The sequence below is a fragment of the Melanostigma gelatinosum genome (genome assembly GCF_949748355.1).
Source record: "Melanostigma gelatinosum genome assembly, chromosome: 2".
Classification (NCBI taxonomy): domain Eukaryota; kingdom Metazoa; phylum Chordata; class Actinopteri; order Perciformes; family Zoarcidae; genus Melanostigma; species Melanostigma gelatinosum.
This window is the reverse complement of record NC_136635.1, coordinates 14,161,874-14,450,231: the sequence shown is the minus strand read 5'-3', so window position 1 is coordinate 14,450,231 and position 288,358 is coordinate 14,161,874. Positions and strand designations below refer to the sequence as shown.

Sequence of the window (288,358 nt, the reverse complement as noted above, 5' to 3'; positions counted from 1 at the left end):
ACATCATATCATCATCATCCTGCTCCATCCAGAGTTTTAGTTCTCCTGCATTGCATCTGTCTTTATTCCCTTTGTTACTTTGTTACAGTCTGTCTGCCTGTGAGCTCACCATTTTCTCAGCCCGTCTGTCTGTTTCTCAAGATGGGAGGTGCGAGGAAGAGGCGGGGCATGCTCACAGCTAGGATGACCTTGGCAAAAGTCTGATGATTCGAGGCAAGCAGCAATATCAATAATAATGGAGAAATTAATAAGCTGGTGCATTGGCCCGAGGGTTAGAGTACAGAAGGTGGAGGGCTGTAATCGGCGGGTTGGGGGGGGGGGGGGGGGGGGCACGGCTGGAGGATGGCAGGAAGGCGAGAAGGGACAAAGGGTGGGGGGGTTTAGGATTGTGTGGAAGAGGGGGTGGTAAGTGTACGATTTCCTTAGCAGCAGTGTGGTGCTGCAGTCCATGCTGTCACACGTCAAAGAGGGAGCAAATCAAAGGCAGCTCTTTTGATGAATATAAAACAGAGAGTCCTGCTGAGAAGCACTCTCCCTCCCTCCCTTTCTAATCACAGAGCCGCAGAGGCGGCGGGCTGCACCAATCCCCCCAGCTCAAAATGAAAGGAGAGCAGAAACAAGGAGACGGGGACAGAGAGCACACGCGATCACAACAAAGGCTGCTTTATAATAGCAATAAACATTTGTCCTCTCGAGACATCTGCACAGAATGATGGGTGCGGCGAGATGCAAGAGAAGCTGGAATGGCATAAACACATTTCTACCCCCCACCCAGCCCTAGAAAAGGTTCACCTCCTATCTCTAAAAGTATGGTACATGCATTTTTTCTGCAAACAGCAACCAGTCCACGACTATACGACGCACTGAAGCATGTTGCTTAGCTTGCAGGGTTTTGACAAAATGTCTAATATTCCCCATAAGATGCTCAACAAATGCATTACCTTATGGGCATACGTCTAATCAACCCATGCTTCAGAGAAGCTGAAGTGCTGACTGTGCTTCAGTTGAATTCATAACATCCCCTTTCCCCAACTCTGAAAATGCCATTAGCTTGTTCTCTTTTAACGAATGTAACAAAGGCAGAATACGCTTTGTACAACATTGTACATTTGTCATCAGTATCTCTTAACAAATAACTACCCAGTATTAACAGTAGCGCTTTGAGATTTGTTTTTCTGTATTATTCACTACACATTAGCAATGAGTCATTCTATGCTATGACCAAGACAACATTGGACACCATCATCATATACAGCAAACTGCTGAGATGATATGAATAGCACATCTTCATTGAGCTGTTGAATTATTAAAACAACACAGCGCTGCAGAACTACAGGCCTGGTGAGAACATTAAAATATATAAATCTATGAATAAATATGAATCTTAATGATCTCCCAGCTGTTACAGTATAGAAGGATATCAGACATTGACTATGGCTCCATCACTCTAAAAACATTTTGGCAGCTCAGCTTCCTTTTGCCTCCAAGGCCGACGTTCAATTTGGGGAACGGTACAAACTGAAATATATACTATAAATATTGTACATTTACTTGAAAACTCTAGAATACAGCTAAATTTCCTCTTTGCTTGTCTGTCTGCTCTAAGCCTATATTCATTCTCTCTCTCTCTCTCTCTCTCTCTCTCTCTCTCTCTCTCTCTCTCTCTCTCTCTCTCTCTCTCTCTCTCTCTCTCTCTCTCTCTCTCTCTCTCTCTCTCTCTCTCTCTCTCTCTCTCTCTCTCTCTCTCTCTCTCTCTCTCTCTCTCTCCATACAGAGCTTTTCCTGAAAGGAGCTACAATACTCTTACAACAACGCAATATGTAAACATGTGAACTGCTCCCAACGCGGTAAAACTGCAAAAATCAAAGCTTGCGCTCGGCCTAAGTTGTCATCTACCGTACTCTCATTCGCATATGTAACGTGGAGCTTCGTGTAGCGAGTGTGTTACATTAATAGCAGCTTTTGCAATTTGAAAAGTGCGTTCTATCACATCACCATGTCAGTTTGAATGTGATTAATCGTTCGGCCCTGATTAAGAGTGAAGTCCAATAACACCCCTCTGACATGGCAAGTCAGTTCAGGCAAACACATCCTCAAAACAGGGGCGAGTCAAAAGCCAGGCAACGAAGATCACAAGGAGAAAATGGCCGAACGCCAGACACACTAAGACGAACTGGCACAGACACAAAGGGGGGTACACAGACTGAATACACGAGGGAGGAGGAGGGGTGATTGTGAACAGGTAAAACTGATCAGGGCGGGGAAACGTAATCACACTGGTGGGAAACATACATCTGAAATGAGAGGGAGCGGTGAATGACAAAACAGGAAACCCAAAAAACAAGGAAAACACAACTCAAGGGAACTTGACGAGGTGTTACACACCCAGCAGTCCATGACGATTCACCCTCCATTCCATCGCTCACTTCTTCTGTATTTATCTTTTGCCTTTACTTACTTGGCTACGCAGACTGTGTAAACATTCCATGTGCATAACAGGGAAGTGAGACAAACTATTAGCCTATGCATAGATCAGTCACTGCTCCACTGCAGTGCAGTCCGGTTCAATCTACACAGCCTTCAAAGCTCAAGAATCGTCATCACTGTATTCAACCAGAGCTCAGCTTCTGTAGCACTGCCTGGCCTCTCTCTCTCCCCCCCTGGGCAGTACTCCTTTACTGCTCCCCAGGCAGCATTAGTATATGACACCAAAACCCACTCCCACCCAAGCCCTGAGCCCCGAAAGTGACACATGCATGGGTGTCGCTGCCGTTTCACCTCCTGAAGTATGAGGCAATTTCCTGCGAGTGGTGCATGGTGAGAGAGAGCGGGAGGCGCAGCCCAGCTCTGCTGCTCTCTTTGATACTGTCAGGGAAGAGTAATGGCTCTCTGCAGCAACAGCCAGCACCAAACTAATGTAGTGTGACTTTGGTTCTCCTTTCCAATGCATTACCACCATAGAGAGGAAGAAGGGGATGGCAAGAAGACAGCTAAACTGTTAGGCACGTGGGAGGAAGCACAGGTCTACACATGGAAAGAGAGAATTCTTCACCGTTAGCATTCAATTGAATTAATTGTGTTGGGAACTAAAGGAGCGTGTTTGGGTTATCAGCATTTAAGAAACTGAATTCTTGACATCAATAGAATTATTGATGTATGTAACAATTATTAATGATTATTAATATAAACGGGGCACCACCCTGCGAACAGGGACCAATAACCAAACGATAAAACTAAGTCTCATAATTAGTAGTCACTCATAATGTCAATAGTCTGCGTATGACTATACATTCAGTGACAGTGAAGGTTTTAAGTTCGAGCACAGGCTACTACATACAGTCTTATCAAATACATATGCACAAGTAATCACAGACGACTGCTCCTGAAAGTATAACAGAGTTTATTGAATCAAAATAATAAATGATCAAATCAATTAATATTGCAACCAACAAACGTTATCATACAATTTTATATGCCTAAACTAAAGAATGAATAAAGTGGATGAGGGTGTATGTCTGTGTGTGTATGTGTATGTGTGTGTGTGGGTCTGTGGGTGAACAGGAAGGAGTCTTACAGCTACGCTAAAGACTACAAAGATGGCGGCGTCGAGTGACGCTGGCCAAAGGGGAGGGGCCTTAAGAACTACAGCTAAAAACTACAAAGATGGCGGAGTCGAGGGACCCGGACAAAATGGCAGAATGGGGCTGCTGTATGTACTCACGTGTGCCTGGGCAGCACGTGATGTGAGGCGCTCGTTTGAACGAGGTTCCCCAGGGGTAGAACTAGGAGCTGTGTGTGTGTGTGTTTCGTGAAAGGATGAAAGAGAAAAAAGGTGGGGGCTCATGAATCAGACTTCTGCGTGCGATGTGGTAGGGAGCCTGATTGCTGGCTCTATCATGCATAAATATACCGCTGTCGTCTCTGAACTGCCGGTAACTTATGCCGTGATAAACCACGCACCTCAGCTCACTCACCGAGTCGAGTTAATGAAAAGAGAACTTCCACACGGAGTGGAAGACAATGAATGAAAGTAATCCCAAAGAAACAGTCATAGTTGATACACAAATACAGCGGCGCTTCTCTGCGCCGTAATGATTGCGTAATACCTCAATATCACGCGACAGTAATTTAAACACACAAAAACACGGGAATATCAACATATAAATGAATGGCCTGACTTAAACTTAAGTTAATTTAAGCTAAGCTATGCCCAAATGCCAAGAATCTTACTTGTAGATGCTTCGTTGCAACGTTGAAGGGTTCTTGAGCAAAGTTGTCCTTTTTCTTCGAGAGGAAGGGGGGGGGGGGGTGCTTCTCAGCGCGGCGTTGAGCTGGCGCTGTTTCGGTCTGTCGTGGCGCAGCTCGCTCTGGAGCAAACGCAGACGTGATCTGTCCTCGCGGCAGGGAGGGTGATCTAATTTCGGCTGACGGCGTGGTCCGTGCGTCTTACCGGGAATCGTCGGTGAAGGAGGGAGGCGTTGTCGTCTTTCCTTCGCCGGAATGTGTGCACCAAAAGAAAAAGGAGCAAAAAGCGCTGAACTGATCGCTGAAGCAGATTCGTTATCGCGGGCTGTTTCATCCAGCGAAACGGCTTGTCAGGGTTTGAGTAGGGTTGAAGGGCCGTTGCTTCCTCGTGGCCAGCGTTGCGCTGGCGGGGAAAGTTGGTTCTTCTGTGGCCTGGACGGGGGGTGTCCGAGCGAAGAGAGCGTGGTGTGCTTCCTAACTCAACCGAGGTCGAAGGGGAAAAGCAAGGAGTTGGGGGAAGCAGATAGTTTTATAGAACAGAGGTCGAACCACAGGGGTCCTGGGTTCGCCTGGCCTTCGGCCAATGAGACTGCAGCGGTTACCATGGTTTTTTGGGGGGGAGGGGGAATTCACACCTGAGTGTGAAATTTCACCCAGAGGAGGCTTGTTCTCATCAAACTACAAGTCAGGATGAGACCTGTGCTTGAAACAGTGAAGGCCCGATTCTCTTTGTCCACAGCACATGTTTAAGCCATATAGTCAGAGTCAGACCCCAACAATTGCTACATAAACAAAGACATGACTGGCATGTTTCCGTAATCTAGGAGTGTGTTTCAGATTGCATAGTTCTGTCCGAACCCGACCCGAGTCTGAGAGGTTAGTAAAGGAGCCTGACCCGAACCCTGTTCAAACCGACCCAAGCTAGTCAGTGTAAGCTGAAGCACTGAGTTTGCGTTACCCTGTTGGTTACAGCTTGCCTGTAATGTAAATAACAAACCCCAGCACTGAACAAGTAGTACAAACACAGACAGTAGGATGGCAGATCATTTGTATTCCTGTATAAGCTAACTTTCACTGAAAAGAACTTGAAGCACCATGTCTAGTAGGCCAAACTCAAACATAATTTGTAAATATTTGTACGAAACCGGCGCGACGCATTCCAATCGGAACACATTTGTGCAGTTACCCGGCTCAAACCAACCAGACAGAACACTACTGTCAGAAAGTCAGCCCCGTTAGTCAGGACAGCTCGGACTAATCTTTACAATGACTTCAAAGTCACAGTGCTTTAGTACACACACAGAGAGAGAGAGAGAGAGCAGCTTATCACGAGAAGGAACTCATGTAATTGGCCAATCTACTATCTCACCAGCTATTACTGCCTTGTCCATTGTGCCTGACATTGCAAATGTAATAAGCAGAGCGTAGAAAGTTGTCTCATCATTTTTGCAAATTTTCCATTTTAAAACAACGAAAAGGCAAAGAAAGCTGCTCTATTTGGAGACCTGCATACCTCTCCGGGTGAACTCTTGCCCTTCTTTCAGTAACAGATGTAATTGCAATCAAACCCATCCAGAAATTATACTTTAATTATTGCAGAATGAGAAGCCGATTCAAATTGCACAATGTTATAATTCATTCGAGCTAATTGAATGCCATGGTCTTTAGGCTGACTGCCAGTTGTGTGGCGAGGCCAAGAGACAGTGGGTCCTCGATGAAGCCCAAGGGCTGGGGGTGGTTATCGAGGAACAGACTGCTATTCTGCTTGACCTTGGCTCCCACATTGAGTCTAACATGTGCAATCATTAGAAACAGCATTTCAAAAAGCCCCAGTACTGAGCCAGAGCAATTACATCTCTGGCCAGTAATAACATGACTGTGAGACTTACAAATCACAATCAGCTCGTGTAACGCATTTGGTTGCATGCATGAAAGTATGGATCCAGTGAAGATGTAAACAATCTAAGAAACTTGACCACAAAGCATGCTGTAATAACAATGTGAGCATACATTACCCTAATCACAGGAAATATTGCTATAGAAATAAAATCAATAAAAATATTATTTAAAAATAGATTTGAATTTTCTGTTTTTTGAAAACAACACGAACAAAGAGGCACTTCAACTGCTTGAAACAATGATCTTCAATAATCGCGTTGGCAGTATATAAAACCCAATTAGGATCTTATGTTCCACTAACACTTGATCTGGGAGGTAAAAGTGTTTCATACAGAGTGAATGCGAATAAATTCAACTTTGACACAATAGATACATGTTAGAGACAGAATACATCATACAATTGAAGCTTCGACAGTTAACAGTCAGAGCTTGCAGCGTGCTATAGCTTATATGACACATGTTGATTGTCAGATGTAACTTTAAAAAGTAATCTTTGTGTACAATTTAGCTGCTGCATGAGCAAGACTGTGCTCTCAAGCACACAAGAAGCCTCAAAGCAGTGTGCTCTTTGACAGTCAGTATCTCCTTTTATTGTGTGCTGTGCCGACATCACTGTGGTGGCCGGGCTGTATATTGCTGCTGTGTAGGACAATGTAGTCCACAGAAAGAGGAAGATGTGAACCAGACAAAGGACCTCACTGTCCACAGCCGGTGTGACGCATATCAACAATTCCATTCAAGAAGCCACAAGCCTCCCGAGCCTGCAGGGCAATGCTTGCGTTACTGTAGGTTTGGCCTTTTTATCACTTGTGCGATTGCAACACCACTTTTCAAAAGAGAGCATCAGTGGTCGTGATAAGCACTAAGACCATGAAATAATCTTAAATGAACAAAGAAAATTACGCAGACGGAAATATGTAGTTCATGGTTCCTCCTTGAGGTTTTCAAGCTTTAGGTAGGAGGCGCTTTTTAAATCTACTGTCACTAGTGTTCCCCTATTCTAAAGCTTCCTTAACTTAAGATGCTTTTTCAAATATTTCTTTCAACATACATTTGTGAATAGCAGATAAAAACGGCAAGGAAGTGACCCAGACCAAGATTGCAACGCTCTGAGATTGTCAAGGTACAATAACCATATAAGGAAACATCATGGTTTTACTGTCTAGTGGTGGTATTATTATTATTATTATTATGACCAAAGCATGTTTGTTTACATGTTAGCAGCACTATAGCTTGTTAAATAAACTACTAAATGAAAAATACATCAGCTTTGAGCTATTAAAATAATGTCCTATTTATTGATTATGAACAATAAATATATATTGTAGATACGACAGAGTGCATCCAGACTGCTCCTGTCTGTACCTTTAACTCACACACACACACACACACACACACACACACCCTTATGTCAGTTTCTTCCTACCGTAGATAAACAAATGTACTCGATATTATAACCGTCAATCTTAAACTGGTACACACCTTCAACCCTAACCCAAACATCGAAAAATGAAAAAGTTCTTCATGAGGTTAACATGCATTGAATAACTTTCAAGTTTCTATTATTCTCATCACAAAGACAGATACCATGCAGCATAGCGCTGTAACAAATAAATAAAATCCTGATAAAGTGCTGATTAATAGCTTAGACATGCCCCACATGCATGTGCTGTTTATGCCGTCATACATAGCTCAGGTAGTGATACAGTATGACGTTTTATTGGTCTAAGCTAGTTAACTGTATGTGTATCTGTTGGAACAAGTTTACTTTAGGAGACCACTTGCCTACACAAACGGATACATCCTGGATGAGCACTCATAGACTGAATTGATTTGAATTAATGTAGAGAGGGGAAAAAAAGACAGAGAAACAGAAAAAGTGAAGTAGATGAGGGGTGTGCAACAGTCAGGGGTTGTCTGGAGTCCAAGGCCTGGGGCAGTGCATGGAGAGAGAGGAGCTGGTGTGCACACTGCAGGGTATCGTCTGAGAATGGTTGGGCTCCTCTAACAACTCAGGCTAGGTTTGTAGCACAGTGGGTCACAGCCTACTAGTGTCTGCCTGTTCATGTTTGAATGATGCATTTTAAAAAAATAGTGAAGAAATGCAAGACAAGAGAAATGAAACAAAGGGACGTCGAAAGGAAAAACTAAAAACACACCCAAAAGTTTTGAATGAAACATTTACTAAACACACCTTTGCCAATGCTGTGTGCGTGTTCCCAAGATCCTTTCACTGTGAACTGTGGGGCAGATGTCTTCAGCTAAGGGCATCCCTCCCAGTATCTTCAAACAGGCTCTTTGAACACAGCGCACTGTTTTCCCCTGTGAAGCCAGTCTCTGTGTCTGCCCTCTGTCAAAGCCTCCTTCCCACCGTTTTTATTTGTTCATTGTTGACTTGTGCAGCACTGTGACCTGGCCGCATGTATACCTGTGCTTCCCTTTATCTCTGGCTTCCCTGAGGAGAGCTCTGTAAAGCCCAGTCTCCACTGTATAATGTCCACATTTGAGTTGTTTTGTGTTTCTAAAGGGGCCATTATACTACGCTCATTATTTCTGACCTGATACTAGCCGCAGCAGGGCCGGGACACTGCTTGAACGGGGTGTTCTAGTTTTCCTAGACCTCAGCATTAAATAGCCTCTTTGATCTCTCACCACTGTGACAAAGCAGCAGCACCAGGCCTCCTAAATGAACCACTCAGAACTCAAGCAGCGGGCAGCAACATCAAGAGCTGGAGAGAAAATATGCAGATCACCTAGGAACGCAACAAAAAAATAAAAAAAGAGGAAAAGATGAGAATATAGGGTCCTCAGTATAATTAACTACAATGAGCTGGAGGCAGATGTGTGACTCCTAAACATAAAAGAAAAGATTACTGGCAGTATTTTTCACAAATTGCTCTGAAATTTAGGAGTTTACGCAATAGAAGCAGTACATTTCATCTGTTAAAGGTTATTTGTTATCTCCAGGCACCCAGAAAGTACCTCAATTGCCTTGATCTTCACAGGTTTCAGTGCCAATCATTAGCATGCTAATCACAGATGATTTTCCAGACCTACAATGAAGGAAGAATCACACGGAGAGTCTTTGTCATCCCGGGGTCCTGAACGATCTTCCATTGTACATGGGGGAAAAAATAAGCGGAAAAAAATAAGCTTTTTGAACTAAATTACTATACCCCCTCCAAATACGGCATCTTGAAGTAGTGCAGGTGCTCCTTGGTCTTCCACAGGCCCAAAAGTCTGCTTTGTGATGCTATAATTCATGACAGGCACCTTTTAATAAGCCCTCCAATTATAGACATGGAATTGAATTTATCCAGCACTTTAGCTGCAAAACATTCTCTTTCTCTTTCATGTCTCCAACCAATAAAGAGGATAGACCATGACTCAACTTCTTGAACTCCAACAATGTTTGTGAGCGTATATATGCTCTGTTTTGAAAGGTCATGAAGAATACTGCTTTTGAACGAAATCTCAACTGCTTAAACAAAAAAACAAATGGCTCACTTGACTTGAAAAACTTCTAAGGAAGCAAACATCCAATTAACTATCTCCCTACTCCTCTCACCTGTGTGCGTACATATGTATAGAATATATATATTTAAATATATTTCTTTTTTTCTTTACGAAGACCAATTAGCCAAGACAGGCCTAAACAGCAGCAAAATTGATTTTATAGAAAATCAGTGGAATTTTACCAAGAACTTATGAAGCATCACAATAATGTTTCAACACATTAGAAAATCATTGAAATTTCTATAATCATTGAGAAATATTTTATATTAAAAGAATGATATCATCCATATGCAGGTTGGAAAACCAAAACAAGCAGCTAAATATGGCTAAAGTCTGCATAGAGGTGAAGTGGTGGGTTCTTAATACAGGCTTACGTTAACCTACATTGCACATATCATCACCACCTCAGTTAATTCTTCTTCCAACCAGGTTGTCTAGGCTAAATGCCAGAGGTCACTCTCGTCATTCAGCGAGAAATCAAACTGATAATGACTCCAAAGAAGAGGCTGAGGGTGCGGGGACATCCATCAGGGCGCTAGGACTGTAACACATGTGCAGCAAAAATAAATACAGGCAGACAGCAATTCTACAATTGGGATCATTCACCACTCTGAAATAGATATGTATTATTGGTAACCATTCCCAAAAGGAAAAGGCACTTTTTGGGGCTTGATGTGCCCAGTTGAAGGCAAGGCGGTGCAGGTGGGATGATGTAGTTTGGTAAATTATAAATGATAGCCCCACGGTAAAATGACGAAGGAAATAATAAAATAAAACATCAAGTGGCGCCATGATGAACGTACACTGGAAATGTGCACTTCAGTAAACAATCAGCCAATGTCAATTATATAAAATTGGGCTGGCTATGGAGCATTTTGGCACTGGCACAGTCAACCTTTTAATGACAGGCTGTTAGATAATGGCTATCTGTCTGTTGGCCTCCAGTTTGAGTTCCCAACAAATCCTTTTCACACAGACCTATTACAGAGGGGCGATTCTAGTTCACAGCTACCTGAGAGCAGCTTTTTTTCCAGGGAGTCTGACAAACCCATCCCTGTTTCCAGAGATTGATGGAGTTCACAGTGGCTGTACGGCGGAGGTAGAGGTCAGTGGCACATACCTGACCTCCCTGTATCCGGCCTCCTTCTCTATCCAGCTTTGCCATCCTGACAACCGTAGCTCAGGCACAGGACAGTCCAGTGTATGGCCCATTTACAGTACAACTCGCAAAGCTAGAGACTCAGAAAATAGTTTTGACCACCTTCATTAACCATCCGACTACCAGCATGGACTGACACCAAAAAACGTCAGCAACGGGGCAGTAAGACCTCTGTACAGCACTCTAAAGTCTGACAGTGTCAACAAAACTCCTCATCCTGGACCCCCCACTACGAACAAAGAAGACTTATTCTGGCTCCCATCATCATCTAGAAGTGGACGGGCATTTGTGTGTTTTCGAGCACATGAAAAGGTCCTGTTGCGTGGACTTGATTTAAAACCAAAACATAATGACTAGGATATTAATAAAATAGTAATTCAAATACCTGGATATGCCTATATCTGTAAAAAATGACCTTTGATGATGATGATGATGATAAGCAGGTCAGGAGTAGGGGTAGTATTTTCCATGACAGTCATTACTAGCCATTATTTTGTATAATCCCACTGGTATTGCTCACACATTATACAGCTAAAGATTAGGCAGCAAGACTGCTGACAAGGGCATAACATTTGCTTAAGACTGCACTTGGCTACCACATGGCTCCCACTCTCTGCTTTCATTACACAAAACCATCCATTTTCCAATTACGGAGTGATATAATTATATTACACTTTAACAACTTAGATTTCATCCACACATGTATTTGACAGCATTATACTGTAAAGTCAGCATAACACCAAAATTGCTCCGATACAGTGATGCATACTTGATTAATGTTTCATTAAATAATTAGGTTTTGTATAAACCTTTGATTGAAAACAGGGAAGAAAAGATGAAGCACTTTGCTTCTTAGAGTCAGGCGGCAACAACATCACCACCACTACTGATGTGTTGAGACTACTATAGAGGTAAATGACAGGTTTAAAGCCTCAGCAACCGTCTCTAGCCTCTCATGTCATCCCAGACCAAAGTGCAAATGCGGTCACATTTTTTGAGTGTCACTCCATTTTTTTGCGACTGCATCCGTGTCTGCTTGCTTATTCCAAATGCTTCTGCTGTTCTTAACTATTTTGGAAGTCATACAAGGACATTTTACACTATTATTATAATCTATAAATAGAAAGACTTGCTGAATCACTGAAAGCTACTCTTAATGTTTTCTGGGTCAGTGTAAGACCAAGCCAAATACTGTCAACAACAGGAGAGCATCTGCTGTTTTGGTTGACTCATTTTGGAACATTTGACAGTTTGATTACATTTTGTACATGAAATAAATGCATGAGCAGTTTTTCTGAAAGTTTTATTAGTGAGAAAAACTACTTACGAATTGTAAAAAGATAATAAAAGCAGAATAATAACAGATTCCTGCTCTATCCTCTGGCCTGTGTACCTGCAAAAAGAGCAAGAAAAGGCCTCCGTCATGCACAGTCACATATTTTATTCTATACTCTCCCGTCTCACCTTTACTAACCCGAGCCTCCACCTACAACCCCATTGTTCAACATCGCTGGGGAATTTCAATCCTACTTCATATCCTGACAAATTCCTTCCCTGATTACTGATGCATTTCAAAGCAGGCATCATTATAGTTTCAGACCATTTTCTTTTAAAAATGTACTGAAAACCTTTACGATGGTTCCCAAGGGCCCCCTTCTCCTCTCCTGTTATGCTCTTATTAGTCTCTCCCGCTGCCTGCTGGGGGATCCACATTGCTATTCGTTTTCTGTCTCTCTGACCTCTGTGTGGATGGAATTCATCGAGCCTGTTCCTTGTTCTTTACATTGCTTTGGAGACAAGAAGCTACTGTCTGGTGTGGCTATTAAAACATAAACCCCATTAAATAAAAATGTGCAACAGTGATGCCTGTGGAAATAGAAAGGCAGAGGGAGAAAAAAATCAACTTCATCTGCTGTGCTAATTGTCAAACTGAATTGGGTAGAACTGTATAATATGTATTGTTGGAACTAATTAGTAAAGAAGCAGTGTTGTCACAAAGTGAGGGAGGTGAACCTATGATACAATGTAAATGCAGTCAACAGCTAGTCTAACTACATTTAACTCCCACTAGTCATGTGTGTTAAAGTAATGATCTATCAATCATATTCACTTGGACTATCAAGGATAAGTAAGTCAATGTGCATTGATTTTCATTTTATTGTGAGTATCAAATAGTATTATAGTTTGATTCGTGTTTGCGAGTTTGTTATGACAAACTCGCAAACACGAATCAAACAGCTACAGCAGTTCTCAAAAACAAACATATGTCTCTTGCAAGACAAGAGAATTGCAGTGTTTCTTTCACTTTTAAAAAACTATGTATTGAAAGTGTCAAGACCAAACTCTCAGTTGAGATGCCCCGGTTTCACTCAATACATTGAATTAAATGCATCATAGTACTGTATAACACTGTTGAGATTTTATAGTAATGCAATTTTAATCAGGCAAGTAATTTTAGAGGAAATAAATGAAATCAGCAGAGTGAAAATACATGGGATGTGTTTCTGCACTTCCTATAGGCCTTCTGTTTAATTGCACCTGTTCGCCAGAAACTGCATCGCCAAGGCTTTAAATCCGGACTAAATATTTTTTCACAGAACATTTTCACAGAAATATACAGTATGTTTGGCTTATCAAGCTGTGATATGTAATGTTCTATAAAACAACTCACACACACAGACATCAACATCACATGTTTACGTCAGGTTTGGTCCACCACCTCCCAAGAATGTCTTCACTAACGTGCAGATACTCATTTCATTTGGCTTGTTGTTCAGCTTGTCTGATGGAGTTTTTATATAGTAAGGTTGCCTAAAAGCGGCATGGAAGCCGCAGAATTGTATTTGGATATTTAGTAGGTTTGGTAGCACATGCAAACCTGTAAGACGACAAGGAATAATTCAATTTAAAGTGAACAAGAACCAAATATAAACCCGGCTTTACAGTAAGTTTATATGTTCCCTAAAGAGTAGGGTAAGTGAGTTAGTGAGTGTTTAATTGAAGGATTTACTGAGAAAATAAATGGGTTGAGAGAAAGGGAGATGGACAGAGTATAGCAAGGGAGAGGCTTTTATGGCAGGAGTCGTTAATGTAAACCCTGAGTGGCTGGTCTGGATAGGAAGCCTTGCAAAGAACTGTTGGAGTTGATGAGGTAGTCCAGCTGAATGATATACATCGCCGGCCACAGGCGAGAGCTGTCCATTAGTTACAGGGGTTCCTGTAATGCCCAGCTCTAGTACATTATTTCCAAATGCATCAGTCAGCGTCGTGCAGCACAGATAAATTCTAATGCTTTAGATCTGTAATGCATACTCTCACCTCTGCTATATTACGCTACAGGTTAGGAGGGCAGGAAGAGAGAGGGGGGGAAAAATGTAATTTATTTTTCACTGCAGCCAGTATTCTTCCCATTAGCTTCAAACGTGAGATAAGTTATGGACTTTAACGAGCTCCTTTAGCCACCAGAGCACGCTGCACACAAGACTGCAGGCAGAAGATGTGGGCTATGGGCTGAGGGAGGAGGGACTGGGAATGTGGATGTACGGCCCTAATGACCCAACACAAGTACCTCACTGTCCTCAGCGAGATCCGAATGCAGCTTTTACCACAGTCTTATTTGTGTGTACCACATGTGCATAAACATAACAGAAACTGGCTCGCTTATGCTCATTACAACCTACTCTCCAAGACAAACGATCTAAAACTGTGCCAATATGCAACTAAAGCACCCAAGGAGGCCACCCGGCAAATGCTGCAATGCTGCAAAGAGGAGGGCTCAAAGTGGGTGGCTGCCTCAGGAAAGCGACCCTTCACCTCTTCCAGTCAGATTACTTCTTTAATGTAGCGGAAGCTTTGGTTCATCCCTACCACATTCACATTTCTACCTTTGCTAATCAAATGGCTGGAAAAAGCAGAGCTGTCTGTCTTGACCTTTTAAAGAGCTCTGAAATCACTTCCTGTGTTTCTTAGAGCGGAGATATGCCAGAGGAGGAGTTAGAAGACACACACACACACACACACATAGAACTGCAAGATTATGCTGGAAAGGGTCATAGCTTAGTGTTCTGGACTAAACCTGAAAGGCCGTTTCTCACACCCTCTTACCAAAGCATTGCAGTTTTTTCAAAATGTCAAAAATGGGTCCATGTCTGTAACACACCGAGTTTGTTATTATTCATCTAACACACAAGGATCTACAAAGTATTAAGGTGGCATGAAAATGGCTGGAATGATACAACTGACTATTTTGTGTAATTGCGCAATTTGTTCACACTTAATAACAGTGTATTTCATATCCTTTTAGGGGGAATATATCATTACTAAACCTATTTGAAGAAACTCTATTCCACCATTCACTGTTCAGCGCTACATCATATATAGAATGATCATGATCTACAGCTCAAATTAACAATAGAAACATAATCCTTAGAAACCAACAGATTTAAAGCTCTTTTATTTCGCTGATAACATCTGTCCTGAAAAATCAACAAATATTACAGGGAGGGATATATCAGATCGAGGGTAACAGCTATACCAGTAACAAGTCCCGATACCTGTGTGTCTGCCTTGCATCATCGATCAGGTTCTCTGCCACTGTATTGCAAGCCCAACGTAAGGTTAGCGTGTGTCCGGTTCGAGAGACAGCGCGTGTGTGTGAGTATGAGTAGGAAGTCAGCAGTAGCGGTAAGTGAAAGCTAAATTCCTGTGTCCCGTGTTAAAGTGAAGGGAGTTAGCCCCAAAGTTAGCTACAGTTCCGGCGCATGTCGGTACTTGGTATTGGCAAGTATTTAAATGTAAGTACTTGTACTTGGTCTAAAAAAAGGATTATTGATGCCTAAACTTCTACACTTCTACTGTTTACATGGACACGTGCCATCTCTATCATCCAGTTTTTTGCTTTCTTCTTTTAGCAGCCTTGAGTTGTAGCTGCATATACCCTGGGAAACATCTTCGCGTCAGTTATCGACCATCAGCTGTGTGCCTGTAAACTCTTCAGCTGCATTGGAAAGATTCTTAAAACATGCAAGATCAATGCTCTGTGTAAAGCCCAGCTATCATCGGTTGCCGTCTGATTCAATCATGCACTCGTCAGTCAATCATACATTGATTTATATTTTTTATCCAAAGAACTAATAGAACTTTAAACATTTTTTGGCCGACACCATTATTAACTCATCACGGGATATTTAGACAAATGAAGCCATTCCCTTGTACTTGTTTCTCATCCAGTTTCCCATTCATAGTATCTGGAATCACTGCAAAATAGCACTAAATATCTGTATCAATATGATCTGTGACAATAAGCAAAGAGTAGAGCATAATAAACGTCTGCACTGCGTTATCAAAGCGTGGTGATTGCACGGACAATAAAAAAAAATTGTGTTCTAACGTAATTAAAGCTTTATATAGCAGTGAATAAAAAATGTATACACAAGGTTTAGGGTCAATTGTGCAGTTTCACCAGAACAAATTACTGGTGATAGCGTGAGCGGTATGTTGGCAGAATATATGAAGAAAGATGGCTTTATATTTACTACTATTCCACTTCAACCCAAACCAGCCGCAGGCTAAATAGGAAAATACAGCAGGCTAATGCACAAGTGCCGTGTTGTCTCATCTTACATCACATCATGTGCCAGCTCTGTTTATCCAAGCAAAACTGCTGGGCCTTTAACACAGATGAATTATGAAGTGACTACAAGACTCTTAATTACCCCGTCCACCCAGTCTGAATAATGCAGGAATCTGCTTACCACCGTGTTAGTGCGGATTGCATGCAATAGTTAACATAACTGCTTAACACGGCCCTGGGCTCCTGAGGACTGGTGTGTATTTCAGGATTAAACTCATTAGTGATGTGTCTGCATGTGTGAGTGCAAAGATGTGTATGCTTCCATTGACTCTGGCATGTGGTGCATGCTAAATGCAGCCATTCAGAAAAGAGACATGTGGCAGTGGACATGTTCACCCTCTGGCAGTTGTCTCTGGTTCATCAGGCGTGAGAGGGCAGGGGGCTTTGGACGCATCAGCTGGTAAGAGTGGAGTTGAGTGCAGTGAGGCAGAAGACACAAGGACACAAGGACACGGACACATGCATATACGGTACCTGCACAGCAAGGACTGCCACTGAGAATGTGAAAACAAAACGATGTTGCCAGGACAGTGAATATATCTGCTGTGCAATGATAGACATGAGACAATGATAGCGACACAGAGCTTGGACTTCGTGTTGAAATAGCAACATCTTTCTGAGCCGCTGGTTCATGAACAGACAGATGAAGGAACGTTTGGTGTACAGCTGGCTAAGAAGCAGAGACTCAAAGTTGAAGTCGCCGTCACCAAACTGCCAAACACGTTGTAATTATTTGTGTCAAGTTTGTATCCGTGCATTTGTCCTGCCAAAGCATTGTCCTCTGTGACATATTCAGACAACACAAAGTTAAACATTCATATACACAACTATCAAGTCAACAAACAACAGGTGACTACATACACTTGCCCAAAACTAAATTCACCCTAACAACTATACGATACACACCGATACCTCTTCAACTCCCATCAGGTCCTAAAACCGTACAAGCAAAATGGTGAGTTTACTCAAAATGGAAAGGGAGCAATTATATCATTCCATAGAGCGAGCACAGGTGTTTTTGTTATTTGTTTTTTTTAGCACTATGTGCTTTTACATAGGCTGGCTCCATCATTCATGGTTGGGTTGTATTTATGGACAGACCCATTTGCGTCTCTGTGATTTCAGACGCTGTTATTGAGAATGCTAAAACCTTCATGCTGGTGGAACAAGATTGCCACTTTTATGGGAACATCTTGTGCTGAAATAAATCCTCACCTGATAATGTGTGCCGATGGGTCAAAGGGTGCAATGAATGTGAAAGGAGCTTTCAGTGAGAGTAGCAATTTAGCCTTGCCTCCCATGTATGCCTTCCCTTTAAAACACAATCACTTTGTACCATCATATTTCAGATGTATGTCGTTACACTGCTCCAAGCCTTACCTCGCTCATTAATATCCAGGTTTATTCAACAACACCACACTGGTGACTTTCGCTAAATGTCATGACATACATATGATTTTAAAGAGAGCCAGTCTATTCATAAACCCAATTTAAAGATATATTCCACTGTGTACGTGCTTTGTCCTCGCCATCAGTTTACCAGTTTACACTTTGCTTTGGCACCCTGAGATGGATCTATGCACTCACTGCCCAACCAGGTGGTGGACAAAGTTTATGACATGTAGCGTTTACTATCGGTTACTGTTCCTATCCAGACGGTGAAATGGCACACGGCAAGGTAAGTTCTTTTTTCACACTATCATCCTCTACCTTCACAACTGGGCTTCAACACGGGCAGTAGGTGATGATGCCGTGTAGGTCGACAGTCATGGGCAGTTTCACAGAATCATGGCCTTCGTTCTCTGGTTGCTTTTCTTTCATACTAGGGAGGAAGCAGACTATAGGAGAGTCCTTTTCCCCCCGATATTTACTTGTTGGTGTCTCTACCATCGACTGAACACTTTGACTGCTGGCATTGGACTTGTACATTCATCCAGCATGGCTCTGCCTCAGAGCTCAACGGCACCAGGTGGTGCAGAGGCCTGACACGTCTGATCCAAGACCGCTAACTTTTGAAACCATATATGGTTTATAATAGATACAATTTGTATACAAATATTCATGCCATTTCCTTTTATCTTATCTCAATGTGTATTACTGTCTCAACATTATGAAACAAATGTAGAGCTTTAATTCCAGTACTACTGATAAAACATTGTAAAACAACATACAGTCATTGGATGGGCAAATATGATACACATTTAAGTTCTCAGGATGGGAAGTAATGTTACAATGCTGCAAATTTTAAGTGACATTTTCGAACATCTTTAGGACAATTAGTCCATCATACCTCGATGAATAATCCTGTTTGTTTTTTTAAGCTTTGACTTGATCCTTTCAGATGGAACAAAAGATTCTTTCCTCAACAGATCCTGTTCACTGTTGCTTATTTTGATACATAAAACACATTCAATAGATGGAACAATCCTTTTGATTTTATTCAACCAAGGACATCAGTTAAAAGGGCATCACATTCAAACAATACAAGATCAAAAACTCTCAAAAGGAAGGTCGTAATCGTTGTTCCCATGATGAGGTAAAGTGTTCATAAGATGAACAAATCAAGTGAAGAGATCATTTATATCTAATCAGGACAGTGGTCCTGCTCATCTACCAGAAAGCTGTATGGTTGGCCTTGGAAATGTTGACATCAGAAATCAGCCTGTGTGAGCTAATGATATTTACACTCTGAACCACCGTAAACCATAGATATTATATAAAATAGTACAGGTGGGTCATCAGCACTCTATTCACATTGACGCATGTTGCTATAAATGCCATTCAATCCTGCAGTACAATCACAGAGTACAAAGGCTAAAGACACATCAGTGCGTTTCTGTCAGGATTCTATTTCTCTTCACAGTTTTTGGTGTGGCTCTGTTCTGGAGGCTTGAATAGACTCAACCACCAGTGGGTGTCTCGCAATTACAACAGAACTTCAAACTGTTGGTCAATTACAGTTTAAATTGTGAAGAATGAAATGACAATTTCACCTCTGTTAAACCTAGAGGAGGGTAAGGCTTATTTCTTTTTTCCTTCAACCACTTCCAAAATAGATTTTTATCCTATTGTTTTTGGTGGTCTTTATTTAATTTGATGATTTGTGAAGAGGTTTGGCAGCATAATGCAATCTTTCCTAATCTTACTTGTTCCTTACGAGTGTCAGTATCCTTACGCCTTCTTTTACCCATTAACTAGGGCCCATAGCTAAGCTAGAATCATCCCAAACTTTATAATGGGTTGTTTTTTATTTAATTTGACATTTGCATCTTATTGCAAGCTTAATTCTATTGCCAATATTTAGAATTATTATTGTCGTTGTTATAATTATTGTTATAATTATTTTTATTATTACTAATGGTATTTAAAGGACTACAAGTAAAATATAAAAGCACGTATTGCAAATCACCGATGTATCCAAACATGGGCTGAAGTGATAGTGATGTTTTAACTCATTTTAACCAAAGGAAATAAAGAACAATATGTAACTTTGGTTTACATATAAAACCGTAAGACAGGAGAACATATTTGAGCAATCATCACAACCTGAATGTGAAATGTCCGATGCATATTCAGACAATGAATTCAAAGCGAAATATGCCACATTTAAATCAGTCATTCATTAGAGATAATAAAAAGGTCTGTGCGGTGTAATAAGATTCCGGTTGAGTGCTAATTCCAGAAAATAATTGCTTGCATGAATACTATCCATACAGAAAATGTGTCTGGATAATTTCACTGTCATTATACACAAGGAAAAATGTGTTAATGACAAATGCAAACTGAGAACCTCGACGACTTAAAATAGCGTCGGATAATGATCATGACATTCTAATTAAGAAAGGTCTGAGTTGGAGTTAGCGACAGCAATCACATCAAGTGCGAAAGGAAACAAACCGCAGCGAAAAGGTGAAATTGCAGAACACTGGAGAAGTGTCGGTATTTCCATCGCATTGTCCTCTTTTCTTCTTCCAACCCAAAGTCCTGATAAGGTGACACACTCCACATAGTCAAGCATGTGCGTGTGTCTGTGTGTCTGTGTTGAAGAAAGGAGAGACGCATCCTGCTGACTTACATAATGCAATCTCCTTTGTCTCTTGCTGCTTCTCATAAGCACACATGCCCGTACGCACACACAGACACACAAGCACACATGTCTGCTGCTATACATTCACTGTCCAACAAGGAAGGAACAGATGCCCCGTCAGGCTGAGGGGGAGGCGGGCACACTCACTGTGTGCAGTGTGCAGTGGGGCGGTCTTGGCACAAACACCTTTCTACCATCAGAAGCTCTGCAGTGTCCAAGTGTGAGGAAACGTAGAAATAGTGCATTCCGACATCCAGCACAGAGGCAGTTGATGCAAAAACATGACGGCATGAAGTTGGGATCTCTGTGAGAACAGGCCTCGAGGAAAAAACAACATTCATGTCCTCAATGAATTGGAGGGCAGTGGTCGAAGCCTTTGCAAAAACGCAGTCCCTTGTGGCTTTTTTTTCTTCTCCGCAACAATGTAGAGTTGTCCCTTTAGCCATTAGCCTCACATCAACTATGCAAAGCAGGCCAATCATGACAAATGACTCGTAAACGAATAATTGGAGCCAAACGAGTCCTGCTGGGGAATTAGAAGCCCAAACAACTGGTGTGCAATTCATATTACACATCAGGATGTGTCTGGTCCGAGGCTCCCTGGATACAGCCTGGATGCTCTGTGCTGGGCAGAGTGGTGGCATCCCAGGGTACTGGTGGAGACTGACTGGAGCCCACACACGTATGCTTTAAGATACAGCCTCTCTCTCTCTTCTGCATCCCACCCTGCACTCAGCTGCTTTCATCCAACTGACTCATGAGGAAATCCTCGACAGGAAAAAGCTGCCAGCTCCCATGACATGAAAAAAATCCCAAAAAGCGGGCATCAAAGAAAGGAATCAACGCTCACGCAGCAAGACAAAAACAAAAAGTCAGAAATTGCTTACGCTCGCCAGTCGAAATCTTCCGCCTTTGTTTTTTGTCTCTCATTTTATTTAGTTTCGCAGTTGTTTTAGAGAATTAGCATCTGCTACTGCGCCTTTGTAGAGGGATTTATGTGCCCCCCTACACATTTCTCCCATACCACCCATCCCCGCCCCTTTCCTGCCTCCTTATCCCCCATCAGTCTGCCAGACAAGTTTTTCCCACCCAGTCACAGTACCCAGCCAGCAACCCCTTTTTGTGGGTGTGCTTGTTTAGTGTGGGTCTGGTCTGTAAGTGTGGCGCATGCCGTGCCAGCTTGGATAGGAGGAGAGATGAGGAAAAAAAAAAAAAAACTCTTTGTAAGTTATGGGAACACTATGAGAGAGACGCAGGCGCTCATAAATTATACGGTTCATTTGCATATTCCTGGCATAATGCATTATGCAAATACGGGCCAATTTGCATAATGGTTTCCTCTTGTTGTCTCAATTGCCCAGTCACAGCTTTTTATTTAATAATAAGAAAAACAAACAAACAAAAGAATGTGAAACACAACAAAATAGCACGTTCGAGCCCTATGGAGCCCTTTGCCACTGCTTTCCTGAAACACTAGACCGAGAAAGACTTCGAAGAGCACAATGTCTGTGTTCAGATCCTTTTAAATTATATAGCCATGCATCTGTCAAACACAAAATGTGCACAGTACATATGGACATCAGAGAAAGAATATTTAAGATTCATAAACCATCGCATGAAGTATGTGACGCGGGATTCGCGAGCGTTGGTAAATTTCTCTCTTGATTAATCTATTCTATCCTCGACTATTGAAGCAAGCCGCAGCATAGCTAATTAACAGCAGTGTGCATACATTCTGCAGAGGGAGGGGGATTTTATTCAATAATTAAACTATTTGCGTCTTCCGCCTTTAACCTCATCAGCTCCGTAGCAAACGACCAAAATAAAAATCGACGAAAGAGCAAAAGCAGATGTGGCCAAGAAAATGTGCTTCTAACGATACGGCTAATGAAGAAGCCTCTAATGACAGGAGGAAAGATAATTACCACACATATTACAGAGCCTTATTAAAAACATGTCGAAATACACAGTCATTTGTTAACAACCTGTGACGCTTCTTATCCATGTCCCACAAACATAACAGCAAAGCAGATGGTCACAAATGCAGCTTAAAAAGTGATCGTGATGCAACTAAAGGAGGGTGTAGAGCTGGAGGAGAGGTAGGGAGAGTAAAATAAGAGAAGAATATAAAGAAGAAAAGATTTGAAGGTGGCAGAAGGAGAACTTTGATTCTTTAAAAAAATGCCAGGACAACATTGTGCGGTGAGATCAGCCAGCGAAACGTCAACTTAAATCAACTACCGGTACAGTCGGATAAGCAGCTTGAGATTCTTCACTGTGTACTGTGGCACATACAGCTCACCCTGTTTTGTTGCACCACACTAAGGGCTTCTGGTTGTGGGCGAGGCTCTATTTTCTCTCCATCTAGGACTAATGAAGAGGAAGGGCAGTGCCAGGCACCGATGTTAGACGGCAGGGAGCAAAACAGTTAGTCAGCCGGCTTACGAGAACTGTTCGACAAAATCATCAGCTTTTAAAATCAATTAAACCAAATATTAATTAATGTCAAGCCCAAAGAAGGAAAAAAAAGGAGATGGAAGGCGGGTGTACTTGGCATGTGGAAGGAAAGCTAGGGAGAGGAGGAGGGTGTCTAAGAGAGGGACTGAGAGAGAAAGGGGATGGGCAAATAAGGGAAACAAGGAGCGAATGCGGTTGATGGCAGAGAGAAGTTGGCACAGTGCCATCCATTCAGTGGTAGCACCAAGGCGGACTTCTGTTCGCTCTCGAGGGTAGGTGGTTAGATGTAGCCTGGGCGACAGAAGGGTCCAGTCGTCATTTCGGTGGCATCACATGCTTTGAGTTTTTCTTTTATCTTGTTTTTTAATTGTTATTTTTTTGGCGGACGGGGGGGCTGTCTGATATTAGAAGTTACAGTGAAGATACGTCTTTAGACACATTTGTTTTTATTTCAGTACCGCACGGGGAGGGCAAGTAAACATCTGCTGATGAAGACTTCCGGATGGGACCTACACCTGAATACATCTTGAGAGCTACCATTGAGATGGATTAGTTCCAGCATGGCACCATGATGGAGGTATAAGGGTGGATATCCAGCACTCTGAGAAGATGTGAGAACCTACAGTGATGGGTGCCATATACAGAGGAGTGGGAAATGGAGGAGGCATCATGTGGGATTAATGAAGGAGATGGAAAATCATACAACGAGAAACAAACGTGGGGCTGTTTTGTTGTTTTTGTGACAACTGGGTGGTTTGGCGGTGGCACAAAGGGAAGCTCCTCCCACTCGCTCCTTCTTGCTCTCTCTCTTACCATCTGAGGCACAGCTCTCTGTGCCAGGCAGTCAGCCAGCCATCTGGGCAGGAGACGCCATGCCAACTCATTCGTTAGCAGTAGCAGGAAGATGCGGTTGATGACAAACGCCATTCCCATCTCCCAGTTGACATTTACGGACTCGGGTAAAAGTCATTGGATTGGAGGATGCCCAAGAAGCAACAATTCGGCAAGTGCGTGTCTCAAGTGGTGTGCCAGTGGAAATGTGATGGCATCTGGCACGAAAACTGGCAAAGGACGGGGAATATATACAACAATTAAGAAGAATCGACACAAACGGATACCCGACACGTTTCAGTTGCCGAAAAACAAAAGAAGAAAGAACAAGCAAAGACATTACAGCACCTGATAAGACTAATTGGAGCAACATTTGCTTGGTTAATTAGAGTGACACACCAAGTCATAAGAACAACTTGAATTATCAACAAAAGAATCCACAATGGGGATAAACAACAAAAACCAAGATGAAGACAAAAGCGGCAAACTGTTCAACTATTAGAAGAGGGTGTGAAGCGAGTGCCTCTTTTTGTGCCAACTCCCTTTCCCCCCCACATTTTCCCCAGTGTAAACTGCCATTTCTGGCAGCCACAGTGAACGTCTGCCATGGGCACTGCTACAACAGACGCTGCCAATCTGCCAATCGCTGGTGTGCCTGCCTACAAAAGGAGGAGGGGGGAAGAATGGACCTGAGGGACTGTGCCTGAAGCTCAATAGCAGCTGTTTACAATGTCAGACACAAAGAAAAATGCAAACATGAGGATGCATACTGATGAACTGCCAAAACAAACTATAATCAAGAGTTCAAGATAATTCATTATTTTTTCCCTCTATTGGAGCTGATCAAAAATGTTCACACATCCTGTTTTCCTCGAGATGATTTTTTTTTCTGTGATAGGGAAAACTTATTGGAGCACAACATTTTAAAAAGATCAGGAAGTTCTGCAGCAAGCCAAGCAATAGCAGAGAAGAAATGCAGGCATTTGAGAGCTTCATCTATATTAACGGCAATCATCATGGACTTGAATTACGATGCCTTCAATATAGTGTACAGCACCATGAGAGCGAAGTGGGAGAGGTGGCACAGACACAACAGGAACTCAAGAAAATGGGTACGGCAGCCACAGGAACAAGGAGGCAACCTAAGTTCAAGAGACACCGAGGGGGAGGTGCTGGCCTGCCTGTAACCAAACTGGGGGTAGTGAGGCCGTGGGAACTCATTACATCCTCCACACCCACACGACTTATTTTGCCCCCTTCTTGCCAACCATCCAAAAGAAATGAATAAACTCCACCCTTTCAGGATTTTCCCTCCTGCGGTAAACTATCATAAATAGACTTACGCAGACAAACGCAGACTTACCAACTGGTTGGAGTTGCGGTTCGGGGACTCTCTGGGTCCGGAGGAACGTTTGTGGTTCCCGCGAGGTCTGCTGGCATTGGGCACGGAGCCAAGGATGGGCATCGCTGCAAAGACGCACAACGGAGGCTTTCATTAACTTCGCCGTTAATTAATATGCACAGTCGGAATTACAACAGTAATTAGCAACGTAGGGATATTCGTCCACTGGCATCCAACAATTATTGTTTTACTTTTTTTTTTCTCCTGGATTTCTTTGGACAAGAGGCATGGTTGTGCAATATGAATAATTAAGGAAGTCATCTAAAGGAAGGGATTATAACATCTTTGTGCTTGCTACCCAACCTTGGCACTACCAAGATGTCTGAATCTGGTTGTACCACCACTGAGGAAGGACCGCTAGAAAGATGGCATCTTTTCGGGCATCTCAAATGCGATAATCGTGATCGCAACAAATACGAATAACGATTAATCTAAATCTATAATTGGTGCCGCATTTTTTCCATATTGATCAAGGGGAGACACATGGATATGCTGATCTTTTGGCGCTAATGAACTTTGGATAATCACCCTTTTATTTAATTCCATGGGGGATGTTAATTGTGCAGCGTCTTCATTACACAAATGGATTACAAAAAAAGGGCTTGAACGAGAGAGCAGCATTGAATGGGGGGGTGGAGTGTTTATGTATACGTGTGTGTGAGAGAGAGAGAGAGCGAGAGAGAGAGAGGGAAAGCAGGATGGGGGATATTTTTCTTCCTTCGTTATATGCCAGTAGTCAAATAATGCCACAGTACTCACAAACAAGCAGAGAAAAGCTCCTGCATTGCCAGTGATGTTCAAGTGCTCCCTGTTGGAAAACCTGGTCTCTTTGCTCTCTGCCTGCTCTCTAGAGCACCATCTCTCACATATGGAGACATCTGCCTTTCCTGGTTCTGGATCTTACAAAACTGGAGCAAGAAGACCTTCTTGGAATCTAATTTCTCTCAAATTGGATATTATTTGTGTTATTCAAATGATTAGCGCATTAGCAGCATTGATCTTTATTAGAGTGGTGTTGTTGGCGCCTGGCCGAAGCGGAATGCAGAGGAGACAGCAGACACTGTGGTGGGCACTGGCTAATGTCCTCTGTGCTTAATCATCCTACAGCCTGAATGGTTTTATGCATATTTCATTTGCATATCATTAAATCGCGAAGGCATACGGACGGGCAAATGGCAGCAGAGAGCGAGGGACTGGAAACAGAAAAGCATAAAATATAAAGAGGAAAAAAAGCGACTCATTATGCGATGACAATCTTCAAAGCTGTGTGCCTGGTCTCTGGCAACCTGCCAGTTCGTTTAATTCAACATTAATTAAAAAAGTCTGTGCGCTCAATCTTTCCGACACGGACTAATTGAGCACCTTACAATCTGTGCAAGGAGCTATCTCTCATACAGTGAATGTCTGTTCATGTAGAACTAATGGACGTTTGTGGATTTTTGAATGAAACAGAAAATAGATTATAATTGCGATTCCGGACTTAATTAAATATTTGTGACCAGCTAAATTGTAAAAACAGAAGTTGTTTGAATGTACAATTTACTGTTAACTTTGTGAGAGCTCATGTAAAGGTTTAATATGTTGCAGAACATTGCAGTCAACTCTTAACAGCACGCAAGACAACAAAAACTGCTCCAAGTTATTTCTCACATAAACATGCCCCAAAATAAACACACACCTAATCCTCGCTTTCAAACCAGGCCCATTATATTTGGATTAATTACTATTAAATGAATCCCTCCTATACACAAACACATACTGTAATGAGACATCATTTTGCACATATTAAACAAACACATAGAAGACTGTAAGAATGTAAGTGAGGAGAAACGCACTGTGACCCACTATAGCACTTTAAGAGTCTTTTATTAAATCAATTTGATTTCAAGATTTAAAATATATTAATAGTATTAAAGGAGATTGCCGAAAGACTCGTTCTTAAGAAATCTTCCAAAAGAATCACTACCTAAAGAAGATTTAGATTACTAACTTTCAACAAAGAAGTTGAAAAAAAATAAGGGTGCCAAATTTATAATTCAATTCCTCAATTGAATGAAATCAGATCTCTTACAAAACAATACCGCGGAGAGCTACGACAGTAACCGCACTAAAAGAAACAATTTTTGTTGTAAAATTTCACACCATGGAAACCCACGTATCTAATTGCGGATCCTTCCTCTTCCAGACGTCCTTGCTTAATTCTTCTTCTATGCAAGGCAAATCCCCCCCCCCCCCCCAAGCCAGAATATTCAAATGAAGTGAGCTTCACGCCTCACACAATTAGCCATGTTTAGTAATTTGAGAAATGATTGCCGCAGGTGCGAGGAGGAGGGGCAGTACATACAGGGCGCAGGCTGGCAGGGGCAGCCCAGTGAAGTGGGTGGGTATGAGCCCGGCGCTTTGTAACCATGGCACATGCAGATGTCGCTGTAGTTCTTCCAAAAGCGCCTCGACCAACCGAGTGGGAGGGAGGTAACGAGGAACTCGTTTGGCATCACACACCTCCACCATGCGTTTCTAAGCAGGAGTGTTAGTGTGCTAAACTGGCAGAGTGTGTGGGAAAGAGGCTGGCAGCAAGGGCCAGAGGAGCTGACGTGCGTGAGACCAGGGTTATGGGAGACGCCTCCCTGTATGAGGGAATGTGGATGCAAATAACCATTGTGAGCATAGCAAAGGTTAAGCAGCACCAGTGAGGTGTCAGTGTATTTCTGAGCCTGTCATAAGACGTAGATATTATGCAGAGTGCTGATATTAATATGCATGCGGGCCCTCTTCATTATGCAGCTCAGCGTGAGATAATATTGCCGGGCTGCTCTGCCTTACTGTCTGAAAATGTTAACACTCTCTGAACAAACTGTCTTTATTCCCTCACGCTCCTGTCAAAATGTTTATTTATCGATCACATCTACAGAGGTCAATTGCAAAAGGAAACAGAACCTTAAGTGACCTGACTAGCATTGCCAGGGATGAAAACTGACAATGGTAAATATGTCAGCTGGATGGGTGAGACGTTATCAATGCCATTAAATGGCTGCTTTTACTCAAAGCATCATCAATGCATACAATCAAATAGCAGACGTTCATTTCTATTTGTAGAAACTTCCGCAATGTTTACGGTTATACTTAACAATAAATAGAAATATTCTAGATGTTTTTTTGAACATAATGTTGTAATTAATGAACCCAAAACAGGGTCTTCACTCGAAGTTGTGTTGAATATATAAACTACTGGGTCTGTCAGAGCTCAAGCGGTTGCATTAAATCTGTTTCATACAGCTTGGTACATACAGTACATATCTTCAGAGAAACATTCTTCTAAAATACAACAATGCCTTCGTCAGGCCAAACATTACAAAAAACATTACATTAACACCACACGACTAATAGAAGTAGTCCTTAGAATTAATTGACAAATATTCCCCGTCAGAAAATATTAGGAGAAGTCTCCTCAATATCAATACATTTAGGCTAAATGCCTTTTTTCTTGAACTAATAAGTCAGCTGTACACCACGCTGGGTCAGTGCAACCTTACCCCAACCTGCACAGCCATTGACACCTCACATTTTGGCTTATCACACAGGGAATGAACCACTCCTGTGGTGAAATCCATGCACCTGTGTGGGGGACTGCCTCGGCCAAGTGAATCGTACACATGCCAACAATCACATACGCACATGCGGAATGTCACTGGGCATATAGTGACTATATTGGCCAAGCTGTGAAGCAGTACTATCTCTTTAACCACTGTCTTGTCTGGGGCCTCCAGATTAATTGGTTCCTGGTAATTCTTTGAGATTAGAATTAATATGCTGTCAGTGAGGCAATCGAGGTCACCCACTGTATCTAGCCGGCTCTTGATAAAGTGGTGTGAAGGTCAGCTGTCAATCAGCCTACACAATATAATAATCAATCTTTAAAGTCAGAATGAGGATGCCATTAACACCAGCAGTAATGGCTGATGAAAAAACTGTCATAACGGCAAGCCTCCGGGGATGAATGCTTATAGATTGAGTGTGAAGGAGGGAACGGAGGAAGCTCAGCCACAGAGCGAATGTGTAATTCGTGAAACCCCGTCTTTGAGACCAAAGGTACGACTGTGGCACTGCACATTAGCAATACATTTCAGCCAAGAACACTAAATAACTAGCAAGGTAATATTTAGTAGCTAATTTGTATATCTGTATAGTACCAATATCACAATGAAATGTCAAAGCGGTAAAAGTCTTCTTTTTTCAGTGACACTACAGCGGAAAAAGGACCTTCACTTGAAGGACATGTCCTGTAGGAAGTTGACTGTAAAGACTAACAGAGCAGTTGTTAAAGCATACTATGGGCTGTCAGAGAGATAAAGATGTACCATCAGAGTGTAACTATTTTGCCACTGCCTGTTTGCCGTTGCAGTGAGGACAGACTTGCTGCCCAGGAGAAACCCACGGTATACTGAACAGAGTAGGCCATCCAATTGGGATCCAGTCACTAAATGCCCCTCCGGAATTCTGTATGCTCAGTGATATTCTGCACAGTATGCGATTGTTGGCATGTGTACGATCTACTGTCGGTGCAATGGAGGGAGACAAAAGATATGAGAGGCCTGCCATGGTCCCTGTCCAGGTCAGAGTTTAACAAAGGAGAGAGAGAACGGAAGTGAAGGGGGGGGGAAGACAGAGAGGAGACAGTGTGAAAGAAATGGTGTCTGTGCCGAGTCCCACAGGGCCTGAACTGGGCGGCTGGCAAGGGAGCCATTACATGCGTGTCTCTGACAGCTCACTCTCTCATTACGCCAGGAGACAGTTAACACCACCACTCTTACACCACAGCTGTGTAATGCAGACTATATTATCACCCACCGCACACACTTTAATACTTTTAGTGGATGCTTTGATATACGATACGTTAAAAAGGAGCAACTTATGACGCATGTTACTTTAAATTTGAGCTTTGTAGAGCCACTTCTGGACCACAGTTGACGTCTCTGCCTCGATAAAATCAGGATATGGCGTCTTCTGATTGACAAACTCAAAGTTAGCTTCGCTCAGGGCTCCCACAAATGATGTGTTATATGAATAAGAGAAAATAAGCTCGAGGGTAAATATATATTTTGCCATAATTGAACCGTACGTCCAAAATGGAGAGAAAGCTAATGCAGCTCAGCCTTCAAACAATCGTGACATACACGTTAAGTGTATTGTTGCAGATTGTACTGTATAACACTCCAAAAAGATCTGCAGCATCTTTAATTAAGACAATTTAGGAAAAGCAAATTGCATAAACCAAATGACACAGATACACGGTAAAGTGTTTTTTGTGATTAGTGGCTTCTCCCGCCACCTTTCCTTTCCTACCTCTTTAACCCCAGTTTTCTTCTCTGTCTGTAATAGGATATGCTGATTTTACTTGGCTCGCTCCAATTACTCCCCCGGCTCTCTCTACTTTGTTAGCATCATCCTGATGCAGTATGGCTGCCAAGATGATCTCCCAGAGCTCAGCATGTTGGATAGACGGCTCAGCTCCAGTGCAACCTAGAACGGGATGTTCCATGTCCCATGTGCCAGGCTGAACGAATGCTAAAGTCCTGCTGAAACACTATGAGCCTGAGACAGTGACAACCACTTGAAATTACACATTACTCACAATTTACAGGACTGTCAGAAGAAACCCTGTCTGGTTGAAATCTCCCTTGTCCCACCCACTCAAAGGGATCCGAGGCTGGGTATGTGATGAGTAAAAGGCAAAAGGCACTCATAAGAATAGAGCTAGGCAAGCACACACGAACATGACCGCTGCTGGCTGTGGAAAAAAATCTGCTACCTCCACACTTTACTGCTAAAGGGCAATGACAGACTTAATTGGACTAAAAAAGACATTACTTAAAGACTTTTTGGCAAATCTACCTGCTAAGGTTGCGAGAACTGTTCAAAAAAAAGGGGCCAACTTAAACAAAAGGATTTGTAAAGCAAGAGCACATGCATATGTAGCTGTTAATGTACTGCAGGCATTAGTCAACTCATTGATACAACATCTTGATATAAACAAAGCAAACCACTTCTGCATGGAGCTGTCCATTCCAAAACATATAATTAAAGAACAAAATGTGGGAAAAAACAACATAATCTTCTCATATTCATGCTAGCTGTGACAGCGCAATGACACATCCTGCTCCTGTAAGTTCACAAAATGACTGTTTATAGACTGCTGCCTGTTTACTTGACTGGTCAGAGGAGTTGGACTTCAGCTTCCAACGCCTGCTCCCCACATCTGTCCAGTCTTAAAAGGTTCCAGAGGGAGCACGGAGGGAACAGAAATACTGTGATTAAGGCCTCGTTTGAAAATGACTGACAGCAGAGGCATGTAATAAAGACCTTGAGACCCATTTTCATTTTTATTACCACCAGCCAAAGATATTAAGCGGTGTTTCCAGTGCAAATCTGGACAATTACCTCGATCATGTCCAGAACAAAAGGAGGAAATGTGCCTTTTAGAGCTAACAGCCTCTTAGGCTTTTTACATCTTAGAATTTTTTTTATAGATTTGCCTTTTTCTTGTGTGACGACTCTGAGAAAAGGTTTCATTAAGTACATGAATATCAGCCAATGTCTGCAAAAATTAAAAAGCCAGACTTCTCATGGCCAAAGCTCTTTGGTAATGTTGGCTTTGTTAGAGCTTTATACTCTCGTCTGCCTACCATCACACTAGCCACAGTGAAGATGTGCTGGATCAAACGGGGGGAAAAAGGGGGAGAAATATGAACAACAGATTACAGCGAAAGTGATTATGGACAAAGCAAGGGTGAGAGTGGGGGAGAAGAATGTAAAACTGAAGAGTCGGAGGAAGGTGAGATGGGACGACATCGAGTAAGCTACATAGAAGACATACATCATTTTAATCTTAAACCAATTGTAAGTCTGGGTTGTAGAGCAGAAGACTGTAAATACATTTTGCAAATGTGAGTTTTATGCCACTTTGAATATGACGCAAGTGATCATGTAAGCAGCATTTAACCATACCTTTTGCAAAGAACTGCCATACAACGAAGGACAAAAGCTCTTAATATAGCACTGCCAAATAAAGGCTTTAAGGGGACGAGAGATTGACTGGTGGAATAATTCTATGGAGAGCCTTAATGCATGCTGAATATGTCAAGTAGAAATATATATTCTTCTCATATCATTACATTTAAAAGCAAAATGCTAAACAAATGAAAGGTTGAAAATGATAAGGGCCCGGTTTGGGGTACACTTTCGTCATTGTTGCTTGAAAAGATGATTTTGGCATAAAGGTGAGGTGTGGAAATCATATCGGGGCTAGGATTTGCCCACTCTGACAGTCAGAGTAAAGTGGTGGCGTTGCAAAGACAGTTGTAAGGTGGACAGAAACACGGTGGTGAGGGCAGTAGAGACGAGCATTACAAATTGTGGAACATACGAGGGATGCAGACCGGAAAACCACAGAGACATATGTACCAGTATCTACAGTAATTGAAGTTGTGGTGAGGAAAGAATGAGAGAAATTAACAAGACAAACATTCAGAGGACAGAGACAAGGAACGGAGATGAAAAAAAAAAGAGTAAACCGATATATCTTAACACTCTTGAAATAAACTAGCTGTGTGGTAGTTGGGGAGAAATGTCTCTCTCTGATGTACAGCATTGACACTGTGATTACTTTGAGTAGTTGTGTTTGAATATAAATATACTTACATGATATATTTTATTAAACAGAACAAGTAGGACGTATACCTTTTAACACCTCTTATTAAGTATGATGTCAACTGACCATGACTCATGTCAATCACATAATTTAAGATTGAGATCTTTAAAAGAAGCAGAAGATAAACTTGGAGGAATGCCACTTCCTAGTGTTGGAAGCACTGAGCACATCAATGACTTCCTCTTAAACCTTCAAAATCATCCTAAACCACGACTGAATCAAAACAGTTGCACTGCATTTTAATGCACGATGAAAAATAAAAATAAATCTTCAAAGAAAACACATGCTTTTCAGTTGCACTTGATCATTGAGGCACTTTGTAGAACTGGCTGGACACAAATAATTGCTACAAATCAGGCCTGAGGTATCTGAAAAATATTCACATATTATTGTGGAAGTAGTATTCTAGTTAAAGGTAGAGTGGCATACAACACAGTGTTGTTTGTACAGAATAGAAACGTAATTTTCCAGTGCCTTCCTAAAAATCCCACAGAAAGTTGCGAAACCATTTGAAAGAGCAATGGAAGTTACAGGTGTCTTCAGCTCGTTTCGCATTTCAAATGTTTACAAAACCCTTTGATCAATCCAGTTATGTGGAATACGAGTTGGGATATAATGTATGCCGATATTGTGGGAAACAAATTCGTATTTGTTCGTAAACTTGAAGCTCAGATGTTAAAATAGTTTAATAAATCAATGAGTAAATAAACCGAACCTCATGCTTTTCTTTTTAAAAAGGGAAATGTGGAAATGTCATTTTTTGCATCTGAAGAGCAACCATAATGTGTTAAGCTTAAAAGACCCACTGAAATGCAGCATACGATGTTTATTTGATACTGTTCTCTTCTCCTATGTTGCCCTCAAGAGCTGCTGACCTCCATTATGGCAGCGAAAGAGCGTACAGTAGTACATCACTGAAAGCCCTATCCCCAACAGGTTTTCTAGTAACCAAAATAACCATAGTATATATTAATGACAAATTAATAGATAATATCAGTACAATAGATAATACTATTCTAATGAATACCTCGTCGTGAATAGGTAGAATTCATCAAGTTGGAACGAGCAATTTAGGTCACCTTTGTGCTGTTAAGAGGTTTTGCTGAATCAAACTAGTTACACTTGTATGAGCAAACCTTTTTTAGGACACAAACATTTTCTTTTGCGAGGCATACTGCAATATACAAATGATAGCAATAGGAGGCCCTAATGGGCAATTGAAATGTATTACTGCTCCTTTCTCTTGTCGCACATGTGCAAAACACAAACGAATAAACAATCCATCTGATGCAAAAAACACACACTTATTATGAATAGGGTCTAAATCAATGTCTGGTGAGGAAAGACCACCAACAACTCCTTGCAAGATGCATTTACCGGTCGGAACTAGATGATTTGTTAAAAACACATAAGACCCATTATCGCCTGGCACATTACATCATTCAATACAGGCCCTACTGCAAATATTAAAGCAAAACAAGGGCATTTGATACAGAACTCCTCTGTATACCCTCCCTACAAGGCCCAGGACTATATTGGATTTTCCCAGCACTCTTTTGTAATTTGAAACATCCATCATTTATTATTAAAGAAAGGAAAGGGAAGGACTGCCTTTGGCAGCATCAGGAAGCTCTGTGCTAAACCACCACCCTCAACTTTGTGCTTCTCCAAACCCTTACCCTTTCAAAGACAGGTACCTTTTAATACTCTCTCAGATGGCAAGCCTATCTTTTGTTCTTTTCTACGAAAAAATATCAGTCAGTTAATGTTACATTTTGCCCACAATCAAATTAAAATTTTGTTCGGAAGTACGGAAAAAAGACAGGAATACAAAATAAAGAATATATATATATATATATATAATACAATATTGGCATGGAGATCTCTTTTGTTGATATTAAAATCCTTTTGTCGAACTGATATAATTGTAGTGTCGTCTTTACATTTTGAACTGTATGCACTAATGAGGTTTAATATTCATTTAATTATTCCAGGTTTAACAGTTTAACCATGTTTTGAGTATATTCTGTGCAACAGCATCCTATGAAATCAGACCTTTGAGATATCCGTTTTGATTGTACTCTTCATTCCACTCCTTTATAAACCTCTATGGCAAAAGCCAGCATCTGTCTCTTCAGGGTATTTCATTCTTTCAGGGAACGTTTGTGCACTTTTGTCAAAGGGACTTGCCTCTTTTGAAGGATTTTTTTAATTACAAACTGTTTAGGTTCAAATGGTAAGTATGAAACGTAGGAATGATCTATATGTTAATGACTGCTGAGACAGCAATGTTTATGCATCAGCATGATGGATATGTCATGTCAGACAGGACAGGGTGAGGCACACACTGCTTTGAATGGCCGCCACAGAAACAGAAGGTGGTGGTGCATCTCTCAGACACGCAGAAAATCCTTCTTAATAAAAGCTCCTCCATGTCCTTTTGTAATCCTGCTCTGTATTATCAGTGTGTTGCAGCTAAGTGTTGCAATTAGGCCGGCCTTTTTCATGCAAATCAATTTGACAGCACAACAATCAGTTCGTTATGCTAGCTGTTGCTCTCTCATTCTCCCCTCTCTTCTCCTTCGCTCCCTTGCCCTCTCCTTCCTGTCTAACCCATTTTCTCTGGCATTTGCAGAGGTTGCAACATTTGCATTATTTATCATATACGGTTAGAATATGCACAACTCAAGGACGAGAGCATATGGTTACAAGCACAGTATACCAAATCCTAAATACAAAATGCAGTCATCTGCCTCACTCATGCTCCCCAATGCATCCCCCAAACTATAACTGGATCGCACGGCACTTCAGCCATTCAAATCAAACATGGGATGATGGCGGAGGGACCTGTCCATGGCTCATGCAAAGCCAAGTAAACAGGTCTAAGTACTAGAGTTTTCCTGGTTTACATTTCGCACGCCATCACTCTCTGTGTGTGGAGTCCTGACACCGGGCATCTAATATCAATCTATTCAAAACATGCAGGCAGCAGGTACACAAGTGGCACAACAGTCTGCAGCCTTAACGGTATTTCAGCCTAACAACATGCAAACACACACACCTACACTGCATGTCTGGCTATCGTAAATGTTCATACTAAAGGCTACTCCGGCATTCGGTCCCTCTTACATTATGATGCATGTGCAGTTGGAAGGTTGGTCATTGAGAATATTAATAGATACCATTTGTTCATAGGAGGAGTCCCATCAAAGGCCTGCATGGACTTGTGCTATGATGGATAGATGTGGCTTTATTCCCATTAAAAAGTAATTTACAAGACAAATAGGGACAAGCTTTTTGAATTATGGTTACTTTATAACACACTGGATGTAGAGTCAAAATTGAAAACAAGCTGTTGGTTTGCAGTTGTGATGATTACGGATTACTGGCGATTTCCTCCAACGCCTGATTGTTTGCATCAACAACAACTGCAAGTGAGCAGGTGTGGTGGACAAGTACTGTAGGCAGAGGTCAACCATGCCGTAGCTGGGTTACACATACACAATATATGAATGGGTATTGTGTGTGTGTGTGTGTGTGTGTGTGTGTGTGAGAGAGAGACCAGGGCCTTTTAGTCTTGCAGTGGTGGTGTCTCATTAACGTGCCATTCCTACTATAAAAAAAACTATCTAAATTCATCTTTTCATCAAAGTCCTTAGTTAAGTACAGAGGCAAGAAGGGGAGACTGCCAGACAAAATCAGAAGGAAATAACTGCATGTGATCTTTCTTCTAAGGGTCAAATGAATTAAATCTGACAGAAAAAATATCGGGGGAGAATTTAAAAGAGATTAGAAAAAAAAAGTGGTGGGTAAGAGATGAGAGAGAGAGAGTATGTGTGTTAGAGGGAGAGAGAGAGAGAGAGAGGGGAAGAGAAACATAGAAGAAGTGCTGCAGGATGGTCTGTGTGCCTTTAAACTGAACTCTCAATCTCACGTAGTTTTGTTCCTTAAAAGGAAATCAGAGGGCTTAGCTGAGGCATTGCCTTGAAAGTCATGAATAAACATCAGATTGCCTTTCTGTGCATACATCATACATCACAAGATGACTACCTAATGGAGGAGGATTCCTCGCACTCCGACACATGAAAAGGCAGTGAAATTACCCACCAAACCATGGTTCTAAAATGGACCGCTGATGGAGAGAAACTGGGGGGGGAGGGGGGGGGGGGGCTAAGGGAGAAAGGAGGAGAAGTGAAAAAAGGAATCTTTCAGTAAAATGGTGCCCTGTGAGAACCACACTCTCCGTGTTGGCTAGCCTATGTTCAACGCAGAAATAATATAACATATGGCAAGTAACCATTTACAGTTACAATGAGAATTTGGTTCTTTATGCACGTCTTCAGGTGCTTTCTCAAATTCCGTACTCCCTTTGCCATAAATGAGACCTGTAATTTCTGCACGTGTTGATTTTAATCGCACATTAAGTAGTGGATGCCATTTCAGACCAAGTGAAAGACTTATTATTCCAGGCTCTACGGGAAATAAATTGCATTTATTAGTGCGTCTCAGCTCAAAGAGTGAATACGTTACGGAGGGGCAGTGGACTGGCCTCAGAAAAATGTCATCTGCCAGCCAGCACAGAGGGCCAACTGATAAGAGCAGCCGCCTGGCTCACACTGTGTCACCTCCCAGAAAGGACAGGCAGCGAAGGTGCTGCACCTGGTGAGGAGGGCAGAGACAGACGGAAGCACGATTGAGAGAAAGAACATACATAAACACGGGACACGGGGGCTCGTGAACAGCGACATGAAAAGAAGGAGGAAATGCAGTCCAGACAGTTCAGCATAGCTGGATGCAGTGTTGCAGGTATCAGAAAGCCTGATAAGAGGAAATTAACTCAACCATGATTCTGCTGCAAATGTTTACCGCTGTGCTAATTGTTAAAATGTGTTTTCAAGCAGACTGGGATTCTAAATTCTTCGGATGTTTGCATTCCTCAAGAGCAAACCCCCTTTTGTCATTAAAACGGCAAATATGTAAAGTGAAATGCAATGAATAAACTTTGAGATCATTTCTTAATATAGCAGACGACTCCTGAAGAAAAGGTCGGATTAAAATTCAGCAGGAGAACACTTGAGGTAATGCGCCCATGAATAATTTGTTGTAGGGGTATGGAGAACATCATTTTGAGCTCACGCATGTCCTCCATTTCCTATCTGCAAGTGTTGGTGCATCATCTGCAGAGAGCCTAAGGCAACTATGCGCAGGACATTTCCACAGAGGATCAGTTGGAAAATATCCATCAGAAAAAGATACTAATTAGTACGAGTACATGCATGTGTATGTGTGTGCTTGCCTGTGCGTGTGCGTGTTAGGGCAGAGGGATGTGCACCTAGCAAGGCGTGAGAGCAGTGTTGTGCAGCCGAGTGCAGTCATTTCTTTGATCATTTTTAATGGCCATTCTTTCATGTGAGGCTGCAGCTCGCACACAGCTCCCTGCAGGTGTCATCTCATTCCTTCAGTTGGGGGATTATCATGCGGCAGGCAATAAAGCCAGGCCATTACACTGTGCAGCGCACATATATGCATAATCTCAACACAGTGGGATCATTACCTTTTCAAAAGGACGATATCAGCTCATAGTCTATAGAGAGACACAAAGAAAGCGATAGAAGCTGCGCAAAAGAGGAAACGGAATCAAAAGAGGACAGGAATAAAGAGGCAACAAACCTCAGTTGCAGTGAGGGATGGAGGGGGTTAGAGAAAGGGCTATCAATCAGCATTACAAGTAATGGCAGGCAGGCAGTGGATGATGGTTCAGTTCCCGGAGAAAGGCTGGTATGATATGGACACAGTGGTACCTGTTGTATTCTGAAATAAAGTAAAAACATTCTCAACTCTACCATTCTATGTCCTCGTATTAAATGATTTAGCTGTTTCAGCCGTTCCTCGGTCTCTAACTTGCAATGCTGTTGAGAATATTTCATATATTCTGACATTGTGACAAAAAAAAAGACCAGACAGGTGCAACACCAAACCCTGAACTAATACTCAATGTTAAGATTCTAAACGAGTCCATCACAGGGGGAAAAAAAGAAAATCCAGCCAGCTCAGTGCTGCAAGTCAGCAAGCTGGGCATTGAAGTGCCACTCTGGCTGTGGCAGATCTTCTAACAGATCGTCTCCACATAGAGTGCACTCTGCACACCAAACACCAGCTTCCACCAGCAACTAAAAAGCTCTCCACGAGGGCAAAGAGTGCTCCCACTGTGCCTTTCACAAACTCCTGCGCTAGTGTGAACTGAGCATAGAGGTAAAAGGTCTGTAACAGCACCTAAAAAGCCATTTTCATGATATGTGAATCCTTACAAACCAGCATGTTGTTTCATTATTAATAGTTCTCAGGAGGCTCTGCTAGTTGAGCAAGACGGCTGGCATATCTCATCCACCCGCATACTGCATCTCCCATGGTGGTCCTCTGAACCCGGTGCAATTTACACACACTTTTTATCTGTTCATTCACTCTTACAAACTGTTCTCCCGTCAGCCAGAAGTCTTTCATTCAGAGAACGTGTATGTATTGTACAGTATATGCGAATGTATAAAGTCTGAAGACTGGGTAAGTTTGCTGTAGAATTCAACCAATCATTCCGATGATTAATCAAATAATTGGATCATTTAAATGGAATTTAATGGCATTTTTTAAACAATACATGAGATGTAAATGTGTTGTATGTATTGCATTACAGCAATGAAATAGGCAAAGTCTTTTAAAAAAGTACTGGTTTCTTAGTATAACATTTTTTATCCATCTACGAGAATTTTCCATGACGCTTAGTCAATAGTTTTTAGCAAACATTCCACCGTGTAGGGTGACCGGGAATGTCTACATTTGAATGTGTTATGTTCTTGTGGCTCCAGCTTTTTTTGAGCTGCCCCCATTTCCATCAACCTCCTCTATTTCTATTGCAGTGTCTTAGGTAGGTTATTTTAAGACATGACTCAGTTTGTTTAAGTTGATATGCTGCGTTGCTGTTATCCTGTGTTGCTGTGCACAATGAAGAGGGTACAGAAAAAAAAGTTCAGTGAGTTGAAAAATAGATAAAAACTTGCCCGAATATAAATAAATTTAAAATATACTCACACGATGACCATCATTTGTATACCACTCCAAATGGAAATTTTAAAAGGAACCACAGGAGTGAAATGTTACTTTGCTAGTCGATTCTCACTTCTTACGTTTCCCCATCTCTCTAGTCTCAGCAAGCCGAACTCACACTAATTAGTTGACTCCAGGGAAAAACGTAATACGATTCTTGAGCTTTAAATTCAGACAACGCTTCTGAGCCCTGGTGTTCATCAGTGATCCCATTAATCACCAAGATTCTGATAATATCAATTATTTCAGTAAACAAGGAAGTCTAGATCAAGTCCTTGCCCTTCACTCAATCCCTGCATTAAATCACCACACGCAGAGATTTAGCAGCTAATTGGAGTAAAATGGAGCTTTGTGAGAGACAGTTGAGGATTTCTATACAGTGTGTAGTTGTACACAGTACACAAGGTATTTACAAGAGGAATGGGGTAACAGCCAATTATGGGAGATGAATGTTCACATTGTTTTAAACTAAAACTAAAATACATATTTCTTAGTTCGGTCCACCTGTGTTCTTTCATTGTATTACGTTTTAATATTAAAATACTACTGTTGGTTTATAAAGCACTGAATGGTTTAGGGCCAAAATACATAATCTGATAATCTCCTACAATATGAAGCATCCAGACCTCTCGGGTCTTCTGGGACAGGTCTGCTTTCTGTCCCCAGCGTCAAGACAAAACATAGAAAAACAGCCTACAGATTTTATGTGCCATATATCGGGAACAAAATCGCATACTTGCCTTTTATTAAAACATTTCTTACACTGCACTGTAACTTTTATTCCTGTGTTTTATACCAGTCCGACTCTATTTAAGCTTGTTGTTATTTTTACTTAAATGACTGTTTTTAAATTGTATTTAAATGTTTCTTTTGCACTTTGTCTTTTGATGGTTGATGTTAAGTGCTTTGAATTGCCTTGTTGCTGAAATGTGCAATAAATAAACTTACCTTGCTTTGTTTTTCAGCAGTTGTCCAGTTTTTGATATTTGTTTGAATATTATATTCAATATAAAGTCTTTTATTGGACATTAACACCGTCAAAGGGGAAAAAAAAAAAATCATATAATTTTCATTGGGTTCTGGGCAATCGAAGATATCTCTCTTCTATTCACCATGGGCGTTTTTCGGAGGAAACAAATAATTTGAAGTAAAAACATCTCCAAGGCATGTCTTGATGACTTGTTAATAGTTATATGCATTACCTTCTAAGACCGTTCTTAAGACCCTCTGCATACATTTTAAGACCTCATTGACACTTCAAGAATTGCATCCTCTCCTTTCTCAGACCAGGTAAGTGCGTTACATATATGGAATTCACACTGTTGAGCCAAAGCAACCTAAAACATGTGCTGGTAAAACTATTTGACTCTTTGTTCTCCAGGAACAAAGTTCAGGGCCGGCTGCAGTATTTGGCAGAGGTGTTTTTTTAACTTGCCGTGAAAAGCGTGCCCTCTCGTCTAAGTCCAGGTGAGTGTAAAATGCGTGAAATGCAAACTGACAAGCAAAAGTTGCCCAAAATATGTACTGTTGAAGCCATTAGACTCCTAGGACTTACGGTTAAATTAGAGTGGATGCAAGTCGCAGCAGCTATAAAATCAACTCTGCTCAATTATGATGGCTCTAAATGTTCATAAACTATATCACATCATTGATGAACCCCACAAAGAAGATTATATCACTGTTAAACGGTACTTTGGGCCGAGAAATCATTACGTCTGGTAGTTTTTGCTTTGGCTGTGTGCACTTCTCGGTGGGCAGACAGAACTCAGCACAACACCTGACAGCGTTGATCCCCATAGAGGCCTCACCTATCGCCTGCCGACACACAGAGCAGTAACGTTACGCCTGACGGGGGATTTCCAGAGAAGGGCCTCTGCCATGGTTCAAACTCCTTGTCCTCCAACCAGTCGTCCAAAAACTTGCATTTCCCCATTAGCTAGGTAGCATTGGGGCATAAAATGAGCTTCGCGTAATAATATCAAGCAGCAGCAGTCAGTGGGTCAGCAAGCACGCAAGTTCGATAAAAGGCTATGGTTCCTGCATGATGCCTTTCTCCAGACGTATGCCTACACCCTGCTTTTAATTGGCCTCTTCTGTAGCTGTGAACCATAATGACTTTGTTCCGGGATTAAAAGCCTCCATGTTCCATGCTCTCTCTCTCTCCTGCTACAACCCTTCCTTTCCCCAGATTGCTCTTACTCTCTTATTCTTTTACACCCATGTCTCTTTCCATTTTTCCACCATCTTTTTATCCACATTAACCTGTTACATGTAGGTTACATGTACGTGATACAGGTCTGCCAACCTCCCATCCACAATCACTTAACATCAAAAAGCTTTTGTGCCAAATCGCATTACTACATATCATGAAAGTCTTTGTTTTAAGTCACGCAAGTAAAAACAAAATGAGAATCTAAACATGAAATTGAATTGAAGAGTTAATGCCTGCAGGATGATGCTGTCCCTGGTGTGATCATTTGTGCAGTTTGAATCATTCATTCATTTAGTTTGATTCTGCCAACAGAGGGATTTAAGAAGGTACACATTACCTCATAGTACAAGGTCGTTAAAGTCCCCAAAACACGACCAACATTTGTCTGAAAATGAGAGTCAGTGACAGGGGAAAATACTGAAACAATGTTTGTGTACCTACTCTCAGTGTTTAAGTGTTGTGTGTATGTTTGTGATTTACTTTCAGTCAGGTCATTGCTTCAGAATGGCTGTCAATCTTCCTCCCCCTCCCCCCAACCCACCTCCCCTCCAAATGCCCAGACCTGGCCAGTGCTGAGTGATAGACTAATCGATGTGCAGCCTAATCAGCCAGCTTAACTCTAATACCCTGGACAGGTCCACATCATTATCATATCAGCCTCCACACCTTTCGAGGTGACATGGAAGAGGCAAAAGATTAAAGACAATCTTGTAAAGAGGCAGCACAATTTTTAATGCGCTGACCAACCAAGAGAGGTCCGTAGAAGCTGGCAGCAGCAGAAGGAGCTCAAGGTAAAAAGAGTGACGACCAGAAAAAAGCAAACCCAGACAAAGACGTAATGTCAGGTTGAAGCTGCCGCGTTCACTGTTTGAAGGCATCAGAAAGTTGATTACTGGCACTACTGGGATGCAACCACTTTCACGGGCACTGGTCCCTGCAGCCAGGCCAATGTAAGCCCATTACTGGCTGTCTATTAAAGTGAAGAGTTTGTATAACTTAAGCACATATTTAGGAGAGCACAAGGAACTTGCAGAAATGATCTATAAACTGCTTTACACAAACTGTTTACAGGCAGTAAATGACGCATAAAAGAAGAAACAGGTTTGAGGTTGATGCTGGGAGCTCGGGGCATGTAGAGCCTGCACACTTAACGCAATTATCTCACACAGACGCACACAACATGATGTGGTGTTGATTACACTTAGAAGTGGATGACTATAGACACCCACATTTCCCAAACCTCCAATTAATAATGTGGACGACACAACATAAACAAAAAACAAAGATTCTTAAAGCAGTCGGAATCATTTTGTTTATGCATCAAAATGCGTAGTCCAAAAATGAGTCAACTTAAGTCCTGGTTAAAAAAAGGCTTGAATTCAGCAAGCTAATAAATGATATTCATTTAGCATTGTCCTATTGTAGGGATGTACCTTCAAGTGACATAATTGTGTGTGTGTGTGTGTGTGTGTGTGTGTGTGTGTGTGTGTGTGTGTGTGTTCTTTTCTTTTGAGCAGAGATGTAATGAATGAGCAGACTGACGAGGTTTGGATTTCATAATAAGGAGGTCAAACTTGTTAAGTTGAAAGGAAGATAACATCCCTTTTGAGTTGTTGATTTTTAATATCATAGACACACAGTCTAAAACGTGTATTTACAATAGTTCAGTTGTGCTCCTATATAGGTGACCAAAGAAAACACAGACAAGTCAACAAGAGTTGGCATAAACTGTCTTCAGGTATTATAAAGCGTTAAGTACGTGACGGACAGCTATTGGCTATTTTTTGGTCAAAGTTTTTGATGTATTTCACGTTATTCAAAGTGGTACTATGTTGAAAATAAATGTCTCTTTCTCTTAGTCAGGAATGTAACTCGAGGCAACGGCTCCCCATCGTCATTAATGTTTAAGATGGCTAACAACTGTGCTTCCCAGATAATCGACATGTCAATCAATGACGGGTGTGAGGCCGGCTTTTAGAGGGTCCCTAAGGTGGCTGTTTAGAGCACGCTCAGTTTAACACAGTGAGTGTAAACAGAGAAGAATATAGACTCCAGGGTTGACTGGTTGATCAATGCCATTGATCATTTAGCCCACAGTGCCTCCACTTCTTTGCATGGGCTGCTCATTTCCCCCTCTGTCATCCCACTCCCAGGCTTCAAGCTCTGGATCACAACTACCCTCTACTCAGGAACCAACAAATGTAGCCTGCACACTAGAGGGAGACAGAGAGGGGGGCCCACAACAAATGAACGTTTGGTGTATGGATCCTGGCTAAGATATATTTAAATCAAGCATTAAATACACACACACACATACACATATATATATATGTACACATTAAGCTAGATTGTCTGTTTTCATGTTAGGACTATATTGACACTCAGTGATGGGATCAAAAGAGCCAGATATGTTTCTCAGGAGCTGGTGCAGACCAAAACAGAGCTAACAGGAGACAAATCAAATTGTGTGTTCAGTTTGTTCTCCTGCCCCCAAGTGGTAAAAACTAAATTATTCTAACTGACAGGGGCAATGTGGTGCACAGATTTGGGATACGTGAAGATCATCAGTCAAACTGCTCTACTGAGCTTCAGGCATGAAACACTTTTCTTCACATTTCTGCTGTCTTCTCATCTATGTTGTCTTATTTCTCCTTTCAAGACTATAACAATACCCAAATAGCGGGACAACTAGATGTGATTTTTATTAAAACCTTCCGGAGTAAAATTGCAATGCTTTATCAATATGCCTGTTGAACATGCATGAACATGGAAACAACAGAACAGAAAATCGATTTCAATCTACTCTGTCGGCAGTGGCTCATCCACTGCTGCTGTGTTTACACAAGCACGGCGCGCTAGTTTGGCTAATAGCGTCTTACAAACAAGCTAAAAAAGATGTCTGTATGTAGTCTAAGGCTGTGGTGGAAAAGTCAAAAGATGACCTCCTAAAGTCTATTCCTAACCACTTTTCCTGGACCTCGATGGAAAAGGTCATTAGGTCAAAGGAAAGATGTGAAGGAAAATTCATGAGGATTTAGGAAAGGCAACCACGGTGCTCAGACAATCAGTCTTCACTAAACTACGAAATTATGATGCGACGAAGGACGTCACTGACGTAGGCAATTTTAAAATAAAATAAAGCAGTTTTTGCTATTTCTATTGAAATTCTCTTGACATCCCAGCAGCAATCAACAAAGCCATTTCATGTGAATGAGACATGAGGTTGTTGGATACGGTTCACGATACGGTTAGCGATGACAACAATGCGCTGCGCTCCTCTCCCCATCGCCCCAGCTGTCGTCAGGCAGAGCTCTTTCAAGCGTTTTGGGGGAGTGGCTTTAGAGCAAGGCCTGAAGGCAGGGGCTGGGATTTCTTTTTTTGGTTGGATACTTTTAAAATACAGCTCATTCTTGCTAATTTCTTCAAAGCTGCCTACGCCAGCTTTATTAAATAACTAAAAGATGCACACAAGATAATGAGGCTTCACAAAATAATGAAAACATTTATAGCTATATTCATGCTAAGAGCTGCCTGTAACTAAGTACCACATCTTTCACGCAATGATAATGCTCTGGTGCTAATCCCTGCACAGGAGTGTCTCTTATCTGCAGGAAATGTTCACCACACTGGGTTTAGATGAAGTTAAATGTAGTGTCGTAAAAATGATTGCTGCTCCGTCAACAATGAGGCAGACATTTGTGATAAATGCTCCAAGTCTTAGAGGCATTTGCTTTTCAAAGAATCTTTTAGTGTTGTAGAAATAGAGACAAACTCAAAGTGACAGTTGGCACACCTAACCTATTGGTTTGAGTCTGCCTTGATGCCAGGCTGAGTCCACCACTTCAATCATTGTACAGGCTGATATGTTCAGGCAGCATTCACTCTGAACTGTGGACCCTACATAAAAAGCAACCTCAAACACAGAGCTAATTTCCCCCTTCTGATATACTGGTGGGAGTCCTCTTTGTGCCCGCAAGATGGGATAGTGCAAATAAGTAGTTCGTGACACAAGAGTGACACTATCGCCAATTGTTTTTTAAGTAGACATGCCATCATTTGAGAACAGCAGGAGCATATTATTATTATCTGTTAGACCGTTTTAAATCCAACAACGCAGCTGTGAACAATTTGACCAAACAAATCTTCTGGTCAAGGTAAAAATACTGCAAATAATGGCACATATAATGCCTATTACTCGACAATCAGCTCGAACCAGGATAGTGGATATCTATAACTACACAAAGTCTCATCAGTTCTAAATTCATGATGAATTTGTATTCATGCTCTTTTCTCAAAGCATCCATTTCAGATGAGATGAAAAAGTAATATTCCAGCAATAAAGCTTGATTTACATCCCCTTCGCTGTTCCCCCTCTTCCTTTTTTATTTGATCATTTAGCCGGGATCATATAACTGTATATCAGACACAAATGAAATCAGGTCCTATGCACATTAAGGCCATGTCTTTCTGCAGCTAACATCCCCTCCAACCCAACCACCCAGCTCCACGGCAAGCCACGGGCAGAGTCCCATTCATTTTCAGGCCCATTTCCTCCTATGATTAGGCGATCAATCAATCCCAGCATTCAATCTCATCAGGCAGACGGGATTATCTGCCCATCTTCCCCTCTGCCTCTTTCGACTCACTCCCTCCCACACACACACAGCAGCACATTAACATCAGATCAAGTAACACCCAACACAAGCAGTCTACCACATCCTCTGACCACAAACAGACAGCTTCTCATCTTAGCCATCTCTCACTCATCCATTCCATCTCCTCCAAGTGGCAGTGCGCACAAATACACACACACACACACACTGTAAGTGCTAACTATTTACCTTTTGTGTGGGTGCAAAGATTTCAGGCATCCTGCTTGATCAAATGTATCTAAAGAAGAAATGGCACTATTCACCACCCATTGGTAAACTGGTAAGAAGTGTTAATGAAGCATGATATGTCTAAACCTTGTGTACATGACTTCCAATTTTATGATTACCATCAACTACCAATTTAAGGTGTGTTGTTGAATATCTATACATTGATTGTAGGAGCACTGTTGTCACCGTTAGCTGTGAGCCACCTGCTTGCCGTCGCCATGTTGTGAACCATTGTATGGCAATAGAAATGCTGCCAAGCTTTCACCTCTAGAGCAGCACATTTGCTCTGTCACACACACTCAAGACCCGTTCTAACAAATAGTGTCATGATGAGTCCACGAGTGCCGTTTCTTGTTGCTTTCTCTGTCTGCGCTCAGCGTCTCCTCTACACATCCCTCTGTGTGTGCAAAAGTGTAGATGTACCTCAAAGTCACGTTCGCGGGCCCTCCCCACCTAAACGGCAACATTCAACGGCTGCTGTCTACGGGCATTAGGAACCACGTCTCCGACCCGGGAAGCTCTGTCCAGACAATCCTTTGATCTTGGCAGTGAAGGACGGCGGAGCGCTGCAATATGCGTCTTTCAGTTTAAAGACGTTCTTAAGGATTCGGTTTTTCTACAGTATTGTTGTTTATATTGTTATTTGTTATTGAATAAGAAGCCTTTTTACAATAAGCTTGGTGTGATGTATGCATGTTTGTTATCCTGAGGGGCTAAAAAAAATAGAAAAGAAAAAATGATTCACACTAAATCCATACCCAACAAACGAATAAACTAATAGTCAAATATTAAGGTCAAGCCCTATTACTGTTACACCTAACTAATCACTGATGCAACCAACTGTTATCAAACAGTTGATAAGTTGAATGAAGATCGCCTGTCAGTAATCAATGTGCGACAATTGATTTTAGGTTAACATAATTGTATTTGTAAGGCCAAAGTGTAGGGGAATCAATATTTTGCCACAAACGACACCATGAGGATAAAGGACCATTCCAAGCAACTCTGTGACAAATTACTCAAAATCACTAACCAGTGGAAGGGAACGGTAAAATAAGAGAAGGCAGCCACCCGCTTGAGGTCATAATGAGCACAACACCAAATCCTAAAGCCACCGATATCATACGCAGACTGAGGAAGACGAGAGATCTGCTCATCCTTTCGTTATTCTCTAGTGGAGATGATTATGGTAAAACATCATATTGTGAGATGTTGAGAAAAAAATGAATTAGTAATAAATGTAGAGTGACTAAGAGCACCCACAGGAAAATGAAATTACTTTTTATGCCATCACTAATATTTAATATTTCTAGTTTTTTTCAGATAAGCACTTGGTAAAAGGGACATTTTCCTTGCAGCTACAATATTTAATAATTTCTCCTTAATGGCAAAAAGCTTTTTGATGTTGAAATGCTAATTCCTGAAACAACACTGATGGAACTGTCATGCTTTCAAGACACACCAGTGTTTTAGTAACCATGTGTTAGGTTAATACAATTTCACGTCTGAAAGGCAGCATTTCCTTCCTTGCTCGTACCCCATGAAGGCAGGCCGCAATACCCCAGAAACAAAGCGCCCACAGTCACACTGGCTAAATAACCACTCTGCAACTAAAACTGTGTCAATTCACTTTGAACAGCACAGTGGCCAAGCACAGCAACAATAACGCTCACATAGCTTCCGTTGCTACCTCCACCTACTTTACATACCAGCACCGTCTTCACTTCCGACCTCATAGTAAACTTAATTAAACATCCGTGGTCACGTTGGTTCAATAGATGTAATCGTAATAAAACAAAATTATGCATAAAATGTATTCTTGAAAATGAAAAGAATGTTGTCGCAAAACTTCCCTTTTTACCTATTTTGGAGTATGTTTACTATCAGTACATTTTCTTAATGCTGCAATATGATGCATTGATAAAACAAATATGAACATGTTAATATCAAACATTTTCGCTTCATTCTTCTTTTACACCTAATCTTTTTTTTTTTTTTTTTTTTTTTTTACCCTTAGGAGGTTTAACAATACATTTCCCCACCAGGCCATGAAAGTTTCATCTTCTCTCCTATTAATATAAACAACAAAGAATCAGTATTTTATCACTGTGTGTTAAAATTCCTGTGTTTCTGAACTAAGTTTGATTTCTCATCAATTTTCTTTCTTGGTGCAGCGTGAGGTCACCTGTGAAGCGTCAATGTTGCAGCTCATCCATGTGGTCGTTGCATAATGGTCAACATGCAAAAGGCCTTCATGGCAGACCATCCGGAACTCCTCCAGGATGTTTCATCTTTTCTGGTCACTGAGTGAGTGTCACGGTATCACTGATGCTCTACCAATACAAACAAAAGTTGCTATTAACATCCCACACATCTGAACATCAAGACAAAAACAAAAATAACAGAAGCAAAACTGAGAAAAAAACATATGAATGAATTATACCAAAGTATCCTATTGAAATGTCAATAGCAGCAATATTGTCTAACTATCTGTGGAACTCCTCACTGTCCGGAGAAGCTGAATCCTCTGCAATAAATGGCTTTAATAACGCAACTAAATCCTCTTCAGCCTTTATTCTATACATGTCATTGTTTTTTATAATGTGCTGGGACCAACCAAGAGGTGCTTAAGAGGCATGTCCCCTTTACCTGCAACATTTAAGTTTCTCACAGTTTCTCTTAAAACACCTTAAACCAAACCACAAACTGAAATGTGTGTGCTTATGGGCATTTCTGACTGTGTGGGTCTGAGGCTGTCTACACATGATAAGCAGTCTGATCTGCACTGGCCGCTTGGTTAGGCACAGAGTCAGTGCCCAGAGCTAATCTAAACAGTAATACATCATTATACAATTTATTAAAAATGTTTTTTTTAAAAGAACTGTATAATTCAAGCTAAATCAAAACAAAAGAATGCATACTTGTTTCTAAAATAACCCTCAAATCAAATCAGCTCAAGAGATTTGTTCTCCATGTTTAAGCATCTTGGTCAGCTGTAATCTGACCCGACCTGCTTCAAGAGGTCAGTGGTGAATTGGTTCAGATTGACTTGGCTCAAATAATTGAACTTCAAGCACAGTGTTAGAGTGTAAAATCAGAGTAAACCATGACTGGTTCCTGCCAAAAAAAAAATCTACTGCAGATGATCATGTGTATACAGGTGGGTGTGTTTATTTCCTTCAGTGTGGGTGGTTGGTGATAAAGCAGGGAGGGGTACAGGGGAGGCTGTATAAGGGGGGAAAAAACCTGTGTGGCTGCATCATATCCTCTTGCAGAGTGGCCTTGACCTGCTGGGTGATCTTGATAGAGCTGTCGTCCATTTAATTCATATGGATACACCAACATCCCGCAGTATGCCTTATCTCAGTGAGGACCAAGTAATATATTTGGGATTGGGTTAGAGTGATCCCACTGAGAGAGAGAGAGAGAGAGAGAGAGAGAGAGAGAGAGAGAGAGAGAGAGAGAGAGAGAGAGAGAGAGAGAGAGAGAGAGAACTGACAGACAGGAAGGTGTGCAGACCAACAACATATCAGTATTTACCCTTGAAAAAAGGAGAACCATTGTAAAGAAGCATGTACGTTTAACTTACTTAGTACAATTCTGACTTTGTGGAATGAATACATTTAAAAATAATGTTGTATGGTCGAATTACAATCCAAGTGTACATAAAGGCAATGGACAGTTTGCGCTTTAGTAGTTTTACACATTGGCTTATTAACGTTATATGATTACTAAATTACTTTAGCAACCCCACCTTAAAACAGCACAACATTGTGCAAGGTAGTCACAAATACTTTTGCTTGAACTTTGAAAAGCATGTTGCAATAATAATAATGTCTAAAATAAACATTTTGATTGAATTACACCTTCTTTTTTTTTACACAATCTTGCAATAACGTTACAATACATACGTTTGTTGTTGGTAAAGTTACTGCAGTAAACAGTGTGAAGGAAGCCATCCTACCGACAGATATCTGTAAAAGTGTGCACAAGCCGGTATTAACTCTCCCTTAGCTGCTAGCTCACGCTCACCACCAATTATCTCTGAATGGACGTTTAACACGTGGCGTCTCCTGTGTGCTGTTAACGACATAGTCCAGCCCCGTGTCAGACTGTAACGTTGAGGTTACACTCTGTTACTTTACCCACCTGTTGCTGATTGGAGTTGTAGGGATACTTGGGACAAGGGAGCAGCAGGGACAGCCCATCTATTGTAGGCCTTCGGTGTTGTCAAAGCTAGAGTGAGCTTTGTAACGACAGTTATAGCTTATCACCTGTAGCATCGCCCAGCAGCTAGCTGCAGAGGTCAGTAGAGGCGTGCTAGTGCAGCAGAGCGACGCTTGTCCAAGGGCGTAACTTTGGTTTGAGACTTGGGGGTCCTCCCCCAGGAAACAAGGTGCAATTTGCATCTCATTTTCCTGCATTTCTATAAACTTATTTGGGAGTATGGCAACCAATACAAAATCCGTTTTTCATCATCATGCTAAAATCTACCAGAAAAGTAGATAGAGAGTAGAAGCTAAATCTGTAAATATGCATTTAAAAAAAGCAAATATTTTAGTTTTTGTTGATGTTCTGAATTTCGAATTAGCACCCATAAATTAAATTTAAAAATAAGAGAATGAGTTTAGCCTCAGAATTGTCTTAAGGCTGACAATATCCAACTCATACAAGATTTGCGTTTTTCTATACTCTATAGAGACCAAAACTGTTTTGTTTTTTTCTTCTGCTGTAGAGTTGGGCATCTCTTTTCAGCCTTTTCTTTGCCCTGGAATCATATGCCTGACTGAGTTTTGGGAAAATGTGGTCGATTTGTCATATCTTGCAGTATATGATGAGAGGACTGGCACCAATCTCATATTTTAGCCCAGCATAGATCTGGTTGGTTTAACATTATGCTTTTATGTAAATGTTTCAACATCGTAAAGTGTTTTCAGATAATAGTAAATAGACTTAAAAGACAACACATTGTCTGGAAGTTGTTTCACTGGCAGTTATATCTTTAGGTGGCGAGTGGGTTAGGCAGCATGGACAACATACTGGTTGAAAGAGGAGGAAGCGGAAGTGGACACCTAATGCTTGTGCAGATTCAGAGCTATGTTTAGTTATTTTTTGATCAGATATTATCAGATTTGAATAATTCACACATGTACTATACCTTATAAAGCTTTTTGTGGTAAGACTTCTGAAACACCTTTTTGGGGAGGGAAATGTTTTTTTATGGATAAGGAGTGAAGATTCTGGTCAATCAGTCCCCGTCTTTGACTTATTAAATAGACACTGGATTGTATATAGCATAGTATACGAGTACAATATAGCAATTTCTTGTGTTTCTTGATGTTAATTAATACTGATGGGTAAAATGAAATCATCAGTTTAGTCAGAAGATCTTGTGGAAAGGAGTGCATTCCTTGGGGACACTGTGAATTATCTGGTCAGTAAAAGTGTCTCTGAAAGGTTCATAATGCGACTATGATTTGGCAACATCTTTGTTACAAACTAAGATTATTAAAAAGATGTCCCTTGGCAACTCATTATGCCATCAGCTCAGGCCATTTTCTCCTAAAGCCTTTAATTCAATTTGAATGATGATTAAAGTACAGAACAGTCAACAGCTACATGACTGCAGGTGCATTATGCCAGCAGGCAGATGACTTCTTATTTTATTTTTATTTTTTTTCTAAACGCTCACAGCTTCCTGGCATGCTTGTTGGTCTTCACAATGTTGTAATTTATTCCTGCCTGTATTGCCCTTATTGTCTCTGTACTCTCCTATTCTTTTTGTTTCAGCTGAGTTCATAAGTCACATCATCGGGTGACATTGAAGAGAGTAGAAGTCTATTGAAAAATGTAATGGATTGACAATACTGGTAATTTAGTGTACCGTAGATTATTAGATCCAGGCCATTCTTGGCATAGAACCAGGCTTGCTGTCATTTTAACATGTTCACTCTATACAATGATGTTTATTCATCAAGCTGGAAAATGCAACTATGAATCGAATTACAAGATAAATCAGAAGAGTCCATTGCCCTAATAAGGAAAGTAATTTCACAAAGGACAAAGTTGTTGTTGATCTTTGTTTTTCCTACTGACTTGCTCTTAATGGATGTTTACGCTGAAAAATCCAGTAATTGTGTTATCAGTTAAATGCTAAAAGCAAGTAATGTCAAGGTAACTTTTGAATGGTTTTTCAATCATTTTAGGCTTGTGAGAGCTGGGAATTAAAGGAACAGGGTACAAACAGCACACCACTGTGTACTGTACTGTATGTGACTACATAGTATTTTCTTAATTAACAATTTAAATAGAAACACACTCAAACTTCATATTTTGTTCTGTGTTTTCAAATCAGAGTTAAAAATAATCAGGTTCAAGAGTCGACATCTTTTGAAATTCCTATTACTGTGAAGGCCTATTCTAATATATATGGTTCATTCTTGGGATACAATCTAACCAGGCCTGCTTTCATCCCGCCTTGTTCATTGTATTAATATACAATGTTTGTATTTTTGATCATTAACGTGTAAAAGTTACCTCTGAATCCTATTAAATAGAAGTCAGTTTGTTAACTCCATTGCCCCAGCAAGGAGGGGAATGTGATAAAGCACGACACGTAGACATTATATTGAGTTTTATAAACTTAGTTCAGGAACATGGACCACGTCCTGAACACAGCTCATTTTCTCCGTACAAAGTATTTTAGCACAACGTGGTCCTAGTAAGTGAATTGATTATTACAGATGTGTAAAACCTATGCTCTCAATTTGTACCTTATTTGACACACAACGTCTTACAGCCAGCCTATAACTGTCCTCTGTTAAAACATGATTCCCTTTCACCACTTGCTTTGTTTACATGGTGATTTATTGGTTTGAAGATTAGTTTAAACATCTCTCTTCAGTTCGCAATACTTTTAAAACACAGTTGTCTGTCTTCCACCTCACTAGGAGTACAGTCATATACCACACAGTCATGGTATTCATTCAAAGCAGGCACTGAGAAAAGAAGGCTCAGAACTTAGAGATGTGTGTGACAGACAATATATATTGAAGCATTGGTGACGTAATCTAGCTTTCTGAAGGCACGTGTAGCATTTACAGTATGCTACGCATTGTGTAGTCATGAATTTAGCCAGATTTTGGCAAAGGGGACAAAGTCTTAGTGGACCTGAGGTGAGATGAGCAGGTACACTATATGTAAATGAGTGAGAAACACATTTTTAAACCTGATATTTCTTTGATGCAATATGTCTAAAATAAAAAAAAACATTTTGAGAAAAACAAATCTTTTTTAAGATAAATGTTTGAGGTTTTCCCTCTTGACTCTATCATAGTCACTGTTTTTGGAGTAATCATCTCGCTGTCATTAGAAGTATTGCCTCTTCGGGCACATGTGCATTGGCTTTACTTCGTTGCGATGGTTGCTGCTTGGGCTGGTCATAGCTATAACAAGCCAAACTCTGCTCATAAGAAAGATCTGGCTGTGGTGAGCAGAGGTGGGCATGATATTAGTCACAGCTGTGAAGAGTGTGACATTAGCAGCAGCTGTGGTGGATGTGGCTTCAGCTGTTACAAGTGCGCAAATGGCTTCAACTGTGTGTTGTGTTCGGTATGTGCGCTTTGCCGACAGTTTGACTTTAAAAGTGAGAGAAAGCTGATTTATTTTCTGTCCCAAACTGTTCACAGTATTTCAGTTATTTGATAATGCTAAATATAAGCTCAGTCACATTAGAATGATGTAGAGCCTTATAGTTAGCTAGATTTAACAGATTAGGACTGTGTGTGAAAGAAGGGTATATTATCAATCTGCTTTATATTTGAGAGTAATTAGAATTCTTCATTTCTCTTTGAAGCCCTGCAGAAAGATGCAGGGTGGTGGTGGTGGGGGTGACAGGTTAATTGAGGAATAATACCCTTCAGAATGATGGATTTTTGTGACTTGAGATGTCAGAATCCATTATAGGAAATTTAAATTTGCAATTAAAGTGGGAGGTTGGGTGCAGAATTCTTTCATTTTAATTCCCCCTTGCTCCCTCCCCTGTTATTATTAATGTTCTGCATTAAATGTCCGGGCCCCCTGTTCTCTGCTTTGGCACTCACCCACCATCCAACACAGTTTGCCAATATGAGGCTTAATTAATGAACTCATACATACAGTAATTCAAAGCGGTTTTTTTTCAGGATAGGGATGCTGGACTACGGGGACATTTCATGAGGTAGCTGAACATATACACCTCCTCACGTTAATCTTTTTTTATTTCCTGTGTTGAAAACATTTTGAAATGTGATATTTAATCTCAGTCAAGTTAAACCTTGCAGTCTTCGGCTGCGTGAAATCACTTTGACGGGACAGATTTTACTAGTAAAGGACAGAGACTGTAATTTGATGCTGATAAGCAGTTGACTACTGGCTCTGCAACACTTACATAGCTCATATCCAAGGACATTTGAGCTTTAAGTGATGTATGTCAACACTTGTGTCAATACATTTCTAATGTCAAACCTTCACCACCTGCTATAGACTAAATACTGTGCATATGTCCTCTTGCGCATCTGACTCTTCTTCACAAATTCTTCAATGAACACTTCTAGGTGTTATTCGTTATGCACAGCTTTATTTGTAGAGACTGCTGAGGAACAAGATTTGGTAATATCACGTATATTGCATAAACAATACGTAATAAAAAGACAGATTACATCACATGTGAATACATAGATTCAAAAACATGACTTAATCAGTTAAGTTTGAAAAAAGAAAAGAAATGTATAATAGAGATATGATTGAAAGTTTATAATATAATACAGATTACAGATTTTTTTCACATGTAAACTTTGAGGCATTAATAACTGGTGCAAAGGAATAAAAGGACTGTTTTGGGAACTGTTTGGGAACCATTGTGAAAATTGAGGCAGTGGGTGAATAAATTCAACCTCTTTTTCCCTGTGAGGACTATCTGCAGCAGCAGCACATTAATGCCACTATCAGCTACTATATCACCAGTCAAAGTGACAAATGGCAGACAAGCGCCTCTCGAATATTCAGGGTGGGTGGAGTAGTGCAGGGGTGGTAATGGGTGATAGTGTTTTTCTCCATTTGGCAGGAGGACTTGATGGAAAATTGGGGGAGAGAGATGGTTGGAGTAAAAGTGGAAAAAGCAGTGTTTGGAGTCCGTATGTTTGCATGTCTACATGCCAATGTTTGAGTGCGGAGAACAAATTATTGTCTTGTTGTCCTTTCCCTGCACTCCCCTCCCCCCACACCCCGCCTCATCTCCCCCATCATTCGGACAGCTGGAAACAGAATTCATCCGATTCGTTCTGCTGCTTTTCTCTCTCCCAACTGCCCCATTCCCCCCACCATTCCCCAGTCCCCTCCCTGTCGTAATAGTATCTGCAGGAATCATTCAAAGGCGAGATATAATTTACTGCTTGCCGTGCACAATACCCCCTCCCACTCTCACCCCCTTTCTCAATCGCACAAGGTGCCCTGCGGATGAACTAATCATACTTGAAATATTATTTCTGCTTCTTATTCCTCCATTTTATGAACAGCTCCTTTTTATGGTGCAATGGATTTAACCCCTGCCTAGTCACATACTCACACCAGTCTGTGCAGGAAGAAAGAGGGTGGGTGGGTTGGTGTGGGCGGAGAGAGACTGTTTTTAGAATAGCTCTTTATTTTAGAACTTAGAACAATGAAAATATGTTTAGTGGCTTTTCAGCAGCAGTGTGCAACATAAAAGTTCAAGTAAATAAGTACAGTACAATGAACAAGTTAAAGTAAATAAGTACCAAATAAAAGCAAATAAAAATGTAAGAAAAATATACCAAGACAAGTGGTAAAAACGATATGACGATTTATTTTTCTTTGTTTGCATTTCTCCCTTATGTTTGTTTTAATAAATCCATATCAAACCACAACATATGGGTAACAGCCAGGCGCTTTATCAACAACATTATTTAAAAAAACAACTCCACAGGGCTCTTTTACCCATAATATCCTTGCTCTCTTTAGGCAAGCCACATATTTGGACAAGTAACTCCTCTTCATTCATAATATATACAGTACAGTAAGTGCTCTCATGCAAAACCGCTAGTATTAGCATCAGAGCTGTGTAGCTATATATATATATATATATACATATATACATATATATACATATATATATATATATATGTATATATATATATATATGTATATATATATATATATATATATATATATATATATATGTATATATATATATATATATATATAAAGCGCTGTCTCATGTTAAATATGATGTACTATCAAGACCTTCCCTCCAATGTTGAGTTTAATCGTTTATTTGAGGCACTTGATAATATGATCTGGTTGAATGCGAGACAGAGAGTGACAGTTCATACATAGGCCAACAGAGTTAGGTGAACAGTGGAAAACTGAAGGTGACTTCTATGAAAGTATTGATTTGGCACTTCGTCCATTGATCTTTTGTGGGACAGGGGGTCTGGATTAGGATTAATGCCCTCTAAACCTGTTCGGGATCTGACATCACAAAAGATTTGCCTAAGCCAGGTTTTTCATTGTAGTGTCAATGATTCAGAAGTAGCCAATACATAACGTTAATTCCAGAAATAATGAAGGACCTGGACATCCACGGGGGTGGTCTACTAGTAGATGGCCAGAAGCCATCAGGATATTGTCACAATACCCTTTTTCTGGTCCTGTTTCCTCTCTGCAATGATGGTGTCCTGTGAAGGTGATTCGAAACAAAATGTTTTTGTTGTTGTTTGTTTACATTCAACACATTACTGCGACCAGCTGTTAACTGTGTAAAGCGCAAATAGCGTTAACATTTTCCACAGGGTACCTTTTAAGCACTATTTCTTTCTGCTTCATACTGTATACGATCATTGACGATCAAATCATTACTGTGGAGTGAGTGTAGATTGGTGTCCTTCCATGACTTTATTCATTGGTCTGCTGATGCGATTTAGATAAGTGCGGGGAGAAGGATGCGTCTCACTGATGCATTTCCATGTCTTTAACATTGGCTGCTACTACATCAACTTCTCAAGTGTTTGTCCATCTGTTACAAATAATATCTCAGGCATATGTTTTGCACTTGGCCAAAGGGGAATACTGCAATTAAAGATCACAATAATAATTAGCTATGTGAGCTGCAGCATTGTTGTATTTTTACGAGTAATTATCTATTCTTAAGAATTACCCTGCTTGATTAAATGGAGTCTATGGATAATTAGCCAAACTGCACGTTTCTTCGAAGATGGCCTACAACCTTTTCAAGGGGTCACACTAAGAAACGTGCGACACCTTTTATGATGTTCACTTACCACTTTCTCTTTACTTTTTACACTGACCTGGCATCTACTCTAAGAACAGACAAAAGTATTGCATTGTCCACTCCATTTGGATGCACAAAAACACACTTGTTCGCAAACACATTGAATCATTCCTTGTTGAGTATGAACGTATTGGCTCAGCAGATAAAGAGGATGTGAGTGAAAGAAGAGGCAGAAAGTGAAAAGGGATAGAAAAAGGTAGAGGGGAAAAGAGAGATAGAAAGGCAAAGCAAGAAAGGTAGACAGAAGGCAGCTATCAGCTGTGCACTTGTACTTAAGGAGCACATTTACTTTCCATTGATTTCCAATGCTTTCGTCAATTTCCTGCCACTTTTCATTGCACGTACATGTGATCTCAGTTTAGCTGCTTGCAGGAAAAAGGAGAAAGTCCAAAAAGGATATTTTAGAGTCTATAACAAAACTGCTACAGGCTGTGTTTCCTCTCTGCAAAATCTAATACTATTCTTGGCAGGTGTATATCAAGAAAAATAGCTATTAAGCAACAAGTTATTATCATTGAGAAGACAACGGCATTATAAAGCAACCCGTGTAAAACTGTTATTGTATAACCAGCAAAATGTTCCCTGCACGAAAGTGAATACAGTAAAAGTAAAACCATTCTGAAAAGTTCTTACAGCAGATCATACCAGATGAAACTCATATATCTTCATACAAAAACTGACCAGTCAACAGACAGCTCACCAACAGATGTGGTGTCCCATGAATCACTAAACCTACTGTAGCTTTAACAGAAATAATGTGTCTCCTATTCTTTTCTTTACCTTGGATTCTGCCTCTGTTTTTTTCTGAGCAGTTTCTTTCATGACTATTTTCTCAGCACACAGCATACAGGTTTGATCTGTATCCCATTCGTGTTTTCAATCTTCCACATCCCACTTTCACTGTTTTCCTTTAATGCAAATACTCATTCACCTAGTTTTTATTTTGGTCTCTTTTTTTCTGTTGTTTGCCTTCAGAGATCATTGCCAACTTAATATTCAGTTTGAAATAGCACAACTCCAAACAAAGGGCATTTTCCCAAGCACATCTGCTTGCGTGGGAGAAAGGGCCTTAACACCTGGAAGTAATAACAGACCAACACTGAGAGAGAAAATAATGCAGGATTATTGTTCTGTGTGAGGAAGAGATTATGTTCAGAGAAAAGACAGTGAGGCATACGGCTACACTTTCATGCCGAGACAACAAGTAGAAAGCTTTATCTTAAATGGAAATAAAACAGACTGGAATATTCCGAAGCTCCTGCGGTGCTATTACTCAGTTACAACGTCATTATCTTACCCCAGCTTAAAATGATACTAGCTGAGAGAAAACTGCGTGGCATTTGATGAAACTCATTTATTGCGTTTTCTTTTTTCTCTGCTCGGCATTGAAGATGTGCATGTGTCTGCTTTCTTTTCTTTTAACACAATCAGCCTGTAATTTCATCAGAGTTGTACAGAAAATGAGAAGCACAGGATGTCATCCGGCTTTCCATCAAAACTATCCTAATTAACTTCTTTTAAGACGGCTATTTTCTATAAACACCTTACTAAAAATGTCTCTAGCACACAGTTAAAGAAATCCAAACTTATAGAAAATGCATTTCTAACTATTTAAGAGCAGAGGCACTGGACAGGAAAAAACAAGTCGGAGGAATGGCTCAGGAAGGTAATTATTCTCTGACATCTAGACACCTATTTCCATTTGGAGGCCAACATCAAAGCACTGGGATTCGAGAAACATACAAAGACAACAGTAAGTGGGCCTCTCCCCGGGTATATGACCTAACAATGCCCCTGCACAGAGTACGTTGGCACATACCATCCAGTACAATCCAAACAATGCACACAAAAAACAATTCAAGCCGAGGAAAGGGAGTAAGGGATCCAACACAGTCTCGCCCTTTCTCATTGCTCTCCCTGGTGTTGACTGGAATGACATTAGATGCCAGTGCTTGTTTGTGCTCTAATGACAAGTAAGAGGGGACTGCTGTCTCCATGGCAACAGCCAAGGTTCAATACATCGTACCTCGTTACAGTTGTCAAGCTGGGACGTTTGGTCAAAAATGTATATTTCAAGGGAAGGGTAGCGGGAAAGAGTGAGTTGTGGGAAGATTGCCCAGCATTTGTTATACAAGTTTGATAACTGTAGCATTTAAATGGTGGCCTTATTAATTTCAAGCTGCAGCAGTGGGCAACAATTTCAAATGAATGTCCAGTGACCTTAGCTTGATACGTTGAGAGTACAGTATCATGTCTACATGAGGAAGACAGGGAGAAGGATAGAAAGGCAGACCAAAGGGTAGGGTGTGTGTGTATTATTTTGAGTGTGTCTGTGGGTGTGTGTGTTGGGGGTAGGGCTGGGCTTGAGGCAGTGTGCTGCAGATTAATTGCGTATGATTCACAATTGTAGGAATTGCAGCACAACAGATACTTAGTCAAACCGCCAGTGTTTGGCTGAGGTTGTATTGTATGAACAGTGTGCTCGGAGAATGAAGACAAAAGAACGAGTGAATGTGTTCTCATTCACTGTGTTTTCATCTTTTTTTAATTGTCAGAAAGAGGCTGGTAGGAAAGACTGACCCAGCTCAAGGATGTTCCAGCTGTAAGACAGAGTAAAGAGAGACACAAGGAAATTGTTTGGACCAGATGCATTACTCCAGCCTCCCCTATATCAAACTAATGCATTTTAATCACACTTTTGATATATATTCTGTCCAGACAGGTCAGGTGCAGTGACAGCTGTGGAGGAATGAACTCAATTCAAATATATCAGCAACTTTACAGGCAAATTGAAGGGCTGGATTTTCATCTGAAAACAAGCTATTGTTAAAAGGGCCAGTCTCTCAGATTCCAACCTGACAGAAGAACCACATCTGCTGAAAAAAGTGTTTTTGTTGTCTGTCACACACAATATATGCCTGAAACATATTCACACACACCACCATTGACTTATTTACATTTGCATTTCACTTGGAGCAGGCATTTGTGTCTCCCCGAAAGTTATCTGATAAACATAATGACTGCTTGATTTCCAAAATGTAAAAACACATTTTGACTCACAAAATAAGCGATCCTGAATGACAGCCGCTTCAAGAGCGAGACAGAGCAAATCAAATAGGGAAGTGCCTTCCTACATTTGTATGGATTGTCTACATTTGCATGCTTGTTCATATGGCAGGCACAGTGATTGCCCTTTATTCATGTGGGAATAATTAGTAATTCACTCACTTGACAAAAAAAGGCCTCAGTGGGACCCTGCTAGATTTAATTATGTGACGATCTCAGGAAGACAACAGTCAGTGATGATAAGTGAGTCATTCCTGTTTGTATGCAATCAATGTTTAATATGTATCATTCAACAAACTCTTATGGAGAAGGCTTTAATGAGGACTTATCTTCGCTTGAGTCCCTCTTCAGCATTTTCAGCTCTCTCTCCAATTGACATTTACTGACCTCCTGTAGAAGACAGAAGTGGGGAAGACAGAGGATTTCTCCCAGAGGATCTGCTTGAATCTTTGAAATATGTTCTTAAAGGCTTCTTGCAAAGGGTTCAATTGTTGATGTTAACTGGAATGTTGGATTATGCTGGCTGCCTGCTAATTCGATTGTAATTACAGCAGAGCTTTGGGAGCCTGTCTGTTCCAATTAGAAACACGTTTGCAGCCAGTCTGCCTGACCTTTCGTTTTAAACTTATCTACTTCAAATTAACGACCGATACAAAGGGGTAAACGCTCAAATATTTTTTGTTCTGAAAATTAGTATATGAAAACCACTGAGACAACTGTGCACACATTATTCATGCAAAATATAGATTTTCAGCTCACATTCTCATATTTATAAATACAAGGTCGTTGTTATGAGGGGAAAAAGGCAGCACAGCACCTGTTAAGATACAGGTGAACCACTGTGTAGGTGTCAAACTTCAACAACTTTAGCATATATGTGTTAAAGTAATTATATGTTTGTATGTATATATTTTAAAGTATATATGAGTGTGCATGATACTGTATGGAGTGAGGAATAGGACTGTGGCCCAGGCCGTTTTCAACAGTGGTAGTGTGCCCTCCCTCTCACTGAGAGGAGCTCTCAGACTGAGTGAGGAGTGTCTCAGGCATCCACAGCACACCTGGTCTCCATTATCTCTCCATTTCACAGGCTTGCACCCCCTAACAGGGCAGCCTGGGAATGGGCCTGGCTCTTTCATCTTCCCATCATTATAGCAGCCAGCCCAGGGTCAGGGCCCAGTCTGACAGGCATTCCAGCAGCAATACACTACAACTGATTTTGGTTAAGGTTTAGAAAATACAAAACCCAAGTCAGGGAGATATTAATAAGAACAAGTCTCAAAGCAATTATTGTATTCAGAACTCTTTTCAGAGTTGACATTCTCCCCAAAGCTATGTGAAATATGAGGCTGCAACTCAAAGCTCAAACCCGTGCCTTAAACCCAAGCCTTCTTTGTGGCACATGTGCTCCGTCTCGCTGGAACATAGATACACAGTTGTTCTACTGTTTGCTAACAAACAAACAGGAACGACTACAAGATGACTTTTTTTTCAAACAAACTTTCCAATATGAAAGTAGTGTTGAAAATGTGTAGTGATATCATGCTGAGTGTTAGGTGAGTGATAGGTTTACTCTTTATCACTCTTAGATCTTGTCTGCAGAGGGGCATTTGAAGACAGATCAAGGAGAAGCCAAATTCTCTCCCTTATATTTGTGAAACACATTTATGGAGAAAGGATACACCACCTGATGTTTCAGCTCTGACATGGTCCAGCCATTATCATTTTGCATATGAGAACAAAATGAGGTGTGATAATTGATCTCCCATGTACTTCAGCTCACTCTCTCACGACACTATCAGCACAGCTTCGTTTAAAGGCTGAAAACACTCAAGCAGAGCTCACCCGAAGCCTTTTTAATGCATCATCACATTGAGGTTACAGAAATGACACCATGAGAAGCACTTTGAAGTGAAGTAAAAGTATCCCTTATTTCTACCCCCACAAATGATTTATTAAGGGGGGAAAAAGGGGGGGGGCGGACAGGAAAAGGGCCGACGAAGAATAGAGAAGGACAAACACATTCCCAGCACATATTCTCTTCATTACGAGTGAGGGAGGGGGGAGCCGATCATTCAATTACTGACTCCCGTCACAGGCTAATATTCCTGCCTGTCAGGGCCCATTCTGACTCAGTTTTGGTCAGACTTCTTCTGATGGACCTCATTTCCTGTTAAACAGAACCAGAAGGTGCTGTGAATATGGGGAGACCCGATCCTGTGTTCAGGAGATGGGAAATGCTTCGGCAAGGCCCAGAGCCTGCCAAGACAACCTCCACACCTACCCAAGCATGAATCCAAGTGGGTGGAAAGTGGAGTATAGGCAGATGGGTTTATAGGCCACTCACTTAACCAGCACAGGTGGGCGCTAACACTAATAGGTATATTTCTTTTCTGGGCATAGAGTATAAAGTGTGATGTGTCAACCCACCTTTATCAGAAAACTTAAGGCTGTAATTCTAAAGAAACTGCGTTCTCCCTTTTAATTTTTCCATCCATTTTCCATCCATTTTATCTGACGGATTAGATTGACTTAGTCTGACCTGTCCTCAAGGCTGTAGTGTAATTTGCTGTAGTGTAAAATTCCTGTTCTTCATGGTCATCTATGTAATTTCACCAGACTGTCTGTCAGGGGTTAACCCTTGACAGTGGCAGTGCAAGCTGCTCATGTGCAAAGCAGACCAGCTTAGCTAGGTCTTTCATTGGCTGAGTTGCAAATGTATCCAGTATGTCCACATTATCTGCTGGTGACACTCCAATTTGTTTCTTCAATGCAGTTCAGGACAGTTTACACACAATTCTACATCCGACATGTTCCTAAAGCCTTCAGCAGGTTTAGAATTAGTAACAACGCTTGGTTTAAAATTTTGCAATTTCTCATCAGAAGATTTTCTTCTTTGTGTATGATGGTGACAGATAATTTAAGGTAGTTTGTGAACGGGGCAGATTGGCGAGGTGACCGCTCTCTTGGCTAAGATGGAGGCAAGATGCCCTGACTACAGCAGCGTGGAATTAGATGCTGGAATATGTGGTGGTGCGGTTTTCCTTACAGCTTCTGCTCCTCATTTTCTCCCTTTGTGGTGTCAAGTGGTAATACCAACCTGAAGCCAAACAACCATCCGAGAGCTATGTTTTAAATTTAAGACAAGGCCCAAGATGACATAGCCCAACCACAGCTTTTGCAGTCATTTTGACGAGAATCATCCCAACATTTGCACCATTTATTCCCTGCAAAGGTTGAAAACTGATACTGGAGAACTTTGGAAACCCCAACAAGCCATTATACCAACAAGGCAAGAAGCATGGTAACACCACCCAGCCAGAGTCAGAGTTTACAAACAGAATCTGTGATATTCTATCCAACAGAGCTGTGCTTGTCTTCTGTGCTACGAAAGAGAACATTCTGTGGTATATCAGGGGCTATTTGGGATATGTAAAAGGTTGACTGGTCAAAAGAGACAAATTACTTTAGGAAGCTGTCAGCTCCACCTCTGACTGAAATGACTGAGTTAGCGAGGTGCATTGAGAATGATAATTAAAGATGGGGCCAAAGATTGGCATGGTGGGCCCTATACCTTTAGGCCAATGGGGAGAATGGGTTTGGGAACTCACATTGCCCAGGGCCTATGTTAGACTTAGGCACTAACCCAATTTCACACTGTGTGACTGGGCCTGGCCTGTTTCAATGCAGCATCTGAGCATGAGTGCCATCTGGTTCAGGCCTGTGAAGGAAATGGCCTTGCTTTTCTCACTGATCGGATTAGGGTGTTTTTAATTCATTCGGGATGTGCCATTGCGTGTTAATTGGCTCAACATGGCCAATAATTCATGCCTGTTGCTGGACACAGGATGGCCTTTTTCCTTAAACTGTTTTTAGAGGATTGATGCTCCTCAGATTCGAGCTGTTTTCATCGTTCCATTACAAGGTGCCATGATTTTCACAAAGTTCCTGAGAAAGTGTTACATTTATAAAATATATGAAACAATTCTGCCATATTCTATGAGCAATAGAGCAGTTGAAAGATCTCAGACCCTCCTGCATTACAAATATACCTGTAAATTCTCAGCGCCGAAGAGTTTCTGTCAAGTCTTTATTATCAAATATCAGCTGTTGAAAAATAAAATTGTCTTTGCTTCATTCACTTGTCTCTCGTGATTTTTAAACTCTATTCTGATATTTGTTTGTATAAGAAATCTATGGAAAAGCATCTAGGTGACAACAATGTACATCAGTTTGCCAAAATGCTGACTAATTCATAACTCCTCCCATTGGTGAGTAGTCATTAGAGTCTTGCAGGTACTTGCATGGCGTACAACTTATCTTATCTTATTTTAATATTGTAATTCTGATGCACATTTAACAGAAATGATTTAAGGAACTAATAATTCTTACTCCTTACAATAAATCTAATTTTAGGTTCCATTTTCCCAAGCTATAGAGGTTGCACACAGCCACCTCTTTATACTCTCTGAGTATAAAGCAGAGGCAGATAGAATTCCAGAGGCTGAAGGGATCACTCTATATATCAATTAAAATAATGTTAATCCATTCTAATTAAAACAACACTGACGATTTAAATGCACAAATCAGCGGGGGCTTACAAGTGGTGCCGATGAATTCCGGTCCCTCTGTTTCTGCACCTCAATGTCTGCTGAGAATTACAATACATTTTGCTTGAAAGCCAGAGCTGGATTGGCTCTGTTTTAGATGGGAATGGTCCAAAGTCCCAGGCCCCCTGAACTACCCACTGCTTACTGTGCATGCCGTATCGTTTTTCCAGACTTAACATTGGTGCAGCATTTGAAAGGTGGGAGATTCAGACTCTGTAAAATAGGCAGTGAATTTGTCAGACAGCTGAACACTGTATGATGTTGTGAATGTTAGCCACCAATGCGAAACTTGGTTGTTTATTTGACACCCAGCAATGCCTATTTTGCTTAAATTTTACAAACATCCAGCGGGACCCTCATTTGGCCTCGTCTTTCAAGCTGTTTGCTCGTTCATACTGCAATTTAATGAACTAGTGCAATGCCCGTCCCGAATGCTGGTTGCAGCGTTGTCGGGAACAGCCGTATGGCTGCGTGCACAAATTAGACAATGTTATGATGAAGCCATGGTCTTACTTCTTAGGAACATACAGTATAAGTTACCTAACTGGTAGAAGGCTTGAAATTTGGAAATTGTGGAAGTGACCACACCCCTGCTTCTGTTGTAGTTTCCAAGCTTGCCGCTACGCGTTACTAGATCAAGTAATAGTATTTTAATGATGGTGCCTTTAAATGATTAGTAGCAGACTGTAATGATAGAAAATATAAACTCAACAATGCTAATTGTGTCACAGAATTACACCGTAGTCTACACTGAAAATGATTTTTGTTGCATCTTCTGTTTTCTGATGCGATTCCTTGTAAATGCATTATTAGTGGTCCTTTCAGCCTTAATTTGTTTACTGTTATGATTAAATACTCAAGGAAAGAACTAATAATTGTAAAATTGATCGATAGGTCTTTAACGATATATGAACATATCTGTAATACAAATGGTCAACACTTTTCAGTCCATTTCGCACATTTGTTCAGTGCCCAAGAGAAATATGAAATTGTTTTTCTTCAATTCTCAGAGTTCTCAGGAGTCATTTTCATGCGGTCAAATCCCAAAACACTCAAAGATGAATCCACACCAGTGCAATTTATGCTCATACTTTTTTAATGTATCACAATGAGCAAGAAACATACTTGATGAAATATTTTCAAAGGAGTATATTCAATTACCATCTACAATCAACTTAACTAGGACAACAAGGTTTTGTGACAAAAGTTTCTTTAAAAGTCTGAAGTTCCATGTGGTTGTAGGTATGTTAGTTTCCATGTAATTTGGTACAGTTTGGAAATCTTCATCATATAATTACAGTAACAAAAAAGCTAACAAGACTACAGTATAGAAAAGACATCAAGAACAACATTTTTGGTTTAACTTGCTCTTTTTTGTACATTGCAAGGCTGTTTTTTTCTACCCTCGGATGGGCTGCCTGGAGCCACAGAGCCATGCTTATGAGGCTCGAAGGAGGAGTAATTCAAGGAAACAAAGAAAAACGAAAAAGCATAAAAAAACATCGTGGCACCAGACGTCACAAAAGGAACAGAGAGCTCCAAGTAACAGTTCATCTTTGAAGTTGGAGCAAATGGTTGTTTGGTTGTTAGTTTGGTTGTTAATTTTGGTTAATACGCTTTTTTAGTGTAACTGCCTCTTCAAGAATGACAGCTTTGAGAACCCGTCCCCTCTCTCTGTTATTAATTTCACTTTTTAGATTATATAATCAACAGAGAGAGGGGTGAGCCGCCATTTGACTGGAGAGCTTAACTTGTCAACCAGAGACAAGCACAAGGAAATGAAACGGGTAGCAACATGAACTGGGAGAAATGAAGCAAGCGTGTCTGTCCATCCTGTCCTGAAATTTGGAAAATGTCCATCAAAGAGCAGAAGCAGAGGCAGAACTGGAGAACGAAAGAGACAGACAGAAAGAGAAAGAGGCAGCTGGAGCCACTTAAGTTCAGTTTCATCTAAGGACTTTCCTCTCAGTGTCACACATGTCCATTGGTTCCAGAGTCCATTCCCATTACAGAGTTGTCAGTAATCAAATAAGGAGGTGGTTTTAAAGCTGTTTTGAGCCTGCCTTTGGCTCCCATGCCCAGTTTTGGTGTGCCCGCAGCCTCTCATGTCCTCCTAATGGGATCTCAAAAGCTTCCCAGAGTCCTTTTTTTCTCGTTTCATTCCTTCTTCATCTCAAAAACAAAGAAAAAAGTTGATGTCTTGTTTTAAATATATCTATAACTGTATACAGGTACACGTTTGTTTTCACAGTGGGAAAAAGATGACCTCTACAGCAAAACCTTGTTTTTATCTCTTTCTTTGTAAATGTCCATTAAAATCAAGTATCCCAATGTAAGTCAGTGGATCCAATTACCCACAATAGCGTTTTGTCCCCCAATAAAATGTACACTTGTCTGGGGCACAAATTGGAACTTTTTTTGTTTTTGTTTTAACTGCATAAAGCTTTGGCCACATTCATAAATTCAATCAAAGTAAAAACTGCTCAGTGCTTCGGTATCGTTTCGGATCCTTATCTTTAAAATTGGATTTTCTAAATTTCAGTTATTCATAATCCAGTTTTGTGGTTCAGTTTGTTTTGGTGTGTAACATCTAAAAAAAACAAAAAGGCAAACAAGAAAATATTGAATGGATGCTGGCTCTCTAATGATACACACACACACACACCCACACACACACACATACAAACTCACACAGTCCATGCTGGCAGAATCTGATGTCGAGACCTCAACTTTGTCTTCCACATAAGAGCCCAAAAGATTACACTTTGGAAATAAGAGAGCAAACAGTATCAAGGAGACAATGAATATAAAGAACATTATCACACCATAAAGTGGCCAGGTCATATTTTTTGTTTTTGATTCTTAATTTCAGCAATTCAAATTAAAGCTAGTGTTAATTTATGATAATAAGTAATATACAGAAACTACAATACAAATACTTATAGGAAAATAACAATACATGTCTGACATTGTCTGAAAATTAAAATAAAGCGAACAAAATTGAGAAAACTGTACAACTTAAGAACTTTCCAAAATAAAGTACATTTGAACAGTATTTCAGGGAACTGGACTTTAGAGAAGCCGCAAGCTTGCAGACCGATTTTCCTGACTTTCAACATCATGCTGTAGTATTAACACCAAATAACATTGCTCTGCAAGACGAAGCACTGAAAACACACTTCTGAGATTGTGCCTTGTACTCATTGGGCGAATATATTGATACTATACAATCGTGGCCAAAAACTAGTTTCAAAAATTTAAATATGTCTTCGTTTTGGTTTAAAAAATAAAAGTTTTAGTTCATTGAATCATCATTGAGAGGGTGGAGGTACCTATGCACATCCATTTCCATTGCAATAAAATTAAGTGGGTGACTTCTTTGGACATGAAAGCATCCTTACTATTTGAAATCAAGGGACATCTTCAAAAAATCTCCTACTTTTTCCAGAAATAATGCTTTGGAATGAAGATATCCCTTAAAAACCTGTAATGTATTAGTGGAAGTGGCACCCTGTAGACACATGGGACAAGTCACTGGTGGATTTTCCAGGAAGGGCGCATCGACACCGCAGCAAAACAGCCATCATTTCCTTCTGAGACTAGTTGTATGTTGACTGGCATAAATGTTGCTAAACCTATGAGACGCATCAGTACCAGATGTAATATATACATTTTTTGGTAACCACTATTACTTGCAAGTGAGCAACAACCTTGACTGGATGGAGGGATTTTCAGCAATGTTCCATGCCAGCATAAAATGACATATGGAGGTCACGTTGTTCAGCAACCAATGATGCAAAAATGTACACAACTGTTTACAGTCACTTTAAAAAATAAGAAAAAAAATATATTGTGACAATTAAATGAAAAAGGATCAGTCCTTGCTTAAGAAAAATCCATTGTGATATTTGGAATGCACTGTTCTTTACAAACGTTATAGATCATTGGCTTTAAACATTGGTCTGTTCAAAAACAAAATCGGCAAAATGTCCTTTGGAACATATATTCACAGTCTTCAAAGTTCCGTTTTTGCAACAAGAAAGAAAAAAAAAGGTGTTGCACAGGCAAGAAATTGGTTTATTGTTTGTTTTAGTTAAAGCTTAGCCAAAAGCAAAATGAGCATGCATCTAGTACTTTTTTTTCTTTCAAAATTCTACATTAGCAGCAAAACGACTGTCCTTGAAGACCAGACCTTATACATTTTCTTTAAAAAATGGACATTTGAATGTGACAAAAAAAGTAAAACAAAGATTAATAACCTCTATCTTACAAACTGCAATGGCTCTGTAACGGTGCTACTCCACAATGCAAGGACAAGGGCCCTTTTTGGTTTTTGGTATTTACGTAAAAAAGCCACCTGTTTGCTTGCAAAGAAGCAAAAACGGCAACTCTGATGCGTACTCCTTTATCTTTTAAAACTTTGTTTTCTTTCTCTAAAAACAGCAACAAATTCTCAAGTATAAAGAAGCCTCTTTTCTCATATTTATGCACCAATGGTGAAAAGTGTTTAGTCTTTGGATTTTCTTTTTGTCTTAAAGCGTGAGAATTATTATTAGTGTTCTTTTTTCATTTTCAGTTATGACAACAAAAATGTCAAAATGAAAATAAAGACTGTAGCCACACTACATGAAGAACAAGAGACCTGCTTTGTAGTGTACATATCTACAAACACAGGAGAGCAGAGAAAAAATAAGTGCGAAGAGAGGAACAAGTTGAGTGAGAAATAGGAGTCAGACAGTGATAAGTGCACAAAGGTAACACAAAATTAAATAAAATTAAAAACTTTCAATATTTCACCCAGGATCTTTTTTGTTTTGGTTAGCACAATACCTACCAAACCATAAAATTTAAATAATTCTAAAAGAGGATCCTGCCTTGTCAGGAGGGGCATTTGGGTGAATGTTTCCCAAGAAGTTGAGAATAAGACAGAAACAAAGTTGAGATAAATTACCTGTCCATAATCTAGTCTATCGGAATGACCAAGACAACATCAAATGAAGCGTCTTAAAGTTGGACAATACAAAAGCTAAATGTACACAAAGTTTTTTTCAACCTACCATACTGTTTAAATTCATTTCCAATGCAACAATCTACTTAACACCAAAAATGTTCATATCTATCATAAATACAGAAGGTTGTTTCTTTTAACCAAAATTCTTTTCATCGCCCGTTATTATGTCTGCATTGCTCTCCTTGTCTGGGTATAATGGGATTGCGATTTCACCTCTTTAAAAGGATTTCCAATGTTAAAATCAGCAAATCATTTGCCCTTTTTGAATGCCCAGAAACAATGCCATATTAAAGTTTCATTAAACTTGAAACAGTCTGTTATTAAATGAAGTTATGAAAGAAAAAGACTGCTTATCTCCTGTTGGAAACAAAGGTGTAAAACACATAGTTCTGTAACAGAAAAAAAACCCTCCGTGAGCTGTTGACCTGAGAATAAAATAGACATTACATTATTCTTTTACTTGACAAGCCATTGGTATCTGAATGCTTAAATAGCAAGAAAACTGATAGACTATTCTCCCATACAGTACATACTGGCTTTTTGTGACTGTGCTATTAAGTAGAAATTATTACAAAACAAAGGGACAGCTTGTTGACTCGTTTTTCCTCAAAAGGGTTCTTGGGCCATTTGTCAACTTTGAGGCAGTCCATTGCCATACAGTACAGCACTCCTCGACTATTACCGTACCCAAAACATAACTGCGGCGATCTTTTCTATTCTCATATATTAATATGCATGTATTTCAGTTGAGTAAAACAAAACAAAAACAAAAAACAAAAACCAGCATGTTGATATGGGAAAACAATCCACGAACATTTAAATTTTTGGTTACAAGCTTTGGAATTGCAGTTAGTCTTTACACATCTTTTTCTGAAATTGGTTTGTATACTTTTAATGTATTTTTAACATTGCTGCTTTTTATGTTTTTTCCATTTGTGATTTTTTTTTGTCTTTTTTTGTCTTTTTTAAATATTGTCCATCACTGAAAGCTCTTTTACAATCTGATGGAGTCTGTTCCTACACTAGCAAGATTACTACTACAACTACTACTGTCTTTGACAAAACCAGGCTGCTGCGGCTCCTCCGCCGTCCTGCTAAGCCTGTCTGCTGACTTCTGACTGCTGTCAGAGTCAGACTCGTCGGTAAAGACGTCTGTTGGTATCGAGGTCTGAACTCCTGAGGTGCTCAATGAACTTGAGGTAACCGTTGAAGGTGAGGACATTGGAGGAAAAACGGAGGAAGAAGAGGAGGGACTGGCATTGGGCTTCCCAGCTAAAGCTCTGGAGAAAGGGGCCTGGGGCCATGGTTTGCCGGCAGCTGTGGTGTTGAGTGGGGTAGTAGAGGAGGAGCACAGGGAAGAGGAGACAGCAGAGGATGGCATGGTGGCTGATGTTGTTGGCGGGGGTGGAGGGCTGCTGATGGGATGAGTGGCAGACTGCGAGGTAGATGCGGTGTTAGGATTGGGGAGGCAAGCTGAAGAGTGAGGTAATAAACTAGTAGCGTGCTCTTTGGCATTTCTGGCTGATCGCTTGATTGTTCTGTGTTTGTGCAATGCCGATTCCAGGTGTTGACTGAGTGCTTTCTCCCCATCCAACGTAGTGTCACAGGCCAGGCAGTCATAGAGACTTCCAGCCCCTGCACCTACGCCACCAGGGACACGCAGCAACATCTCTTGCAGGTTTGCCACAGACTGACCGAAAAAACAGTTAGATTTAAGGTGGTTTATAGCCGATTCTTCCTTGGTGAAAACTGTTTGACACTTGCGGCATGCCAGTTTACACTGCACCTTGGGGATGATGTACTGGTCTAGATGGGGGTCCACAGCTTTGCCATCCATCTCTTTCTGCTCAGAGGGTACTTTATTATGAGAGGAGGAGGAAGAGGAGGAGGAATTGGAGGGTTCCCTATGGGGTTTGCCCTTTTGCTGCTCTGTTTTCACTGGATCTTTGGCAGATTCTTTGCGATTCCCCAAGGGTTGAGAGGGAACTGGAGTTTGGCTCCTCTTGGGTTGCTGGATCTGCTGAAGCTGCTGCTGCTGCTGTTGTAGTGCCTCCTGCAAGCTCTGCTGATATTGCTGGTAATGCTGCAGCAGGGACCCTGGAGACAGGCCCATCAGTGCTTGTGACAATGCTGGGTTGTAGGGGAAGAGACTTTCCATACCATACATAGGTTGCAAGTAGCCCCCTTGGAGAGCCCCGGGGATCTGTGGGGAGTAATATGGGGAAAAGCCAGGCATGAAGTAGGGCAGGAACTGGTTTGTGAGGAGAGCTGTAGGGTCTGATGCCAAAGCTGCCTGCAGCGCCTGAAGCTGGGCAGGGTCTACCACATACTCCATGCCAGGTGTGGGCATAGAGGTGGCAGGTACAGCTGTCTCTGGTTTCTCCTTCTTGGCGCTGGCAGCAGAAGTGGAAGGGGCAGGGGTGCTTCCAGTTGACGATAGGGTTGAGGGCTTCTCTGTCTTTTCCTTGGACTTCTCCTTCTCTCTTACTCTCTCAGCATCACGTTCTTTGGGAGGCTCAGGCTGGGAGCCCGACTGGGTGGTTGAGAAAGTGGAGTTGGATGTGGAGGTGGGACTTGAGTGGGAAGCAGATGTGTTGGTCTGGGCTGGGCTGGACGCGGCAACAGACGATGAAGAGGGGGGCTTGTTGGGTAATCCGGATGTGGGGAGGCTAGGTGAGGGAACACTGGCACCAGGCATGGTCAGGAGGTTTGAAGGATTTGGAGGAGTTAAAGCTGGAAATTTTCAAATACAGACAAAAATGTATCAGTTTTTTCTTTGATGATTGCACAATTCATTTTGAAAGAAAAATCAACAATATAAGATAAGTAAAGTAATATACACAGAAGAGGTAAATGAAAATCAAATGATAATACGCTTATGTAATCTTCCCAAAGCTGAAGTCAGTCAGAGTGAGCTATTTGTTCACTCAGTTGTGACATTAGTGGGTCTAGCAGTGTTGACATTTAAAGGGATTCTCTACTTAGAGCTGTCAAAAATGGGAAAAGGCCATAACATTATGATACACATTCTACAGTATGTGTGCCAGTGTAAATGAGTACATGTGACAGACTGATTGATTGATGAGAAGTATTGTGTTCTACTGTTACTGCTAGGTTTTATATGTAAGTGTAATACATGATTACTGTAGTTCACATGTGTCAAACTCAAGGCCCGCGGGCCGAATGCGGCCCGCCACGTCATTTAATGTGGCCCGCGAAGCCGCAAGCAAAGAAAAAAATATATATAATTTTTTTTTTTTTTTTGGAAAAATAATTAAAAGTTAGACTTGAAAATAAAAGTATCCCCATGTTCGAAATTATGAGATAGAAAGTTGAAATTATGAGATAGCATGTTGTCTGTGTACCGACATTAAAACTATCACAACAGGTGGACAGGAGAGGCAACAGCCCGAAAAGCGGTTTTCCAACGATTGAAAAAGATCGACAAATAATCCCAAAATGTCCACGAAGAGAAAAATTGATGCAGAGGGAAGAAAATGTAATGAAAGATGGGAAAGTGAATACATGTTTGTGCTTCAAGGAGAACAACGTGTCTGTCTTCTGTGTTATGAGGCAGTGTCGGTGATGGAGGATACAATTCACGTCGGCATTTTGACACCAAACACGGAGCTAAATTTAGCCTCCAAGAAAAACATCAAACTGTCCAAGAATTAAAAGGCAGACTGCAATCACAGCAGAATATATTTACACAGCTACAGCCCAGTGCATGCTAAAGGTATGTGAGCAGAGCTCCGACCAGATACAGACTTTTACAAATGTCAGTTTGTGAAGAAACACCATCGCAGACCGAGTTCATGAACTAGCAGCAATCTAACAACACAGCAGCTAAGAGACGAGCAGGTACTTGTGTTTTTAATTAGCTGTTGATGAAAGCACAGATAACACGGATACATCATCTATCCATGTTTATCAGACCTGACTCTCAGTGAGGAGCTCTTGGATGTAGCTGCCATGCACAGAACGATGACATGGAAGAACATTAGTGATGCAGAGAGGTGACACAAACAGCTTTGAACAAAGTTAATGGAATAACTTATGTTTGATATTTGTCTTTGTTATTTTCTTTAATAGATCTTTGATAGAGTCATGTGGGTTTCTTAACCCTCAATTAAAATGATTTATGTTATAATAACAGAAATGTGTTTAAATATAATTTTTCAGTTATATAACTGCATGTACAATATTTTTACACTTGAATAAACAATAATCAAATGCAGAGAGAGTTATTTAACAATATGTTAGGGAGAAGTTAGTTATACAGTCTTACAGTTACAACCGGCCCTTTGAGGCCGACCGTGATGCTGATGTGGCCCAGAGTGGAGATAAGTTTGACACCCCTGCTGTAGTTGGTTAGTAAGTCACATTTCAGTTATAAAATACATTTGCAACTATGCACCTCAAGTTTTAGCTTTTAAAAAGTGTAGAAACCAAATGGATACATACCTGAATTAGATGAGTTAAAGCTGGAAAGAGAGGGGCTGCAAACCCCTGGCAAAAGGACAGGTGGGATGCCTTGCAGACTTTGATAAGCTGACTGGAGATTGAGAGCCTGCATTGCAGGGTTATCAAACAAACCCTGCTGCTGCATGGCCTGCTGCTGCGCCAGTCCTAAAACTTCATTTGCCTTCTTAATGCGGTCCATCTCTTGCTGGGCCATAAGTTGGCGGACAGTGGCTGGGTCAAAGTATTCTTTTTCCTTATCGATCTGGCTGCCAATGGTATCTTTCACCTTTGAGATGTGTTGTTGGGAGAAAATGTGATCACGAATAGAGAGGCGAGCACTGTACTTAACACCACACAAAGTGCATTCAGTCTTTGGGCCTTCGTAAGATGTGTGAGTTATTCCGAAGTGCTTGGCCATGTTGAGCTTTGCCTTTTTCTCCTTGGCACGAGCATTTTGAAACCACACCTGAACCACTCTCTTTGGAAGTCCAATGTCATTGCCAAGTACCTCACATTCCAGCATAGTGGGAGTCCTGTAGTTGTTAAAACAGGATTTCAAGAGCTTCAGCTGGAGGTTACTCATCTGGGTTCGGAAGCGCTTTTGGCCAGGTCGATCGCCGCTGTCGATGCTCCTGGTACCTGAGGCGCCGGGACTTGGTGAGCAGGGATCTGCCATGCTGGATGTCTCACTGTGTTCAATTATATGTTCATTGTCATAGTCCTTAGCATAATAGCTTGTTGCAGGGCTTACTAGCCCAGAGGACATCTGGTCATCAGTTTCAAGAATGGGGGCTATGCCCCCAGACTTAGATAGGTAATCACCGCTATTTTGGCTGTGCTTTGCATCAGCACTGTCATTATCAGCAGTGGCCTCATCACCTGTGGTTGTGTCAGTGATGGCTGTATTCACAGAAGAGCAGTCGTCATTATCCAGTTTGCTGTGATCAAAGCTGAGGTTCACGGAGGACATGGTTGCACTCTCAAAATCTTCCAGTCCTTCAACTTTAATGGATGAAGGGCTCAGTAGAGCCCTGGGAGACAAATCCATGATTTTGTTCACTGGTGACATCGAGGAGCTTTGCCCATCACTGTTTGTTGGGGCCATTTGGGAGTAGCTTGATGTATCTAGAGCATCTATTTTTATTTGCATACCCTCCTGATCAGGTAACATCCCAGCAAGAGCTAAATTATATCCAGCACGTTTGGCTTCATGCCAATGACGAGAGCGAATGTGTGCCTCAAGGGCAGTTTTTGCTTTAAAAAGAGCTCGACAAAAAGGGCACCTGCGATGAGCTTGAGCTGGCCCTACTGCTCTAAACTGACCTTTTCTCTCTCTAGCTCTGGTATTTTGGAACCAGACTTGCACTACTCTCTTTTTTAATCCCACCTCATGAGCAATGTGGTCAAGCATTTTACGTGTAGGATTTGAATCTAACAAATACTTCTGATAAAGGATCTCTAGCTGCTCAGGTGTGATGGTGGTTCTGAGCCGCTTGTCTCTTTGTGGTTCTTCCCCGCTATTTGTGCTGTCGTTCTCTCCTGGACTTGTGCCAGCTTTCTCCTCCAACTTCCGCTTCAGTGAGTTCATTGTGGAGGTGGGGGTGGATGGAGAGGTGGCAGAGCTGCTGGGAATCTGCGGCATTGCCCCAGAGAGTAGTTGACTTGCCAATAGAGGATTGTTGGGATCAAATAGCATGAAAGACATATCAATTGGATGGTCTAGGAATTGAGGGTGGATGAATTGATTTTGCACAGAAAGAAAGTGTAATTGCTGGTGTTCCTGCCAATGCTCAAAGGAGGGAAAGCCAATCTTGCATTGCTCACACTGATACTGGATCATCTGCTGTGCAAGTTGTTGTGTGGCAGAGGACAGGTGTGCATTGAGGCTCACATGAGGGCTTTGTGATGAGGCCTGGCTTGTCTGAGAGGCTGAGGGACCACACTCCTGTTGTTGCTGAGAGAAGGAAGGAGATGAATGTTTGATGGGCTTGGAAATAGCTTGCATCTTCTCTTCTCTTTGGGATCTATGGTGTTGTGGCTCAGACTGGGGTTGATGCACAACTTCCTGCTTAATAGATGTTTGAGTTTCTTGTATATCAGCAGAAATAGCTGGTAACTGCTTGGGTTTCTCATCATAGAGGTTTGAGGTGGATGCTGGTGATGCCTCCTCTTTCTCAGTGGATGGGAGGTGTGAGAATGCAGAAGTGGAGGGTGGAAGTGGGCAAAGACTTGAAGAGGAGGGCATTGGGGTGTGACAGGAAGACCCAGAGGGAGTATAACAGTCATTGGGATAATCCAGTGAATCCTCATTTTGGCTGTCATACTGTCCATCCTCATCTTCATCTTTGTAACACAGCTTCTTTTGGTGTTTTATTAGATCAAATATACGCTGGAAAACCAGACTGCATTTCTTGCACTGGTAGTTCAGATTTGAGGTGCGGATATAGCGATCATTTGACAATTCTCGTCTTTCACCTTCTTTTGCCCCCTCACCCTGGTTTTCATAATTTTTCCTTGCCTTCTGGCGAGCATTTTGGAACCACACAACAATAACACGAGTGGGGAGGCCCAGTAGGTTGGAGAGCTGTTCAAATTCATCGTCTTTTGGATAAGCATTGGCGTCAAAGAAGTCTTGTAGCACTCTTAGCTGATAGTCAGTAAATCTGGTCCTGGATGACCTCTTACTTCCATAGTATTCTTGTTTCTGAAGTTCAGGGGAAGGAGGTTTTGAGTCAATTTTTGTGTCCTCTAAAGTTGTTGTTGGTGGATTATTGAAATTGTAGGGCGAGTCTTTGTTGCGCTGTCGCTCTTTAAAAAGGGTGTTTCTGAACCAGTGCTTTATGACTTTTTGTGGTAGCCCTGACTTGTCTGCCATCTCTTTAATCTGATCCTCATTTGGCGAATTGTTGATATCAAAGTACTGTCGCAGCACTCTAAGCTGGTCATCTGTGATGCGTGTCCGTGGCCTCTTGTTCTGTTGCTGCTGTAGCATGGCTGGAGTAAGCTGTTGTTGATAGAGTTGGGCCAGGTCTGATGCCATGTTTGGGTCAATACATTGTAGCTGAGGCTGCATGGACTGGAGAGACATGGTCTGCATCATGAGCGGCGAGAAGAGGGAAAAATCCATTGGTATGGGAATTTGTGCCATTTGAACTTGCGGTTGTGGGGTAGATACTGTTGGAGGTGTGACTGAGGCAGCAGAGACAGGAATATTTGGTGTGGGAGCTCTTTGGGGTGGAGGAGGTGGAGGTGGAGGAGGAGGCTGTGGAGGAGCAGGAGCAGCCTCTGGTGTAGGGGGTCTCAGTGGATAGAGTTTATCATATTGTTCTCTGTATTCCTTGGCAAATCTCTCCAGGGATCGAAATGGAAAGAAAGCCTGGTGGATATGCTCTTGGTGACTCTTTAGAATCAGTGTGTTTGAAAACAGCTTCCCACAGGCTTCACATTCCAGTTTCTCTAATCCCTCAATGGGGTCAACCATTCTTGTTATCCCACCTGGACCACTTGATCCTGTAGTTCCAGCTGTCTTTTTCTGAGCTTTCTGTTTGTTTTCATTGTACTGAATTACTAACTCAAACCCAAAATTTTCCAGCAGGGCTTTGGTTGCATTTCCTCGAGCATCTGAAGCAATTCTTGGTGGAGGCAAGCCAGTATCATGGTTTATGTTTATTGAAATGTGCTGAATGTCCTTCTTTTCTCTTGGCTTACTGTCTGTAGAATCTTTGTTAAGATATTCCTCATTTCTTTCACTTTTTCCCTTCTCTCTTTGTAGTTCTCTGTCTTTCTCATTCTGAGAGGAGGTCTGTCTCTGCTTTTTTTCAGCCTGCTGGAGAAGAGATGCACTCTGCTGCAGCAGTGCCATCTGCCCCTGAGCCTGTGAGTGAGCCTGCTGCTGCTGTTGCTGCTGCTGTTGTTGTTGCTGCTGCTGCTGCTGTTGATGTTGTTGATGTTGCTGCTGAAGGTGGTGATGCATCAATTGCTGCTGCAAGCAACTCTGCTGGGCCTGCTGGGCCGAGTTCTTTAGATCTTCCAGCAGTGAGGAGGTGGATGATCCTGCAAGGCCAAGTGCTGAGGCACTGATGTTGATCTCCGGGTTCAGCTGAAATTCTGCTCCAGGGATGTAGAAAGGGAATAGCAACTGCTGCTGTTGCAGGGGGAGAAGTGCATCCGTTGTCATTGGGAAGTGCTGCAGAAGTGCTGGGTTGAATAGCTGTGATTGCAAAAGAGCAGCCTGCTGTTGAAGCTCTTGCTGAAGCTGGGCTTGAGCTTGGGCTTGAGCCTGAGCCAATTGCTGTTGTTGCTGAAGCTGAAGCTGTTGTTGTTGTTGTTGTTGCCCCCTAGCAGACAACATCTCGGAATATTTGGACTTTTTTGCTTCATGGTTCTCAGATGGTGAGGAATGGCAGCTCACTGAAGAATTTCCCATGCTTTCAATACTGTGAGTCTGGCTCATATGGTTTCCTCCATGAATACTCTGAGCTGTTTGAGGCCCAGAAGAACTGTGGTTTGTAGAGCTAGTAGTTGAGTTGCTGGCTGGGCTTGGACTAGATGTTGAAGTGCTGATGCTGGACCCGCCGCCACTTAAACCAGTAGAACTTGCAGAGCTAGGGATTCCTCCTGCTGCTTCAAGTTTGGCTGCCCTAGCTTTGGTCTGGTGTAGAACAGAGCGCATGTGGATCTCCAGAGTAGAACTCTGGCTGTATGCCACATTGCAAGTGCTGCACTTGAATGGCTTGTTGTCAGGGCTGCTGGTAGGCTCAGGCTGGCCAGTAGTGGACTCCTGAAGAGCCCTCTTCACCTTGTGCAGGTGGGAGACAGAGTTATAGTGAACCAGAAGAATGTTCTTCTGTGTAAAAGACTCTTTGCATACAGTGCACTTGAAAGGACGAGATGGATCCAAGAATTTCTCCATGGTAAAGTTGGGGCCTTTTCTGAATGGCAAAGCACGTTTAGGTTCAGATCCACAATCCTCCTGTAGTGAACCAGAGTCACTGCCTGTTGGGCTTTGTTTTTCCTCTGGGTCACTTTCATCTCCCTCCTTGTCATCTTCTCCCAGACTTCCATGCTCCTCACCAAGGGATGGGTCAGCCATTACCATTATGTCACCATTCATCAATAAGCCCCCATAAAGCTGCTGGATATCAGCTTCACTCAACTCCAGGTGGCTGGATTCTAAATGTTTCTTCAAGGCCTGTAGTGTTCTGAAGCTTCGCTGGCAGAGGCAGCACATGGTGGCTGCTCTTATCACATGGTACTGTGAATGGAGCTGTAGCTTCTCCACAGTCTTGAAGGCCAGGCTGCATTGGTTACAGCGGTACTTGTAGACATGGCGATCCGAAACCGGCAACTGGGGCCTTTTGTTGTGAACTTCATTGAAGTGCATCTGGAGGGAATTGGAGGATTTAAACACTTGATTACAGCCTTTCTTCCAGCACAAGAATCCTGTGGCATCATCCCTCTCCGACTGTTGATCTTCCAGAGGTGACTTGCGAGCTTCAGCTATTTCTGTAGCGATTGGCACTCCCTTCTCTGGGTCAGCATCTGATGCAGCTGTGAATAAATAAACCAAAAGAAGACAGCAATATATTAAGTGCCTACATTTGCAATGTTTAATTTTTCCACAGTAAAGAAAGGACAATAAAGCACTCATTGTGTGGGCACTCTTGGGAAGGTGTAAAAAGTTAAAGGACAATGACTTATTACAAAGTGCATGAATACCAACCATCGTTAATATTGTCTTGTTGTAAATGAAGGTTTTAGCATGAAAAAAGTGCATTGTCTTTCATTACACTGTCTGTCTAAAATGTAATGAAACCATAACCAACACAATTATTTAGTAAAACACTAAAATAGCTGAATAATGCTTTTTTATTTTCAGTCTATGTAGTAAAACTGACTTAGTGTTGCACCAGTGTATGCATAATTGTAAAGGGATATTATGTAGTTCAATCTCCTTTACTGTACACTCAGTCATGACTTCCCATATGGTGATACTATGGTCATTACAGAAAGCGTAGATTATTACTGTAATTGATTTATGGATTTCGACTACTCTACTACGACTACTACTACTACTACTACTCTAAAGTGACCCCCACATCTCTAAGAGTCAGATACCAACCAGTTTGCTTCTTTGTATCTTCGGAATTAGAGTTGGCTGTAGCATGAGGGGTGCTCTGGGACTCTCTGTCTGGACTAGGTACAGGTATGAACATGCTTGCTGGCAGTACTTCAGATGCTGTTACCTGGAAAAACAAAGCACAAAGAAATTCCAGTGTGAATAATCCCACTGAGTGATGATGTAGTTTAATATTCTAGTTTAAATGATTGCAGGAAAACTACAGACACAAACAAGAGGATACACAATGCAGTTACCAAGAAGGGGGTGTAGGTGACGCTGACAGGCGTATAAACGTTGCTATGACAACACCGGAAGTTGATTTACGCGATTTGTATTATCAGTTTATTTCTGCAATTATAATACATGTTATGTTTACTGTAATTTTGGGTACCTTGTGTTAAACTTGTAACCGTTTTGCCCTTGTTTTACTGATGATGATGATAGACCAGCTTTTGTTGTTGTAACATGACCATTAACCCCGAAGTTAAGCGGAGCTCAGAAAGACGAGAAATGGCGGGTGAAAACAGCGAACTATGTCTTTCCCGCCTGTTATTCTACTGCTGGTCTACCAGGCGAACACGGTAAAGCTTATTAAAGTTAACTCATTAAAGTACTGTTATACTTGTTGTAGGTCATGAGACACACAGTATTTGTTTCTTTGTTGTTTGTACATGAAGCTATTTTGTGTCTTCTAGTTTTCACGGTGTTCCATGAGAGGACAATAATAAACGTGGACATCAGTAAGAAGCAGGGAGTATTTTATGACCAGTGTGGATACAGGGGGTTAGACAAATCAGAGAGCTGAAAGAGCGTGAGCGTACGTCACTTATGGATGTCAATGTTAAGTTTCACAGTCCTGTGCTTTAGCTTGCGCCTATTTCTGCTGCCGCAATTAGGCTGATGGACCTCATGTCATACAATATCTCAGCCAGCTAAAAGATTTATGAGAGGGACTAATAAAATAAGACTCATGAAAAAACTCTTGAAAAATGACCACTGTAATAAAGGACAAAAGTAGGTAAACTAAGTCCAACCATCTTAACTCTATTACAGTTATAAATGCCAAATAAAAAAAATAATTGCTAAGTGTGTGCTCCTTAATAAAACGGTAGTATCAAAAGAAAAACAATTCCGTTGATGATAATAAGGTTTGCACTTAAAATTTGGGGAGAGTATCTTTCTTTTTACTTTGCTAATTCAAATATTTCAAGGATGAATAATTATTGATTGAAAAAGTACAGAGAAAAACCCAGGTACTCCCTGCTCTCAAAAGGTTGGAGTCAATCATGTGTGAACGACAGCAACCTCTGTTTATTCTTGCTGCTCTCCCCTAACTTTCTTCATATGTCTCCTTCTGATAACCTTTTTTCACCCCAAACACTTGATAATTCATTAAAATCATTCATTAACGTTCCCTATTGAACAATAATCATCGGCTGAAACTGGATGAGGTTGGAAGATGGGGCACCGTTTATTTCACCTTCCCTCAATTAACTTCGCAAACAAATTATTCAGCTTCATTCTACATGCTGCATTTCAATTCATACCACTCCACCAAATCGCTCCTCTTTTCCCTTCTGTTTCACAGGTGAACATCAATTTTAAGTGATTTTTCACCTTTCACTCTTAGCCTTAAGAATTATAGGTAGTCCTTTCAAGTCATTTAAAAAAAAAAGATTTGTCAAGTGATGGAGATAAAAGGAGAAAAAATATTAAGGAAGTCATCCTGGTGAAATTTGTTTTGAAAAGTAAGAGCTGTGGTCAGATCTGTTTGGTTGATGCTTTGCTTAATTTACCACATGTACTATAAGCTTTCTAATTACTCCTTTAATAGGCACAGTGAGAAGACAGCCGGACGTACTGTAGCATGTCATATAGCCTGCATGTCATATAGCCTGCAGGCTGTACGACATGCAGGCTATATGACATGGAGGAATCATCCTCAAGCAACAGGAGTTTCAAGGTTAAGTAGAGCAGTTAACACTTTCCATCCCAAAGTACAGACTTTATTTGGTTTGGTGTGGTCACAAATTTGACAGAAAATATCCAGCCATTTCCTTCTTTGTTTTTGATACCTCTGTATCTCTTCAAAATGAAAAGAGGAAATTAATGCAACCAACATTGAAAGTCACAAAACCAAAAAGCAATGATTTACATTACAAAGTAGACTGTTTCTAGACAGCGGCTTCATTAGGCGATTAGTAGAAAGTGCAGAGTATCCCAAGGTCACTTTTAATTTGGACCGCCTAATTGGCAAACATAGTTAAAATGGCTATCATCCAGCCAGACTCAGAATTAATGAAGGACAATTATTTTCATTACCCCTATCTTACACAGACAGAAAATGAGACAGAGTGAGGACTGGGACTGCATACATGCACTGCACACACATACTGTACTGTATAAATGTACTGTATATGAGACAGGCATGAGACACATGGGGGGGGGGGGGGGGGGGGGGGAAAGGAGGGAGTTTAGAGACGATTGGTGGATAAAGGGTGGGAGAGTGAACGCATCATTATGCATGCTTGGCAAGAAATAAAAGTCACCTGCTATATCAGAATTAATTAGGCTGCTCTCCTTAGACATGTGAAAAGGATAAAGTACCTTTCCATCTGCATTCACCAGTTATAAAAATGTGCTAGCTTTAATGTGTGTTATATTACTTCTGTTCTATCACGGCCCTCTTGTAGTGGTTCAGTACATTACTACCTCTATAAAAGGAATAAATATTGCCGTCTACCATACTAATGTGCTTGCCATTTACTTTCTAGATGGGGGATGAAGATGGCTAGGCAGCAGACAGAGTAATGTTTGACTCTCTGATTGTCCAGCAGGCTATTTAGCTTCACAGCATAGAACAGAGAGAAGATTTGCTCAGTGATTTACTAGAAAACAGGGCAAATACAATTTTATTTCCACTTGATTAGCATTATAGGAAGCAAAGAAACTATTCTCTCTAGGTAGAAATGCTGCCACAGTGCATTGCAGCTAATATAAATCTAACTTGAGTCGAAGATCACAGGACTCAAGCAACATACTCAAAAAATACTCTATGCTATTTCGCGTAGCTATTTCATGGACCTGAACATTGACACTTTTTTAAACAATGTTTTGTTTTCTACACAGTCTATATATCGACACATTTATATACAAGCCCTGATTTGTAGTGAATAATAACATTTCCATTGCTTGTACTTGAATTTCATGAGGTGGGAAAACTGTTCATTCAATTTTGATTCATCTGTGTAACAAATATTTCAACATTTTCCTCATGAAAAGCTTTGTTTTGACTAGGACACAGGTGATCAAAGACATGGTAAGAATGTCAGTGTAGTAATAAATTAACTGGGAGCTAAGAGACTTGCTCATCTTGAAATCATTAAAAAATACAAAAACAGATTATGAGTTCCCCTCCCCAAATGACTGTGATTAGAAAAGAGCTGGAGAAAGGCTCTCTGATGATGGGCACATTAAGACAATGAAAAGAGGAGAAAAATATGCTTCTTAAAAGGACCAATCATTTTCAATCAGCCAATGGGACTGCCTGCAGCCATTTCGCAATTAACAGCATTCTTTGTGTTTGATAAAGGACTGAATGTTGGCAATTTAGAGGAGGGAAGACAGGAATGACAATTGTTCTCACAGCTAGGCAGCCACTTCAGGGTGAATTGTTTAAGAGCTATCTTCTTGGCACCGCTGAATCCTTTCACTGGTCCTTTCACTGGTCCTTTCACTGGTCCTTGACCAGACCCATTGTCTGCAATCTGACAGCCATAATGTGTAAAAGTAGCAATATGGTGGGCCTATAGAGCACAACTTCGACTGGCTGTGGTTTCATGTGAATGACTATGTAGATAATTGGTGCTATGTATACACTACATCTTACCCAGACAGCATGGTCATACATTTGTTCATCTATTGTGCTTTTCCTTCACTGCATTCTTATACAAACTATGGATAATGCATTTCCTGAAGTACTTCTGCATTCTCTTTGCTATGGCACTGGGTGACCAGAATAAACAGTTTGCACTTGACCCTGCCAATCTAATACATAGTTATCTAACAAAACATCAGGTTACTTTGAAATATGCAGGTTGGTAATGGAAATGATTCAAAAGCATTGCAGGCTGAGAAAGATACAATTGATATTGGAGTCAACGCTTCAACACTTCCAACCACCTGATAGCCAATCACATGCAAAATAAACATAACAGAGAACTTACTGAGGCAATAAGCTTATCCACACAGTCAGGAGCCACACTGTGAAGGTGTGTGAGGTGGAACTGCAGGTGGATCTTGTTGTTGAGCATGTCCTGGCATAACGGGCAGCGTAACATGGGCTGGACAGAGTGCTGCGTCATCACGTGCATTCTGAGACGATTCAGGTCCGTGTTGGTGAACTTGCAGTAGGGGCACTGGTACATCTGGGTGGTAGAGAGACGGACACCGAGAAGGGGAAAAAAACAAAGGGTTAATGGGGTGAAATGGATGTGGTGAGAGCACATTTGGCCTGCTTGAAGAGGAGCTGTAGATCAGGCGGAAGATTGGGGCCCCCCTTCCCTCAAGCAGGCAGATCCCTCTGATCACAGACAACTGTGTAATACTGAGCACCACTGAGTCTTGGCACCTACTTCAAAGTGCTCTCATCTGTCAAATACGATATTGATTTTCCACCTTATACACAATTAGCAGTGCAACTACAGCAGAAAGGCTAAAATATTTTTTAGTAGATTTGGAAAAAAAACAACTGCATAATATAAAAAGGGTCAGCGAGATAACAAACTAAAATTATTAGAAGTATATTTTTACATTTCTCTTTTTAATTGGTGTGTAACCTTCAAGCTCATTATGAGGGCCTGGTACTTGAGGATGAGATAACCTTTAGCAAGAGTCCCTTAATTCAAAGAGTTTTAAAAACAGAGAGTTTCGAGAACATCTGAAGACATCAATGTTATCAAAATTGTGTGGTTTGTAACTCTCACCTGCTCCGTAGCGCTCTTCTCAGCTGTCCTGGGACGCTTTGAGGAGAGCGGGCTCTCGGATGTCTCTGACCGCGAAGACGGCCTTTTGGAGGGGGTTGGGGAATCTGACTGGTGCCGTTCCGAGTGGCCAGACACTGCTGCAGATTCACAAAGACGCACACAAACAGAGAGGGATGAAGAGAGGAGAGCAGACATGTCAAGGCAAGGTGAGGATTTGGCAGCCTGGGAGCAGGTCAATCAATAACACTGTGGATAAATGGCTTTGGAATGCCTTTCTTAAATGTGATATAACTGCATTTAACAGGAATTGGGCAGAGAAAGTGTTGTTATCCAACTCATGTCTCCCCATAAAAAAACACCACTTTTTGCTTGTCTTCCCATGCTGCTGCAGGGGAGCTATTTCTTTCAATGCTGGCTTGTCAAGATATCACACAACACCATAAACCGCTAATGAAAATATGAATTTGCCACAGGGTGCAACTTTAGGTTTCACCACATATTTTCAGTCCACATGAGTTTCTTAACTTGAGACAAGGTACATAAACATCTTGCGACCTCGTCATACAGCAAGAAGGGAAAAGAGATCCACACCAGACTCAACTTTAAACACAACTTGTTTCTGTAACTACTTTTTACCTGTATAACAGATTATGGACCATTCATATTTCCCATGCATGTGATGCTCAAATGTGTGCATATTCTATTTGATTGTTTTTACCAGTTAAGTGATGCTGATATTGTAATGTTTGCATATTTAAGAAAAAGGCTAACACTAAAAGGTCCGCAATCATGTCTTGTGTATTCAACTACATTTTGTCCTTGTCGTCACAGAAGGAATCCAAAAAGAAGAGCTAAAGAAGAGGGTACAATTCAGATTTTTGGTATTTTGACCAACAGTCACAATTCTGCATTGTCAAAATTTGAATTCGTTTTAAAAGAGTGATCAGGCTATTTTTAAGGTATCAAGAAAGACATGTTTGACCCAGCTTGTAAAAATCCTCAGTTCTTTGTTTCCAAAAGCAGGGGATTGCCAGTGAAATTCTGTTTCACTGGCATTTCTGTAACCAGCTAATCCTTCTCCCGTGTGTTGTAGTTCTGTGCAAGTGGACTGTGACAAAGAGAAAAAGAGGACAGAAGATTAGAAAACCTCTTTTCAAGCCCCTGAGCAAATCTCGATACTTCCTCAAAGCTAGGTCACATATGACAACAAGCTTTCATTTCACTCAAAGATTTTCAAGACATAAGAACATGCCATTGGGCTCAAAGATGGCATCAGATTGATGATTAGTCATACCCCAGCATATTCACAGGATACAACCATGCTTCCGAGCTCAGTCTGTGGAAACGTAAAAATGGGCTACAGCTATTGTCGGGTGGCTGCCAATCTTTGAAAAGATTTCCATTATAGTCACAGTGACCTCAAGTGTTTCACTATAGCTCACAAACTGAATCACACGGCTAATCCTTTTAATGCAAACAGCACCAATATTTAAAAAAAAAATCATGTCTGCAGAGCACGGCCTCACACAGGAGCCACTTTTAAAACCACTCCACTTTATAAAGAAAAAGAGAAACTAGAGGTGGCACACAGAAAGGCATCACAGTTGAGCACGAAGCTAAGCAAGGGCTTAGCAGAGGAGCCAGCATGGGGGAGCTGCAGTAACATCACGTTTTGTCTCCAGTGGAAAGAATTCTCTGTGAAACTTAAGCAGGTGTCTTGCCAACCCCTAACAAGCCCATAAAGAGTTAAATTTCGCCTGATTTGTACAGTCCTGAAAGGGTAAATTGAGAACAGAGGGCATTGGTAGGGGAGGGGTGGTTGGTCGGGGGGTCAGGTTAAGCAGGGCTGACCACGCTTCTGCTCCAGACATTAAAATGTCAGCTCCAATCAGGACGAGGGCAGTTGAGCTGATTACCCAGTGGGGGACATGGCTTTGGACAGAGTAGCCTGCGAGATCTCCTAGAGACACTGGGATCAGCCAGGGAGGCCCTATTAGGGTCCAGTCACAGTCAATCCTATTAAACACATCCGCCAATAAACAAAGGGAATGTTAAACAAAAGGAACCTCCCATTCCCTGACATTAACCTCTCAGTCATGGCACTGTCCTCACCAATTCCTCCTCCTCCGAAACTCTACTTCAGTCCACTCCTACTTCCCCTGAACTCATCTCTCGAGGAAAACAAGGATGGTCATCTGTGGTCACCTTCACATCTTAACAATCTGGTTGATCTTTTGACCGTTCACATGTGTGGGCGTCATTATTACATTTAAGAATGATAATGTGTTTTCCTTAAAAAAAAGAAGAGATTTCTCTTTGAGCTAGCCTATTGAGTTATTTAGGAAACATCAGCATTGTTTTGTGTCTTCATCAGCAGCTCAGTAATACCATAAAAGAAACAAGCAAAGCAGCTGCTCCAACTTAAATATGCATAATTGCCATTCACTGGAAATGAATGAACTTTAGTCAGAGAGAGGTAGAGTGAAAAAATCTGAGACTCAAAGAGTAGGTAACGCAAGGTGCCACAGCTTTAAGGTACATGCATACAAAACAGAAAGTAAGCATGGATTAAGTATCCTCTCGGTCTCACTATTACGAGGATAAACATAATTGACTACAAGTATATTCCACTTCCACGATTAACACCAGAGAGGTTAAACAAGTGGCTGTTTATGCTAAGGCACTGCAGGAGAGCTGCTATAGAAGGGGCCCAAACCAGCTTTAGTTCAGGGTGTGTTATTTTTATGTGTGTGTGAGAAAGACATGGAGAGAGAGCGAGCGAGAGAGAGAGAGAGAGAGAGAGAGAGAGAGAGAGAAAGAGAGAGAGAGAGAGAGAGAGAGAAAGAGAGAGAGAGAGAAAGAGAGAGAGAGAAAGAGAGAGAGAAGGGGACAGATGGAGGGCTGGAGAGGCTTACTCAGACAGTCTTTCTCGTCATGGCCAATTAAGACCCTATAAATCTGATCAATCGCCTCTCTTGAGAACCCTACACCCCGACACCATCACCGGCACCATGACTAACATCCAACTACTATATCAGGTTTTTTTGTGTGTCAAGGGTGATGAAAAAAATGACCGCAACATTGAAAAGCTGGGAAGATTTTTGTCATAAAGGCACAGTCTAACATGGCCATATTTGGACACTTGTGTCCGAGCACAGATTCGTACATGTGAGTCATATGGATCTACAATAACAGCAGGTCAGAACCAATGACCAAAACACGAGGTCCTGGTGGAACAGGATATACAACTATCACAGGAGCAATGTACTGTCGAGAAAGAAGAGAAAGGTGAGATGTGCTATGGATGTCAAGAATAGCTGACAACAACTAGAGGTGAGGTCGAGTTTATCTTTCTGATGTTATATCGGTGGGAGTAGCTGGGAGAGAAAACATACAAAATTATTTGTGTGTTGTTGATTTTTTTTAAGAATAATTCCTGCTGTTTTCCCTTTCATAAATAATATTTCTGTCACTCTGGCCGAGTTCTTCTTGAATTGACAGTCTCATCCACTTTTAGACCTAAAGCCACAGTATATGACAGTATTTAAACCTTGGTGGTTGATTAGATTAACAATGCTTGTCCCATTCACAAGTAGTCCTCCACAGAGACCACTCTGGGTTCCCCCTCCGTCAGTGACCTTAATGTCTGTCAGGAGTCTGTCTGTTAGCCTGACCTCTTCTGCCTGGTCATTAGACACAGATCCCCCACCCACACCAAACCTTTTCTGACAGATACACAGGGTGGACTTTTGTTTGAAAGCACAAAAGGCAGGGCAGGAGTGGAGAAAAAAACCTGAGAGCCAATTAGGTGATTATTAATTCATGCCCCTTTTCCGTAAACCAGAGGCTTTTCTGCTGTCAAGTCCCGTAAGTGAATTGGACTTTGGCACCTTGTCTCACCTCCCATAGCTGGACTGTATTATTCAAGCAGCAAAGGGTCTGTCAGCACACTGCACCGGTCTCTGGAGCAATCACTGCCTTGTTGTGCTTTTAAAGGGGGAAAAGGTGCCTATTGGACAGAGTGACTGACACGGCACAGACTGAATTAGACACAACAGGTCATCTGCCATTGAAATCTTCCAGGAGTGTAATCACAGCTGCCATTAATCGGCTTTGTCCTTGGGAGAGGTTATCCATATTCTAAAATGTGAGTTACAGTAAACAATATGTAAAGTAGTGAAGGATGGGAAAAAGATTCCTGGCACTTCGGAGGGGAATTCCCATCCTGACTGACACGGGGTCCTCATCATCTCCGGAGCCTCTGCCCCCTCATTACCACAGTTCCTGTCTCGCCGAGGCAGCTTTAGACCTCCGGTTGTAAAAAACGTGACCTATCATCCAGTCTGTCCACGCCAGCGAGGCTGCATAACTTTACTGTCACTTTGCCCAGAACAGCCACAGTCTGCCAATCACTTTAAACTGAAGCTCAGCCCGAAATTCCTCTGCATAGCAAACCTAAAAGCTCCTCAGTGGTACACTTCCTGAACTGAAGCCTTTCCCCTTTACATTGTAGAGGGCTTCTGATTTGCCTCTGCCCCCACGTAAATGAAATAATTGACGATTATTTACGAAGTTCAAGAACAAATCACAAAACTGTGTAGTATAAGGGTGTTATGCAGCCTAACGACGTGATTGCAAGAAAGGCCAATTATTCTAGAAGAAATTGAAAGGAGATATTAATAAGCAGAAGTGTTATTAAGCCACTGAACAACAGGATGACATGGCGTTCACCTTAACAGGACGCTCTGAGACACAGCACTGGCGCTTGCCTATTAGACACCCCGTGGTAAAACTCGTAAACACTGAGCTTTCGGGGAGTTGGCTCACAAACAAGGACAATTTATGGCCTATTATCTTCAAAGACAAAAGGAGTTACAATTTGAGGGATGACAAGCACTCAAAAGACGTGATATGAATATGTAAACATTTTCACTGCTCTGTCTGCTGATTTCTCATACTACTTAGGGTTTAAAAGCAACAACAAATCACCACTGCACTGAATGTCTCCCAGCTTAGAGTAACACAATCATAAACTTGAATAATTTGATTGTAACTAACCATAAGTATCAACCACAGCTAATGTTAAATCTACATATCTGCATTGTTATATGGAGAACAATCCATAACATTTTGGAGGTCGGTTTCTGAATGAGCAACACCAGAAGACAAGCAGCACAATGTAGAGCACGGTAAAATATGAGCAGACTGCAATGTCATCGTGCTGGGTCTAGGGGATGCTAGACATCATGTTCATTATACAGACTAAATGCAGCATCTACAGTGTCCATCTCCCGCACACAACACACCCGGACATGCACGTATGAATGTTAAAGCACATTGATATAAACACACACAGGAAACACACAGAGTTGTAAGCACACACAGCTGCACAGTCTTCATCGAAACGATATTTACCTTTACATAATTTAGAGCACTTTTTACCTACAGTACTGTAGGAGCCTCATATGAAAGGTTTGGAACATCCTGTAGATAATGCAAGCTAATCAGATACATCTTTAAAACATTTTTTAGGACATTTAAAATACCACCATTTGTTCCAATCTCTTTACACTGTCTCTATTATTATTTCTTACAGGTCTACAGTACATGCTTCAAACATCGGCATGGCAATCAAACAACACCTCCACTGTAGGTGTTCAGTCTGAAATGCATAAAGGTATGTATGAACTATGTATAAATATAGATTTCACCGATATATTTTGATTTTATTTATCATTCTCAGCACATGAGAGGTAAAAACAATGCTCTGCTGCATCATTTAGTAAGAAAATGCCATAATATGCATTATTTGTACACAGGAAGTGTAAAAGAAGCAGTTAATTGAATGCTGCATGTCACCTGGTGCTCCACAAAACTATGTCAAAATACTCCTACACATTTTAACAGCAGTAACATTTAAGCCCGAGCGAACAGGGAAGAAGCCCAGCATGGCAAGTGATGGTAAAAGGAGATTCACTGCATACAAACATGTGCTGTGTGCACTACATATTTCCATGTTTGAATAAAGAAAGGCTGTAATATGGCTGAGATGATGGCATCTAAAAAAAACCACAATGATAATTAGAAATAAAATGATTCCCAATTTCCCCATATAGCTCAAGTTATTTGGCCTAAACGCTAGTCTAACTTCACATCTCTTGCATTGTTTGATCACTTGGTACAGAAAAATCAAGACCAAAAAGACAGATTCATTTACCTGTTAATAGTTTTCAATACAACCTGTCCCATACATTTATGTTGAATGTGTCACATCATAGTGTCCAAGTCTGCAGATATATTAACGATTCCTCTCCTTCCTCCTCTTCCTGCTCTCTCGACCTTCCCATCTCCCCCACACTCACCACCCTGCCTTTCTCCTTGCTGCATCCCTACACATTCAGCTGCTGCATAAATACACCACCTGCTTCAATGCAGAAGCTCATCCTATTTGCCAGAGAGAGGAAAGAGCCTCGTGGCTATACTTATACATATTTCATACGGAGAATTAAAAATGACCATTTGAATTACTAATCATGCTGAATGATAAAATTGCAAATACGGCCAACATGAACATCTTTGTCCAAATACATTAAGATTTTAGTATTCCCCTTATACTGACTTTAACTGTTAATTTGTATTTTCCTCTCTCATGATATATACTTATGACAATATGCTGCATAATCACACCATATTACTTGAGGTGCTGGGAGCATATGACATTTACATATGTCTGAATGCCTGTACATGTAAATGTAAATAAAAAAACAACAGAATAATGAAGGCATCTTTCAAGAGATGACATGCTGAATACATATGCATTTTACAAAGGCGTCTGATGTACTTCTAAATGATTTGAATGAACACTGAGGAGCTGTGGAACAAGAAAGAGAAAATAAGATTGACAGTGGCTTTAAAAAGGAGGAAGCCTTTTTTCTGTGTTCACTAATGCTGTCTGTCTGCCAGTGACTGTCATTTGTAAAGGTACAATGTTGTGCTCTGTTCCAACAGCTACATGACAACGATGAGAAAAAATACTTCAGCAGTTCTAATGATGGACCTTAGAAAAGAGCTCGGTCTCAGACAGTGGGAGACCGAGCACCTTTCAGATAAATAACAGGTTGGCCAAGACGCTCATACACCGTATTCTAACATACACACCTTTTTATGTGCCTACCGTAGAAGAATCTTCAGACAATCACTTGCCCAAACAAGCGCTCCCCTGTTTACCAAATGAATTGTGAGTTCCTCCTCACTATTTTTCCCCACAAGATGTTTTTTCACACTTACTTTGCTTGGGTATTGTAATCACCAACCACAACAAGTTTGAAGTACAAAACGGGACCCTGCTATTAAACTACAGCTGTCAACCTTTCGCTGACAACACAGCCTTGAACCCGCCACCCCAACATACCCACCGACCTCTTCCCTGACATCAAACAGAACCTCAGACCTGGTTCCCTAATGCACATGCTATTTTTAACTATGCGTTTCTAATAAGCTGCTGGGAAGCTGTACATTTTTCATATGCAAGCACATATTTCCTTTGTGAAAACACAGAAACACACTTATTTGGTGATTGGCGACTGACAGAGGGGCGGAAAGGAACTGAATATGCTTGTATCAAATTGCATGCCTTTCAAAAAGGAGGAATCCTAATGCGAGGAGTCGTCTTCCTGTGCACCACAGGTATGAGTGAATTATTAATCGGCCAGCTCATTTTAATGCTTTTTAAAGTGCTTTATTTTGATGTGCTAAAACGTACTTTTAGCCATATTCAGTCAGGCATGCATATCATTATTTCTTCCATCAAAGAAGAGTGTCGCCCTTTCAAAGAGCACAAACAACTCAGCCTCATTTAAAATAGAAGTTCGAATATCAAAGACATTTTACAAAGGCTGGGCTTCAAACACTGTGATGAAGTTTTTTTCCCCCACACTTTATAAAAAAACTTGAATGCAAAAGGTCTGAATTGTTTTCCAGCTTTTAACCTGACTAGTGTAAATCAAAACATCCTGCAGTAACACACGAAGTTAGACAAGTGAGAAGCATCTATCCAGGCCTGTTGATGTTCAGTGTCATCATTATCAGAACTCTCTTCTATTGAATAAGAGATGTCTTATCTGCCAGCACAGAGGCGTACAAAGTAAATTGTGCATAAAAAAAGGAAAATGAAACTATATTTAATTTACACAGATGTTTCAGATATCTGTATACAGTCTGCAGTAAACAAAAGCGTTGTATATGATTAGATGCAGTGATGCGCATATACTGTACGATATGTGGGACAAAATCTACAATTTCAGATTCTTGCTTTAAACTTTGAGACCATGCTTCATTCATGTCGAGGAGATAATGCCAGGCAGCACAGCCGTACAAATTCTGTGTTTAAAGAAGTGTCGACATCTTTCACACACCTTACAATCTATGGAAAAACTTGTTTTGCCACTGGCTGCACACAGAGCATCAGTGTTATTAAATTAGCTGCCTCTTCATCTCTTAATAATTGTCAAAAAAACTGCTCTAACTTAAATACTTCTCGTTATAGTACCATCAACAATAGTACAGTGCAATACTGCTATAAGAACCGTAACTGGTGGGTACTTCTACAATCATCAGGGCTGTCATCTTTCATTGCAATATGTCCTCTTAAAACAATATAGGGTCTTTCAGACTGACCCTCAAACATTGGTCAATGTTTATACCTTTTTTTCACCATGTGGTATAGTGATTGTCATAATAGGTCCAACAAAGAGAGAGAGAAAAAAATCCCACACATGCATGCTGAACCATTCAAACTGGAAAAATAGCCCAATTGAATTTGCTCAAAATGTTCTTTTGGGACCTTCTGACCAAAGATTGTTGAGGCCTAAAGCTCCTCCCCTCGTCCTAAGCCCAACCCCCTGCTTAGGATTCACCACCTACACCTGTCAATAAAGAAGCCCACAGATGACACCATCCTGATCTGATAACATTAAACACAGGTAAGTGTTGTCTGTGTGTGTGTGTGTGTGTGTGTGTGTGTGTGTGTACGTGCAGCAAAGTTGGGAAGGGGGCATTGCTATCACATGTGTGTACACACATGGCTCAGCTGGAATTATACATACAGGCCCCTCTCTTCTCATCACCTATTGAGCAAAGACAAAACATGGGTCACATGTCGCCTGAACATGTTATCTAAATTGATAGTTTATCCTAACTGTATCTGATGGGATTTAATGGCTGGAAACCTGCAGCATGAAAGTGGGAGTATTTTAGAGAGTGTTTAATGCTTAAAAAGGCTCTCAGTATTTTGATAAAAGTCTGGTTGTTCAACACCATTCAAGTGCAGGGCCACATGTTTCCTGTGAATAGTTTCCTAAATGTGTGTGGTGTAAATATTGGCCTTACCTGTCCCTTTGGTGAGCTCCTTCTCCCCCCCACTTTCTCTGTCTTTGGTTTGGTCCTCCTGGTCTGTGGTGGTCTCACTAGCAGCCTCCACATCCTCACTCAGCTCTCCTGAAGGGGGAGGGAGGATGGGATATGTAAATCACCACGCCATCAGAATTGGTGGAAGCACTTAAAGGGACGGCAGCGGTTTTTTTCTGTAGGAGCTTGCAACAATTACATATGCTGACACACAGTTGCAAGGCTAGCAGACAAAGAGGGCAGCATCTGCTTTCTGTCCTGTGCTGTCTGATCATCACTGTGCAATTTGTTTTGACAATAATTATAAAATCAGAGTTATATCATAAGGGAAGATTATTGGCAAATATTTATTAGTGTTATATATATATATATATATTATAACTATTATTTTAGATATTTTCTTATAATTATTGTAATTATTACGTGTGTATTGTATTGTATATTGTATTGAGAGCAAATATATTTTTCCATGTATTCAAGACCATGCCAATAATATGGTTTCCACTGATTATTTGTGGACATATAACTGTGGAAAAAACCTCCCATGTGGTCTAAAGTGGACAGATGGAAAAATAATTGAGCAGTTACCTTAAAAAGGAAGACTTTATACAAGCCCTCATTCTTTTTCTCACACATGAACACAAACATTCATTACTATCCTGCTGCAATCTGCTACTTCACTTACCTATACAAGCCTCATTTCACTTCTTATATCTTACTATTGCAAAAAGAAAGAAAATCATAAATATTTAAAACTTTCAGAGCCACAATTCATTTTATTTTTATGCCAAGTCAAAGACAGAAGTCCCCTGTAACCACCTTAAAAGCCTCAGCTCGATATATCAGGCCATTTAGGAGCATTGAAGTCCAAACAATAGATTTCCGATAACGCCATTTGTAAGTAACACACAGAGGAAAGATAGCAAAAACAGATAGTAAAAAGGGCATCAATCTTGTTTATTTCCCTCCAGTGCCCCCTGAACATCCCCTTTGCCTGTTAAGTTTGTTTAAAAGTAGTGGGACCTGCATGCAATAGCATTGATTTGACAACAGTAAACTAGGCCGCAGCCAATAGGCCCTATCAGTTATTACACACGTCAGCTAATTCTCAGCAAATGTACTTAAATGTTCTTTTGAAAATGCTTTCATGCTCAGGTCTCTACTCTATGAGCTATTGATATATTGACAATGCTACAACAGCTACTGAAATATCCTGTTCAAGTATTCAGCCCTGCAGTCATCACACATCCAATCTTAGCACTCCACATGACTACCCACAGCCAAAACCACTTTTATGACGTTACATTATCCACAGTCACTGTTTATCCTGTCAGTGAAACATTGCATACATTGTATATGTACTTTTGACATAGTGTTCTCAAACTCCAGTATGTGGCATTACCACAGATACACTTTGAATGCTTCTACATCTCTGAACCACATGGCTTTCCTCACAAACCATTACCTGATGGATTGAAGTCTTATACTCACAATATATTCAGAAACAATTTCCACCTAAAGGTGTAAATAGAGATGCCTTATGCAAGTAAGTCATGTTTATAAATGAAAAATACATTGTGGAAAATTGTAGTTTTTTTTTGTTACTTGACATTTCATTCTCTGCTGTGTATGTGAAATTAAATTGACTGTCTTTTTCTCTGTAGGCCGAAAAAATATCTACAAGCGTGCTATTTAAGGCCCATGTAAAATGGTCTTGCCTGTTAAAGGTTGACTGAATACGCACTATGGCTACATTCACATATACAATTGTATTATGCATGCATATGGGGGTTATTAAGTTTAAAAACAATGAAAGTCAATGGAATTTGTATTACTGGCAGGACAAGAGCGATATCTTCCATTTTCTGCTCGCTGATAGAAATGCTGTAGGACACAGCTCTCTGAGCCGAGCGATTGTTGCATGTGTTATGTTGTTACACATTAATGCTGAAAGCCGATCCTGTGATCCAATGATCCCGTGTTTAAATAAAAATATTTAAAAGGGATGACTGACTCCTTGTAAAAAAGCATATTTAAGTGTTCTCTGGATCCCACACACATGAATACATTTTACTCTTTTATTTTCAACCATGTTTCTATTATGTTTCCAAGGCAACCCATGACTTCCATGCGGTGCAGCCCATCCCGTGCTGGTGAGGTGGATCTTAAACATTCCATGAAAACCAGAGACCTCCTACTGAGTCCCAAAATCCCATCTAACTCCTGCCTGCATACATATCCGCAACTCTGTGAGAATTAGGATTACTAAATAATCCGCATGTAAATTTTTTCACCTTTAAAAAAATGGGGCAAGGTGTAATTTCTTAGCTATGTGACACTTGTAGTGAGACTAATTCCCCACCTACACATTGATACACACGTTGTGCTTAAACATTACTGTGATAGACAGCCCAACATTCTAATTATGTTTATCTTCCCTGTACCCACCCCCAACTTCCTGCACACTGCGCACTGATATTTTTTCCTGTTTTCAAGACTTCTTTACATAGATGTTTAATCAACGTATATGACACTTTTAGCACACACAACACAGAGCATCGTTCCGTAATTTATGCAGAAATGCAGACATTTAATTCCAGGAGCAGTGTTGCATCTTTAAGTGGCAAATGGCTTTGCCTATTCCTCATCTCATCTTCAACGGTATGACAGAATGATTAAAGCCAGGCCGACGATAATTAATGAAAGGTCATGAGTGGCCTAAGAGTAGGATGCAAATGAAAGAGACACTTAAACTGTGGCCAAAGATTAACTCTGAAAATAGATGAGGAGAAACACTCAAAGCTATGGCAGCAGGCCATTTTTAACCCAAATCTGAGAGATGTTAAGGACAATAGCCTGAAGGTTGTCTTCTAATTAATTGTCTTCATTAACCATCCTAATACAATGATATGAAACAGTTCCATTAATCTAATCATGCAAGCTGAATAAGCCCATTGCCGACACAGAGATTACACTCATCTGTTCTGAGCATATACACATCAGCTTTGCTCTGCCATTCACTCAGTGGGGACAGTCCATGGGCTCTCTGTTCCAGCATTTTACACACAGACACGAGCAGACATACACACACACACGCACACACACACACACACCATACAGACACTTAGCAGCCTTCCCCTCTTGTGTTTTGCTAGTGAGTGCAGATGCTTAATCAGGCCCATAGGTGTCACTCTATACAAACTGGGAGAGAGCAACTTGCTCACACACATTAATGAGGTGCGGGCAGGGGGGGGGGGGGGGGGGGGGGGAGAAGGGGCCGAGCAGCAACAGACAGAAACACACGGGGAAGGGGAAAAGGGAAGAAATGTGTGGCGATGACAAAAGCAGATGCTATGCAAGAGGCGTCCGGTGAAGATGAGACACTGAAAACGGCAAGATTACCTTCAGATGCGAGAGAGCAGCCTTCCTTTCCCCTGAAGAGCAGTGATTACACGAATGCTAATCAGACTGACAAGCACAAACGGCCTAATAAATAATTGATAGTAACCACTGCACTTTCCAGTATTCCTTCCCAGACTGTAGAGAAGAGCAGAAGCAAGTAATAATAGTCACTCTAGATATCTTTCACTAGGTCAGGCTCCTCCCTCCATCCTTGGCCTCAGCAGAATACACTGCTAAGATGATAACTGCCTTTCTTAAACTACAGAATTTCAGTCCTACCTGAGAATGGCTCCAGTCTTCCTTAAACAGCAGTGACAGTCTGCTCTCTTTAGTTGCATATATACAGAATCTCAGTCAACAACACTGTCTTGTCTGTCTCTCTTGGCTTTCGTAAGTCCTGGAGAAGCAGCGCGGGGGCTGAGCTGTGCTTCTCCCTCTCCCCGGCTCTTGAGTAGGGTTGAGCTCTGCTTCTCTCTGGGCTCTTGCGTGGAGCTGTGTGTCTAAGCTCTCATTACTCTCATTTTGATTATTGTGGCTATTGTTATAATTTTAACCAGGTTTCACAGAACCGCACTGTAAATCAGAGAGGTGTGCTTCCCCCCGCTTTATCCAGGTCTGGACAGCTTCCTTTTCTTTCACGCTGCACTGTCGGATAAAAAGCAATCTTATTTCACACTTCACAGACTCTATCTCCCCTACTATTTTTTAAATCCCCCCCCCCCCCCCCCCATCATCCCTTGCACCCCTTACTTATATCAAAGTTGGCCTGACTCTGGACTGGAGGGTGCAAAATGAAAGTGACAGGAGGGTACCGTGGGACAATGAGACACAGGACCCATGCTGAGGGCTTTCATGCATTGTACGCTCCTCATATCAGCACCTCTGCGCCCCATACACAAGACCCCCCCTTTAAAGCACAACACACAGGAAAACACTACGACCCCTAAGAAACCCCCTCCGCCTCACTCACACAGACACACACACACACACACACACACACACTCACACAGACAGACACACACACACACACACTCACTCACTCACTCACTCACTGACAAAAGCTACCTCCTTATGCCCTCATAAGCTACTTCTCATAAAACCACAACAGAGCAAAACACGGCCACAATCGAGCCAGAGACAAGAAGGGCTTTTGCTTATGAACACCCAATAAACCACAACATGGTATTATCAGTAACCATACAGGCCACTGCACTACAAAGATTTGTTAAAATGTGGACAAAATGCTTTTTAAATAACACACTGATTTGTGTGTTAATCAACCTTATGTATTCCAGATGTCGTCATATATATTAACTACAACTTAGAGATTAAATCACAAAAGCAAAAAAAAAATATTTAATATGAATGAAAGTGTAGTAAAATACACATTATTGCCAATTAGAATCAATGTAGTGAAATGTCAGAAACCGCATACAAACGCAAGACCTGCCACACACACACACACACACACACACACACAGACACACACACCAAATGAAAGTGTATCTGCCTCTGTACTCCTTTCTCACTCGTGCTCTCGCTCCCACACACTTTCACATTTAGAAAAGAAACAAGAGTAGGCTACCTCAGCGCTGCTGGTCGGAGTAACGTGTTAGATTCCTGACCTGTCTATGGGGGGACTCGCTGGCCTCTCCCTGCTGGCCCTGCTGTGACCTCAGGATCTAAATGTGAATGAATACTTTGTGTCTCCATGGGGCTGAGGGCAGGAGGGGGAGAGGAGGAGGAGGAGGAGGTGCAGGAGATGGAGGAGGGGTACGAGGTTAGGGCAGCTAATAACTAAAAAAAACTTTAAACGGCAAGTTAATCACAAACAGCAGTGATAGCTCACACTGCCTTAGAACAATATCGTGGCTTCCCCTCCTCCACCGCTCTCCAGGTGGTGCCTGCTCATCAAACCAGCCCCATAGGTCTTCCACACAACACTTCATTTGATCCCCCTTGCCTTTCAAAGTCACTGACAACTTTAAAGGAAACACTCACCGCATTCAGGTCACAAAGAGTCACACGTAGAAGTCATGTATTCTTTCACAGAAGAAAAATGACATTAATGTGGCTGCTTTTTTGTGCTGCTGATACTCAGTAAGTTAGAAACTGTTATTAAGCACCATGTGATGTATTAAATACGTTCCCCGACGTGTTATCTCACGGGAAATAATACTAATTAGAAATACTTCTCGTGATAATGGCATGTTTAGATACATTGCAAACAAAGTGGATAAAGTGAGTGCCGCTCTAGTTCTTTTCTCTTTGTGTTTTACTTGAGTGATGAAGGAGAGGATCTAGGTTAATGTGGCTGCACAGGGAGTGAGCATTCAGGGACTGCTCACTCTTCTGTCCCAGTAGACACACATACACACACACACACACACACACACACACACACACACACACACACACACACACACACACACTGTGACTTCCTTGAATGTCCAAGATGATGACCGCTTGCTGGTACATATTATGTCCACAATGGAAGATGCAGGCTGTACTTTTCCCTGCTAGGATGGTGGGCTAAAAGCCTGGATATGGGGCAAAAACACCACTGGGCATTGCTCTCCCATCTACTCTGCCTGAGGGACATTGTCCTGCACAAAGAGTCACTCTGCCTCTCTGCCCCCCCCCCCCGCCATGCATCTATGCTTGTTGTCTTCCACTGCTGCCTCCTCTTAAATCAACCTCCTCTTATGAATGCATCTTTTTCTTTTTCCTCCAGCTCACACTACAATGCCTTCACCTATTTGCAGCTATTCAAAGGGACAAAACAGAATTGGGGTGGGTTGACGGGAGTGTGGGGGTGGCTGAAGGGTTGTCTGAAAAGAGAGGGCGGGGGGGAAAGCATCACCGCTGTCATGAAGGGCAATCACATCAACTCTGAAATATTCACCAGTGGGTTGGAAAATGCGATGGTACAGTTATGACAGGCGAACAGGCGACTCCCCCCACTCTAGCCCACAGTCCCCCACCCCTCTCTCCATCAGGGCGGAAGCATGGTGGACACTCTGAATATGTATAACCTGGAAAATGTATTGATTTTTCATTTGGCGAAAAAGGGACACAAAAATCACATAACCTAAAACTGTCACAGCTCTTTTGTTCAGAGCTCATCTCTCCTGATGTTTGGCTTTTGCCACAAACTCTCTTTAATTACCAGGTACAGCGAGCTTCAGAGCCTATCTCCACAGAGACACAGCCACATACAGCCTGCTGGGCTTAACAAGACAGCACACATCTATTATATATGACATACACCCAGCAGCTTTTGTTTCATATCTGACTAATAAGCTCACTGAATATGACTATACCCACGGTTTGTTTTGTTATTATACAAAAAAATCGTTCTTGAAGAAACCCTTGAAAATAAAAAATAAAGCATGCCACATTAAAAACAGTATGTTCATTTTAAATACGAATGCTGGATAGACCCAGGATTTATTTGATGTGCTTTTCTGAAACGGTTCTGCCTAACATGAAATTCTAGTATCGATCTAGGTTTTCCCAGGTACAGGCAGGTGCTTGTATGTTTGTCTGAGTGTGTGTGTGTCCATTAACAGGTACTTATCTGTTTATCTCTCCTTTTAGGCACTGCAGACCAGTACTGTGGACTGTCTGAAAAAGATCCCTGCCTGTCGATTTATCGAATGCACCATTTGCATACCTTTGTAGTGCATCCATCTGCCTGTGGACTGTTCTGTGGAGGTATTATCTCAGAAAATCAATGTTGCCGTGGTTGGATATATCTAGCGCCTACCGTGGCGCGTGTTAGGAGTCCGGCGCACGGCTCCCACATGGGTCCTATTTAACTGAGTCTTGCCAGCTCAGAGGCTTTCCCGCCGGTCCTTCAATCTTTGTAAACTTAAAGTACACAAACACATTTCTTAGCATGCCCCGCCAGAGTGGGCTGGTTTGCCGTTCTCCGTGATGGTCATCCTGCCTCCCGGTCTTCATCCACAGCCCAGAGCTCAACCACATGTTTGTTTATGAAAGCGTGCACCCAGATAAAACAGAATCCGACAAGGTTATGAATACCGATTTTGCTAATCAATTTTATTCAAAATATAGGGTACTATTGATGTGTGTTTAACAGCCCGCTAAGTTTTAGATGTTTCAGGACAGTTGAGAGGAGAGGTGGAGGGTGGTGGGCTGGTGTTTTATCTGATTTATATATTTCGCTTATTTTTGACAGATTTACCTGGAGACAGTGTGTGTAGGGACCTCACTATGGATATATATTTTTTTTCTGGTAGAAACAGCAGTGGATACACTGGGCAACTTTTCTTCTAACAACCACCCCGGCTGGTTGCTCATAGCTAATTGCTAAAGAAATCCAATGATTACATTGCACAGGCACTTTAAAACAGCCATGAGAGTGCTACCACTTATTGAAAAAAATAAAACTCTTGCTACCTCTATCCATTCGGTTTCTAATACAAATCAAACACAGGGAGCTTTCTTTCACCATTTGTCTTTCTTTCTGTTCCTCTTTGCATAGCCCATCCATTACTTTCACATGAAATATGAAAAGGCAATATCCTCTCTGTGTTTGTACTGAAGCGTAATGCGATTGTGTTGTCATTTATAGGAAATAATCGCAAACCTCTCTTTCATTTTCCAGTTCAAACAACCATGAAAAATTAGCCTTCAATGTCAGGGAGGACAACAAAGGGATGCACACAGACTATTGCTTCACCACCGCGCTTGACATTTCTCCCTAATAGGAAAACGGGTGGTTGTTTCAATCTTTTTGTTTTCTAACCTCATTTCTTCCCGAATTAAAAAGTTCTGCACTCAGATCTTCGTAAACCCTTCGTGCGTCTTTATTCGGCGAGGAGGGTCTATAAGTGAGGAAGGGTTAGAAAACTCTGGTCCCATGCACATTGCACCCTGCTCATTAGCACCCCTACCCCTTTCTGCTAATGGCTACTGTTGGAGGGAGATGTCGCCAGACAACCACTACGGGGCCTAGGTCGCCGTGACTACCGTCCAGCAGCCTGATAGATAAATAATTCAAGACCTATCAGACTCCCCGGCAGCAGAGCAGTCCCAAAAACACACACTTAGGACACAGCTTGTAAAGGCTTTCCGAACTGATCAGCATTTAGTCCTTACAAATGATGTACAACCAGATGTCTGTACAAGACCCCACACAATTAGCCTTAGCAGAGGATCTTTTAAATTTAGAGATATCTTTATTGTCAGTGTGAGCAGCAAAGTAATGGTAATTGCTTTCTGTATTACTGCCATTAAAGGCTTAATAGGCAGGTTGTTTTCCACTGTAATTATGTACAAAATAATCAACCAACGTTGCAGAGCAATAATTGGAGATGTGTTTAACCAACTTAACATTTTTCTTGCGACAATAGGTATGGAGAAACAGAACAAAACAGAATATCAACACTGCGAGGTATCGTAAGTATGTCGAATGACTTCCACTTTTCACTCTCTGGAGTGAAGAGACGTTTACTTCAGAACTGGATAACAAAATCACATCTTGATGTCTATTCAAATGACTCTTATGGTTTTCTCCTAACTCAATACTTAATTCTTATTTGCATACTTTTAAAACTGGATTTCAGCTGGCAGTATGGCTTGTGATGCACATAATGAAATTTCCTCTCAGAAGGCTAATGAAAAAGACTCATCTCGTGCAATTAGCCGCTCCTTTATTCACTTATTGTAATGTATTAATTTATTATCACATAATTCTGGCAGCATCATTTATTTATTTGATTATACACACACACCTTACTGCCTTAATTACGAAATAGACTCGGAGCCAGATGATGGGATGCAATGGACCAACTCAACCATCATTTAAACTAGTTATCCCTCTAATCTCAGTGGTATATCCAGCCTGTATTAATCCGAACCTAATCAGTATGCCTAATTGCTTTCGGCTTTCAATTTTACCTGAGATTCAAAAATGCCTCGGAATAACACTTGACAGAGCGCCCTGCATGACAGCTCCTTTTATTGCTGTAAAGGTTATTCAAATGACTCTCATGGTGGGTCAAATCGTATCTCTTTCTAACTACGGTTTGATTATTATAAGATAGATCTATCCAAACAACATAAAGCTATACCGTTTAAAGGCATGTGCTTGTGCAGAACACGTAAGCAAACTTGTCTTTGCTTGATTCTTCATGAACATGTCATAATACTGTGAAAGTGGGCTGAAAGCTCCTAGAGGGATGGAGCCGCGCTGCCCGCTGTGCTGCTCTCCAGAGAAAGAGACTCGGAGTGATTACAGTCAAACGCTGCTTCTCAGTTATCTTTGGCTCAGCCACAGGAGAGGGAGAGACAGGCAAGGGAACAAAATGGAACTGATGATGTGGCTAAAACACGGGCCGGATATTCTTAAATGACCAAAATGACGAGTATGTCTCATACTGCTCTTGTAAATTTACCCCATGTTTAAAAAAAAAAATAAGAAAAATGAAAACCCACGGCACCCCAGTAGCAATCACTGAGGCCAAGAGATCATCAGCACCAAGACTGTCTGATGTCAACTAGCAGCAAGACAGCAGTTTACAACAAAGTACATTCTTCCCAAACACTGTTAAGAACAGCTCTGTAGGGGAAGAGATATTATTAGAGACATTTCAAATGCCCTTGGATTCTGAAGTGGAGGCCAATTAAATGGCTTTGCAGCATCCATTTTGTGCCAAGTGAACAGGTATGAGCAGGAGGGGGAGGGGGAAGATTTGATGGAAGCCGGGAGGCAGAGGGGAGAGAGAGAGAGCACTGGCAGGTACGTGTGGTACCTGACCGGCTTATCAGCAGATTCCACTAAATGCATTTTAAATGTATGCACATTTATGGAACATTACGATGACACAACATCAAATAATTTAAGGTAACTTTTACTTTTACAGGAAACGCTTATGCTAATGCAGGATCACATCTGAAGCAATCGTAAAACGTATGGTTTTCCTACCCGCCTCCTCCTCAGTGCAGTGCTGACTGTGCATGTCGGCATGGAAATGAGCAGGCTGGTCAGAGTTGCGGAGTCCGTAGCCTCGCTAAGGCATGGTCAGGGATTAACAACCCCTATGGAGACCAATCCTGCTGCTAAATTGGTGCTGTGCTATACCATATCTTGCATTTTTATTGTATTCATGGCTGTGGTTGTTAGTGTTGCTGTTGTTTTTTATAATAGTGCTGTTATTGTCGTTGTTGCAGAAGACTTCTCACTCATTAGCCAGAGGTTGGCGAGTTAGGGGTGAGAGCCCGGTAAGGTACAAAATGAATTATTCATCTCAGTGGTTGATGCTTGGGTGCTGCTATGGGGCCTAAAGCAGGGACTCTAACTAGCAGATGTCTGTCCCTGGAGGACTGCTGGAATAAATAATTGAAAAAAAAATGTTATGCCATGGGTGTCAGTTACCAGGAGAAAGCAAACACGAATCACCAAACTAATAATTAAAACAAGCTGCAAACAAAAAATATGTCTCTCTGTGGATTCATGGTCCCTCCCCTGTGTACTGATCCAACATCCTAAAGCTCCATCATGTCCTCAGTAGATCCTGCTTTGGCTCATGAAAGGGCCCAGATACAACCCCCTCCTCTCCATTCAGCCATGGCTCCTGTTGGCTCCATGCAGCCAGGACCAGTGGCCTCCTGAGAAGGCTGTGATAAGAATTCATTTCTTCCCATTATGTGCTCTTGTCCACTGCCTCAGTTCATCAGTTCAGTGCAACCAAGTCAATGAAAGGGCCTGTAATGAAGCAATCAGATGCAGCGTGGTTCTCTGGGCCCAGCACTCCATTTTCCACTCCCAGACCCTAGCTCCCAGTGCAGGGTGTGCGTTGGGGTGGGGGGTGTCGAGGGTGAGAACGGACACAGTCTGCACAGAGGCATTAATTCAAGACCTTGTCTTTCATAGACCGGTGGATAAGCTGCTTTCACATGTGCTTCACACCAGATCTGCTGTCTCCCGTGGATTCAGAGAATCATCCGGTTTTAGAGAGCCCCGTTCGTTTAACCAGGTTTCAACATTCCAACTAAACCAGCCAGACAGGCTGGACTCTATGCTCAGGTTACCAGCGAAGCATCTGACTGCATCTAACCTTTTCTCTCAATTGTCTCCACTGCCATCCCGTCTCTCTCATGCCTCCACCACTTACATCTCTTCAACATGTGGAAACTATTATGGAGAGTTTAGGAGAGGAATGTATGTGTTGAATCTTAATCTGTGCCTTAAAGTAGAGGATTCTTGGTCTCCAATGTCTGGTAATGCTGTGAAAGTTTCATTTCAAATTAAAAAGGTCCTTTTTGATCTACCTAATATTGTTTTCTCTCCCTTCGGGGCTGGGAATGGTTGGTGTTATCTTTGATCAGCCTACCTTCTTTAAACTCTCTTACACACACACACACACACACACACGCACACGCACACACACACACACACACACACATATATACATTATACAGTACAACACACACATGGTTGTAGTATTTTATGGCCTGTGCTACGGAGTGGTCAGGGTTCAATGATAGGGTGCCAAGGCTTGGTGGGGGTTTCTGGCACAACTACAACTTCTTCCAAGGTGCATAGAGAAGGGAAAATGTCTGAATAGGTCAAAACGTCAAACTTACAGAGTACAAAAAGCGGGTAAAAACTCAGGTTGATAAAAAGCAACAATGATGCTTTCAAGTCACTAACACAGCTAATGCAGAGACAAACATGTTCTCTTCGTAGCTTAACCATTAACGGGTTTCCCTTCATCCTCTCCATCTGTACCTCCTTTTCTACCCTCAACAGTTCACCTGCTGCCAACTTTGGCAGAAAGACCCTGCGGCTGGATTCTACCTGACAAGAGCTCCTTAACAAGCAGCAGTCATTAACCTCAGGAGCAGGCAGCTGCCATGTGATGTAGTGCACTCGGCCTGCTGCAGAAGGGCCCTATTGATCCAAGACATACTTGGTGCCTTCCTGGATGTTTATAATCAATATGCAAATGGCCCGCGGCATTGATTCAATATTAATTTTCAATTAGGGAATTCTCGGGGGGGTCCTGAGGGGTCAATACAGAACTATTCAGAGTAAAGGCTTGAGCAAGTTGCAGGCATTGACGTTCCTCTACCCAAGACAACTTACTTACTGTTTATTTAGCCTGCCCTGCTGTAAGTCCCGATTAAGGCTTCAGATAATGGGCTGTGAGACAGATGGGCCTTTCTACACTTCTGCAACACCCATTACATAAACTGGATTTTGGTGAAAAGGTCTTGTACTAACTAATAAGTCATCATCTCATACTTAGTTCTGCTTCTTCTTTTGTCAAGTCTGTTTTATACTTGAGTATAGACATGAAACTTACCATTAACATATTTATTTTTACGTATTCAATTCAGCTCTCTCCTATAAGGCCAGCAATACGTGTTTAATACATGAATGCATTTTAGGTGTTACTTATTGAATATGCAACAAAATTAACACATTTAAGTGATGCTTGTGTTGTGATGTGGGGTGTTTCACGGACCCAAATGCAGACTCAGACAGCAAAGTTCTTTTTCAAAACCTGCTGAGCCTGCCGCACGGCAGACTCTGTCGCCCAGGTGAGGACCCCTAGGACACAGGCGGGTGGAACAATCGTGTGACACCCGAGGCTCGACACAGGAACGCCAAGACTAAACAGTTGATCTCCAAGGAACGAACTGGAAGGCTTCCTCGTACAGGTGAAAACCCGAGGCTCGACACTGTACGGCAGGCAGGTCGAAAAAACGAGAGGCAACGTTAGTAGCGGATCTTCAGAGAGTGAACAAATGGACTACTCACGGGTCGGAATACCAGGTTGGTAAACGGACGGACTGACAACTGGGATGAGAGTGACAGGAGTATTTATGTCAGCTGGAGGCGATCACCGGAGATGAGGCACAGCTGTGCCTACGGAGAGAGGCGAGGCAGTGGGCGGGACTCTTAGGAGGACCCTACTGAGGGAAATACAGCCGAGTTAGACATAAATCCTCACAGCTTGTGCCTTACACAGCTAAATAAACACATTTTTCAGACAAGCTTCCATTATTAATTGAAACCAACCGCCATGTAATGGTCAACGAGTGAAAAGAGGAAGACATGGAGAGTAGGGCCCTAATGTCAGTTACTTAACACTCTATTATTTCCAAAGTCAGACTGAAAGTTATACACCAACTGACACATTATACTTTCTCCTTTGTTCCTTAACAAGAGACGTGGACTAAAATGCAGCCAACCCTGTTTTGCTGACATCATAAGAGGATGAGATGAATGGAAATGTTGAGCAATGAATGAGGTAATGAACTCCAGGTAAGACAATTCTCACTTGAAAACATGAAACAATATGATTGACTTATAAACCTGTTATTATTCATGTACAAACAGTGTGTCTGTCAGAGGGAGCAGTGGTTTGTTATGTGGCTTGGTGTGTCTGGCTTGCTCTTTGTTGCAACTGTCAAGACATTCAGGCTTTTGTGGCTATGGACACACACTACAGACATTCTTCACCGCAAACTATACTGCATGTAACATGTATAATTATAGGTGTAATAATTACATGGGTGTATAACAATAACAAATATGTCTGTACAGTCATCTGTGCTATCGTTTTGTTTTGTTACATGAACAGTTGACACCTCGCTCTGACTCTGTACCTCTACGTCTGCTGTACAGATAGCATTTGAGAAGAGGAGGATCGAGGACTGAGAGAAAGAAGAAGGATCCTCACGACAACAAGAACTCATAGCTCTACAACCATGAATCCCCATGCAAAGGAACAAGATGAAGAGGATTAGGTTAGAATATGAAGCTTAGCTGGTTTTGTAACTTCAAGACATTAACATGAACTCTTTTTGACTATTTTTTAAATGTATTTTCAATTTCATAATGTGTCAATTTAAATATATATATATTGGGGTGTGAATAGACTGGGAGTGCAACTGTACAGCCATTTTAACTCACAGAGCAGTTAAGAGGCAGCATGAGTAAAACAGAGATAACCTGGATGGACTATTTGCTGCGCTTTCTTGTAGATGCACTGCCTGAGGTAATTGGTTTAGGGATAACATTAATTACCACATTGCTCATTAATGGATGAAGCCTTTATTGGTTGCATTGATCAGCAGGACCTGTTAGCCATCATCCTAAGCAATGGTGGATGTAACAAGCTGACATATTGGCATATCAATTAATGCAATCAATTCCTGTCTAGCAGTTGCCATTCCCCCTCTCTACCCCGCCCCCTTACTATCGCCCCTTCTTTCTCCTCTATCATGTATCTGGGTGGCTAGGACAAAAGGCCCACGTCAAACCACAGTTCATTCAGGGATTTCCTAATTGTTCCTTAAACTGGGATCGTTGCACAGTAGACTGATTGAGCTGATGATAGGGTGTCTGGGCAAAACGTTTCTCTGATTGGCCACTAGTGAGAGTAGTCCAAGGCACACAGGAGGTGCAACGTACAAACTGGGAGAAAGAAAGTTCAACATACATAACTACTTGCTTCTCAAGTAATTATCATTCAAAGTAAATGCATCTGAAAACATTACACTTTTGGAGTAAGTTGTATTAAAAGCCGATCCTAAATGAATGGAGGAATCTGATCATTACATTCCATATGTAGTAGGGGACCTACCCTTCCATTCATATTTGTATCTCACATTGTGCCTTTAACTTTACTCAGAAAAAAAGCCTGCTTAGTTTCAAACTTCCTTTTTTATATAAGATCTATGCACATTTCTAAAGAGTCATTGATTACAATTTAGATCCCCCTATCTACTATCAGTATAGTGCAGATAAAAATGTACAAACCATCTAAATAGGATTTTCTGTCTCTAAATTGTGTTTACATATAATCTTTAGGGGGAAAAAAAGCATTTTCAGACAGGCAAGTCAATGATGACTGCCCACACAGCCCATATACAGTATATTAAAGCCTAAACTCTTGCCTTACATTTGATCAAACATCATTGTGACAATCTAAGCTAAGTCTATGCCCACTCCACTGTTAACAAAACCTGCTTAACAATTACATATGCTATTGCAGCAATAGATAATTCTTAAATACGCGATGTGGAACACGCCTCTGGTGATGGCCATGGCAATTCTGTGAAGGTCATTGAGAGTGAGAGGAGACAACACATTTGCTGGACAGTGTTATGTGTCGTGTGACAAAGCAGATGTGCAGGCAGTTAGTCGGACAACCCTTACTCGCTCGATGCAGGACCTCCTGAAGGCCCCTGTCCCCTGAGCAACACACAAGTGGGCTGAGCAATTAACAATTTCATGCTGATTGCCTGAAGCATGTTTTGCTATGCCATAAAGATAATAGCATGAAGGGTGCAGCGGCAGCAGCCCCCTCTCCCCCCCCTCCGGTGATCCTCTATTGCTTCCATCTCTCAATTCTCTCCTGTGCAATTCACATGTTAGAATGGCGCTCTGCCTGCCTGCTTTATTAAAGACACTCTCCCAGCTTAGAGGGCGCATTTAAGAAAAAAAATATATATAAAGATGACTCCCTGAAGAGTAAACAGGGATGATTATTAAAGGGAAGGAGAAAACTAGAGTCTTGGTCTCCCACTGGCTTCTTGATTTGAAAGTCTAATTTGGCAACTGCACACAACAGGCGTGCAGGTAGACAAAACAAACAGGTTCCATTTCCCCAGACAAAGGGAGCATTCTCAGAGTTGCGGCTTGACAGCCCTCATCGTCCTCATTCTCTTACCCAGTATGTCATCACAGCAAACCGCTCTGACCATGGAGCTCACCGCGATGCAACAGGAAAATCTGTGCACCACTAAACCTGCTATTCATCTGCAGAGCATATAAAAGAGTGCAAAACACTGCAAGAATGTGGCACAGAACAGGAGACTTCCTCCTTTAAAGTGCCTTTGTAGTGTGGGTGTTAATGGCGATGTTGTCTGTGAAAATAAAATAAAATCGGAATCCTTTCCCCCAAAATTGTTAACATCCACTTCTCCAGCAAATAACAATCATCAAATAAGTTTATTTCATTTTTAGAAAATTCAGTATGTTCTACTGTCACTCACGATAATAAAATACATGGTGCATGGTGCAAACAGACAGACCCACACACAGAATACCCCAGCCATCACTACTAATGTGTGGACAACACTTACCTCAGCCTGGTGAGTTCACATTACCCTTAGAGAAGCCATAAATCACCTATTCTTTTTAGCTGAAGTGCTGTCTTGATACCACTAATGATGTTCCTATGTTAATGAATGCAGATTTTATGAATGCAGTGTCTTTGTAGATCATATTGGCAATATGAAAATGTATTATTTTTGACTCCTGGTTTGAACAGCACTGATGAATTAATATACTCCAAACACTCTAATTTAAGGAGGTGTCTTGGAATCATTGCAGGTGTGTTTTACACAGTGAGAAGCTTTCTATTATCCACTATTACTTCACTTCACTTTGTCACTAGTATCATAGTGGCAAATAGCCTCTGGATACAATTTGCATTTCCTTTTCTGAACATGGCAGTAAAAAGTTTTTTGGCGGAATCACTTTTGCATTGAAACACACTCGTAAATGACTCCCTGCATTAAGTCTGACCGTCTCACGATTCAGACGGCATATTATTAACAATCTACCCCCATTGTCATTGTTTTTACTATGTGAAAACAAACCCTGGAGACATAAGGAGGAGCTGTGGACAAAGGGTTGCGCCACCAGCCCCCTCTGGCCCCCTTCACCTCCCAGGCTTCTGCTTGCCCTTCCACCCCCCGGCTGTGTGTGAAAGTCCAGCTGGCGCACTGACAGCCACGACATCTCAGCTGAACGTGGCTGCATTACAGGCCCCACATTGTTTATGATATGGAGCCTGTCATTAATTTGCATTCTTAAGTGGCAAACACACACACACACAAACACACACACAAAACCTGCGATAAGGAGAAACATGTTTTTGCGTTAATTCATACAATACAATGTCACACCCCCAACCACAGACACACCAACAACACACACTTATAAATTGCAGTCACATCCCCCTGCTAGAAGGGGATGATAATTGCAGACGGCCAATAAATTACTGCTGCCTCCACATCAATTATAAGCATCACGTCTGGCAATGAGGAAAATGAGATCTTGTGACGAATTTCATGAGGCTTGGCTGCCCAGCAGCCTTTCTTAACATGCTACAGATAGCAATCCCTTATCTAGCCTCTGTAATGGGGAGCTACGGATAGAGAGATGGAGCTGCAGCCATTTAATTAAAAAGCTGGGGGTAGGGGGTGGAGAGGTGTAATTCATTGAAAAGGCACAGGAAGGAGACAAAGCCTTTGTCTCCAATACATATTTTGCTAAAAATTGTCACTCATCAGAGGCCGAGCTTGTATCTCCTCTGACAGCAATTCTGGAGATTTTTCCCGTCTTTGTGCTCATCTCTCCTCTGTTTCCTTCTCTGTCTCTCGCCCTCTTCTTTCCTTGTTTTTTTTATATTTCCCAGGAGTCCACTGTTTTCTCCAGTGGGACAGCTCCAGCGTTTTTTACGAATGACTGCGGTGGACAGACAGTGGCACTGAATGAAATGGCCCCTGCACCTAATTGTATTCCCACCTGGGGAAGGCAGGCAAGGGCGGAGGCTTCAAGCGCACAGCAATGAGGATTTATGGCAGATCGGGAGACAGCAAAATAAAACACCAAAAGGGATGGCTCCTAAATCTCATTCCCGGTGCAATATTCATTGTAGTTGCAATCGAGTGTGCTGATAGAGCATTGCAAAAAAACGACTGCTGTGTTCAAATTATGGCTGTACTCTCTACTAATATTTAACATCATTAGAAAATCATTAGAAAACCATCATAAAACCTGGGATTATGACCAGAGCATTAAACACAATGATTATTCAGTGTTTTCCTTCTCCGCTTTGCCTTGGAAATGAGATTTGCTCTGCTGCGGCGATGTAGGCTAAAAGTAAGAATATTTTTCATAATTACTGTAACATTTGAAACACATTGGCTTGCATGAATTACGATACCATTATGCAGTTGTGTTTGTCTGCCCAAAAGCGAAGTTTTCAATAAGGCTTTGCATGGGATATCGTTAATGCATTTTCACGGGGGCATCAGCAAGAAGTATGCCAATATTTCACTGAACCTTAACCTTAGAACACATTACCAGTTGTGTGGGTATCAGAGACACATTGATGCATAGCATGCATAAACAAAGAAAATGCAAAATATACTAATTTAATTTTTTTTTGTGTTTTTGTCTGCGTGAACAAAACAATGATCAGGCTGCAGTGTCAAAGGTGGTGAGGCATGAGAGGGACAGCAACAGCTTTGATGTGGAGGAACCACTAACTGAGCTTCAGTAATGGACATCAACTTCTTGAGGAAGTAAAGTAAAAAATCTGGTTTTAAGACTGCACATGAGAGTGTATATATCTTCTGTTGTACTCTGATGTACTACTCTACTTGAAGAAATGGAGGGCCAATAGTGTCAGAGGTGAGTCTTTACTTTTTGGGATTTCTCGGCAGCACCATTATCAAGAGCAGCCATCAGCACAAAGATAAAAGATCCTAATGGAGCTGGCCCTGGTTGAGATGAAAGGTGCAGAGATGGCACACTGTTATGAATCTCTAATGCAGCCCATGTTTCTAAGGTAATGACTGACTCTCAGGCCTCTTTCACAGGCTTCCCTGCGTAGGGCCCAGGCGATAAAGGTCTCCTATTTCTTGTCCCTAAGTAGTAAGGCAGTAACCCTGTGGCCCTTGCTCTCATTGGTTCTGGAAACCATCCTGGAAAGTGACGCAAAGTCTGGGAAATAAAGCATATCTGTGTCAACACTGACACATTTCGAATCAGATTGAAAATCTGCTCAAAACAGTTGCAAGGTAGAAAAAAAGATGTCTTGTCATCACTGAATTTGACTTATGATCTATGCTCCACTTCAAATGAATGGTAGTCACTTTTGACAGCAATGACAAGCGGCAGATGGCATCATTTTGAGGGCGCTGTATGTTCAAAATAAACATCTCACTTTCTTTGTACTACACAGAGGACAGTAAATCTGTTTCATACGTTCAGATGCTGAAGTATGCTTGTTTACAGTAGGTGACTACGAACAACGTATTCTTTTTGGGTCAAGATGAGCAGCAGACTAATGGAAGAGCAGTTCCTTGTCAAGTTTTACTGAATAATTGAACTGACACTTATGAGAAGCAATATTCTTTTGAATGCATTACTTGGCAGATATTCGGGCTTTTGTCCCTTAAACTTTGCCAGCAAAAATGATGCCCTTTGAACAACAGGGAGAGGTGAAACACATAGAGAGAGAAAGAGCAAGTCTTCCCTCCAGTCCCTTTCACAGAACCTAATGGATTGTGAGCACTTAATGCATTAATCAATCAATATCTCTCACTGCACATCAACAACGCGACCAAGTTATGAATGACCTTTGTAACAAAAAAGGTACACTTTAATACACACAAGATTGCTCGTAGGACGGTAACTTGGGCCTGTTTTTTATCACGCATGATTACACCTTCACAAGGCAGAGGGCCATTAACAGCGCACTAAATACAATGAGGTTAGTTGTTATACAATCTTCACATGGATATGCTGGAGATAGTGACAGAGGGATCATTTATTCAACTGCTCTTGATCATACCAAATACCAAGACATAATAATTTAGAAATATAGGGTTGATATCCACTTTCTACATCATAACAAGGGCATGAATATATTTTTGCTTCTTGTGCATTATAATTCTCTATACAGTAAGAATCAGGCTTGTTCACTGAGGAACATAAGAATTGCTCTGGCTTGCTCTGAGAATACACCATGAAACCTAAGTGCTCTTCTTTGTAGTGCGGCTCAAGTACTAATTCAAAGCTGGTTCCTATCTGTAGATAAAAGTATATCAAAAAACCTCTCACTTGAGATCATTATAAGCATTGGAGTATGTTCCAATAGTTGCCCATTGAAAGTCATTTTGAGTGTTACGCTGCTGTCAAAGTCTTTTCAATCAGTCAGTCAGTCAGATTTGCTGCTGTTTTGTGTTGTCTGACAGTGAAACATGGCTACAAAATAAATAACTAAGAATAAGTGTTACATTCTTATTTTATGAAGCTAGAAAAAAAAGTACATTTTACGACTACATTCTTGGCACACTCGCAAGACCTCGTGGCTAGACTGTCTGTGAACTCATGGTGCAATCAATTTTAATAATTTCTCATTAAATGATTGGATTCTTTAAACCTGATAACAAGAATATAAAAGATTCTCTTCTTGGGGCAAAAGTGGACTACAGGACTACAGACAGAGCAGAAGAAGGTGCCTTTCTCTCTCTATCTGTATCTTTTTAATAGTGTGGATTAGAAAGCAGGACGGGAAGGATTGAGTATGGTGATGGTGGGATAATACTGGATAGGAGGAGAGTGAGGTTGGGGTAATCATGATGGGGGGCATGTTTCTGAGTCCCTTCCTGAGCACTGGTGGAGCGTGGAAGTAAAGCATGAAGACAGAGTGGAACGGACAGGAGCTGACTGCAGAGAGCCAGAGAAAAGAAGAGTCCAGAACAAGAGCACAAACTAATGCTATTGTGGTCAATGCACAATGGGTCCTGCAAAGTGACTGCAGAGGGCCCTTAAACAAAGAAAGTGTTGCCATTCGCTCTTCCCCATCCAATTAGATTCTATTGGCCGGTTTAACATGACAAAAACACAGCCCATTTTTCCTAATTCTGGCTGCCATTCTGGCCCCTGTGCCACCTTCAATCGAGTAAGCCTCTGAGCGCTGGCCTGTCTGTTCGACTAACAACGACTTGTGACATGGATTCAAACACATCCACTGTGTTCTTCACTCTACATCTCACACACAAATATGTGCCCCATCTCAGCTTTCCCAAGTGCTCGAAACATTCCCCATATACATTAGAGGGACTCATTTCCAGAAACCCACGGCCATCGCTAAGGTTAATCATTTTCAGTTCTTTACTTAGTTCCACTGAAAAATACCTGGATTTGTTATTATGTCCCCTCGCAATAGAAAGTAATAGAAAGTAAAGAGAAAAGGAGGCGAAAAACACAAATGAGGCGATGATCATATGCCTTTAAGTAACAATACCAGTACCTTCAAGTAACAAACACTTAAGCTATAGTATTATACAACGACTAGATATATTATTGTGGTATTTTTGAAATGGCTGTTGCTCTATCACATCATTTCAGATCACACACCTGAGTATTTCTGGACAAACATCAATATATTCTATCAAACTAGCCATTCAAGTGAACATATATCATCAAAAATATTTCCATTAAAAAAAAACCAAACCATCTGCCTCCTGAGTGGAAACTGGAAACTGTTTTTATAGCAGCACTTGGTCCAACATAGCCGACTAATGCAAAAAAGGAGACTGTCCTTCCCCCTTGACTGTGCAGCGCAGCTGAATTGACTCGATATGCTCTCCTGTATGCTTACGGAGCAAGCAGCATGAAAATTGACCTTTGCTTGCTTTCAAAACAGTGGATTATTCATCTTAATGCTTCAAATTGGTCAGGGTGTTTTTTTCTGCTGTTTCCAACTTGTTTGCCTTCTCTCTTATTACTGTACGCATGTCTGCAAATGTGGTTTTCTGTGAAAATAAATATTTCAAAGAATACGAAGGGATCCACAAATGAACATGCAAAAATGCGTAAAAGGCATAAATACACTTTTCTTATCATGTAAACAGAAAGAAACTGGTTTTGCCCTTACAGCAAGTAAAGAACTATGTTCTTGTGCTTTGCTATTTTCAGTATAAAATAAGCACTGTGAGATCTGTCAACAAGGGATAAACATGTGCAAACTTTTATTTCTTCACTATTTCTTCATGTCTGTGTCAGAGGATGTCTTGCCAAACACAGGCAGCTCTACAGAGAGTAAGTAATTCAACAATATTGCAAGTACATGAAAATAATCTGAAAGGGTTCGATTATGGGTCCAAACCTCAGATACTGCCAACAAAAATGTTTTTTGGTAATTGATTGAATTTGTACTGTTGCAATAAAACTCCTTTTCCCTCTTTATGGTCATGCTGGAACTTTATCTGTTCAGTGTGCCTTTACAGCGTAAATGAAGGCTCCTCATTCATTTTCCCTTGCATAAATATCATCCATCACGATGCTCATCCAAGCTTCTTTGCCACAACTGGACAGTAGGACGAACACATTCACAGCCAATTTATAAAACAGCAGCGACAGAGCAGCGTTTCCAGGCAGACAAAGAGAGACTGTGAGAGATAGGCCATCATTTGGATCAGGAGGGACACCATAAATCTGACTGAGTCAAACAGTAAGAATGTCGCAAAACAAATGCAATTTTGTCTCACAGTGTCACTTGGCAGGCGATCACATCTGGCTAAACAGACTCAGACTGTGGGCATATCTTACCCCAAAACATCCCTTCTTTACCAAATAGAATGAAGGTGCTTTGTAATCAATAGCAGCCTACTGTAGACTACACTAGTGGTATCACACTCGACATGGTGTGAGAATCTCTGTCCGTCTGCTGATACCCACAGCTACATGGGGGCAAGGGGAACAATATATGTGGAAACTAGACAAATCCAGAATAATTCCCAGTATTCATCTGTGGAAAGTTCCCTCTAATGTCACACACCACCATCACCGACACACAGTAGAGCCTGCCTCCCACTCATATTATCCTTTCGTGTTTTTCAGCAAACTCATCTCTTCACCCACCCTCCTCAGGTGGTGTGTAGTGTACTGTCAAGCAGAGCGTGAATCAATGACTGGTGCTCACGCCCACAGGTAAAGGTTAGAAAGGTTCACTATTGAATTATTTCTGCACTTCTCTCATTGCTGCCATATGCCTGGCTGCTTTTAGTTGATGTGGTGGAGGCACTGGAGGGGACTCTTTTTGCTAATGCACTCAAAACATGGATGCCTGTGTTTCGTGCCTGTTTTTTCATGTAAGGGTGTTTTCTTAAAATGAGCAACATACACACATGTGCACTTACACACCGTCTGTTCACTACTCTTGCTTATCTATCAGAGAGTAGATAATGAATCACAACATCTGTGCTTTCAGCCAGTCTTTGTTTCATCTGCCTTTATTCAAATGGAGCCTTCGGAGTGTGAGGGCATCGTGCTGCTGGATGGGGCACCCTTCACTCTCTGGTTTTATTTTGCTGTCAGCGAGGGCTATCGTCTCTGCTGGACCCAGGGTGAACTCATCCATAGCACAGATCATGCCCTTTGATCCACCAGCTCTCTTTGGGGGGCACAAACAGCCTTATTAAAAATGGCTAAATAAAACTTTCCTAGCCTCGACTCGATAGTTGCCAAACTTTACTCCTGTTTCTTCTCTGATGCTGCCTATGGTCAAATTGAGCTGCCTAATTCTACAGTGAGCTGCACTGTTCGCCCAATACCAAAACATAGTAACAAATGAAGAAATCAGTGTTTAACAATGTGTTGGTTGTAGTTGCTAGACTACCTAGCATATGCTTGCACTACAATCAATATCATAGACGAGAACATGCTGGATTTAAGACGATAGTGTGCCTTGGGCGGAAGTTCAAGTCAGGAGCGTGCAGAAAACTTTGAACTTTGAACTTAAAATTTGACGACTATAGGTAAAGAAAAGCCAAACAAGAGAAAATGTATCTGCATCGTATTGCAACAGAATGCAAGTTATTTTACGAATAAGTACATTGTAGAAAATGTGCTGGGTATGCATTCTTTGACAAAGACACTCAACTAAAGTGGGTTTGATAATGAGGGACACATACAACTGGCTCTTTGTAACTGTAATCAAATTAAAAGAGTCACTGGAGTCGTGTTAGTTACAGTATTTGTCAAAGTATGTGTTGACAAAACCCAGCACCATATTCTTTAATGATAAGAAAAGTCAGCCACTCATGCATCTCTCACTTAGCTATAACTGCACTGAAAATATTTTGGACATGAAAACAAACTATGCTTTAATTCGATGCTCTGTCAAACGCATCTCATATAAATCAGTCATTAATAAAGAGAACTATGTCATGCTCCATCGTCTTAAATTGACTTGTTTCTCCTTCATCTCATGTACCTGTATGGCAGTGACACGACTGCTGCTATAATTAAACCCATCACAACCATTATGTCTTTGTCACCTAATCTATTCTCTCCTCCACTGGCTGTGTCTGCCTGGAACCACAGACTTCCCGCCCTCAGCCCTGACTGACAGCCCCTGCGGAGGCTGTGGTCACTCCGTGTGAGTGACATGAGGGCCGGCAGGGCTACTGCATTACCTCCGTCCCCTCCTGATCCTGCCATCCAGCACCTCACACCACCTCTGCTCCAATAACCAGCAGCAAAAGCCTCAAAGGCCTGAAAATAGAACTCATTAACACGTTGAGTAAGTACAAATGAGATGACTGTCTCCTGATGGACTGTCTATCTTTTGGATCAGCTTTCAAGGAGAGTGTCTGGTAATGACAAGAGAGAGGGAAACCAATATTATAATGTGCTGCCAGTCTCCTCTGAAAATGGGCTTGATGACAAGGAGAGCCTCTCGCACCCACACATGTCCTGATTTTCAAAGTGGACACCTATGTGTGCGCTCATTTATGGGTATGCGAGTTTGCAAAATAAAACCTGGCGCATATTTACACCCACATGACATAACTGACGGTAACATCATACATGGGGCTTAAAACATACAGGGCACACACAAGGTGAACTCAGCATAGGTAAACATCCCCAAATACTGCATTAAAAAAGCTTCACGTCCTGATTTTGAGAGGCTTTTGCTTTCAACTTGTCCTCATTGACCTTATCACTTTTCTTATTGTCGCTTTGTGTATATAAACACTCAACGTTGACATTTACGCTGCCCCTGTTCTCCTCTAAGCTAGATCAATTGGACAGGCTGGCACAACCAGGACCCAGACATTACCCGCCTTCCAGCCTGGGGGCCGAGCAAGTCAGTATTTACAGAACCAGGGTTCAGTCGGGTGGGGTAGTAAAAACCTGGACAGAAGACATTTTTATTCACAGCCCATCCCGGAATAGGGTGGTGGCTTTCTGGTCAGCAGAGGAATTCAGACCAAGCTGGTCCACAAAGCAGGGGGCACAGGGAAAGAAAAGACTTGATTGTGTTAGTTAGAGCAGCATGGTCATATGAATGCTGATACACAACTGGAAAATCTATAAAGCCATCATTTTGGCTTTTTAATAAACGTCTCGTCTTTTGTAATATTTTCAAAATGAAAAGTAATGTATTTATGAATTTCCTGGCACGTTCTGTGCACAGCAAACAATTTCCTATGCTGCCTCGATGCCCTTCGGACAGGGATTAGAAGGCAGGCGACTGACGGAGGCCTGACTGAGCTGCAGGCCCTCTGGGGCCCTACTCATCCGGGCCTGCACAGTCCTCATCCTCATATCCACTCTGCATCACCAGGGCAATAACCGCCTTTATTAAAAGCGCATTGCGGCAGTGTCTGTCGATACAACTTACTTTCAGATTGGCCATAATCTGGCATGTAGAAAGAGTCTTGTGGTTAGGGGCTCCAATATCCTGTTTCTGGAAAGGTTTACTTTGCATTGTAACAAGCATAAATAAAGGAGGACATTCCAGAAATGGCTACCGTCTGTTTCGCCCCTACCCCGTGGGGAGCAAAAGCTCAGACTTTGGCCATTGCATGCCATCAGAGCGTGGCCTGGCTCACCTCTGATTTTACCTGGCTTTAGCAGCTTTAACTTAGCCACTGAACATACAGATAGCAGGGTATGATGGAGTATGAAAGCAGGGGAGAGTAAAGCCCTGTTAATAAGTTGAAACAGAGCGCTTAGAGGCAGGGGATACGACTAAAGGATGAAGGCATAGTTCAATACAGTACATTAGATATTACTAAGGATTTGTTTTTGACAGATTGGATGTCAACATATCCTGTCTGCCCTCATTGAATCTCAATGTGAGCTGCAGGGTGTCACGCCAACCTGATAATATGAGTGACTTTTCTCTATTTGCTTTATGAGTGTATTTTTCTGTGTCGCAGCCCATTTTCCAGCTTTTTCAGAGCATCTCAGGAATTATGCATGAGGCATGAGGGAAGGGAGGAAAAATACTTCTGTTGTCAGGACAGGCCTCACTATTAGGTGTGACCCTGAAAGTGCACCCCTTTTAGCAAAACAAACAATGGATCTCATTTTGGATACCACTATTATACCGTCATTTGTATGCATCCTTTCGTCTCATTTTCATTTAGAAATGCACACAGCTCCCCTGCCCAGTTTCTCAAACTGGTCATTAAAAGTACTGATCTAAACTGGAGGCTTAAGTTACACTTACAAGCGCTCCAGGTGTGGTGGAGGAAACAACTGCAGTCAAAGTAAGATGACCCCTTCCCAAAACAAGTCTTTGCCCTTAAACACCCAGGCCTGTATGTCTACACACAGACAATGACTGGTGGCTGCCCAGGCGGCCCCAGCCCCAGCCTTCTCCTTCCCAGCCTCCTCGACTCACAGACAGGGATTTCCTCCTGCGATGAGAGCCAAGCCGTCACAGCCCAGCGATCAAGGGCCTGCCATCTGTGACTGAGGCAGATTTACAGCAGGAGCTAATCCACACTGTCAGCCACGTTCATTCTCCATCTCTGCCTCCTCCATACACATAAACGCACAGACGTTTGCCACTGAAAAATACTAATATTTTACCCTTATAAAATGTTCTTGCCTGAATCTCATTTTCTCTGTCTCTCACACACACACACACACACACACACACACACACACACACACACAGAGAACAAAGCAAACATTTCTCGCAGAAGGGCATCCACCCTTCAGTGCAATTTAACTTTGCCCTTTTTAGAGGCATGATCTCATTCTGTTCTACGCTCAAAAAATAACTTTGATAATTTTTCAATAATTCTATTAAATGTTAAGAAATGAGAAACCTCAATGTGTCATTGAGTTGTATGCCCTGGTGAACATCATTCATCCGAAATAGTGTCATCATACGCTCAAGTGTCACACAAGTTCTCACACGCAAGCTCCCTAAATTTGTATCCCCCACTTCTTTTGCATCCACTCCTCACCATTTTCTCTTGTTCTCCATATATCGGTCACTCATACGCACATATCCCGATGCTTAAGGTTGTCAGCAGTCACCATTAACCCTACGCTTGACATCAACATGACACTAGGTTATGCCTTTTCTCTGTAAGCACTAAGCCTAAAATATATTTTGTCCTCATGCTGTCAAACCAGCTGTCCTCACAAGTGAGTGCTTTATGGGAGTTTTAACATTTCCCTCCCGCCTTCTCTGCCACATACATGTCTCTCTTTTTTGTGTCGACCTGCCACCTAGTAATGAGCTGCTATCCTAAAAACTAGAAGGCAAGCGCTGCTGCTGCAGACAGCGCATTCGTTCAAGTCAGTGTTGAGCTTCATTCAGTGATCTCTGCATACAGGGCAGCTGTGTGGGGCTGGGGTCCCTCTGTGGCCCCTTTGTTTCCCCACAGAGAAAGGGTTAAAGAAGACAAATGGAGGCGGGGCCACACAGCAACATGCTTAAGCGGCACAATTTCAGTATGAGCAAGAATTAAAACAATGCAAGCCTTTTATTCCTGTGCTAGTCTAATTAGAAAGAAACCTCATTTCTGCTGCCCTTGCTCTCCTTGGACATCCAGCCCAGAGGAGATAAGTGGCAACGAATCCCTACAGTCTGCTGCCTCTTTATAAGGGGCATTAATATGCAACGTTGTGAAGTGTAAAACACATCAGATCATGCATGAGCGAGCTAAATTGAATTCCATTGCTGTCATAGAAAGGTATCAGTTGATGTGACGGGTTTAAGGTGTGAGCTTTTTGGGCAAAGAGAAGGCTTCATATGTTTTGCAAAGATCCCAAGCAAGCTCAGCACCTTACACGAGCAGAGACCACTCGCAGGATCACAGAACAGCAGCATGCGAGGGAATTACTAGGTGACCCAGAAATCCAGGGGCAACTTTGTTTTAACAAGCCAGAGAGCGTTCCACCACTTTAGCAGCTATGCATCAACCACAAAAAAAAAAGCCCTGTGCCACAGAAGAGCTCGCGAATAGGAAATTAAATATTACACTGGGAGGGAATGGTTCAGCTCGAGGGGAGGGGTGGGGCTGGGAGGTGGGCCGGCACAGCTGAGGCTGTTGGAACAAGGCATTTGGGGTGTGAGATGGTAGAAGTGAGAGGTCAGCTATTTTAGAGTTAACGATTACAGACAAAGAGGTGTGACAACTATTGAGGTAATTTGAGCAAAGTTATTTTTCTTTTTTTGCACACTTCATATCATGTGAAAAAACAAATGGAGGTAGTGCTGGATTGAAAACAATGACATAATCACTGATCTTGTGTTTATATGCTTATCTGTCTGCAGCTTGTTGTGAAAGAGCAGAATGAAGGCACCTTTTACATTTTGTTGAATGCTAGTGGTCTGCTCAAGTAAGTGAGGTTTATTGTAATTTGATGATGCTCTGTCTGTGTGTGTGTAATGATACTACCCACACACAGCCCCACTGCAGGGGCCCATTACCTAACCTAAAGCTTGGATCCCTCAACCTGGCACAAACATGGGCATCGAGCAAATCAAAGATTAAAAGAGAAAAAAGGATTGATAAACATAACATCTGCATCCAAAACAACAACCAAAAAACATTTTTTGACAAAGGACAACAACTCTAAACGCAAAAATAGTACATTCCCAACCCCCAACCCTTTTAACCTGAATGGCCCTCCCTCCTGCCTTTGCATGTTCGCCTGTCCACTGTACTGTAATCATTAACATATTTGGAGTGCAGCGAGCAGAAAGCTTAATTGTCCCTAATTGCTCGGCTAAATATGTTCTCTAATGATTTGCTTCAGATCTCTGACTGCCTTTTGCGCAATTTCCCGGCCGCTGGCTTCATTATCCCTGCCTCCTTGGAACAAAGCATCTTCACAGGCTGGCCTCCCCCCCCCCCCCCCCCCCCCCACCCTGCATAACACAGACAGCGAGTATGTGTGCGAGGGAAGTAATGGTTCCCTCTTGGAGGGACACACAATAGAGCCTCTTTGTCAGGGCAAAGGAGTTAAAGCGATTGGAAAACCAAATCTCTGCTAAGAAAGAGTGTTAATTGACCACAGCTCACTCTTCCTAATCAGTCCATAATAAATGAGCAACCTAGGCACTTTGTTTCCGTCATGCTACTGTTGTTGTAGCTGTGTTCTTGTTGCTGTTGCAGCAGCTGCTGCTGTTGTTCGGCTCCTCCTTCTCTGGCCTTAATGCTCTGTCTCAATATATCTTTGATGGCTGAAAAGAACAGCTCCCATTAACAGGGTTCACTGCTTTTGCTACTGAAGGCCGGATTATTTTGTGTGAATGAGATTGACCGAAAATTATATCAATATCAAAAATACACTTGAAAAATAAAGTTATTGCAAGCAGATTAAGTGGCATAACTCCCAGGAATGTTATCTCTGACAGAGTAAAAAAGTCATACTTGTGTGGTGTAAAATGCTGTTCTTCCTATCGAACAACAATCATGTATATTTGAGTTTAGTACGACTGTGTTTCAATCATGGCTATTTCATAAAAAAACAACCCAAAACCTCATATCTATGGGAGGGGGGGTCAATGTGAAATGAAAAGAGCAACAAATTGTGAACGCACATTTTGATAACTCAGACGTACAAGTGTCTCAGCGGAGCGATGGATGTGTGTTCATGTGTACAACAGACAGAGCAGCAGAGGCAGAGAGATCAAGAGAGTAAAACAAAGGCAAACACATATAAAGAGATCCTAACAAAAAAGGGCCACAGGGGCAGTTTCTGACCTGTATCAGAAGAAGAGCATTTGCGAATGGTGAAGATGGAGCTGAGGTCCTCCTCCTCCTCCGGCAGGCCCTTCTGCAAGCGCTGAAGCTTCCTGAGGCTCTCGCTGCGCTGGTGCTTCATGGAGCGCACATGCTGGATCAGGTTGAGCTTGGCCTTGGTCGAGTAGCTACACAGCACACAATGGTAGTAGCAGGCATCACCCTCCACCGCATTTTCGTGCTGCTGCAGGTGCTGTGGGAGGGAATGAAGAGAGAGAGAGAGAGAGAGGGAGGGAGAGGGAGAGAGAGGGAGAGAAATGAACATGGAGAAAGAGAGAGAGGGAAAGAGAGAGAAAGAGGTTATTGTAGATGGCAGATAGCTGGCTAGGCACCACCGACTCACTTTCACTCAAACAGTTGGCAAATGAACAAATCAATTCCCAATCACAGCCCTGTTGTTTAACATCCAGACCTCTTCCACTTCAGGACAACTGTTTGGACTGCGCACTTTGTCTGCGTGAGTGTCTGTATCAGCGGGCTAACAGGACAGGAGAGGCCTACGACGCACGCAAATCTCAGGGGCACGAGCGCCGGCAGGAATCGCATCAGCCATCTTTCAGAAGCCGTGGGTCTACAGCCTCACAGACGGAAGGGAGCATTGATCCCCTTCACTCAACAGAAGCCTCCCGTCTCTGAAAAGGAAACTCCAAACATCTGCTTGTTTCACGCATGGAATACTAAATATTGATCACGGCGAGTTAAGTCCTCGCTCTCTCACAGAGTGAGCCGCTGGTGAGGCAGGAGGGGGATTTAGTACACTCTGAGAGGAACTGGGACATTCCACAACAGGAGGACAACCTTCAGAGGACGGGACATCAGCTCCAGTATTGACCTGTCAACCCCAGCACTTCCTCCAAGACTCAACAGCAGGCCTAGTCAAGCCTTCAGCCCATCCTCCGCGGTGTCACAACATGCCTAACGCCCCGTAGTGACACCATACCAACACAACGTCTTGTCACACCACAGAGCTCCAATCTAATTACCTCCTGCATGGCTCAATCAATGATGCAAGGCCAACACAATATGGCTGGGCCTGGTGTGAGCATCAGAGTTATTGACCACTATCCTAAAGCATCACACTGGTTGTTTCTGCATGTTTACAATGAAAGCCTCAGACTCGGTATGGCCACTTGTGTCATGCCTGTCATGTGCCGTTCCAAATATCAAACTACGGAGTCTCGCTGTGGATTACCGTGGCTGCGATCAATGCCAATCACCAACATTTTTCCTCTTTTTCTTCTAATCTTCTTGGCGCCCATGTCTCTTGTGAGGCATGCTGAGAGAACAAAATAATATAGTGTATATATTTAAATATGTGTTATGTATGTCCCACAAAATATGTCATATTTAATAAATACAAGGAAATTAAACACTATTGGGGACATTTAATGATACATTAATTAATAACATCTGCTTTTTCTAACCAGGAAAATTCCACTGATGAATGGACTGATTACCTGTCGTAAGAAGAAGATAATTACTGAAATCATTAACGGTGCTGAAAGGTTGTGATTAAAGTTGAGTCAATCAGGTTGTATTACCAATTCTGCATTTAAAGAGAATAAACCTTACACATCATGTTTACACTTTGATAAAGGTTCAGAAAACTGAACCCTTCATCAAGAAGAAACTGAACTTTCCTCTCCTGCACTGGATGACTGTTTGGCTGACTGGAAAATGTAAAAGCATTGGGAACATTAGACATTTAACCACATTACATCTAAATCAGGTGTTGACAGGCTAGTGGAAAAAAAAGCCATAACAATATTATGCTTCCCTAAAATGCTCTTGTCCCTTTCTCCTAATGTTTAATTTTCAGGCAATATTGTAATATTGCTATGGGGTTTTCTGAGATATTGTGTTTCATTCTCTTTGGTTTCATATTTCTCACTTCTACACCTAAAATGGGCATTAAGACACCGCTTCCAGGAAAAGGAATAAGAGTTTTTTTTTCTCTTTCCTTTTTGTGAGCCCCACAGCTCGGTGTAATAGAGTTATTAGGTGATTGTAAGAGGCTCTGTGTCTCTGTGTGCTCTCCTTTCTCGCCTCATTTTAAGCCATCCATGATGTCATGAATAGGTGTTGCAGGATATTGTGGGAGCCCTCCTTCTCCTCCTTTTCCTCTGTGCGCAAATATTGCATCAGAACAAAGGTAGAGAGAAACCTGAGAGACAGATTCAGTTATAGATAACAGCAAATCCATCATGCAAACTGCCTTTACTCATAGCAGATGTCTTGAATTAAAACAAAGAGAGTTCTTGCCGCAAATGACTCAAGGCTCCAAAAAAAGAAGGCAAGTTTTAAAAAATGACAGCACCTGACCGAAACTTCAAAGATAGTCCCAGGAGGGAGAAAAAAAATCCTGGGAGTTTTATAGTTTCCCATAAAAAGCACAGGGTTTATATAGGAGTGAACCTGAGACCGCCTGCCCCTGAATCGACTATAACTCACTATAAACCTGACTGGCCAGGAAGATGGCCTCAACAGAGCTAAAATGTGCCTGGCCCAGTGCTTGTAGCTCTGGCTACAATGTCAAACGGCTACACCTGTAAACCACCACTTTCACCATCTCTGCACTGGCTATGACCCAACAGAGTCTGGGACATTTTAAAGTCAGTGAGCGAGGGAAGAGACGAGGTGGCCCCTGCTCATTTAGTATTCCAGAGAGGACTGATGCAAAATGATACCATAGTGCCTGGGAGCACAGCATAGCTTCTTAGCCCATGAGTACGAAACCCTCTGATCATCACACGCACTAACTCTATCTAACATGGATTCTCACTGGATTCCGTAGGTATTATCCATAGGATTATAGCTAAGAGCACAAACACAGTATGGACACAGTACCCCCCCCCCCCCCCCCTCCTCCTCACACACACACACACACACACACATTGAATGTGAAACATAATAATGCATGAGACAGGGCCTATGTCTGTTTCCTATGAACCTGCAATGAAGCCCCTAGTTGATAAATCACCTCCAACTGGAGTGCAGGAATTTGGCGGCTTAATGAAAAAGTCATGTTGAGCTGGGAGGAGTTGGTCGGCCCAGCTCTGGGGTTTCTAAGCGCCCTATCGAGGCCCCAACAGGAGGGGAGCTGTGGAGCATAATGGGGGGGGAAGCTGGCGGGGTCAGAGGATTCAATACCACTGCACTGTCTGGGAATTTACAGCAGACATATAGGAGATTCAGCTGAACAAGTATAAATGTGTGACTGCCGAGAAAACAGTGATGTACTGAAGAGCAATTGGGCATGGGAGACATGCTGTGTGCATTTCAATGCACTGGAAGTGTGGTCTGATTTTCCAGATTAGATCACAAAGACACATTAATTGTAGGTAAAAATACTTCAGTCATATTTTAGCGATACTGCAGTGTTTTGAAGGAAAGATGCAGTCCGCTACAGTAAAAACTGAGGTTGGTTGAATAACCCTAAATCATACTTCACCATATTTGTTCGTTATACATTTTAAAAGATGTTCTTAATTCGATTTAACATGAGAGATCACCTTCAATCTGTTTTTTTCTACTGAAAAGCCTAGTTCTAAGCTTCATTTTACACTGTGGTGATTTTCATAGTTTAAAAATGCAGTCATGGTTTTTCAAGCCTCTCTCTTCCATGGAGCACCTTATCTCTTACTGTGGAGGCTGAAGCAATGCTCTGTGCTTTTTCAGGTAAAGCGGGACAGGGGCGGTGTGGGCACCACCCCATCCTCTCTCACACAACTCTACAGCGCACCTTGCCCTCTGAGTGGGCAATACACGCCTGTATCAGTTTCACCACCCACCCAGAGCACTGCATACAGCTGCATTTCCATCCACTTAAATGCAAAGTAAAAGTGCACCTTTAACACAAAACAGCGTGGTTGCTGAGAGAGTCCAACTAACACAAGATAGAGGTGGGTATTACTGGAAGGGTGGAAGGGAGACAGAGAGCCAGTAATTCCAAAGAATGGCTCCCAATGGAGCAGTATAATACAGCATGTACACGCAACAAACACGTACAACAATAAAGACAAAAAGGACATCGGAAATGTACACACATGCACATGCAGTCTCTCACACTCAAAGCCACATACCATTACTATCATTCCCTAATTTCCACCATTCAATTTGGCAGTGCTGTTAATACAAAATGAATGCATTAAAACAGATGACTATATGTGAGCTAAATAGCTATCAATTCTAAGAGAGCTGCCAAAATCCCTCTGTGAGAGAGCCTGTGAGTATCTGCCGGGATATTGCTTTGTAACTGTCCCTCCATCCCTATTAGCTGGTGTCTGAGTGGATCTATGTGTGTGTGTGCCATGGGAAGCTTACATGGTTTAGAAAATTACAATTCACACCTGATGCCATGCAATTCATTGGATTAATGTAGATGTCTCCTTATTTGAATGATACGATTGTATCCTCTAAAATCACAGAGGTAGGAGTCAGGCAGGAGTTTTCCCTATCACCTGGGAAGCGAATGTAAGACTAGTCCTTGGCTTGAAATGTGCTGGAATAAGTCAAGCAGCACCGTTGTTATTTAACAGTGATGTCATGGCAGCGATCATAACTGGTGAGGTAACTCTATTCACTGTGAAGGGAAACAATGTAATGTGCCTTTTAGCTTGAAAAACACACCATGACCAGAGGGAGAGGAAACACCCTTGTATGGGTTAATCACTGTCTGACAACTGTGGCCATACAATGTACCTAACTATCCTATTGTATCCAAAAGAGAAAATATGAAAAGTAATTGTCCAAGCGCTGCCTAATTATGAAGGTTATAAATCAGGATTTTTTTTTAAAATACATATTTGAATGATGAGGATTAAGTTTGGAGTTGGGGTCTAGACAATGACAATATTTAATGACCCCCGTCTTCCCAGCAGCAGTGTATTTGTACATGGGCAGAGGTTTGTTTCCCATAAATCTGAACTCTGGGATTCCCCTGGAACGTAAACAAGTTGTTTAGGAAAGCAAAGCAGAGTGACTGGAGTCAGGGAGTGCTGGCAGTTTGGCCTGTGCTTCCCTGTCTGCCAGCAGCACGAAGAACAACTCCAACCACAGGCCCCACTGGGTGCCAAGTGCGGTGGCTGCTTTGAATTAGCCACTGCAAGCTGCAACATGCCTAAACCTTAGGTTGTGGATTAAGGGGGCCGTGTATTCCAGGCTCAAACTGCCTACCTACTGCTTCCTGAACCGCATCCCCACCCTTGTCCTTTACTCTTCCTGAATCCCTGCCACCTCTCCACCGCATCCTGTCCCTCTGTCTCTACCTCCATAATGTGCTAAGTTACTTCCTCGACTGCCTTGCTGTAGAAATGATCCATCACTACCGGTGAATAAAAACACAGTCCAATATTTGTCTCTGGGAGGGAATATAGAAACAAAACAGACCTCTGTGTCGTAAGGGAGGGCAGCGAGGTAAAGACGGATCGCTGTAGGTATCCTTGGAGAGGATGACTTAACGTAGGCCTATGAAACAAAGTAGCCGGGGAGGGGTCATGGAGACACTTAAAGACAATATAGCTACTGGCGCTCCACACCCACCACTCTTACTTACTTTAACATTAAATAAAGCAATAATTATTGAATTCCGTTTGAATGAGTAAGATGCTGGAAAGTAAACAATGGGAACATAATTGCGGAGGGAAGGCAATCAATGCAGGCAGTCATTTGGGCCATGTTGATTGTGTAGGCTGCTGTATGTGTTCAGTGCGTGTGTGCACATTTGTGGAGCCGTTGCAAATCTAAGGTGAGCTAAGGGGAGTATGTGCAGTGACAAGGAGCTGAGTAATACACTCTCCCATGCGCACGCACAAAACAAGAGTTGGGTAATCCCTCCTTCAATAATGACCCAGGGCTCCAAACAATAGTTCTCAATCAGCTGATCGATGTGTCCACATAATTCATGTGAGACACTGTCTTTGAAAGGGGAAGAGGAGGAGGATAAGCAAGCGGGCGGTAGAGAGATCAATGCCCTGTGTGGTGATAACGAGCCTGGGCCTATGCCCACAGGAGCCCAACACTGGCGTCCAGGGTCTTTCTCATTAAGAACATATGGATAAGCATGGCTATACATACATAATGTGCACTTCTCATGGTAGCCAGATAAACACATTTCCCCCCTTCTTAATGAGCTCGGTCCAGCTTTTGTGACACACAGCGATGACTCAAAAATAGGCAGGAAATGATGTCAATATCCAAATAAGAAAAAAAGAGGAAAGCAAATTAACAGCAATCTGTAGGCCTCCTCTTTCAGCCGCTAATTAACAGCTTAACCTCCTGGTGCTTTTATGAAAGCCATGCTGGGAGGAGCTTGACAGAATTGCAATACAATGAGTCTGCCTGCAGGAGGCGAAAGCAGGGTGAAGCCATGGGGGTACCCAAACAACTGTTACAGACACTTGATGACATGTGTCGTCGCAAGGTACCATCTGGAAGCAGATTGGGGCAAATCAGGTCCTGCCCTGGTCCTTCTCTCCACTACCCAGAGCACTGAGTCAACATCACAACCCTCCATTTTGGACAACAGTGACAATAATTACTTATACAGGGCTGGGGACGATTTTTTTTTTTTTCATTTTCATTTTAGCAAAACAGTAGGCACACAGCAGGCTGAAAGTTTTAGATTTTAAGTTTGAATCATAGTTAATTGCATCAGTGTTTTACTGACACTTGTATCACATTAATAACTCATGATATTAGTTACACAATACGAAACAGCAATATCTCCAAAACTCTAAAGGCCACAACGACATTTCCATGAGAGATACAGAAAACAAGCAGGTCTGTGAAAAAACAACAACACATGGTTTCTGCACCCACAGCACCAACGCAACTACTCCACCCCGGGATCTGAGTATTTTTCACAAGCAGACAAGGTGACTGCATCCAGAGGCCATTAATATTACTCTACAAACCACTCCCTGTCTTCTGGCTAAGAAATTGGGCCGCCATGCAAGATTTAAATCTGAATCACAGCCAGCGTGACAAGTCGTGTACTCCTCATGCACTGTGGATCCTGTGTTTAAGTATGCAGCTTTTTCAGATGCTTCCTGTGAGGGGTCACTGTTTGCAATGCAAACCACAGCAATACCTGTTAAGTTATCAATCAAACAGAATCGTCTTGTACATCTATGTGTGTGTGTGTGTGTGATCAGAGCTATGTAGGGCTGCTACTGGAAGCGCGTATGTGCATAATACATAAGAACAACATGACGGACTACCTAGATCTGGACTCGGCTGTTCTGTAGGTCACTGATGTGTTAGTAGGCTAAAGGCAGAGGCAGCCTTGCACCCACACAGCTGACAAGAGTCTCCAACACCTTACTGACTCTCTTTTGTCACTTGCCAGCCGGCAGAATGGCCTTGGGGGCCAGCAAAAATCTTGGCAAAGGATTAAAAAAAAAAAAGAGTTTGGAGAGGGCGGAGGTGAAAGAGCCCTAGAAGAGTGAGGGAGACGGTGAGTCGGCGATAGGAGGGTGTTGGATTAAGATACAGGCAAACACCACTTGTAATGATTAATGCAGTCAGTGAGAATTACATTCAGAGCAGGAACATTGCCCAAACACAATTAGTCCTCGAGAACAAACATCGCACTCTGCCGTGAATGCAGATTCATTGCCATATTATTGTGAGGGAGTAGCCATCAGAAGTCAAAAGGACTCCGTCAGTAAAACTTCTAGAGAGTCAATGTTGAGATTATGTGTCCCCTTCCTGCTTTTTTCTGGGCTACTGTGATCCAGAAAAAGCCCTTAAATGTGTGCCTATTGCAGTGGGGTTGACCAAAAGCTATACTTACTGAACTGCAGATCTGCCCACGCTCTCGCTTCTAAGCCTATTGTCATTAGCTGATCTCCTGTTCCACGTTTTCGCTGATGTAACGGCAGAGAGGAGACACCGAATACAGTTTCCTCAGGCTTGTATTATCTTGCTTTCAGCCCTGGCGTACTCAGTTTGGGAGTGTAAATATTTCATGACCACATAATTGGTTGCTGCTTCAGGCTACTGTAACACTGTATGTTTTCTGACTATCCTGTATCCTTTTTATGTAAAATTCATAGAAATGTGTTTTGGGGAGAGGGTGTTTGAGATCTCATAAGGGGAAATGTTAGTTGTTCATGCACTGCCCTCGCACAAGCTTTAGAGAAACCAGCTAATTAAGAACAGTGATGATGTGCTCAGCCAGTGTCAATATTTAACCCAGTCTTACGCTGCTATCTCTATCAGAAGCACTGCGCCGACAAAAGGAGCAACATGGCCTTTGAGAGGTCCTCTTCTTAAAATTAAATCTAATGAGTGGGGTTGAGTGGAGGTGAATATACAGAGTGGGTCTATATGTGGGCTTATTTGCATGGAACATGAAGTGCCTTGTTGGAGGAAAACTGATGTTGAGGGTTCTTCAAGCAATTCACGCACCAAACACCCACCAGTTTCACCTGTCAACTCTCGCAACTAAAAGCTGCAACTTTAAAGAGTGAAAGCCTGACACTTTGGGTGTTATAAACTAGAGATAAAAAGCTAAACATTTAAGTGTAGTGAAAAATACTATTGCTTCCAAAATGATGATGATCAAAATCACATGTCCCTACATGGCCTTTAAGCTATTACCATTTTGAATACATGCAGAAAGACACAGCTGTTGCTCTACCCATCCCCCTCATAAGGACCTCTATTTTTTCATAAAACCCTTCGTAGCCTATGTCCTATGTCCACAAGGAGGTAGTGCACTTTTGATGAATGTTGCTCTGTGCAGTTACTTCTTCCCATGAGCACAGCCAACTCTACCGCTCATACAAATGTGACTCGCTAACACAGATATCTTTGCAGGGTCATTCTGTTGGGCCTGCTCATTAGCCAACGAAAAATACATAACTCTACTTTCCATACAGAGAGAAACAAAAGTGCTCATTGATCAGGGTGATCAATTGAGGATCAATAACCTAAACCCTCATCATTCCCAGTGCAGCATAATTGCAGCTGAGATATGGTTGTCATCACTAAAAATCAAACACAGACCAGACTAATTGGAAGAAGCCTATTGCTGAGCTCACGCTCGCAAAAAGCTATACAAGGCCCCAGAAAGACTTGTGCTGGCCGGTCATTGGAGCTTCCTAAAATAACTGCCCATGCCAGTAGCAAGTGTCATCGTGGAGGTCATTGTGCTGGCTGCCCATTTGGGGACATTTAATACAGGGCATAACAAGCTACCTCTCGAGAGTGCTTTATATCCCTTCGCATGTAACTTTTGCACATAAGTTTTAAGATCACATTCAGCCCCACTTTTATTGCACAATTTGTGATTTTAATCTAATATTGTGGGGGAATGTCCGTATTAGACAATGTGTTGCTGACCTCTGTGTTAAGCAGTGGTCAGAAAAAAAAGATGCCATTTTCCACCCCAGCAGTTCAGCACAATAAAGAGGCTTAGAGAGCTGGTAAAGCAAAGAGGCGTGCCTGATATAATAGATATTTTACACACTGGCATCGCAGCCAGGCTGCCCTTACCGGCTGCACCATATACACTGCTCAATCGTGCAAAAAATCTCAAACTATACTTCAAAGCCTACCACTTTTCCCCTTCCTGTTTATTGATTAGATAGAGCTCTTGTTCAGTAATTGTGCAGTAAATCAAGCATGGTGAGCACTAATCTCAAACCCAGGAGGAAAGTGTTAAAGGTAAAACCTGCTGAAAAGTGCATAATTACGGTGCTGTGTTCAGCCAGTAGAGAGGATATACTCCTCCCTCTCACATTTCTCACTCACTGCCTGCCTGCCTGCGCAACCAGAGGCAGCGGGGAGAAGGGTTGGCAGAGGAGCAACGGGAAGTGTATACAGTTTCTAACCACCTCTCACTCCCTCCCTGACTCTTTCAATCCTTCTTGCTCCCAATGCATTCCCAACCAAAGCGCCGGGGGCGCCATGCTTGTAAAGAAACCACAGCCTTTTGAGTGCCTCTTGTATTTACAAACGGAGGCATGTTGGAATCAAAGGCATTACCACATGACATAACACATTAAACAGCTGGCAGATTGAGAATTTATAGACTGACTAGATAGTGAGTGTGGTAAACAGGAATTGTGACATTGTTGGATCAGTTATCTAGCTATACTTGGTATGAGAGCTAAACTTACCGAAACCAGAGTACAGAATGGGAATCAAATGCAGCAGCTCACTCCTCTCCCTTGCTTTGCCTTCCCTCTTAGCACACAGCTCAGGCTATACTCCAGGTGGAGACAGCTATCACTTTCCCATCAACTTCCTGTTCCTCATGTCTCTCCTCCCCCCTTTTCTCTCTGCTCTCTCGCTCCCAGCTGCACAACTTGGTTTCTGTGCCATGTTTGAAGAAATACAAAGCTGTATCTTTCCCCCCCGTCTTCTGAAGTACTAAAATCTGCAGTTAAGAGATTTTTTTTTCTCTCCTCATCCATTCTTCCCTTATCCTCCTCCCTCAACGCTTTCCCCATGTTGCTGTTCTGCATAATCTCACCTCGGTTTTTATTTCACCCTCATCAGCAGGGACCTACACATAAATGATAAATGGAATATGATATTTTAAAGTCTTATCTCTTATCTGTTCTTACAGGGGAATAATAGGGTAGTTAATCCTGCAGATCCTACTCAAATTGATTAATCAGCACATGCGGACAATCAAATAAATGATTAATATCCCCCAGTCCTGTGGTCGGACAGTTACCCCTGAAACCATCAGTAATAATTCAGTAACCCTTCCCAGACCACAGGCTGCAGCTAGTCAGCCTCACTCAGCATCAGCCCTCTGATGTTCAGCAGGACTTTGAACTCCCTGCACAGAAACTCAGACTCACCAGGGGTAAAACAATCTGCAGCCTATTCTCTCTCTCTCTCTCTCTCAAACCTTTCTACAATACCTGCCTACATGATCAAACTCACGCGCCATATACAATATATATAATAGAATTTAGGGTGGAAAGCAAAATATAAGACAAGGGGTGCTTCATCTACATTCAAGATAGCACACCATCATACTACTGCGGGAGGCTACAGAAACACATGTGGATTCTCTTTACTATTTACTGTACCGATATGCCATAAAACAAACCGTCTCAAATCCTTTCTGTATAATACAGAGGCCAATTATAAAAATCCCCCATGCCGTTGAGCAAAAACCTGAACCCATGTGTTATGTAAGCAGCATGTAAGCACAAGGTGAGGTGCCTGAAAAAAGAATGCCACTGTGTTCTCACAGCTAGAGAACCAGATGTCTCCAGACACTCACACACAGACAGACTGACAGAGAGACAGGCTGTTTAGCAGCAACTCTCCCAGGCCTCACCACACTGAGCACGCCCTGTCCTGCTGGTGGACAAAGGGGGGAATCCATTGAAATAGGCCTTCTTTTCTCTCCCATTACCCGTGCTATTCTCCCTCCCACAGAGGTCAGCGAACAGCCATCTTCATGGCGCTGCTCTACATCTGCCAGCTATAACTGTTCTTAATCAGAGAGGCTGAGGAGAGCACATCTTTCTCCCTCACATTTGCACCCAGAGTGGGAAATGAATGGTGGGGTTGGGGGCTGGGTTAGGATGGGAGATACACTGTATGTGTGTGTGAGTGTGTCATTTGTGGGGGCAGCAGGTAAACACTGCTTGTAGGTGTGGAATGTCTGCTCTGCTCCTAACAGGCCTATGGTCGTTGATGTCCGAGTCTGCCAGTGCTTAGACACATGAGGCCAGTACTGTACTCCAACACACACACACACACACACACACACACACACACACACGTATGTACACACACTGTTTCACCCTAATCCCTCCGCTCTGCCGTACAGGAGGCTTGGCCTTTGTGTTGCCTGAATCAGCATGTGCAGCTGTCTCGTGTGACGAACACTACTCTACAACTACCAGGACACTGTGACTCTTCACTGCATTGCTATGTTTTAATATGGCTGCCTCGCATTATTACAACCATTTCAAATGCACCTAAGTCGCCACTGACCTCGGGGGAATTTACACAGGCTAAGAGAAGGTTGGGGTTTAGCTATATCACACATTGATGGCCTTTAACTAGTGTTTGAGAGACTTGGAATGATTGTGCTATACGAACAGTCACAACTGGGGGAAGACCGAGCTCTAAAGTGAGTGGCCATTCAGTACTCTTGCCAATATGCCTCATGATATATAGCTTTGTCTTTAATAGGCACGGGCATGGTGTGTAGGGCAGTGTCGTGAAAAAGACCCAGTTTTATATCAGCGTTACAGTTCACTTTGATCTGTTCTCTTGCTCCACTGTTTATAAACCAGCCACACAAATATTTATGAGCGGAACGAGGAAAATGGCTGGTCTGGTTTGTATCTCTGCCCTCCATCCCTCCCTCCCTACTGTGTTCCCTCCCTCTCCCGGTGGCTGATGTGTGGATGAGGCCACCGCAGATGCAGAGCGAGCGCATAGGCCCCAGGCCACATCCATCATATCTGTTCCGTCTCTGGCTATGGTGTGGCCTCAGAGAAGGCCGATCCAACCAAAGCCAGTAACAGCATAGTTAAGCATATTCCTGTGTGTGGAGTGCTTAAACACACATATGCATTAGTGGCCCTGACTAATGCATCACTAGTTCATCAGCTACAACGCTTTATTAACTCATACAGCCATGTTCAAAAAAGATTGCTCTGCCTCCCTTTTAGTTCATCTGTTTCTGCCTACAACACGCACACAATGTGATGGGCCCAGAGCTTCTGGATCCATACGCTTTAATTGCTTCCCTCTGCCCTGACCTCTGATCCAGATCACTCTGATATACAGCATCTCTATTAGATTGGGAAGTAGGTAAATATTCTTCTGATGACCCTCAGTTCTTGCGACACCATTGAAAAATCAATCTTGTTTTTTTTTCCTTTTTTGCCCTTCACTGACTATTATTTCCCTTTTATCGGGCGGTAGACTCCAAAAATGTGGAGGGAGACCGAGCAGAATGAAGTGTCTACTCTCATTTTGACAGGGCAATGGACTTTACTGAGATGCATTTCGGTAATGAGGAGATTACAAACCTATGCTCAGAAGGAAATATCTTTTTAACGGCATCTTGACTGTCCTTCAAGTAACACATTGGGTTTACTGAGCCAATAAAGAAAAGTCAGACAACCTTTATCTAAACTGAACAGAATGTTGATCCTGCAATCTAGACTCAAGATAATTTAAAAGATAACACGGTTCAAGCGGGAAGTGGACAAAAGTGACCAAATGTTGCCCATCACGTTGTGCGGGTGCACAGAGAGATAGCGGTAAAGACAAGGCTATGTGCACGTGTATGCGTTTGTGCATTACTGTGCACTGTACAGTAAAAGCCGATGAACTGTGTCTGTGGGCGGGGTGGGTGGGGGCAGAGAGGGGGTGGTAGTGGTGGACTGGCTTGTCGATCGATGCAGTGATTGGCAGTTAATGGCTTTTCCTGTTCTGCCTTGGTAACCCTGGCCTGATGGCTGTTGCTTCTGATCAGAGATGGCAGATGGTGTTTGATTTTAATATATAAACCCCTGACTTTGTGGAGATGGCTTCATCATTTTTAATGATTTAAAAGTTAAGTTGAATACTGGGAATACGCCAATGCTGGATATCTCATCTAAAAAACCCTAACCTCCCTTCCAGATGTAAGCCAAGGCAAGGCCTTCAATGATAAGTTATTAGAATGAAATTCAAAACACATATGTTTTTCTCTATTTTATGTTGGCCTAAATTTATAGGCTGCTGGGTCACAAACGTGCTCCTTATCTAATACGACCACTCAAAGAATCACAAATCACAGATAATAAACATCCAAAGAACTTTTCCCCCAAATGATACCATACTTTTCTTCCAAACACTCAGTAATCAAAGTGCAGACTAGAAACTAAGCTTAAGAAAAAGGAGAAAACATTGTACATTGAGGACAATTGAATGATAAGCTCCATTTGATGTGAGCGAGAAGATGGTAGGAAATCAGAGTACAAACAGAAGGTCCTGAAATCTCTCTTTGTCTTTTCTCAGAATAATTCCACATTCTGAAGGGTTTACCTTTATTTGGCTCCTCACTTAACCAGTTTCAACTGGCTTAAGGCTTAAGTCTGTGGTTTAAGTTTATTAAATGTCCCATAACCCCAGACATTTTAACATTTCATCTCCCCAGAAATCCAAACTGAGCTGATTGCAAAGAAAACTATGAGATCTGTATTAGGAGGCCATAGTGTCCATAGCTGCTGTTGTACTATTCACATCTTCTGTAAGTCATCTGTGAAAGGATACTTCCTGACAAACAGGAAGATGGGTCTGAACGTTGGTGAGCACAAAAGCATGTTTTGTGTGTGAAAGACAGAGAAAGATTAAAGTCACACTGGGACTCATAACTGCAAAATGAATACGCCCTCACTCCTGAAACATCAACAAATAATAACATACTTTGCTTTAGAGAACTTATTAAGATACTCTCTCTCTCGCTCCCTCACACCTCTCAGCATGCAAATTAACACATTGATCATTTGAATAATAATTTGCATTCCAGATCTCACGATTTCATGTTCAAACTTTAACAGCTCCCAGAGTTCTCATTTAAACAGGAGCTGCACAGACAGCCCTTATGGTTCAAATGATTTCAACATGACAATTCCAACCTAACAAGCATAAATTAAGGACATTCCTATCTAGTGACAGCGATAGGCCATCTGAAGGAAGGATCCAAGTTTGAATTATTCAGCAGTCCTTCATTTTAGGGCTAGTGTTGATTGAATGTGGTGACATTATAAAAAAGAGTTTGTGGGGCTGGCAAAGAAGGCAGTGAGGGAAGATAGTATATGATCTGGGACTGAGCCTAGACGTTCAGTGGCTATGGAGACTTCCTCTGCTGTCTGCTCTTCTGAAGAGAGCTCAGAGGAAAGAGGCCTCTGTAAATCAACATGAGATTGAAGAGGACTTTATGAAACAAAAATGTGTGGAGCTGCTTACACTGAACAAAAGCCTGCACTTCAGTCCTTTGCTTTCACCAGCTTTGGCTAATAAAAGAAAAGCGTCAGACAGTGTGACCCTGAGGTTTGCCACATAAACGAAGCAGGGCGAGAAGAAGGTGAGCAAGGAACAGAGATGATATGTTGGGGTGGGGCTTAAAGGCATAGTAGTTAACACTTTTTTTCCCCTCCAACGCCACTCTGTCTATTCTGGGCATCAGTTTGTCATGCAGGAATGTGGAGGCCATAAAGTATCTGTGCCCTTGAGAAACTGAAGAGCATTCTCGTCCCCAACTCTTAAAGCTGTCTCTCGCTCCTTTACTCACTATCCCTTTCCACAACTCACTCCCCCTCTCCCTTAGTTTAAAGTAGAACACAGGTGTAGAAGATGGCACCCGTGGGAAAGATAACATTGGGGAACATTCCTTGGGTTAAAAAAGACATTTTTTCCACTGATATTCTTCATCAGGGAAACTATGTAATTGCCTTGGTTCTATGACTATGCTTTTGTCCCCTTTGTGTCTCCACCCCGCGCTCCTCAACGCTACCTCTTACATCACGACCTAGTAATTTCCATATTACAATTTAAACAAGAGATTCTATTCCCTGCTAGTTTTTCCATTTCCGTCTTTCCATTTCATCCATCTTTTGTATTGAAGAATAAAAGGCATGATGAGAAAACAAGGTGCAAAATGATCTTTTCCAGAGCCCCCAATAAAAAACGTATGACACCCTGGGCTGCACCGCTTAATTACAAAAGGATGAAATCTTTTCTTCCACATCTGGAGAAAACATTGTCTGCATAACACTGATGGATTTACAGCTCCCAGTTCTAACCCTGGACTCAAGCGCGGAGCAATTACGCAAAACATGGATGGACAAACAGTGCCATGAAGTTCAGGAAGAGATGGCTATTCTCTCTTGGCACTAAAGAAAGGGCCTCTGAGGCCCCAGAGTGTCAAATAAAAATGCTACCCTGAAAATGATCCTTAGGAAACTGGTGGATGGTTATTTTTTACTCAAGCCTCGATAGTTCATTCAAAAAAGATTTATTCGAGGTTAGCATGCATGCAAGCATCAGCACCTTTCTGGCCCATCACTAAAAACAACGAAATCGAGAAATTGCTGGAGTTATGCAATCCAACAGTAATTGATGCAGCACAAAATTGAAAGACCAGAGGGGCAGATTTGTTTAAACAAAGACAAAACTAGGTGGAAAAATGCAGTACATCTTCTGAGCAGTAGTGCAAATTAAGCATCAGTTTGAACCAAGCTGCCTTCCAACAAACAACAAAGCCAAAAGGTTGTGTTTACGAACTAAATGTCCTCACTTATAAATACATAGATAAAATGACTTAGTACTGCTTAGAATGTTGTGTTTAGCTACTCAAACATCCCTTTGGTCTTACAAGTGGGAATGAAACAACAGCTAGGGCACATATCTATCATTCTGTAAAATGTATCGGTCCCATGACTCTACTCTGTAGGCCAAACCCAAACAGAATAGAGGTCCCTGTGTGCTCATCCTGGTACCTAAGACCTCCTCCTCCCCTACCTTGCTTTCATGTACAGCTCCACTGAACACAGACCTCAGAGCTGAGTAGTTTTGTGGCCCTGACCACTCGGAGGCCATTAATCTGGTGGCTTAGCCACTGATGTATTGATGGCACAGAGCCGGTAAGCCTGCCTGCCTCACTCTCTCCATCCCTTCAGTTTAGGAGCTACATAGATTCACAGGAGCCTCCATCTGGCCTCATCAAAGCAGTGTTTACCTGCCAATTGCCACCGTTAGTCTTTTAGGTGCAGTGGCTATAGGTCACCAGATGTATTGACCAGTTGGGCAAAAATACCTGTGAGACGCTTCAGTCAAGCCATGATAGCCACACTGTGTGTTTGCATGAACTCAAAGCACATCAGCAGCTAGATTTGATGTCTACAATACAATACAATTCCAATTGTCTCCTAGACAATACAATTCCAAAAGTAGCATTAGTGTTACTATAGGCAACCACACATAATTCCAGATATATACATGACCATCAAACAACAAATATAAACTTGGTTAGTGGGGCAGTTTGGTAATTGCAAAACATGAAAAGGTCTTCATCATTTCAGTCTAGGTGTTCATAGTAATTGGGTTATTTGTGTGCATGCAACGTAATGGCATTCAGCCTACATGGAATCTCATTTTACTGCAGTTTGACTGCCAAATACATATTAAATCCATCGCAGATTATCGAGGCCCCAGATTAAATGGAATCCTAGACTTTTTGAAGAAAAGGAAAATGGAATACTGTCTCTCTGGCATCTTTACTGTTGGGATGGTAAAAACACAGGAACATGCTGATATATCTGTAATATCATCTTGACAAGATAAAGGCAAGCAGAGCAGAGGTATAACACAGATTAGATACAGAGACCCTCCAGTTGGTGCAGAAAGAACTTTCTTCAAGATGTTATTATCCTCTCAATACTGCCCCAATCTCCTATAATCACTTTAAAGGAAATAACTTGATTTGACCATTTCTCATAATCACACAACTTAAATACCTTTTCAAGCCTGTAAAGCTTCATGTGCCCTCTTTTTATGGTAGCTAGATCTGTTGATTTAATAAGAGAATCAGTGTGTTGACAATAACGTTAAAATTACTTTGCTCTCAAGTGAAGAGCAAGGAACTTTTTACAAGCTGAAGAGTAAGTACCGGTAGACGGAGTGGGACGGGGCATGCAGACAGAGGATGTAGCTGAGGAGAATGTTTAGTTTTGCAACATGGTCGGATTTAAGATATCTAACCTTAAGCAGATCCACATTTTAGACCACCCACTGATTCACTATCCATACTGGTTTGTTTAGTGGGTCCCTTCACACCTATTTGCTAAGTCTATTAATTGTGTGGAGACAACGGCAAAAGATAGGAAAGGGGAGAGAGAAAAAGCAATATACGTCGGCAGAGTGGACTGAGGGGTATAGAGTTAAAGAAGTTTGTTTAAGAAACTGTTTATTGTCTGTCAAAAAGGGGGGATCTGGTGGGAGGTACAAACTGTGTATCTACACCATACAGTACTACCTACAGTCACAAAATATCCTACTGTACACAAAGTGGAACTTATCTCTGCCTTGAACTCTTATCAACCCCAGTCACAAAAACTGATAGAACCGTGCCTCCTATTTCTTTCCTTCCCCAATCACCAATCTGCCTTTTTCACTGATCAGCTTGGAGATAACATGATCATCAGCTTCCTTGCACGTTAGCAGAAGCGTGCACTGCTGACCTGGTCCAAAAACAAAGAATCTTATCAAAACAAACAACCATTAACACAATGACCAAGGATCTCCAACTCCCAGCTGATGATGTTACACAGCATCTATACTCTTTCCCTAATCCTCCTGTGGCTATGTGTGATGGAAGACAGCGATCGCATCTCTATCACCACCACAGACCCAGGACCAAGAACCTGGTCTTGCAATGCACTGGGCCCTTTTAACTCTGGCAATTGCGGTAAACAGCCACAGATTAAAAAAAGCTGGGAAAAGACCAGCCTCCCCTGTCTAAGTAGCTATCTGCTCAACGTCTTTCGCTTTATTTTACTGTCACTCTGCTGACCCTGCATCACCAACAGTAGGGCTGTTGCACATACAATGAACAATATCAGCAGCAGCAGCTGCTGTGCCACGGGTGAAAACCTCTCCCTGGCTTTCACAAGGGGTGTGAGCTCGAAAAGTTGTGAAACTCTTGCACACTGCCAAACACTAAGCCCTACTCGCCCCCCAGCCTGACAACCCCTCTCTCCAATTCACCCTGATTTCTGTTGAATGCCACTCCTTCCTTGCTCCACTCACAACTCAGAGTAACTGAGATCGGTTTGAGGTAGGACACTAGAGCTCAACGTCCTGCAGGCAATGGACACAAAGAGGGCAACTGGGGTTCAGGACCATGACTGCGTCAGTGAGTTGGTGAGGTGTTACTGGGGCCTATCCAGAATTTAAATACTTCCTTAGCGTGATGCCTTTTATCACATGTACATCACTTGTACGGAATCATATTATAAGAACGTCTCTTTGAGCAATTAAAATGGTACATTTTATGAGCCCTATGTTGTCATCTGCTGGCACTTTAGATTTCAAGATCGCTCTGTATGTGTGTGTGTGTGTGTGTGTTTGCACATACACACGCACTGCATTCACACGGTTGTGCATGTGAAAGGAGAGAATGGGCTGTCTCCCAGGATGTGCAGCAAGCGCTTTATTAGAGCGGTAGTACCAGTAAATCAGAGCTCAGCTCTTCCTGGAACTGCTGCAACCTTTCCCACTGAGCACTATTGCTGAACAATCATAGGCCAGCCATGATAATTAGCCGAGTATCTATCCTTCCAACCCTCCTGTCGCCCCCATCCCCTCTCTCCTGTCTGTGTCTCCATCCTCCTCCTATACCCCTCCTCTATCTGGTGGGTAAGCGGGTAAGGCCAGGCGCCCGCTGGACGTCATTTCGCCAGGGGACATCTCACAATACCTGCTGTAATATTTGTCTTGAACTTTGCCTCATTCGTCTGCCCACACGATAAGGCTTGCAAAAAAATATCAAGAATTATTGGGACATTCCAGAAAAATCTAAAAAACCCATCTGGGACACTAATATCAGGCATGCTGTCATCTATGGGCACTTGGCCTGAGTCTTAGTCAGCAGGACTTATCTCCTGCATGAGTCTGAAATATACTAATGAGCTCTATTTGATTGATATTTTTTCTAGAGTTGGAGTATCGCTATGACCTATTAGTGGTTGTACATCAACAACAAACTATTGTATAGCCCAAGAGAATTGGAGTCAATCCTGGTGCTAATGATCATTAATGGGCAGGGGTCAACACGGTTTGCATTCCTGAGACTGAGAAGCCAGTGCTTCTGCTGAGTTGGATCATCAGCGAACCCCGTTAATGCTTTTTCATGTAACCACTAATCCCTTCATTTACATTACTGCCTCTTTCCCTCTTTCATGTTTCGTTGTGAGTATTTGCCCTCTGCAGAGTGTAGACATTGTCTTTCCTCAGTGTTCACTGATTATTTTGGATTACACTGAAGTGTAAAATAAGAGCAGTAACTACATCCAAGATACAGATGTATTGTGTTAGTCAATGGGCCAGCCGCTGGGCTCCACTTAACGCTATGTTCTCATCGGTAAGGAGCTGAGAGTGGATGTGACTGAGTGGGTAAGGTGGAGAGAGAGATAGGTGAGAAGTTTGCATAGTTATGTGTGTGCTCAATAGAGCGGGACCAGGACAGAGGGAGGGGTGTCAGGACTTCCTTGGTTAAAGATTCCCCATCTGATAGTGACGGCACTTTCTCCCTTTCTTTCCATGGTCAAGCGGCATCTGGAGTGGATTTTGTGCTAGCAGACACCGAGGAACATGATTACATTCGGCTAACTGCGCTCTAAACTGATTATGCATGTGCCAAGCTAATGGACTACATTTGCAAGAGGAAAAATAACATCCAATCAATCTCAATTACCGCCGGTTGCACCGGCCCTCGAGACAAAGAAGGTAGCCAGCTAACTCCCCATGCTCCTCCCCTTTCCCCCAACCCTTGACTGGAAGCTGAGGCCTGTGGCTGGGCCTGGTTAGGCCCCACCCTTTCTGTCTGGCCAGAACAGCCAGGGACTGGGAGCTGGATTAGCTCCACTCATCTCACCTCCACACTAACACATAGCCAAGCCCTGAGGCCTTCTGCTGCTAGTATAAGGGCTATCATATTCACACACAGTATTATGTACGGGCTAACTGTAAAATGAGAATGGATGCCGGGTTTATTCAAGAAGAGTGTGTCTCAGGGGAGAGCTTCATGTTCTAAAAACATACAGTATACAAACTAAATTTGGGGTTATCTGGATGCTGGAACAGGACCCATCTGTTTGTGCTTAGGAGTGACCATTGTTAGAGCAGATGGATAGCCATCATGCTGTCATCAGAGTCACTATAAACCCTGTGGTTCATTGGAAAAAGAGAAAGTCAAAGTTAGTTTAAGAGCACAGTGTTGGTAGGACACAGCGCTGAGGAAGGGTATGTCTCAGCTGAGAACACAGCACACAGGGGAAGACGGCATCACCCCCCTGCTGTGTGGTGGTCCGTGTGGTCAGGATGACTGGCAGGATCTTTCTGTGGTCTTTTGGAACATTCCAATAGTTGGGGTGGTGGGGGTGATATTTTTAGAAAGCCCTAATATGGGCCGCATACCACAAACTCTCAAATTATCCCATCCAGCTTAGCCCTCAGTTTAAACCTTCCTTTTTAATTCCAGTAATTACAGGCTCCAATTTATATGGAGCTATGCACACAAAGGGCCTGTTTAATGCAAACCAGTTTGATTTGGGTGAAGTGTCCCAAGCATTTCCCACATCATACAGCCTGTTTATGCTGACTTGATGATTTATTTTCTCCCCAAAAAGGTTAAAAACGGTGCTATTTGCATCAGATTTCTTTGGGGAAGAATAAATGAATGGTGATTTTCCTTTTTTCGTCTTTGCATAATATACCAAGTTGGGTTTACAGGCTTGTGAGCCACTGTGGGTTGCAGCCTGTCAGTATTTCTACCAGGCCAGTAAATCGAATGCAGTATGAAGACTGTAACATCAAGTCAAGTCAGGAGCCTTTGCCGCCAAAGAGACCTCAAAACCATATACTTGTTGTCCGCTAATCACACTTGTGAGTCATAAAATATTGTAATAATTGCTGTCAACGACTGAACTGTTTTTGAGTCGTGTCTGGAAGGAGAGTTGATGAGGACTACATTATTCTCGGGTTGGGAGAGCAGGTGATTTCTGGACAGATGCACACACTGTTACTCAGAAGATCAATTGGTTTTAAGAAATATGGAGCCATCTTAAGAGGCTTAAGTCATAAAAAATGATCATGCCTGGATGTGTTGTACATATTTAATCCCCCACAGTCTGAGCTGCAGTATGACATATGTCTCTTCTCTCTTAAAAACTTGTGCAAAAAAAGACACAAAAGGAAAAAAGAAACATTTATCTTCTGCCTTCTGGGCTTACAGCAAAGTGGAAAGCATAATGTAATATACAATTCTGAGAGACAAAAAGAATGTCTCTCTCTCCAAAAGGTGTGAGGAAGAGAGAAGAGAGAGAGAGAGAGAGAGAGATAGAGAGAGAGAGAGAGAGAGAGAGAGAGAGAGAGAGAGAGAGAGAGAGAGAGAGAGAGAGAGTATGCCAGAGCCTGCCTATTTTGGTCGAATGTGATACTGTCATTGGAATGTGGGCCAGTAAGTCCAGCAGCGAGGGCCAGGAGAGGATGACCATGGGTTGGAAAAAAACACAAGGATAACAGCCTATATGCTTTTCTGCTGTCTCACAACTGACTCAACACAATCGCAGATTCTGTTGCATATTTGCATTTCTATACATCTATAAATACCCTGTGCATTTGGAATTGTTCCTGCAGTGCCCCTGCTTGGTATGGTGCAAACCGCATCGTCTCCACTCAACACCCTCTGTGTCCCCTGGCCCCTTTAACCTCTGTACTAGGATCCCTACATCACACCTTCCCCTTTAACACTTTCTCTCTTACTGTGATTCCAGTACCAAGGCTTTGTGGACAGGAGACATGTCTGTCATGCCAGCGGTTCTGAGGATCTGCTCATAATCCTGCATGATTTTCAAACAGACACCCTTTTTGAATGGAATTCAGATTCATTTTTAAATGGACCACTTCCCCTTCGTTTCTAATGTGATTAAAAACATCACGCTTGAAGCGGCACATTTTTCACATGCCTTTTAGTGGCTTCTTTCCAAAAGACATCATACTATAATATACTAAGATACCAAAAAAGTGTCAAGCACTGTTTAAATACTTTTCCTGTTTACTTTTTAAGTGTCAAACACATGATAAAGGAGTGGACTTATTACGAAAAAAGGTCAAATCTACTAGGAGACAGTGCACATTACAGTGGTGTATGTTAGATTGTGTTGATGTGTATGTACTGTAGGCCTACAGACACGGCGTGTATGCTGTCACTGTTTGTAAGTGTTTTGTTGTATGTGTTGTATGTGTGTGTGCATGTGCAGCTATGCCAGTTTGGGTTAAGCGCAGAGTGGCCAAAGCCGCAGACACACAGGATAGGTACCTAAGTGGAATCAGGCCTGTTAGATTTATGGCCATTTGTTCGGAGAGTGTTCATCCATTGGCTATTATGGAATGATTAGAGGAGAAGGTGAAGCTCCAAGTCCAGCAAAAATCAATACGGCTGTCGAGAACGATTCAGCCTTTCCCGCTCCGAGGAGTATTAGCACCAAACCTCTGTCTCCTCACACTTCTTCATTCGTCTCCTACTGATTCACCCCTAAGCCTCCAAACCAGCTTCACCTGCCATGTTCTCCTCATGGCAGCACTGTGACCCTGCCTCTATATGAGTACTTGGAAGGCAAGAGTTACATAACAAAGCTATCATTCCTGCACTGGGAGAGTGACTAGTTAGTGGTGTGGCCTACTATTACTAGAACATTGACGTGTTTTGCGGAGGCATATCAAATTAGCAGGCAGAGGATTCAGGACACATTTTGCCATTTGTGTAAAACTTATCAAAGTTGAATAGGATAATAAATCCTCCCAAATATAACACGAACACACTACTTGGCCTGGCAATATTATGAAAATTGTCGTTGTCGGTTGAGTGGTGGGTGTGAGAAAGGAGCTTGAGGACCACTAACCTTGTAGAGTTTGAGGCTTGCCTCATGGCGGGTATTGACAGTGTGCATCCTCAGCTTCTCCAGGCTGTTAGTGTAGTAGTCGCAGGCATTGCACTTCAGGTGCACCGGGTTGCCTATGGCCACACATTTCAGGCGCCATTCATTGCCTTTGCCCCCTTCTTTGATGTGGGCCACAAGCTGGTACTTTTGCACATGCTTGTCTGTCTTGCAGTGCAGCTGGAAGTTGGCCTTAAGCTGTGTGGTGTAGTGGCACAACTTGCACTGGTGAGAGTCGCCCACCACAGCGTGCCACTCCTCCTCCGGTAGGCTGCGTTCAGCTCCCATATGCATGCCAAGCACATCCAGGTTGTCAGTGGTGAAGCGGTTGCATACAGCGCACTGAAAGAGCTTGAGGGAGGGGTCACTGGTTTGTGATAGACTTTCTCCTAGGGTCATCAGTTCTTCGGACACCAACTGCCCACCGCCCAGCCGCACGTCCATAGGGATATCCCCACCTACTACAACGCACATGGAACACAAAGAGAGACAAAAAAAGAGGAAAGAAGTGTATTTAGATGACTGCATACTGCATCACTTATAATTGTGTTGGTTTATAAAGATCACTTTTTCTCTCATTCATTTACTTAAATTCTACAAAGGAAGTCATAGCTTCTCTGAAACTCTGAAATCTCTGAAACTTTGAAAAACCACACTCTGTTGGTCGGTATGATATTGCATGGGGGATAATGTGCATGTATGTATTTATAGCTATCCTTGCTTTGAATTGAGGAAAAACAAAGCCTGGACTTTTCCAAAACCCAAAGACGAAAACCTCAAACTGCCAGATAATGAACGTACGCATTGCCCTGTCTGGGCAGGTGCACTTTCATGGGCCTGCCTCTAAATCAACTCAAGAGGCCATGAGCGCCACAGAAAAAGCAAGTTATTTTATCATTACTGAAGAACTCAGGAGTTCCCAAGCACACATTTCTGTAAATCAAATCAATCGCCCTTGTTCACTGAATAATAATGTAAAAAAATCCTTCTCTGCTTGAATTATTTTGCTTCTTATCTTCCGGATTGCCTCTAAATCAATATGTACATCTAACAGATAAATTCTGCTTGGTACTGAGTCTAAACGATGAAGGGGGGGGGGGTCGGGAAGGCAAGCACATATCCTATGACACCAACCACAGAACTGATGTCTATACAGTCTGGGAAGGCTGACTTAAAAAATGGATTCTAAAAATATGAGGTAAGAGCAACCAGAGTTTTTGCCTTTGCTGGCTGATCTTTAATCTTTCACTGCCCAGCCTGAGCATGCAGGCTTGACCCTGCTTGGCTTTACACTAAATTAATTCCAGCAGCTCCTTTTTATTTATTGCTGCAGTATGCAGCCTGCTCTTGGACTTTTCTCCATTACCTGCATTTTTATAGGAGAGGGAGACCTTTGAGAAGCCCTCTAAAATCACTCACAGACCCAGCTCCCCAGTCATGGCTTCTTAAACTCTCTCTCGCTTACATACGCACAGAGGTACACACATGCCCAGTTGCTTTCCCTGTCCTGTCTTTTCCTGCACCTTGCACCTTTCATTTCTACCTGGCTCTCATGCCCCATTACTATGCAGATTCAATGATTTACGACAGACCTGGATCATGTTCCTCACTTAAATTTGTGTTGTAGACCAGTAGAACCAAGAGCTTGATTTGTAGCTTTGCTTCTGTTTTCTTTTTTATATTGAAACCACAATACTGTAGATGTATATGAATGATATGTATACGATTGCTGAAAATGTGAACCTATTACGATGTTTTAAAGTGACTAGATGTGTGACTTGCCTTTTTGTGCTGTTTCACAGTCTACGTTAGACAACAATTTCCAGCACAAACAGCCAGAAGTCCCATCCACCTTCCTTCACTTTTACTCTCTTGCACTCCATCTCATATCTTCCTATTACTACAGAAGCTGAGTCTTGGGACGAGGATTACCAGGAGGCTGAGATCATGTGAGGTTAACATTTGTTATCTATCTCTTCAGCAATACACGCAAAAGTCAGAAATCCACAGTGAGAGCATGAAAGAGCACCTCTAACTTTAGCTACCTGGTCTGAGATCTCCTTGTGATTGCAGAATCTTTCAAAAGGGTTTACTGAGCCTTATGTATCATACTGTAGATTTAATATCAGAGTGTTTGTGTACGACAATTTGAAGAGCTTCTTAAAGTGTGATTGACGGTGACACCACTGTCGTTATGGGCCCAGACTGTGCCATCATTGCCCACTTGTAACATGCTTATTACACCTCACAAGAAAATGAACCAGATGGCAGAAGAGGGGGAAAATAATTAGTCACAGCAATCAATTATTGTTTGTGTCTTTGAACTGGCGACAGTTGTAGACAAGTCTGTACAAACTGTGTGGTTGTAACTGGTCCGCCAAACACTCTGCTATGCTGATGAATTACCCATGCTGAGCCCTCTAACCTCCCTTCTTTGACCAAGATAAAATTTATAGCTGCAATTACAAAGTTGGAAAAGTGGAGGACTCCAGTGGTGAAGTTCAGCAACAGTTTCGGAATAATGACATAAAGCTGAGGCTGGCTGCCTGAGGGGAAGGGCAGGGAGAGGAGAAAAATATAGGTTTTGCCCCAAAACTCGCCTTTTTTGAGCAAAAGTGGATATCATAGATTAAACTTTCTGTCATAATCAAATTGATACAGTTTCACTTAGAGGTCTTGTTAAGGAAAAACAAAGTTGGGCTTCTGTGTGTTACTTAGCACAAGTATAGCTACATGTACAGTTAGTGTATTTGTAGATGAAAGTAACTGGTAGACTGGTCTTGTGCACAAGAAGGTTTTTCTATGGATGTGAGATGAAGGCGTTGAGCATAGGCCTACTCCCGTGAGGACTATCTTCATGTACACTATCAGTGAGGAAATATGGAGAGGGTCTGGGGTAAGCTCCCTGCTGTTATCTTTCTTTCACCTCTTCCTCTTTACTTGAGTAACCCTCTGCTTGTAAAATGTAAGAATTGTGTCAAGTTCACTAGGGCAGGCATACCTCAGGGCATGAGAAAGAAAGGCAGGCCAAAAGTAAAAAGTGGTGATAAATTCCCTAGTATATGTAGCAATGGAGACGGGCAATATGTTTATATTTCTGCTCATCATTTTGTGTGAATGACATTAACGTTCTGTGTTTCAGTAACGTGATGAATTAGGAATAAAGATCATTAAAAAAAAAGATCTCTGAACTGAACTTGGTGATTTTGTGGCAAATAGAGAGGCAAAATGGGGCTCACCAAGTGCAGGGGCCAGGGCGGCCATGTTGGGATCCAGGTGAAAGCTCCCCATCAGGAACTGAGCCTCGGCTCCAGCTGGGTCTATCTTGAGGCCTGGTGGAAGGCTCATGTTCTGGGTCAGGTAATATTGGTAAAGCTCAGCCTCAGAGGGAGAAGGCATGGCTCCCAAGCCAAGTCGGCCATGCTGCATCTGAGTCACGTTCTGCTGGAGTAGCATCATGTTGTGCATGTGCTTCTCACTGGTCATGTGGATACGCAGGTTCCGTGCCACATTGGTCTCGTAGTCACATACCTCACACCGCCAAGTAGGTTTGCTCTTAGGCTTGGTTGGGGACGGGGCCCCACACTGTCCAGCCATATGGGTGGAGGACTGTGTAGGATGGTGGTGGGGAGGGTGATGGCTACTGGCCTGGGTCACTGAGGGGACAGCCACCACTACTCCTGGGGTATGTCCAAACACCTGTTCCTGCGCAGAGCAAATGGTGCCTCCATTCTGCAGCGTCTGCATGTTGTTCAGGTGCTTGTCCGACTGCATGTGGATGCTAAGGTTGCCCTTTGTGGTGGTCGAGTAGTTACACACCTAAAATATAAAGAAAATTTGCTCTTGAACTGCATTAAAGCTATACATATGCTATTTTACAATATCACTTCATCTTACAAAGGCCTAAATGGCCCAACAACACAACAACAAAAAATGTTGCATCACCACATTGTTTTGCTACATACCTCACACCGGAAGGGCTTGTATCCACAGGTATAGCTTTCTCCACGAGCCAGACGAGGGTGGCTCTGTCCACTGGTGCAGTACGAACAGGTGCCTCCAGAGTCTGGGTGCTTCTCTTTCATGTGGGCCTCCAACGTCTGCTGGTACTTGTAATGCCAGTTGCATTTCGGACACTTGAGTGTCTTGCATGAGTTGCGTGAATGCATCATGGTCATGTGACCACCCAAGGAGCGTGAGGAACCCAGAACGGTGTCACATTTAGGGCATTCTACCCCACTTCCTCCGCTGCCACCAGGCCCATGGGTTTGTGAACACTCGCCCATCCCCGTAAAATCACAGGGACCCCCTGGGAAGAGGTGGGAGTGGCCGTGAGATGAAGGGTGGGGGTGATGATGATGGTGGTGCATGTGGTGATGGTGCATAAGGGCTCCATTTTCCTCCTCTCCCTCTGCCGGGCAATCATTTGGTTCTGGAGCTGTGGCACTATCTCGATTGGCACTTTCATCAGCAGCAGCATTGGAGGAAAGAGGTGAGTAGGAAGTCCCCGCAGTGTCATCCTCGCTCCTTCTGACAGCAGCTGACGCCATTGCCGTGGGAACTGTGGGCCCCTGGCAGTTAAAGCTCAGAGGGAGCTCTGAGGTCCTCTCCCCACCATCCGCAGCTGAACCGTCTTTCTTGACAGAAGAGAAATTGGAAGCAGGGTCTTTGCTGTTGAGTGTGTTACTGGCCGCAGAGGTGCAGGCAGAAGGCTGGAGAGCGCTACTAGGCATTAATAAAGGAGATTTGGAAATGCTTTGGTTTGAGACAGCTGGTTCCCCCGCTTCAGCCCTGCCGCTGCTACTGTTACTACCACAGGCCACTGCAGAGCTTCCTGCCTCCACCTCGTCTTCCTCCTCCCCTAATAACAGTTCCTCTTCTTCTTCTGAGCCCCCCATCTGGCCTGATAGGTGCGCCTTGTTTTCATGTTCCCCAGTGTCCCCATCTTCTCCCTTGCATGCCAACTCTTTCCCAGCAGGCTCCTCTGTTCTCCCTCCCTGTTTGGGCAGGGCACTGGAGTCTTTGGCAGAATCTGGGGATGAGGTAAGAGTGGATACTTTGGGAATGCTCAGCCCTCCAATAGAGAGGACTGAGCTTAGCGGGGTTTGTTGCTGCTGCTGTTGGTGGAGGCCAGAGTCAGAGTCTTTGTTGAGTAGGCTTTCGCTGCCCCTGCTGCTGCTTCCAGGCTCCAGATGGACGCCACTAAATGTGCCATAGAAGCTCTGGCCAGAGTTAATGGGCAGCAGGGTAGGTGACAGAGGAGTGCTCTTATTTTTTGGTTCCAGGAAACTGATGAGGGGTTCTTTGTCCTTCCCAATGCCCTGGATGATGGCAGATGCCTGTTTGTCCCCTAGCAACTGCCGCTCGTCCTCACACAGTGTCATGCGGTGATCATGGACGGCATGAGTTGCAAAGGAACGCACATAGCCAAAGGACAGCTTGCAGATGAAACACATGAGAATGGGCTTACCCGTGCCATATAGAGCTAGCCCATCAAATTTGGAGAAATCCACGTTGTTGGGAACATCTTTGGATACACAGGACTTCTTGGCAGACCCATCGCTGTTCAGGTAATCCTTGTTGCTTTTGTGCCGCACATCGAAGACACGGAAACTGTGCAGGACAGGGCTGAGGCCTGCGATGGTTGAGGTATTGGGGAAACCTTGGTCTGAATTGCCAAACCACTTCCTGAAGGACGAGGCTATGTGGAACGTGTTGATGATGTGCGGGTAGACTGAGGATGATGTCCCAGCAGGTTCCCCCGGTTTTCCCCCACTAATGAGAGAGTTTGTGGAAAGCACGCCGGGTACCATGCCCCCACCACTTTGGATCAACTGACTGAGGCTCTCTACGATATAGGCCGAGCCATCAGGCTGGTAGACTATCTCTCCAGCCAGGTTCTCCACATCACTACTCTCCTCTTCCTCTTCCTCCTCTCCTTCCTCACTTCCACTCTCAGGTGCTCCCTGCTGGCGTGTGGGCTGATGTCGCAAAAGAGTGGGCATGCCCCCTCCCACTGAAGCCATTGGGACCCCAGGGAAGGGTTGAAGACTTGGGAAACAGCTGTCAATCTCCATTTCATCTAAGTCCTCAGATTCTTCCTCTTCTCCACAGCTTACTCCCTCTTGCTCTTCTTCCTCAAGACCTTCTCTTCTGGGATGCAGCTCGCCTGTGGCAGAGCTATCGCGGTGGGCCTGGGGTGGTGTTCGTTTTGGCTGCTGCTGCTGGGACTGCAGTTCTCTCACTCCGTCATGAGGTGCACTAGGGTTTTGGGGTTGAGAAGGGTAGGGAGCAGAGAGAGACAGGGGGTCCAAGGACGGTGCCTGGTTGGTGCAAGGGACCTGTGAGCTAGAGTGATCGTTCCAGGGCTGTGGTGGTTGCTGCTGCTGGGAGGAGCCGGGCCCATCGTCTGTCCCAGAAACCACAGGAGACTCACAGCTGTCCATGCTGATGCCTACATGAGGCGTTCATTGCATCCAGGCCTGCAGAAACACAAATTGGGTGGTATAAGAGATTACTGTTGTCTGTTGGGTGTTAAATGTAAACATAGACACATATACATGAGCACACACAACTTGTCAATTACCATGTCAATGTTGAAAACATAAATGTCTATATTTTCCAAAATATAACTATGCCTATTCAGAAAATATCAGATACAGAAAATATGAAAGAGACACTATGTATAGGAACCTTTTAAGAAGAAAATCAAATGTATATTGCATTGGGTGAGATAATTGGAAAGATGACACCATGCTCATTACGCTAGATTAGGTACTTTAACACAATACCTGAGACAAGCACTAATACGCCGTCCATGATTCATCTTCCTGCCATATCAGGAAGGTACCATCTTTTATCTTCACCTTCCAAACAACACCCCTAATCTTATATTCTGCAAATCCTACATCCGTTTTTAATTAACTTGCAGTCAGAAAAAAGGAGAAACAGGCTAACTTAATGGATCAAATGGATTCCTTGTGAGATAGACACTGAGAAGCCACCCATCAGTCCATTTGCATTTACATAACTGGAAAAAGGGAAAACTGCATTCAAAAAAGGAAAGTATCACCACTATCATTCCATCTTCAAGTTGTGTCAGTGCATATAAGACGAATATAATACATTTGCACTATTGATATAAAGTGTATGAACTTTAACAAGAGCAATACAATGATTTTTCTTTCTATGAACCCAAAATACAAAAGCTGGGTTAGGACTTTACTGCAGCTGTGTTTAGATCTTGCATCCAATAAGCTCTACACTCAGCCTGGTTTTAAACACTCCAGCCATACAATGCCTCTAAAATAATGAATGGGAGCTGAGCTTTCGGGAGCTGGCCATGCCCAGAGCATCTGAGAGGCCCAACACGGGCTGCAATTTAGAGCGCAGAAGAGATAAAATGATAGCCTAAGATACTGCTGAGCTAATAATTGTATTAAAGGGATGCAGCCAACATTGATTAAAGGGGGCAATCGGGCTGAAACCAATAACTCTGGGCTGCCCTTTAACCCAACAGTACTGAATATTACATGAGCAAAGTTTCCCGGCACCAAGCTCACTGCCATGTCCCGGTTGATTAGCACATTCACTGCTTGCGCTTGATTTATTTACTTATTTACTTAGAGATGCAAATTTCAGCTGTGATCAGAATGGAGTCTACCCCCACACCCTAACATATTAACCACTGAGGGAGAGGAGAGATTGATAATGTCTGTCTGCCTTTTCATGAATGTCTGATGAAGCTTGCCTCCCACACAACATACCTGAGATCTCCCCAGTCTATAAACACTTAAACTTAGAAAATAATGGACTTCCATTTTAAAGATCAGAATGAACAATAGCAGGCCAGAAGAGCATATTGCCAGCAAAGTAACAATAATGAAAGAGGCAGTATAATGATGAAGCTATGGCGTTGGTTAAATTCATAATGTGACTGCAAAGATGATGTAGATGTTATTGTCATAAATACCCGGGGACATTTTCTGTCAGTATGGTCCACCTGATTGTTTTGTTTACACACCACAGAAGCCAACCCTGATGACCCTTACCTTGCTTTGCATACAAAATGAAAGATATTAGACCGGCTGGCTTATTAACAAGATTGCTTTATACAGCCAGACATGATTTAGAGACGGCTGCCATGTTGAGTGAGGGGATACTAGCCCTACTGGTCTGTATTTATTATCTGCTCCATTAATAAGAGGCTATGAGCTCAACAGCCATTTCACACACATAGACTGAGGGCAAGGCAAGGCAAGGCAAGGCAAGTTTATTTGTATAGCACATTTCAACAACAAGGTAATTCAAAGTGCTTCACATAAAACCATTAAAAGCATCAAAACATAAGGCAAAAGAAAAGGAGATTTCAAAAACAATTAAAGAAACAGTGTAAGAAATAAAATACAGTAGTAAAATGCAGAAATGCAGGAAATTGATTAATATATGAATTGAATCTGGTCCAATTAAAGGCAGCAGCAAACAGAAAGGTCTTCAATCTTGATTTAAATGAGCTGAGGGTCTCAGCAGACCTGCAGCTTTCTGGGACTTTGTTCCAGATATGTGGAGCAGAAAAACTGAACGTTGCTTCTCCATGTTTAGTTCTGACTCTGGGAACAGAAAGTAGACCGGTCCCAGACGACCTGAGGGGTCGGGATGGTTCATAAGGTAGTAGCAGATCGGAGGGCAGCAAGAGTAATGCAAGTAAAAAAAGTGGCACATGCCAAGCAGACAATGATTCTTCAAAGTAAAGCATCTGGATAAACTGAAAAATGAAATGGGAAAAAAAGCAGAAAATGTGACTTGTCTAAAACAACTGCCCCATTGGAAAAAGTCTCCATGTGTCCTGTCTGAGCATGGAGTGTTTCACACCTTGTTCCTGTAATCTATTCCATCAGCCCCTCCTCCAGATTCCACTGCCTGTCTCGACCAAGCCTGGGAACACTGAGCCCACATGCACAACTACTCGTTAAGATTGTTAGTTCACAATGACCTCTAAAGTTCTCTACTCTCAACCTTGCATAGTCTTGAGTCTGAACACAGTGGATGCAGTGTACTGTACTAAGTGTATGTTCCCATCCATTTATATTACTGCTGTAAGATACCTGAAGCAATTAGCAGTAGACAGGATAACACGATGACTCTTGATCAGTGCTGGAGCTCTGAGCCAGCTTGGTGTGTCCACTGCTTACAGAAAACAGGATTGCCCTTTAAAATCAAGATGGTGTAATTCAATAGCCTGCAGTGGTTACTGATGAGCAATGGGATTGTCTGGAGTCGGCAAGTCGCAGATGGGCCAACTGATATAACGCTGTTTGTCTCTCGGAGGTCTGCCTGGCTCAGTGACACCTGTTTAAAGCAGGAAAAGCTTTAATCTCTGGGAGGCACTAAACAAGTCAGGGAGACAGACAAAGAGACGCGGTCGAAGAAGAGGGGAAGTGGAGAAGGCCGGTGTCTCTGTGTGCTGACTGTGTTAATAACCACAAATCAGAATGATGGAGCAGCCCAGTAAAGGTGACTATTGCTGAGTGGTATTATGCAAGGTTATATACTGTAATACGTTACTGTAAGAAAGTTGTAAGTTTCGTTTGCATACTGGCACTGGTGCTGATTGCACAAAACAAGTGATCCTGCCATGGCCTCTGCCCTTGTGTTGTATCGTACTTTTGAATGTGGGCCCACTGAGTTGACAAGAAGCAGGCTGTATGCAGCCAAAACAAGCCTTAGCTGAGAATACAAGATAATCAGAGGGAAGAAAAGGCTGGATTCCTGAGCTGATCTGAGGGAGAGCATGCCGACGCACAGATCCTGATGGTAGAACTCACACTCCTGCTGCCACCTGTCTTCAAAGGCATTATGCCAGGGTCCCCCTTGCTCTTTCTTTATCTCTACTTTGACAAAACAACAAAAAAAGTCATACTCCACCTCCTCCCACCACCCTAACAAAGCAGATAAGGTTTAATCTTGCGAAAAGGCAAAATGAATACTGTCAGAGAGTGGGTCTGCATGTCATTTGGTAGGGAAGGAAAATGAGATAAGTTATAAGTTATGGGTCCTTTCATTAGTTGGGATTTACCGGCCAACTGAGGGAGGAATTAAAGGCTAAGAAACCATCTGATTATAAGCATGCCTGATCACCTGCCTGGAGGCCTGGCCTTGCCTCCAGAAGACCCTGCTCTCCAGGGTTTCCTGAGGGAAATAGCTTCGACTCAACCCAAGCTGTGAACACTGTATGATGCAGCCTTGACCCTTACTCGAATTCTCATACACGTCAGCAGATAGGGAACACCTTTTTGAAATGGGAAAACACAGTTTCCTAATACACCTAGAGGACCCCGAACATTGCACCAGATGTGATTTTCAATTGTCCCTCAGTGATGTTGCCTGTCTGTGTCTGGTCTCTGAGCCATCACAGAGCTTGGCCAGCCACCGCAGGGTAAGGGGCGCTTATTGGAAAATCAATGGCATGAACGCTAAGCAAGTTACAGGAAGATGTGGGAAGGAAGGGTTCTTATTGATAAAGCAGGGGAAGGCCTTTGATGTTGCACTAGGGACATGCTCATTGATAGGGGAACCATTGTAGTCCTCAGGCAGAGTGAGGCGGGTTTATCTCCTAGGTTTGTCCCAATTAATCACCAATAAAGGCGCGCATGCATTGCACTCTTAAACATAAGTCTATTTCAATTCCAAACATGGCTTAGTAAATTCTGGTTTTAATACTGTGCTCTTATAGTGAGGCAATTTCCGAAACTGGACCGCAAGGGTCTCTTTTTGACTTTCTCTACTTTGTTCTCTATTGTATCGACTCTATTCTCTGCCACAACTGACTGTAGCCCGCTAGCCTATATCAAAACAATAACCTGATACTCAGCTAAGGGATAACTATGCTCACATATGAGTGTGCAAGCGTGTTCGTAAACAGGCAGACTGCTGTCACAAGATGATTTACTTTGCAAAATCAAAATAAATAAATGCAGGAAATTACAATATCCTCTTATTGTCATTATGATTATTCATCAAATATTTACTTTATTAAAACTGTTTATTAAATAAGCAGTGAAAACAATTCAAGTAGTCTGAAAGGAAAAATGCATCTTTCATTAACTTCATCATCGAGTTGTGAGCCAAAAAAAGTTTGTCAACCACTGCTACAGACAACACACCATTATAACTGTATTAGGTACATGGAGTTCTTGTTCTCTTTGATCTCCAACACTGTAAATCAGACAATTAACCATGTGTAGCATTGTTGTTTATTGTGTGCCGTAAATATTCTGTCTGTTATTCTGCTAATGCAGACATAAGGCTGCTCCCGCATTGCTCCAACTGCAGGAGGCAAAAAGTCACCTCAGGTCGATGGCACTCAGCCTGTAAACAGGGCTTCCCGTAAAATCAATGATCTTCAGCAGGAGCTATCAGTCTGTGGAACAGAAATAGCCATGGCTGTGTTGAGTCTGAGGCTGGGAAGAACAGAGCTGTGTGTTTACATGAGTGTGTGTGAGTAGAGGGGGCAGGCCACCAGCGTGTCTGGGAGTATTTCTCAGAGATAGCAGAACTGAGGCCTGCAGCTTCTGTCATGTTACAGCCAGTGAAAACCTAGAAGCATTATGTGCTCGAGACAAAGACTGCAGTTCACAGATTTTATTAATATTGTCTTGCATGTGCACTGTATGCATTAGTTGGAACTAATTTATCAGTTACAGCTAAAATAATCCTTACTGATTACAATATGAGCAACTCAAATAAATACCCAGGAGGCAATGTGCTGATTGTTTTAGTTTCACAGCATTTGATTTTAGTAACCATTTTGCACTAGTAACACTGGCCAGAAAAAGGAACAATTGATTTGTTTGTAGTATCAATTGCCTCCGTTGTTAATAGACCTGAAATAGAACCTTGAAAATGATTTTACCCTTTACGCAACACCATCAAATTCTGCTAATCCATTCCATATTGCAGAACGGAAGCAAAGTGATTTAAGACAGAGCAGCAGTGAAATCGCAGAGCAGAACTGTACGGTACTCATACACAGGGCAGTCTGATTAGGTGATCTGATTGGAGCTCAGCTGACTTCCAAAACCCTCTAGGGAATTTACACGTGGCACTAGAGTGTTTTGGAGGGTGTGATAGAAACAGCGTGCTGGTGTAATTAGAAGTAGTTAATTAGCTGTGGGTTAATTACTGGGTTCTGCAGAGTGTTGGTGAAAGACCTGGTGGGGTGGCAAAGCAAAGGGAAGCAGCGAACACACAGCAGGAAGCTCCTAGTCTCCCCAATTAGCAACCTCTATGGGGTGGAGGGGGGGATTCTCACATTCTCTCCGAATATGAAAAGGCTCATATAATTTCACTCAAACCTCAGTACAGGGAAACATATAAAGGGTGAGCTGACGAAATACATACTATTTAAATATGCATACTGTTGGAGAGTTTTTATGACTGTTTTTGTAAAGAAAAACACATTTGCCAAAACATTGCAGTTAAACTTTGGGAGTGATACTAAAAATAAAATGACAACCAGGTTTCTGAGGAATGCCAGATTAAAAATAAAACAAAGTAGGGGCTATTTTAATCACTATAAAATTGAAGTTCTTAGTACGGCAGCCACAAGCTATGTTTCTTCATTTACAAACCACACGGATGGACTGCACTGTATTATTTTCCTGTTATGTCCCATGTGGTTTGTTTAGAAAGCTTTGTAATTTATAAGAGCATTAATTATCCTTGGAATTAAGGTATTTATATATATATACATATATAATCAGAGAGGGGCTATTGGGCACAAGCTAACATTCACCCCCAGGCAACCCAGTGCATAGAGCACACACAGTATGCACACACAGTATGCACTTGTACACAGTGGGGTTTCTGTAAAATTGCAAGACATAGAGAGAGACTGAGACAGAAAACTTCAATCCGTGTCTTTCAAATTATTATCAGATTATTTAGATACACATCCCTCCTTTCACTCGATTTTAGACCAACAGACATGGATACTGAATGATTTGCAACAGTCTGACATGGATTTTCACATCCTTTTGCGTGCAGTGCTGACTTTCCTATCGTGTGGAATGCAGAAAGGCTAAAAGAACACTTTGTACACTGGTCTGTCTGGCACGAATCAATCAGAAAACAACACACTGATTATGATCCTTGGGAAGATTTCTACATGTGAAACATTTCGAAATCCCATAAAAGAGGTATGTAGATATAAAGTATGCATAACTATGCTTCTGTGGTGTTTTCAGATTAACAGGAACGATAGAGGGATAGAGGAAGTGAGATTAAGTTACAGAGCGAGAGAGGAAAGTGAAATTGAGATATAGAGCTAGAGAGAAAGTGAGACAACTAAAGACACATGTCCAACGAAAGGTCAGGGACAAGGGGGAGATGTGTTGATCAAAGTCTTTGAGCCCCAGGACCTTCATTTGGACTAATTATCAAATCTGCCCCTATTTATATCTGCGGAAGGCAGACGTTCTCGAGAGGATGGAAATGAAATCTGCTAACTCAACTGCTTTTGGAGCTTCTGTTTGCACTCACTGCATTATATTTGTTTTATAGTAACAAGGATGAGGGAGAGAGGGGGGGGGGTTAAGAGGACCTATGACAACAATATATTTGGGTATGTTGTTAAAAGTAAAAGACTGCAAAACTGAGCAAAATGTGAAATATAGAATCACTCAACTTTTTGAAGGTGGGAAACTGATTTATGTCAAGAAAACGATTACCTAAAAGGTAAAATTGCATGGTGCCACACACACATACACACATGCACAACTTCCCGCAGCGCTGCAGTTAAGGCAAGCCAACCACAAACACAGTTGTTCAAATGATCAATACCATTGAAATATTAAACCTTAAGAAGCCGCAATATTGATTGGGAGCCCAATGATAAAACGGTTTATTATCACAATTGTGGGGCTCTATGTAAATGTTTTGGAGAGACCATCAGCTGTCCGGCAACCAATGACTGTGGCTAAAGCCCCCCCCCCCCCCTCCCCAACCACAAACACGCCCCACAATCCAATCACCACTCAGCTCTGCTCCCTTACACTGCCATCCAAACCCCGAGGAATTGCAGGGATTGGGGCAAACAGGGAGATGTCATTACCGCTACTTCTACTTCCATTAAGGATAGCTGACACTGATCAGCATACCAAGCCCCTGTTGACAGAGAGACGGGAGAAGGGGAAAGAACAACATGGTAGCTCTGGGATGTGGTCTAAGGAATCTCCAACAGTCATGACAGCAGACAGGAGCATACAGTGGAGAAGGAATCAGGCTCCATACAGGGATCATGCCCTGACAGACAGATAGGGGACATGGATAACATGTCTATAATCCTGGGCCTTTCTGTGTAATCTGGAAAACAAATACCTTAGTAATGACCTAGACCTGCACCTGGTAAAACACAGGGTTCACTAGCACCTGGAATTAGACACATATCCACTGCAGAGCATTCTTAAAGGGACACACTCCTTTAGCAAAACGCTCAAAGTTTTAGAAAACCCCAACGTATGAATTAATGGTGTATTTGCTTAGAATAGATTGTCCACTGGCCTGGACTATACCGCTAACAGAAAACAGCAAATCTATAATGTGGTCAAGTGGTTAAGCTGGGACACCCTCTGAGGTGCATGGAGTGGTACGATGAGATGAGTTAAGTCACACAGAGGCTCAGCAGTGCAGCAGTGAGGCAGTGCCAGCAGCCTCAGGGTTAGGCCCAGTGTTCGGTTAAGTGTCTAAACCTGAGCAGGGTGATAAGATCCCTTTTAGAAGCCATGTGAAGGCCAAATGACCAGGAAACCTGAGTAATGTGGGTGAAAGCTGTCCAGGGTGAGAGCAGAGATGTGGAAAGTCATGCTGTGTTATGTGTGGGAAATGGAAACTTACTATCTCTTTTACGCACCTCATACCGAGGAGAGGTGCAGTCCCATACACATACATACGTGCACATATACCACACACACACACACACACACTAGGGGTGTAACGGTACGCATATTCGTATTGAACCGTTCGGTACGAGGCTCACGGTTCGGTATGCATGACGAACCGAATACGTTTTTTTTTTTTTTTAAAACCTTTATTTAACCAGGTAGTCCCATTGAGATTAAAAATCTCTTTTGCAAGATGTAAGTAACAATACTACATAACATTAAGGAGCAGTTTTTGTTTTTTATGCTTATGTGTTGCTAAGAAGACACCCCAGAAGATGAGTCACTCAGGTATAGTTCCATCATTGTTCAAAGTCAAAGAATAACTTTATGATGTTAGTTGTGATGAATAAATATATTTTAAAATCAAGTACATTTCTCTGGCATTTATAGTTTTCTAATGTACCGAAACGTACCGAACCGTGGCTCCACTGTATCGTACCGAACCCAACCGTGAATTTTGTGAACCGTTACACCCCTAACACACACACACACACACACACACACACACACACACACACACACACACACACACACACACACACACACACACACACACACACACACACACACACACACACACACACACACACAGAGCAGGGATTTGTGTCCCAGTGAAACCATTCTGTGGAAATTATTTCTTTGCAGAAAAAAGGCATGAAAGACTATCGTGACCCGGCCTCTAATTCTAGAGTAGGATATCCTGGATAAATAATTAGAGGGTTCCTTTGAAGACCCTGCACAGCCAAACCATTCACTCCCCACTTCACATTTGCTAAAGTCATTAATGACAACGATTTTGAAGGGAAAAGCGAAAATCTTTCTGGTACACAAATACTTTTTTTTTATGAGGCCTGGCCCAAATTCCTCTCTGCTTAACTGAAGCCCTTATCCTGGGAAAAAACTGCGCCCGTATTAAACAATAAACCTCAGGGGAGAAGTGTTTTCTATTGCCCCCTTCCACTGCTGAACTACGAGAGTTCATGAAGTTAAAAAGAATAATGTGCCCTGTGTTTTAAAAGAGGAAGTGAACAAAAAATGTTTGGACACTGGCTGTCAAAAGACAGTAAAATCAAAGCAAAGAGAGACAAGCGTGTAAAACTCGAAATATTCCGTTTTATGTTTGAGAATGACAAAGGAGTGTTATGAATACCAAAAGGATCCCAACGACTTCTTACACATGTATATCTTTGAGCCAAAGTGACATACATCAGCCGTTAGTGCTTCCACTCACAGCATGTGCCACTTCTACAGTGAGATGTGTGGCTAACCATGATCATTCATTGGGAATAAACAGGAGGGAATCTGACAGGTGGAATGACATTCATCACATTCAGATTGGTCTTATTCCCAACGAAGGAAAATAGACTCATCAAATTGTATTTTAATTCCTCTGCATACTGCTGGAGCCTCGTAAGAGTATTTCATTGAAACATAAAAAGAAAAGATAATGTGACGTCAGGAAGACAAACCCACTGAGCCCTAGTTTACATGCCAATAGGATGCCTAATCTTTACACTGGCAGTTTATAAACAGAGCACTCATAACTCAGATCTTGATGCAATCGTCCTCTTAATAGGAGAGCAGAGCTTGCCCTACAGTTTACAGGGACAGATTCCAAGGCAAACATTGGAAGGTGAAGTGCATTCCTTCTGAGTAGAGCAGTGATGAGGAACTGTCAACATAGGAAAAGGGAAGAAAAACAAAAAAGAAAACAACTTGTTAAGTGTATAACAAGGTGGCCTGTAGGGCAATGCTGAAAGACACCTCAGCACTTGACTCTGAAGTGTGCAAAGAACATCAAACAGCATTTCTGTAGCTACGTTGAGCACTGACAGAGCCGACCACGGTGTTCAGAGACAAAAAACACGACAGTTTGGCAGGAAATAAAGAGGTAATTAAAGAAAACTGAAAGACTAAGAGACAACAGTTCCTCATAGTAGTAATCATAAGTGTTCATACACTAAATCTAAGTTCTGTTCTGAGCTACAGACCTCCAGGGAGACCTGTCTAGCATGAGAAAAAGCCGCTGCCATCAAACTACAAAACGGAAACACAGAATAACCCCATTCTAAAATGCAATCGCAAACAATGAAGCATGCAGTCCCTATTAGATAATGCCTATTCCTGAGTTGTATAGCTAGAAGGTGAGCGTGTGTAGCAAAGACAGATGACACTTGGGTAGCAAACATGGCCAACAGAAGGAGAGCGAGGGGCAGAGTCCAGGCATCTCTACTGCACAGCAGCTAAGAGAAAATCAACAAATATATGACCATAAAAAGCTGTTGGCAGCTCAGTGCTTGCACCAAAACTTGGCACAGTGGTGTCTACAAGTGTGCAAGCACTTTGATCTGGGGAGGCAGATGCCCATGTGCTGGGAACACATTCACAAATCGTATCTCTATGGGCAGGAGGAAGCAGACAGAGGAAACAGACAAGTGAGAGGTAGGGAGAGGCAAAAAACTGGTGTGATATTTTAAGAAATGCGAAGCAGCCTGGTCTGAGTGTTGTGACAGCTATAGTGCTGTGGAGCTATATTTGAGAAAGACCAGCCTGCTGCCCCTCATCTCCACACACACACACTGCAGCCCTTGTTCATCTGCCTTAATGAAATGGCCACATGCCTCCTCTCATCCCAGAGCTGCTTGCACACTAGCACCTGGTAGATATAAATCAGCCCTACTGAGCTGTATTTGGGAAGTGAGGCATTAAGCATGACATGGGCTGTCAAAGTTCAGATCGCACCGACCGCAACATCGAGCTGAACCGCTGCGGAACAGACCCGAGACCAAGGAGCGGGCCTACCATCTTCTGCCTCCGCATGACATGGCTGCCACATCTGGGCCCCAGCTGGGAAGCCTGCTGAGCACAGCGTAGCACAACCGAGGCTTGGTAGAGTAGCAGTGGAGCACCCACGCTACATGGACTCATGGGATCAACAGCCTAAGAACAGTCAAGGTTTAAATGGGTGTTTGCTGCCATTTATATTTGGGTATTCTTATCTGTGAGCTGTGGGGGCTCAGATTTAAGTAGCGTATGGGTTCTATTTCCGAGCAGAAGATGAAAGTAGCTGAGTGCATGTTTGTTGTATACTGTATGTGATATGTGTGTGTGTAGGTGTGAGCGGAATTTCAGTCACGTGAGCCCTGAAGGTCTGAAGGTCAACCACTGCAAGAGAACCCACACACTCCTCAGAGGACAGGCACACATCTAAATGCACGGGCATGTGAAGGTTTAGATTGACTTGGATGCATACATGTGTAAGCATATTAAACTAGTCAAAGCACCAGTTTTCCACCACTCCATCAGTCTGCCCTTGAGCTTTATACGTGAATATTAAATATATTCCCAATGTGGGCTTTCCGTGTATGGGATGAGTCCTCAGACAGATACACAAGACACAAAGGCAGAGAGACAGAGCCCTTAAAAAGAAAAGCTCTATGAAAAACAGAGTGAGAAGAGACAAAGGGAGCTAAAGGGTGAGGATAAAGAAGTATCATCTGCTTGGGATTTGGTCATGGGCTTTCACAGATGGGGATGGTAAGATGTCATGCCCTTCTTATGTAAAAGTCACAATGGAGAGCTGAGGTGGAGCAGGGGGGATGAGTACAAGAGAACAAAAAGTACAGGGAAGAGAAATAAGGAAAAGGAGATGGGGAAAGTGTAATTGACATTGCTAGTTAATTAGCTTCAGGATCAGGGGCTCAAGTCAATGGCAGATGCATGTGAGGAGGACCACAGCATTACACTTATGACATAAAACATTAATTGATTCAGTCAGAGGGAGCATGTGTCAAGGGCATAGAAACTGCTATGTGTGTACTGTGCAGAATACAGAAAAATCCATTCATGGATTTCAGGTTATCTTTGGCAGAGGTGAGTAAAGTAGAAGAAAACCTGATTCTAAATGCTGGAAAGTGGATCAGACCCTAAAACTGACAGCTGCTGGATGCTTGTATTAAGTGAAGACTTTGTTTGGAATTGGATACCATCGTCGACATTGTTTTCCTTTCCTCTGTACACTACATCATAATTTAGGAGGCAGTTGACAGGAGTGATCACAGCAAGAATATTAAGAAAAATGCAAAAAGCATGTGGCTACATACAAATATTAGCAAAAATCATTGACATACTATTCATATAATATCAATGCACTGACAACAAAAATAAATTGTTTCTTTTCCCCCAACAGCGAAATAAACCTCACTCAGTGGCAATAGATTCAGCACTTCCTAGTGGTCCTCCAGAATTTCACATTTAATGCAAATTGAATTAATGATGACATTGTTTTGACATTGAAAGAGCATGCCAGCAAATGAGATAAACAAGATCCAGCTCTGGGAAGAGTGCTATCAGAATACTAAAGGCAACAGAAAGCTAGGAGATCACAGACAAAGCACTTTGCATCTTAACCCTGCTCCTTGGACAGCTCCATTCAATCCCCACATACGATGAGGGAATATTTGACACTCTGTGTGTGAACACACACGCACACACAGGTATAAGGTCATATGTATCCATGTGAGAGAAAATAGCAGCCAGATACAGTGCCATATTGTGAATGAATTCTCGCTATGGTGCGGTGAGTTTCCACTCGGGCTGCTATGCCAGTGTACTGGGCATAGCTAAGAGTCTTTACACATGCCAACTAGAACTGGGAATGAAGCCATAAGGCTGGGAGGACAGGCATTTACACTGCAAAACACACACACACACACACACACACACACACACACACACACACACAACAACATCCACCACATACCACAGACAGAAACAAAGCATAAGAGAACATAAGAAAACAATAGAAAATGCCCAGTCATTCATGGGAGCATGAGCAAACTTGTTAATCTAGATTTGTGCTACTGCTCACCTCCTTGCACATACACACAGAAAAACCATGTTCGCAAGGAGGTGAAAATTAGAGCAGGGCCCACCGGCTCACCCTGAAAGTTCAAGTTGAGTGCCACTATAAATTACAAGTTGACAGTTTAAATAATCCCCTGTATGCATTTCTTACAATGTATGTGCATGTTGGACTTTGCTGAGGCAACTGCTTCCATACAGCTGTTCTGGATAAGGTACGTATTTACACGTCAACCATTAAAAGAAAAGAGGAAAAAAAAGCTGTGCATAATCTCCTCTGAGACACTGACCAGCAAATGCCCCAAACCAGCAACCTGCCTCGTGTTGTCAATGATAGGACCCTCTGCCCCATCTCTAACAGATGCCCCCATATTTGAGCTGCATGCGAGGAGGGAGAGTGATAGGGGCAGTGTAAAACGAGAGGGTGACTAATTGGTTCATAACCTGTAATTGGGGAGATGTAATTGGAGTGGACTCGCAGATGCCAGGTGCACCTTCAGGAGGTGGGGCAGCGGTTTGCCCTTTAAGGGAGTGGGTGTATGTGCGTGCAAGGGGCTAGGCAGGATTAGATGTGTGGGGGGGGGAAACAACACTTCTATAGCGAGGGCCCCCAAAGAATATAGTTTAGGCGTGGCGTGTGCCTATTAGGTCCTTAAAACCACATGAAAGCGCATGCAGTGAAACCTGTCACAACACAGCACAGCCGTGCCCAAATGAGAATCGGCCCAATATATACACACACACAGTAGACAACAGCTTCATGTCCACTCACAATTGTTTTCAATCCACTGTTGGGAGTAAGAAATCTGCAGCTCAACACTTTCTCATGGTTCGCATGGTGGGTCAATGTGATCAATGTGCTCATGGCCCACCTAGCCAATACTACACCTCTCCCAATCAATGTAATGGGGGCTGAGTGTTAATTGGGACAGAGTAAGAGGAGGGTGGGTGATGGAGTGCAATGGGCTTTTTGCAGAAGCATCAGAAATGCTGTACAGGGTCTTAATGAAAGCTGCTTAATTTTGACAGCGTGCTTGTTTAATCGCTTGGTTAAGAAATGTTTTTGAACAACTGAAAGAAGCGGCTGGTGTGCGTTGAGGTGTACGGAGAGGTGTGTGTGTTTGCAGGAACATCTGTTTGTCCTGCCCATCACCTTATAATTGTCGGTAATTAGTCACGCCTGCAGATGCACGGGTGCAGTCATGCATTCCTCACTTCAAGCAGGTATGTGGCGAGGACTTATAAAACATACTACCTCCCTCTTGTCTCCTGCTGTCAGCCCCCCATACCTTCCTCATGAGTCACACTAGCCTGCAAGCAGGCCTCTCTTTAACATGTATCATCTTAGAAACTCACACCACCAAAGAATCATTCATTCTATTACAAGGCAGCGCTTTGAGCTGCATTATTTCTGAACAGGTAAGAATGATGAGAGACAGCACAGGTTGTGGACTTGGGTCGGATATAAAACGAGTTAAGGTTGACTGTGGCCAGTGTTGACTGTTCACTTGTATGAATGAAAGTAATGGAACAAGCGGGTTTCCTAGACACAGTGCTCAGTCGTGACGAGATACTCTCAAGAAAGGTGGACTCAAATCCTGCTTTGAATAGGATTACAGTATCCACTTCAAACAGAGAGCAAATCAACTCCTCTCCACTCAACAGCCACGCTCCACATTTATTGGGGGGGGGGGGGGGGAAGTGCTAAAGATGGTGATGAAAAATAAATCTGCTGCATTGTAAAGTGGGAAGATGTTTTTGATGTTTATAGGCAGAATAGCTGTGAGATGTGATGTATTATAAATAGCTAAAAACAATTAAGCGTCCTTTTTGCCCAATGCAACTTTTGATGAAATATTGGGAAACTTCCACCGAAGAAATAAGCACATTAAACAAAGGCAATGAATGAAAAGAGACAGCATGAGGGGAGGAAGGAATAGGCATTAAAGAATCAACTGTTTACCCAGCTTGCATGGTTGTTTTTTCTGATGAGAAGCCGCAGCTGACAACTAAAAAAAGTATGTAGAGCACAGGAAAAACCTGCCTGACAGATATTCTGTCTGTCAGCTAAGTGGAAGTAGGAAGTGATGGTAGGGGAAACAGCCTCTACCAGAGTAAAGGCTGTTTCCCTTGTGCTGCCCGTTGTCTCTCCCTGTTTATACAGGGCACAGGGTTCGTCAACGTGACATCCAGCCCAGAACAATGCTGCACCGAGAGGTTCCACTCGTTATGTGGAAGTCCTAAATGCAGAAAGTACTTTTTCCATATACCTGCATATTATCAGTAACAAATAAACAAACCTTTTTAGCATCGCAAACTATCAATCCCCTTCACCATGAGCCATCTATATGAACCATTAGCTGGAAGTGAGGATATCTGATAGAGATGTATTGATTTTCCACCATTTCGGTGTAATTTGGTGAAGATGAATTAACATTTCCCTGGCTCTGCCTATCTTGCTGACACAATGAACACCGGTGGGTCAGAGGAAGGTCTGAAGTCAGGACACAGTCGGCCCAAAAAACAAGGTGGCCCCCGCAAGGCCGTGGCTTGCCCCCAGCCTCTAAATTACCTAGGCTGACACCAGGGATGGAGAAGCATAGGCCCACTTCAGTTCTGTACTCAGGCAACTGGCTGAGCAGGTCAAGACCCCCCCACATTAAGGAGCAGGTCAAAGCCACATAACTCTTTAGCTAAGGTGAGGGTCACTGCGATGCTCTGTCCGGCCAGGGTCAACCAGATGTCTCTGGCCACTGAGGTTCATGGCAATACAATAAAGTAATCTATCTAGCCGCTAGACCCTGGTCAATAATATACTCCCAGGCTGCACAGGGTCACCACCTGTTCCCTGGCCTCTCCTTGGACTGTCCTGGCCTCCTGAAGTGCTTAGGTTTAACATTTCACTGTCCTAAAGGGAAACTGGAAAACCATGGGAGACCGTAATCAAACCCTGGGTCTAGTCAGGCACTTTGGCGAGAAACCCTGACAGGTTATTAGGCATCAATGGGAATAAATGGACTTTTATTATAATGTGAATATAGTTAACTTTAGTGACAGTTAATATCACATTTTGTTACCAATGTGGACTTTTTTCTCTTAAATGACACCTCCATTTACACAGACTAATATGTAATTATTTCTTTGCAGGCAAAGTGGATTAAATATCCTTTATCAGAGTGCAGTCTAGACAAAGAGACATAGTTGGGCCGTGAAATCTACACTACTCAAAAATATGAGCTGTATTCTCTTTGAGGAAGAGCACACTTGCATTTTTCTATTATACTTCTAGCGTACAGACAAAATCTCTGAATACACTGTAGAGATGCAGGCTGCATTATTCTTAATACTGCTAATTCCCCTTTCTTCCATCATTTCTTTCAAGTTTTTGTGACACACATTGCCAGCACTGTTTCTTTCCCCGCCCCTTTCTGTTCTTTCCTCTTTGCCCTCTCACGCTCGCCATGAATGGAGGCAGACAGCATCCTTGGCGGAGGCCAGGATGAGGCAGCAGTTAATTCTTGGCTGCCCTCCCTCTCTGCTTAAAGGCAGGTATAGAGTTTCCAACAGCTCCAGCTGGCTGGATACAATGGAGATCTCAGTGCAGGGGCAGAGTTCCAAGCAGGTGAACTAACTTCTCCTCCTTTCCCTTATAGCCCTTATCAGTCTTCCAACAGCAGAACAACTAACACCCCAACAGCTCAGACTCCACCAGAGTTCACCTGATCTTGTTCAAATTCCAACCAACCCAACCCTTAAGTCACACCATTTCCTGGCTGTCAGTCACTGAACCCTTTCTTGCACTGAACCCTTTCTTGCAGAGCAACATAAAACTACAATGATAAGATCTGAAATAGGATCTAACCAGCTAATGAGCAGTGCAGACTCATAGCCCGAAACACTGCTCAAATCGAATGCATTAAAACAATGTAGTACAATTATTTACAATGTATATGTCTGAACAGCTGCATGTTTTCAACAGGAGACCAGCTTTTTGACTAATTTTGTATCCCCCCCCCTCCATGTCTCTCCTGCCAACAACATGGCATGTCATTAGGTAGTATAATCATCATGCTATTTGCATACATCTGCTTTATTTTATTGATTGCCCCTCATTCGTTAAGATTCAGGGTATATAATTAATGACCAGCCCCCTGGTGCCACACCCTGGGGACAGCTCATTCCGCTGCATACTAAGGGGATTTCAGCAGAGGGCACAAGTGGGCTTGTCACAACGGGCACTGGGCCAGTATCAGTCCCGGTCCCCTCCCTGCCTCCGGCTGTCCTTGGTCCCAGCCAGCTCCTCTAACAAGGAGAGCTCTTCCCGGGCCGCGTTAACTAAAAGGACAATTATCTTGAGAACAATGATGCTTTTCACAGGGGCTGTGTTGTCGTTAATGCAGTGGATCTGGTTACAACAGCCAGCTTAAGCTAATTAAGGAATGCTATCTGTGGACTCTCATTGCTTCTTAATTAAGTCAGATCCATTTAAAAATGGGGACAAACAGTCACTTTTCTTCGAATGGGTTGGATCTTGTTTTACTTTTGAATTTTTTTTTACAAATTTGGTGAGTTTCATATAACACAAAACTTGCAATTAGCTGCCCTGCATTTAGCTAGCTTTTGCCTCAGTCATATAAAACAGGTTATGTTTCATAACCTTTGTCTGTCACAGAGCCAATCAAGGGATCTATATTAATTACACCTATAAACATAATTTCACTTATTAAGATCTTGGAAGTATTAAACAGCATGTTTTTGTTAATGGCAGTAAGAGCAAACGTCTGGCTGGCTGTGGTCATAAAATGGTTCATTCTGTGAAGCCTCAGTCACTACAAACCTCGAGTTTCTCCTGTCACAAACACCATCTAGAATCCACTGTCTCACCACCCTTCTCCAACATTAACAGCATATTCTGATTAGAAATGGTTGACTGACGGACAGACAGACAAACTGAATGCTCTGGGAACAGTTGCTTTCCAAAAAGACAGCTGACTCTTTCTTTCCAAGGAGCCTGCTGACCTTTTACACAGGAGAGGGCTGTTAGTCACCAGTCACTCAGCACTGACTGACAACATGGGGAAACCTGAATGAGAGAGGGAATGTTTTTGGCTGTGTGTGTGTGTGTGTGTGTGTGTGTGTGTGTGTGTGTGTGTGTGTGTGTGTGTGTGTGTCAGGCAGCAAACAGAGAGAAGTCAGAAGGTTCTGGTAAGATACTGCAGAATTCTCCACATCCTTGGCTGCTCTCTTAAGACGGACTGACACATGTGCAGAAGTTAAGATGACACATAAGCCCCTTCAAAGCCATTGCATATCCTATCTAATGACACGTACTTACTGCTGTCTCAGGACTCCAAGACACTAGTTCTGGTTCACAGATAACAGGCAGCTAGTCAACCAATCATATGCAACCTAGTATTATACAACACTGGTTTATGTATTTTCGGTATCTAAGGGGTGTCTGGTGGTTCAGGCGGTTGAAAGAAAATGTGTAAACACAGACACACATGAGCCCAGGGATCTGGTTTGGCAAGTATATATGTCCTTACTTGCTGGGTATTGTGAAGGAGGTTTACAGCTGTTGATGGTGATTCAAATGTAAACAAAGCTGAGTTCAGGGAAAGGGCGAGTGTGTGAGTTTGAGGGTTGACTCACAGTCCTCCACACCTACTAAAAAATGCATTCTTCACACAGCCTACATGCTGGGCACCATCAGAAACATGCTTAAATAATACAGTATATATTGGGAAATAAAGTCAATTAGTCATCTTCCAGACCTGACTGTAAATCTTGTCTCGTGTCATTTTATAAAGGCAAAATGTGCCATGTTCAGGAAATGAAAAATGAAAACATAGCTTCTACCGAAACCATTACAGACAAATTCAGGGGATCCTCTACAAACTCGCATAACACATCAACTGAAAATGAGGATTTGTCTCCTGTCTGGGGTCATCCTGACCCCATCGTGACTGCTCTTCACATCAACAGCAGCGCTGCTTCTTCCATTTACCCTGCTTTTAGCCTCTCAACAAGAAAAATGTACTGTTGTAAGTAATCCTTGTTTGTACTGACCGCGATTGATTGGGTAATCCTGGTTTAACATGCACTAAAACCAGTGCTTAAGAATCTATTAGGAGGGCGAGCAGCTTAAAGAGGCAGGATCTGTCTAATGTTGATTTCTAGATCTGCGTTTCTGTGCCTAAAAGTTGGACACGTTTGATGACCCTTTCTACGTTGACCCACTTTAGCCCCATCACAAGACCGCCTCTATTTATTTCTCTTTCTGTTACTTTTTTTTGCCCACTCTGTTTCTGTACTTCTCTGTATGGTGGCACAGTGATACATTAATTGCCAAGGTTTATCCTCTGAACTCCACCGGCAAATCTCTTGGCATTCTTCCATCAACCTGGTGACACAGTTTGGTGGTGTTTAGGCCAGCTTCACCTCGAGCCACAACACATCTCCACAGATAACATGCCGAACGTCCCTGTCAACTCGACATGACACACGCCACGCTGCACACTCATCACTGTGACAGCCTGTCATAATCAACACAAATCTCTCGGCGTCAGCGCGAGGAGCAACGGTATTATGGAGCTGGAGAAGAGGGGAGGGAAGAGGGCAAAAGGAAGGCAGACACACTAAGGTGTTATTGTCATCTCAGTGGCTCTGGGATCAGGCAGCGAGTGTGAACGTGACTATGCACACAGGACAGTCAGATATGAGGAAGGCTAATTCCTGCTCTACCCTCTGCCCTGACTGCTGTGGTTTCTACGTGACGCGGGAGGAGTTGGGCAGGTCTCACTCACACATACAGAGGAAATAAGAGAAGAAGAATAATCCCCATCAAGACCTCTGCCCTAATGGGGCCCACTACTGTAATTACAAGGCACAGATTTCAGATCAGGCACTTAAGTAGCCAGCTAAGAGTGGCCAGAAAACAAAAAGCTCTGTAATTATCGTCTGCCTCCTCTCTCCCCAGTGCAACTTCAGTTACCTGTCATGCGGCTGTTTTGTCAGGAGTCCGTTGTTTCGTGGACTCTCCCTAATCCATGGCTGGAAGCAGCCCTGGCAGTGCGCCTGCCTGTGCAAGATGCACATTTCAGCTCGCGGGGGCGAGTGACGACACGGCACACAAAGATAGCAGAAACCTGAGTCCTCACAGCCCCACAAGTACATGAATGCATTTTTTTACAAGAGAAGGGAGGAAGAGAAGGAGGGGGAGTGTTCAGTTTGCTCTAGACAAAAGGTCCATTGTGCAGTGAAACTTTATATACATATTAGAAACTCGAAACCCATAGCCTCTGCAAGCAGGATTCTTGTAACTGTGAACAAGATAACATTACCGACCATTCTTTCCTTCTGTCCACAGAAAAAGAGAAAAGCCTTCAACCCTACTTTTTTGCAAGAGTCTTATTCTTCATGATGGATTCCTGTTTTTTTGCAGGGTCATCTAATATCAGCGATAAGAGAGCTGTGGTCTCTCGGCAGTTTTGTGGCCCATTAGGTAACACATTCCCCAGGTGAAGCAAGGCAGGAGGCACAGCTTGTCGACAGAGATTTGCACTCAGCATTCTCTTAGCTTGCCGCCACCATCCGCCTAACCTCTCAGGTGTTCCGGGAGGAATGTTATGTCCATTCCTAGACTTGCTCATTCGCCCACTTCAGCCTGGAATGCATTCTACATGTACTTCTGCTTCTTCAGTTACTCTACTGATTTCCAGGCAACCAAGATCTGGATATCTTTTGAATCCTTGTATCACCTGTAGCCCTGAACAAAAGTCAAGTGGTCAAGTGGGATATTTTGAGAATGAGTAACACAAAAACACACACTTTTTTTTCCGATATCTTTTTTGGCACGAGTCCATTCTTGTGTGTTGTAAAGGTCCTTATCTATTTTTCAACAGGCAAGTTAAATAACCACATGCACCGTACGAATACATTTAATCTGAGACATACACTAAACATCAGGAGGACGAGCGCTATAAGCAGACATGCTTCTCTGGGGGCGATGACGAGGACAGTCCTGAAATAATTACTTCTTCTTCTTGAAACTTTTAAGGAAGAATGACGCACACAAAAAGGGAAAAACCTAAAGCGGCTATCACAACTTAGGAACCGTCAAGAGGACCCAGTCCAGCTCAGCTAAATCTGTGTCAACAAGCCTGGGAAAGGTTGCCAACATGGTGACATCATCAACATCAGACATGTAATTAACCTATTGCAGCCATGTAGTCAGATGGAAGACCGGACAGCCAGACTCATAATGACAACCCTTACAACTTGTAATTATTTTTTCGGCAGAGACGAACGCAGGCACACGTACGGACAAAACACACACACACACACACAAAAAGGAGGGCCTGCAGAAAATAATGCCCATGAAGACAAGTATCAGCACTCAAGAAAAGATGTGTAGCAACTAATATGCAACAAGGGCGACACACAAACATCATAACACTTCTCTTATAACATCTCATTTAGGTTTAAAGGCAATGAGTGTGGTTCACTACAGAGAAACATGAGAGCATAATTAAATCAAGTGCTGGACAGTATTTTGGTGTTCTGAACATAGATTAAAGCTTACAACGAAAAGTACATGTTACGTACAAGCAAGGTTTGCAAAAATTGCATAACTATACTTTACACAAATTGACTTAACTGCCTTATGATGTTTTATTGCTGATTTTCATACCCTGCTTGTGCCCTCAGTAAATGAAGGGCTTTGGTAGGCAACAGCATCCACTGGAATGTTAACCCAGTAAACGGGCAGCCAGCCCTAAAGGGCAACGCAGCTCTCTGAAGAAACAGGACAACGACTGAGAATCTAAATTTAAAGTTACTTATAGGTTAGGGGGAATAGGTCAAGGTATGAAAACTGCACAGATAATAAATCATGAAACCCTTTCTAACTATACAGAAGACATGGGAGTGGAGTGACTAATCCTGACTCTTTCCATTTTGGTTCTGGCTCAGCCTTTCTATCACAAAGACATTCTGTGAGTGTTTGGATAACAGACAGCTTCCATTTTTACAAGTTCTATTAATATGTGCTTGAGGTAGATGATTCATTGTGAACCAGACCTGGGTTTTGTCAGCCTAAGTTGCTCTATGAACACAGAGGTTAACTTTTTCCACTGATCAAGATCTATCTAATAACAACTATGACCAGCACACATTCATTTGTTGAAAAACTTTATTGTGCCCCAGTGAACTTACTGTTCTTTATTCCTTTTTGCGTTCACTTGTTGCGTGTGCCAGGAAAAAGAAACATAAAAGCACTCTGTTGAGCAGAGAATGGACCACTAGTGTATGATTTGGGGGCCTCAGCGGCTTTGCATGAGGCTACAATCGGTGACGTCCAGTCAAATGATGTAACTGGCGCCTAATGTGAGGAAGCGTAGGTGACCCTTTGTTACTGCCCTCCACCATGCAAAGATCATATCAAAGAGTGGAAATCATACAGATAACGTGGACTCAAAATGAACAGTGTCTTTGTCTTAGCTCCTTCTTTATCTCACACTGGGCTGGGTTAGGGCTGACTGCACTGTTTGTGCGTCGGCTGTATCACGCCTGGTTTGGTGTGGTCAACTTAGACCCAGGGAGCCTTAAGAGTAAAGAGGGCTCTAAGTTAGTTTTAATAGGCACATTATTTCTGCCCCCAACACTTGCACAGGCTCCACTCTGAGCCATTGGCTGTTTGAAGTTGGTAACAGCTGTAGTGTTCCAGCCTTTATTTAGAGGTCAGGACACTGACTTCACTTAAAAGGAGAGTGGGACTAAAGGAGAGAAATAGAAAGAAAGAAGAGTAGGCAGTGGGAGGAGAAATAAAGAACAGAGAGAGTGAGAGGTGAAAGAATGAGTTAAAAAAAAGAAGAAAGAGTTACTAGTGTGGCGAGGGATTAGCTGAGGGAGAGGTTAAAAGTTTGTAGAGTTGCATCTGGCCTCCTGCCTGCTCTGTTGTTTATTGCCGCGGGCCTGAAGATCTGGTGCCAACATTAACCGCACCTGAACCACACACACACACACACACACACACACACACACACACACACAGACAAAACAGGAAGCGGCATCCGCCTGTAGTACTCTCCAATGCTTTGGCAAGACGTTACAGTGTGCCAGTCTTCTCTCTTTGTGTGTGTGTGCATACGTATGGGTGTGCCTGTATGTGAACTACACTCGCTGATGCCAAATCATGAAATTTGTATTTGTTAATAACACCCCGTCGCTCCTATTACCCTCGTCTTTCCCTTCCCATCTTTGTGCTCTGTCACTCTGGATAACTGCTTGGCTGCAAAGCTCTAGGCTGCCTCAGCCAAATCTCTCAACTTAGTCTCCCGAAGCCTGGTTTGACAACAGCTCCAACTCTCCTCAAACTTCCACAATAAGTTCAGTGAACTCAAGGCAGATGGGAGTTCTCATGGTCCATATAGTAGCCCTATGTGCCATCAGGCAGTAATATAACACTGACACGACCAGAGAAATACACAGGGCCACTGTGGGCAGAAGTCACACACAAAGAAGAATGCTAGGATGCCACCCACTGCAGATCCAGGGGACAGACGCTTCTCTGTTCAACTTCTCTCTTTCACTGGAATTCCCCTTAATAATGTGCCAGCTTACACAGTGTAGCACGTACATGCACGTGCGCACACAAGCACGCACACAGACGCATACTTAATTGTGGGGACACGGGAGGGCCCGGAGAAAATAAAGGGGGTTTGGAAGAGGACAGTTGGAAGACACTGGGGCTGTTGGGTTGAGAAAAGGGTATTCCTTTTGCCCCAGGCAGTATAGACAAGCCTGGCAGCCAATTAGTGCGAGCTGAAGCCACCCCCACAACCCCACTACCCTCACCCCCTCCCCTCTGCTCAGCACTGCCCTGGTCTTCTGAACTTAGTATGGTCAGGGCTGGAATGTTGAAGCAGGTCATATTCACATGCACATCAAAAGCGATTAGGTACAAGCCTCCTGGATTAAGATGAGTCTGTGGACCTTCACATCTTGGGCTAACCTCTCATGAGCACTTGGCTTTCTCCTGCCAACAGTATCCAAGTTCATTTTGGCCTGATACAGGCCCCTCCTTTGCTTGTGGAAGTAATACCAGATTACAGAGCAACTGTTGTTAAATGTTGATATAATGTGTTTTTCTTGTTCTTTTTCTCCTCTCTTTGTTTGTACAGCTGTTCTTTGACAGCGGGGTACCTGGCTGTGCTGCTCTTGCATGGTTTACGTTGTGCAAAATTGACATCTCATTCAGTTTATTATTCATGAATTACATATAACACTTGGATGGGAGAGGGAACTTCTTTAGGTGATAAAGCCTGTTGAATTGAATCAAACAGTGGGGATCTTTTCCCCTTCTGCCTCTTCCATCTCTTAGCTACACCTCAGCTGTGCATGGTTTGGCAGACGCTTCCTCAATAGTACTGTGGGGGTTAACTAATCCCTCTGTGACTCAGGTATATGGGACATGTCTTGACAGGCGACCCGCAACTCCAACACAGTGCAGGGATCTTCACAGCCCACAAAAAAAGGGGGATTTTCACGAGAGCAAGAAGGTCTAAGAAAACAAAAGCAGAGGAGGGAGGATGAGCACCTCCTTGACAACATTCTTTTCTTTGTTGAATCAAAGTAGGTGAGAATAAAAGAAACGCCCATCAAAACACCCATTCATAAAACATACCACGGGAATGGTGACAGGAATGGCGAGCAGACTTGACAGATTGGATCATGGACTGGTCAACGGGCACAGCAAAGTTGGAAAGGTGTATACAGAGATGATATACAGTTTATTAACTGAAATCTGCGCTCTACCTCTCTTACTCTACCCCCTCCATCCCTCACTCAATGTGTGTGTACATGTGAGGACCCAGCAGGCTGGAAGCTCTCCCAGGGCCCAGATGCTCTCTGTCAACACCGAGATTCCAGAGAGGAAGCAGGGCTTTACAGCAGCAAGCTGCACACACAGCCAGGCCCTGCAAAGACCAGGAGCCAGGAGAGGACAACCTGCTCCACATAAACACAGACCTCCCTGTCTCCTGTCTGAGCCACTGGTTCTGCTTCCTGGCTCAGGATGGGCTTGGTTCAGACCAAGCTAGTAGCGGTGAAGTCCTGGGAGTGGGGAATGAGCCACAGAGTTCCTCTGGCCGGGCTGGGCCCCCTCTCCGCCTGCCACCGTCAAGAGGCAAATAGCTCTTGGCTGCTCAATAAGTGGCTTCAGTGCGTTGGAGTGAGGGGCCTTTTTTCCCCCACACTCTCCCAGCCTTGACAAGCATGTATTGACAGAGCAGTTACACACTAACCCATTGGGGGAAATCCTCCACATTGTGCCCCAGGCAGCTGATAAATGGAACTCATACAGTACCTGTAAGCATGATCTCCACACATGGTCACGCAAAAGTGCCTTTGCGCGTCCACACCGCTCAATACTACCACACTAATGCAGGCATAAGTGAGGAGAATAGGGGTTTGTGATATATAATGCAATAAATGGATAAAGCTGTGGAAAGGTAGAGAGAAGAAGAAAAGGGGGTTACAGGTAAGTGTGCAGTGGTTGAAGCTTTCTTGTGTTTCTGAATCAGAGCTGATATTGCATCTTTCTAACCTATTATACAACTAAATACAACTAAATCTACCGGCCTGTGTGACTTCAGGTGGCTGCAGATTACAGGATGAGCAGGGAACACAGTCCAATATCTACAATGGCGATTACTTGTTTGTATCTGCATTTTTTTCCACAGCTTTTATCATTGATTGTATTTTCAATGGCTAACTCTGGCATATTTTCAGAAATGGTATTAATGTGCAGTGTATCTGCCAAATAAAGCAATACAGTAAACTAAAACTAAATTCAATACAAATGTTTGAATTGATAATCGAGGACCTTGAAAGTACTTTTACACAACCAAACGTACAAAAATAAAGAGACACACAGAACTCAACAGGGAAACGACTTGTGCTGCTGCCCGTCCTGAAATATCATGGAAAGTTCTCACTGTCAATCTTCCTGACTTTCCCCTCACTCAGTTTTAGCAGTCCAATGGCTCTAAATATCCTGTTAGACTCCTTGCTGCTGCCCTAAGGGAGCCAGTCCAGGGGAGGAATAGCTGACAGGACAGGGGAGGAGGAGTCAAGGCTTGAGCCCCCAATGCGAGGGGGGGTCCTGTGGCGTCCTCTCTCCCCTCCACCCCTTTCATGTCCGAGTCACTGATAAATAGCCTGGGGTGCAGCACTCGCTTTCACTTTGTGATATGATGTCAGTAACCTTCATTGATCTGCGGGCGAGCAGGCAGGCCTTATCGCTGCCTCTCCCTTGTGATATACTGTGATCCAGGGCCCTGACTGCTTTATAATACACTGCACTTTAGGTAACGGCGTCGCAGGCTAACCACCCTGCCTACTAACACCTGAGGCCGTATTTTACAGCAGTGCTGTGATGGCCAGAGAGATTACACAGAAACTAACTCTGGGAGAGCCTGCCAACAAAATGATAACGCTGGCTGAGGTGGGACAGTGGATTCTGTATTCTTTACTATGTCTGATCAGGTGTTCTGACACAACTTCACTTTCTAGCAAGGTGCAGAGAGAAGGGGGAAGAATTGTAAAAACTTGCATGTTTTGGCCTAAAGCCCTCGTCAGCGTCATCAAACTCATGCACCTCCTATCCTAAATCTATGAGGGATCTATCTTGTCTTTTCTTGGAACCTTTCGATCCCGTGGCTGTGTCAGAGGCGCTACCTGTGCTGTATTTTTAAGCCTAATCAAGCACCTGTGTCAGGACATAGAGCTTGTGTTGACAGAGCACAGGGCTCTTAGCGGGGTTGAGTTAGCGCTGACAGCCACTTCCTCCCACCAGATTTATACATGCACTCACTCAGAGACAACACCTGAGGTGATTGCTGGGAGTTGGACCCACAACGCCAAGTAAATATTACCATGAGTATGCCCTCCAGAATACTGTGTGCCACAACAGTTGCACACTGGCTGGTGAACAGTTGGACAATAACAGAGGTTTAAGGCAAGCATTTGGCAGTAGTGGTCCAATCCTTTCCATAGTGGCACTGAAAATGGCATTTAAGACAAATGCAAGTAGCATTCACGAAAAGGAGTTATATTAAGTGTAACTATATAACCTCTAATATACACGAAAGCATGCTCAAGCTAACCACCACCCCCATGTACATGGGTTAAGGAAGGCTGCAGATAAAGGAGACTGGACGACTAGCGGGAGAATTATCCCAACTATTGATTTTAGCTGTTGGGTATTACAGAAGGAAACAGCGGGTTTATCAGGCCAGGATCCCACTGCACTTTCACTAACTAAACGAGTATTTTCTGGGCTTATCAGACAAAAAGCCTATTACTGATGATCTCAGCCTCCCCCACAACTAGACAAAGAGAAAGTGTGGACACCAATATGTAGCCAATGGATGGGTTAGGTTGCACGGTTCTTTTGGGGACCTCTAACACTTACCCAGCACTTCACAAACCCAAAATGATATCTATATATTCATCACCAATATAATAGTCCTCAGGGGTGTTGCACATATCTTAAATACTTATATCTGCTCGTGGACTTGTGACCTCCTCAACTGTCTGCTCTCCATCGTCCTCTCTCACTGTCTGTCTGTCCCTCTCTCTCTGCCTGGGTCAATGTCATTTCTATGGCCTCTGTATATGAGGACATTAACCAGCGATAATGGGATGGGCTATAATCCTGAGCATAGCCTAATACCAGCCTTAATCACAAGGGGAAAAATGTATGTTTTAATTACTGACTTAAAGATCGAGACAGATACCTGTGAAGTACCTATCCCAGCATCCTCAATGAGTGTGTCTTTCCTATCTGTGAAACCTGAGGAAACCCCGGCTCTCAGTATGAATTCTACTCTGTATTAGCTGGCATGAATTAAAAGTGTCCTCGTTATTTTAAGATGAAATTACACTCAGAGACATCTTGAATGTATACCCATTTCCCAATATTAATAATGAAGAAGAGTAGAGACAGAGAAAATGTCCCTCAGCAATTACTGTGGAAATCCATTTACTGATCAATGTGCAATACCAAGGATTGTCTTAATACATATAAAATATAGACAACACCGCATGTGCGTATGAGTGTGCATGAATTTATTGTGGCGTAAAATGACCTCAACAAGATGAGAATATTATTGAAGAAATAAAAGCTGGGTGTAATGATTTACATATTTCATCACGGGCAGCAATGAAAGTAAGTGATTAAACACAGTGAGAAAGAGAGAGAACGTAAGGGGGGGGGGGTATTGACAAGACTGAACAAGACAAACTGCTAAACAGAACAAAATGATAAGGAAATAAAACTACTTCCCACTTGGGTCAGCCATACTGTAAGAGCATCATGGAACAATAAGATATATTGGATAAATATGTCCACCAGATGCTTTAAACGGTTAGTCTTAGCCAGTCTTGTTCTAACTAAAGAGTACAGGAAAATCCTTCATCCATTATGTCAACACTGAAAGTCTTCATGGTCTATTCCACAAGACAGAAGTAGCGGAGACTGGAACCGGCAGTGAAACAGGAACAGGACGGAGACCGTGGCCAGACTTGGAACCCACGAAGGGGCAGTGCTCTTCTGCCCACCGGCCTGCCTTTATGTCTTTAAGTCAGCCCTGTAATTTGCTTGGGGCGGAGATAAATCTTATCTCAGAGACCTGATTAAGTTTTTAATTTACACACCAATCAATAGCCCAGGTCTATTGGCAATGTGTCTAAAACTCTATTTACCAAAGGATTCCCTGCTATCAATTGATCAAGGACCCGGCAGCCATAAATTATGGGAACACGGGTGTGTAAGAGAGAGAGGGAGACAGAGAGAAAGGGTGTGAAGGTGGTGGGAGGATTAGAAAGTGAAAGAGCCAGGTAGTATGTGACTGATGTTAGGATAGAAAAGAGATATGAGCCAAAGCCTACTTCCAGACAATCACTTGAGACTGGTGCACAAGACCTGAGAGCAACACAAAAAAACTTTTAAAGCTCTGCTCAATACACTTCAACAAGGTTCAGCTCAACAGCTGGTCAACCAACTGTTGGTATTTCATCAATACAGCCAAGTCTACCAACACTGAACCCAATGGCAGGAAGAAGAGGACTGTAAATTAGCAGTAACATTGATGCAAAATGCCCAGCTCACTCACTCCCATGTGACTTTCCAAGGATTCACACCCAGTGTGAAGAGTGCCCATTCTAACTGTCTGGACAAGTGAGACCTCCCACTTCCGGCCCTTTTCGCATGAGCGGCATTATCTGTTTACAGGGCCTACTCTCCCAACGGAACTGTTAAGAAGGACTCTGCTGGGGTCTGGGTTCCCCACACAAGGCAAGGCAAGTTTATTTGTATAGCACATTTCAACAACAAGGTAATTCAAAGTGCTTCACATGAATCCATTAAAAGCATAAAGACAAAAGTAAAGGAGATTTAAAACATACATTGAAACAATAATCAATGTCTCCCTGAGACATTACGCTGCTCGCAATCAACCATACACTGCCGCAATTCTGCAATTACTCACACACAAACCACGTCTGGAAAAGATCTCTGCCGATCTGCGTTTTATAGTGTACGCCTTGCACGAACTCGGTCCCGGAGGAAATGGTGATATATTGTGCGGTCCTTTTAAAACCATTAAAAGCATCAAAACATAAGGCAAAAGAAAAGGAGATTTAACAGCAATTAAGAACAGTGTAAGAAATTAAATACAGTAGTAAAATGCAGAAATGCAGGAAATTGATTAATATATTAATTGAATGTGGTTAAATTAAAGGCAGCAGCAAACAGAAAAATCTTCAATCTTGATTTAAATGAGCTGAGGGTCTCAGCAGACCTGCAGCTTTCTGGGACTTTGTTCCAGATATGTGGAGCAGAAAAACTGAACGCTGCTTCTCCATGTTTAGTTCTGACTCTGGGAACAGAAAGTAGACCGGTCCCAGATGACCTAAGGGGTCGGGATGGTTCATAAGGTAGCAGCAGATCAGAGATGTATTTTGGCCCTAAACCATTCAGTGCTTTGTAAACCAACAGCAGGATTTTAAAGTAAATTCTTTGTTGGACAGGAAGCCAGTGCAAAGACATCAGAACTGGAGTGATGTGATCCACCCTCCTGGTCTTAGTGAGGACTCGAGCTGCAGCATTCTGAATCAGCTGCAGCTTTCTGACAGACTTTTTACAGAGACCTGTAAACACACCGTTACAGTAGTCCAGTCTGCTGAAGATAAATGCGTGGACAAGTTTTTCCAAATCCTGTTGAGACATAAGTCCTCTCATCCTTGATATATTCTTCAGGTGATAGTAGGCTGATTTTGTAATTGTCTTGATATGGCTGTTCAGGTTGAGGTCTGAATCCATAACTACACCTAGATTTCTGGCTTGGTTTGTGGGTTTTAACATCAGTGATTGAAGCTGAGCGGTGATTTTCAATTGTTCGTCATTGGTACCAAAAACAATTACTTCTGTTTTATCTTTGTTTAATTGAAGAAAATTCTGGCATATCCAGTTGTTTGTTTGTTCAATGCAGTTACCCAGCCCTTGTATGGGATTATAGTCCCCTGGTGACATAGTTATGTAGATTTGTGTGTCGTCTGCATAATTATGAAAACACACTTTGTTGCTTTCCATAATCTGAGCTAGTGGAAGCATGTAGATGTTGAACGGAAGAGGCCCCAGTATTGAACCTTGGGGAACACCACATGTCATTTTAGTCAGCTCTGATGTGTAGTCAGCTACAGACACAAAGTATTCTCGGTCCTTCAAGTAGGATTCAAACCAGTTAAGTGCTGTGCCAGAGAGTCCCACCCAGATGTTTAGTCTTTCTAGGAGTATGGCATGGTCGACCGTGTCGAATACAGCACTGAGATCCAGTAACACTAAGACTGAACTTCTGCCATTGTCTATGTTTAAGTGGATGTCGTTGAAAACCTTAACACGAGCAGTTTCAGTACTGTGGTGCTGTCGAAAGCCTGACTGGAAAACATCAAAGCAGTTATTTACGGCCAAGAAGTTGGTCAGCTGTTGGAAAACCGCTTTTTCAATTATTTTACTTAAAAATGGGAGGTTTGATATTGGCCTATAATTTTTCATCGTTGCAGAGTCTAAACTAGCCTTCTTTAGGAGCGGTTTAATAACTGCAGTTTTTAGGGCTTGTGGGAAGACACCTGACTCCTACGTGCAGTTCCATCGCCATGCTTCATGGCATCCTGCCTGGGAAACTGAGGGAAGGATTATTCAGGCTCCCGTTTACACCGCTATGACATCCAGGAAACAGCTATTTTCTGTTGGCTATTTTCAGCAGGTCAGATGTTTGTTTAGGATTGAAGAAGACGGCGGGATTAGCCATGCGGCTCTGGATCATCAGAACTGTAAAGATTCAATAAATCCGACCATCTTCCCTTGATTTCTGAACGTGGTTCTGTGAGAGAACAAAGGCAGTAGCATTTTGCTCCAAAGTAAAAGGGCACAGACGCAGTTGAGACTCTTCTCCGCTGTTCCCGTGCAGAGGAAGTGAAGGGGAGGGAAAGGAGGGCAGCGTTATCACCGTGGAGAAAGTGTCGTCATGGCGGTTCTGCTCTGACCCTGCTGACTCGCCGATTCCTTAACATGAGATCATTTTGGACAGCTGACCTCAATATCACTGTGCTCTGAGGACGAAACAGATCCAATGGAGCTTCTTATTCCCCTCACCCTGCCTCCAAAACATAAGCAGGGCACACACATCTAACAGCTACATTCAAAACGTCTCCCTTTCTCATGCACCACCATTAACAGGAATTAGAGGAGTTAACAGAAATAGAATAAACAAGTCAGTTTCCTGTCTCTCATTTCACTGTACTATTTGTCTTGTGTTTCACTGTCTTGCACTCCTCATATTTGACAAGCAGATAATGCAGCATTTGTTGTAAAAGGGAAGAAACTTCTCTCCCAGCTTCTCAACGGGTCAGCCAAACTCGCACTGCGTGCTATTTTCAACTACAGTAGTACTTAAAATGACAACATACAATAATAAGGTCGAAAAATATTGTTGTAACAAATGTTTGAGAGGATGTTATGTGCTACTTTGTCATTAGTGGAGAAACTGTCTGGTAAAATCAGGCATAAACGTGTCAGAATTACATATAATTATAGTTGAAAAACTTCCGCATGGGAGTATGAATCACCTCTGCAGCTGGTTGGTGCAGCAGGAGAGAATACAGTACCCTGCTATCCTCACCTTCATAACTGCAGTGGGGGAAGGGAAGACAGACAGGCTCATGCTATGTCAGAGAGCCCGACTTGCTGGTCCACCGCTGGATTATCTAAAGAGCCACCGACGGATATGTGTAATCAGCCCCATCCCCATGTTTCTCTCTCTCACTCTCTGCCTCTCTGGCTAATGTCTCCGCCTGATTCGATTGAGGCAATTAGGCAGTAATCTATAGAGCTAGGGAGTGATGGAAACATTTCCCACTGTCCTCCTCATGTTTCTCAGAGCTGCTATAATTAGCTAACTTTGTTTCTCATTAAACATCAGAGGAGTATTTACATACCCAGATCCAATTTGGCTCTGTAGAGCCCATTCCTTTTAAACCGTCTCGAAACCCTGAAAAATGTCTGTAAACAAAGGAATGGGGAAGCTGTAATCTGCAGTTATTTCAATCAAACATTTATATCTTATATTAGTTAGACACAATGAATCTGGAATGTATAGATTAATAACAATCAAGAGTGTGTGTACATAACAGATCATATACATAATCATTCGTAGTATGTTGTTGTCAATGTAAATGAAGCCTGGGATGGCCTGTTATGGCGTGAAGTTTGATCTTAAAAATGGAGGACATCCTTCCATCCCTGGTTTAAATGAGCAGTCATGGGAACTGGCACAGTAAACCAACTTATATTCCCCTATGGCTCGTATTCAGTTTTAATCGTTTTTGCAGCAACAACAGAAGGGTGGAGAACTTTAAACTGAAATTCACATAGACAGATGTTGACTATCTCTCTTTATTTTTTCTTTACTTTGAATCTAAGTTCTGCAACTGAACATCATAATCATAATATATCTGATATTTGAAAGGAAACAAAAGTATGCACTCTGACAACTAATTTTTTTGTATATTATCTGTTAAACTGCAGGTGTCAATAGTTTGTAATGGTGAGCTTTGCTAATATGCTGTTCAAGAACAATTAAAGCGTGGTATGAGCTTCTGCAAATTGTTTTGCATATTTCCTCTCCATATTGTGGCAGTTTTGCACAGTGGCACTCCAATATATCAGTCTTAACATACCTCTTGGGCTTATTTATTCCAATTAATTTGCAAACAACACAAAAACTGTTATTGTCGGGCATTAAAACAATTTTTTACATTTTTAAATTGTTCTGTTCAAACATTTTATATTCATGTGCAAATTCATCAGTAAAAACAGAGAGAATAATTATATTTGAGTTAATTATATTTGGTCCTAAAATAATTTGCACTTTCTAAACAGTTCTAAATAGTAGATGATGTTCTCCTGCAAAGCAAGATCGATGCAACAGCCACTTGATTTTACAGTCACGTCTGTCACACTCTTTTTTGATTCAGAATATCCTTTAATCGTTCTACCAAGCAGATTTAGAAATGTATTTAGTTTCCAAAAAAAAGAGCCACTTTGACCAGTAAGAAAACCAAAACTTCTTACAAATTCCAACAGCAAGAGAATGCAGGAAATCATCAAACCTTCATTCATTCTGAATTGCCCAATAATCTGTTTCAGCAAAACAACAGCCTGTTAAGATGAACAACAGATGTCAGAGGAAGAGACAGAGGATCCCTAAAGATTGGATCTCTATAGCGCTACTCGGACCTGTGGCAGCTCCTACACAGATTTGTACTGCAACTGTAAACTTTTCTGTTGATATGCAAAGCAGTATTGACCATTTTATGTCCCCATAGTAACACTGCCCCTGCTAACAAATGTAATGATTAATCATGGTTTTGATAGCAATGGACAAAATCATTGTTCCAACATTAACGGAATGTTTGTGTGTGTTTGTGTGGACACAGTGACACAGGTCACTGAACGTGGATCCCTAGTGGTTACCACAGACGTTGCAGCTAGGTACGAAGCTGACTCCCCTTTGTTTGTGCTGTTCATTTCTCTGTGTAGTTGTGTACAATTTTGGTATAACGCATTGGAAATAGTTTGTGGGGACACATCTAACTTTGAGGTTGAAAACCAACTATATTAGCTGACGCTTAGAGAGTTAGAAACTCTTATTTTGTGTGGGCTGCTGCACATGTAAAAATGATTTACTACTACTGTGGCTGTAGGCTTATTTTTAGGTGAAATAATTTGAACCACCGCTACCATGAAAAGTTCAATATGTTCATATGCCTAAAGTTGCTTCTTTCATCCCAGACATCAACAAATCAGGGACACCTAACCACCAGTGAACGTGTACAAAAGCTGTCAGGATTTACATTGTTCAGTGCAAACATAAAATGAGTTAGTTTTGCTTGGATTTTTCGCCGTATGATGGCCTGAAACTACAATGTGTGTTAAATATATACACTTGTTTATTGGAGTCCAGGAAAAACAGATTACTTGGGCCAAATTCTGACAGGTATAACAATCCTAAAGCTTTAACAGGATGTGAATGACGAACATAGAAAACCAATCTGCCCCGTTGCTTGTCTAAAGTATGGTGTAGCTTGAATACATATGCAGGAGTACAGCCAGGACTGAGGAGAAGAGTAATTCAATCAGCAGCACTCCAGCCTGACACAGATTCACTTTGACAGTTGTGCTTTACAAGTAATTCATCTTTTTAAAAACAGACACTATCCCAACAATAATTTCTTTCAACTCCAATACCTGGCAAAGGAGTGGGTGGAAATTGAATAACAGGTTTTCATTGGCTAACACCACAACCCCTTCAGATCTCATCCTATCAAGAGTAAGTTTCCTTTTCCTGATGTCCCCGAGAAGGCAAAAGCTATGTAGAAACAGCGAGACACAGATGGTCATTCCTGCAACTATACCTCAACTCACAAGTGACCACACTTTTAAACAGACTATATGAACACAAATGCTGGTAGTGGAATGCATACGTAGACAGTGTGAGGGGTAGAGCTGTGTGTGGAGGTCCAGATGGGCAGGCGGGGAGGCCTGTCCTGGAAAAGGGCTGTCCCAAACCCATACGCCCCTCCTCAGTACCCCTCTTGCCTTGTGTGCAGGACTGCAGCTCGCATGGCTTGAGCAACAGAGGGTTAACTGCACTGCCCAGGCCAGGCACAGGCGTGAAGTGAAACAATGAAATAATGGCAGCGAGTGAACACTCTAAGGCAGGGGGCTGGGTGGGTGTGGGTGGGTGGGTGTATGGGGGCTCGCCATAGGCTCCTGCAGATGTTGTCGGGCTTCGCCGGGTCACACAATCACACGTATTAGCATTCCTGATAGAGGGAGCCTGGATTAGGGAGCTGAATGCCTTTCTCAACTCTGTCAGAGTTTGAACACGCCGGAGACGCAGAGCAGAGGGAGAGAAATCCCAGACATGTGGCGAGGAAAGGTGGAGACAAGAGTATAGGAGAAGAAAAGCAGCCTCAGACAGTGCCGAGGAAGGCCTAGCGCACAGAAAGAGCAGGCACAATGTTGAGGGAAGTGGGAGAAAGGCAAATGCAGCGCAAGATTGACAGACAAATTGCGCCAAACAGCTAATGAAAGAGTTTAACAGACAATAAAGAGAAATCAAGCATGTGATAATTGAATGGTTTTGTGAGGTTGGCAGAGGGAGTGTATATGTGAAACGAAGATTTCCATTTGTGTCTGAATGAGTGAATGAGCATAGACAAACGGCTTTCTTTCTTCTTTGTATGTCTGAGCGAGCGAGGGCGAGTGAGAGAGAGAGCAGAAACAAAAGCTTTTCTGAGTGTATGTGTGCCTTTTTTCCCAGGACAGAGGTCTGGAGAGGCCTCATATTTCTGGCTGCTGTCAGGCTGGGGTGAGAGGCAGAGACAGCAAGGGGCAGCTGTTTGCTACGAGGTACCCTAGCTCCCTCACACAAGGCCTTTGATCCAGCCTTGGCTTCCTTGGCCAGCCAAGTCTCCCCCTGCGCATATATATATATATATATATATATATATATATATATATGTGTGTGTGTCAGGGTATGTGTATGTCTGAGGGAGAACACATAAAAGTGTGGGTGTAATCGGTAAACCTAAGCTGTAGAATGAAGTGAGAGGCAACACTAAAGCAGTGCTTTTGCTCTCTTTCCCTCTCTTTGTTTTAACTCAAGACAAATAATTTCACAGGACTGCAGCAGGACTAGTTTGATACGGTTGTGTATTCAGCAGAGATTTTAGAATATAGTGGGTGAAAAGTGAGTCATACTAGCGCACACATATGTTGGGAAGCACTTACTACATCTGGATGCATTTTTACTCTACAATAAAGAAGATAAGGCTGCAGCTGATTTTTTATGGGAGAGCAAAATGAAACCGAATTATCTGCGGAAACAACATCAACACCGCAACTAATCCAGATGTAATTATGAAACGCTGTGTACACACCTTTTACCACAAGGACTTGGTTGTGGTTTTATTACTATTATAACAGTCATTTTGGCCACAACAATATGTAATTATTCAATTCATATTTCAGTCTCTAGTTATACAATGAAGAAAATAGGGTTTCTGGTAAGAGCCCATGCAGTTGGAACATTTTCATTGCATCCTGCTGTCACTGTCGTCAGATCCCTGACAACAAAGAGAAAAAAAACAGGCAGCGACACCGAAAGCACATAAAAACCTTCATATTTGACAGTTAAGGGAGGTGTACCTTTGTCTCCAGCCAATGACTACCAGAGACTCTACAAGTTAATATTTGCTTCTGCTTGCTCATAAATTTGCATTGCATTAGAACCTGACCTAAATGCATTTGTATCACCCAACGTAATTAGCTGAGCATTAATTGTAGGAAAGAGAGAGTACTATGAGGCTGAATGGGTGGTGGCTAGACGTTAGCTACGGGAGGAATGGCTACAGAGTAAAGCAGAGCTGTGCCACCAGATGAAAGAGGAAGTAAACAGGGCCAGAGTGCTGCCTCTTTAATCTACTACATTAACTTCGGCACCACAAGGGGAGGAGCCAGCATGCAGGCAAACGGCACAGCCACACAAAAGAGGAGTGTCAATGAGGGGGTAATAAGGAAAGACAATGAGTAAACAAGCAGGGGAAGTCCAGGCCTGGCGTGCTAGTACCGCCCTGCTTCTCACTGCCTGGCACACACAAAGGCCCTGCTGTAATTAGCCACCCCAATAGGTTGTTTAGCATTTGCATATAAATGCCCTTAGAGGCAAACGCTAAACACGCTGACACAAGCCATGCCCAAAACAGACGTTCGCCACACCTCTACCCCTCCAGGAGGTCTCAGGGGTCCACTTATGTCGGGGTACCCCCTCCCTTCGCCTTGTGCTTGTACCCACTACAGGCAAGCTGGCATCCATTACACAAAATGCGGACAACACACCATAGCACGGGTACTCAGTTCTTGTTTCTAAAGGGATTGTGAAACAGTGTAGCCAGGCTTCCTGTTGAAGGCCCACACAGCCATCTGTCATGTGAAAGTACATTTTTGCCCTGACCACAGGCCTGAATCTCAACAAGACAGAGGGTGCAGGATGTTTTCTTATACAGAAATGATATGTGCAAGACAGGAAACAACTCATATAGATATATCCATGCAGAATCATGCATTTGCACATGTGCACGACTGCACACAGAGCTGTTGAAGCCAGGGGTCTACAGAGTGTGAGAAATGAGCGTTCTGTTTTGATCAGGGTCAAAACATGCAGGCTTGTTTAATGTACCCTGTCTGGCAGAAAAAAAGAGAAGTGTTGTATTGTACCAGGGTAGACCAAGCTGGTTGATTAGAGTTACAGTTTACAGTTTGGATTTTTCATGCATTATTGTTATGCAAAATGTCTATAATGGAACCTCTGCCTCAGTTCTACACTTCCTCTTCTTTCTACGGTTGTTTTGACAATGGCGATACATGAAAAAAAGAAGAAAAAAAACTACTAGCAAGGAAGGAAGTGATGAGACTGTTGTCTGTGCCCCCCCCCCCTCCCCCCGACCACCACCTCTCTCGTTTCTCTCCTTCCTCCAAACTCATATTCTCTCCAGTATAAACAAAGGCTGTGTCAGCTACACACTTGTCCTGTTCCTGGTGCTGCTGCGAGGAAAAGAATACATTCACAGAGCTCCTGCACCATACATGGGCTACTTCCTGTGTTAATCCTCAGCCCAGAGCGCAATTTTACTACTACAGTCTACACTGCTCGCAAGAGTTTTCTGAGCTTGGCTCAGGGCAAAGGAAAACCACAGAGTGACAAGCTATCCTCTAAAATCTTGGTTCTCACCTGCCATGGGGCCTGTTGTTCCCCATCAGGGCATGATCCAACATGAGGAAACACCTGGCTCCAACACAAAGCAGGCAATGAGAGGAGCCCAATTCATAGCCATCCTCCTGCAGATATAGATACGTACCTTACCTGAGTTGCAGGGGCAACACTGGATCTAAAGAGAAGACGCTGACCAAATTATACCTAATTTAAGCGGCAATTTCTTTTATTTCTATCAAATGCATACGGTTTCTATGTCTGTACCCATTTTCAGTCTCACTCTACCTCAGGCTGACTTCCTATATGTGGTCAAGGTGTGTTTTGTTGTACTGCTTCACACAACAATGCTCTCTCTTGCTATTTGTTACACCTCAGTAAAACAAAAAGTCAAATGTTCCGCCCTGCTAGAAAAAGAGAAGAAAATGAAACCTAACAGACATACAGTAGATAGAAGGAAAGATAGATAGAAATATATCACAGTTGATAGAATGGATGTTTTAAACTCACGTTATGACCATAAAAATGCATAATGCTTTCTTCTGTTAACATTGGGTCTCCGAATTCACCAGAACATCACCAATAGCTGCATAAACTAGCCCGGGCCCCTATCTTCATTCATTAAACAGTAGGGAAAATGAATGCCATGGTGACCAGACGAGGCAAATGACGTCACAAAGCCGAGGTCACCAGTCTGTCACGGTCGTCTAGCCCTGTGTCAGCCCCATGGGACCTGCCCCACCCCCCTTCAGCCTAGACCAAATCTCTGCTCTGTGGCACTGAACGTCAGAATGAAAACCAAACAGTCGCAGAGGGCTCCGTGTCCAATATGTAAACGCCACGGCACTGTCGCTGTCATGAGACATCAGCTGCTGCCACTGGGCGCAACAACAGCGGTGAGAGCATAGCTTGCCACAGAGGTGGGAGCATCGGGACCAGCAGACAAGAACTGCCATTAAACTGGATAAATATACATTTCTGGTTGTGTTGGTATAGGAGTGTCAGGGAGATAAAGAGAGTATGTGTCCTCTTCCTTAGGCTAAACACACACACACACACACACAATGTACATCTCTAGTTTTCGGTGTTGCTGTGTGGGAGTCTGCTTCTCTCTAATCAATTTATTATGAGGCACCGGGGTCCTTATGTTTGTTCATTTAACAGAGGGACATGAGAAGGAGAATTTGTTTTAGGTACAGTAAGACCCAGAGAGGAAACCACACGTGTTTAGGGAGGAGGAGAGCAGCAGAGGAGAAGAAGGGTGGCAAAGGCACACGAGACAGAGACACCCTGAATAATGTAGAGGTGTAATATTGTGGCTTTGAGGAAATGTTGGTTTAATTGCAGTTTGGTGCAATATTTAATGTGGTCTGTATAACACCTGGCATATATGGATTACACGCGGGACAGTGTCAATTATAATTCAGCCAATCAGAAACCTTTCATAAATCCACTGACATGCTCACTGCAACAGCAAGATGCTTATTTGACGAGATGAGATGGGATGGCAAGAGACGCACACGCAGTATATCTTCTTTTTAATTACAATGTCTGCAGAGGTGGGACTCTGCTATAAACAATCATCAGTTCAATCAAACGCAATACCACCAACACTGTGCATTATAATAATACATTCTCAAAATGAAACGATCATGCACAGTATTTGTATCATTATTGCTAGTATAGCAAAACTGAAAGAAAATGTAAAATAAAAAAAGCAGTGCTTGGCTAAAGAACCGAGGCATCTACTCTGTACCGTTCATTCAGCGGATATCACAGACTTCATCGTTCGATTTGATGACTATCAGGTGGTGGTGGTGGTGGTGGTGGCGGTCAGATCGGCCTAGATATTTACTGGCATTCGCAGAGGCAAACACACACTCAGAGTATTAAAAAAAACTGAATATCATTACTACTCTGCTGAATGTTAAGCTCGAATAAATACTTAAAATCATTTCCAGAGCTCATTAAAAATATAAAATGTGTGTATATTTGAATTTGCTTTTCGAGAGCAGTTAGCAATTTTTCCCTTTAATAGGTCCTTCACAACCTACATTCTAATATTATATATTCTGATCATATGTGTTTTGCGTTTGCATGCAAAGCACCAACACAGGTCAAAATACACTAAAACACTCTCCAGGAGCTTAGTATGTGACTTCCATGCAATTTCCAAACAACAAAGGAAAAAAAGAATATTGACATGAGTAAATAATAAAAAGGCTAGTTATGCATGAGTAATGAACAACGAAATAAAATAACAATGTACAGTATATATGTGCACATACTGTACATTGTACACAGACACATGCCCATGTGTTTTTAGAAAAAAGGAAAATATAGCTGCAGAAGCTGGAAGAGAGCTGACATCAGAGGACTACGGAGGCTACAGCACTTAGAGGCCATTTTATTGCTTTGCTGTGGTCAAGTGAGGTGCACCGAGCTCAATTCCACCACAACAATGGCAAAGAGGGCCGCAGAGACAAAAGAGGGCTATCCCTGCTTCTTAACCCCTTCACTGCTGGCAGATCAGTCGCCTGGGGTACTGAGCGAACGACACTGGGCCACCTCAGGAGAAGCAAGGGGAATGACAAATAGCAAGTCGCAACTTATGTACCTGCCGTATGACAACAGCTCACACACACACACACATTTAGTTACTTACACAGTAAATACGATACATGCACACAAAGCACATGATAATCTATCAATATGCAGATGGAGTCAGCTGCTTTTCGTGACCAGGAAGAAGCAGTCGGTAGCTTTATCTCAGCCCTGTCTTCTGACATACACTGCATCCGGCTCTCTATGTCTTTCCATCTCTGCCCCTCCCTCTTCTTCTCTCTCTCGCTCCTCCACTGGGAACATGGACGGGCTACTACACATTTGCAAGTGAATTACACTTTTTGTTGAGATTTTTGTTTTGTGTGTGTGTGTGTGTGTGTGTGTGTGTGTGTGTGTGTGTGTGAGAGAGGGAAAGGCTGCTCCTGCCATCGCTCTTTTCTTTTCTTCTCTCTATAATCCTGCGGAGGATAATCTGTGAGGTACACAGAGAGGAAGTGCCATAGACCTGCTGGGGTCCAGCACATCCTAGCAGTGCATTCCTACAGCCCAGCTATCAGACACACGTATAAACATATGCAGCCTAAAACCCTCTCAGTCGCACATTACTACCGTTTGTTGCAAAGTGAAGTGGACGCAGAGCACACAGACAAGGGACATTGAAATCTGAATGACCTGAATCTGAAACCAAAGCTTTAAACCAAGAAACAGAAATAAAATATCATCATTCTTGGAAAAAGTCAAAACGAGAAACACTGCACACATGCAATTCTAAAAATGAGAAAATGTGCAGTCAAACGCTATCAATTCTGTTTATATATGTGTCTGTCTGACCCACTGTTAATACAAAGCATGTCTTGGGAGTAGCAGAGGAGAATGAGTAGCATGGAGAAAAAGAGCCATAAAGTCTATAGCAGTATAATGTTCATATCACAGTCACATAGCTCTTTATCTGGCCTTTCAAACAAGCCCAAGCCCAATGACCGACAGAGAAGCGCAGAAGCTAATAGCTTGATTATACAAACGCACATAGTGTATTTGGGACTTATACAAGCAGTGATGTTGCATCATCGTGTGACCTGGCTGTAGATCAGTGACGAGGAAAATGACACAGATCGCCTGACTGCATTCAAACATGTCTTCTTTTATACAAAATGTCATTTCTTATGTAATTCAATTTTTTAAATAATTTACATTTAACCTCTGTGTATGTTTTTTTAATTGTATTTGAACTATACATATTTCATGTCAAAATATGTAATACAATAAATAATATGGAACATGATGTGATGCATTGTCAATATTTCAAACCTGTCTGTCTGTCTGTCTCTCTCTCTCTCACACACACACACACACACAGCCGCACACACACAGCCACACACACTCTTACATTTCAGTTGCACAATGCAGATTTCACAGACACAGATAAACAATGTGAGGGTAGTTATCACTCCACGGAGCACAGTAACATAGAGGAAGAGGAAGAGGATGACAAAGAAATAGGGGAGGATAAAAAGACGGCGTGTGTTTCGTCAGAGTCACAGGCCAGAGGGGCCCATGCATTGTTCCAGGGCTCAGTGTGGGGAGAGAAAGGCGACCTGGGCCGCCTCTGTCTAAGCGTCCTCCATGTTTTATGCATTCTGTCCTTTGTGATGATAAGCGCCAGTGCGGAGGGTGGAATGCTGGCCTCCAGGGTCCAAGAGAAGGGTGGGCATATTGGGGGCTAAGGGGCAGCTTTTGCAGCCCTTGGAGTGGTCCCTGTCATCCCTGCCTCGCCTGCGTGTACGCATATCTAGCCTATACAGACACGAAGCCGTTGTTGCTCCCATCCCTGAACACTAGAGCTAGCTGCTGCTGCCCGTAGCCGCTATGCTACACAAACACGCACACACACACAGCTTTTACGATACTGACAGCGCTGGACAGGCATGCATCACATAGGTCCCTCTGCTCACAGTCGATATACAGCGACCCAGAAGTAAAACAGTCTAAACCACTGTTACAACACAGCCATCTAACAAACAGCCTTGTTTGCTACAAAACTGATATTGTACGTTTATGAAAGACACAATACTGAGATTCTAGTCAAGGATGTAGATCCACACACAAAATCTAACCCCCCTTCCATGACTATAACAGCATTTATTTTTTAGAAATAGAATACAAATTTGTATCACACAATTTTGTGCTCCATTCTATGACTGTGAATTTTCTATGAATTCTATGAATTTTCTGCACTGAAGGAGAGAGAGTCTAAATAGAAGCCACACGATGCTTTTAAACACATTACTGAAGAGAATTTTAGATTTTTTTCTCGTATCTCTATTCCCTGTATGAGTGCAAGATAATCAGAGCAATGTTGCATTATCATAACACAGGTCTGCTGTTATTTGTCTGAATTTGAACACTGGATTAGATTTTTGGAAACAGCTCAAAATTAACAATGAAAAACGAATGACTATAAAAACAAAAGTGTATTATAAAAGGGCCTTAACCTGGCACATTCAAAAGAAATGTCCAGGATGCCAATGTACTGTACACACAAATCAGAATGCATCTGTGCACACACGTGTCGAAACACAAGCGCATCTTCACAGTCATATTGTCTCCCACAATGATTTAACCAAGATTGTTAACACGATAACATATTGTGAAAGAGCAATTCACAAAAATCTGCGCAACCTTCACTTCAAAAAGATAAAAGGATGACATTGAAGAAGAAGAACAGCTCAAACGAAGACAAGGATGGGGAATTTAAGAGAAAGAGGTGCTTTCTGTGGATAAAAGAACAGCCCTTTTGGACACTCAGGACTGCTGGGATTAAGGATCGTGTACAGCATTCATGCACACCACAAGCATGCACACACACACACACCTGAGCATGACAGTCGTCTCTTCCACTCTCCCTTCCCACTTTTTAGCTCACCCCGGTGCTGAGCCGAGATCCCGCCCCCCGCCTGCTCCTTGACATGTACACTGGCCTCGGCTGCAGGACAACTGGAAGAACTGGTCGCCGCCGCTGCACGACCTTGCATATTCAAAAGCACACATTGGATTCAAAGCCATCGTCTGTGTCGACTGCCTTCATCTACATGTGTCCATACAGCTAATAGCTGACACTTGACATTCTTCTCTGATTTCAGTGAAGACAGATCCACAAAAAGGTAGCGCTCCGTGTTTATAATGCTCTGCCTCTCATGAAGCACACGGCATACAGTGAAAAAGCATTATTTAAACTGACGGATTTATTAAAACACAAAATAAATAATAATAATAACAATTTCTTAAAAATGTTCCATTCACACGAGACACACCATCATTCTATATCTTACTTATCAGAGCATATAGAGGTGCATTTTTGTGTTCTGTGTGCAAAGACTTCCTCTGGCAAACAAATATAAAGAGTGGAGAATCTCTTATGTATTGCCTCAGCCTACATTGGTAACCCAAAGAGGGCTCTCTCCAACCGATAACACGGCAGCGAGCTCCCCCACGGTGCCAGTGCTCGAGCATGGAAAGGTGGGAGTTAAGGAGGGAGACACATTGAGAATGAGATGAAGAGAGAGAGAGAGAGAGAGAGAGAGAGAGAGGGAGGAGAGGCACAGTGAGAGGAGGAGAAGGGTTTATGACAGCCAGAGGCGCTGTCTCCCCTTTCTCTGTGTTACCCCCAAACCATGAAACAAGCCTATCCATGACGACTGCTCCTGCCTTCATCTCATTTCCCCGACTGGAAGTGCTATTCCTGTTCATACAGTCAAATGGCATCTGAAGACTCTGAACACACCTGTCATCAGCATATGGTAATAGAGGGGGACCAAGTGCAAACAGTGGACAACCGTTTTGTTGCTGTGCAGGATCAGTGGCAACTACAGCACAGCACTGTGATCACATCACAGCATTACCACAACGAATATTTCCTTCATGATAGGGATAACAGCAACAACACACAGATTGCAGTTATCCCACATGCACTTGCATGATTAATCATAGAAATAAAATCATGTTCAACGACTATGCACGGCACCAACGTCACAAATAAACAAACCTGCACTTTTCAATCATTGTGATCTTAACAGACAAAGGATTTTGTTATATGTCTAAAACAGTCAAATAACATGTTTACAATTTAGAGTTTTTTTATAATGGTTAAAAACACTTGCTTGGTGTCACAAAGATATATGAAGCAATTACAAATATAAATTTGAATAATCAGATGTGTGAAATATCTGCATGAGAGTATTTTTCAATTATTCTGAACAGAGCAATATAGTTTTTGCTCTTTCCCTTCAGTAATGGCAGATAACCAAACTGTACTTAAATGTTTTTGTTGATATAGATATTTAAATGTTTTTGTCGAAAAAAAAAAAGCTATAAAAAATAAATCTAAACATATTAACAAGACATGAAGAAATAACTCTGACCACAAGAATAGAGCTAAAAAATAAAAATGGCCCAATTTCAATTATTTAAAAAAATGCTGTCTTTGGTAAAATAATCACTCTGGTGGCACTTTAACAGCTCACAGTTCTCAAGACCCGCAATACTTCCAATATCACAGCCAGGGATGAGCATGAGATAATATAGTGAGCTACAACGAACACAACGTCTGACAAACACATATTTGAAATAGAATACATAGAAATAATGCCAATGACATTCCTACACCGTTGCCAGGAACTGTTATAATTAAACATAAATATGACGATGAGACAAGACAAAAAAAATCAGACAGGTGAGATGACAGTAAACATTTCTGCTGTCTTTGTTTTGTAACAGAAGACGAAGCGAGAGGGAGGAGGAGGAAGAGGAGAGGAGTGTTACTGTCAGACAGGGGAGGAAAGGAGATCACTCGAGTTCTGGCACAGCAGCCTACCTGCCCCATCCACTACAACACCTTTGAGCTTCTAATAACTGGAATCGTAACACACACACACTTTACTTTTGCGGACACACAAGAAACGGAAAATAACCATAGAACAATAATAGAATTGAAGGAAGGAGCTATATGAATATTATCACTGATTTAAATTAATCAGTCACTTCCCCCTCTTTTTCCCAGTGCTAATCTCTTTCCGTCTGCTCCCCTTCAGTCTGAAAGGTAGGAATCTGTTTATCTGACCTCTTCCCCTGATTCCTCCTCTATGGCCCATGGCTATCTGACCCCTCCACCCAACCCCCTCAACACTCCTACCCCCAGCCCTCTTCTCTCTTTTTCTGTGCCTTTCTCTCCCTCCCTGACAGCCTTAACGTTTTGTTTTTATTAAACCTGTTACCCGTCTATTTTGTTTCTCCCATCCTAAACTAAAGCCAAAGTCTTAATCCTGCAGATGCTGACAACCACAAGTGCTTTGTGTGGCTCACAACACATACCAACAACTACCATCACCCTTTCCTCCCAGCAAGACCCCCACACTCCCCATCATCCATCGGCTGTTTGCGCGGGGGTTTCCTCTCTTTCCTTTTTATCTCTGCACTCACTCCATGACCCCTGTTCCCCCTGGTTCTGGCTGCCTGACCTCCCTCCCCCCCCCCCACACACACACACACACTGCTTCTCACCCCCCTTTCTGCCTCCCCAAACGGTACACATATCCTATCCTTGCCTCTGCTCGCTCGCCAAACCTCTTTTTTCCTCTTTCATTTCCCGTCTCTATGTAGCGAACAATATCCGAGTCTGACTTACGATTCTCGCAGCCTTTTTCTAACTGTCTATAGCTCCATCCCATCCGAAAGGGAGTTGCTATTTTTTGATCATATTTAAAGGAGATATTCAGCTTGCAATTAAACCTAAATTTTTTTCCCCGATCAGATCCATTTTTAACATTGTAGTCTTGGCAGTAATACAAAAATATATATATAGATCATTTGGAAAGGGCCCATTCAGTTGGGTCTCTGTGCAAGCCTGTTTGTATTTTCTGCCGAGAGGCCAGTCTATTCTATTTCGGGTCCGTGGAAGATATTTTGTGTAGCTTGACTTAAAAAAAAAGAAGAACAAATACACACAAATGTGAGCCGGCTAAGCGGCCACTAAATGCATGCAGTGACCTATAGGTTGAGCCTGGACCATGCTTTAAGTTTCCGGCAGTAACTTTGGAATGATTATGTCTGCTTAAGGTCAGACGAATAGGGCAATGTTTTGTTTTCATTCCGGTCAGCATTTGTCGGAGGAAAAAAAAAAGCCGTTCTCCTGAAAGTCAGATACGGCAGCCAAGTAGTTGGAGGCAGCAGATCCAGCCTGCATATGTCCTCCCTGAACCACATGTCTGTTCTCTGAACGGAGCTCTGCCTCTCAGGCTGTCCGTGGAAAAGGTCCTGCTGATCCGCTCTTGTCATGAAGGAGACCCGGGGCTTCGTTTATCGCGAACACACCACGTTCACGTAACACACACACGCTACACGAACCCGTTCGCGCACGCACGCACACTTACACACACACACACACACACACGCTCTCTTACATGCCGATCGATTTGCATGTGACTTCGTCAGGGAATGAGCGAGAATCGACTTAAAAACAACGCTTGAAAAGAGGCAAACAGCGATGAAAAATAAAAAAGACAAGATGGACAAAGTGGGGTAAAGGGGAAAAGTGTAGCGAGAGGAACTAAGACAGGGCGGAGGGATTGCACATTTCTGAGAGAGACGTGTCGGAGAAGAACAAAATGTGTTTATCCAGAAGAGGATTTTATAGGCATACGACGGTGCAGAAACCCCATGGATGTGGCAAGTGTCAAATCTGTCAAAATTAGAAAGCGAGAGACGTTCCCTTTCGCCGGACGCACACGGACCCACAGGCTGGACTTGGAGCTCCTTTTCTGGGCTGCGCTCATGTGGAGCTGCCGCTGCCCTTCGTCCGCTCAACACAGCCCCGTTTCTTATTGCATCTGTGCCGTAAAACACGTTTCTCGACACCAATAAACCCCGATACCTTTTCCCGATCCCAACGAAATGCACATATTCGTTTTAAAACCGTCTTTTTCTGCGGTCAACTGCTTGGAGAGGATCGCTGTCTTGCCCATTTCTTATCTTCCATTCATGAGGAGGAGAGGACGAACGCTGATGTAAACACAGGTAACGATACGAATAAAACCGAGAATAAACCACAGAACTTGCATGAAATGAACTTGTGATCGCTAGTCATTTCTCACAATGTGAGAATAGCCAGCTCCGCTACACGTAAAACTACGAACAGATGGGGAAAGAGATTCAGACAAGTCTACAGCGAAAAGAATAGGATCGTGGAAACACAGAAAGGAAAAGAGACAAACGCAAAGTTGAAACTTACAATTTCTCGCTGCCGCTTTGTGATCCTCGCTTTTTAATCCAGTATTGAGATGATTTAGCTAAAGATCCCATCAAGGCAGTCCCCTTTTGGTCAGTTTGCGCTTAGGGTGGTAAAAGAAAGATCATTGTTGTTGCGGAGTGTAAAAAACCGAAGTAGGTAGGCTACTATTAGTTGTTAAAGGCAATATAAAAATAATTTGGATGCAAAGCAGGCGATGAGTCTTGTGTTAGAGGGAGCGAGGAAGAGGTGAAAGTGAGATCTGATGATTGAAAAGAAAAAACTCTTTGGATCTTTATTCCTGCTAATTAGTTTCCTGCAAAAAATGGCTGTGATTAATTCAGTGCGCATGTGCTTCATTACACAGGCACGAAGGGAAGGGCTAATTAGCCGCCTTCTGGATCAATAAGATTCAGCAAAGGAGAGAGAGGGAGAGAGAGGGAGGGAGGGAGGCAGAAAGAGGGAGGGAGGGAGGGATGGATAGATACAAGTAGAAAAAAAGAGTAAAGTAATGATCAGGAATTGAAAATATGGAATTAAGAACAGCGGAAAGTAAGGGTTTGATGAGACGGAAGACGGTGAAAGCTGGAGCAGGCAAAGCCCGGCGCTATAGAGGCACAGCTTCTCCTCCGCTCCTTTTGACACATTTTCAGAGGTTTTTCTCCCGGTTTTTGCTTTTTCTAAATCAAAGATATGCATTTACTCCGTCCACTAAAAGTACACAAGCGATCTCGCTTTATTTTATTCTGTCGCTTTCGACCTAAGTCTGTCATTTTAGTCGCGTCAAAGCTGCGCACGGGGCTGTTTTCTGTCGTTACTTTACAGTCTCCGTTTGAACAACTTATTGAAATACATAAGCGAGTTACGGCGACTGACTAAACTGGAAACACGCAAGCCTACTCTTCAGCCTAGTAGCTTACACTTGCACATATGTAAACAATCCCCGTGTTTGTAAACAACGAAAACAAACGCTTGCCGACAAATGAAAGCACGTTCTACATGTATGTAAAAGTGTAGGCTACTGTATCAGCAACATGTCGGCTGCCTCGGAGTCCCATTGTAATGAACAGAGCTCACTGTAAGTACAGTGCACCTGGATATTATCACAGCTGTCACTGTATTTGTATTAGTTCATACATATATTTTTATGCATGAAGAGAAATAGTCAAATTTGATCAGAGACTGAAGTTGACATTTATGCGTATCCAAATTTGAACTTTGACTAACTTGACGTGATTCAACCTGTATGCAGCATACAGTGAAACCCCAGTGTTTATGTTTAAATTGCACCAAAATATGAATTGAACGGTGGTAGGCTTAATAAGAGAAGACTAACGACTACTTTATTAAAGATTAGAGTGTTACCAAACTCACAAAATAGGTGTTATGCATAGACAAATTTGAATAAAAGTGTAACATTAAGAATCATAACTACGTTTTAAAAAGTGAAAATCAGCTTTCTGAAATATGCCATATGAAGGTACGACGGAGATGAAAGACGGAGTAGTTTTTGCTGTCAGCTCAAAATATCTGTTCAGATTCAGGATACGACTTTATAACACTTTTGCAAAATTGAATAAACTAATTATTTCAGTAGTTTTAGGGCATTCGCAGCACAGAGGTTGAAATATTCTTCGAGTGAAATTTGCTTGGTGTTAGTAGTCTACAGTATGTATAGCAAGTCCAGCTATTTTTAGAAATACTTGTTGAAGCCCTATTGTATTCTATATGGGTGTGACAATTGATTCAAATGTTGCAGTATGTGTCACGGGTGTTTAGAAAATATAAATGTGTATATAGTTCGTAGAACTGTGACGCGCGGGGCTGATGGGGAAACAGGTTATCTTTATATCTATTACGAAACTGCTGGGAACACCTTGTCCATACATGCAGGCTCCCTGAAATAATAATAACACTATAAATGTGGGGCAACGTGACAGAGTTGTATGAAGGCGTTTGGTCAGCTCCGGCCTGTTTGCATTCAATTTTCTACAGTTCTTCTGATATTATGACATGGAGCCCAGGTGGTCAGTGCGTCATCTCCTTTTTGATGTTTTGTGATTCGGAATTTCTAAACGCCTTTATGATCAATACCAACGTAACAGTTGTTGCGGTTCTCTCCTTTTGTTTTTCCGAATGATCTCTCCGTAAAGCACTTCGCCTCTGTAACTGATGTCCTCTCGTTTCCTCCGAAAGAAAAGACTGTATTGCAAAAAGCAACCTTTGAGTGTCTCAGTGCTCTTTGTTATGATAATTTTATTGTTGATTCTCTGAGGACATGGACAATCCCTCACTCTCGGTACGCACACTTTCTGTGCAAACAGCTCCATATAGAGTCCCGGTCCACTAGTGGCAGCTCTCACTGATCACATAACGTGCTATGTTTATTGAAACAATACGGATTTGATAGTCTGCACCTATAGTGAATTCCGATACAGAGTTAATTGGTAACGGCACATATACTCGAATCCAAACAGTGTCCAAACATGCTATAGAGCTTAACGTGGCCATAATACAACAGTGCATATACGATATAGGCCGTAACTGGGTTAATAAAACGATAGATATTTTCTTTGTCAGACGTGTGTTGCATAGAAATGCATGGCACAGATAAATCGAATGCCAGTTTTTGTTTTACACGATTGCACACAAGTGATATGTTAATCGCGATGTTGTAGAGGGGAAGATGGTTGATGAAATGTGAGGCTATATTTGATATTTTCCAATGGCCTTTGACAAAGGTTAAAAAGGTTGTGAAACCCCAATGGGACCACAGATCCAACAGCATATGCCATATCCCTTAGAAGAGCCTATATGAAAAATCTAACTTATTATATTGTCGCCTATGACCAAGACCCAACTCGCTACCCCCCCCCTCTCTCTCTCTCTTTGTCTGTCTGTTTGTCTGTCTCTCTCTCTCTCTCTCTCTCTCTCTCTCTCTCTGCCTCTGTCTCTCTCTCCCTGCTGCACGAATAGGCTGTGCTGTAACACGGCATTTCCTCAGCACTTGCCATCCATAAGCCCAGGCAGGCACCAATACCTGCTTTTAAGCACTGTAGCATGTGCGGTGTGGCATTCCTCTCTCAGAAAAAGAAAGAAACAAGAAAACTGCATCGCCCCGTCGAGCAGCTCGCATTTTTGCAGTGTGAGAGGCAGACTGCAGGAATCTCGAGGATTTGTGCGTGTCTGCTCTCTCGGGAAGAAGAGATTGTAAAAATGAATAGGTTGAAAATAGCGCGCGAGAGGAGTTAAAGGGGCTACGAGATAATAAAAGAGTCGGGTGTAATTTGAGGCTTGTAGGAGGCAGGTTTGAGCCAGCCAGTCGCCTGAAGCATAACAATGCAAACTTCAGTTTACAAATTTATGCAAAGGCCTGATTGACATCACTCCATCAGTGGCCATATTGAGTATGGTGTAGTAGGCTAAATCAAAAGAAGACCAGCCAGACAGAGGCCTTGATGCTTTCAGGGCATATGCATCACTGAAAAGGGAGAAAGGGGGGAACTGACAGGGTCTGAAGCTTTTGTGTTACCAGCGTTCAATTGCGCCTCTCTGTGGGAAGGATAACTGTCCACGTGCCAGCCTCAATAGGCATACATCGATGAGTGGCATTGCAAATGCAACACAACCTGTGGCTATGACAGCCCGTGGATATGACAAAGAAAGGCAGAATAGCTTGAAATGCAAAATGCTGTGTCGTTGTGGGGCACATAAAAGCGCTTGACCATCACAGTGTAGCCTGTATGAGAGGGCAGAGCTCCAGAATCGTTTCTAGCGGGACTCTGCCGGAGATTCCGCAGACCCATGCGCACTACTTTTTCGTAGATATTATATAATATGTATTCCAAAGTCATTCAATTAAATTAAACTTTATATTATGTTATCTATATATGAGCTACTGTGTGTGTGCGCGCGCGCACGCGTGTGTTCGGATGCATGCGCAATCCCAGACAAAGCACAAAAGGAAACAGAGGAAATGAGCAGGGGTGAAAGTATTTAAAGATAAAAGCTGCAATCGAGAAAAGTCCTCTAACTTTATAAAGAGATAACGATTATTATATTCCGAAGGATTTGGGGATTTAAGATGCTTATAGGCTGCAATAGTAACAAGGAGGGTGTCAGTCATATATTCAGGCTATGGTAAACAGAGATGAAAAGGGCATCAGACATTCTTTAGGACGCAATCTGGGTGAGATTATACGATGAAAATATTTCTAAATAAAAACACAGAGAAGGTGGACTGGAAGCTCAAAGTGGGCCACAACAGACCAAACGCTGGACTTATTTTTTTATATGAAAAATAAATTGTTATTTTACTTTAGTGGTGAGGTTAATGAAAAGACGCCTTAAACTTGACCTTGTGACATGCAGCACCTGTTGGTTGTAATCTCAGCTGGACTGATAATAGTTTTAGGAGGGTTGTAGCCCAAGTTTCCTACGAGGCACTTAACTCACTATAGCCGATTTTTTGTTTGTGAAATAGAGACGATCCACATCAAAACATTTTCATAATTACTTTAATTAATAGTAGGCTACAGCAATTGGTATGTATAACTTGTTGGGGGAAAAAACGTTCAATCTGAATTTTAAGAAAATATAATTTAGACTCTAATTATCTCATTAGTGGTTGTTTGTCTTTGTATGAGCCTCGATTGAATCAAACTGCGCTGTACACCGCTACATTGCACATATGAGAGGCTGGTGTCCGGCTCTCCGTGTTTCTGGGGTGGATAGGGCAGCTCACCCAGGTGCAATGGGAGCGCCCTCTTATGTTCAGCCTGACCACTGGGATCAAGCAGCGCATGCACTCCTTTACAGGAGCCAAGCGCCTGCGGACCAGCTGGTCTTTGCCTTTCCGTCCAACATCATATATTAAACTGCCTCGCGTGTGAATGATGTAAATCCACATGGTCGATTTGTTGCGGGGTCAAAACAGATGCAGACTAACCGAGACGGAGATCACAAACATTTCAGATCAACAGTTCACCAAAACAGTCGGTGAAATAATGAATGACTCGTGCATACACTGACCGAAACTGCCATCATTTTTAAATGCTATTCGAGGGACGAGGAGGGAAACACAGATCAAACTTGAACTTGGCCGAATTAGAACAATTCAAACATCGGCACAGTTAATATCTACACTCAGAAAAAAATACATTGTTAAATAAAAAAAGCGAACATTTTGTAAACATTATTTTTTTAGAATGGTTACAATTTGTCTGTGACTTAGATGCAGCATGTTCTACCATCATGGCATCAAAGCATAAGGAAACATGATTTTTGCAAACCACAACTTTTATGCATTTTATTTATTGGACTTTATTTTCGAAAGCATTATTTGAAAATATCCCAGAGTGTTGCATCCGCCTGTGGCCTCGTTGATTCCTATTTTCATCCCTATGTCATGTTTGGCAGAGGACGTTCTTGAGGTGGATAAAACTCAGTGTGATGACATTTTTTTGTGTGTAGCGTTCTGTAATACTGAATACTGAAATACTGAAATACAACATGAATAATTGTAATTGCTGTTGTTCGTCATATGTATCAGTTATTCGTCATTCAAGTGGGTTTAACGCTATTAGACATGCAGAAATGTATCCATACAGTAAATAAGTGAATACAACTTGCACTGTTCATATTTCAAAAGACGTTTTTAAAATGCTGTTATGTTAAACGCATGTGTGTTGATGTGATTTTTTTTATTTAATTTTAATTCATTTATTTTTTGCTTGTTTGTTTGTTTTTGTGTTGTTTATTTGTTCCAGATCTTCTGTATGTCTTATTATGTGAATGTTTTGGCGACTATTTTTCTATTTGTTCACTTAATGGCTGTTACAATAGGCTACGTTTCAATTTATTTTTGGTTGACTCACAGTAAGTCCTCTTGAAATGAAAACAATATTAAAATGCTCCTGAAAAAAATTCTATGTATCATTTGCCCGTTTTTTATTTTTTTATTTTTTTGACCTATGTTAACATTGGATCTTGAGATTCAAATATTTCGAACGAAAATATTAAATTGTTTTATACATGTTAATGTTGGATCATATTCAAACTAGCAATACAGGAGCAAACCTGACATCATATTTCTGAATGCAAGTTGAAGTAAAATACAGGACTTGTTTTCTGCTGCTGTTTGATTTTAGAGTTTAGAATAAATAAAAAAATGACGAGCGGCCGTCTGGTCAGTCTGCCTCATTTACATGAGAAACAGGAAGGCATATCAATTCCCCCCTCTCTCTCATCCATTTACTCGTCCTGCCAGTACGACCTTATTAATGATCCCTTGCATGATTAAAAAAAACGGGTTGGACGTTTGGATTTGTCTGTCAACATGTGAACAATGTCGTGGAACATCCAAAATGTCCGATGCTCGCTGACTTGACTTGAATGTCCGGATCATTTCATTGTGACCGGTGCGATAAAGTCGAATAAAAGAGAACACCACCCTCCTCAAAAGAAAAAAAAGGAGCGTGGCTTTCTCTTTCTGTCTCACTCCCTCCATCCCCAGTAAGTGTGTGTGCGTGTGTGTGTGGGTGTGTTTGTGTGCATGTAGGATGGTGTGTGTGTGCGTGTGTGTGTGTGTGTGGGTGTGTGTATGTGAGCGAAAGAGAGAGAGAGCGAAAGAGAGAGAAGAGAGGGGTGGGGGGTTGGGGGTGTCACGGTGTCGCATCATATTTTAAACGAGTTAGAACATGAAGAAAAATATCAATTTTGACGTATTATTATGATTACACTATTATTACAGAAGTGCACAGGTACAAATGCTTCCCAAAACCAATGAAACAAAGACACAACAACAACAACACCAAACTGTACACCAGCCTGCCAAGCCTCAGTTCAGCCTCATCACACCTCACCTTCAAGTTTATAATACATTTTTGTCAGAAAAAAATCATCATTTAAAATTTTCCTCACATATTAGATCATGTAATTAAAAGGTTCTGTTTATATATGCCTTTTATTTTCTTCTTTTTGTGTGTTTCAAAAGAATATGCCTGAGCAGTTTGCCTGCTGGTCGCCGTCAGATCTCAATAGCTTACAAGTGCACCGAGGAATGGATTCCAAGCTCACGAGTAGCAAAGACAGTCAAATCAAATGGGCAAGAACACAAAATAGATATTGATAAAAACAACACATAAAAGCAACTGTTAAAAATTCTGGAAAGACAGTATTACAATTTATCAGCGGTTCACATCAAATTCCCTCATGAATATGTGATGTTGTTAATCCTTTTGAGGTGTACCTCCTCAATGAAAAGAAAGAAATAGGCACAGATCAGGCCTTCTGATAATGCGTATATCTCAGGTCGGGGATACATGTGAATAATGGAGGAATCCTGAGAGCTGCTGTCACAGACTCTGGGTGAGAGACAGGCGGGACCCGTGGGGTTTTACGCGCTTTGGAGAGGCTCGCTGAAACAGAGGAATCCCAAATCAGAGCCATATGACCACTCCAGGCAACAGCAACACTAGCTGCTGGTAAACCGAACAGAACGGGGGAAGAATACCGGACCCCCCCCCCCCCCCCCCATTCAAATACCACTACTCCGTGCTCGCTGCATCTTGCACTTGAATGTAACAAACTTAAAGAGAGTGATTTTCGGTCATGTGGAGAAGAGCCCCCGAACAACAAGACGAGATGAAAGATGACAGGTGGAAGCGACACAGAAGGCAAATACAGATCTACGATATCGCCAGGGGTCAAATCCAAATCCTGCGTCACACACACACAGCCTCTGGATGCCTCCGCATCATCTACATGCATGGTCTGGATCAAACAAGACGGCAATAATTCCAAGTTCGGTCTCTGATAATTCATTAAAAAAAAGACACCAGTTAAATAATAAGGGGAGGGATTCAATATATTTCGTACACCGTTTTAAATAAAGTATAACAGTATTATGTTTAAAAGGCTGTAAATACGCCATGACACACCCAACTGCTGATTACTGGAGAAATAATCAGATAAAATGAGTTTCACAGTTCAAATCAACGACGTTAATATGTGGACAACAATGATACTGATTGACCAACAAAAAGATGAATGTTGTAGATAATGAAGACAATGGACAAGAGTAGCCTAACTACAATGGATGAAACGACAGATGTGTCCTTTGCATACTCCGTGTTTGACACTGTAGACACATTCACATGCTAACAACCCCACACTCAATGGGCTGTGATTCAAACAAGTGAGAGAAGTGAATGCAGACATGGCTGGGATCATGCAGCATTTCACAGGCGTGGAAATCAACAACTCTCATTACACTATTCCACACAACGCCCTGCTGGTGCAGAGATATATGCTGTGCAGCGTCTTGAGAAACAGTTGGAACAAAGCTCATCTGAAGCCTCATGTGCCCAAACCTACAGAGCTGGGAAGGAGCCCCTTGGACCAAAAGCCACCTCGGGTTGTGTGGGAGTAATTTTAGATGGTCAAATCAACTGAGGCTGAATTATGGATGTTTAAGCCCTAGCTGCTCTCCTAAACTTTGCCTCTGTGGCAGCTGATCCCATTGCTGTGGGTGGTGAGTTTGAGAGGGTAGGGGTCATGGAGCATTGCCTGTCCATCAATTGCTTTGGCCCCTGTGCTCTAAATACCTCAGTGGAGGTGAGCCCCCTCCCCTTATAGCCTTAAGTGTTCCTGGAGCCAATAAAACCAAGTGATTAGTGGATAGCTGTTCCATTTTTAGGCGTGAGCTCGTTAAGGGAGTTAATAGTGAAGGTATGTACTTTAACATGACAGGCACACTACAGGAGGGGTGGGCTACGACCTGCAACCACTAGCCCTGCACTAGTCCATCTACCACATATTCTCTTCACCTCTGACTTGTTACTGCATTCACTACATTCATGTGCAATGCTGAAGTCAGATAAATGCACATCAGGTGAGTTTTCAACTTGGATTGAGCGCTTTCACGCTGGCAGTTCGAGGCCTTGCATACCAGCCAAGAGGTAGACGCCTGTGTCCTTGCAACCTGCACATCCAGCCAGCAAGGCCAGCTTGCCTGTCAAGATCCCTTTTGTGTTATGAATTTCTGAACGTGCATGACAGTCGTCTGACCTCGTTCCCGTGGCAGAAATACTACCCTCCACCTAATTCAAGCACACACTGTCTGTCTGTCTGTTTATTGTGTATGAGACACAGAACTAGAGAGGGACTCATGGCAGCAAGGGGCGATGGTCCTCTCTTAACTGTGTTAACATGCACGCAGGCATTACCATGAGTGTGACTGACCTTCTGTTAGAAGAAATTAGCAACAGCTTAATACCACTTCGGATTCTGTCAGATCACAGAACAATTTGTGTTGTAGTGCGTCTCTACAACCGTATAATATCAACTCAATCTATTCCAGTTAAACACGTTGTTTTGCTGCTTATAAAGGCAAAAACATATCAACATGAAAAATTCTCTTTGAATTCCAAAAGGTTACACCCTCCCTGTGGTCAAATGACAGACAGGGATGTGATGTTCTCTTTCATAGCTTAGAGGATCAAATGTGTGCTGGATAACAGACGCACATAAATCCCCTCGCAGCTTGTGGATTTATCTGGAATCACAAAGTTAGTCTTTTGCTCACCTTGCAATTCAAATTTACAGATTGTTTGACTAAATTAGCTGTTTTTACATTTTGAAGGTATATTTTTTGCCATAACAGAACTATGTTAAATACCTCATTGTGTCCACTTTGTAAGGCAACAGAAGCAGATCTTTATCGATTGAAGCTTTCTCATATTGTATCATATCATAACCCTAACCCAAACAATATCACTGAACAGATTTCTGCACAATGTGATTGACAAAATGATCTAATCAGTCTGAAAGTAAGGGAACACAGATTGTTTTCCCACAATGAACTGTTTAATTTAAATGTAATGCAATTCTATATTTCCCCACTCTGTTTGGAGAGTCTGAATATTGTGGTTTCATTTGAGAATGCAAACCAAACAAACAGTCAGCATTATCCACACCATGAATACATCTGTAGATCTAAAATGGTTATTCTGCAGATTTAGTTGTGTTTTTGTGTTTCTCTTGTTTGCATATATAGATTAAAACGGATTCTATGACACTTTTTACGTCTGTTTAAGCTGTATTGAATTTAACAATACGTCTTTACTGAGGAGACGCATGACAAGTTTAAATAGGATTAACGGTACACTTTTAATTGTAAACTAAATGTGAAGATGAGTAATATGGTGAAAGTGATTTTTTTCTCCTAACCCGAGCCAAGTACAGTTTGCAGTCCATGCCAGACTCCTCTGTATTTCTTGGTAAATACAACACCTGCCTGAGCCACACACTGATAAAGTGGAATTTCGAGGTATATTGGCAGTGTTTGTGCATTTTGAACATCCCTGTGAGATATAAAGCATGTAACAAGAATGATAACCTGTGTTTTGTCTGTGTTTTTGATCTCATGTTTTTGAATATGTGCAAATACATTTCCCCAGGAAGAAAAAGGGGGCGAGACAGAGGAAACTGGTCCTAACGTATTCTGTTTAGAATTGTAAATGTATTGCATAGGCCCTGCTGTCCAATTACATATATCTTTCATGTATGAAATCATGCATGTCTTTTGCTCTTAAAGGGGGAGGGCTGGCACAAAGGGAGCAACCCCGACTGCAGCAGAACAGTGTGCAGCCCACATGAAAAATAAGGTCTAGTGTCGGAGCCCTGGAGCCCTGGGCAAGGAGAGCAGCTCCATCAGCACACAGGCCAGGGAGGGGAGCTGCTTTCCTCCAGACTGGAGCCCTCTCCAGTCCTGACTCCTGCTGTATTATCCTTGTCTTAGTATGAGGCAGCTGACCCTTTGGGTCCTGTATCACACTTTATAGCAAATACATTTTAGATCACGTCCCTAATTATCTCAGCGACGATAAATATTGTTTCTTGCACATTTAAGTGTTCTATTCTCCCTCAAACTAAAAATAATCTTTAAAGATGCAGGGGACAGAAGAAAAAAAAGTCTGTTTGTCTATTTATTTTTTCTTCTTTCATTCTCACTTTCAAAACAATGACTTGCTGCTGGGTACTAAATTTCAGTGACCCAAATGTTGTAAAATGACTTTGAACTTTTCAAACAAAGCTCTTTAGATCCTTAACGACATAACTCATCTCATTCGGTATGTCCTGCTGCTTTCACTGTCATTCTTTATTACAGTATATTCATATGATTGTATAAAATCTTCTTATTTTTAATTGGGCCTATTTTCAGGGCAAAAATAATGCACATCTCTGAAGCTGAGGAGCTAAACTTAGCACTTTTACTTCTTGTATGACGGGAAGGGGAGGCTTTGCCACACAGGTACAAAGATGAATCTCAATATCCTCATATCTGGCTCTATTTGATTCCAAGTCATTGCCTGAGAACAAACTAAATCACACCTATTCCCGAATCAAGCAGAAGGATTTAATATAGTCCAGATAACCTGGGATCAAATCTTAATCACTGACTGAAAATGTGTTGTCAGTCTTCTACAAAACAACTGAAACCAAACCCGACCCTAATAAAACTAGAGTGACACTGAGCAACATCAATTTCAATGTCGCTCTGAATGGATATACTAATTTCACAACCATGTGCTACGAAGCCCAGAAGTGCACGCATGCATCAGAAATGTGCAATCTTTGCACATTTCTGATACAAGACTAAAACACATACTGTTCATCTATTCTTATACACACCACACACTCGTAACATGCATCCCATCTGTAACCACACAAACATCGGTGACATTTTTTCAGCTCGAAAACCACTTTTGTCCCCTTAGTAAACTAAAAAACACATTGACAATGTATGTGAATGTACAGCATGTGTTTGCATGTCCACACAGTGGGCAGAGGGAGAATATGTTCATGTATGTGTGATCCACCTGGTCACACACGCCAAGTTGCGTAATGTTTCTTGCACATTTGCCCTGGCTCTGGCTGGTCATTGGACAAATCTGCAAGGGGCCAGTGAAGGACCCAGGGGGAGAGTCTATCAACCAAACAACCTCAACATATTCAGAGCCTCTAATCCGAGAGGAACAAACAGGTGAGCAGAGCATGAAAGCAGGGCATTTATCAGCTAGCCTTTGCTTTACACAAACTCTGAAGGGAGGCTAGCTGTGTAGGGGACACAGACTGGGGACAAGTTAGCTTCAAAGCCTTGACAAAGTTAAAGGGCTTAGGGCTTGGACAGCAGGAGCAAGGGGGACTTCACAGCCTTACCTGATGGGGTTTTTGGTCTGAGTTGCCACCACGCGGAAGCCCCTCTGACTGTGTTTTCTTTTCAAGTGTCTTTTTGAAGTCAGCAGGCAGAAAGGTCACGCCCTCTTGGTCACAGCAGGTTCGTCGAAGCAATGGTGGATGGCCGGTGGCTATTGCTAACGTTCAGACTTTCGTCTCTTTCTTTGTATACAGAAAAAAATGAATAAAGGAGAATGTAAAGCTATTGATCCGGTGCCTGGGCACCTTAAGAAGTTTTGGTGATATACTCCTAGAATTCCAGGTAATTCCAGGGTTTTCCAAAGCTATAAGGTTTGGGATTTAGGGACTCCCGGGTCACAAGAAGAACAAGTCAGGATGACACCATCACCTGGAACAAGAAACAAAGAAAGAAAAAAAAGTAAGAAACGTGATTTAAACACAGTTGGAAATAATAACAGCAAAGAAAGAGTTCCAATTCAGAGCATCTGCATTTTCTGCCTCAACTCTGAAATTGAGCACAAAATAAATGTCTTTTAGGAGAAGCAAACCAGAGCAGTATACCATACCATCAAGACTGCAAAATGAATCAGCTGTTTTTAGAGCCAACTAAATTAATCTATAATTATTTGTGTGCTACTACTGCAGGAAAGCCTCGTATGATTTCACAATTACATTTAATAGTAAATGAACTGCTGTGAGTAATTTCTCTTTCCATACCAGCAAAGACTTTTAAAATGAGAAATGAGAAAGATTTCCGGAGAAACTTAATTTCCCTGCAACCAGAACAAGACATATTCCTGTAATGGCATATATAATTGTCTGTTCTGCAGAGGATCTCCCGTATACGACAACAAAGTCTAATAGACAATACATATTTATTCAACTGTCAATTCCAGCAATGGAAAAAATACATGTAAAAAAGACTTTGAATTCCACATGGGCCTGGTTTGTGAAGCTGGGTAAATATGCTCGTCATATGTTCCAATCGTTCCACAGCGACAGAGATTTAGTTAGGGAATACAGGCGGGAGAGGCAGACGTTCTCTGATAACTGAATAGCTCTTTTGAAGCCACTTCCATTTGGAAACATTGTGCGATCATTTTTACCTCTGTGGTTAGACTTGAGTTAAATCCCATGTTTAATTGTTCCCAAGAGTTCCTATTGTGGTGCTGATAAGGGGCTCGGGGAGCAACATTTAAAACTGCAACAAAAATAACCAGACTCTTGCTCATTGGCCACAGGTCTGAAAGAGTGACAACAGAGGATCTACACAGCAGAACGAGAGAAAGAACGACAGACAGACAGACAGACAGACAGACAGACAGACAGACAGACAGACAGACAGACAGACAGACAGACAGACAGACAGACAGACAGGGGAAGAAGATGCCTTGTATAGTTAAGATGCTCTCGCATCTGTTTCTCTCTGTCCTGATTTTAATGTGTGCTCTGCTTTTCTGTTTGAAATATCAATTTGAAAAATTAGCCTTTTAATCTTAAATAAAGAGTATACAGTACGCTACTTGATAATCAATAAATAAATACATTTTAACGACAGTGTTTTGTTCGCAGTCACAGCAGACAGAGAGCAGCGATGTTAATTTGTCGTCTCTCTCTCTCTCTCTCTCACTCGCTCCGTCCGAGGCCACGACTTCCCAGTTTGTCAGGGCGACCTGTGGGAGTGTGTGCGTCGGATCAATAGCCCACCCACAGCAGAGCCGCGGGCCATCCCTGACCTGGGCTATTGATTAGGCCTGGCTCAGCTGCCAATAGCAATGTGCTGGATGTGACACCAGGCTAAGACAGGCGCTGAGGAAGGGGGATTCTGAATTGCCAGTGGCAGCCCCACAGCACACCGCAGATAAAAGTCAATTCCACTTATCCAAATCACTGACAACTAAATAGTTAGCAGACAGAAGAATGTAGAGAGTCTCTGATGGCAGCAGCTGGATGGCTTTGGGGATTTCCTAGCCCCTGACCTGTGCCGGGGAGCACAACAGGCCATGGGAGAAACACTGACATACGCAGGCCTGTATTTGTGCAGGCAGCCTGACCTCTGCCTGCATGTCAGTCTGTTTGTCTTTTAATTCGGTCACTTCTCACTCTGCAAGTTACACCTGTGTCATGCATTCGTTTGGGACACGTTCCATCAATGGCTCCCTCTAGACGGAGTATCTAGGATCATCAGGTCGAACAGATTATCAGTTATTTAGTAATGATTGATGATCACTTCTTTTTTTTTTTTTTACAGTACATATAAACAAATCTGCCAATAGAATTAAAACAATCATTCAAAAGTTAATTGAAGTATGATTTTAAGCATAACATAAAGAATGCTGCTTCCAGTGAAGCAGACATGGAATGGTGTTTATACGGCTTGACTGTTTATTCTCTCAGCAAATGATCAGAGTTATAAAAGCAGCTGTTAACCATACGCTTTACAGTAGTGGTTCCTGTGCCTGCATGCACACATGTAATGCAGTCTGACTGAAGTTGTCAGACTCCTTTCGATCCATCTGGCTCCCAGTCATTACCAGTCCATATTATAGTAGTTTACATGTCACTTTACCGCTCCTTTGCTTCGTGAATGTAATTCTGTGGCCAGTGCCTCCTTGTGCATTCACCACCTATCTATGGCTCCATATCTCTCCCAGTAATTGCTGAGTGACAGAAAGGCAATACTGGCCACTTCATTATAGGACAGCCAGACTGACTGGACACTGGCCTCTTGGCTCCAGGTCACTCTGGCCAGACTGACCTTATCTGCCCAGGTCGTCAGGGGTCAGTCACCCGGAATTTATAAGGACTTTGCTAGAGTTGCCGTGGGGTGCCATACAGCAAGGTCGTCTGACCCTGTTGGACTGCTTCTATCAGGTATTGATTGCAGTTTGTCTACTTCAGTTGAGGCTGGACTAATCTCCCAACACTAGGGTCTCGGGGGCAACGGCTTCAGTGTAAAGTTAAGTATTGGAAGTAAGTGATGGTAGTGATGGTGGGGTGGATGGATACTAGTGACTATAAGAGAGACACAACAAGAGTTGTTGGGCTTCGGGGTTAAAAGAAAAATATGTAGGACATGCAGCAGCAAGACTGGAACTTGAAACCAGGAAAAAGATTATTTTCTTCGGGTACACTTGGGGGATGAAGCTGTGTGCATGACACTTTTATTGAGTAATGAAATAAAGGATGTTGGAGCAAGATGAACAACTGCACTATTGTACTTTGACTGAATGACGGTCTGCAGTCTGAGAATCTGTTCCTTCTTGCCGTCTTCTAAACAGACAGGATACCAATCATCTGTGTGTATGAATTCAACATGTTCACGTTGATTTAAACTGTTTGGTTTTTTGGTGTTTGCTCCTGCGGTGGTTAAGTTAAATGATTAAAGGTATTGATCAGTATTTGGTCCAATCATCACCACTTATTCCCAAGAAGATTGATTAATCCAGCTACAAAGCCAATTAGCTATGAGTCTTTCTGGAAACCATGTTAGCTACCACATATATATAAAGACATGTGATTGTCAGTCTGCAACCAAATGTGTATTTGTGTGTGCCTACGTCTGCACCAGTTTGTGTCTGCGCGAGACCTTTTATGTACATACTAAAGCATCCCTGATGCTCGTTAGATCTCGTCTCTCGGCAGCTGCTTGGCACCGCTCATATTAAATCACAATAATGGCAGATGAGCTCTCGCGCTAGAGAGACAAGCATCTGTTTGAAACTGCACTTTATTACACTTTGTTCCTTTAATCAAAAAAAACATGCGAAAAGATAACCCGGTTTTTAAAATCCCAGATAAACAGCAACGATTGCATCTTTAAATAATAAATGATCCCCTGCCTCTTACAGGCGAGAATATAACTGAAAATAATTGAAGACAACAATGTCCTATAAAGAGCACCACTTGAGCAGTGCTGATTCAGAATCCCTCAAAACTTCAAACATTCAGTCATAAAGTATGGATAATCCGTAAAAGAAAGGTATGCGTCTGTTTACAAGTTCCTATTAATTAAGGCTCCAGGATGGGGTCTACCTTTGTTAAAGTTGATGTGTGTTTGTTCGACTTCCTGAGGAATTGTACCACTGGCAAATTAGGGGTGGAATACAAAACGAAACAAACAATACCACTCTAATATGATCTGCAGTCAAGGAATAAATATTTCACCATCTGTCTACATTTGACACACTTTCAGTAGTGAACAAAGGATTCCTTAACAACAAATTGCCCAAACTGGGTCTTGAGACAATATTCTTTTTGACCTGTGTTAATTCACAAAATATGCCAGCGACTTCCACTTCACAACTGTGTATGTAATAGACTCAATTTGTTTGAAATTTAGGGACACATTATTTTTATTATATCTTTTTTAAGTCGAGAACGAGAAATGTCTGTTGGCAGTCATGGAAGGGAGCAGATTGAAACACATCAAGAGGGTATCAAAAAAAAAGTACAAGACAAATCAGGATGGTATGGCACGTTTAAAGATGCACATGGAAACAATGGATGGGGCAAAACTTAATAGTGCACTTCTTTATAACCAAGCAACCCAACACTGATTATCCTCTGCACGGAGCCTGAGTGAACTGGTCTTAAAACCATGTTCATATCCTTGAGATGATGACACAGTCTAGCATTTTACTGTATAAGGCCATCAGTGAGGGTGAACTAAAGAGTATGGAAAATCAGGTAAGCACCGTGCTGATGAAGGTGATGCTCCCCATTCTCCTTCTATGAACCAGGCCAGCAGTGGGCTGTGTGTCGAAGAGGGACAAGGCAGTGCTTGATGATTAATCACTGAACATAATAAAGGCTTCTCACTATGAGCACACAGTCCAGCTGAGATATGATATGATTGGGGCCGATAAGAAAAGAGAAATAATCATTTCTTACATTGCATTCATAGTACACTCTAATGATATCTTCTGATTGGACCATGCGGAGAAGATAATAAGGGCCGTCTTCAGAATGGACTCCAAGATTTCTTTCTTTAACTTCATGAAATGGGGCCACGGGCCTGGATGCTGCAGATTTGAGGATTAAGATAAACTGACCTTTCACATTATGGTGCCATGTATAAAAGATGAAGTTTACGGTCCCTCATCACATTAGACCTTATCAATGGTTGGAGCCTCTGTGAAGCCCTTTTGAACATCACAATGTTTTTTCCAGTATACAACAGGCCTCAACCCCCTAGTGTGGGATTACTGTGCTTGTGCGTGCGTGTGTGTGTGTGTGTGTGTGTGTGTGTGTGTGTGTGTGTGTGTGTGTGTGTGTGTGTGTGTGTGTGTGTGTGTGTGTGTGTGTGTGTGTGAGAGCTGAAAGGGGTGTGTTGTGGATGTGCATGCTCGCTTGTTTGGACAAAACTAAAGCATTAATCCAGTGTAAAAAAACTATTCAATCTCCTTTCTTTTTCATGGTCATGTGGGACAATAATAAATGTAAAAAAGGTCAAGATGTTGAAGACTGGTGGGTGAAATATTGAACGCCTCAATTGAAATGATGTGGTCTGTCATTATACAACATAATTGACAGCAATGGACTATTAGTACAGTGTTACTAGCAAACAATCAGTGTTTATCAAACATTTTCTCGATCACACAACACCGTGAGGCTGTGCTCCTGAGAAGTGAACTCCTCATGTTGCGGGGACAGGTCGCTCTGCCCTGCGACTGAGACGCTCAAGAGGAGAACAGCAGAGAGAGCATTTCATTTCCACAGTTCTCCAAAATATCATCGTCAAAAGTCTCAACATCTAAGTATTCTACGAAAAATGAAAAAGCTGTCAAACGGGAGGCAAAGTGTCACTTGTTTCAAATGCAAACTAGCACACTTAAAACATGTTCTTGGATCAAGTGACATTATGTTGAAACTAGAGGAGTAATCCACCTGTCAGTTACAAATACTGTCACTCGTTTCAATCTCAAAACAAGTGAAACTATATTTGAAACAAGTCAAACGATCTCACCCCCGATGGTAGATTTGTTTTCTCTTGTTCTGAGGTAGACAAAACCGAATTGAACGAAAGAATTTAAATTTTACTAAATTTTGGGAGCTCGTGACCACTCTGATCGTGAGTGACACTTTTGGATCATGTGTGTTCAGCAGAGCCACACTATTTCTTACACTGTTTCTTTAATTGTTTTTAAATCTCCTTTTCTTTTGCCTTATGTTTTGATGCTTTTAATGGTTTTATGTGAAGCACTTTGAATTACCTTGTTGTTGAAATGTGCTATACAAATAAACTTGCCTTGCCTTGCCGTGCCTTGCTAGGCTGGGCTGAAGAGCTATAGGCTTTCGCAAGCATCAAACTACTGGCCAACATCTCCAGGCTTCTTTGATGTGGGAGGCATTGCTTACCCCTATAACTTACAGCCCAGCTCTGCAGGGACTTATTTTTATAACCTCTATTATTTTCTATCATAAATATTCAAATCCAGATCTTAAATCCAGAGCTTAGTGAGGAGAATAGCCAAAAACAACATGCAGCTCTTCAGCTTCCCCCAGCCCTCGCTCTTCTATAGAAAATCATTATGAAGATTAATACAGAAATCAAACAGAATGCTGAGACGAGACTGTATGGACCCAGTAAAAAGAATGCACTCGTGAAAGACTCGGGATGGCATTTTTGGTCAAGGATCTTGGGCTTTTTGTTCTTTATTTGTTTGAGCATTTTTGACATATTCTGCATTTCCTCCTTTTGGCTGTGAATTAATATTTGCAGCTTGAATATTAATCCTGATTCAGTAGTGGATTAGTTTGCTATTGTCCCCTCTGTGCTGAGCCCTAAATAAAGGCGCTGACATGGAGAGGGAATATATACCTCTCTGCCCTGCAAACAAAGACCTCTGCACCCAGAGATAACACATGTCCCTGCAACACAGACCCCCCTACCACATGCTGAATTCTCCCTCTCCCTTATGTTTCGCCCTCAACTCTCAATTCCACATTTCCCCTACTTCTCACCACTCTCTTCCTCCCTGTCTGTCTCTCTCTCTCTCTCTCTTTCTCTCGGAAAAACTTTGCCATGGTGGATTTGTAAGGCAATTGTGCCCTTAAACCGCGCCTCTTCCTCAGCTTATACCATGCATTTTCCAGAGTTTATCAAAGAATACCATAGGGTTATGCTTTCACCATTATTCTCCAGGCAAGAACAGTAATTTAAATGCACCACTACTACTGAGGCAGGATACAGCCCTGCTGTCTCACTATGGAACAGAGCGAGATGAAAATGCATGACAAAAAACTACTTTACTTTACTAAATTACTTTGTTGACCTTTCCTGTTCTCATAGTTGGCAAACAGCTGTGAAGCTCCTTCCTCTGGGCTCTTTGTACATCAGAGACTAGGACTGATGGAGGCACGCCATGCTTAAATGAAGGGCTTTTTCTAACTTGCCTCCGTTGTGGCTCACAAACACAACCTAACAAACGCATGTTTACTTTATCTCTGCCGCCAAAGTGAGGGAGGAAATACAAAGTGAAACAGATATGACGGAAGCCTTTCATGCAAGTATATATTTTAACACGCAGTCTGTTCAACAAGAAAAGAAGAAAATCTAAACATATGCACACATCAATACAGCCACCCACACACAGAAACAAGTTTAATTTTTGCATCTGCTGTAAAAGCACCGGTGAGTATTTTTTTTCAAAAGTTAGTCTGCATTCATAGTAATTGAAGCCAAAGTTGCATTGCTGTTCGAATGCAACTAAATGTGTGGATTTCATCTCAGACTCCTGTCTAAAATGAATTGCAAACTGATGGACTCAATGACACTAATCAGCACATACCTGCAAGCTCATAGAGTGAGATATCTGCACACACGCGCACACGTGTTTCATCATGGTATTGTAAAAGCAAACGGGAACATCGAGTACTGTGCTACAGATAGTGGTTCTACATGTGTGACCTGATGCTGAATGCCAGGTGAATATTAACAGGGAACTGAGAGGAGGACGAAGATGCAGAGGACAGATGATGAGGCCGACAAGAATGTTTGAGAGGGAAATAAAGGAGGTAAAGGGTGAGGAAACATGGAAGACAAACAAAGAGGAAGAGAGAAAGGGAAAAGGAGGTGAAGAAAGGAAGTAAGGGAGGAGGGAAGGGAAGAAGTACTGAAAATACAGTGAAGAGCAAAATAGCAAATGGTGAGAAAGACAGAGAAGTGCAGCAGACATGGGCTGGACCAGCCTGCAGGCCTGGCCAGACTGATGAGAACAGGTAGCCATAGTGATGCCATTATGTTGGTAATCAATCCATTGGTGTCTGGGTGGGCAGATACTCACAGTCTAGAAGGGGTTAATGGGAAATCAATGAGAGGGATGTGCTTATGAGCAGGACATGGGGAAAGAGGGACAAGGGGGAGAGAGTGAAGAGAGATAGAGGGGTGGAGAAGGGGCGATAGGGACATTGTTTCCTGTGATAGCAGCAGACTTCCCAGATGTTATCTGTCATTCAAAGGAGCACTCTGGTGACCAGATGTTTAGGCTCAACGTGGTGGAGTGGGTAACATCCTACTGGGGGATCAATACAGGTCAAGTGCATGGTAATATTTATCACTACTCGACACACACACGACATTGATGTCTTTGCAATACAGAGACTTGTGCTGAGCAGAAAGAAAATGATGTATATGTGTTCAAAAATTACACCCTGGTGATATTCTCATTTATTTCAGGAAGATATATATCTGGCATGATGGTGTTTTCTCATTAATCTGGATCGTATGTCTGGCCTGCATCAGCAGTATCTTCTTCTTACGTCCATTGCAGGAAACAAAGGAGAGCGCTGATTTGGAAAGAAAGGTCAAATAAATACAGCAAAAAAAGTGTAGTTTTTTTAAAGGCCCGGGGGCATTTGGGGAGGTGGGTGGGGGGTTGGAAATGGGGAACCAAGAGCAGGTCCCAGTGCAGTAAGGCTCTTTGTAGTTTGAGCAGTCTGAACTAGCCAGAGGCTTACTGCTCTAACCCCTACCACTCAGAGAGACTGTTTGGGGAAATTGCACCACAGAGTAATAATTAATCAAGTAAACGCTGAACTGCTTTGATTTGGATTACATTAACATATTATCAATAATGTATTAATCAAATACAAATAAACACCTCTGCATAATAGCATACTTAACTAACTGCATTTTCACACTTGGTTAAAAAAGTTGGTCTTCTTTAAGCGATGGGAAAAACTGCACTGGAAGCAGCAGGAGTTTCTGTGGTTTAGGAAGTAACACCTCTTGGCACGGAACTGTCTTTGTTCATCAACTCCCTTCTTCATCACTGCATCACCCACTTCAAGTGCTTCTACCGAGAGGCAAAAAATGATGAATTCATTTATTTATGCTTAACAATGGCAGAACGCATCCTGCAGAATAAATAAACACACCACTGATGAAGCACTGAAAACACAATGCACGTAATTTGTGCAAAGCTACTCCAGGTTTGATTCCAAAAGTAGCTAAGTGGATTGAGGAAAAGAGTTAGTCACTTTTATCATTTGCAGAGGAGTTGAATCAGCTCTGCTTTTGTATTTTCACTTAAATGCATGTTCTGTTTTTCTCAGATAAGTTGTGTTGTTTAAACGCATCCGTTCTCGCCGAACGTTTTGTTCATTGGGGGAACTTCAAGCCCAGGGATTTTCTAAACACAATTCATCAAAGTGGAACGGCAGTCTTTTTTTCTGCATTCCTAATCCTTTTTGCTGCAGATGAGAGATTTGCTGTTCAGACTCATTAAGATTAAAGCGTTTGCCGGAGTTATTTAAGAATGCAAAGTTCCATGTGAGACCTCTCAGAGTTCAGAACAGAAGAAAATCCTATCGACACGCTTGGTGCACTGGGGGCTGATCTTAGCCTATATTTCTATATTTGGTGTCAGCGATAGCATGGGAAATGGTTTTTCCTGCTGTATTATAGTTAAGAGTTACAATCACTTTTCCATTCTTTCCACCAGCCAGAGGTTATGAGTGTAATTGCTCTTTTTGTCTTCACTTATAAGGCTCGTTCGGTTACCTGTAAACATATTTATTTTAGTGTCTTTTACTTTAGATGTTCAGTTACCAGCTGGTTTTAATCATTAATCATACATTGTTTATCCGGTTTGGTTACTAAGTATAAACTGGCAGACAAATGAGTTGTCGGAAACATTGAAGACTGCAAAATAGATTTTGAGAATATCCAACTGAAATATAGCCCAGTGTTGCGAACTCCTTTCCAATAAAAGTAGCGAGCAGCACTAGCTCCAGAAGTTGCTAAATCTAGCGAGACAGGCTAGCAGCTTGCAGGGGACTTTGGTGATGCGCAATGTAGGCAGGATGCCAACAGGCAGGCAGGTAGACAGGCAGGTAGTCCATTCAATCATTTCAGTCGGGCCCCATGAAATGATTGACAGGCTTATTACAGACCTGCGACAGCCACAGATACCAGATGATTTTAGTTTTTTTGTCCGAGTATTTGGTTTATTAATTGCGGTCGGGATGTAAAGAGAGAATCAACAAACGTAACAGAAAAGGTTTCTAAAATCCATGACTAACCACAGCTTTAAATGAACCGATACCTTGTAAATGTGCAGTAAACTATTTTGCTTTCTAGTATTATTTTGGCAGCAGGGATTTTGGCTGGGGTAAGGCTATCAGTCATCTGATTGGACAGACAATGGTTAATGTTCAGCTGGAGGAGATGGCAGTCTTTCAGCTGAAAAAGGAATGATCATTGGAGTGTTCGTCGGCTGCCTAAGGACTTTTAACATTAGCTCTTTTGGCTGGACACTCACTCGTCTTTTGGCTGCCCTAAAGCTGGAGAAAGACTCAGATCCCATTGTTAGTAGAACACAGCTCCAGTCTCGGCACCTTTCCCAAACTTTCCAACTCCAAGTGTCGAAATCTGGTTCCATTTTACAGCTGGCCTTGAGATTGTAACAGAGCTCCTTTCTCTCCCTCCTCAACCGCATATTTAATCCCTGTGCTTATGTCAAACTTAATTCCAGGACCTTGTACGAAAAAATAACAAGTGAGCCTTGTAGGGGTGGGAGAGAGGAAGGGAGAGTATTAAGAAAGGGAGAGAAAAAGAGACATAGGGAGAATGCTAAGAGGTGTGAGGGGGGAAAGAGAACAGAGATATTTCATCTGTAGACTCAGTGAAATGACCAAACAAAAGGCTTTGATGTATAGTACCTCTTTTTCTTTAACTGACACAATCTATTTTTAAAAATCAATAGCAATATTTATTGATGACTAAATCGATAAGATAAACAGTATATTCATGGACTAAAACACAAGATGAGGCATACAGCACAAGGATGTTGTCTGCGCTGCATCTGTACAAAAATAACAGCAAACCAACATTTTTTTGTGAGAAAAGGCAGAGAAAGCAAGAGGCCTTATGCCCATATCCTTTAACTTACAACCTAGCAAAATCCTCCTGAACCCCCACAAACCAAAAAGAAATAACCATTAGACTAAGTCAGTCACCCAGTTTGCGTGTTTGTGCACATAAAACTATTTACTCTGTAGAAGTGGAACAGCCGGGGAGAGAGATGTTTAGTCTGTCAGTTTAAAACTATTACCTCAAACTCTGGAAATATGAGCCGAGCCTGTCGTGCATCGACACAGCGAGACAGCACTGTGAAGAGCAAACCTTTGAAAAGTCTAAATCAATTTTTGGGGGAGTAACATAACAAACGCTTCACCGCAGTGAAGAAAAGGGGATCTCTTTTTAACAGTTTGAAAAGCACATATTCATACAATCTTCATAAGGCAAAACAGCATAAATGCAGCATACATGAAGTCTTTTGAAAAGGGAGATGACAGAAAGGGAGAAAGGGAGAAGACACATGGATGCTCCTCAGAGAAGCAGACAAAACATACAGGAAGACCACCACAGCACTGCAAACGGTTTCCCCTACACCGCCCATATTGCACACACCTACCCACGCACCCACCCTTTAAGCCAGCCTGCTAGCTAAAGCCTTCCCAGACTGGTCTTGAGTGGCCAGGCAATGGACCGGAGGAGGGAGAGAGGTTCCCATGCCACTGGTGCTGGAACCGGCGCGCCACCCGGAGGTATTTATAGCAGACCAGCACTAAAGGGCCGGGAGAGAGGGCATGCTTGTTTTCCTTTCCATTCCCCAGGCACTTTCACCAGGCCTCACATGTGGGTGTTAAATATAAACCCAAATACTGGGAGCAACATTGTGGGGGCAGAGAAAAGGAGGCAGTGCACTCCTTTTGGAAAAGGGGTGGGTTGGCGGTGGAGGGGGGCAGAGAGAGATGGAGAGTTGAAAGACGGAACAGGAGAGTAGAGTCAGCTGGATGCAGACTTGAAAAGCTGTGTGGTGGAAAGAAAGACAGAAAGACAGAAAGACTATTAATACAGAAAGAAAACAAATGAGAAAGGAAGATTAATGCTTTTGTGTAGGTTTTCCAAGCTCCAAAAGGCCTAAGAAAGTGGGACAGGCTCTGTGCCAGCTCCAGGACCGAGGCAAGGCCCAGACAAGGATCAGAGGTTAGCGCCGAGCTGAACCCCGTCTATCTGGAGACTCCACAGTGGAGAGGCAGGGGAAAGTCCAGACAAAACTGGGGGTCATTTGCAGGGAGGTGGTGGAGCAGTCCTGTTGTTGTGGCCTTCTTCACATCAAATGATATCTGGATCCAAGAAGCAGCCCTCCACATCTCCAGCTGCTTCCTCTATATACTCTATGATGTACGTCTCTCTCCCTCTGCATGGGAATTCCAGAGTGACATTATTGCTGTGATGAAAACAGACCATATAAATACTGAGCACTATGATGAATATAACAGCGTTTATGGGGGCAGCGATAATTAGATCAGGAAAGAAAGAGAGACTCATTGAAGTTTGCTCTGTTTTTGTGTTTGGGAATTCCTTTCAACCGTGTGTCTTAATGTATGAAGAATTACAGAGGCAACGGTAGCTTGGTAATCATCTGGGTCTCTAGGAGGGCCTCGTGGGGCCTCTTCAGTGATTCTCGCTCCTGTTTCAGCTCTCTGCACCCACTCACATCTCTGTAAAAGCCACCTTACTGTCTGCTTTTTTAATGATGGTTTGACCAACAAACAATTAATAGGCTGCCCCACAGATGCCAGTTAAAACTGAAATAGCAGGAACAATGAAGTGCTCGAAAATGGGGCCATCCAACAGCTCCTGCTATCTTTCCATCCAGTTTTGCTCGTCAGGTTTTGCCCTCGTCAGCAGATCCCTAACCCACCACGGTCCAGCTTAGATCTTTAAGTCCTAAGAATACAGCTTTAACAACAGCCTGACCTGAGCCCCTGTTCAAATCCCAACTGTACAGCAGCCATCCCACTAGCTGGTTGCGTCAGAAAGATTCCACAGCCATGGCCTCTGTTTTTTCATACTTGTGGGAAAATAGCAGTTCATGTTTCCTTGGATGCTTCACACATTCCTCACCCTGTCTTCACATTGCGGGGCCCCAGAGACTGGGCAGAGCCAAAGCCACTCAGGGGGAGGTGCTTGGCAGATAAGAGGTGTGGCTAAATGAAAAAGGAAGGCAATTCTTTACTGTTTATTTTGGAGTGAGTTGCTAGGCGATGTGATCTCAAAAAGGCCGTAATTACATTTCCCTGAGTTTGATGAGTATAACAGAACGTGGACACAAACTTTCCAGCTCATTTAACTTCTCAGAACACAGCTGGGAATTATAGATAACAGAACATCTGGAAGTCACAAAAATACCTCTCCAGCGTCTAATCCAAACTAATTCAAAAGTCACCACATCCTGCAATGAACGACATCCCAAAGCTAACTCACTGACAGCTCCAATATTTCAACTTTTGTTGTAGAAAAAAAAAGTAGCAATGTCTGAATGGCATTTCAGTTATGTGGGCAAAAGTTCAAGCATCCTAGATCATGCTGCATCTTTTGCTCAAATTTCATCATTAGACTGAAATGGACGTCATGACAAAGTACCCAAAACCCCTACAGTCCTGACAGAAACTCATACATACACTTGTACTTTGCGCAACATATGTTCACATAATCCCTCGCCCTTCAACATGAATGACAGATGTTCTAACATATGAGACAAGTATTTCAAACAACATCTAAATGCATGTAATGCAGCACACACACACACACACACACACACACACACACACACACACACACACAGATATAAACAAACAGCCTGCACGACTTGGCCACACTCAAGTTTGGTCTCATCCTAAATTTCTGACCTCAGAATTCAAGACAAAGGTAATTAGTCTTGATTTATGCATGCTTCAGCTTAGGAGGAAGAGAGCAGGACACAGTAGCAAAGCAATTAATTTTGATGCTGAAAACATTATTAATGGTAATGTTTAAAACATCAAAGCTCCGGCTGACAGAGACACAGCATCTCCACTCTGACAAGATGGAACAGATGAGCTCACTTGAGTCAGTCAAGGTGAGGCACAGGGAAAATGTAATTTGTCTCTCCGTTGAGTTTCATTGAGCTTTTCCTGGAGAAGCTGTGGTTCAGAGCGGGTCAAACCTGTGTACCACGGTGTCTGTGGTATAGCAGAGCTGGCCACCATATGAAGTGGAGAGTCTATTCTCTGTCAGTGGGTTGGGTATCTATTTGCCACAAATGCAACATGCTTTGGATATTTTTTTTTCTATGAAAAGTACAGTATGTAGTCCACATGTATGTATGGGACACAAGGGACAAGAGAGGAAGCACCATCAGTTGGAATGTACAAATCTGAAGTTGATAATGACCGAGTGGGCCAGTGAAGAACCCCTCCTCTATCCGTCTGGACTCCTCACTGTAGCTTTGGGCAAAGGGATAAAGCTTCTCTCACTCCCACATACTCATTTACCCCCCACCATCACACCAATTGAACCAGGGAGTCTGAGCCACATTGATATTCACTACACATCTCCATCCCCCAGCCACAACCATCCCCACTGGAAACATTATTTCATTACATATATTATGCATTCAGCATAAGGGAGTTGGTGAATGTGCAGTGTGCAGATGTGTGTGTGTGTGTGGAGGGGGTGTGGGCGAGCTCAGATGTTTCCTTCTATGTATACATGGCTGTGACAAGCCTGTTGTAAAAAGAGTTTTAAAGAGAGTGTAAAAAGATATAACGCCTCAGGGGCCCAGTGTTAATGGTACTTAGTTTACTTTGTGAGAGAGAAGACAAAATATTTATTTCGTACTGTTTTGTGTCAACATTATAAAAGGGGCTTTGCAAGTTTTGTAGAGGGATAACATATCCTGCAGTCGCATGCATTTCTCCTCAGTTCATTTGAGTATGTGCGTCCATATGTGAATGTGTACTGTGTCCCATGCAGAGCAGAAGATAAAGAGATACACAGTGGAAAAAGATGAAGATAGAGGCAGACAGACAGATCTTTCATATGGCCCACTGCTCTTTGGGCCCTGGTCCAGATGTCACCAGAGCAGTTTTTATTTGTTAATGTCTTGTTTTAAAAGATCCCCTTAAAAGCGCCTGCTGCCTTTCCCTTCAGTCTTTATGTGTCTCAACACAAGACACTCTTGTCTGATCCGAACTGGAATCAATTTGGAAAAGAAACCATTTCACCTCTGATTAAGCACTGCTCTGTCTCTGCTGTGGCATGCTGACCTTTCCAGAGGTCTGTCTTGGGCTGCGAGGAGGAGCCAGCCAGATGATATGCCGGGGTAATTAGACTGATTGACGTCAGAGGGCAGGGCCTGAGAGAGCCTTGTATTTGAACCCCATTTATTCCCGACTCACGACCATATCCCTCACAAGTCAGAGTCAATGCTGTAACCCCAGCTTCTTTTTGCAAATATCCCAAAATGCTTTTCCCTTTTATTTTCTTACATTTTTATATTAATTAACTTTTCCCTCTGACTTCAGGGGCAATCAAAAATGAGAGACGTGCCCAATGTCATATGATTCAGTGAGCCTGGTGCTGTCTCTGCCCTTGCACCACGTTTTGTGTTATCCTGTTTTCAATTACACATAAAACAATGACTATTCTCAGTTTTTGTGAAGCCACCACTCATAGATGTCACACACAGATCAGTCCTCCCCCAGTCAGCCATTTTGCCAAAATATGTCTGCCTTGGCGTCTTTAAATGGCTGCATCTATAGCGATGTGTGTCTGTGTGACCCGCTTGACCACCACCATCAGTCTCTGTATTCCACATAAATTTCTCTCACCCTTTGCTCTAGCAATGGAGCACCAGTTCAACATCTGTATGTAGTGTGGGCCTGTGCAACATTTAAAACATGGAAGTCCCTAAAGGTATAAAATGTTGCAAAGCCAGAATTCTTTTAGAAGAGAGATCAGAGGGAAGGTGTCCACCAGAGATCAGAACTTGGTCCAAATTCCCGGCATTTTGCCTCATACACCCAGAGCAATGTTGCCTACAGAGAGACCCGGTAGAGAGAAACCTCACCTCCAGTTCAAGCGGATTCTTGTGGCCTTTTCTTTGTTCTCGTTTGGCTGCAGGGGGAACGCGCTCCACTCTGACCTGGGGGCACTCATCCAATCAGCTCACTATCTGCTGCAAGGGCCTCCATAATGGTGACATTTTTCCACCTCGTCAATAAAGTGGTGAAAGCCACCCTCCACCCGCTACTTGACCGCTTAACTTCTTCCTGAAAAGACCCTTCCTTCTGTCTGTCTCTGTGTCTGGCTGAAATCAATAAAAGCAGAGCAAGGAAAGAGGCCAATCCAGCGGCTGCATTAACTGGTGGTCTCAACTGCTGTACAAAGAGGATGGCTGGCAGAGAAAAGCATACAGAAGAGCTGGCAGCTCGAGTCATTCTCATTCACACAGTAGTGGGAGAAACCTGCTTCTGGTCTACACTATATGGTGTCCCCCCCCAGTAAGGACAAGGAGATTCTGAAAATGCGGAATGAAAATATGCAGAAACAACATGCTGCACACATTGTTGTGGACTCCAAAAGCCATAAAGCAGAGTAAAAATGGAATTACTTCCATGCACACAGACTGAAAGATGGCAATCGTATGCAACAAAAAGACCATATATATTAACAGATGTAAACTATTGTAGTATCTATTGATCATTGCTTGCCATGAGTCATTTACCAGCTGCATCCACACATCACCACATGTCTGCAGTGATTGACATAACGGCATCAGAGTGAGAACAAAATGTCTTCCAATGAAGGAGCAGGAGGGAGAAAATGAGAGCGATGGGTTACATCTATGCCCATGCTGAAATGAGTGCAGCGCTTTGTTTGGTTATGCTGTCTGAGCTGAAATTGATTACTGTGAGAAGCATGCACCAAAGAGCCCCTGCATTCAGATGAAATAAATATCACACTCTTAGAGATGGGAGGGTATGTGGATGATGGAACAGAGGGTGAAAAATGGAATAAGGGAGGAAGGAGGAAACAAAGATGGATTTACCAGGGTAAAAAAGCAGAGATGAAATAGAAGGAAATGGCTAAAGCTGGGGTACTGAATGGCATGTCTTCAGTCTAGTGCAGCAGTAAAAAGAGACAGCCTGGATGACATCTGGAGTAGTTGAGTTCAGTCACACACCACTTCCCAACCACAGACAACATGATGAGGGATTTAACTTCATTACAACATGTTATGGTAATGAATGGGCTGTGGCCAGTTCTGGATGTGTTAGAGTAATTACCCCACTCCAGCATATGTGTGAGTGACACTTTCTACACGTGTCTGTCTGTGTGTGCATGTGTGTGTACATGTGTGCCAGTCATGTGTCCTGGGGCTCCAGGTTTAATGAACTGGATGAGGCCGAAGAAAATCTAGCAGGTCTTTTCCACCATGCGCCAAACAGAAGCAACTGCTGCAGCTAATTAAAAGAATGCAACACGTAGACAGCTACTGTACGGATCATCTCCTATAATTAGCTTAACATTGTTTTTTAATAGAAGATGAGCTTGGGCGGGCCGGGACTTTGTGGTTTGGGCCAGTGTCTGGACATCTGGGTCCATGATAGGTGCCAGAAAGGGAGGGGGACGGACAAAGCTACACACCCCAGAGGGGTGAGGTTGACTCTAGGTCACAGCGGCTTACTAGCCTTATGGCTGACAGATGTTAGTCTGGTTCAACAGGAGTTGTGATTGTGGAAAAACTTACACCACACTACGTTCTACGCTGCGAATATCTTCTCTGTGTACAGAAACATCTCATACATCACTCAACAAGACATAAGCAAGAGCACCTCCCTGGATTACAAAGCCTTTGGTAAACCATGTCACTTGAATCTGCTATCAAGTTGTGCTGCAATCAAGTGTTCCAGTGTTTGAGTTTGCTGGCCTGTCAGTAGCATTCCCAAGTGGAGCAACAGTGTGCCTGCTGTGGTTAGTGTGCCGCTGCTAATGTTGCTAATGATCTCCGCAATGGAGTAACAGAGACTGGAGCTGAGTCATTTAATTTACAGTAAGCTTCAATGTGTGAGAGTCAAGAGGGAGGCAAGGATGTGAGCCAGGGGGATGACTTGTCCCCAGACTGCTCCCTGTTCCCTCATGACAGCACAACAGGGACATGCTGTGAATAGGTGTTCCTCTGCACTCTGCCAGCCTATGAGCCAGCCTATGAGCTTGGTGTGTCTAAGTGTGTTGATCTGTTGGTGTGTGAAACAGGGGCAAGGTATCTGAGATGACACATTTCCCACAGCGTGGCGACATTAAGGAGAAAGACTGTTTCCCTGCTAAGATAGGGGGACAACTGGAAATGAAATGGCAGTGGATCATTAGACTGGGATTGCCTTGAGCTTGCTAATTTATGGAAATTCATTTCTTGTCTGATGTGAAAGGAGAGGGAGCGCGTGACATTGCTTGGCAAGCAGTCAACATCGAGCAGTGAGAAGGTTAAACTGCTGCACTCTGCTTTGGTGGTCTGGAAAGTTTAGCGGCATAAAGCCGAGGAGGGCTGTGGTATACCAAGCAACAATGACAAAGAAACGCAGACTATGCCAGCCCTCTTCCTGGCAAGGCGGGTAGACGGACAGCCAATCCGGTCCACGCTGGCTCTCTCGCAGGCGAATGGCATGGCATGCTGGCCCTCACGTTGTCCCGCCTCCCCTCCCCACTGCACTGCAGCTACCCAGAATGATTTTATAAACATTTTGCCAGTGGATCAATACCTGTATTGATCAACCATTGTGAGAGTGATCCGTCTAAAACCCAGAGCAGCCTAGAGCTCAGAGATGGGAGGAGCGAAAGAGAGAGGCTGCAGAGAGGATGGAGAAAGAGAGAGAGTCTGCAGCCACAGTGAAAGGGAGACGAGGTACAAGGGAAGAGAAGCGAATCTGAGAGAGAAGCCGACGCAGAGCTGAAGGCAGGTTTCGGACAATGCTGCAAGGCCACTGGGATTGGGGAGAAACCTATGGTAATTGCTTTCTCATTAAGAAGGGGAGGGTGAGGGCGACTAATGACTACTGCTTTAAGTATGCGGGTAAGTGACAGATGGAGAAATTGTGCGAAGAGATGTGTATGTGTGTAAGAAGGGGGGTGATTCCCACACCTGAGGTTGCTAATGCCTGCACTAGTTTGGCCTGCTATGTAGCACTGTCAAGTACATTGTTGCATGTGCATAAGTGTGCATGATTGCAAGAGGTTTAAACGGAAATTGAGGGGAGGAGGGGAATGCGGATGGTTGGCGATTAAGACGTTCTGCATGGAAAAAAAACAATTATTCTGCTTTATTTATTACTGATTACATTTTGATTTTGTAATGTTTCCTCTAGAAAAAAACCCACCTTCTGAACAGAAGAAGCTGGAGTATCAAAGATCTGCAGTTTCCTTGGTGACATCATGGGACAGAGAAGGCCCACCACTTAATGTTCTCATAACTGGAAATTCCTGAGAAAATCAAAGGTCGAAAGAAAAAGCCTGCATCCTGGATACAAAGATCCAACAAGGAAGTAACAGGAACATTTCTGATCAAGGCAAAGTTGGATGTATAATCCAACACTGATTTCAAGCTCAAAGATAGTGTAAACTCCGGCAGATAATAGATCATTGCTGTTTTGAGCTGGAGTGAATACAACTAGCTCTGGGATGTTTTCTGAATATTCTTTGGATTGGATTTACTTTTCATTATATTTTGAATTTTGTTGGAATTTTACTGTGCTGACAACTGACTGGACCACTCAACAACAGCAATGAATGGTTGATTCAAGGCCCCAAGCTGCGCTGCACTGGAGGTGGAGCCAAAAGGCTTCTGGGATGATCCCCCAATGCTAATAGGAAATCAAGTTTCCATTGATTGGTTTTTAATGTGACTTCCTCGTGCATAATGTGGATTTGAGGAAAGCCATATTCCTCCAAACTGTCGAGGAGAACTTTGATGCTCATGAACTCACTTTGCACTGAACTCTGGTGTGGGAACACTCAGAGAAAAAGGCCAACAATCTACAGGTTCACTCTTCTGTGAACAAGCAGTTCAAAGAAACAATTACAACAATTGCCGATAATAATATAATTAAACTGTAAAATAAATTCAACATTTGTTGTGCACAATGGAAGTGTGTTTGGCATAAAAGATCCTTGGCTGTGTCCCAGTTCCACACTTGCGTTGTGTATGTTTAACAGTGTACTGTTTTGACACAAGAAATTAATGACAAGAAATGACAAGAAATGATTCAATATGGTCGCCAACAGACTTCAATTAAACTGTGATTTTGGAACTCCACTGCCATTTTCAAAGCAGGAGAAAAACAACTAAAACGCAAACATTTTTTAATAACGATTGATTTATTCTCTGTCACCACTCACTGCACTCAAAACAAATTGAGAATGTATAATTCATGAATATATCTTATTTTAGTGTATTTTATTAATTGTCCAATTTAAACATACTTCTTAAAAAATCAATATAAATGTAAATATATTGTGGAATTGAATGGAATTATTTACTTCCCTTGAGCTAAATTCGTAAGATAAATGTAAAGTACAAGTAATGGTAACCAGTGAGACTCAAACATCAGAGCTTGCTAGCATTAGAGTTGTTAAACAACACACAGATTATGAGTCCTGTGCAGCAACAGCAAACATTCATTTGTCTTCTTATCATTGACGTGTACACCTCATTGGGTTTATCAGTTGCAGAAGACTGTTTTTCAGCTCAAGGATGAATAGAGCTGCACAGAGAGGAGAAAAATATCAGAAAAGCCAATGATCACAGGCCTGACATCTGGTCCACGTTTATAAAATCCTGATCAGATGTGGATTGCTGTTAACAAATGTGCCCGCAATATCTGAGTTATTTAGCAAACACAATATTTGACCTGTATACTATGCGGATGGGGTTTGTAGCACACAGTTAAACGGCTGAAAAGCTGTCTCAACTGTGAAAGGAGGGGCTATAAATAAAACAATAATTCTTTGAAAGAAAACTAATGGTAGTACAAATAATGCTGATGAATACCTTTTCTGTAATCTAAATCAGTTTGTGCCATAGATGAACGAAGCTGAAGTGTTGTCAAATTCATGCCAATGACTCACAGTGTAACATACAGGCTAAATATGGCTGCCAGCCTTCTCAGCCATGCTCTCATTTGTTTTCTGTTAGTACATTGACACCTTGATTTAGGTGGGATATCTGTTGCCTTTTGTGTATTATTTAGTCGGTAACATTCTAACATGCAAAGGTATATACAGAGAAATAGGCCCGTTATTTTTGCCCATTAGGAGAAATAACCAAATGGCTGGATAGTTTAAACACTTATACTACATATCAATGCCTTACTATTGTTAATAACAGTTTAATTTCAGAGAGATTAACACTCTTAAGTGTTACCACCTAACACAAAGCGTTAATTCATGTGCTATCAAAGCAGTAGTGAGACACTAAATCATTTTCTTATTTCCTTTCATCCCTTTTGTTTGATTCCTACTCTCAAAAACAAACCCTTGGTTGAGTGCCAAAACATAAATTAGGATCTTCATTAGACACATCAAATCTAAATTACTATTCAATTAACAGGCCAGTCAACCTGAACTAATCAACCAATTAGGCCGTGTGTGTTCACAGAAAAGCTAACAAAAGAGCACGAGTCCCCTGGGAAAGCAGTAAAACACTGCAGAAGAGTGACAGTGCAAATGAGAAGCCACTGGTTCAGGAGAGAAAAGAGGATAAACGTGACATGGAGATCACATCACTATTCACCCCTGTCAGGTTTTGGGAAATTAAACTCCAAGTTACAAGAAATAATTAAGACTGTAAAGAAGAAATGGCAAAAATGTGAAACAAAATAATTTATAAGAGCTTTGATCAAGTTGCATTGTAAATGGGTTAATGTGTTTATGGTCAGGAGCTTTGATTGAAATGCATATTATTCCTCAGATGAAACCTTCAATTGTGTTAAAACATCATCTGGCACTGTTGGAAACTATTTAAATACTGGGCACAAAAACATAACAACGGCTAAAACCTTACCCCTATGTTTAACTTAATTGATTCGAAAAATCATATTAAAGCAGGTAATGAAAAAAAACATGGTTATGATGGAACGGAAAAGGCCAATTTTGTATTTATTTACATTATTTATCCACTGTACTTTTCTGCAATATGATGGTGTGGAGTGGCTGTACTGTCTCTTTGTGGCGCACAGAAATTCACATTTACCAACCCTGAAAATTAGACTCGTTGTAGTTGCTGGCACATGGTATTGTCTGCACTGTGGGAGAATGAAAGGCTTTGCGATGCAACAGTCAGTGGGGTAGGGCTGCTGGGATGTCTGTGTTGAACATACCTTTGGCCACAGGAGATCTGATGGGCAGCACAGGCTGATCAAACGTCTTTGTCAAACACAACAGAATGCAACCTAAAAGAGAAACAAACACACATATTACACACATATACAGACGGAGTAAAGCCAGACCAATACTGGATTTTTATGGTTATACTGACATGGATATTTGAGAGTTTAAAAAAAATCATATATATATGGATATATATATATTTTAACAGAAGACAGTAACCAATAATCTTGATTCAAATCCCTTAAATGTGTTTTTTCTTATTGTGAGCAAGATACATACTAAGTGGGACATCTCTACCCCTTCCAGCCCTCACATCTAAAGGTCTGAGATCTGATGGCGCTGCAGTACAGGCCAAAGGGGGTTGTAAAGAGGAGAACACCATTATTGTACTAGTAAATGTCAGAACAACCCCATCTAATTGTGCCATTACTAATTCATGTTTATTAATGCAGTGATGTATGATGGCTCTACAGACAAGACTGGGCTTGTCTGTGCCTGTCATGTATGGCTTATTCTTTGCTGGTGAGGGCTGCAGGGACTGTGTTGGGGACCGGGTGGTGGATGTGGTGGGTGTGGGGCATATGGTGCATGTAGTGACAGTGCCAAGTGGTGTGTGACTTTAACATGAAGGCAGAGTTGACTGATGGTGCTGGTGTCTCCTGCTGGCCCAGTGCCAGGGCCCCTGGTCCCCAGTGCCCCAGCCCCTCACTACCCCAGAGCCTCTGGGCAAGTACCACAGTTATTGTTTTCACTGCCAAGCAATTAGCGGCACTTAAGATTTATTTAGTCATGCTCTAATGTGTGGTAATTAGCTTGGGGCCCAAACAAGCCCCATCATCACATCACCTTGTCGCTCACATCAGCGCAATGCATCAGCAGGAGACAGTAAGGGAATGTGAGCGAGGAAGCAGGAAGTACAGAGGATGAGGATCTTGGGGGGGGGGAGGTGGAGCAGAGCTAGAAGGATTACAAGAGCTCCAGTCCAGCTCTGTGGATCAGCACTTTTTAAGAGATCTTCAGGGGCCTGTTGGCTGAACGCATAGCAGGAGGAAAGGGCAAATACAGCCCAGTTACACTTTTATAGAATGCTTTGTGGAAAAACACCCCTGACACACACCTCGCCCTGGCAGCTCGGTTTGTCATATGGCCCAAGGGGCTCCGCTGGCCTATCACATGACCAATGTAATGACCTTAAAGGGCAACTTCCTCAACAAGCTCAGGCCAATCCCACTGGCTGGACTGCTGTTTGGGTAATGCAGTTTGGGTCACTGCATAATGAGCGATGCATTCGGCCCTAAGGCTGGAATTTAAAAAAAGAAACGATGTAGAAACCAGGCCAAAGAGATTATGCAGAAGCTGCCAAGAAGGGTGAAACAAAACAGAAAAAATGTCAGCCAAATGCTCGTTTATCTACTGTTGTTGGTTCATAATGCTTTTGGGAATCAACATAATAAAACACATGATATGAATGTGAAGTTAGGTCACGAATTTGTTGCAGGTGTCAGTGTAACTGCTATTAAGAGACATAAATTGTGGGATTAGAGATTCTTTATTATTTGTTGGTGTGTAATGGTTTCAGCAATTGGAGTGCTTTGGTTATATGATTACATGCATCCTCTGAGCTGCGTGTGCACCCAGGCTCTATGGTCGATCTCAAATGTCAGCTGTAGTTTGGTCCTCAATACATTCACATACCAGCGAGTGGTGATTCTCTAACCATTGTGGTCAAAGCATGAATTAAATATTACATTCACTGAACACCAGGCTACCCAGAACCTTGGAGGAAAACAAAAACATCTGTGTAGGTTCCTCCACTCCACCTTAGCGACACCCACCCACATCTCCATCGATGCACATACAGAATAAAGGACGATTGCACTTTATGAATATAAATATATGGAGGCCTGAGAATTGAGGAGAATCAATGCAAGGAGTGTAATACCTAACAGTATCTACTTGAACAATACATATTTTTCTTTTATAAAACACAAAGTGTTACAGCAGTAGCTCACGAGAGAGCAGAGGAAGGTCAAAGGCAGGTCCTGTTTTACTGCATGCGCACATCTTATACATATTCATATTCATAAACAAATACCATCAATCTTTGCTGGTTGAAGGGGGTGGGAGAAAATTGGAAAACGTACATATTACAAACAGCACGTGGAAAACTATACAGCACCTGCCTCTGATCATAAAAACAACTGCTGATGCAAAACATCAGAGTAGCCATTTTTGTGTTTAGTGTTCGACTGGTAGATGCACTCTAATCATCGCAGAACTGGGCCTCCTCATGGAACTATCACCGACAATTGTGAGTCAGTCTGGAAGGGTGGTGCTATAAATGAAATATCACTTTCCATTTTATCTCTAGGGGCAGCGTGATGCTCCGAACCAATCAAAACCTCACAAGCCAACCCTTGACCTTTTTCATCTCAATATGACTCCCATTATCTTGCAGAAAATTAGAAGCATCTAGCTGTTGTTCAGTAGGGACAGGGGTCGAGGTTATTTAAAGATAAATGCTCTCGTGTTCATGATCCATGCAGTAATAACACACCACCAACACGGAGCAGAGGAGAAACATGTCTGCTAAACCCGTGTGGCTGCATGAGTGCACATGCGCACATATGAGGCTGTGTGTCAATGCATCCATGTTGATTGTTCAGTGCTGATGTAGTTTGGCGTTCACCTAGTAAACCTGTCTGTTGGTGTTGGGCAAGCAGGTTTCAGTGAATGCTTTAGTGTTATTATGCGAGTACTAAAATGAACAAGTTTAAATGCACTATTTCCAGCAAGAATTTTGAATGGAACAGATGAATATACAACGGTCTCCATAGGCAACTGGCTCACTGCTGGATGGCTTATAAACATGAGTAGTGTGAGGGATAATATCCTCCTGGTAACAGAGCCATTAGGGGACGAATGTGAATAGAGCTAATGTAGGACTGAAATGACATGACAACGTGATGCTGTGGGTGTGAAAACTAGCGGAGGGACCGTTAGCCTTTTTGCACACTCTCCCACAGAGGTAGGCACACGATACACGTGCGAGTCACACAAACTTAAAGAAGATATATTTTGGGAATACTTCACGGTTGAAGAAATTGTGCCAGTCGAAGATATGTCTTTAAAGGGTTAATATATTTAAACGCTAAACTCTAGGAAGCTCTATCTGTTATTATATGTACAGACGTTAGCTGGATCATCATAATTAATCCTTTTGAAAACAATGTTGACAATATTATGTTTCATTGCAGTTGTATTTCAATGGGTAGCTCCACTACAGAATGAGATCAGTAAAAAGCACGAGCTAAATACTCTTTCCAAATAGGAATAACCTTGGAGCGTGGTTATCGAGTTTACATACACTTTAAACTGTTGCATTGAAGCACACATTGATAAGGGTATTAGATGAGAAACAAGACTATTAACAAAGGTATTTAAAACACGATTTAGTGGCCCTCTTTGGACTGCTGTTGTGTGAAACAATTATTCCGTCTATAAAAAAGTATATATATATCACCCCCAAAGGTCAGGTTTGACTCTGACATCATGGGAGAAAGTCACTAGTTATTCTAATAATCAGAGCAATATTATCAGTACACAAGACAGCGTCAGAAATCACATGATACCAATTTCTATGATCCTCTAATATTTTGGGTATTAGCAGTCCTAACATTGGCAGAATGAATAATAATGAATATATTAATATTTTTCTATTCTTTTTTCACTTCCAACATGAGTTATTATCTATTATGATGCATGCATAATGTTACAGAGGGTCACAGGATAGTTCTGCTTTAAATGTTATATTTCCATGATTGGTTCATTCTCTCCATTTCCCGTCCATTGTGTGCCAGCAGACTCCATTGTGTGTGGGTAGGTTCTGCTCGGCCCTCAGAGGGGTCATCCCCCGGGAGCACTGCATCTTTTATTAATCAGGGGCGCTGCGCCACAGCCCCGCTTATCTAATTTAGCAGCGCGCCTCAGATACAACTATGTCGGGCTTGGTGTGGAAAGAAGGGACAGCGGTATGGGGGTGCAGTTGGGTGTCGATAGGGTGGGGGTTGGGGGGGCTTTCTTCATTTTTTCCATATTGTGGGTGATGCAGGAGGGCTGAGAAGGAGCCGGGGAGACAGAGGGGAGGTAGCGAATTATAAGACACCTCGTCACCAAGTTTTGGGACTGAATCACAATACAGCAAATTACCTTCTGCTGACAAGAAAAAATGAGCGTGGCCCCCATATGAAAAAAAATAGGATTGTCAGGAAGAGGTGACACATTGATTGCTTAGTATGCGCATCCAGAAGGCTGGGGTTCAGAGGCATCCTCCCTATATATATGTAGAAGAGGTGCAGCAGTGCACAGCACAGCCATGAGGGGGAATGAGAAATTGAAATGCCATGTTAGATTGGAGTCCTTTCCACAAGCCGTTCTCTCCGGTCTAGCCCATATTAGACTGCCATATCATAGTACAGCCATGTGTGTTGTGCTGATCATCCATATATGTACCAGCCAACACTAAAGGTAAGACAATTTGGCGCTCACTAACATTACAGTTCGCTGGAAGGTATACAGTTAGGCATTGTACACATTTACACACCAAACATAAGGACCTGGAAACACAAACAACATACACAAGCATAAACTGGTCTCTAGGTGTTTTAGTCTTCTTTTCTGGTTGTCCCCTTCCCCCCCCCCCTTCTCTCTCATCTGTGTCATAGCTCAGATGAATCAGTGTCACCGGTGTTGAGAGCACTTACTGTCAACCCTGGCGCCCCGGGCTACGGCACTGATGGACACAAACTATAAAATATCAGCCCCCTGGGGAGACATCGCTCAAGAACTGCCCCACAGCCCCGAGGGGGTGTGATCTGGTCAGTGTGTATGTGTTTGTATGAGTGTGGTGAGAGAGCGATAGGGCATTGTGTTTGTCTGTGTATCACTTATGATCCTGGAAGTATAGTCTTGTGTGTGCAATCATGTGGACAGTTTCCATACCATTTGCATGAGAAAGACGTAAAAGGGAAGCTGGCGGTTGTATTTTTCATGTCAGTGCATAACTGCCTTCTTGTTTATGCATTTTCTGTTAATAGAGGGATAAATAGAAAGAATAGAACAAACGTGATTCTGGGCATTTCCATTTCTGTTTCACTGTCACAATAATGACCCTCCCCTAGTCCTACCGAGCCCCTTAACCAAATTCCATAACTCTGTGTATAAGCTCAGCCCCCCTGACAAAAACTACAAGCAGGCAACCGTATGGGAAAAGCGCAAATGAATCAATCAATAAAATCAATGGTTCTGTCTGAGGACATGTCCCGCATCAGCTGATAAGTGGGATAACCTCCCCCTCCTGTTCTAGTCAGGTTCATGAGGGTATGAAGAGTCTGCGTGGTTAGAAATGGAAGAGGGAGAGGAGGCTATCTGAAGGAACGGGAGAGACTAAGCTCTTCAGCCCTCTGATGAACCCCCCCCCCCCCCCCCCTAATATTGGTCACTGGGCAGCTATTCCCTTCTTTCAATTCTGCAAGGTCAAGGTTTCTGCTTCTCGGTGTGTATGTCCAAGCACGTAAGCAAATGCACTTATGTAAAATATAAGGAACACAGAATAGCTACACTTGTTTATCTTTCATGAGATGGAATATTCGAGGCACCAATTTACACATGATGAACTTGTCTCTTAATATGCCTTTACCATATCTCCAAATATTGACTATTCATTTACGCAGTCTGCAGTCCGTTGCTGCTTGATTCACATAATAGCAGTGTATTAACAGGGCTCCTTTGAGATTCAAGGACAAAGGCATTAAGAGGAAAAAGAAGCAAGGTACATAACAGTGTATTGTTGCCCTATGGCAATGGGACACTGGCGTATGCTGTGTTCTACTATTATGCACTGCTCTGTTAGTGGTGGAGGTAAAGGACTTCTTGAGTGGCAGGAAGGAAGATATGAATGCAAATAGATACAATCAAAGGAAAATCACACATTACTCTACAGTCTTTATTTTTTTGTTTGTCAGCTTAGTGCTATAATGGAAGATATGAGGCCTAACATAGGAACTGCATGATCAAAAACAGTTATTCTTAGTGTCTGTCAAATGACAGAAGAAAACAAAGTCGTCCCTGTTTGATTAAATACATTCAAAGGCAGGTATAGGTATTCAACAACCAATCAATAAAAACTGTCATGGGGTTTGTTTATGCACTTTCACTAGCTTGAGCCACACAAATACTCACTAGTCTGCATTTTAACATACCAATATCCATGTTTATTGAGCCGGAAAGTGCCCCACTTATCAACTGATTTGGATAAAACAAAGTTGTGCTCCTCAGCTGTCTTCTGATCTAGCTAAGCCCCTGTACAGTTTGGCGGGAAGTGGCATTTTCCGGAAAGAAAAAAGGGAAATATGCAGTATATGATACACAAATGTTCGATGTTAGTGCAGACAGTCTCAATGAATGTTACTTCCTGTTGGAGGGATGGGGACAGATTCAGAGGGGCAAAAAGGGGTCTGCAGACCCCTGTAACAGTCACTTAAGTTAAGCACTAGTCTGCCAAGCCTCCCGCCACACAGTACAACTCATATATAATTTGTGATGAGTTTAATGCCATCTCCACTTCATGATTATGTGATATTCGTCACCTCTGCCATAGCCAATGAGGCCATGAGCTGGCAGTCTTAATGAGGTGCCTCAGAGTTCATCTTAGGGGAAGGAGAGGTGGGAAGATGGGTGTAAGAACGAGGATGAGAGGAGGACCGAAGGCGTTATGCAAGCTGGATAAACTGATAATCTCAATATTGAGAAAAACAGTCAATCTTGAGCTATGACTGAGTATAGTGTCCGAAAATATTTGAAAATCGATTGGAATTGAAGGCCACGATTGCGCCGCTCATTCTAATGAGACATGGTCACAATTAAACAGCGAGAGAAAGTCACTAAGTCCTTGCTCAGAGATCCAGACCCCCAAAACACTTGGAATCCTGGTTTTGTTGAGGATTATGTCCCCCAAGGAGATCACGAGAGAGCCCTTTAGACTCATTCCCAGTGAAGTGCATTGCTACGCTCCTATGGCTGCTCTAGATGTTATGAATAAGTAAATAACAACATTTTTCCAGTCGTTTAATCTCTGAGCACTGCAATTAGTAAATCTGTAGTTTGTGCTGCCTTTTTTCTGCCCTTATTATTGTTATTGAAATGTCACGCTCTTATTTAGCTCAAGGATGAATAATAAATAAGCTATAATTACTGTCTTGAATGAGCCGGTGGCTTGGCTGGGTCCATGGTAAAGGGAGACCCCATATATACTCTCTCCCTTCTTACCCTTCTTCTCCCTCTCTCTCTTTAATTGGATCTTGTAATTAGTTTCTCTGATGGATCTGGGAGGTCTGAGGTATCCTCTACAGCGTTCATTAGTGTTCTTGGAGGAGGCTGCAGCTTTTTAAAAGCTCTGCCTACTCCGTCCCTCACATGTCATAACACCAGATATGATTCTGCCTAAATACAATAAGAGCACCGTTCCCTGCCTGACTCAGGTTTGCGTACCACCAATACAAAGTATCTCAGCACTGTGGGTCCTGAGGGAAACATTAAGGTGGTTCCTGTATAAAACACATGGAAATGCTCGCACTCTTTTTCATCAATAATCTATTTAGGAGAATTTTTCAATAGGTGTCTGCCAGCTAGGACAATCCAACACGGTGCCTAAAGCCATATGCGATGATGGTGAGCACAGTGCGAGATTAAGATATTCTTATTTATTTTTAAGAAAGCAAACGACTATCAGACACATCTAGAAAGAGCATTACTGCAGGTAGCAGAGTGATCTGAAATCTGAAGTAAAATGTCCTTTGGCTTACTATTAGAGAACTCTTCGAATTCTTTTTTGAGATGCACATGTACTCCACACACACACACACACACACTGTTCAGACCTATAATATACAACCCCCCCTCTAGCACCCCAACACCGTTTCCCCCTTTTCCTCTCCACCCTCCGCTGGCCAGGCTACACTAGACATCTCTCCCTAATCAGCAGCCTCGTCTCGCTCAGACTGGTTGCCATAGCAATATGCCGGCTGGTCGACATGGCAACCACTCTGAGGTCCACTATTAAATGAAGAAGAGTGGAGGGAGGGATATGGAGAATGGAGTTGGGATGAGAGAGAGAGAGAGAAAGAGAGAGAGAGGAAGAACAGGAGAGACAGCAAGAGACAGAGAGAGATTGTCCGAGATGGGGGAAGGGGTATAGGGGGGGGGGGGGGGTAATGGGGGGGGAAAGCATAATGCAAAAGCAAAATGAGTATGAGGAGAGGAAGAAGAGCTACCGTAGCATCGTACAGCATTAAAAGCTTCTGATACGTGTCGCAACAATGCCATTAACCTAATGCATGACGTCATTAACTTAATGCCTTACACTTGTAAATGTATACACATGAAAAATGCATGTGCAGCCTGTCCCAATCTAGATAAAGGATCGTAAACTAATATCATGTTTTAAGAGCTACTTCCAATATAATTGTCAATCCGCATCAGACATACCTAACATCATATGAAGAAATTAATATTTATAAAGTATAAAGGTTTTATGGAGCGCGGCCCCATAATAATGGTCAGTGAAGGCATGTGAAACGTTCATGTTAGAATGCAAAGGGGTCACATTACTACTCCTTTGATCCGATTACCTACGGAACAAAACAAGGAAGCAGCCTGCTTTATCAACAGCAAACCATTGCCCTTTAAAACAGTGTTACTTTTTGGCAGCATCCTGAAGCTGTTCTGCCGCCTATGCTTTGAAGACGTGTGGCACCTCCCAGTCCACTTAATATGTCAGATGGGATGGAATATGTAAAATGTGTCTGTAATTTCGAACTACAGTGCAGGCCTGTCATTGTGCCATCACTTGTGCACCCTTTATAAACTGAAGTGAGAATTCAGCAGGGCACACATATCTCTGTGTGTCTGTACTACGATCTACCTCGATCACTCTTTCCTCACCCCTTCTCCTATCTCCCTAACTCTCTCTCTCTCTCTCTCTCCTCATTTTGTATTTGCACCTCACCTATATCTTGGTGTCTCCTGCTACCACTGTGGGTTTTTTTTCCTCACAGTCCCTCTTCTCTCTCTTTGACTGGATCTCTCTGTCTTGCCTTCCCTGAATGTCTGATTCTTTAATGAATGAAATGCCATTCCATCAAGATGCCACCACAGCAGTGACACAAAATGTGTGTGAAATTCCTTCATGAATTGGAGCCCTCTCTTTTTCCCCGGAGCGTCTTATGAAAGATAGCTAATTGCATGTCCGCATTGTGCCGTCAGTCCCTGCTTCCCTAGCGCACCATTCAGAGGCAATTAAAGTGAGCTTATACAGAGTAAGAAAGTGCGTCATCCTCTTAATGCAATTTAGGTAGTGTGCACACAAACATTCAGTAATACTCTGAAACACAACAACAGGAACAGATAGAAAGAACACAGAGTAAAAGGCAAGTTGAAAAGGTTCATTCATCAGGGAATGCAAGCTCTTGGCTTGGCTTCATCATATGTGACAGTATCTTTCATTGTCAATCATCACTTAACAAGGTTGTGCTAAGGTTTTAGTGGGCAAATATATAAGCCCAAACTGGTTTCCATCTATATAAATTGTTTTACTTCTTAATATTGTACACAATGCTATGCATTCATTTAAAATGCAGTTGCTTTCTGTATTTATAACCCCAAAAGCAACATAATAGGCTTGAATATGTAAACTTCATGTTCTTGCGTTGACTTCTGAATGTCAGTGATGCTATCATATTAGCAATGTTTCTTTTACATGTATAGTGTCATACCTGTCTGGTTCAAATGGACAAACTAAGGCAAATGTCTAACAACTTTAGAATTTTCAATCTTGAGTTATTAGTGTGCAAAACAGCTTTCCAAGCTCCTGAATGCAGCACTTTTTTTAGTGGGTGGTAAGAAATAGTTTGATACAAACAACACTCACTGTGAAGCATACATGCAAACAGGCACACGCTGCCTCTGACTCACAAGCTGAAATGACAGGCCTCTGGTCACACACAGAGGTTTTTTCCACTGGAACAGTCATGCTCCAACACTTAGGCCCAAGCCTCTGACATACAGTATGTGATTACAAGCACTAAAGGATCAGCTAAAATCAAGCCAGGCTTCATTACACTGTACACTTAAACCCATTTAAGAAGTGAGAAGAAAAAGAATACCTGCTAGTTGTAAGGTCATGTTGCATGTGCCGATGCCTTGCTATTTGTGGGTAAGCCACTTGCACCTATCCTTTCCTATTCTCATGGTCGAAAAATACAATTTGAGTTATCATAGCAAAGCTATTTTACAATGCCTATTGAGACAAACCGGGGCACAGCTTGGGATATCTCGCCAGTTGTTTCTCTCACTTTGTTTGGAAGCGTCATCTCCTCAATACCTTCATGAATATGTTGTGGGACTGCCAACCACAGACAACCTGTGCCAGAACAGACTAGAAGCTGCCCAGTCTATGGAGGTTAAACAATCTAATGCTGAAGGAAATAAGTTTTAAAAATAACAACACTATTGTGTCAGACACAACACGGACGACTACTACTCTCTCATATGCACTGAGGGCATTAGCACATACTGTGCTTGCAGGTCACGAGCAACAGTATGGTATATACACACAGTGCTATCTTTTGTTTAACATGAAGGCCACATCGTTATTACTGATCTGCTCATTATGCTATATTATTCACCAATCAAATTTCCCTTCGTTTCAAGTTAAGTTCATTGCAATGCAAGTGAGAGGACCTAAGCTGAGACGTCTAGTAAACACATCCATCTCATCTGACCTAATAGAATGAGTCACCATTGGTTTATGCTTTCTATTTTTGACTCACTGCCCCAAAAGTGAATTCAGTGTATACATGAATACATGTATAGTATTAAGAGCAGCAAGTCATAAAGTGCACTGTATTTCAGTGGCATTTTGATGCTTTTCTAATTATGGTATTTTTACTTTATTCAAGAATCAATAAAATTATTTTTGTGCAACACAATTATATTATCTTGTTCAACAAAATATAAGCTTTGGGGGTTGTGGCTTTAAGGGTAATCTTGTATTCTATGAATTCCATATAAAGAACCCCTTTTAAAGATGGGGCACTCACAGGCCAACAGTAAGGTATGCCTCTCACTATAATGTACAATGACTGATCCAGAAGCTACCAAAACCCATGGCTATGGGCCCTTTATTATATTGATATATGAATATACTCATTCATCTGATAGACCAATGTATATCAAAAGTTTATGAGAGTGTCCAGTGTCTTAGAGAGACAGTTAACCCCCAAATCAAAAACACATATTTTTCTTGTTACCTGTCGTGCTGTTAATCAATCTAGATTGTTTTGGTGTGCGTTGCCTCGTTTTTGCCGTGGAGATGTTTGCATTCTCTCAACTATAATGTGACTATACTGTATGGCACTTGTCTTGTGGTGCTCAAAGAGCCCAACAAAAATACATTTAAAAACTCAACAACAGGGTATATTTCCGGAAATCATGACTGGGTTGCTTTAGAAAATCAACAGACCTTGTTATGAGCAGCTTCATGAAACTAGGCAACTCACACCAAAATAACCTAGATTGATGTACAGCACTACAGGTAAGAGGAAAAGCATGTCGTTTTGATTTTGGTGTGAACTTTCCTTTTAATGCTCCAGTACCTTTTACTCTCACATTAAAACACCAGAAAGTACTGCCCTCCTACATTGGCCAGATATGTCTACCTGTTAAAGTGAAAACCCTTCTTTCCAACATGGTCTAAGGATGTTAGAAGACAAATAAAACACAAAGAGGCACAAGAGGTTGTACATACAAACTAAAAGAACACTATACTGAAATCCCAAAACACATCACCACATTTTAAGAAAAATACAGATATGTGTTGTGTCAAAGAGCAAGGCTAGACAGCGGCCTGTGTGCCCTGGGGGGCAGTGGCTATCTGTGGCAGAAGGGCCTTGCTGTCTGTATGTCTGTGCAGTACATGGTGGGACACAAAGGCAGAAACTGTGACCCTAAGGGTGCTCACGGCTCTCTTCAATTAGTATCCAGCAGTGCCTCCCAAAACACTCACTCCTCCTCATGCAATTAAAAACTGGCCAATTTATTAAAGCCCAGAGTTTGTTTTCACTAGCGTGACCCCCGATTGTGCTTTTGCCTCCCAAATCCCCACACTCGCTGACCCCTTCTCTGTACTGGGATATGTTTCATTTTTAAAAAGTTCTGCAATTATTAAAGAGAAACCTATGATGTATTTTGAGCAAACAGTTAATTACTGCTGGGTTGCTGATTGATCTGAAGAGGAGGGCTGGCGTATTGATATTGACTTCATATTTCCTTCATCTGAGATATACAGTGAAGTAGAGGAAGAGGAGGAATAAAGGGACTTGATCTTGAACAGTATATAATGTACTGTATGGCAATACAATATATTATGTACTGAATAACAATCAAGCAAGCGTTTGTGTTGTTATAAACATGATAGATGCAAACCTTAGTCGGTTAATTCTAGCAGTTAATTTGGATAAACCCGACTATAATTATCCCAAGACAGATGGAGAAGCACAACAATTCTTTTCACACTGCAGTTTGCTCAGGGCTACACTCAAGACCTTTTGTAGTCTTGGACGAGCTGGGCTTTAAGCCCCAGGGCATCCTGAAAAGAGCTGAATCTGAATTCACCTCAATCCTACTGTTAGCCCAGAGCTAACACTGTTGGGTGTGTCAAATTATTCTATAGTTTAGCCAGAACATAGCAGAGTAACTATTTAAACACAAGAGGGGTAGACGATCTCCTGCTACAATCATGCCAAGAAAAAAAGGAAGAATGTATTTGTATGATATAATTGCTGTAAATGCAAATATGTACTTACCTCTACAGTGGTACATGTTATTGCAGAATGCAGAAAAATACATTAAATGACAGAATGTCACAGAAAGAACACATTTGTACAACTCTGTATTAAATATAAAAATTGCAGTTTATATTCTATGAGAAACAGAGCTACATCTAAAACCTAGTTCTTTAAAATGTGCTATATTTTCTAACAGAGATGCCAAACAACCATGAATCAAGGCAAAAAACAATTATAACAGCCCAAATGAATGGGTTTGTTATTCTATGAAATGCTAATCCCTATATGATATACAGTATATCTGGGAATATGCTGAAATTGTATTCAAGCCCAGGCAAAGTTGTGGAAAGACTTTCTCGTGTTAAAAGTGCGGTGGATTACTTGTTTTAGCTGGTTTCCAAAATGATGCCACAACACTCCCAACAGCAAGCGGACAGCAAGCGAGCAGACATGCATGCAAACTGTTCATAGCTGCCTTACAATGAACTACTTGACTGCAATGGGGGCTTTGCCACCACTGTTATTCAGCCAGCACAGTCACCATCACAACCTATTCTGACACCAAATGTAAAGTCCAACTGCCCTCCAAATCCCTCCCAATTATAAAAGGTCCTTGAGTTGCTGTTTTGCCCCCTCTCCAGCTCCTGTCTGATTGCTGAGTGTGGGGCGAGCTGTGCAGGCAATCAGCCGCAAAGCGCAGAGGACCAAGAGGACTGGGGGAAAAATCAAATCCAAAACACTGCAAAAAATAAACTTAAGGGGAACTTCTGGACCGCAATTACAGGCCATCCAGCCAGGCCTCTGCTCCAGCAGTCAAGAGCTGCCGTGATTTCCGACAGAAAAGGTTATTAGTTTTTATTGGAGGAAATAGATGCTGGGTGGCTTTAAATGGCACAGTAATGCGGGGGGGGGGGGGTGGAGGCCTCCTGACCCAGGTCTCCCAAGGGTCCCATTGCGCTGCCGGAGGGACATACAGAAGCCATCACACACCCTCTCCCCTTCCCCCAGCTCTCATGCCCTACGGCTCCTGCTTGAACTCCAAGGCAGAGCCCTGGTCTTCGGCCTTGAACTCAACCTGGACACCCACTCCTTCTTTTTTCTGACATCCCCTTAAACATTAGCATCGTTGCTGATGAGGTTCCTACAGCCTCACATTCTTCTTTTGTCCTAACTTCATAGGTGAGAACATCTACAAAAACATTGTCATCCTCTCTGTTATTTTACATTTTTATCTCACTTGGGTTCGTGGCTATTTCAAGTCATTTTCTTTGAAAATGGTGATGTTTCATCAATATTATTATTCGTTTTGAAATATTGAGCGATCCATGAAAAATCAAAATTAATTGTTGAAATGACAATTTCTTACTGCAAGAGAGAGAGAGACTAAATTACATCTAAACTAAAAGTGGATATATTGCCAGATGATTTTCATTACTACATTTTCACGCTGCGCTTGCGTATCTGCACACGGTTGCCTATACCTCCAGCATAGCAGCGGCACATGTGAAAACATTATCAATCTGCGTGTTTGCTTGGCTGACATGACTGCCTGCAGATTTCCTGTCACGAGCACGCGAGTCTGCGGCTCCAGAAGGAGAAGAGAAGCATGCAACCATATTTGCCTTTGTGCTGGGCTGCCAGTGTGTGTACTCTGCTGTGTGTGACGTTATTTCAGAGCGTGTAAGCTATGATCTGCCTGCACCAGATGAAGTGCTCTCCACAGGCATCGGTGTGTCAGTGTCCAGTAATAGGCAGTAATAAGACAGAGGAAATATACAGAGAGGTTTTTAATGGCTTGACTGTTATTCCATGTATATGATGCAACATCTCAGTCTTTTAGATGTGTGGAATGCAATTACTTTGATTATTAGTGTGTGTCAAAATATGTCACTGTATGTCAAAGTACATAATAAGTTAATGCTATCTTTTGAGACTGTGTGCGCATGTGTGTTTGTCTTCATTGTGCTTGCTGTACATACTCTCCTCTACTAATCTGTATTCAGGGCAGGTAGGCTCCAGCACGGACCCACAGCTCAGTAACTAATGGAGGGGCTGATGGGAGCCTGATGACGACTACAGGGCCATTTGTACACACACACACGCACACACACACACACACACGGTGCACATATACTATGGCCATTTCCAGCCACATCTGCACCCTGCATGCAGCTGGTAGCCAGGTAAGTTAATTACATTGACCATTTAATATTGGTTATTTTTTTCTTTTGTGCACAAGGGATGCAATTTGATGAATTTTATCATCTCTCTGAGTAAGCGAATAACAATTACAGAGCAAGGCATCATCCTCTCCTGCCTCTGTTGATTTTGCTGCTGCTGTTGTTGCTGCTACTGCCTTTAATTGCCTACACTGCAAACTTTTCCAGCGAACCACTGCCCCTCTAAGTTGATTGCCAGGAAGTGCAGGGAATTAGAAAATTAATGTCACACCAGGGTCAGTGAATTAGAGTGGTACGTGTTTGTTCGGTTACCTGAAACTAGGCTTTTACAAGTAAATACATTTTGTTTTGCACAATTTTCAATCACTACATATTAGTCTCAATACCTAAAATAGATATGGTTACTTCTGTTTTACACAAAGATCTGTGTGTCACTAGAACAACAAACAAAAAGAGTCACATGTAAGGTCATTCAAGTCAAACATGTATCCTAAGATGCACTGAAAAAAAAGACTTTTTGGCCCTGTAATTATTACCTCGATTATTTTTGTGAATTTTACAAGAAATTATCATTCCAGTGCTTTTACTTTAAAATATCACCTTTTATTTAATGTGTTCCTTGGTGTTTGTTTGTAATTATGTATCCTCATTTTTACAAGTACATTGTAATCATTCACACTAAGTAATATCTACTAAACTACTGTATTGAATGCACTACCTGACACAACAAAGTAAATTGTACTTGGTTAATACAAGTGAAACCTGGCAACATATAGCGTGTACTCAGGGAGTGACGTCAGAGGAGATTTAGCGCTTTTTTCTTCAGCGAAACAACGGAACAGCAGAAACAAGGACGGCAGCGTTTCACCTGAGGAGAGGAACTTCATGGACGGGAGCCATTGGGGTAGGTTATATGTTTAATTAATACTCTACGTTGCTGTTGAGCCTTCGGTCAAGTCTGTGTTTGAGTTGTGAACACTGAAGACGAGCGAACTGGTCAGTTTAGCGTGCTAGCTAGTTAGGCTATCATGCTAGCTAACTTGGGACAGCATTACAGACATGGCTCACGGCGCTACATTTTGTGGACATGTTTTTGGTGGTTAGGGTCGCGACTTTACAGGGTTCTCCCTTGAAAAGTTGTTGGCCTGGGGACACGGCGCTCAGCAGTGACCTCTTTCACAGTTCACAAGTAAAGCTGCTGTAGTTTAAAAGAAGATGTTTCATGTTTTGTAGAAGCCTTATGTTAAGACAATTTTATTAAATAACAGTAGCGCAGTTTAGAAAATGCAACAGTCATATTTGAATAGTTGTGTAGAGAAGTAGTAGATAAAAGATATATTGTGTAAATATTACTTAATATTTCTCAACAGAAAAAGTAAAGAAAAGCTAGTTAAATATACATGAAACACCTAATTGATTTCTACTGGGGTTTTGTAATTAGATCCAAAGGTAGCCCGAGTAAAGATTAGTATAAAAGGCTAAGTACATTTTATGTCTAAGGGAGAAATGTGCAAGTAAAAGTTACTTGCATATTTTGGATAAAAAACAATTCTTACTAGTAAGTAAACTTAACTTAAGAATTCCTGAGTAAAAATTGCTCACAATTTCTGCGTGCAAATTGTTACCTAGCTTTTTTCAAGTAAATGTTACTTATTTTTTTTTTCTCAGTGTGTCCCTCTAAAACTACACTGCTTTCTTTCATGTAACAGCAAGCCTGTTCCCATACACTTTTCTCCTGCCCTCTCATTTTCTCTAATACTGTGGATCTAATCTGGTCAACTTTTCTTTTCTATTCCTATCTTTCCTTTTCCTCCTCTTCCTTTGCTGAGCTAGGGCCAAAGAACTGACAGCGAGTGACCTAGGGGCCTCCGAGGCTCCCAGGGAGAAAGGTAATGGGCCCAACCCCGGAACGCACTCTCACTCTCGGCACACAGGGGGCTGCCGGCAGCTTTGATCCAGTAGCCCCTGCTTAGGTCTCCTGACGCCTGGTGAGGAAATTCATAGGAACAACTGGAAGAGGCCTGTGTTTATTCAGCTCCTTTAATGAGTAGGGAGACGGATTATCGGGGGCCTAGATCTCCCAAAAAAACACGAGGAAAGAAAACTGCTGCTCCTTCCAGATGTTGCTCTATCGCCGGTCACTCCAAAAGAATCCGAGAGAGAGAGAGAGAGAGAGAGGTTTATGTAGGGAGAACTAGTGGTCGACAGGAGATTTTCTCGTGTTTTCTCTGTTCTTCTGTCTGGCCAGATGTGAGAGCTGGCCAGCCCTCTCTGGGTGAGCCCAGAGGAGAGCAGCCGCCCAGGCACAGTGGGGAAAGCTAGGGGCTCTGAGAGGGAGCTTGCAGACATGTGTTATTTTTTGGTTGTGGTGGTGTGGGGGGGGGGTTAGATGGTGTAGGTTACCAAAGCTCTCAGGCATAAGCTTTACTTAAAGCAATTTGTGCTGTCTTAAAGAGAAAAAGAAGCTATATCCTGAGCCTGTCATAGAACCTCGGTGTTATTTTTTCAATATTTTACACATAGCTTCATTGTAATTCTCATCAACATAGTGAAGCAAGTGACGTGAGAGCAGACGTATGGAGCCTGTCTGTTCCAGGAGTTGAAACAGAGGCCCAAATCACTTGTAGCCCAGCATATGACTACAGGTGGTGGAAAGACAAAGGGAGGTCTACCTGCAGACACAAAGCACAATTGGGCTGTGTGTCAGGCCCTTGACCCTTTTGCCAGAAGACTGACCAGATCAATACGTCTCTCTATTGTCAAACCATTTAGGAGAGGATTACGGGTCAGCCACTGGTCACAGATCCTCACACACAGAGGGCAAAGGTCAGTCTGCGGTGCACATTTACATGTGATTTCCACATCAGATCTTGTTAAGAGTATCACCTGTGGTTAAAACAGCTTTGAAGTACATTCAGGTCTGGCACAAGCCCATCCCAACCCTCATGCTTTGTCTGTACGTCCAATTTGAATACCAGCCTCTGTTATGATCTACAAAGCCAGACTGTCCCCACCTTTGCCCTATGAGCTGCGAACCCAGGTCAAGGTGAGGGCAGGGGCAGTGACAGGTTAAAGAGGTGCCCACTGTGTGCTGTGTGTGTGTGTGTGTGTGCAAGAAAGCTGATAATAAGTTTTACAAAAAAAACAACTGTATGCATTCATGAAGAAGCTGATAATTAAATTACTGTGTGATGGTTATTCAGATCTATTTCTATGTACATCCATAAATAATCACTGTGCCTGGGTCTGTGTGTGTGTGTGTGTGTGTGTGTGATCAAATAAATGATCATGTACTTGCAATAAGTGTACTTCACAGCTATAAAATTACACTTGAGTAGATAATTGAACTAAAATAAAACACCATTTCGCTGGTGTTGATTAGTCCGTCTGCTCAGTACAGACAGCCAATTAGAAAGGATTGCTTTAATTGTCAGTTATATTCAACCATCATCAAACAATCTGACAAGAACGACTTGAATGTACGGTATGTAATTATCAGCTTGCTATAAATCCAGTCCAGCTTGGACATAAGAAATTTAAAATGCTGAATGTGCATCTAAGATGTCAATAGACAAGACCGCAGTAAGGTCTAACAGTTTAACGAATCATTGCTGCACATCCAGTGAGGGCAAACTGCGTGCTTGATATGATGTCTTATTTTCTTATAACAGTACAATTTTACATAGAGATACAAATGCTTATATTTTTGTAGTATGAAGTACACACATTAAATAGTTTTATCGCACTGATTATGTCTTTGGACTGCTATACTACTGACTTATGTCACACCTTTTTTATATGTTGAGGTTCATTTGTGTTTCTAAAAAGAGAAACAGATAGGATTTATAGACAAATATAAACTGTGATAAACTGTTTAGAATGTTTATATTATCTTGTTTTATTTTAGGTCAAACGGTTTTGATTCAGTTTTTTAACTAAGCCACCTTGGTAGATATGAAACAATCATTAATTTCTTGGTTTGTTTGTTTATCCCTTCATTTAAAGTGGAGCTTGTCAGCCATCTCAGTTTTCACGATTAATTCTAACAAATTAATTACATTTTTAATGGGATTATAAGCTTTTTGTAAGGTGTTATCAGTCACCACTGGAAGTTTGAGAAAACAATTAAAATCAAGAGGAAAGAAATGAAGAAATCATACCTCTGTTTACTTTCAATCATCATCAGGTTTATCCATTCTGACCAATTACTTATTCTTTTAGAATTAGTTTGCAAATAGCATTGAAGACAGACATGATGTGTTTCAAGCTGTGAATTATCCAGTGTAAGGAGTAAGGACAGGGTTCATTCCAAAAATATTACCCAAAAGAACCTCGACAAGGTATTTTTTTAAAAGTAATAGGGTACGGAAACAATGGGATATGAGCATGCGATGGATAAATCAGTAAAGACGTTCTGCACATAGGCTCTCATATTTTAAACTCGAACCCGATTGATATTTTCTTTTATCCAGTCAAGTTCTCAAAAGTTTGTTGGAATCTATAAAATACAAACTTTCCTCAAAGACAGTCTTTACCCTAAAGTTGCATACATGTGGTGAAGCTAAAATGAGGAAAAAAAAGTTTCAGGGAAACACTTACCAACTGTGAAGCAGAGGAAAGCGTCCCCCACAGTCCTACAAAACATAAAAACACAAGAGCAATGCATCATTGGCCACAGTCTTTAATCATCGGTGTATCCTTCAAACATCTGTCTCTAAGAAAACAAAGTGAGCCACATGTCTCACTGTTCATGTTGGTTAATTACAATTCATAACCTTTTACCAACATCCTTCTTACTGACCAATAATATCTGCCCCAAGGCTGTACTAAGCTTGCAAGATCTTATGTATGAATGGATAAAACCTGAATAATCTGGCAAATCACAGACAGCCATTATCATCATATTGTTATTTTGTTCCTCATTTCTGTCTGCAGGCTGAGTGCTGTTTGTTATAAAGTTATATTACAACCTGAGGATAAGAAAAGGACACTGCACAGACTTATTATGCACAAGATACATAAAAGCATTGCATTTATATATGAAAATCAAAAATGATTCCTCGTGTATACATATATCGTATTCTCATGTCATTCAAAACATTTGCATACAGCAGCTCAGACAAAAAAAAACACAAAGACACATTGTTCCTCAGTCTTTCAAAATCATAGGCCTCCTTCTGCAAACATTAGTCATTGCACCTCAAGCAATGTCACCAGACTTACGTAGCATATACTGCCCACTGTTAGACGCTCAAATAAAAAACATTTCAAAAACAGCCTTTCCCCCTCAGCTACTATGGACTTTGCATTTGTCATATACGTTTATTTGCTTTTGTTACTCTGCTTATCTTATTGTATGTACAAGTGTGAGGAACAATACTACCCCCTTTCTCACAAACAAATACATATAGAACACCAAGCTAATCACAATCATACTGTGCCAACAGCAAACCCTACTGGTTGTGGTCATAGAATTCAAATTGACAATTTCCGAGGGGCAAAATCTCAACCTTGAAAATAATATCCTTTCTCCTTTCATTTATTATAAAATGACTTTCACTGCAGATTGCAGATTCTTCACCGCACAAAAGACCATAGTTTAATTTTGGTGAGTAAGCCACAGCTTAGAGAGAATAATTGCTAGCTTCACACTGGCAGTGGAAAAGTTGTGCCTCAAGATGCTATGAATAAAAGACAAACAGCTAAATTAATTTATTAATGAATAGAATATAAAAATCTACGGTTTACTACAACTGGAACAAATTAATCCATAGTTCTCCCTGCAGTGCTGACATTCAGACTTCATTTTGAATGATATTAGTATTATAAATGCTGAGCTAAAACTTCCCTGTTTCTCTGTACAGTATGGTGGGATAATGCTATAGCCTCAATCAGCCTTTAACCCCTGCCCTGAGACAAGGTAAAGGCATCCATTCCCCTGACTCCAGGTCAGTGAGTAAGCTTGTATTTTTGGATGGCTGCTGCCGATTGTGTATGCACTTTAATAAGCGGGCTGCGGGTCAGGCAGATTTATAGGCCCATAGGGTGGAGGGACCGGACTCCCTTGGCCTCCAGCTTCCCTCTGCGCCGTTACGCCAGAGTGAGATATAGTGGGATATTGATCCCAATGCCACTTCATTTTGCAATAACTATTACACGATATTCTCCGGGGCTGCGCGTGGCTGCTGATTTATGCTGCCTTGCTATTTACATTAACAGTAAGTGTTTTTCTATACCAACTGAGGTAGGTCTTACAGCCACACAAATGGACACGTGAACATTCACATTCCATACCTGTCTTTTTGCTGCCTTTGATGCCTTTTCACAGTAGCAGGGCTGCTTAACACACCGCTGCCAAGTGAGTAATGAACGATGAACATGTTGAAAAATACATCCCAGAATTCATTGCAGTTAAGCGACTGACCTTGAGGCAATGTTATTCTCATGTATCATATCTTATTTAAAATACCTGCTTGATCACATCCAGTCTTTAGAATGCTATTATATTATAAAGGGAGATGTTTTTGAATTATTCCTTCCCACTTGCTTGTTGTACAGTCAGCAAATAGAAAGCAATTAAAATAGAGATGACTGCTGTATCTGCGTAGATAAACAAAATCATAATTTGTGTTGTATAGTGTAGTGTATTTGAATTTTGATATGTAATCTATCAAATGGATTTATAGTGCATCCACCATCATACTGCATGTAGCAAGGAAAACTGAAATAACAGCTCAAATGCAGATGGAGACATTGCCATTCAGGCTGTGCTGCTGTGTGAAAATATGTCTCAGCCAAAACAAATTTAATTGAATGTTTGCAATTTGCAAATGACATCATATGAAAGAAATCGTTGCCATGATCAGGATAATTAGGATAAGCAGCCTGCGCCTTCTGAGCCTGCCCCGTCACCAGCTGCATACTCCAGAGCTGGGTCTTTGCCAAAGTGGCTTCCCTTGCATTGCCAGGGTGGTGCTGAGTGTTTACACACAGAGGAAAGCTGTATCAATGGCAGAGTAGGAGACATGAATGGGGAGGAAGGGTGGTAGGCAGACCCCGTTAGTGCTGACATTCCCTCAGGCAGCCCCCACAGGGGGCACTGCGCCTCGGATACCGTCACTGCTACATTGTACCACAACAGAAAACAAAAGGACTAATGACCCTTAATTGCTCTGGAGCCGTTTAAAATCAGATGAGTGTCGCCTAAACTGCAGTATGTAAATCAAATCCCCCTCCTCGTACCTCTTCCTGGTCTACCCCCTAAGCTCTCTCCCCTGGCACAATCAAGTCTTTTTCTCATAAGGGGGCGGGCAGTTTAGCAGGCTCGCTGCCAAGTGAGGGGAGCTGGCAAGCGTGGTAATGTGCAGACACTTGTTGCTACAATGCCTGCCTGTTACGCCAGCACATGGCAGAAATGGGGCGGCTGAGGGGCGTGTGTGGGGAGCAGGTGGGCATACTATAGCCTACACGTGCTTCCAAATTAAACATGGTAATAGAAACGAAGTGTGCTCTGCCCTCGGCTTTCAAAGCTGGCAGGCATGGCGTGTATGTCCCATTCATTAACAGGTCCATTCATATGCAACACGAAGTTTGATTGTACACAAATGCCCTATTAGGGAGGAAGGAGTGTGTTAGTGTGTGCGTGTTTCTGTGCAGTTGCTTGTTTGCGTGCGTGTTCGCATATCTTTGAAAGAGTTTGCTTTGCGAATGCTTAAAGGGATTGTATATGGTTACGTTGAGTTTGGTTTTGGAGGTTGTTGACTTTATCTTGAATGGCCATTTTAATAATACAAAATTTAGTTTTACAGAGATCATGCTGTAGGTTACAATATTCCTAATTGTAATTGTGAAAAAGAACTGAAAAACATTGATAAATTATAATATTTTAAGATTATAAGGGGCGAGAGCATTTGACATGAGATTTTAACGTATTATTATTAATATAACATATAGTAATACTGAATAATATCAAATGCTGAGTTCAACCATAGTAGATGTTGTCTAAAGGACTGAGCTTCACACAAGCAGGTGTCTCAAGCCTGTGACCAAGTGAGAGGTGAGCGATGTCCTCCTGCGCCCCTGGGTGTCCCACTGCTCCCACCATTCCCTTTAACATCAAGCCTCATTGCATTTCCTATATCTGCATGCTTTTCTGCTGTATGGAGTCTCCGGTGATTTAAAGACAGCAACAAACCTGTCCCATTTTCAGAGTGACATTATTGATAGACTGCCACTTCAGAATGTAGGTAACTGCTAATGTAGGTAACATCATTTTATGGTGCATATGTCAAATCTGATGTGTACTTTTTTTTCCGTCCCGTCTCTTACCCTACCTTTCTGTTTTATTTGAGTCGAACGATTGCCTCAAGATCGTTGTCACACTTTTATTACAACAAAACAGAACCCTCTCATTGTGTAATAACATGAACAAAAATGACCTTTCAGGAAAATGACCTGCCGAGCACCTCGGCTAAAATAAGCCTTTCATGTCCTTGAATATGCTTGTAAAACATTATCTTATTTTGACAGATTTTTTTGTATTGTACAAGTTATTAGTGGTAAAATATTCCCAGTATTCTGCAGTAAGGACAGAATCTGTGCAATTAAACATTGATAAAGCATGTATTTAATTTTGATGGACAAAGAGATAAAAAAACATTGTTTTTTAAAGCCAGCACCCCAAACAGACCACAACCTCTTCTTCACCCCTCCGTGGTTTCTCCCTTTGAACCTGTATCCCCTCTTGTCACGGATTAGCCTCCATACTAGCGTGAACAAAGACTCAGTCGGCATGTGTTGATGTGTTGGTCCATGTGTCGTGTGAAGAGGGGACGTGTCTCCCACTTATGTCCGGATCTTAGAGGACCCCAATTTGTTTGGCATTAATCAGAACACCTGCTCAGAGAGCCCCCTGTGTCAGAGGCTCACTATATGTCCCAATGGTTTCCTGGCTGCACATCTTTTTGTTTCACCACTTGAGTCATCAGTGTTGTTTTTAAACCAATGTAACGATTGTGCCGGAGACTGATTTGAGTATGCAAATGCTACACGCACGGGGAAACGAGTAGTAAGCCACATACAGAGAAAGAAGACAAGAGAGGGGGGCAAAAAAAGCAGCCAAGGAAAGAGGAGCTGGGTAGGCCATCGAGCATTAAAGAGTAGTAAGTCATCAAGCGGTGTTGCAGCAGGTAGCTGTAAACAAAAGACGAAAAAAAAGCTAAATTTGGCTCTACACTATAACAATGACACTATCCTGCTCCTTGCTGAAGGACAAGACATGCAAGAGAACAATGTTTGAGGAAAAAAGAGTAAAACACTACAGGACAAGGAAGACTTGGTCAGAGAGCAGCCAGGAAAGAAAGGGAGTACAAAAAAAGAGATAGCAGAGGAAACAAATGAATAAATTCATGGGGCACCAAATGAAAAGAGAGATGGAGGGGAGTAGAGTAAAGGAAGTCATCAGTGGAAGATTTTTATTGTCCGGACACAGGAGATGCACACAAAAGCACTGGGAAGATTCAATTAAGTATCATATGCAGTGACCTTATTGCCATGGTTACGGAACAGTGGAAAATATTAATCAAGATGGTGGAAGGAAAGGTAGAGGCAAGAGATGGCTGCACAGAGTCACAAATGTGGAAGGAGCTGAATTCAGAACTCATTTCATACAGGGGTGAACTCACTTTTCAGCTCAAAAAGATTTATTTTAACTCCTTCTCTGTATTTCAGGTCGAATAGCATGTGCCCAAATGTCTGTTGATGCTTTCTTAGTGAGGAAAAGAAATCTGGAATCCATCACACAAGACTGAATTAATTAATAACTAAACTCTAGCGAATGTTTGCCAGATGAAAATAAAATGTTTTCATCCATCAATGTGTTTTTTTGTAATGGTACACTTGCACATGGTTCTAAATAAATCCGTTATAAACCAGTGCTTGCATATTGTTACAGACTGAAAAATGATGACGATCGTTTTCAATCATATTCCATTATGATGTTCCTCTCAGTCACATTTCCCTGCACACTGCGGAAGGGGAAAGTTGAAGATTGTTCTGTTTGATGAAGCTGTAGAGTGTTTGCTCGCTGTCTGTAGGGACTGTCTTGAAAACAATCTATCTGAAACTCCCCCGCTGAGCAAAATGTTAAATAAACAAAGGCAGGGATAAACAAAATCCCTCTATTTCAATGTCACTGAGAAGAAAGCTAACATTTCAATGCTGCAATTGTGAAAAGGCGGTGGCAACCATAATGCGATCATCATTTAAACTTTGGACGCTGAAATGGTTTTTCTTAAAATAGTTAATTATAAACATAGTGGCCATAGAAAATTAAATTGTTGTATTGATTCTTCAATAGTTTCCAAATTTGCCTTTTGTTAAGGTGGAACAATTTCAAAAATGAATTTTGAATTCCTGAAATGAATTCCTGAAAATGATTTTTAAAAAATTGTCTTTTTATATTGTCCTATTTTGTACTAGTTCAGTTTTTGTAATTCGCAGGGAAAGAAAAGTAAAATGCTACAAAGTAACTTAGATTAATGTTTCAATGCACCTTTAAATTTGATGCTGAAGTACTTTTTGAAAACATATTTAGCAATTCACATTGTGGTTGTATAAAGAAACTGATGTTGTACAGAACAACAGTGTAAATGTACAGCTCAGCGTAAACCAACAGGATAATACAATAACTATTCTCCCTAACTACTGTTTAAGTTATACGGAGTACCCTATGGTACTGTATTTAGCCCATCTATCTTTCCATTCAGTGCTTCCATATCATTCACTGAGACAACATCAGTATGCAGTGTTATGCTGACAACACTCCGCTATATCTCCCCGACCAACTCAATGCAATTAAACAGTCAATGCTTGATAGTAAACCGAGAGCATATATGTAAAAACAAATGAATAACAAGACTGCTGTGGAATGTCATTTAAAATAGTTGATTGTACTGGGACACAGTCATTCATGCTTTTATTACACGGTGGCTAGATTACTTCAATTCACTGAACATTTGTTTCATAATCGTTGTAAATTCTTTACCCATGCATCCATGTTGACTGCCCCGTTGTATTGCTTGATTACTTGATTAAAGATAAAGCGATGATCACAGTTGATGTCAATTGATTTAGTTTCAGTCTACGACTCTTCTAGCTGCTGTATGACTGTATCTGCTTCACTCTGTATCTCTTCCTTGCAAAGAGGTTGAGATCTTCAGAGGTGGTAACCACCTGCTATTTTGCATTGAAATTACCTTGAAAAAAATATTTTATTAAATTTCATTTAAGTATGAAAATAGTTTGAAGTTTTAGCATGTAGTTACTAAACTTTGATGAAAAACTTAATATGCAACACAACTTTGAGGAGAGAAGTTTTTTAAAGAAGTTGGCGCAACTTGGTTCTTTAAAAAGTGATTTGAACAGTGACAGGCAGTGGTCATGCAGGAAATCACCCAATAAAGTCATAACTGAGTGATTTGAGTTCAACATTGGTTCCATCCCTTGCCTACTCTAATCCTGAGCTCTAGTGTCTGAAATTCCACTACCCATCCCTGTGGCAGAGCCTGCAAGGACCTATGGGTGAGACACAGACGGAGGTGTAACAGCAGAGAGGCCTGAGCAGAGGGGCTGTTAAAGTGCCTGATGTGACCATGACCACTTCCAGAAACAATTTAATTCCACAGCTTCAGCCACCTCCAGCTGATCTACTCCTCCGAGGTCATTAACTGTGCCACAGAAGGTCACATGATTAATGAGTGACAGACCGTCTGGTGCAATAACGTGTATGAACGTGGCCCATTAATTAGACAGGGGGGGGCAGAGAGAATGAATGGCCAGGGACAGCTTGGCCCCCTCACAACCCCGTCCTTCCCGGACACCATTTTTCTTTTTCATCTGCACAAACAGACACATATAACCACTCATAATATTCCCCAAATACCATGTGTTCTTTTACAAAACAAAAACATCAACCGTACCAATATTTCTAACATGTCGAATACCTCAACAATGTACAGTATATCATAACATACAATAAACCAAACACGCAATGAAAAAGCAGGCGTTCTCCTGAGTCTAAATGGCCGTGGTTCAGTGTGACTGTAGAGGTCCAACTGCTGCTCAGAAGACCTCTGAGCATTGGCCTCAGGTTGATCTGGGTATCAAGCATCAGAACGTTGTGTTGTTGCAGTCCTTTTCCAAGACTATGATAAGCACTCTGCATTACTGAGGGCAATCTCCAAGAGGAAATGAAACATTCTGCTGCCACATACTGGCTTTATTAGAAGACAACAAGTCCGGCCTCTCAGGATATACAGATCAGGAGATTTAATTGATGCTGACTGACTGTCAATGCACTCCTATAGCTGGGAGAAACAAGAGTGTTTAACACTGCTCTATTGTAAATAGTATTCATTTCTCAGTCTAATCAACTTAATGCAATTCCAATAAGTCCATTTCTTAGAGTGGCTGTGTTGATTTGAAACCTCATAGCCCTGTTTTATTTTCAATGGTGCCAACAAATGTAATGGCTGCTAAGTATATTGGGCAATAATATAAGAATGCTCTACATCCAGTGCATGCATTTCAATTTTACCTTGAGGTCATAGCATTATGGAAACACCCCAGTGGGGTCATTAATCACAAATACATACACTGTATGTAATAACAACCAGTAGGGAGAAATAGACTTCAGGGAGGTTTCCGATAAGGACTTGTGTAAGACCATGGGCCACAATGGCTATCTCTATGTAAACAAATCTCATCAGTTCATTCCCTGCACCTGGGTCGGGGTTTTCGCAAAGCTGGCAACACAATCAGGCATTCAGTATGTGTATGGAGAAGTACACATTTCCAATTGTCATTGTCCCAGAAACATAATAAGCAGTGACAGGGTGAGTCAAATTCACTCGCTGCACAACCAGGAAAACAACATATTTTAGAAACAGGAAAAATACGAAGACGTTAAGATATGTGTGATTGTGTAATGATGTATTATTGTGAGATGAATTCTAGGTCATAGGATATTTATCTGTAGTTATGAATATGGAGGAATAATAATTTATGAGGCCTGCTGATAATAAACATCATTTTGAAAGGTACTGCTGAGATTTTTATCGTACTTTTTATAAGTGAACAACAAAAATAAAATGATTCTTGCATCTTCACATCAAACATTCAGAGAACCCCTTGACCCTTCTGAATAAAGCATCTCTCTGGAGATTTGACACACATCTCTCAGCACAGATCTGAAGACAGCCACGAATGTTGTTTGCCCTCTGATATATTTTTAATATTCAGATCATATCAAATATGTCCTCTTTCAATAATTGATCTATCTATCTATCTACTAGCAACATAACACATGCTGAGCTTTGGCGTGTGATTTCTATGCCCCAGTCAGTATATCTTCTTCCCTCTATTAAGTATGATAGGGAGAGCTCCGGCTGCTCCCTCGATGTGACGCACTTGGCCGAGGGGAACTACCCCGGGCACGCTCCGATGAACCCTGTGACCACTAAAGTAAAGCTGCCTTTCTTGTGTCCAGGCTCAAAATCAGAGACAGAGATGCACCAACTGCGCTGCTTATAAGAGAATGACTTTGAGTATGATTGACTATTTTTTTCGTCCTTTAAATTATTGCTATTAAAAAAATTCTCTGTAGCTTCAAAATCACATAAGCAATTTAACAGTTGTAGCAATTGTATTTAAAGTATGTTGTATTCCATGTTAGCAACCTGCCTGACGAAAACATGTTCATTTGTTTAGGTCATATATGCACTCGGGCCCTTTAAGAGGACAGCCGCTGTCAAAGCAAATCTATTTTTTTGTAGGATTTGTACGAAAACATTTTTTTTTTTTTTAAGAACGCAGTGTAACACAGACATATCAGAGTCTAATAGAGTGAGTTTTTTTTTTCATCCTGTCATTTGACCAACAGCATCTCCTGTGGTGGCTCATTTCCTTAGAGCAAGAGGTTCCCACCCTCCATCGCAGCCAGGCTTCGGGGGGCATGGTGGAGAAAATGCGAGATGGAGGGAAGGAGCAAAGTAGAAGAGGAAAGCCATGCTGGGAGAAAGGAAATCTTCCATGTGCAGAAGCGGAGTGGCTAGAGGACATTTCACGCGAATGGCGGCCGGGCCAATTGAAACGACTGCAGCGCTGCATGATTTGAAGGTCAGGAGACAGCGGATTATATTCCAGTGGTGGCGAAGGGGGATTGGAGAAGTAAAATGGTGCCTTCCCCCCCCATCCCCCTCCCCTCCTCCTCTCCTGCATTATTGCAGAACAAGCAAGCTGGAATCAACATAGCACCAAACCCCACCATCATTACTCTTGCACATTGTGCACATTGCATCGCTCCGGTCTTTTCTGAGCCTGTACATCATAATGAGGAATTCTGCTGTGCAAAATCCAGAAGATCAGTTCGTAAAACTGAACAACACAACAAACCAACCGAGAGGATACCATGTTTTAACCGCTTTTCATTATGCAACCAAATTCTATTCTTGATCTACAGTATTACCATTTAAAAATGTGCAATAGATATGATCACAAGGAAATTATGATAAAATACTGTGCAAAAGACAACTATTTTGTTTGTGAAGGCCAAAGAATTATAAGTGTTTTTAAGAAAACTGTCAACACTCTTGTTTTTATCCTTGACAAGTCATCATAGCAAAAAAGAAAAAAGAAACAATTAAATGACCTCCTATGGACATGTGTGACACACTGGATACAACAGCATGGCTTTAAAAAAAGCACAATGATCGGGCTTATAGATGAGGGTGCAAAAGTTACTCACGCATGAGAAAAGCATAAAGTGATTATGCACATGACTGCAGTAATAAGCAGTAATAAGATGTGGAATGACCATACGTATTTACTCCAGACATTGTGCAAGGCAGGCCAACGTGATTACATTGTATTTGTATCCAATGGATATTCAAGATTTAAGGCAAAATAACCTCGAGCCTAACATGCAAACAAATACGGAAACAACAAATGAGGCGACAAGGATGTCAGGCAGAATTTCAGAAATCAGGGACATTCATGTCATTAAAATAATCCCTTGGAGGCATCAGCTCCTCTATCTGCTTCATGTGATTTCATAACTTCTGGAGGCTGTGCAATTTTTCACAATTCCCATCAGACATAGCACATGTCCAATGAATTGTGACCATCAAAGCGTCAACATATTTAATGTTAATCAGACTTGCAGATGCACCTGTTTTAGTCGGACAGACAAATTGGGCTGAACGCAGCAGTGACAGGTATTCTGATGTAGCGCTTTCCGGTGACAATAAACACTGTCAGTAAATACTGGCAGGTAGCATCCAATCCGAGCTGCTCCACAACACTGACAGCGCTGAGGTGGACGTCTTATAGGAGGAGAGCGGATGCCACTCTTTGTGAACGGCCAGTAGTGGAGTTTGTATCAATGAAGGCTTAAAGCACATGCAGACACTTACTACCAAGCATTCGCATGCTAACAAAAGCCTCACAACCAAATTCGTAAATTTAATATAAAAATACAGAGAAACCTTGTGGAGCCAGGATGTAAAAAATGTCTGTGCATACCTGTATTTATTAAAGAAATTCATATGTGCATTTGCATATTTTGCAAATGAAACTTGTGTGGATTTGTGTTATATATATATATATATATATATATATTATATATATATATATATATATATATATATATCTGGTCCAATTACAGTAGTATATCTCGTATTTGTCATATTTATAGACATGAAATTGACTTATTTCTGGTAAGCTTTACTTTTTTTTAACAAACATAATTTCTCAACTGTAAAAAGTCAATGCAAAGATATATATGTTTTGCTCCCACTTGTAACTGATTCTGTTAGCTTCAAGTATTCATGGCTCTAAATTTAAATTTGATCATATGAAAATGGAAAAAAACAAATGAATTATTTGGATTCCATAAAATAAAAGTGCATATTATGTTTTATCAAACTTTTTAAGAAGATGATGATATATTATCACTCCAAAAAATACTAATAAGAATTAAAAAGGATTTCCAAAATCATGTGAGTACTATAGAATAAGCACAGGTTTTGCCTATGTCCGTTGTGTTTCCTGACCTGTGCACTACAGGACAGAGAAGCACAGGCAGTGATGGTGCGAAAACGCTACTGCTTGTAAAACTCCACAGGAGATAACAGACAACCAAAGGTAGCCCAGTCAATCCACTGCATGTTTGAATGGCTGACCATGTTAAACTCTTAAAGCAGGCATTAATCCAGGATTTTAGGAGCAGAGCTAAGTTTGGCATGTTATCATGGCAAGGCCCAGACCTTAGCTGAAGTTCACTCACTCTGCAGAAGCACTGACAATCACACAGACCTCGGACATGACTAGCAATACAACTGGACGGAAATAGGCGTGCTCATACAAAATAATAGAAAATCCTTAAGCTTCATGTGATTTGACTTTACATTTGGTTTATTTGTATCTCAACTACATTCTAGTGCATTTTGATTTACTAAAAATCTAGACTAAAATGGATTGCTACTGATTATGTATAATCAGCAGTGTATTTTACTTAACAAGATACCAGTGTGCAGTGTTATGTGAAGCATCCCAGTGAGGCTTGCTTAGAGTATTGTCTCTCACGGAGCCTGAGTGACCTCTCTGGTCAGCCTCGCCGCTCCAGACGCACACAGGCCAGGCCAGAGCAGAGCACACAGCAGAGCCTTCTCTGCTCCGCTCGACTCCAGATACACACAGGCCAGCTCAGATCAACATCCAAGACAGCTGTGCAGACAGACAAACATATTACCGGTAAGAGCCGACAGCTCCTGACCATTCATCTGCAAAAAGAGCGTCATCATGTTTTAGCATTGGCACAAATACCCACCAGCCAATACAACGCAGCAAGCACAAAGTCACGTGACATGCACAAACAAACGTTTATGCACGCACACTCACAGACCAATCTGAGGGTGCAGTCATAGGGCTTGGGCCAGGGCTTAGGGCTAGAGCATGGGCTTAAGGAACTGGGTGTGCTTGTTGGCAGATGGGGATATTAGGGGCAGTGTGTTGACTGATAAATCTTCCCTGCACAGTGTAGGACCTGAGCTATCATCTGACATATGTAAAAATACCAGAGAAGCTGTGGAGAAATGAGAGGAAACAGAATGAGAGGGGGATGGAGAAGGGGAGCACACCAGCATGGTGGCAAGCATCTGTTGTGCTCCTCAGCCATACCCATAAACACACACTGTATTGTGGAAGCACACACTGTCAGCAAAAATTGTATGCTTGTAAGAATATCTATTACTTCATGTGTGGGATTTATGGAGCTTAGAATCGGGATCATCACTGTGTGACAGTCTTCATTGTGTATATTATTAACTGTAAAAAGACACCTTCCAATAGTTATTAAAAAATGCATGATATTTTGATTAAAACTTTAATTATTACGGTAGTCTCCCTGCAATAAGAAAAATATGAATACTCTTTTATTTGTGTATTACAATTATTCTTAATTTGGCAGAAAAGTCTCATGGAGCTTTTGCCACGATGTGCAGACACTGGAGTAGGATGATCCTTTAATTTGAGACATGAAAACCAGAAAAATCCAATGTTTTTCATGAAAAAGTTATACACTTCCTTTAACTGAATATACATAGTTGCCAGCTTCACACCAGCCCTGCAAAACAATCTTTCCTTGACGAAAGTTAAAAAGTTTACTTCCGGTTGAAAGGATTTCACTTTAGGGAAATTAAAGTTTTGTTGGTATTGAATTGTGTTACACTGTGAGATGTTATGATGTTTTCTTCCACTCAATTTACATCAATAGAGGTAAAATACATTTGTATTTCATATAATTATGCCCCAAATGGTGTTTTAAATGTATTTCAGTGGACACAGTGATTCTTCTGATTATTTATGATCATACACAGCCAAACTATCAGGGTTAATATAACTCTGGAGGTGCAAAACTCACCAGAGTAAAATATATTTGATATTTTGAACACCTGTCCCACAGCAATGTCAGCTCTGTGAGTGGACAGATAATTCTCCAATCAACACTTGTCGACTCAAAAATAATTGCAACTGCAAAAAAAATCAACAGCTATTAACACTGGGGGAGTTGCTGTGCATGGTATTTAAGTTTAAGTGTGTGTTAGGGAGTGTGAGTGAGTAAGCTAGCAAATGAGTTAGTTAGTGTGTGTGTGTGTAGGTGTGTGTGTGTGTGTGTGTGTGTGTGTGTGTGTGTGTAAGAAAGAGAGAGAGAGAGAGAGAGAGAGCAAGTCCAAATGGATTTCAGCCCTAGAATAAATCACTGTCGCCACTGAAAGAAGCCGACAGCTGTGATGGATGGCTGAAATTTTTGTGTTGATGTCTTTAGTATTGCTGACAATTTGGTAGTCCTGGCTTTTCCACTTTTCCTGTGCTTGCGTGTGGCTAAAAACCTCTAAATGCTGGCACAATCCCATATATAGACACAGTATTTTGCACCTGCTCAAAATCTTATTTTCGATAAAGTCATCGTTTGCTAGATTCTTATCCTGTTTTCCCCACATAAAAGCTTCATGTTATAAAAGAAGGAACTTATTAATAAAAACCTAGAAAAATATTTCTGAATGACTTCCCCCAAAACTGTACCATAGTTGTGACTACAACTTTCTGTAGTAAAACTGTGGACACCATGTCCACTTCTGTGTGTGTGTGTGTGTGTGTGTGTGTGTGTGTGTGTGTGTGTGCGATATGGTCACATGTTCTTTTTGCACCTGTATGCACTATGTCACCATATGACACAGTGACTGTTAGGTGTGGTTGGAACATACACTGTCAGTCTGGCATGTGTTAACGCTCTCCACGCAAAAGTGTTTTAAACCCCTGTTATCTGGCCCACTCGGGGTGCAGTGACCCCCTTTTCTAAGACACGCCATCTCAGAACACACACACACACACACACACACACACACACACACACATTTATGATTACTGTTACTGTAAAAAAAAATCCAAAAATAAAACATGTGCTTGTCTAAATAGGATGTACACACTTCACAGTATACAACATCTATTAACTGATGCATAGTTATGTATACACAAGAACACTATACACCTTTACACACACACACACACACTCTCTCACTCGCGCGCACGCACGCACGCACGCACGCACGCACACGCACACACACACACACACACACACACAGTAAAGAGTTGGGCCGCTCTAAGCCAGCCCCCCCACATCCAGTGTTTCCATCTGCTCTCACCTGGCAGGATCAAAAGGAGCACACTTCCCACAAACTTACAAAGAGTCAATACTTTCTCCAGCAAAACACAGCAGTCACAGCCGGCTCTATACTAACTGGACTCAAAGTACTGTAGACTGAAAGAAAGAATCCACAGAGCAGAAATTAAAAAGAAGGATTTACTGACCTTACTGCCTTTTTTCCTCCCCTTTCTCTCTCACGTCCAATCCCCCTATTTTCTTCCGCTGGTTCTTGTCCTCTAAACCTCTAGTCTAAGTAAGTCATGCAGGAGCTGCTTCCTGCTCCTGCTCAGCCCTACGCCACTGTATTAGTCTGATTTCACACTCTGCAGCCTAGCCTCTTGTCCTGAAGGGGACGGTGAATGTGCTCCTTATTTAGAAGCCGGCGCTCACTACCTGGGCTTGTAGGCAGCTGTTTAAAGCACGAGGCAACATCCAGGGTGCATAATACCCCCTCTTCCTTACACACACACACATCTTCTCTCTCTCTCTCTCTCTCTCTCTCTCTCTCTCTCTCTCTCTCTCGCTCTCGCTCTCTCTCTCGCTCAAACACACATGCACACACTCACTAGCTGGCTGTCTTGCAAGATAGGCAATGGCACAAACACACACGAGAGCAAAGTGAAATACACACACGCATGCAAGCGGTCTGTCAGAGGTCTCTCTACCTTGGCTGGGATAGCAGGCAGTGTGAGAATACACACAGTGAGATGGGCTGGCTGCTCCGTTCTGTCTCCTCTTAGTGTTTAGAAGACAATCTCAACAAGGGATTGCTCCCAATCTACTAGGGTGATCCACATGGATGAGTTATACTATGCTTGCCACTCTCTACCTCTCTACACCCCCCCTCCTTTCTTCCTCTGTTCCCTCTCTTTCTCTTTCTCTCTCTCGCTCACACTTTTGCTCTCATGCTCGTTGTTTTAGCCTATTACAGAGCCGTCACCGCTTTCAGTTCAGGAAGAAAGCCTTCGCTTCTTGGATTCTACATTTATCTTCTCTCTGGATGTGCATGAGATGGGGCCAGAGACTGACTCCACCTGAATGCATATTAGTAAAATGCATTATTTATTGCAAAGCTGCATTCATTTTTTCCCTGATATGCTGGTGGACACGAGGGGGAAGGGAGCAGCGGTGGTGTCTATCAGCAGCAAAGGGGTGCTATTTGTGATGTGTGTGTTTGGAGGAGGCAGGGGGACGGTAAGGGGTTGGGATGAGGGGTCAGGATTTGGGATAGTGGGTGTCTGAAGGGAGGTGAAAAGAATACATAAGATATGATTTTAATGTATTTATTTATTCAATGACTGGGATTTCCTTATCATCCAGGGTGCTGCTTAATGACATCACTGCTGGCTACTCTGTCCCAAATCACACTGCCACTCATTTTTTCATCAAAAATGGCTTCCATTTATTACACACACTCTGTGAGTGTGTGTGTGTGTGTGTGTGTGTGTGTGTGTGTGTGTGTGTGTGTGTGTGTGTGTGTGTGTGTGTGTGTGTGTGTGTGTGTGTGTGTGTGTGCGCGCGAGTGTGTGTGGTGGTGAGGGTGAGAAAAGAAATGATAAAGTGAGAGAGTGAGCTAGACAATCATAAAAAGTGTAACAAATCACAAATATGATTTCAGAGGCAAAAACACATCTTTATAAAAAAAGGCTATTATTAACATATTATTTCTGAAATGTATTAGTTATAAATTACATTGAGTAAAAATAAAGTGTACAAAATGAATCAAACTCACTTAGTTATTTGAACAGTTCATTGTCAGCCAGTTTCAATTTGGTTAAAATGGTTCTGTTTATAATTTCACAATTAAAGGGCTACATCAATCCATTTCAGTTTAAAAGTAATTAACATTTGATTTAAATGTGTCACTTTTTAAAGTACAAGATCATTTTGCAATCTTTGTAATGAGGTTACTCTAATTCTATTGCATGTCATCAATTACTCCAGCCCCTTAATTAAATTATTAATGTAAATTACAATGGCACTATCATTCGGTAACATCAGGATGATCTGCATCATAAAGTATTTCTAAACCTTTCAGTTGTTTTACGAGTAATTAGTGTACAATCAATCATGTGAATGAAACACGTTTTAGTCACGAGAGTAAGTTGTTCAGATTCTAAACGAAATGCTTAAATATTTTAATTTTGAAATATTAAATAGAGACAACACCTGCATTTATATTCAACCAAACATGTATAGATGTGCAAGAGGATTAAAACAAATCCCTGCAAAAACCTCTGCCCCCTTTGGTGAACTCTTTCACTTTTACTGAAAATAAAAATGTTTGAAAAGATAATAAGATAAAGATGCAGAAGGTATATTACTAGCAGTCTAAGATTATATATATATTTTTAAAGTGAAGTGCAAGTCTGTGTGTCAAAAACAAGACAAATCCAAAAATGTCCTTGACTCATTGAACTGTGTATTACAAACGAAAAATACAATGCAAAACAAACTTAAAAAAAACAAGATCAAATGCTTTAGTAAGTATCTGTTCTTTTAATTATAGTTGCTGCTGTGATAAAAGAAGTATGAATAATGAATCACTGAGCAAAGGAGATTGCAGCTCTTCTGAAATCCTACATAAAGACAGAGAGGAAACGGCCAAAGGTTGGCTGGAACACGGCCTGGACTTACACACAGAGAGGGGAGGGAGGCTAGAAGTGACTGTGTAAGCTGCAGTTGCCACGCTGGTCAACAGGCTGCTGCAACGTGCACCCATGGGGGCAACCAGCCAGGCGGGAGTCATGACTGCAGAGTGGACCCCCAAGACTCTGTCAGCACTATCAGCCTGCCCTCCCTCCCGCAGCAGGAGAAACAGGCCAACACAACAAAAACACACCCATCCAGCAAAATCATTCAGTATGAAGGCAGCTAGCCTCTGATGAATGTCTCCAGAAAACAGTCAAACCAAGTCGATTTAATCTCCTTCACGAAAGCATCAGACAAATATAAATCTAACAGCTAATGAACCCACAAGTTACTCAACTTAAAATCTACAAAAAAGATTCAAAGTTACATGTTTACAAAGCCCATGACAATCAATGTGACGCGCACTGTGCTACACTTTATTAAAAAGTGTAATTCCGTCTCCAGCTGTCTGCCCCTATAGGGCCTGTTAACAGCTTGGTCCTCAGCCACAGGATGCCCATCTACTGTACCTGCTAAAGGAAATGATGTGGCCCAGGGCCCAGCCAGGTCATTCTGCAGCTATTAGGGCTTAATCAGAACTGGAAAATGACTCCATTGGCATTAACGGTCCACCTCAATCATTTTAATACTATCATAATCATGAGACTTTCTAATATTATTTTTAAAAGCCTCTGAAAAAAAAAAAGAAGGAATTTCATTTCCTTTGCTTAACCATCTTAAATTGAGAGAGAATAAGTGAATGGAGAAGAAAATGATATCTTATGAGACTGGGAGAGAAAGTGAAAGAGGCACCTCTAACCCCCCCCCCCCCCCTCCTCCTCCACCCCCTTTCACCGCCACACACCTCCGTCTGTCTGCAGCATCCTTGTGCCCTGCCAGCTTCACCATGGTACAAGTCACAAGAGATAGTGGCTTGAAAAATAAACAAGGAAGACAATTAATATTTATGACTGCATGGACGAACTGTGCGACTGCTGAAGAAGGCTTCTTCACACAGCTGTCATGTGCCCTCTTAAAGCTCACCAACCCAACTGACCAATGCAATGTGAACCTGCCCTCCTGTGTTCTGACAGTTAACTCTGTGTACAATTCATTTCAGACTCAACCACAATACACCACTAAACAATCCACGACATGTTTCCTCCTCTCTTCTCCACTGTTTTTAAACTTTCAATTTTCCTGAATAGTATTATAATGCATTATTAATATCTCTGAATTATTACTCATTTTCCTCTTAAAATGGAGTGCTTTAATTCACATTTGATGTACTCATCAAGGCTGTGCAGTGAAATGAATGTGGAAGGACACATTATATTTGCAAAAATGCAAAGGGTGAATTAAAAATATATAGCAATACTAAAATATTAACTATTCATTTCAAAAAGATAATTTGCCTTGAAAAAAAAGCTGTTTCATTACTTCTATGACTCCCTTTCCTTTTTGAAGTGGACCTGTCTGATTGCAGGTCTTTGAATAACATGCAATCATCATGTACTGAGTATTCACCTGTGCATCAAATACAATGAATATTGTATTTGCATTATGAGGCAGCCCAGTGGATGTTCACTTTCAGAGCATAACATGGGACATGGGAACAGCATGGCAGAGAAGATGCAGTGTAACATGCATGTCCGGTATCAGATGGAGGTTCACTCAACAGAAAATTGCTCAAAATCAAAATAGGTCCAAACATGATATAGTTTCAACTGCTTCTCCTTCGTGTTCACTCTTCTTTTATTGTTGTTATTTTTTTTTGATACAAAAGTGAACTCTAATTCACCCTTCAAAGCTTGACCCTGTGCTGTGTGACAGGAGATAGCCGCAGCATGAAGACAGGACGCCACTTATCATCAAGGGACGAGGTGGCTGTTTAATTTCACACCACCAGTGGCTAAAACCCATGTTAGTGTGGAGCATCACAATGGCAGCTACGCTGGGGGAGCAGATGTCCTCGTGAAGGGGTGTAAAGAAGGAGGAGGTTGGGTTGGGAGAAGGACAGGAGAGATGAGGAATGGTGGTGGTCGTGTGTGTGTGTGTGTGTGTTGGGGAGGGGGGTGTGTATTGTACTCAGAGCACAGTCTGACCACGTGCACATGCCCCGATAAACAGCGCCTCTGTCTTTCGGACATGCAAAAACAGCACAAACAAACACACAGGTCACATTGCATTTGGTTGTATAGCTGGAGCTTTTTGGCTGTATTAAAAGTAGCAGGACGAGCGTAAGGGGACGCAGACTGGACTGGGAGACAGATTTTGCTGGATGGGTGTGTTTTTGTTGTGTTGGCCTGTTTCTCCTGCTGCGGGAGGGAGGGAAGGCTGATAGTGCTGACAAGAGCCACGGTGCAGCTGTGATGGCGGTGTCCACGCCACAGAGAGGCCAATATCACTGAGAGGCCAATCGCTTTCTGAAGAGCTTTCCATTGTCTGCAGTGATGAACTTGAGCTCTGGCCTCCAACCCAGGGGTCTTTCCGTCTAATCCTGTGTGCCCCTGGCTCCCCTTCACAGCCTCTCCCTCGAACCTCACACACACACACACACACACACACACACACACACACACGGACAGATATAATACACACCCTGCAACTGACGCCTGACATGACTGCAGGGTTGAACAGTGACCAGCGCCTCCCAACACAGCTGAATATAAAACACAGTAATGAGCGGGGTGAGAAAATGGCTTCTCTCTCAAACATGGCTGCTTACTGATGGCCAGACGTAAGCCAGTGAGAAAAAGGTCACCTCTCTCATCTTTTAGTACCCCCACCCCCCTGTCTTCTATTGTGGGTGCTGTTTTTTTTTTCCATTATTCTTTCACTCTCCCCCCTTTTTCATCTCTTGCCTCCCTCCCTAACACCTTCCCTGCCTGGTCATTTTCCTTACCCCATTTCGTATGCGGATGTAGGCTTATTATTTAAGAGACAAAGGAAGGGGATCTTGGGAAGAGACAGGTGGCTGCGTCTGAGTGATGAGAAAATTACAAAAGTAAAATCCAGCTTCGAAAAAAAACTGTCCTTCATGCTCAGTGATAAAAAAAGCAAAATAAAAATAACTGTGCCCCATCCACTATTTGGTACAGCTCAGCAGGAAAAGGAGAAACCCCCACTTCCATCTCTCCCCAGTATTTCAAATTCCCTCTGAGCACCGCAGTCCAGACAGATATATTCATTTTTCCTCACTTACTCCCCCAGTGTCATTTTTCTCTATTTTCTCCGTCGGTCGGTTATGCACAGAATGTTCCAAATGCATTTGGACTGCTTGATTTCTATTTTCATAATATCAGAACATCAAGTTAAAGAATATAAATGTGTATTCAGCAGAGTGGGGAATGCTGGTGTATGGGTGCAGTGGCTCTTGGGGGACAGAGCCCATGCTAAATAAGTAAATCACTCCATCTGGAAGATGAACGGCATGTTTTGGAGTTCATTGCCTTTCGTCTCGGGCGAGTGGCCGGTGCAGCGGCAGGCCCAGCAGGCTGGAGCGGAGGTGTCTTGCTGATGTCGATGGTTACAGAGGGATAACGAAGCGGCGACCGGGGGGCTTGGCTACCTTCTGCTCACCCTGTCCACCCTGCTGTTTAAGGGCCCGCTGCCAAACACGGCTATTTGTCCGTCCTCGTTCTGAGCCACCATAAGGCCTGCTGTATGCTTCGACTGAAGTGCTGCTTGGAAAGTGCTTGGGTGTGAAAATGGTCAAGGTTTCAAGTCCTCTGTGACTTTCATCTTTTCATTTTTCAGTCAGCACCATGTTGCACTGTTCAACTGATCATCATGATTACCTCTGAGGAAAAGAATGTCCATGCCTTCGCCCATCTTTCTAATCCCACTGCTCTTTAGAGGGCCTGCCAACCAATACCTGAGTTTAATCCAGTACAGAAAACATATGGATTACTAGAACAACCTGTCCAACATATTCAAACCACACAACATACAAACTAGTTCGTTCAAAGCATGTAGCAGCTCTATCACCTTCTTCAGCCCCCCTGCCAGCATTTACTATTGCCAAGGGGTTCAAACAACCCCTGCTGCTCAAAACCAAAAATATATATGTTGCTTCTTTAGTAGCTGGTGTATTTTTATTTCAGTGCCAAAAACAAATAGCCGTACTCCCATAGATATAATACACAGATAAACAAAATACTAGATATGCAGTAGTTTATACAATAGCAACGATACGTGTTCATAAAGACACTGTGTTATTCAGATCTCTCATGGCCGTACATAAAGATACAGGCATTAGTCATAATTTTCATTTCAACCAGTGGCGGCTGGTCAATAGAGGGCCATGGGGCATGGCCCCACCATGAGCCACACAAAAAAGGAAAAAAAAAAGAATTATAATAATCATAAATTATACAAATTGTCAATATTTGTGTTTTTGAACGATGGAATGTACCCAGTAATGTGTGTAAAATATGATATCTGCGCAAAAGATGTGCTCTCTGCCTGTGTGCTCTCTGCTCGTCCTCTCTCTCTGTGTGCACGACACTCTGAGAACGCGCAGCTTGGGGGGCCTGATCGTTTTGGCCCAAAAGAGACGGGTCTATGAAGCAGTTTAGCCAATTGCTGATTCAAGATATAAATGAGTGACATACAATTTAGCCAATCAGTGCCCTCAAATAGATTCAGCTTGAGGCCAGAACGATCAGGCCCCTCGCTGCGCGTTCTCGTCAGGAGAAGTCTCTACGCGCCAGCACTCCTCCTCCAAGACCCGTTTGAGAGGAGAACTTTGGCGGAGATTCTGAAGCCAAAGAGCTGATATCAGATCAGCCTGACCTCACAATCAGACAGCAGACTCGCGGGAAAGGGAAGCAGTACATGTGAAGCTTCTGTACTAGCTGAACACCAGACAGGTTTGGCTAGCTGGATGACGTCATGCTAATAATTTATTTAGCTTTTTAAAACAACGGGGACGGATCCAGCACGGACAGTTACGGGAGTGAGGGATGAGGAGGTAAGGAAACATGAGAACACCAGGGTAGGGAGTGAGGGATGAGGAGGTAAGGAAACATGAGAACACCAGGACACACATGAGAACTCTGGCAAGCTACATATTAGACAAAGTGAACATATTTTCTTCTACATAGATCATGCATCAACATGTAATAGAGATGTTAAATTAACAGTGAAAACTCATCATAGCTTAATTTAACATCAGCATTCATAATTACACTTCATGTTTACTTCTCCTGATCGTTACCTCCTATAACAAGGTCCATAGGGGCATCTCAATAAATGAACATGTTATATTATATTATATAAGTGTTATTTACTGATTGTTTTCGTGTTGGAATACATGTTAAATATTTAACTGCCAAGTAATAATGCGTGTTAGATACTTACATTTTTTTAGCATTAAATCATACTGGGATGTTTGCTGAAATTGATAGGATGGCCCTACCTAGAACATTTTCCACCAGCTGCCACTGATTTCAACATTTGGAACAAAACATCTTTGAGTTACTTTCTTTTGGGGGGGGGGGGATTTACAGTGCCCAAACAACACACATACACAAGTATGCTCCAAGCTAATGGTTGATGCTTTAAACTAATTTTCACAACTGTGTTTCAAGACATCAATAGTAAGATAGGAGGAGTCCTTTTTTACTCATGTACAGTAACTAATTATGCCTTTTATATCAAATCTCTATCCCACTAACCATGGAGCCAAAGGGCACTTACAGTATGTTAGGCGCTAGAAACCAAAAGCATGTGATGAAACACATGTCCAACCAAATAATTAATCCACCACATCAAATACAATATGAAAGGATGCCAATAGTTCTACTCTCCTCGCCTGCACCTCAAACTGGAATGTGACGCACAACAAATTAAAATAAGTTGATAGAGTTCATCAACATGACAGGCAATTAGAGTGGCTCTGACCATGGGTTTGCTTGCTAAATGAGAGTAATTTAAGTGGTGGGAGCTATACATGCTATATAAAAGGGAGTGAGAGTTCTGGAGCTCCATCTCTGCTCCTGGACAGCCCTGAATTAAATATCCACAAAGTCCATTAGGCTAAACAGCCCGAGGAAAGACTTTGTCTCACCACAGAAAAATGACAGTAAACTCAGGCAATCATGCCGCCAATCAATTATGCAAGAATTATATTTTTCTTCGACTGTGTAAAATGTCTTGTGTTAATTCCCCTAAGTATACAATACCCATTACTTTCGAGGGACGAATAAGTATGCATACCGTCTAAATGAGTGTTTCCCCAAAGATTTATCAGCCTCATGCTGCCAACTGAAATAAAAACAACTGAGACTGAGTTGTGATTTTTCCATATCAAGTGAAACTGCAGGGGCCACAGGCAAAGCTCGGAGGCACTCAGTTTTGATAACCTACATGGCTGTAAATCTACTGATAGAAAACGTCCCCAGAAACGAAGAAAACATCACGGTGTGCCAGTAAACTCTTTCATATCAAGCTACAGAGAGTGGTAAGAGAAAAACAAGACGATGAGACAGAAACAGAGAGAGGTAGAGGGGGAAGACAGAGAGAGGTTGTGGTGTGAGGGTGGGGGTTGGCATTGACCTGACCTGTCTCGGCTATAGGCCTGTTGAGCCAGTGAATAGTCAAGTCCCTCAGGTCCCCATTGGGGCCCCAGATCTCTGATAATGACCTCTGTCTGGCCATGATTGTAGGAGACAGGTATTGACAGGCCTGTTGAACAGTGTCAGTAGCTGTGTCCCAATCCAGCGGCTGCATCCTTCGGAGGCTGCATTTGTAGACAGAATGCGTCACAGCAGCTGCGACGAGGCTGTCCCATTTCGAAGACTTCTTCAATTGCAGCCGTGAAATGCAGCCTTTTTTTCCCAGATTCGGAGGATCCAACTGATGGATCCTTCACGGCCCAACATATCCCAAGATTCATTGCGTGCCAATGGAGATTTGATTGTAATCGACATGGCGACAAGTGAACCAGCAGCAGGAGATGCGGCAGCATTCACTTTTAAATGTATGTATTGGGTTTGAACTCACTCGAATAGCTACCGAGACAAACGTTAAAACAAGAGACCTTATCACATCACATTTTTGCTAAAATTATCGGTTAAGTTACGTGACGGTAGAAACTGACAAGCTAACGTTACCGGGAGCCGCTGCGCTATTAACGGCAGCTAATCTGCCTGCATCCGAAGTTAGCCTTGGAAAGTAACTTTCAACGCCTTCACTTTCAAACTTCATAGGTTGACTAATATCATACTGAGAATGTGACGATTTTATAGATAATTTATACTTCACATTGTGTACATAAATGGACCAACGTGAGCACAACGACAGGTCTAACGACAGCTTGTGAACCTGAAATATCACTTTCTAAGTCCAGTAACGTTTCAAACGTTGAGATTAACTACACGACTGAACTTGGTTATTTTGGTACTTTTGTGTTGTGGTGTGAAGCAAAACTAAATATACATTTTGTTATGTTTAGGGAGCCAGGAGCAAACGGCTCAGTTCATCAGGCTGAGGAGGTAGAACGATGGCCTCTTCACTGGGGCCAAACATTCAGCAACCATAGCTTGGAAGTGCGGTAAGCCAGTAACGCTAGCTAGTCCATTTGTAATATTTCCATTTAACATGAGGTTACAGTGAAATTAGCTCTCATCCTATACAAAAGCCTTTACTATCAACCAATACTATTTATTTTTAAACCGAAAATAAGGCATCCACGTAATTGATTTCTATGTGAATTTGTGTATATCCTGCTGTGTCGAATTTGTTAATCTTCTAAGTTTGCATCCTTGTGTTAACATTATTGATAACTATTTCTCACTATTTCTATTCTAATATCGTTTTATCTGTGTGATTCGGACAAAATGTCCCTGCAGCAAGCAAAAAAAAAATATAAGGATAACTAAAAAATATAAAGTATGTTACTACAAGAAAAACACGTTTGCTAACATTTGTTTTGCTGCTGTTGTTTTTGTTAACTGTCTTGATTGATTTAATCTGCCTTAGTATTGCAAGTATCCAGGCTCTTTTCTCTACTAGAAATATTCATTGATAAATAAATATATATGTATATATATGTGTGAGTGTGTGTGTGTGAATTTTATTTACAAGAACTATAAATGATTGAAAATGAGTTATTTAACACAACAACTGATTGAGTTATTGACTGATTAGTAATTTAGAAAAACAATATTATGAAAAAGAACTATGAATGAATTATTGAATATATTGGTGAAAAAAAAAAAGGAGATTGGTGACAGGCAAACAGGAAATCCTCCGTAGATCAGACCAGTTCAGCCGGATTAGGACTCAGCTAGTGAGGTGCCAATAATCAGTGTGGTCAGTGTGTTAATAATAAGTAGAGGCCGATGTAAGCTGACCAGGGACAGTGTCACTCAACGTACAGGTGAGTATGCAAACCTTTAAAACTAAAATGAAGACAGAGAAGAAAGACAATGAAGAAATCTTCACGATTATAAAATATAGTTTGATATTTCAACATATACGCAGGTCCACTGCATTCACAAACACACACTTACAAACAGTATGAATAATGTATTAATTCTGCATTAATTACAATCAGCACGAAGCAATTTAGCGACAGATATTTACACACTCACACATGCAGAAACAAGGCCTCTCACTCTTCCCTCTCTCCTTTTTAACTTCACTGACGTTAGTTCCTGATGATCCCCACCAGTGGGCCCCTCTTATATTACATGCAACACAATCCAGCCTAACACACTAATTTGTTTTCTTTGGCTCTTTTTCTGTTTCGGTGTGTAACTGAGCCCTTGAATATATACAAATTTAATAGAGGTAATAGAATCATTATCAAATTCAAATCAATATAAATTTAGCCCCGGTCCCCATAAAAGGCAGCTATGTTGAAATACAACACTGTCTGTGCTCATTCATTCTTCCGCCTACAACTGACGCTTGCTGCCATCAAACATGAATTACCAGACAGGCACATTACAGCTAATAAGACTCTCACAAAACACCCTTTATTAATGCATGAGAGAGTCTTTGATCCTGGAGAAAGTTTCATGTGGGAAAGCAGTAATCACCGTACCTCAGACAACACAATAAGATGCCTCCCATCACCTTGAAAGAGTCAACAATGTGTCTGAGGTCAAATCAGCCGGAGTCCGTACAGCACGTCTGTGAGGGGAGGGACAATACAAAGCTGCCATTGCCTTTTGTCATCTTCTAAAAAGTCGACTGGTGAATCAGTCAGGATTTAGTCCTATAAGCAAGCAGAACTCACTCATACAAGGATTGAATTAGTGAGGATTATATAGAGCAATAGAAGATATTGCTTTTGCAGCACAGCGATGATCAATATTAGGCTGAAAAACCTTTAAATTCCAGTCTCAGCTGTGAAATTACCCAATGAGTATGCTTTATAGTGAATAATGGATTGTTTGAGATTTTGCATATTGACAGTGTGGCAAAACAATTCTCGTGGAATAGCAGAGACCTAAAAATCTTAGATACACAGAAATACACAAAAAGATAATTTTGCCAATATCTGTTATTTCGTAAGCATCAAACTCCAACATAAGTGATACCTTCTTGATCTTGTCAGCAACACCGACGAAGTCTGTTTCCTGTATATTGAACACTGCATTTAGTTTGATAAACTCAAGGAAAGTTAACTTTCCTGATTTAGGAAACAATATTCTGAACGTCTTTCCTTCCATCCAGTAACAGCATTAGACCCCCTCACAAATGATCCATTGGAGGACATTTTTGGTTCAACTTCTATTCCAATAATCTAGATTTTGACAGAGCCTGTCACATTATAAAGTCTGAACATAGTTACAAGAATTGCAAATGATACCTGCTATGATTGAATTTTATTGAAGTGGTCAGCAAGTAGCTCATTCCCTGCAGAAAGCCCGAGGGCCTGAAGGTGGTCAGTGGGGAGCAGCTTCACAACACCTCACTACTGTATACCATACATGGTGAGAGGAAGGAAAAGCTCAGGAGAGGACATCCATTTGAGAGAGAGAGGTGCCACCACAAATGTACCTGATCTGACGATTTAAAACCAGTATAATATATCCACACTTCAGCTGGGATCCATTGCTTATACTCCATCATGGTATGTATGACTTTAACAAAAAAGCATGCACGAGCAATACACACAAATGCAGTCATTGTAAAAAAGAGACGAAAAAACAAAATCCCCTTCTCTTTTAGATGAATCAGGCAGCCTAGATACAATCATTCCAAATGTTTAAACAGGAAACAAAACATACAATTTCTGAAATAAATGTTATTAATTGTGCTATCTTCAACATTTAATGAAATCAGCAAAATCATACGAAACAAATTTCCAGATAAAACTCATATACAACACCTGATCAGTTGACACATTGAACCGAGCAGAAATTTTATAAGAGATTATTCACAGACAACTGATTTTTCTCTAACTTGAATCCAAAGCTTTCACTGAGCATGTGAGAAGTGTTTTTTGACCCCTACTGCAGAAGCATGCTAATCAACCTAAGGGGCAGGGGTCAAGTCTGGACAGAGACGGCATCCCAAACCGGCCACGACAATTGCAGGAGAACATCTGCTCTCTGTGCGTCACACAAAGCTGTCCCCTCGGAGCCCCTCAAGAGCCTGGGAACAGCTCAAAGTCAAGGGCAGCCCCTGCAGCCCAAATGCTGACTGGACACACCAACGATCTCACAGTGCAAGGCAAACCGCCTTATTGCTCATTGAAGTGTGCATTTTCATCAGGAGCAAATAAGAGTCCAAATTCATTGTCGGTTCCATTGTTTAATCTCATTTTATACCACACCGTAATAATTCATTTTTTCAAAAACAAACACACTGCTGATTATTCTAGATATAAAGACATTTCGGATGGTGGCCCGCAATGATGGGAAAAAGGACTGGAATGAGAAGCTACAGGCTTTCCTCGTTCATGCAGGAGGCTACGGCCAAGCTGCTCAGGGGCAGGGCGTGGTACTCATTTTGAACATGAGTAACCTTTGAATATGCATGTGCTACATTACACATACGCCGCCCTGATGACAGGGAGTTCGCCACGATACACTTTCACTCACTTTTCTTGGCAGCCGAACAATATGCTTGAAAGGAAGCGTCAAATGATGTCAATAGTTGGATCAATACCCTGGGATGTCTCAGTTTTCCCTGCAGCAAATGAAGAGCATTATACAGATCCTCCTGGGCAGAGCTCTTACCACGATCCCAGGAGCTACAGTACGTACTGTATTGCTGCTGCGGAGGGACAGCTGATGTATGTCTCTTCTCCCAGACATCGCCACATGCGTGCCACATTTCCCCCTGTCTGTCTAATGCGCTGCTGAT

The 288,358-nt window shown here is 42.2% G+C and overlaps 1 protein-coding gene across 1 annotated transcript; it reads right to left on the bottom strand.

The window, feature by feature from the left end:
* Positions 1-67,239: 67,239 nt before the first annotated feature.
* Positions 67,240-205,167, bottom strand: zfhx3b (zinc finger homeobox 3b). Its single transcript, XM_079289598.1, has 11 exons — positions 205,139-205,167; positions 154,058-156,574; positions 153,332-153,911; positions 150,057-150,553; positions 126,355-126,586; positions 96,118-96,225; positions 86,731-86,864; positions 85,972-86,172; positions 81,746-81,869; positions 75,625-81,174; positions 67,240-73,893 (listed from the first exon to the last, which is right to left on the bottom strand). Exons 2-11 carry the CDS (start codon positions 156,536-156,538, stop codon positions 72,155-72,157), a joined length of 11,646 nt encoding a protein of 3,881 aa, XP_079145724.1. The 5' UTR covers positions 156,539-156,574; positions 205,139-205,167; the 3' UTR covers positions 67,240-72,154.
* Positions 205,168-288,358: the final 83,191 nt, after the last annotated feature.

What these genes read in the sequence shown, in the direction of transcription:
- zfhx3b (XM_079289598.1), bottom strand. Translation starts at nt 156,538, where the DNA reads ATGGACAGCTGTGAGTCTCCTGTGGTTTCTGGGACAGACGATGGGCCC. An exon ending in CGCCCTGGCCCCTGCACTTG is followed by an intron (nt 150,554 to 153,331) that starts GTGAGCCCCATT and finishes TGTGCGTTGTAG; the next exon opens with TAGGTGGGGATATCCCTATG. An exon ending in CAAGCCTCAAACTCTACAAG is followed by an intron (nt 126,587 to 150,056) that starts GTTAGTGGTCCT and finishes TCCCTCCCACAG; the next exon opens with CACCTGCAGCAGCACGAAAA.